The following is a 279,632-nucleotide window of genomic DNA, read 5'->3' as shown; positions in this document are numbered from 1 at the left end:
GACCTCAGAGAGCAGTTCCTCTTTCTTTTCCTTTTTACTGCTCAAGGAGAGGGAGGAAGATGGAAAAAAAAAAAGAAACTTGTGGTCTCTGACTTGTTAATCGATTCCCTCCCTCTCTCTACGCCTCCACACTTTCAGCTATGACCCTCTTGGAAGGCCCTGGGATCTCTATTTGGAGTATTGGGAGGTAAAAGATCATGTGGGATGGCCCAGCAGAAACAGATCGAGTACTTTACTCAGCGTGTTGGGAATGCTTTTAGCACAAATGTCTTTCTGCAAAGAGAAAAATTGATACTTCTCTTTTTATTTTCACCGACTTCTCTAGAGATGTTCAAAAATGTGAATACAACAAGGCAAAAGTTTCAAGAGTATGTTTTCAACAGGATTTATAATTAGGACCCTGACTTACCACAAGGGCCAAACTTGCTTAAATAAACCTATGATAAAGTTTGCAGCTGTCAAAATTACAGCTCTATGGGGGGGAAAAGATGGACTGAAAACTTCTGAACAGCTGCTGGTGTAGGTTTATATTTGCCCCGGCTAATTAAGCAAATTGCATTTCTCAAAGAGTTAATAGTTTGCAGTTGCAAAATTACATACCTTCCTGAAGTTTCTTGTTTAATTATTATAGATACATGTCTACATGTTTGTTGTAGCAGGTGTCTGAAAGTACTGGACAATTCATAATCGTAACTAAACATGGTAGGCCCAAGGGTGTTTTTCGAGAGACTGGTTGGTATTTAGTAAAATAGTCATGGTCGGTGAACAGTATGTAGGTTGTAAAGTCTGGGTAAGTTTTAAAAAATGTAATTTATTTTCTTCTGGTAAATTTTGTCTCACTACTTAAAATAGATTTGCTTATGAGAGGAAGAATGACCAAATATTGGGCACTCATAGAAACAGAGGTGCCCACACCATGGAGCAATGGGAATGATCACCGTTGTGGCTATTTTGTCGGGACTCCCAGACTTACTTACCCCAGGTCTCTGACAAGATCCAGGAGTTTCAGGACTAAAGAGACCCAAATTGGTGCCTTCCTATTTTAGTCACACCCCGACTAAAATCCCTACCACCCTTTTTGTCCCTACACTTCAATGCCTATGCTTAGAAACAATGTGCCAAGGCACCGCTCACCTCATTTTCCCACAGGAAGCTCCTCGCTTCTTTCCCATAACAACGCAGCCTGCACATGTTCACTCATGTTAACCTGCCTACTGCCTCTTTCTCATCTCTCTCACTCGCTGTCAATCAACCTCTTGCTCATGCCCTTCTTCCTGCTTGATCCCCCCCTCAATACGCACGTACACTCATCTTCATATGCCGTGGGCCACTACTCTCCCCATCTTTAAGGCCCTTCTAAAATAACGTATCCTCCAGGAGGCGTTGCCTGATTAATTTCTCACCTTCTCACCCTATTCCCTCCACCTCTGGCCCCCAACTGCCATTTCAGTACTTTCTGCATCGTAGGTACTCACCCCATCCCCAGTGCACTTAATGTACAAGTTTTAAAATTTGGTTGCTTCCCCTACCCATAATTTATTTTAGTGTTTGTCTTCCCCGGTAGATTGTAAGCTCCTTGAGGGCAGGGCTCGTGTTTACAGAGGACAGTGCTCTGCACAGAGTAATTGTTCAGTAAATACTGATTGATTGACTGATTGCTGGGACCTTTCTGGCCCACCTGAACAGCCTCTGAGAAACTCACTGGAAATGGTGAAGTAAGGGAGATGAGAGAGTTGACTCTGTTTTCAGGTTGTTTCCTTTTTTCCCTTGACCGGCTCTTTTTCACTAACTCTTCTTGCCTCTCACCAGAGAAAAACTGTCTGATCAGTATGCCCAGAGCCCTTTTTGCAGGCTTTTCCTCAGTCTCCCGCCTTCAGACTGTGGGAGGCCCTCAGGGTTCAGTTCTGGGCTTTCATCTATGCCCAAATGATATTTATTGAGTGCTTTCGGTGTGCTGAGCATTTTACTAAGTTCTTGGGAGACCACAATATAACAGAGTTGGTAGACATTTTCCCTGCCAACAACGATCATCCATACATATCCTCTAGACTGTGAGCTCGTTGTGCTCAGATTTGTGTCTATTTCCGTACTGTACTTTCCCAAGCACTTAGTACAGAGCTCTGCACACAGTAAGTGCTCAATAAATTTGATTGAATGAATGTATTGAGTGCTTACTGTGTGCAAAACACTGTACTAAGCGCTTGGGAGAGTACAATATAACACTAATCAGACACATTCCCTGCCCACAATGAACTTACAGTCTATCTTACCAGTGGCACCCAATACAGTGTGGCTCAGCTGGCACAGTGCCTATGAATTCCCAAGGCAGGTCAGGCTAAGGAGCCGATTCTAATTCTAGACAGGCTAATCAGGCATTGACATCTAGTTAGGGGCAGGCAGGGTCCAAAATGGCATCCCTTTTGGTGAAGCACAGTACCCATTTAGTGGTCCAGAAGATCTTAACTGTGAGTGATCCAGAAGACCTTAGCTGTTTCTGCTAAATGTGGTATCACGGACATCTGTGTTATTCTCACTGGGAGAGGTAAGGGGTATTTTTGTAAAATGTAACTGGAATTCCTTTGGTGGAGGATAGGGACAGTTTGGTGATCTAGAAGAACCATCAGAGTTCAAGAAAAATCTAGAAAAATCATGGTGTCAGAATGATACTAGGTCACTGAGGGAGACAGCTTCAGAAAACAGATTGCTCCTTCATCACCCATAAAATGCAACTCAGCAAGCTAACCCACTTCATAGAGTCAATAACTAGACCTAGTGGACTTGGCGATCCAGCATGACCCATTTAAAAGTAACTCCTGAATTGTGTATCATGGCTAAATGTCACCCTGTGTAAATGGTTAAAATGTCGGTGCTTGTTCTTAGTGATCACGGGAGTGTCCATTTCACCGTGTGAATGACGGCAAATGTTTTTTCCTCAGTGAACTTTTAATAATCTTTCTCTAGGGATCAACAGAAATTATGGGAATTTTCTATGTGGAATTTTCTGGAAAACAGGAAAATTCCAACGGGAGTATTGCCCCCAAATTAGCCAATTATATATCATCAAAAAGGGTTTTTTCATTTATTTTCTCCTTACTTTCTTGTTGCAGTTGCCAGAGATAGAGATACTTGGTCTGAATTTCTGAGAGGGGGATAGGCTAGTGGCTAGAAAAACAGGAGGTCAGTATTCTCTGTTGGCTCCCTGGCTTAGCTTCTTGCTTGAGTAAAGTTACTTCTCTCTGGCTGTTAAGGAGAAAAAGAGAGGGGGAGAGAGAGAGAGAGAGAGAGAGAGAGAAACTTTGACTAGATCTAAACCAGCAAATAGTTTGAATAATTCAGGTTCCCAAAATAGACTTTGGCTTCAATTTTCAGTATATTTCAGGAAAATAATTTTAGCGTGCTAAGGATTTCAGGCAATTGGGCAAGCCAGGGAGGAGGATCTAGGACTTCAGTTTTAAATGCTAAAAACATTCCTCACCCCTCCCCACTGTTTCAGCCAGACAGCAGCTATCCTTAGATGGAATGAGAGTTGAATTTTCTCACTCTTCCTTCCTTGACCACATCTGAGCTTCTGTAGTATCAACCCTATCAAAGTAGATTCTCATTCTGCTTTGCTTTCATTTCTCCCTTTACTGTATTTAATTTCACACTTTGACATAGCCCATTCAATTTGCTTTTCCTCCTGCTCCCATTGAATGTGTACACCTACCTCAGTGTGAAAGCCGTTTCAGGGTAAGGTGCTATGTCGCCTGTACTTTTCTAAGAACGTCTTTTGTATAACAGAATGCTCCCCTTTGGAGTGAGAGTAAATGGAAGGTCCATGCTGACACCAGTGGATCAAGAAAGGTTTTGTTAAAAAAAAAAAGTCCTTTTTTATGGTATTTAAGTGCTTACTATGTGCCAGGTGCTGTACTAAGCACTGAGGTAGATACAAGTTAGTCAAGTTGGACACAGTCCCTGTACTACATGGGGCTCACAGTCTTAAATCCCATTTTACCGATGAGGTAACTAAGGCACAGAGAAGTGAAGCAACTTGTCCAAGGTCACACAGCAGCCCAGTGGCAGAGCCGGATTTAGAACCCACGTCCTTCTGAGCCCCAGGCCTGTGCTCTATCCACTAGGCCACGCTGCTTCTCAGCAGCAGTAAATGTGCAGTAGTGAGCACTTACTGTGTGCAGAGCACTGGTTCTAATCCTGCCATTTATATATGTGACCCTGGGCAAGTCAATTCACTTCTCTGTGCCTCAGTTCCTCCATCTGTAAAATGGGGGTTCAATCCCTCTTCCCCCTCCTACTTAGATTGTGTGCCCAGTGTGGGACAGGGACTGTGTCTGACCAGATCATCTTATAGCTTCCCCAGCACTTAGAACAATGCCTGGCACATAGTAAGGAATTAAAAATACCACAGTTGATAGTAGTATTGTTACCCCAGCCTAGCTGCAGCTCGGGTAAGCAGGTGAGAAGGGAAATGTAATCATCATCAACACCAGTGGTATTTATTGAGCACTTCTGTGCGGAGCACTGTACTAAGCACTGGGGAGAGTATGCCACAAAAGAGTTGGTAGACCCATTCCCTGCCCACAACACGCTTACAGTTTAGAGGGGGAGAGAGAACTTGTCAGCTGTGTGGCTGTGGGCAAGCCACTTAATAATAATGTTGGTATTTGTTAAGCGCTTACTATGTGCAGAGCACTGTTCTAAGCGCTGGGGTAAACACAGGGGAATCAGGTTGTCCCACGTGGGGCTCACAGTCTTCATCCCCATTTTACAGATGAGGGAACTGAGGCACAGAGAAGTTAAGTGACTTGCCCACAGTCACACAGCTGACAAGTGGCAGAGCTGGGATTCGAACTCATGAGCCCTGACTCCAAAACCCATGCTCTTTCCACTGCGCCACGCTACTTAACTTCTCTGGGCCTCAGTTCCCTCATCTGTAAAATGGGGATGAAGACTGTGAGCCTCACGTGGGGCAATCTGATTACCCTGTATCTACCTCAGTGCTTAGAACAGTGCTCTGCACATAGTAAGCGCTTAACAAATACCAACATTATTATTATTAAAGAATTTATAAATATGTACAGTAATCAATCAGTGGCATTTATTGAGCGATTACCATGTGCTGAGAGAAGTGTACTCAACTCTGTACTAGGAGACTTCTCTCAACTCTGTCCCCACCCCCACACCCTCCTGGGGGGATTAAGCCTATTTCCTGCACCTGTGGAAGATGGGGATGAGGTGGCAGGGGGCGTTATCAGGCGGGGAAGACAGGAGGCAATCTGGGACCAGTCCTCTCTTAAACCTATTTTAGAACCGGTTCTCTGATTTAGCAGGGTTGTAGTAGGGGAGGGAACAGGTGAGGAAATGCCTAGCAATGCGAGGTGATGCATGGGAAGCAGTGTGACTTAGTGGATAGAGCATGGACCTGGGTGTCAGAAGGTCACGGGTTCTAATTCTGACTCTGCCACTTGTCTGCTGTGTGACCTTGGGCAAGTTATTTCACTTCTCTGGGCCTCAGTTACCTCATCTCTAAAATGGCGATTGAGAGTGGGAGGCCCACATGGGACAGGGGCTGTGTCCAACCTGATTTGCTTGTATCCACCCCAGCACTTAGTACAGTGCCTGGCACGTAGTAAGCGCTTAACAAATTCTTATTATAGCACAGCCCCAGTTTTTCCAGGAAATTCCCAACGGGGACCATCTCCAAGCCAATCAGAGCACTCCGAGATGGTGACCCAGATGGTAACTGATCCTTATATCTATACGTATATAATAATGTTGGTATTTGTTAAGCGCTTACTATGTGCAGAGCACTGTTCTAAGCCCTGGGATAAACACAGGGGAATCAGGTTGTCCCACGTGGGGCTCACAGTCTTAATCCCCATTTTACAGATGAGGGAACTGAGGCACAGAGAAGTTAAGTGACTTGCCCACAGTCACACAGCCGACAAGTGGCAGAGCTGGGATTCGAACTCATGAGCCCTGACTCCAAAGCCCGTGCTCTTTCCACTGAGCCATGCTGCTTCTCCAATATATAGACACACACACACATTTTTATAATATAGAGACCGATTATATGACCACAAGTCCTACGATGAATTTAAAATTTTAAACTCACAAGATCTTCTAATGAAAATTGACGGCAATTTAAAATCTTCCTCTAGACCCAGAGAGTCATATTTACCCTCAGTGAATAGAAGCGTAGAACTGAGAAAATTACTGTAACTCAGAGCAACTCAAAAGAGATGAAGAATGGTAGTCTTGCATTTTGAAGGGCTTTTGAGTGGTGGTGGGGAATTCTGGGTGGTTTCGGGCTTTTTCTTTTCATCTATATCTCATGCAACACTGTTTGCATTATCAATGATGTGGATCAATTTACATATTAAGAGCATGTGCCTTTGCTAATTACCCAGCTTTCAGATGGTCCTTCCTGTTCATGTTTAACATGAGTAGCCATGCATACAGCTGCATTATTTTCATAGAAGAACATATAGTAGAACTAATGAAATAGCTCACCCAAATTACATCAGCTCGTCAACTGACACTGCAGCTATCAGTCAAAATATTGTGGGTCAGCTTCAACCGTTACTGAATTTAACAGGTTTTCTGGTAGGCAGACTCAGATTTCTTGGGCTTAGTGGTTTGATTCTAATAGCACAGTGAATGGCTTAGGGTGGATATCTTTTTGTACTGCAGTAATTTGGATTGCCTTTCTTCAGTTCAGAAACAGTAGAATGTCTTGTTGGCCAACTTCTTACCGAGGGTAAATGGTGTTAAAAAAAAAAAAGCGTCCATATATAAAACTTTCATTTCTTCTGTCTAATGTCTGTCAGTGCAAGAGTTTAAAAAAAAGAAGGTACTAGCTGCTTTGAGAAGAAAAAAGTTCATGTTCCTCCTGTTTTGAGCCACTGTGTAGCCTGCTCAGGCAAGAATGTAACGATCAAAAGCACTAGTCTGCTATGTGATACTGTAGGAGAGAAGGGACCCCGGGGGGCAAGAGGGGCCACCAATCTCTGCTATACTTCAAAAATTGATTTTAACAATGAAACTCCCAAATGCCATCGTTCGGAAAGCTTGAGTTTAGTTAACAGTATGATTTCTTTTGCTGGAGGTGTCCACTGCCAGACTGAAATCTCATAAGCGTTAGTTATAATGGGGGCACTAAAAGCATTTAATAATGCACACTTTGGTACCTTTGATTGCTTAGTCTGCTCTTACCGAAGCCTTACTTAAGGCAAAAGCTTTATCGTTGGAGTTGAACTGTAGTTTCGATCCTCCTTTGCTAATTTCCTCAAATGAATGAATCTAAAGTTTATTTGGAGCAAGGGAGAGAAGACCAGCAATAGCATTTTAAGAGAAAGGAGTCAGTAATCAGAGTTTTGGTATAGCATTAAAGTGTCCCTTGGGATTCAAAAAAAGCAGCCAATGTCTCAGGGGTTGATTTGATTTTGTCTAGTATTGGGTGCCACGCCGGCAATTTGTTCTTTGCGGGGGGGAGGAGATGAGATTCCCAGTTCTTTTGGGGCTTGGAAGATTTTAAAGCAAGGTTCTCACGTTTAAATTATGAGAATGTAAAGAAGGGCAGGTTGTTATGTGAATTGATAAGCTGTAAATGTGCTGGGAAAGCCTCTGAGATTTGGAAAAATAAACAGTGTTTTGGTCTCAGGGAAATTCTTCTCAGCCTGTCCCTTCCTTTGCCCCAGTGGGCAAAACTGTGCTCTGGCCTTTGGCCCCAAGTACAGAGTGAAGCCTTGGGCACAGGAAGTGAACAGGAGCAGAGAGGGGACTAAGCCTTCAGTAACTGGAAGGGCAGAAAAAAAGTAAACATACGTAAATGTGCAATTGTTTTTCTGCCTTTGGGTGGCTTTCCCAGGACAGTCAGCCCACATGGTTTACATGGCAACAGCACATCAAATTATAAGTGCAAAAAAAGAAAATAAACTAGGGTATAGCACAGGAGTAAGAGTCATAAGACCTGGGTTTGATTCCCAGATCCACCATTTGCCTGCTGGAGGACTTTGGGCAATTCACTTGATTCTCTGTACCTCAGTTTCCTCATCTATAAAATGGGATTTGACACCTGTTCTCCCTCCTGCTGAGACTGTGAGTCCCATGTGGGACTGGGAATGTGTCTGATCTGATTATACTGTATCTATCCCAGAGCTTAGCACAGTGGTTGGCAAAGCGTGCTTTTTCATTCATTCATTGTCATATTTATTGAATGCTTACTGTGTGCAGAGCACTGTACTAGACTCTCAGGAGGGTACGAAATAACAGACACATTCCCTGCTCGTAACAAGCTTACAGGCTCAAGGGAGAGACAGACATTAATATAAACAAATGGCGGATACGTACATAACAAACACCATTTTATTATTATTGTTGTAATTGAAGCAGCATGACGTAGTGGGTAGAGCATGGGCCTGGGAGTCAGGCCATGGGTTCTAATCCTGATCCACCACTCGTCTGCTGTGTGACCATGGGCATATCACTTCACTTCTCTGGGCCTCTGTTACCTCATCTGCAAAATGGGGATTGAGACTGTGAGCCCCATGTGGGACAAAGGACTGTGTCCAACCTGATTTGCTTATTTCTGCCCTGGCACTTAGTACAGTGCCTGGCACGTAGTAAGCACTTAACAAATACTATATTATTATGATGATGATGATGATGAAAATCAGAGGACAGTTGGAATGTACTGGGGAAGGGGACGCCAAAGATAGTACACCTGCTAATGTCCCCTGCTTCATGTTTAGATGAAGATGTAGAGTTGTATGCCTTTGCTCCTTTGCCTTTTGAGGGTTTTATTGTCATCCCAGTGGAAAAGACTTCTTTATGATATTATTTTCTTTAGCTTGACCCTCCAAAAGCATTCTCCAGATTGGTTCGCAGAAGAATAAATGCTAGATTTCACAGTGGAATTTTATTTTTAAATAGCTATCTTCCCAAAGAATGTATCTATTGTTCTACGCAAGGCGTTGTCTTGGCTTTGTTGGACATGACCACTGCCAAGGTAGTTCTAAGAAGCCTGTGAGAGGGAGAGAGTCTATTTCATTGTGTTGCATTTTCCAAGGTGTGGAAGAATGTGAGGAGTGACATTTGAATTCAGCACAAATTTGGTGCTTTCTAGAACTCAACTTTTTCCCAGATCTCCCACCTCCTAGAGCCAAAACTTCTCCCCCTAGATTGGCTCCTGGAATTTGAGGCCTCTTTTGGTGACAGTGGCTTTGTAGTCTGGAACAGCACTTGGCAGGCACTCTTTTTTTGTAAATACAGTTTTTAGAAGTATCCATTTTGGCAGAGATGAGATGTTTATTTGAACTGTGGAGCCACACAATGCCCTAAACTACAAACAGGAAAAAAAAAGTTACATCAGCACAAAATGATGAAATATGATGAACCATCTTAGCCTTCACCGACGGATTGGCTGGGGGGGAGGGTGGGGAAAGGAGGGGGTATGCTCCCTCCGTCACCAAATCGGAGCACAATAATATTTTTTATTTATATGGCAAATGCCCATGCACACCCCTGCATCAAGAACAAATCATTTTGCGCACAATATCTCCTGGATCTACATTTTTTAGGTCAGAGAGGAGTGTTTCAAGTCTCTTCCCTGATTTAAGCTCCTCAGGGATGGGTGTTCTTTTCTCCTTTGGGAGACTAGTCAAAACCGCTTCTAGCCGCACCCGTGGAGGGCCATCCGGGCCTGGGTGTGTGGAGGGCAAATGAAAAGAGTGTCTGCTGGGCTCCTGCAGCTTTGAAGTGCCCTACTGGATAAAGCACAGGCCTGGGAGTCAGAAGGACTTGGGTTTTAGTTCTGGCTTGCCACTCGTCTGCTGTGTGACCTTGGGCAAGTCACTTAGCTTCCTTGTGCCTCAATGATCTCATCTGTAAATTGGGGATTAAGGCTGTGAGCCTCATGAGGGACAGAAACTGTGAAACTGTGATTTGATTAGCTTGTATCTACCTCAGCACAGAGAGGAGTACCTGGTACATAGTAAGTGCTTAACAAATACCATAAAAAAGAAGGGAAACCACAGGGGGTTGTGTCAGGTTCATCTGGAACAATTCAAGTTCTCCCTTACCCCTCAGACTATAAGCCCCCTATGGTATTTGTTAAGCAATTACTATACACCAAGCACTGTACTAAGCCCTGGGGTAGATAAAAGATAATCAGGTTGGACATAGTCCATGTCCCACACGGAGCTCACAGTTTTAATCCCCATTTTCCATATGGAATAACTGAGGCACAGAGAAGTTCAGTAACTTGCCCAAGGCTACACAATAAAAAAGTGGCCGAGCCAGGATTCAAACCCAGGTCCTTCTGACTCCCAAGCCTGTGCTCTTTCTACTAGGCCCCACTGCTTCTCATCATCAGTATCTTTCTAAGTCTCTGGGCTCTGTTTGAAACCAAGGTTTCTCCTCAGTTACTAGCAAAGCAGGTGAGAACAGATTGTTTGGAGCTGTATCATACTTCTAAGAATTTATCCTATAAATGTTGAACTAGTTTGAATTAAATTCAGAACATGTCTTGCCAGATAAAAATATGCTTTTTTTTTTGGTAAAACTGCCATACAACTTTCTATAGTTAGCTGCCACAAGTAATCTTAGCATTCTTGCAGGAATTCTGTCCATAGTAGTACCACTCTGGATTTACTGTTTATTCTTCAGGTATATAATATGTGTTAAAAGGGGTTCCCTTTATAGGTTAAGAGCATGCTCATTAAATCCTCGGAGTTTTGATTGTGTGAGTGTGTCCATCCAAGCCCTATAAATCTTTGTTGTAATGTGTCTGTTAAGACTCACTCTGGTTGGCTCTTTGCTGCAAACTGCCTTAGAGCGCTATTGCTCTCTCATTCCCTTAAGAATTATTTTTAGCAGAATGAGGACAGAGGTTTGATTCCTGGTTTCAGGCTCCCCAGACTGGCAAGAGCTGGAATTGCTTCAGCAGGAGCTGGCTCAGCCCTCTTGGAAATAAGGAGAGAGTGTGCCCCTCCCAGTTAATACTGCAAACTGGCAAGGAAGCACAAAGGCCTGGCAGAGACAGAGAAGACCTGACAGAAAAGTGTAGGGGCCACAAGGAACGTCATTGTGGAACGAAATCCCGAAGATGAGGGAAAAATGAGAGACATGCTCCTGAACTCTGATGGGCCTGGAGAGAGCGCCAGGATGAAAGAAAAGTGAATACAGAAAGAGAAAGTTAACTATTTCATTCAATTGAATTTATTGAGCACTTACTGTATGCAGAGCACTGTACTAAATGCTTGGAAGAGTACAATAGAACAATAAACAGACACATTCCCTGCCCACAAAGAGCTTACAGTCTAGAGGGGGAGAGAGGCCTAATATAAATAAATACATTACAGATACATAAGTGCTTTGGGGCTGGGAGGCGGGGTGAATAAAGGGAAATATTTAGTAAAGAGGGGAAAGGATTCAATTATCTGGTAAATTTGATACATATAGAAAGGCAATTGGAATAATTCACTTGAGAAACACTTCCTCAAGAACAGTTATTTTAAACTGTATAACAAGCAGCTATTTGGTGTTTGTACCGCTTCCTGCTTTATCCTGGTTCTTCAATCCGTGGTATTTGAGTCCTGGCTGTGTTCATAGACCGTACTCAACACTACGGAGAGGACAATACAGCTGGTATTCAAGATCCCTGTCCTCAGGGTGCTTCTTCTACTTTCACTTTCTGTAAATCACTTGTAGCTATCGCCTCCATTAGACTGTAAGCTCCATGAGGGCAGGGAAAGTGTTACTTTCTACGGTGTACACTCTCCCGGTGCTCAGTATAATTTCTAGCACTTAGCTTGGCCCCTCCCACATATCTCACTAGTTTCCTACTATGACCCAGTCTGCACACTTCATTTCTTCTAATACCAATTTACTCACCGTATCTCAGTCTTATCTATCTTACCACCAACCCATCATCCACATCCTCCCTCTGGCCTGGAATTCCCTCCCTTCTCCATATACAACAGATGATCGCTCTCCCCATCTTAAAAGCCTTATTAAAAATCACATCTCCTTAAAAGGGCTTCTTGATTAAGTCTTTTTTACCCCTACTTCCTCTCCCTTCTGTGCCACCTATACATTTAGATCTGTACCCCTTACGCACTTGATATTCACCCCGCAGCACTTACGAACATAGTCGCAATTTATTTTTTCATTTATAATGTCTGTTTCCCCCGCATGACTGCAATCTCTTTGTGGGCTGGGAACTAGTCTACCAATTCTGTTTTGTACTCCCTCAAGCACTTACTTGCGCTGCACGTAGTAAGTGGTAAATAAATACCGTCGATTAATCAGGAGGTGCTCAGTAAATCCCACTGATGGACTGATTTTGCCTGAGTCTGATTAACTTTCATTAGATTCAGACTGGCATCCACTTTCCTCTTCACTTTGCCTGATTAGACCCAGTTCAACGTACCTACATGTTACTCCTGATGACTGCAGAAGGGTATAAATGGCAAGTGTGTCTGTGAATCCAATTCACTGCTACTCCGCCATCTTCAATATCTGCTTGGCAGCTTTAGTTCAGTGGAAGTCTTTCTCAGAACCTAATTCACACTTCTATAGGAACATATGGGATTAAAAGAAATTATAAAACAGAAATATGGCAGGCAGCATGACCTAGAGGAAAGAACACGGGCCTAGGAGTGAGAGGACCTGGGTTCTAATCCCTGCTCTGCTAATTGCTTCTGCGTGACCTTAGGCAAGTCATTTCTTTATGCCTCCACTTCATTATCTGTAAAATAAGGATTCAAAAAACCTTTCCTCCCTTGGGACAGGGAATGGTTCTGATCTGCATATAATATACCCACCCTAGTTCTGAGAACAGTGCTTGGCACACAGTAAGCACTTAATCACCCCAATTAGTATCATGCCTAAGCAATGTTTCACCACAGAAAAGCAGCATGGGGTACAGTGTGACATACTGGAAAGAGCTTGGCCTGGGAGTCAGAGGACCTGGGTTATAATTCTGGCTCCACCACTTGTTGGCTGTGTGACCTTGGGCAAATCACTTAACTTCTCTGTGCCTCAGTTACTCCATCTGTAAAATGGGGATTAAAGCTACGAGCCCCACGTGGGACATGGACTGCATCCAACCTGATTATCTTGTATCTACCCCAACTCTTAGAACAGTACCTCACACTTAGTAAATTCTTAACAAATGCCATTCAGAAGAAAATACCTAAAGCCACCCTACTGCTATGTATCATCATGCAGAATATCCACCACCAATTCTCTCCCAAGTTTTTATAAAATAAATCGTTGGCACATTTCCTCTTTTCCTGCTTCAAGGGGGATTAGGCGGGAATAGTGAGACATTCTTAAAGGGCTCATCGAAAGAGTACCTGGGCCCAAGGCCAAGCCTAGTGACTGCTCTCAAAGAAATGCAGATAACATGTTGGTTGGTGGTTTATCCTTGCTGTGAGTCCAGTGGGAAGAGCATGGTCTTGTCGGAATCATGAGACGTGGATTCTAAGGCTGGTTCTGCCAGAGCAATGACGCCTGCTGGCATCATTCCCTCAGCAGGAATCGATTCTGATTAGGGTAGCATTTTGTCATTATCATCATCTTGATTCTATGTATTGCTATTGTTCTTGTCTGTCCGTCTCCCCCAATTAGACTGTAAGCCCGTCAAAGGACAGGGATTGTCTCTCTCTGTTACCGATTTGTACATTCCAAGCGCTTAGTACAGTGCTCTGCACATAGTAAGCGCTCAATAAATACTATTGAATGAATGAATGAATCCCTAATAATAATCATAATTTTGGAATTTAAGGGCTTACTATGTGTCAAACGTTGTTCTAAGCACTGCGGAAAATACAAAATAATCAGATTGGGCACAGTCCCTGTCCCACAGGGTTCTCACAGTCTTAATCACCATTTACTGTGTGTAGTACAATGCTCTGCACACAGTAAGCACATAACTGCTATTACTACTATTAATAAATATTATTATTAACTGTACCTCCACCATCTTGAGAGTGGCCCCAGGCTGTCCCTGGACAAGGAGATAAGCGTAAGTCCAGACCATCCACTCTGAATGAAGCTTGAAGATCACCGTTGCTTCCTTTCTTCTGTCCCTGAGGTCTACACAAGAGAAAGGGCCTGTTGTGGCTGAGGGCCTATTCCTCCAGAACTGGACAATTGAACAGGAGAATCCAGCCCACCACACCCAATTTATAAGCAACGCCAGTCCATTTTAATGGGCAACAGTGTGCCAGTGACTGCCAAACCTTGGGAGGGAATTAATTGCAGTCAAAACAAGTTGGCAATCAGAACCGGTGCATGACCTTCGAACTGGAATTCTCGTCAGCCTTGCTGAATTCAGCCTCCAACCCCATGCGGTGGAGCACAGCAGCCTCTCAGTAATAATGATGGTAGTGATTAAGTGTTTATTATCGACACAAGATAATCAGATCCAGCACAGTCTCATGCTGGGCTTGCAGGCTCAGTACTGCTTGTTGGCAGAGATAAACGATTTGGGATATGTTAACACAATTTAAACTACCTTGAATTGGGAGAAAAATGGGGAGGTGCTCAACATGAGGTTTTTTTCCTTTAGGTGGCAGATTACTAGAGAAGCTGGAAAATTTACAACTCAAAAGGTTGAAAGTTTGGCCACTGGAAGAGGAGGTCTCCAAAGCTGATGAAAGTGTGCTCTGGACATATGTACATACACACACACACACACACACACACACACACACAAGCAGATGAACTATAGACCAATTCTCAGAATTAGCAAAAAGCTTGGATTCATAATTAACCTGAAGAAGTCTGAGATTAGTTAGTAGTAGTAGTAGTAAGAGTGTTTATAATAATAATTTTGGTATTTGTTAAGCGCTTCCTATGTGCCAAGCACTGTTCTAAGCGCTGGGGTAGATACAAGGTAATCAGGTTGTCCCACATAGGGCTCACAATCTTAATCCCCATTTTACAGATGAGGTACCTGAAGCACAAAGAAGTTTGGTGGCTTTCCCAAGGTCACATAGCAGACAAGTGCTGGGATTAGAACCCACATCCTCTGACTCCCAAACCCATGCTCTTTCTGCTAAACTATGCTGCTTCTCAATTAAATGCTTACTGCATTCAATTAAATGCATTTTATTAAATGCTTACTGCATGCAGAACACTGTGTTAAGCACCAAGAGAGAACAGGACCTGGGTTTTAATCCCAGCTTCACCACTTGTCTGCTAGGTGACCTTGGGCAAGTCACTGAACATCCAAGCCACAGTTCCCTCATCTGTCAAATGTGGATGGTCAGCCCCACTGTGGGCCATGGACTGTGTCCAACCTAATTATCTTGTATCTACCCCAGAGCTTAGTACAGTGCCTGGCACATAGTAAGTGCTTAACAACTGCCATTTAAAAAAAAAGAAAAAGGTAATTCTAGGCCCCGAAGTTTCAGAAAGGAACCTCCAGGACACTGTTTTCATAGGGAAAGTCTAGTGATTGTGAAGCAGCATGGCCTAAGGGATAGGATCATGGGCCTGGGAGTCAAAAGGACCTGGGTTCTAATCCTGACTCTGCCACTTAGCTGCTGTGTGAACTTGGGCAAGTCATTTCACTTCCTCTGTGCCTCAATTACCTCATCTGTAAAAGGGGAATTAAAACTGTGAGCCCCATGTGGGACATGGACTCTGCCTGACCTGATTACTTTGTACCTACTCCAGCGTTTAGAACAATGCCTGGCATATAGTAGGCACTTAAATACCATTAGAAAAAGCAATAGAAAAGCACACCAGAACCGGCAGGAATTAGATATGATCCCTGTCTCTCGAGGAGTCACAATCTACGAGGGCTCCATCCCACCCCTAGAAACCCTTGCACACAACCAAGGATCCACTTAGGGATACAGACTTGAATTCTTCCACTTAGTTCTGATATCTGGTAGTTTCATAATACAAGAAAAAACACAAAGGTAGTCAAAGGAATCAAATAGGCTAGCAAGCCCTTTGGGAGACTTAAAGTGTGAAGCCAACATCAAGATTTAAATCAAACTGAAGGTATACAGAGGGGAATTATAGTGTCCAACAGTCTTCACAGATATGACACCTGGATTTATTCAATAGTATTTATTGAGCGCTTACTATGTGCAGAGCTCTGTACTAAGCGCTTGGAATGTACACATCGGCAAGATAGAGACAGTCCCTGCCCATTGATGGGCTTACAGTCTAATCTAGTCTAATTTATCACAGTGGTAATAGAGTAGTCATAGTAACCAAATTTATTTAGAACCTAGTGTCTTCAGTACACTTTATCAAGTGTCCTGGAAATATGAAATAAAGAAGAGACATTCCCCGTCCACAAGGAGCTTACATTTTAACGAGGAAGACAGACAAAAAATAAGGCGGGTTCTAGTCTATCGGATTTAGGGAGGGAAGAGGTGCCAAGCGCTCACAATTATTGAGCGCTTACTGTGTGCAGAGCACTGTACTAAGCACTTGAGAGAGTACATCAATAAACAGACACATTCCCCGCTTGGGAAAGTACATCAAAACAACAGACACATTCCCTGCCCACAATGAGCTTACAGTCTAGGCAAATGAGAAGGCTGAGGAGGGAGAGTCAAGAATAAGATAGTTAGAAGGTTAGTTTGGGAGGAGCAAAGAGAGGCAGTTGGAGAGAAGCCGTGAAGAGGACAGATATACAAGGTAGGGGTACCTTGGTGAAAAGTCTTGAGGCTACTTGTAAGTAGTGTTTCTTTGACGTGGAGGGAGGGATGCCTGCCCGTTTGGAGATGTGGAGAGATGTGTACCAAGGTACACTTCCAAAAGTTGATTCACGTAGAGTGGTATAGATTGAAGGTGTGAAAAAAAGACAGAAGGAAGGGAGACCAGAAAGGAGGCTGACTAGGTTATCCATTACATGACCAGGACTTGTCCAAGAGTGATAGCTGTTTGTGTGGGGAGGAAGAGGGGGATGCAGAGATGTTTTGTAGGAAACAAAGGTGTCAAGTTCTACTTCTAGAACACTTCCCCCAGTACCACCTGGCACAATACTTAACATCAAGAGGTAAGACATGATAACAGAATGCAGTTAGGTCACCCAGATCAAAGCACTCCCTATCAAATCATATTTTTGCTGGGCAGAATTTATGAGGACGATAGATGACAGCCAGTAGAAAACGCAAACTGCTCTGTAATAAACTGAAATAGGCTAATAGTAAGCAGGATGGACAAAAGAAACTCTTTAAAGATAATCAATGGTATTTCCCGAGTGCTTATGTGCAGAGCACTGTACTAAATGCTTGGGAGAGTACAATACAAGGGAGTTGGTTGACATGTTCCCTGCCAACAACAGGCAATATCAGGAATTGATTGATTGCCCACAATAAGCTTATAGTCTAAAAGGGGAGACAGACATTAATATCAATAATTTATAATCTATAATTTAAATGAAGCTTAAATGTTATGGCTTATCAATCGTTTGTATTTGAGTGCTTACTGTATGCAGAACACTCTTCTAAGCCCTTGGGAGAGTACAGTACAGAGTTGGTAGACACATTTCCATCCCACAACGAGCTTACAGTCTAGAAGGGGAGATTGACATTAATATAAAATTTATAATCCAGGATTTAAGCTAATATATAGTTTAGAATGCAGCAAAATCTCAAATGTTATGGCATAGCAGTGAACAGTTGAGGCAGTCACAGAAGACAGGTCAAGTGGGCAAGCAACCATCAAAAATAGAGCAACTGCCCTCAATCAGAAGCTTTGGGAAAATCATGACACCAAGAGGAAGAAAAGAAAATAGCTCCAGGAATTGTGGGTTAAAAAAAAAAATTACAACCAAGTAGCACGGAACAATCTTTCCTTGTTCCCAATGAGCAAAGGATGTTAGTTGCACATTGGTTTAATCCACCACCTGAACACACTTTGATAGAATCTTTTAAGGTGTCTTCCTCAAACTTGAAGATGCATTTAGGAAAATCGTGGCTATTGCAAAAACAAAGTGATCTGCCTTTCCCACCAATCACTAGTGCCAGCACCGGATGTGTAATTCCCACTCTATTCAACCCCAGGCTATGTTTAAATCCCACGTTCTAACCCAACTCGAGAAAATCATCTCACAGTTGCATATAACAAAACCCACAAGGTGAAATATACCTCAGAGGTAGCTAAGATTGTGAGCACCTCACTAGATTGTAAGATCCTGAAGCACAGGGATCATATCTACCAACTCTATTGTATTGTACACTCCCAAACCCTTAGTACAGGGCTTTGCACACAGTAGGTGCTCAATAAGCACCATTAATTGATTGATAGATCAGCCTGGGTTGTTATAGAGCCATTTTCCAGTCTGGCCTCCTAGCCAGCTCCCAGCTACTACTCATCCACTGCAGGTCACTATTGTTTTCAAGGAGTCACAGTTCAAGGGTCCATTGAAGTGATAATAGCAGGTTGGGGTAGGCTTTGTGGGTCCCTTATCCAGTCAGTCAATCAATTCATCATTGGTATTTGCTGAGCATTTACTGCACAGAGAGTACTGTAGTAAGTGCTTGGGAGAGTACAACAGAGTAGGTTGACAAGTTCCCTGCCTACAACAAACAGCATGAGAAACAACGTGAGAGGCAGCGTGGCCTACCGGATACAGCACGAGCCTGGGAGTCACAAGGATTTGGGTTCTAATCCCAGCTCTGCCATTTGGCTGCTGTGTGACCTTGGGCAAGTCACTTCACTGGGTCTCAATTACCTCACTTTAAAATGGGGATGAAGACTGTGAGCCCCATGTGGGACATGGAATGTGTCCAACCGAATTTGCTTGTATCCAGCCCAGTGCTTACTACAGTGCCTGGCACCTAGTAAACACTTAATACCACAATTATTACATCATTATCATTATTAATGAGCTTAAAGTCTTCCCACCAATGCTCTTATCCTGCCACTCAACATCCAAACATTGCCAGTATCTGATGGAACCCTTTAGACATTGATTTAAGAGCTGATCTGATTTTTTTCTAAACAATTTCAATGTGATTTCACTCTATTCTACTCTTCTGAAAACATCCATTTGTACAAAGCTAGGATGTAGTAATCTTCCTTTAAGGATCCCCAAGTACTTTACAATTGTCACTCCCTCCCTCTTCACAATACAGGTTCTGGCATGTACCCTACCCCTCTTATCTTCGATAAGGTAACTTACCACTGTTGTTGAGCCCTCCCTGGAGGGAAGGACCCAGTTGGGACTTTTGGTATTTATTGGTTTGCTGATAGCCATTGAGCTGTGACTTGCAGCTGGGTAAGAAAGGTGTACTCCATCAAGCAATTAATCAATCAGTGGTATTTATTGAGCCCATACTATGTGCAGAGCACTTTACCAAGAGCTTGGGAAAGGTCAACACCATAGAGTGGGCGGATTCATTTGTTCAGCAGTAATTTTTCAGTGCTTACTGCGTATAAAGCACAGTACTAAGCACTGGGAAGAGTACAATATAATAAGAAACCGACATAGTCCCTGCCTATAACAAGCTCACAGTCTCGAGAAGAGTTCACAGTCCCTGCCCACAAGGAGATAACAGTTGAAGCGGAGTTGCCCAGTGGATAGAGCACAGGCCTGGGAGTCAGAAGGACTTGGGTTTTAATCCTGCCTCTTCCACTTTGCTGTGTGACCATGGCCAAGTCACTTCACTGGACCTCAGTTACTCATCTGTAAAATGTGGATTGGGACTGTGACCAACCTGATTTGCTTATATCCACCCCAGTGCTTGTGCACTGTCTGGCATAATAGTAAGTGCTTAACATGCCACAATTATTAATATTATTATTATTACTTGAGAGAGACTTGGCAGCATCTTCTCACTTTGGTGAGTTTAGGAATCCAGCAAGCTACTTGGGTCTACTCTTCCTCTGTCAGACTCACGAAGGAAGAATGGCGTTCTTCCTTTCACCTGCTTCTCAGAGGTTCATTCATTCATTCAATAGTATTTATTGAGCGCTTATTATGTGCAGAGCACTGTACTAAGCGCTTGGGATGAACAAGTCGGCAACAGATAGAGACAGTCCCTGCCGTTTGACGGGCTTACAGTCTAATCGGGGGAGACGGACAGACAAGAACAATGGCACTAAACAGCGTCAAGGGGAAGAACATCTCGTAAAAACAATGGCAACTAAATAGAATCAAGGCGATGTACAATTCATTAACAAAATAAATAGGGTAACGAAAATATATACAGTTGAGTATATATACAGGTTCTGAGAAGCTGTTTCTCACAAAATCCAGCTGGCTGAGATCACCACACAAACTCTCTTCAAAGCTGAGTGAGACATCCAGCATCAATGAGTATTAAGTGGTTAGTAGGGGTTTATCTCAGTAAGGGGGGAAACCTGGGTGGGCTGTTTCTGATCAGGCTGCCTTGAAATGTGTGCATACTGCTCACCATAAGGAGAGTGCTTTTATTACTCAGTGCTGCAGTTGAGCTCTTTGAGAATCGGGTATTTTTTGTTCTTCATTATTCAAGTGGATAATGGGACGGGCTATTGGTAGATGAGCGACCAGCAAATGCCCACCCATCATTTTGACTCTTAAAACAAAACAAGACATCCCCAAACTCTGGGAGTTAATTAATGGACCTCAAACTTATCAAACACCAAAAGGCTGGAGGAATTGGAAAGTTCCAATGAAAAAGTAAAGGCTTGGCTGATGAGGGTGTGTGGGAGGGGGAAAAGAACACATTAGGGGCTTTTTGTAACAAAAACCAGCACAAAAAAAGGAAGCCAAGAAAATAGCAACAGAGTTACAGAAAAGAATGGCCACTTCAGAAAGCTATCATAAAAAAAGTCCTGCCAACCGCATGCTGATTGAATTTACAATGAAAAACATATTCTGTACTGCACACAGAGAGCACATAGTTTTTTCAAATCATTTCAAAATTCAGGTTAAAGAACATACTCATGATTACCATCAATGGGTCATCAGTGGTCACGCCACAGAATATTTACAGCTCATGAGAAGAGCGAAATAGATCAGTGTACTCACTCAAAAGAATTTTAAACCATTAATTTCAAAAATTTTCAATTTATCAGATCTTCTGGTAGGAGAAATGTATTATTTAGGAGTTGAATCCTATATAAACTTGACAGATGTGAAATAATGATCGTTAGAATTGTAAATCCACTGTGCAAACTCCCCCCAACACAAATCATCCCATGGGTTTATGCAAAATTCCTTAAAAACAAATTACCTGCCCTCTTTGACCTCAGACTTACATTCAAACAAATGTACTGAAGAGTCAGTTAAGGGAAGAAGAAAAAGATAAAACACTGAAGGATGAGGAAGCTTTCTAAAGGAATTCCTTAATAAAAAGTTTCACAACTTTTAAGAAGATGTCATTATTTCAGCTCTTCTATAGCATGCATTATTTGATAGTCTTTCTTAGCATTCACAGGTAAGCCCAGCAGAAAAGGACCTGTATAGTACCTTCCCCTCATGAGCTCAAAGAACTTTTTAGGTTTTGTGAACTTGAAAATATCCCTATGAGGTCATTATTTTTTTTTAAAATCTTGTTTTGATGCCAGATTTCCCTCTGAAGGGCTTTACAAAAAATGTTGAATTCACCATTTATGATCAGAATCGATAAATCATATTTCAATCAGTCGTATTTATTGAATGCCTACTTGAATGCAGAGCACTGTATTAAGCACTCGGGAGAGTGCAACTTAACAGAATTGGTAGAAACGTTCCCTGCTCATAATGAGCCTATGGTCTAGAGGAGTGCTGTCATTCCAACAAAAAGCGGCCTAGTAATGTTAGCAAACTTTCACAGACAAACTTGTAAAAAAAAAGACCCAACCAACTAACTCTTGTAATTTACTGGTTGAAAATGTTTTTGAGGTGAGTGAAGACCATGTAGATATCCTGCTTCTGCTTTCCACCTTTTTCTTGCAGCTGCCTGGTAGTGAAGATCATGTCAATAATATGAAGTCCAGATCTAAAGCCACATTGGTTTTGAGGAAGTATTTTTTCTGCCAGCTGCTCAATTAGATTGAAAAAAAAGGTATTTGTTAAGCACTTACTATGTGCTAGACACTGTACTACGTGCTGGGGTAGATAGAAGTTAATCGGGTTGAACACAGTCCATGTCCTACATGGGGCTCAGTCTTAACCCCCTCTTTACTGATGAGATAACCAAGGCACAGAGAAGTTAAGTGATTTGCCCAAGGTTGCACAGCAGACAAGTGGCGGTCAACATTACTACGGCAGGAACCTTTCCATCAAGGTCTGGAAGAAATATCCCCCAGTGGTTTTAGCATGATAAGATTGCTCTTTCTCTTATAAGAATGGACAACTTGTGCAGCTTTGAATCAATCAGTCAGTGGTATTTATTGAGCACTTAACTGTTTCAGAGCATACCACTAAGCACTTGGAAGAGTATCTTAGGACAGAGTTGCTAAACACGATTCTTCCCACTCTGAGACTATACAGAGCAGATCGGTAAACTTTCTGGCTTGCTTTGCCAGGAGATAAACCCAAGATTGGTTTGATGTAAGCGACAGGGAGGCCAAACATCTGTTGACAATCATGCACAATCAGCATGATTGAGTACTTGTACACCTCCAGACTTGGGGTTGTTCTGCTTGAAGTTTGATTTCTTGCCTTCAGAACTTCTGAATGGCATGGCAGAAATGTTAGTTGGTTGATCGTAATAAAACTGCTTCGGGTCACTTGTGGTGGAATCCAAGCCCGTCCGTCGATGGCTGAATGAGAACTTGGTTGACCCGCTCATTCATTCATTCATTCATTCATTCATTCATTCATTCATTCATTCAATCGTATTTAATGAGTGCTTACTGTGTGCAGAGCACTGTACTAAGCACTTGGAAAGTACAATTCAGCAACAAAGAGAGACAATCCCTGCCCACAATGGGCTCACAGTCTAGAAGGGGGAAGACAGACATCAAAACAAGTAAACAGGCATCAGTAGCATCAATATAAATAAATAGAATTGTAGATATATATACATCACTAATATAAGTAAATTGAATTATAAATATGTACATATATACACAAGTGCTGTTGGGCGGGGAGGGGAGTAGCGCAAAGGGAGTGAGTTGGGGTGATGGGGAGGGAAGGGGGAGCAGAAGAAAAGGGGGGCTTAGTCTACGAAGGCCTCCTGGAGGAGGTGAGCCTTCAGTAGGGCTTTGAAAGGCGGGGGGGGTAATCATCTGGGGCTGAGCAAGGACAATTTCCTTGCTCACGACTAGCTGACAGTCTAGAGGGGGAGGTGGACATTAATATAAATAACTAAACTGTGGATATGTATAGAAGTGTGGTGGGGCTAAGGGAGGGGTGAATAAAGGTGCAAATCCAAGCACAAAGGCGAATCCATGTGCAAGTTAAGTGACTTGTCCAAGGTTACAAGGCTGGGACAGGGCAGAACTGGAATTAGAACTCAGGTCCTCTGACTCCCAGGCCCATGCTCTTCTCACTAGTCCACTCTGCTTTTCTCTACTGTTCGTCGTTGGCTGCTACCTGCAGCTCTCCAGCATTTCCCATCCATCCCTTCTTCATCTGATGCAGTCAGACTTGCACCGGCTATTTAGTGTACTAGCAATAATAATAATAATTGTAATATTCGTTAAGTACTTTCTAAGTACCAGGCACTGTACTAAGCGCCGGGGTGGATACAAGCAAATCAGGTTGGACACAGTCCCTTTCCCGAATGGAGCTCACAGTCTTAATGGCCATTTTACAGATGAGGTCCCTGAGTCTGTAAAATGACTTGCCCAAGGTCACAGCAGACAAGTGGCGGAGCCAGGATTAAAACCCAGGTCTTGCTGACTCCCTGGCCCGTGCTCTATCCACTATGCCATCCTTCAGTAATGAGGCCACTTCTTATCAGCAAAATTCCTGTACATTCATTCATCATTCAATCGTATTTATTGAGCAAAATTCCCGCTGTTGAGCTATGCTTCCTGCTGATTGTGCCTGGTGTCCAGTAACTATTTGGCCTCGCTATCATTTCTGTCAAATCTATTATGGTGTTTTCTTTTGACGAGTACATCTACAGATGGTCATTCTTTTATTGTACACTTAGGACAGTGCTCTCCACACAGTAAGTGCTCAGTGAACTGATCGATTGATCGATGTCAAGATTGGTGTTGTCAGAATAGGAGAGTGAGTCAAATGTGATCCAATGTGTAGGCTAACTCACAAAGTTCACATGATGGTGACTTTTGAGGGTGGGATTGTGACGGGGCAAGCAGGATTCTCAGTCTTCCAGCCACGAGTTAGCAGGCAGATCGCAGACAGTCTCTCTAACAAAATGCGTGACCAGGACATCCTGCTTATAATGCTTCCATAGAATTACATAATCGATTAGATGCTAATGATGGGAGTATGAGGTTCCAGTATGAGTTTGAGTATGAGTTTAGCTTCCAGCTGGAATGCAGTGATTGAGATCATTTATCACACACACACACATATATATATGTACATCAAGAAGAAGAGTGCTCTTTGTGTTAGTTTTACCTACACAATGCCTACACCAAGACCTCTAAATCACAACCAACTCTGACAATGATTTCCCTAGAATGATGAGCTTGTCTTTCCAAGGGACCATTTAATGTCATTCTCTAAATCCTTTTAGGAGCTCTCTTACTGGTCAGAATCAAATTGGGATATAGTTGGGTTGCATACACTGATGATGGTAACTTGGGGTGTAACTGTGTTAGATGCAGACATAAAGCCTCCTATTTAGACTGTGAGCTCCACGTGTTCAATTGGATAAATTTGTATCTACCCCATCACTTAGTACAGTGCCCAGTAAATAGTAAGAGCTTAATAAATACCATTAAAAAATAATACAAAATAGGTGGAAAGGGGCAGGTATTATTATTCCCATTTTGCAGTGAGGAAATGTGGCCCCCAGATTAAGTAATTCACTTTATAGTCACAGAGTGAGTCAGTAGCAGAACCAGAACAAAAACTCATATATTTCCTATCTCATATGGTATGCTAAACGTTGTAGTATAAACCTTCCATGTGTCTCTCTGTTATTTAACACATCATTGGCTTCAACCACTGGTACGTCTGTGGTTCTTTTTAACAATGGGGAGAATTCTCTAAATGGTGGTCTCAGAAAGCCAAAGCCTTTATCTAATAAAGCATTTAATAGAATTAAAAATTGCAAATATCTTAAATTGCCAGTATCTACCTTGCCTCCAAGAAATGACAGTAGATGGGAATTTCGTTTTGGGCAGGGAATGTGTCTATCAACTCTGTTAGCTCTCTCGAGTGCTTAGTACAGTGCTCTGTACACAGGAGGATTCAATAAGTACCACTGATGATGACAGTTTGACTTCACATTGTATTAACCTGTTGGTATCAATGCCATTTATTGGGCACCGAGTGTGTGAGTCTAGTGCTGGACAAGGGATTGCCCGGCAGTAACAATGAGCAAGCCAAATGGGCCATATTGAATTCCTTTGCACATATTCTTAGTCCCATAGTCATCATGGCTAGTCAGAGACTCAACGCCATTTACTATGGAAGGTTCCATCTTCATCATCTACAACATTACTAGGCACTTCGGAAACATACAAAAGAAGTCAAAGGCTCAGTGTAGTAAGATCACCAGTAGGGCAAACCATTCAAAAGCCTGTGGGAAGCAAAAATGTCTAACAACTCTGTTATCATGTACTTTCCCAAGCACTTAGTCCAGCGCTCTGTACACAGTAAGTGCTCAATAAGTATGATTGATTGATTGATTCCCTGGAAGATTTCCTGATAGGTCTTATAGACCCCTCAGACTAGAATGGCAAGTCTGGGGGAGAGGGAGGCCATTTTTCAAGAAAAAACAAACATCAACAAACCCAAATTACTCTATTAATAATACAAGGTACCCCCACATATTTTTTTCAACTGTGTCCTCCCCAGTTTATGAACATATCACAACAAATTTAACCAGGGGAATCACAGAATCATCAACCCATTCAACCCAATATGTGGCATTCATTGTCTTACTGTGTGCAGAACACAGTTCTCAGAGCTTGGGAAAGGATCCTGAATCTTGTCCTCAAGGAGCTTAAATGTCTAATAACTTTTTTAATGGCATTTTAAGTGCTAACTATGTGTCAAGCACTTTTCTAAGGGCTGGGGTAGATACAAGTTAATCAGGTTGGACACAGTTCCCGTCCTGCCACGGGGTTCACAGTCTAAGTTGGAGGGACTAGGATTTAATTCCCATTTTACAGATGAGGAAACAGAGGCACAGGGAAGTCAAATGACTTCCCCAAGTTTTCACGGCAAGCAATTGGCAATTGGGATTGTCTAATTTTTTAATAACCATTCCCAAATGCTACTGTTGTTCATGGCTTATACATAAAAGGATGAAGAAATTGATGCATGAGATTAAATTAATCTAAGTCAATATTATGTACATAGGAGTCTAGGCACATAAACATAAGTACTAAGGATGGCAGTAGGGTGGATACCTGGGCAAACAGCTTAACTGGGAGTCAGAACCCTTTTTTAAATTTTTATTTATTATAATGTTGAGCCATCAAATAGAATGGTTAAGGGGAATGCCACATAAAATATTAACTTAAAAATAATGGAGAAAGCTGTATTAAGGCAGGATTATTATAATTTATTGCCTATGAAGACATCACCCATTCCTTTGTTGAAAGGAGGGAAGGTGTTGTGCTTTGCAAATTCAATGTCATCGTATAATAAAGCCATGATATATAAAGAGTTCATTTTATAGTAAATAGCAATTTCCTAATTATTCAAAAGTTTATCATGTACAAACTAATTGGTGGCTATAAACTGTTAATGGGCAGGAGAATTCTGACCCTGGAATTTCTCAAAAGACAGGAGAAGGGTCTGCCCAACTCAGACCCAAGAAGGCAGTCACTTGCTGTCTTGCTGAAGCGAGACATATGTGAACTCCATAAATGCATAGTTCAAAATAAGCATGGATGTTGGCGATAGGCAGTCCATTTTATTACACTTTGGCATTGAAATGGCATGGAAGGCAGCTAGTAAGTGAACATTTAACTGTGCCTTGGTTTAAAGAAGAATAAAAGTAATTGTGGATTCTCATTAAGCAGTTATAATGTACTAAACCTGGGGCTAACTGCTGGGGTAGATACAAAAAAATGAGGTTGGACACAGTACCTGGCACAACAGGGGCTTATAATCTAAAAGGGGAGGGAGAACAAGAAAGATGATTTCTATGTCTATCTTAACTGGCTATAAGTGGAGGAAACTATTTGAATAAATCAAAACATTTTTGTCTTTGAGGTTTCAAATGATCACACTGGAAATTGATACAATATAAGGGGATGCACCTCTGAGAATTATACAGATTTAAGAGAAAATACTTCATTAATTTCAGATGATGTACAAATATGTCATGCAAAGTAAAAGTTGGTCAAAATAATAGTTATCTTTGGCTCAAAAAGCATTACTGCTTAAATAATCATCATCATTAATGGCAACAAGGGATGGGAAAATAGTAATAATAATAATAATGTTGGTATTTGTTAAGCACTTACTATGTGCCGAGCACTGTTCTAAGCACTGGGGTAGACACAGGGGAATCAGGTTGTCCCACGTGGGGCTCACAGTCTTAATCCCCATTTTACAGATGAGGGAACTGAGGCCCAGAGAAGTGAAGTGACTCGCCCACAGTCACACAGCTGACAAGTGGCAGAGCTGGGATTCGAACTCATGAGCCCTGACTCATTCATTCATTCATTCATTCAATAGTATTTATTGAGCGCTTACTATGTGCAGAGCACTGTACTAAGCGCTTGGGATGAACAAGTCGGCAACAGAGACAGTCCCTGCCGTTTGACGGGCTTACAGTCTAATCGGGGGAGACGGACAGACAAGAACAATGGCAGTAAACAGCGTCGAGGGGAAGAACATCTCGTAAAAACAATGGCAACTAAATAGAATCAAGGCGATGTACAATTCATTAACAAAATAAATAGGGTAATGAAAATATATACAGTTGAGCGGACGAGTACAGTGCTGTGGGGATAGGAAGGGAGAGGTGGAGGAGCAGAGGGAAAAGGGGAAAATGAGGCTTTAGCTGCGGAGAGGTAAAGGGGGGATGGCAGAGGGAGTAGAGGGGGAAGAGGAGCTCAGTCTGGGAAGGCCTCTTGGAGGAGGTGATTTTTAAGTAAGGTTTTGAAGAGGGAAAGAGAATCAGTTTGGCAGAGGTGAGGAGGGAGGGCGTTCCAGGACCGCGGGAGGACGTGACCCGGGGGTCGACGGCGGGATAGGCGAGACCGAGGGACGGCGAGGAGGTGGGCGGCGGAGGAGCGGAGCGTGCGGGGTGGGCGGTAGAAAGAGAGAAGGGAGGAGAGGTAGGAAGGGGCAAGGTGATGGAGAGCCTTGAAGCCTAGAGTGAGGAGTTTTTGTTTGGAGCGGAGGTCGATAGGCAACCACTGGAGTTGTTTAAGAAGGGGAGTGACGTGCCCAGATCGTTTCTGCAGGAAGATGAGCCGGGCAGCGGAGTGAAGAATAGACCGGAGCGGGGCGAGAGAGGAGGAAGGGAGGTCAGAGAGAAGGCTGACACAGTAGTCTAGCCGGGATATAACGAGAGCCCGTAATAGTAAGGTAGCCGTTTGGGTGGAGAGGAAAGGGCGGATCTTGGCGATATTGTAGAGGTGAAACCGGCAGGTCTTGGTAACGGATAGGATGTGTGGGGTGAACGAGAGGGACGAGTCAAGGATGACACCGAGATTGCGGGCCTGCGGGACGGGAAGGATGGTCGTGCCATCCACGGTGATGGAGAAGTCTGGGAGCGGACCGGGCTTGGGAGGGAAGATGAGGAGCTCAGTCTTGCTCATGTTGAGTTTTAGGTGGCGGGCCGACATCCAGGTGGAGACGTCCCGGAGGCAGGAGGAGATGCGAGCCTGAAGGGAGGGGGAGAGGACAGGGGCGGAGATGTAGATCTGCGTGTCATCTGCGTAGAGATGGTAGTCAAAGCCGTGAGAGCGGATGAGTTCACCGAGGGAGTGAGTGTAAATGGAGAACAGAAGAGGGCCAAGAACTGACCCTTGAGGAACTCCAACAGTTAAAGGATGGGAGGGGGAGGAGGCTCCAGCGTAGGAGACCGAGAATGATCGGCCAGAGAGGTAAGAGGAGAACCAGTTGAACTCATCTGAACCCAAATAATATCTGTGTAATAATCGGGGGTATTGAGTACATGTCACAGTAATTAGTTCATGTCACTCTTCTGATTTTTTTATAGTATTTGTTAAGTGCTTACTATGTGCCAGGCCCTGTACTAAGTGCTCCGGTAGCTATAAACTAATCAGGTTGGAAAGAGTCCACGGCCCACGTGGAGCTCATAATCTCAATCCTCATTTTACAGATAAGGTAACTGTGGCCCAGAGAAGTTAAGTGACTTACCCAAGGTCATAAAGCAGAGAAGTGGTGAAGCTGGGATTAGAACCCAGTCCCCTCTGACTCCATTAGGCCATGGTGCTTCACAGCCTTCTTCTACCTTCTTCTCTCTTCTCCTACAATAGGGCCATTTGAAGCATTGGGCAAAATGGGAGTTGCCCAGAGTACCCTGTATTATTCCTCCATCTTTGTGAAGTGTCCATCATCTGACATCCCTCTTCTCTAAATTCTCCAATGGCTCCCCATTTCCTTCCGTATCAAGCCAAAACTCCTCGTGTTTCCTTGACAGGTTGGCGGATTTTGCTCCACGAAATGTTAATCAGGTGACATCCTTCAAGATGATCCCAAAAAGCTGTGCTTTATAAAGCCTCTGGAACGTCTCTCTGCAAACTTTTAATTATGAAATACCTGGATCTGCAGTGCAGGGGGACGGTGCCTGGGAAGAGAGAGGTGAGACTTTCCTTGAAGCTTGGGAGGAAGGAACCCCGGCTGACCATGGGCATGTGCCTACTTCCTTCCGAAACCAAAGGGTGTGTGGGTGAACCTAGAGCAGGACCCCAGTCTGGGCTGCCACATCCAGGGCTCTTCCAGCCCCTGGAAGGATTCGTGTGCCCCGAGGCATACCTCAGACAGTCCAAACCCTCCCAAAGAGCTAGTTCAGAGCCACGCTGATTTGTTTCACCTTCCTGCTTTGAGGTGAATTAACTGGTAGAATTGATTGGATGCCCAGATACCTCCATAAGCCAACAAAATGCCTCTTTTGAAATTGCACCTCCATCAGAGACTCCCCCTTACAATCGGCTTCAAGCTAGATTGTGAGCTCCTTGAAGAGCAAGATCGGGTCCATTTATTACATTCTTCTAAGCACTTAGTACACTAGACACAGTAAACACTCAATAAATACCATTAATTGACTGACTGATTCCAGGTTCTTTACCAACTCTCACCATATTTCATATCATCCCTCTATTGTCTACTTTCCAGTTCGCTCCATTCCTTCAAAGCCAACCTTCTTCTAACTGCAACTCACTTTTGACTCTCCCGCCTCCGACACTTTGCCAATAATGTTTTATGAGCCTAAAACTCTCTCCCAGTCTTCTCTGTCAGATAAGGTACACCACAGCTCTCCTTGAGTTCAAACCTCTCCTCCAACAAGCCTTCTCCAATTAACTCAATCGTACAATCAGTCGTATCTACTGAGCAATTACTGTCCGCAGGGCACTGTACTAGGCGCCTGGGAAAATACAGCACAACAATATAACAGAAACATTCCCTGCCCACAAAAAACTTACAGTCTAGAAGGGAGAGACAGACATTAACGAAAATAAATAAATTATGGGGTATATATAAAAGTGCTGTGGAGCTGGGTGGAGAAGGGTAGGTGGTAAATAAAGGGAGCAAGTCAGGGAAACACAGAAGGAGTGGGAAAAGAGGAGATGAGGGCTTAGTCAGGGAAGGTCTGTTGAAGGAAATGTGCCCTCAATAAGGGTTTGAAGGTGGGGAGAGTTAGCGTCTGTCGGATATGAAAAGGGAGGGTATTCCAGGCCAGAGACAGGACGTGGGCAAGAGATATTGACAAGATAGAGATAAGAAAGATGAGATTGCCAAGTCTAGAGGGGGAGACTTAGGTTGTAAACTCCTTGTGGGCAGGGATTGTGTCTGTATAACTATATTATAGTGTACTTCCCCAAGCACTTGGAACAGTGCTCTGCAGAAAGCAAGTACTGAAAAAATACTGTGTATTGATTCATTAATTGAATTCCAGTCTTACGGTAGGTGCCCCACTATTCATTTTTTGGTATCATCAGTGAAATGCAGAAGCAGCTCTGCCTCGTGGATAGAGCACAGGCCTGGGAGTCAGAAGGATCTGGGTTCTTATCCCGGCTCTGCTATTTGCCTGCTGTGTGACCATGGATAAGTCAGTTAACTGCTCTGTGCCTCAGTCAGTCATATTCATTGAGTGTTTACTATGTGCAGAGCACTGTACTAAGCACTTGGGGGGAGGTATGATGTAATAATGAACAGACACATTCCCAGCCCACAGTAAGCCTCAGTTACCTCATCTGTAAAATGGGGATTAATGAGGAACATGGATTATGTTCAACCTGATTAGCTTGTATCTACTCCAGATGTTAGTACAGTTCCTGGTACATAGTAAGGGCTTAACAAATATCAAAAAATCAAAATAAAAATGAGCTGGTGATAGCAAAGAGTTCCTAGTTATAAACTGCATTTTCTCTTCAGTACCCAGAATAATTCAGGGCAAAATAAAGAACTGGGAGAAAAATTCTTAGAATAAAAGTAAGAAGCTGAGAAAAATCAGGAATTGTGCCAATAAAGTGAAGAAAACATGACACAGTTTCCTAATTTGTTGTTAGTGGCTTACACATTTCTATTTTGGAATTAAATAATGAAATAATTAGTTCAAGAAACATTGTGGCCTAGTGGAATGGGCATGGGCCTGAGAGTCAAAGGGCTTGGGTTCTAATCCTGGAACGTGTCTGCCAACTTTGTTATTTCTACTCTCCCTATCAGTACAGTGCTCTACAGACAGTAAGTGCTCAATAAATATGATTGATTGATTAATTGAACTAAGCATAATATCTCATCATTTTTTTTGGCCATTGTTATCTGAATGCTTGGAGGCAGTTTCTGTTGGAAATTTCATTATCGTGTGCCGCTTTTTTTTTTTCATTGAATAGCCTGGATCCTGTTACTGAGTCACTCTTTTTGTCGGCAGGGAACATGTCTGTTGTGTAACCTTGGGCAAGTCACTTAACTTCTCTATGCCTCGGTTACCTCATCTGTAAATGGGGATAAAGACTGTGAGCCCTATGTTTGATAGGGATGGTATCCACCCCGATTATCTTGTAGCTACTTCAGCTACTTACTCCAGTGCCTAGCACATAGTAAGTACTTTAGAAAAATATGACTAAAAAAAAAAAATCTCCAGGAGGGCCCAATCCAACCAAGCAGGTTCTTGGGAAATTCTAGAGGGTCAGTGCTTGGAGGGGCCGGTGAGGGTCCATGGGGGCTGTCTGGGCCCAGACAGTTCATAAGCTATCCACCACACTATCCTGACAGACTCTGAGACTGTGGACCTCATGTCTGCTTGGCCCCAAGGTGCCCCTTGGCTCCAAACAAGCGAGAGAAGCACAGAAGAAACGAAGTGACTTTAAACTCTCCTCTCCAACTGAGAGGAGACTTACCGAGACTCTCAGTCATAATTTACTTCAGAGGCAGCCCCCTGGACCAAAATCCAAGATACTCCCACTAATAGGTTAGGCCTTGAGAAGGAATATTACCACTTTTAGTCAGCTAGGATATCATTTAAAGCCCTAGAGATGGTTCCATCCTTCTAGTTTCATGATTTTCTGAATCTATGTCTAGTACACACCGATAATGTTGGTACTGTATGTCAGACACAGCCTTTCCCCAGTACTTCACAAGCTAAAATCTTGTGCTGCCATTTATTTTGATTTGGATAATCTTGGGGGTTTCCTGGTGAAAAAAAAGATTCAGCTATTCTTAAATTGATTCCAGACCCAAAGTTAAGCTGCTTTTCTCAGACAACCCTCAATCCCTGTTGTCAAGTTAAAAAAGGGATACGGGACTTGAGAGATCCTCTAAGACTCTTATCCAGTTTAAATCATGGACACATTCAGTACCTGGCTTCTAAAGAACACTTCATTTAACTCTACTTTCTATTGTTCACACAGTATGAATTCCCTCTGGTAACACAACATTCCCAGAGGCTTGAAAAAATATTGGCCTTCCGGGCTCTATTTTTTGCCCAAGTCACCCCAGATATTAAAATGGCCTAGCTCCTCTTAGTGAACAATCTCTGTGGCCAATAGGAACCATGTTATGGAGCAGTGTGCTCCATTTTTTTTTTTTTTAGAGCCATCCAATTCATGATGTAACAATCACGGAAACCCCAAAGAGACACTTTCCTATGTGGATTATTTTAATTTAGAAACTAGATACAAGCTCAGGACACTAAAGCGGTCACTTGAAACCATGGTTATTACACAAGTGATTCTGAAAATTATTAGCTATACTAATGCTACTTTCAGAGTACCTACAAACAGTAGCATGGATTTATTACAGGCAGGGTTTCAGAAGCAATCAGAAACAGACATAAAGTAAAGACATTTTCAGGGTCTTGAGGGAGCATGATTCTTGGTTTCATGAGAAAACTAGAACTCAGTGCCAAGGAAAGTGTTCTCATGTAGTAGTTCCTGAATGGGGCATCATAACCCCTTCTCCCTTTCCTGTTGGATGAAACAGTTTGGCCTTCAAACTTCAGAGCTCTTCCCTGTTCACGCAGCCAGATGCCTCTGTTCCTTCCTGGTTCCGTCCTATCATCCTGTCCCTCTTGCCCCTTCTCTCTCTATGTGAAAATCAGAAAAGTTGGGGAAACCAGTTGTTGTTTGCCACAACAAGAAGACCAGTTCCATTCAAACACCCCCAGAGACCTTCGAGAGGTTCCAAAGTACAATCAAAGATTCCAAAGTCCATTCTGCCCCTCTAGACCATAGGCTCCTTGTGGACAGGGAACATGTCTACCAACTCAGCTATATTGTACTCTCCCAAGCGCTTAGTACAGTGCTCTGTTTGACTGATTGATTGATTTCAGGATGTTTTGAGAGTCATACTATCAGATTCCCCAGACTGAACCATGTTTCCTGGGCTAAGTATAACAAGAAGAGGTCTTCTCTTTGTCTGTCAGCTACCTCATGTTTCAGTTCTCTAGTTGCCTCCATTATTCAATCGTGCTTTGGTTTTGAAATCATTTATATGCACCACCAGGAATGGAGTTTGATAGACACTGAGTATAGTGGTGTTGATGAATTCTGAAACTCCCATTTGAACAAACTTCCACTCTGGTTCCTCATCCATAGTTTCTTGTTTTCTGCACAAGATCATTTTACTTGCTAACATATATTTAAAATAACAATGAAAATGAATGGCTAATTTGGAGAGTTTTTTTAAAGACTGAGCAAAGTTCATAATTGATCACCATTTGCAGCCAATTAGTTGGACACTTTTTTAAAAAATTCAAGGGTTTTTTAAGGTTTGGTCATCCCTCAACTATGCATCTCATTCTATCTGTCAAATTTCTGCTTAAATTCTAGAGTAAGAGACGTGCGAGAAGCACAAAGACAGAAAGGTATTGAAGACAGAGAGAAGACAAAGAGATGGAGACAGTGTGGCCTAGTAGAAAGAGTGTGGGATTAGAAGCCAAATGACAGGGTTTCAAGTAACAGTTCCATCACCCATCTATTTCGTGACCTTGGACAAGTCACATCCATTCTAGGCCTCAGTTTATTCATCTGCAAAATGGGGATATTCATTCACTCATTCAATCGGATTTATTGAGCACTTACTGTGTGCAGAGCACTGTGCTGAGCACTTGGGAGAGTATGATATAACGATCGCAATGAGCTTACAGTCTAGAGGACGAGTTTACAGTCTAGAAGATATGTTAAACTGCGAGCCTCATGTGGGACAGGGACCGTGACTGGTCTGGCAGCCTTTGTATAGCTTTGCAAAGCTTTTGTGATACATGCAGACCTTACCAACTTCAGTAGCTCATAGTCATTTCATCATCAGCATCATCCACAGCACTCACTGAGTGACTGTTGTCTGTAGAGCACTCTACATGCAACAGGATTAGGTTTTGAGAACCCACGATAAAAATAGAAGAGGGAAATCGTTGTCTCTAGGAGGCAAATAGGCTTGAATTGCTAAAAATGCAATAACTAAAGGGGTTAGAGACTAGATACAAATGATAAAAAAACACAAAAACTAATGAAATAAGTACACAAAAGAATAGATAAATGCAAGAATTTTAAGTTAACTGACGGAGCGGCGTATCCAGAAAGGGATATAGTAAATATCCTTTTCGCTGCTAGTCAAGTTCTCTGCTGGATACAGAAGCAGGTCTACATAGAAGGAAGAGTTAAGTATTTGCGAATATTGTTTCAGAAGAAGCAGTCAATTTTCCCAGCATACAGTTAGAAATGTATTCAAAGTGAATGTAGTGGTATGAAAAAGAGTGAAGTGAAGTGGTCACAGAAAATAAAACTTTTCTCACTCTGGGAGTACTTACGATAGCAGAAGGGGAGGATGGGCTGCAAATAATTGTTCCAAGATGTCGATTCTGGAAAGTGTTTCACTTAATGCATATAGCAATATGCATGGCCAATGCATATACAGGGAAAAATCATGCTTTCGAAGGGTATACCACCTTCAGAGAAAGCTAGAAAGAAAACATTGCTGATTATAGATGAAATGCATGGTTTACAATGAAGGGATCACTGACTAAACATTGTTAGAAGAAGCAATTTCCCTATACCGGCTGTTGGCGAAAAGATGAAATGCCCGAGGCATTCTGCAATATTTCCATTTTTCACAAGAATGCTCCTCATCACGGAAACCATCCTGCAACTTATAACCTTTCTGTTGTTTTCAAGATTTTTTTTAAACTGTTGGAATAAGAACACAGCCCCCCTCTAAAAATAGTCATGTTTAAAGAGGGAAAAGTTTTACTCCGGAAGTTGTATTGTCAGTATTTATTAAGTGCCTACTGTGTGCGGAGCACTGTACTGAGCACTACTTCGAGGATTACAATAGGGTTGGCAGATTCGGATCCCTGCCCTCAAGGACCTTACAGTCTAGTGGGAGAGGCAGATAGAATAAATTACAGAGAGGGGAAGCCGCAGAATATAAGGGTATGTACATAAGTGCTGTTGGGGGGCAAGAGGGTGAGGTGGGATGAGTATCAAAACGCTCACAGAGTACAGACCCAGTGCAGCAGAAGGGAGGGAGAATACCATGGGGAGATGGGAGGTCAGTCAGGGCAGAGAGAACCTTGGTTGCTGTCAAAACCATCAGCTATCCAAGAGATTGATTTTCTTTTAAATTTGATTTTAATATTGTTCGGTGCTTCAACTTTAATGAATTAGTAATAGGAAGAGGTTTACATCAGGAATTTAACTACGAGACCCACCCAGTCTGTAGAGGAACACTTTGATTTTTCGCTTTAGCCTGAGGGAGAGAAGGCTTCAGCTATTAAAGCATTTCTATGTTTTGCTTCAACTCTGATTACATTATTAATTCAAGATGTGACAATGCTTCCTTGAATGTTTTTCTGGAGGGTTTAAAAAATGCGAACATAATTTCAGTTATTAAAGTATTTTAGGCTGTTTTCAATGGAAATTAATTTCTGTTTTTTTTAAGAAATGACAATTTAGCAATTCAGAAAATGCCACTGAAGATGAGCAATTATATTTTAAACAAGGTGAAGTTGTTGTAATCTTAAAAAGCCAGCATTCATTTAATGACAACTTGATTTGGGCTTTTGAATGAAGATGCTGTGGATGAGTGAGAAGAAACACGATGTGGCGGACCCACGTAAGTAATCGTGAAGAGTTTAAAGAGCAAAATGCCTAATCATTCCACAGCCTCTCCTTTCCCTAATTTTTTAATTTATGAAAGTTTTAAGGAAACATGATTATGGATATCATTTGATGATTTCAAAAAGCCAGAAAATTCCCCAACTAGTGTATTGTCCTGTTTCTCCTTCCACAGCGGGATCTTGTTTCTTTCATAATCAGTGGAACGGAAACAATAATTGAATAAAAATGTAACATCTAGGTCGATGTGGGTAGGGAATGTGTCTAATTCTGTTGCACTGTTCTCTCCCAAGCACCTGATACAGCGCTGTGCACTTCGCAGACACTCGATATATGCCACTGATCGACTGACTGAATATCCTGTCAATTTCTGAGAAGGCATGCAAGCTTTCAGGGCAGTATAAAGGGGCAACTCTGCCTGAGCATCAGCTTTTAATCTAGAATTTACACATCGCAGCTAAAAGATCCTCTACATACACACGTGTACCTAGAGACGCTGTGCACTTTTATTGAAGGTGCCATATGAAATTAAAAGAAAAACCGAAAAGAAACAGTGAAAACGAAGTCCTTGTAAAGACTGCAATTCAACAGGGTGGTGCTGTGTTAAAATCATATAGAAACCTGTGATCTTACAGCAGTGAGTAAAAATGCCGCGTGGAAGCGCCAACACTTAACTGTGTCCTCAGGGCCTCGGTTTCATAGTCTCCAAGAGAGTTCCTTAGTACATCGAGGTTTTAAGTGAATGGAATGCTCAGTTGGTTAGCCTCCCGGTGGCAGTTTTTCCTCTTCTAAAAAGCCTTCTTCTGAAACGAGGATGAACAATGCGAGGGGAAGAATCTGACAAAATAAGGAGAACCCCCCTCATCCTTTATCCGATTGCATCGCCGGTTTAGTTTTAGCACTATTGGATAAAAGGTGGCAAAATCCCCCTTCTCTCCCCTCGACAGAAAGTGTGAGCAGGAAGGCGAATGTTGGGTGTGGAGAAAGCACACGGTGTGTGGGTACAAGAAAATTACATTTTTTTTCTGTTTCTTGCACTGGGGTGGGTTTACCGGTGACATTTTATTTGTCGAACTATCTGACCCGAATCCATTAAAGCACGTCCACTAGCTCGTAAACTCCTCGTGGTCAGGAAACGTGTCCGGCAGATGTACCGTCTTCCCCCCCGGAGCGCTTACTACAATGCTCCGCACACAGCGATCGCTCAATAAATACCACGGATGGCTCCACCGCTCAATAGATACCACTAACTGACATGTCCAGAAGTCCCACCTTCTCCATTCATGCCGGAGTGCAAAAAAAAAAAAAAAAAATCCCATCAGTACTGAGCCACTTTAGGCGATGCGGATGTGGTTGGCGATTACGGCGCGATCCCAAGCTTTGAAAGCAAATCTTGGACCAGAGGCTAATTCTTCCATTCTCGTCGAACTGCTAAACGGAAAAAAAAAAATACTGTAAATAAACGGCACCGTCAAAGCCGAAAGACCCGGATCTCGTTTACAGTAAAACAAACTACATCAGGTCGCACTGAGGTCACAGGAGTTTCCAGATCTAGTTTATAATCGGCCAGTTCTCTGCATATTTTCCCTCCGGGTGTGTAGCCGTGTGTGGGGGTGTATATGTGTGTGTAGATTTGTACATGTGCGCGCCGGGCCGTCCCAGTGCGTTCGGGAAGCCGACCGCTCCACTGCTTTCCGATCCCCCGAGAGGAAGGGGGCTCTCGCCTCGGCCTCTGCCCCTCTCGCCGCTCGCAGTCGGGGGCGAGGGCAAGCCGCGCTCCGATCCAGCCCCACGGCCCGAGGACCCGCCCATCTCGTCCCTCAGCCCCTGCCCTCCTTCCCATTTCTGTCCCGCCCCGCCCCGTCCATCTCCGCCCCGTCCATCTCCGCCCCGTCCATCTCCGCCCCGCCCCGTCCATCTCCGCCCCGCCCCGTCCATCTCCTCCCCGTCCATCTCCTCCCCGTCCATCTCCTCCCCGTCCATCTCCGCCCCACTCCGCCCCGCCCCGTCCATCTCCGCCCCGCTCCGCCCCGCTCCGCCCCGCTCCGCCCCGCTCCGCCCCGCTCCGCCCCGCTCCGCCCCGCTCCGCCCCGCTCCGGGCTTTTGGCTTAAAAGTTCCTCTTTCCCCGCGGGCTTGCCGTGACACCACTTACAGGTTTGGGACCCGGCATCGCGCTCTCCTCGGAGCCGGCAGACGGAGGTAGGGAGAGGCTGCCGGGCCGGGGGCCGCGGGGTTGGGAGAAGGGGCGAGCGGGACAGGGAAGGACAGGGGCGCAGGGGCAACGAAAGAAAAGGAGGGAAAGGGGAAAGAAAAGAGACGAGGGGCAGGCAGGCAGGCAGGCAGGCAGGGAGAGCGAGGGAGCGCTCCCTTCAACCCGGGAGAAGAGGGGGCTGAGCCCCGTCTTGGCTTTACCTGGGGGACCACCTCCCGCCCCGACGGGAACGAAGAGCCTCCCCGACCCCCGAGTTTCCCTCTAGAAAGCTATGCGGGAGGATGCGTGTCGAGCCCGTTATCCGGTTGCCCCTCTCGCCGCGGGGGAGGGAGCTGAGCGTTCGGGAGAGGTGCGGGAGGCGCTCCGGACGGGGCGGGATGCCCCCCCTGGTTGCGGCCCCGCCCGCCCGCCCGCAGGGACCGGCCGTCGGGGTCTCCCCGCTCCCGCGCCCATCCCGCTCTCCTGCTCGGTTGGGGATCTCCAGTCGGCGCCCGATCCGCCCCTCGGACCGACGCCCTCTCTGCCCTCGGGGTAGAAAGGCCCGCCGTCTGTCCGGGACGGGAGGGTGCGGGCCTCGCGGGCGGCCCGTCGGAGGGTGCGGAGGCGGGGCAGCGTGCGGGGAGCCCCGTCGCTCGGAGGGCAGAGGCGCGGGCGGCCGCGCCGGGGGAGAGTGCGGGGGGCGGCCCGGCCGCGCCGCCCCGCCCCGGCCCCGCGCCGCCTCCCACCCGGGCGTCCCGGCTGGGCTGCCCCGGCCCGGCGGGCTCGGGGCGGGAAGGCGCGCCGGGGGCCCCGCGGGACGGCACTGAAGGGCCGGGGCGCCCTCTCCTCTCTCTCTCTCTCTCTCTCTCTCTCTCTCTCTCTCTCTCTCCGTCTCTTTCTCCCCCCTACCCCCACCCCTCCCCGCAGCTCGGCCGTGAGCGGGGCATGAACCTGGAGGGCGGCGGCGGCGGCGGCGGCGGCGGCGAGTGCGGGATGAGCTCGGTGAGCTGCGGGAACGGGAAGCTGCGCCAGTGGCTGATCGACCAGATCGACAGCGGCAAGTACCCGGGGCTGGTGTGGGAGAACGAGGAGAAGAGCATCTTCCGCATCCCCTGGAAGCACGCCGGCAAGCAGGACTACAACCGCGAGGAGGATGCCGCCCTCTTCAAGGTCGCCGGGGCGGGACGCCGGGGAGGGGGCCAGGGGACAAGAGCCAACCCGCCCCCGCCGCCCGAGCCCGGGCCAAGTCCCGTCCTCCGGGGCCCGGGCACCGACGGGGGGCAAGGAAGGGCGGGGGGCGCCGGGCGCCGGCCTCGTGGCTCTGCCCACCCGCCGCTCACCGGGGCGCCCCGGTGGAGCGAGCGGCACGGCGGGGGGCGGGGGGAAGAGCGGGGGGAGCCGCCCAGGTGTGCGGGGGCCGCGGCCCCCGAGCGTCCGGCCTCCCGCCGCACCCTCTCCATCACCTCGTGCGGGGGCCGCGGAGTCCGGCCGGCGCAGGCTGGAAGCCCGCCGCTTTCGGCGGGGTGCGCCCCGACCGCGGCCGCCCCGACCGCGCCCGCTGAGCAATCTCCGGAGAGGGCGATAGGCGCCCCGCGGGCCGGGGGAAATCCCCTCCCCAGAAACCGCGCGGGGGGCGGCCACGGGGGGCCGGGGCGCAGCGCCCAGAGGAGAAGCAGCACCTCGTCCTCTTGGACGGGCTCCCGGAGTCCCCGCTGCTCCGGCCGAGTCCGGCCGGCCCCTTTCCTGTGAGTCCACCCGATTGGTTTCCCACCGGAGCGGGTCGCCCACCACCGCCCGGGGAAGCCCACCACCCGCAGGGCGACACCACACGCGCCCCTCTCTCCTAGAGCTGCCGCCCCCCCCCGCAGAAAGCCGTTCAGGTCGAAACCTCCCTCGCCCGTTCCTTTCACACGCCTGCGAGCCACTCTCTGCCCAACCCGACTCTTCCCGATGCCCGTTTTCTTTCTTTTCTTCCACTCTGCCCCGAGTGAAAAGGCGTCGAACAAGAAAACATCGGGTGGGTTTGGGCAACGGCGACCGAGGAGCGGCGAGAAATGAACATTTCCCTTAGAGATCGTAACGTGTGTGTTAAGTTTCTCAAGGACTCGCCGTTTGATTTTCCTTCTCCCCTCTTTTTTTTTTTTTAAAAAAATATTCAGGCATGGGCACTCTTTAAAGGAAAGTTCAGAGAAGGTATTGATAAACCAGATCCCCCAACTTGGAAGACACGGTTGCGCTGCGCTTTGAACAAAAGCAATGACTTTGAAGAACTGGTTGAGAGAAGTCAGCTGGATATCTCAGATCCATACAAAGTGTACAGAATAGTTCCCGAAGGAGCCAAAAAAGGTAGGGAATTTTCACTTTTTTTTTTTTAAAGTCTCGTTTTCTTTGGCTGACAATTTTCAAGCGGGGTTGAGGCACTCAGTTGCTTTAATTCTGACTTTTGCCGGTTTAAAAAAAAAAAAAATGCTACCTTAGATTGAAAACTCAGTATGCCTGGCACAACGGTCTCAGTTGAGAGTTCGGAGTCCATATTACCGTTCCTTTTGTACTTTTTTTTAGTTTCTCCCTTGGTCATGTACTGTTTTAGTAGCATCTTGGGCCAAATTCTGAACCACAAGTAAATTCAGTTTAGGGCCGGGAAGGATTCCAGAACCTTAAACCTTGTCGATTAAGAGGGAAGTGGTACGGCCTAAGGGAAAGCTCACGGGACTGGAGTGAGGAACCCAGGTTTTAATCTCAGCTCTGTCACTTGCCTGATGTTGTAACCTTGACTTGTGTCACTTAACTGCGCTGTGCCTCAGTTTCCTCATCTCCCCGCGAACCCTCTGTGGAACGGGGACCGTGTGTGATCCGACTGTGTCGTCTCTACCACAGGGCTTAGCACGGTGCCTGGCACATAGTGTTTGACACCTACCGCACTGAGTTGTTGTTTATATTTTGGAGGACCGTTATTTCTATTTCTGCTGTCCCTTGTAGAAACTGCAGTGTGATAAGTAAGCAAATACCTGCTATGTCATCCTGGAGAGTATCCCCCTACTTGTTGGCTGTATGCCATGCACTCTAGGAATTTTAATTATTTTAATTATTAGGTCATGGTTCCTGTTTTTTCTTATCGTACCATTTCCTTTTTGCCAACATGTAAATAGGAGCAAAGCAGCTCAGCATGGAGGATCAGCAGATAATTATGAGCCATCCTTATACAATGACTTCCCCTTACACTTCATTACAGCCTCAGGTACAGTAGAAGATGCATTAGGCAAAAAATTTCATGCTTTGTAGGAGACTATGTATGTTTTGGATTTTATTTCCAGGTTTTGTGAAGATCTGTAGTTAGGTGCTCCTCTATTTCTATTAAAACCTTCAGGGAAAAAGACTCTTGTGGTAACTGAAAACTTTGGAAGCAGAATTTTATCATGTGAAACCGCAGGGCAGCTGATCTAACTGGCTCTTTCTAAAGTGAATCACATCTCTGTTTTGTTGGCTTTGGGGGTAAAAGAGGAGCGTTTTTCCCAGGGTTGTTTGGATGCCAGAGTTAAAACATATGATGAAGCTTTGTAGAAATTGATCCTTGGCCACAGTATCTTGACTGTATTTTATATATACATATACCTATATAAGATTGCCGAATTGTACATTCCAAGTACAGTGCTCTGCACATAGTAAGCGCTCAATATATACTATTGAATATATATATATTCAATATATATATATTCATTATATATATATATTTTTCAATATATATTCAATATATATTCAATCTATACTTTATTTACACCTCATGTGATAGGCAACTCATTTGAAAGTTTTCCTGCTGATAAAAGTACTCTCATCTGCCAAATAAGAGAATCCACAAGATGTGTGGAAATGCTTTAAGTTAAGCTACATTTTGATATTCCAAAGAGACTACCTCCAGATGTGGACACTTTGTTATAGGGAGGACATCCCAAGTTCTTAATTTTCCTTTCCACTATCAGAGCTACTAACATGTTATTTCTCTGAACAGGTACCAAACTACATGATGCCCCATGACCGAAACTGGAGAGATTATGTTCCAGAGCAGCCTCATCCAGACATCCCTTACCAATGTCCAAGTGTTCCTTATACCGCTCGCAGTCATCACTGGCAAGGGTCTGCTTGTGAAAATGGTAAGAACAGTACCACATACATTGGCCCATGGCAGTATCTCTGATGTGCAAAAATAATGAACCAATAATGATAGACTCACCTCAGATCTGGTGGTGGTAAGTGGTCTCACAGCTCTTTTCCTTTTCAATCACTCCACCGATCAGTGGTATTTATTGAGTGCTTACTCTGTGAAGAGCACTGTTCTAAGCGCTTTGGAGAGCGCAATGCAGTTGGGAGATAAGCTTCACGTCTAAAAGGAGCTTAGAGTACAGTAGGGGAGGGAGATACATTTTAGAAAATGAAGACTTGGTCGACACAGGAGAAAGGGAGAGTAGAGGCAAATATATGCTGGGGGTTCAAAATCCTACAGTATTGAGAAACTTTTTTTTTTTTAACCTGAATGATCCAGATGGCCTTGCTACACTGACCGACTTCCTTGTTCAACTCGCCTGTCCCTTTGCCTGTTCAAATACTGCCTAATAATGATGCTCTAGACTGTAAGCTTGTTGTACGATGGGAACGTGTCTACCAACTCTGTTATAGTGTACTCTTCCAAGGGCTTATTACAGTGCCCTGCACACAGTAAGCACTCAATAACTAGGAATGATTTGATTGAGGGCTGATGACTATCATCCATGTAAATGAGATGAAGGCATTTATAAGGCTCCGAAATGTAGGCGAGGGGCAATTCAATGGACTGGGACCTTCTCTGGAATACTAGATATTATTTTCATCTCAAACAGAGAATAACTCATAGCCCGCACGTGCTTTCTGTGTCTCGGTTTCCTCGTGCGTAAAAATAGGGTAATAGCAGTGTTCCCTTATCTCCAATCTAAAGTTGAGACTTGATGAAATACCAGTGCTCAAATGGAATCTGAGCTTATCTGAGAAAGGGTATATGAACTATGATTATTCTTGATAGAGAGACATTCTGTGATGTAGCCGTCATCGACAAATACTTTTCTTGGGTGAACAGGATATTAGCTATTAATGGAGCTTATTGAATTTAGATTAGACATGGTACCGACCTTCAAAAAGCTCCTCGAATAGGAGATGAGAGCAATATGAGATGAGAACACCCAAGTTTGATAATTAGCTAAAGAGGTTCCAAGATGGCATGAGGAAGGAATATTTGATGGAGGACAGAATTCCAGAATCCATAAAATAAATAACATTGTGAGAAACACTGCATATACGCTTGTTTTGTATGTTATAGGAATATTTGTTCTTTAAGGTATTTAATTTCTGGTTTTGTAGATGGTTATTATTCACTCATTCTTATATTCTAGATACATTCATTCTTTGTTTCTTCTCTTAAGAATAATCTTGATTTTTCTGCTCCACAATTTGGTGAACTGTGGAAATTAGCTGTCTCAGACCCAACACTGGGAAAAGACCATCTGCTTCCTGCATTACCTAAACCAACCTGCGGAATGCCTCAAATACTGCTTTTTGCCACTGAGTGGTTAGGAAAGCCTGTAGAGAGTCAGTTCTTATTCAGGGCAAACATTCCCATTCTGGTAGTGACATTCTAATGCATTTCTGGCCGAGGGCAAGTGCTTCCATCCTCTTTTTTTTTTTTTTAACGGTATTTGCACTGGGGGAGATACAAGCTAATCAATATGGACACAGTCCCTCTCCCACATGGGGCTCATGGTCTCAATCCCCCTTTTACAGATGAGATAGCTGAGGCAGAGAGAAGTTAAGTGATTGTTGGAGGCTTAGAGAATCTTAAGGGATTATTATTATTAATAATATATTAATATTAGGTGTTTAGTATGGTTCAAGTGCTGTACTAAGCTCTGGGGCAGATACAAGTTACTCAGGTCAGACACAGTCCCTGTCTCACATAGGGCTTGCTTGTAGTGTGATCTTGGGCAAGTTACTTAACTTCTCTGTGCCTCAGTCACCTCAACTGTAATATGGGGATTCAGCTCTTCCTGCTATTAGACTGTGAGCCCCATGTGACTGGCTTCATTAACCTATATCTGCCCCAGTGCTTAGAACAGTGCTTGTCACAAAGTAAACGCTTAACTGCCATAATTATTATGGGGCTCCCAGTCTAAGGGGGAGGGAGAGCAGCTATTTACTTCCCCTTTTACAGATGAGGTAACTGAGGCACTTACCCGAGGTCACACAAAGGCAAGTGACAGAGCCGGGATTAGAAATCAGGTCCCCCGACTCCCAGACCCTTGCCCTCTCCTTTAGGGCACGCTGCTTCTGCTTTTCTTCCATTACATATTGCCTGCAAGGGACAGACAAACTGCAGGAGGTGGTGGAAGACTGTGGCTTCTCCATGTTTATCTAGGTCTGGGCTGAGGCTGGGAGCAGAAGAGGTGATTGGGAGGAAGCGGGGTGGGTTGCGATGCCTCCAGAAAAAGCTACCTCCTTTTCCTCCCCTGAACATCCAGACTTCTTAACATCCAGAAGTCAGGATCCTCTTCGGGTCTTCTACTGTGCTATCAAGAAACTCCTGCTGATTGCTGGGGTGAAAGGGGATAGCAACCATCTGACACTGAGGCTTCAGCATCACCTGTGCAGACTGGGGAGGATTTCTCCTCCCTCCCCCGCCCCCCCTTCAAACCCCAAATGCACATGGTGTTTGCCAGTGCTTACTTAGGCTAGGAGGAGAGTTAAACTGGATAATATTAATACCATTGGCCTAAAATGCTATGTCTTCAGTGTGCTATGTACTTTTAAAATTCGCTTATCAAAGGCTGACTTGCCAGGAATGGTAGTAGTATTTCCATTTTAGAACTGAAGAAGCTAAGAGTAAAACAGAGCTTCTCACTCTAAAACCCGTCCTCAACAGATCTGGTTTTGCTGAGTCTACCCTCTAGATTGTAAGTTCCTTGTAGGCAGGGAACATGTCTGCTGACTCGGTTATATGGTACTCGCTGAAGAGCTTACTACAGTGCTCTACCCACAGTAAGCACACAATAAAAATGACTGCTTGATTTGATTTTTACCACCTTAAACAGACCAGACTTTCTCGCCCACATCCTACCTCTGGCCTGGAATGCCCTCCCTCCTCATGAAACAGATAACCTTCGTGAAGTCACATCTCCTTCAGGAAGCCTTCCCTGACTGAGCCCTCCTCTCCTCTTCTCCCGTTCCCTTCTGTGCCACTCAGACTTGCTCCTTCATTCATCCTCCCTCCCTTCCCCACAGCACATATGTATATATCTGTAATTTGTCTATTTATTTATGTTAATGTCTGTCTCCCCCTCTAGACTGTGAGCTCATTGTGAGCGGGGAATCTGTCTGATATGATATTGTATTCTCCCAAGTGCTTAGTATAGTGCTTTTCACACAGTAAGTGCTCAATAAATAAGATTGAATGAATGAATGAATGAATCATGAATATGAGAAGAATGCTAGTGTAGAAACATTTGTGAAGCATAATGAAGGAACATATGAAAAAGAAGGCTAGCACCACTATGAATGACATCTCCTTAATATACTTCACTTTTTATGGTAACATCTTCCTTCCCTTTTTCTTCCCTCTTTCAACGGACCCAGGAGATTGGGTATCCCCCTTGCCCTGTCTCTACCACTCCTCATTACTTCCACCTAAAACGAATTGTCAAAATGAGAGGCATGGTCATTTCTGTTGAATTTCCAATCAGGCTTGTTAGGAACAATCAGTGACCAAAAAGGTCATGTGATTCAACAGCCTAAAGGATTCTGGGCTATAATTCTGATTTCTGTGAGGAGGGAACAATTTGCATAACAGCTCTAGTTGTCAGTTTTTTGGTCTCTGAAGTAAGAGTTCTGCTTGCCACTTGCCTCTCCTCGCAGGAGTGTTGGGAGGAGAAATGCTGGTAATATTTTTTTTTTAGAAAGGTGGAAAGTGCCCCGTAGGCTTCAGGTGGTAACCGGCTCCAACTCCCATATTTATTTTCTAGAACAGGATGCTAGCAACATTGCCCTGAAGAGATGAGACCTTCCAAGGTCCTTGATTCTTAGTTAAGCTATTACTTGATTGATTTTTTTTTATTTGTAAACACAGGTTGCCAGGTGACAGGAACCTTTTATGCTTGTGCTCCACCTGAGTCACAGGCTCCTGGAATACCCATAGAGCCAAGCATAAGGTCTGCTGAAGCCCTGGCACTCTCAGGTAAGTGTAACATTCTGAGACTCATCATCCACTCTGCCTACTGTAAACACTTGGTAGTTATGGCAAGGAGAGGCATGAAAACAAGCCAACTGGCTCTGGTCTTTTCTCCCCCTGAGGCTTAAAATATATTATTTGCCTAACTAGGTATCAGTATTTTTTTTTCTCTAATCTCTGACCTTTCCAGGGATCGTATCTTGCAAATAAGTACAACTACAACTCAAAAATAGGTTCACTGTGCATTACTTCCTTTGATAGATCCCTTTTACATCAAGGGTGCTGGATATGGTCCCTTCTGGATTAGGGGACCATGGGGCATTCTACCGCACAGGGCTTGCCCCACTGTCTCTTGGCCATTTGGTCTTAGTGGATCGAGGTGTCAGCTCACGTAGAGTCACGGAGAGGCCAGCATTGTGGTGTTCTCTGGGTTCTACATGACTGAAAGGAATCACACTTACTGAAAGGAAGTATCTGGCTCAGTTTCAGAGCAAGATATTTTGTGTGTGTTTTTAGAAACTGCCATCATCTTTTCTTGGATACGTAAGCCTGCGTGGGGTTGTTGGAGGTGTAGGAAATGAAGAATTATTTATGTCTGCATGACCTTATGACAACTGATGTCATTAAATGAAGTGAAACCCGCCCTGAGAAACATCTCCAAAGGGCATCACTTATTCCTTATCAATTAATACGAACTGAACACTCAGAAGCAAGTGTCTACCCAGGCATGCTGAAATGTTCACAGGAGGCATAAAGTTGGATAATTAAGCCCCAAAACTTATTATTGAGGAAAATGGGGTTTGAATGAATCAGACTACATTTGAGAGCATCCTGTGCAACTGTCAAAGATAAAAACTCTGGGCTGGATGGACAATAGCACTGGTGCTTTGTATGGGTTTTTTTTTTAATGTTTTTATTTGGATCTACCCAAAACTGATTTTCCACTTTGGTCAAAGTCACTGTATTTTCTGATTAAGGGATTATCATTGCTAGGCTTCTTTTTGCCTGTATAGACCCTGTGGGATCCTGAACTTAGTAAATCCGTCTTAGATTAAGGCCTTATCCCAATGTCTTGGACTCTGAGTCTCATGTGGGACAGGGATTGTGTCCTACCTGATTACATTTTAATTTTTCTTTTAATGGTATTCGTTTAGCACTTACTATGTGCCGGACACTGTTTTAAGTGCTGGGATAGGTACAAGGGAATCAGGTAATCAGGTTGGACATAGTCCATATCCCATGTGGAGCTCACGGTCTTAATTCCCATTTTACAAATGAGGTAACTGAGGCCCAGAGAAGTGACTTGCCCAAGGTCACCCAGCAGACAAGTGGAGGAGACAGGATGCCTAGGTCCTTCTGACCCCCAGGCCCATATTTTAGCCATTAGGCCATATGGCTTACCTTGTATCTTGCATTTAGTATAGTGCTTAACCTATAGGGTAGTGTTTAGAGCACGGGGCTGGGAGTCAGAAGGTCATGGGTTCTAATCCCAGCTGGGATTGTCTGCTGGGTGAACTTGGACAAGTAACTTTACTTCCCTGTGCCTCAGTTACCTCATCTACAAAATGGGGATAGAGAGTGTGAGCCCCATGTGGGAAAGGGACTGTGTCCATCCCAATTTGCTTGTAGCCACCCTAGCACTTAGTACAATGCCTAACACATAGGAAGCACTTAACAAATACCATAGTTATAATTACTATAATTATTATGTGACTTCTTAACAAAGACCTCCATTTTTATTGCTTTGATCCAATTTTCATTATAAATATGTATATGATATATGTATTTTTTTTCCCAATTTTTCAGTGAAAGATCTCACCAGGGAAGTTTCCTTCCCATTCTCCTGTGGGTGCTGGAATTCCCTAAAATCAGTCATTTATTGAGCGCTTACCATGTGCAGAGAACTGTTATAAGTGCTTTGGAGAGTACAATATAACTATTACAAAGTTGGTAGATAGTCCCTGCCCACAGTGAGTTTATAGTCTATGGGATTATATATAGAGAGAGAGAGAGAGCCTAGAAATTTGCATAACCTTCTATCTACAACTTTAAAAAGCACAATTATTTTCAAATGTAGAGGGAAACGGTTATGAGATGTGAATAGAATTTATGTGAACCATTCTTTCTGAGAAGCATTGTTTTCCATTAATATCAATGTCTCAGCTGTGCAATTCACCAGTGTTGTCTTTTCCTGCTGCCTACACTAAATACAGCTACCTTTCCACTGCTGTTTGAACCCGACTTTAAAATTCACCTTCTCCCACGCCATTCCCTCAGTGGATTTTTAGGATTTTCCTAACAAACACTAGGTATATAAATACTGTGTCATTGTCATCATAGTCAGTATCACTAAGAGCATTTAAGTGTCCATATGTGCTAAATCTTAAGCCTAGAGCTATTCAAAGTCAGACTAACAGTCAGAATCCCTGCCGTCTATGCTCTTACAGTCTTCTGCTACAGACCTGGATTCTAATCCCAACTTTGCCACTTGTCTGCTGTGTGATCTTGGGCAAGTGGCTTCACTTCTCTGTGCCTCAGTTTCTTCAGCTTTAAATGGGGATTCAATACCTGTTCTCCCTCTTTTGCAGACAGTGAGCCCTGTGTGGGACAGGGACCACATCCAATCTGATTAACCTGTGTCTCCCCCAGCGCTTAAGAGAGTGCTTGACACATAGTATTTTTAAATTTTATTTTATTTACTTTGTTAATGATGTGTATTCATCTGTAATTCTATTTATTTTGATGCTATCGATGCCTGTCTACTTGTTTTGTTTTGTTGTCTGTCTTCTAGACTGTGAGCCTGTTGTTGGATAGGGATTGTCACTATCTGTTGCCGAATTGTACTTTCCAAGCGCTTAGTACAGTGCTCTGCATACAGTAAGCGCTCAATAAATACAACTGAATGAATGAGTGAACAAAAACCATTATTATTGTGTACTCCCTGTATTTGGGCTAACTCTGAAAATATATATTTACAGATTGCCGCCTGCATATTTGTTTGTATTACCGTGAAATCTTGGTGAAGGAGTTAACCACCTCGAGCCCTGAAGGCTGTAGGATATCTCATGGTCAGAGCTATGAGGCCAGCAATATGGATCAGGTCCTCTTCCCCTATCCAGAGGATAATGCCCAGAGGAAAAACATAGAGAAACTGCTGAGCCACTTAGAGAGGGGAGTCCTTCTCTGGATGGCTCCTGATGGGCTTTATGCCAAAAGACTTTGCCAAAGTAGGATCTACTGGGATGGACCTCTGGCATTATGCAGCGACCGTCCTAATAAACTGGAAAGGGAACAGACCTGCAAACTTTTTGACACGCAACAATTTCTATCAGGTAAGGGGAAATGAATGTGAAGTGTACCCTATTGTTTGCCAGCACAGAGCCAGGAGAATATTGAGGAAGTCATGGAATCAAGGCAGAAATGGTCACGGTGGATATGCTTAAAGGAGTTCCTTTGTATGTGGGTGTCTGAATCGCTCACACGCAGTCTACACTCGAGACCCATTATCTTCTTTCTGCTAAACTACTAATCGGATGGCTCGCTGAAAGTCATCCTGAAATAGAATTCTTGGTTTGCTAATCACACCCACGCCCTCACCAAACTGGATGTTAATTGAGTTGGTGTGAGGGGAGAAGAGTCTCTCATTCAGATGAAATAAGTCAGATCAAGGGCTTATTTGGAAGACTGTTCAGCAAATAGCCTCCCATTCATAGTGTTTTAATTTTGGGCTTTTTAAATTTTTTTTATGGTAATAGGTTCTCCTAGAACATATCTACCTCTGCTTCAGGCATATATGGTGACCTAGAAAAATAGTAGAGGTTAAATCTAGGAACTTAATATTTCTTGCTTTGGCTTATCATCCTTCTGCAGCCACCTTCTGGTACATGGAAACTTGCAAAGTGTGTTCAGAAGTTAGCTATTGAACTGGAAAAATGATTACAATTTTTTGAGTGATTCATACAATATGAAATTGTTAAACTTTTTTTTTCTGAAATAGGTTTTAAATCCCCTCTTGCTAAGTTTGCTCCAGACCTGACCTAGGTCCAGAAAATTAGTTTTTATGAAAAAATATAGCCTCATCTTGTTTGGAGCCCTTTCCTATGGTATTTCTTAAGCACTTACCCTGTGCTTGGCACTGTACTAAGCTCTGGGGTAGATATATACAAGTAGATACATACATACAGGGTGGACATAGCCCATGTCCCAGTTGGGTCTCACAGTATCAATCCCCATTTTTAAAGATAAGGTAACTGAGGCCCAGAGAAGTTAAGTGACTTGCCCAAGGTCACAGAGTGGACAAGTGGCAGAACTGGGATTAGAACCCAGATCCTTCTGACTCCCAGGCCTGTGCTTTGACCACTAGGCCACAGGATTCATTTATTAGGTTGCAGTTCATCATTTTCAGTTGAGTACTAGATAACCACTTGAGGATTTGTCCTCAACAGGGGTGTCCTGAAGAAGACTATCCCTCGGTTTTGCATTTTATCACTTGTCTCCACTGAAAATAGCTTGAGAGTTACTCCAGGATGTTCAAATGGTACAAGTGAAACAAAACATGGATTTCTCTCTAAGTGCCAAGTCTTCTTCCAGGCAGTTAGCGAGAAATACGTGTTGCTTCAGCTCGCTTGGGGTAGACGGGGGGAGATAGAGACCATCGTCTTGATCGTCCACAATTTTAAAGGGTTTGTAAGTCAAGCTCTTTGGCATTTCAGAAGAAAGAAGCAGTGTGGCCTAGTGACCAGAGCACAGGCCTGGGATTCAGGGTTCTAACCCTGCCACTTATCTGCTATGTGACTCTGAGCAAGTCACTTAACTTCTCTGTGTCTCAGCTGTAAAATGGGGATTAAGATTGTGAGCCCTATATGGGACATGGACTGTGTCCAACATGATTAGCTTGTACCTACCTCAGCAGTGCTTAACATAGCACTGAAAAAATTTCAGGGTATCATTTAAATCACAGTTACATCTAAGACCGAGCTTGGAGATATTTTAGGTACTACAGAGAGTGTTCAGGAGATTGCAAAATGCCGTAGCAGGTACTGTGGAAGTATGGAGTTTTGAGTGCTATGGCTTTGAAAAATGGTGTAATACTTTTTTTCCTACAAGGAAGGACTTGACAGCAGCATTCAAGAAGTCTCCTGCCTCTCTGAATTTTCCGGGCAGTTTCAATATGTTAGGGTATTGTTTCCTTCCTGTTCTGGCCTGAGGCACTGTGTGTGGCTGATAATTGACTGTTGCTTTGAACCACAAGTGGATAGATTTAAGTAGTAAGTGAGTGATCCTCAGTTACAATAGTGTTAATTGGTCATCACGTTTGGGAAGAAAGTCACAGTGTGTGGTATTATATTTCTCCATCTGCTTAGTACAGTGCTCTGCACACAGGAAATGCTCAATAAACACCATTAATTGCTTGATTACCCATTGTTGAGCTACCTTTGGGCCAAACCATTCTTTTTTATCGAAGAAGTTCACTGTAGTGTTGGAATTTCTTTCCTGCAGGACACTGTTTCCAAAGATTTTTCAGACTCTTTACCATATTGGCCAAATGAAGCAGAGGACTGATTAATTATATGAATCAAATGTCCTGAATATTAAATCTGGATAAATCAAATCAAATGTATTTTTCTACAATCTGAAATTTCTCTACTATTCCTTTTTTACTGCTTTTGCTCTAACCTGTGTTCTCTTATGTGGATCGGTTTCACTGTCCTCACAGCTGGTCTGCTCTATTTGAATTATGGAACACAGTGTAGTTAAGTGAGATAGCTGGAAAGATGTCTTCAACTGAAGAAGACAAAGGAAATCTTTCACATCTACTCATTCAGGATATGAGAGAGCTGGGGACAGCCCCATAATTGCATAGCCTGGTAGGATGCATAGTCAATAGATAAATTTGATAAAGATATATGTATATTGCTGCCTTGCAGAACAATAGCAACTCAGATGAGAGCGAGGTGTAGCAACAATAAAATTTAGCTTTGCCTAAAGAAATGTTACAACTAGAACTAGTGATATCACCTTGAATATAATTAAGTGGTATCTGGATATATTTTACCAACCCTCCAAACTTTTGGAGGCTAATAAAGCATTCAGTCGCCTCAAGTTATAGTCCAAAGATTATAATGCTTGAGTATGTCTATTCTCTTACCCACAGATGTAATATTAGGAGTGAGAACTGATAATTATCTGGAGAATTGGGGTCATCAAGCAACTAAATAAAAAGTAGACTTGTCCAGGGGAAAGAGTATGGAGCTAAGAGTCAGGAGATGTAGGTTCTGGTTCTACTCCTGGCCTTTCCCTGGCCTGCTCTGTGACTTTGGGCAAGTCACTTAACTTCACTGAGCCTCAATTTCCTCAGCTGCAAAATGGGGATCATAATACTTACCTTTCAGGGATTCTTTGAGGATAAAAAATGAGATAGCAGTTGTGAAATTGTTTTGGAAAATGAAAAACACTATAGAAAAAACAAAGGTGTTATTTTTATAACTAAAAACACTCTTGGGCTGGACTGATTTGGATTGTTCCTTAGTATAGCCCAAATGCCCTAGACAATTGCCTACTTTCCACTGTTTTGTGCTATACCCCACAATCAATCAGTCAATTATATTTATTGAGAGCTTACTTTGTGCAGAGCCCTGTATTAAGTGCTTGGGAGAGTAAAACAAAACAATATAACAGACATATCCCTGCCCACAACAAGCTTACATAGGAAGTCTTGATATATAGGATCTTCACAGATGGGATTGAAATACCTTTGCAAGAGTTTTTTTCAATGAAAGTTTGAGTTCTAAATTGCCTTTCAAGCACTTGTTGTTTATAGTCATTTATTCAAAACATCATAAAACTAAGCTATAAAAGAAATAGGTTTTTGGGCTAGCCAAGGTTGTGTTCTTGACCATATTTTTCTCTTTACTCTCCTCATTGACACACTGTCCCTTTGTTCTCTCAATTTCATTTTATACGAAGATGCTTATCACTTTTATAAGGCACCAGAACTATTTTTAGGTTAATTTATTTTAATCTAGACTTCCCAAAGTGTGTACAGGTATTGCAAGTTTTCTGAATGGTCTTTTTTTTCCCTCTCTTTCTAGAGTTGCAAGTATTTGCTCATCATGGACGCCCCTTGCCAAGATTTCAGATTGCTTTATGCTTTGGGGAAGAATTTCCAGATCCTCAAAGACAGAGGAAGCTAATCACAGCCAATGTAAGTATAGTCAGTTCTCCTGTAACTCGGGGACTGCATTATTTAAGAAATTTATATTAAGGAAAACTTGCAGTTTAGCTCTCCTGCTATGTTGGTTGCAGTGTACTTGCCCAAACCCTTTCTTCCAATGCTGGATTGCATTCTATCTAGACAGGTGTGCACTGTTGGAAGAACATTCCCTAATTCTGCAATTATGTTCTAGCTAAAATTCATACTGAAAGAACACATTATGGCAGAACTGACTATTTTGATCTGGTGACCTTTTATGGATTAAACTGAAGGGAGAACAAGCCTCTTAGCTGGAGGCCAAAGGAAGATTTAAATAATGTGAACCTGGTAAATAAAACTGACTCAAAGTAAAGAGAGAGAGAGAGTTTCTAGTGAACAGCACAAATGACCGGGCTTCAGGAGACCAAAATTCTCTTAATTTGCTGGCTCTTGTGTTGACTCAGTCTGTGACCTTAGCCAGGTTAGATACCCAATCTGTATCTCAGTTATTCCATTTAAAATAGGGCAGTTACTGTATGTCTACTTCACTGGATATGGATATGAAATTCTCTATGTATTTCCAGTGTTAGTTTAGGTATAATGGCTCCTTGGACTTATTCTTTTTCAGAAGAGACATATACTTCCCAACTGAAAAGCAATCTACTCTCCTGAATTGCATCTCTTAGTTGTAAGCTCTAGTTTTTCTATTTTAGATTTTCATAAAAACTGCTTCTGCTGGAAATTAACAATGTGGAGTAGAGGGCATCTTTTTAGGGAAGCTAGGTTAAATTGGCTGGGATGAGAGTCTGAAAGATGGAGGCTTCTCAGAGGCAATGTCATATTGAAATGGCCAAACTAGTCTTCCTGTTTTTGTGTTTCTAAAATCTTCTGTATGTCCAATCTTGAGGAAGCTTTGAAGACTCAGAAATTTGGGTGCCATAGAGGCAATATTTGGTCTCTAAAGTTAGAAACTTCAGCTGCAGCTCAAGATTTGTCATAAATGATCAATACAAAGAATGTCAAGGGAAATAAAAGACTCAGTTTGATCCTGGAAGTGAAAATAAATCCAATATTGATTTCTTGTAGAATAAGCCAACATTCCTCTTGACCCACTTCCACAAACATGCCTGGGATGTAAAAGCACACCTCCAAATTTGGATTTTCCAGAGTGAAGGCTCTTAACTACCAGTGCAACAGTTCCCGATCCCCACGTCTCTGTTGGCAGCAAACATTTCTGAAATGACCAAATGGTCATTTACTGAAAAATAACATTATTCCCAGTGGTTAATTCATCTTAATACATTAAACTTCAACATTTTCTCAGTGCTGATATGAGGATAGATTCGTTTTGAAAACTGGGAACCTTCCTTAAAGCAAATTTTCTTTAGAGGCTTAATGGTGAAGGAAAAGATCAGATTCTTTCCTCCTTCCTTCCCTCCTTCCTTCCCTCCCGCATGCTAGGCAAAAATGCATTGCCCAATTCCTTCTCCTTAGACTCACCCAAAGTGACATTGCATCTTTTTTTTTTTTTAAAGCGGGGAGAGAGGGAAATTATTTTATCCAACCCTTGGTTGCATTTCTAGTACGAGTGGTTCTTAGCGATAGCTAGCATAAAATCATTCATGTAAATCATCGCATGCTTGTGCATATTAGAGCTAAAACATGTTAACATTTTTTCTATGAAATTAATTGACAGCAGTGATAGTCTAGTTGCTTTTCAGCTTTGTCTCAATGGGTTAAATGAAGTGGAAGATTCAATTTGCTCCATCAATCAATAATATTTAAGTGATTTCAGTGTGCAGAGCAACATGCTTAACACTTGGGAGAGTACAACAGAAGTGAAACATAATTTTCCTGTCCTCAAGGAGTTTTCAACATCATGAGGGAAACAGACAAAATTATTTACAAGTAGTGAGAGTAGGAGGAAGAACAGTGATCAAATAGGTAGTAATCTGAATATGTCAGGATGAAATATCAAATATACAATTGAATTAAACATTCAATTTTTAAGTGCTAAGGATGTATAAAAATATATCAATGCTAATGGTGGCTATTTGAGTGGATGCAAATTATGGGTTTGGGAATTTAACTGGGGAAGGCTTCCTGGAGGGACACTAAACTGATTTTTCCTCAGGGGCAGCTCTTTGGAACTAAATTATTCAGAATTTGCCTCAGTTCTCCACTTCCCTGGGTGTCTCGACTCTGTCCAACCTGATTATCTTGTCTCTTCCCCAGTGTTTCATAAAGTGCTTGTCACAGTTGTTGTTGTTGTTGTTATTCCTGGACGTTCCTTGTCCATATTGACTTAGATGCACCATCTGAAGCTTAAATCTCAAGAAAGAGTGAAGCTCAGTTTAGAGAGAAAGTAGATTATGGTTTAGATTTAAATTTCTTTTGACCATTTTGTGAAGTGTGTCACTAACCCTTTTCTTTAATCTTTTGTTAAGGTTGAACCTTTGCTTGCCAGACAGCTGTACTATTTTGCTCAGCAAAACAGTGGACCCTTTTTGAGGGGCTATGATTTACCAGAAATCATCTCTAGCCAAGAGGATTATCACAGATCAATACGCCATTCTTCCATTCAGGAATGAAGTGTGCAAGACAAAGAGATTTGAGTCCATTGTAAAAAATTGGGGGGTAACAGAAAACTGTGATTAAACATTTTTTTCTTTTGAGGAGCTGGAGGGTAGGAAATTCAGAAAAAAAATCAGCTGGAATCTCTCTTGGAAATTTTGATATCTGTTTGGAAAATAGGGTTGGGCAGAAAGGTTCTACATTGGAAATGATAGGTTCAAGTTTGGGCAATTATTTCAGTCTCACACGGATTCTGCCAACTCTGGGCAAAACTGTGAAAACTGATGGAATTCTGTGTTTACATTTACTAAAATGTTCTCTATGGTATGAACAGATTTCTTTCTGAGGATTTAAAAGACCACCAGTAGGGTGCTGATATTTAACAAATGTGATCTAAAATTGAGCTATTTATTTGTTATTCAAAATCTCAGGGAAGTTGTCTAATTTGAAGCTAGTGTGCCTAAATGCTAAATACATGAGTATATCTAGAAGCTGTAACTTTTGGAGAAGATACTTTGTGGCTGAAAGTAAAAACTCTTTGATATGATATAGGCACCTGTTAAGCAAAGTATGGTGTGCATAGCTAGAAATGTTACATAATTAAGAAGTTAGAAAAATACCAGATTTTTTGTCTGTATTCTAAAATCATTGCACTGTACTTTTTATAAAAAAAAAAAAGTCCCAATGCAAAGAGTAGAATTTAAGGCTCAAGACATTCCCCCTCTTGTTCTGTTTGTTTTGTTGGACTCTAGTCAGTAACCCACGGCAACACTAAGAGGAGGTGCCGGGACTGTCCATTTGATGAACTCTGCTGTGAAAAGTGATGGCAGGATTTAATTTACCATAAACTCTGGGCTATTCCTCACGGATCAGATGTATCTTCTGTCATATTTAGATCTGGAAAGTTTGGCTAGCTGTGCCTCCGATGAAATTCCTGACCTGCCTTCTCCAGCTAGAAACAGTGCCCCTTTTGAAACAGAACATTTTTAAGATTTTTTGTAATTGTTGTTGCTTATGTTTAGAGGTCTTGCATTTTGTACGTTCTAATACTTGGTTTATCAGAGATCTAGATTTACTAAATCTGTGGGGTATTTTCCAAAGTGTGTTTTGTTTTGTTTATTTAGAGTTGGAAAAATAACCATGAAGATGATTGTTTACTTCAGTAACACTGGTCAATGCTTTGAATGATAGAGTTTTTAATTCCAGGAGACTTTCAAGTCACGATCCTGGAGATTTCATTATTTTCTTCCATATGCAAAAAGACTTGGAAATCCTCAAGTATTTGCTTCTTGTTTCTAAATGCCTTCTGTTAACTTTAAATATAGATTTTTCTTGCCAGAAAAGTTGAGAATACAGTTTGGCAACAGACTTGTGCTTTACTGAATTATATTATATACATCTTAAAGATGCAAAATATTCTGGGATACATTATCCCAATTTCTCATGTGCATGGATGCAAATGTGTGGCACATTTGTGTTTTTAAACGTATTGGCAGATTAAAGACTACTGTGCTACATGGGATGGTTTCCTTGATGGATGATCAGCGTTCTTCAGGGAGAACGTTTTAGGCAGTGATAAGCAGAATTTTATTTGAATTGGTCCCAGGACACTTGGTCCCAGTAAGAAAGGCCAAGCCGCAGTTCCTAATCGAAATCAATGAATGTATGGAGATTTCTAAAAATGAAATCCCAAAGAATACTTTTTGCTTTCCCATTTAGTCTCATACGTTAAGTGGTTGATCTGGGTTTTAAAATCAGAATTTTTGAAGTTTCAGGAACCTTCTCCACAAATTCGGCACTACCGCTTTTACAGTGGTGCTGAAATTTCTAGGAAACAGACTTTTGCTCTAATTTGGTCACCATTCTCCTAATATTATGCTCTTGATAAAGGGCATACTCCCATAAAGAATTCCACGAGAGGCTATTGCTAATAAGATATTAAGGACCGATTTAATGTTCAGGTTCAAACCTCGTAGCAAATATTACCTTAAAGGCATAATAAAGTTTGTAACTTTACCCAATTATTTATTTTAGAATATAGGATTAGGAATCCAAAGTATTACCAGAATTATTGATGGTTGCATTATTCATGAATGAAGATAGTGTAGTATAGTCCTACCTTGCTACACACGTTTAGAGCTGGTTTAGGTTGTGATGCCATACAGGGAAGCAGGTAACTGCTTTTTTTTTTTTCCCCCGCAAGATTCAAGAGTGGTAGCTGCTTCACATTTTAACTGTTGACTTAGCCGGAGTGAGGAATTCGATGTGTATTAGTGACTTTTTCCCACTCCGGGATGATGGTCAGGTATTTTTTTTGTTTGTTTTTTTTTTTTGTTGTTGTTATTTGTTAAACACTTACAATATGTCAGGCACTGTACTAAACGCTGGGGGAGATACAAGATAATTAGTTTGAATGGTGATAAAATACCCTATTCTCCCTTCTTCCCTCCTGGATTCTGAATCCGGTATGAAACAAGCACTGTGTCCATTCTAGCCCTGATTAGACTGTAAGCCCGTCAATGGGCAGGGATTGTCTCTATCTGTTGCTGAATTATACATTCCAAGCTCTTACTACAGTGCTCTGCACATAGTAAGCACTCAATAAATACTATTGAATGAATGTCCCACATGGGCTCACAATCTTACTCCCCATTTTACAGATGAAGGAACTGGGGACGGGGGTGGAGAGAAGTTAAGTGACTTGTCCAAGGTCACACAGCAGACAAGTGGCGGAGCCAGGATTAGAGCCCAGGTACTTCTGATTCCCAGTCCCATGCTCTATCCCCTACTCCACACTGTTTTCTGAAGTATTGTAGAGAAGCTGGCTGGATTAACTGATGATTACTCCTGCATTTGAATTATTGGCATGAAGCAAAAGACGAATCACGGGAGCCAAAGAAAAATAATGATAAAATCCACCTCCAGATTAGTGATAGTAAATACCCTTCCTGAGTGGCTTCAGCTTGGGTTCAGGAGACTCAGGGTCAGAGAGAGATTTTTATCCCACGCCATTCCTTGAGAGTCCCCAAATCCAAGCATCTGCATCCGAGTGATCTGAGTCAGACTTTGAGACAGCATTCTGTTGAAGGGGTATGTTCATCACAGAATTACCGTCAACATACTCACCTTTATCACTGAGGACAAATTGAACCAGTGTTTGCAAATTTATAGTTCTTCATTGGGAAAAGGGTGCTGAAAAAAAGTGAATAAATGATTCAGGAACAAGACTCTTCAAATGCTTTAATCCAATATCTAGGCATATTGCTTTGACTCAGTGGCACAGAGAGAGAAATCCAGTGGCTAGTCAGACACTTGCAGGAAGTTAAGTTTCAAAAATCAAAATTGGAGCTTCTTTTGATTTTTTTTGTTTTGTTTTGTTCTTGGTTTGGGGGTTCTTTTTGGTTAAAGCAGGTACATATGTATATAACTGTATATTAAATTTTCTTGTAAAGGGATTTTTTGAAAGTTTGATATTTGAAATAATCTGTTATAAAATTGAAAGTGATCAATAAACAATTTTTTTACAGTTTGGAGAGTTGTGTTTTTTTCTTTTAACTCAGTCAGCAGTACAAACTTGATAGCTTTTCAAGTACTTCCTACTTCTGTAAATTCTCTTTGTAAAGCTACTTCCTTCCTGACATTTGTGCCACTGAAATCAAATCTTAAAGTGTTCAACTTGCAGAAAACTGCATGAAAAGAGCGTGTTCTGCAGTTCTTTTACAGTGGCATGAAATATAACACGTGAATTTGGTCTTCCTACTCTTCCCCACCCCGCCTCCCCCAGTCCTCTAACATGTCTGTTTTAAAACTCTTATTAATTCTACAGAAACGTTTAGTAACATTTTGACTTTGAATCATTGAAAAATGGTTCCAAAAACCATACAGAAGGCAGTAACAGTGTAGGGGGTAGTCCTAGAGTGAGGTATAACGTAAAAAGAGTTTGTGGAAAAACAACACAGAACCTAGGTGAAATCCCCGGTGGCCTTTCAAGTGTCAGTACTTACGCTATTTACATCAGAGTGTGTCAGTGAGGTGGAGGTGGGGAAACACCATACACTCACCAAAGCACTTTCAGGAAAGAGATTTGCTTTCAATAGCAAATTACTGTCCATTGCTCATGCAATTAGAAAAACCTCTTTTTAAATAGTAATGATAGAAATTTGATTTTTTTTCTAGATTAGTGCCACATCTGTCCATTTATTTGAGGTAAATAAATGCAGTCACTTTGCAGTCACTGTCCATTAATCTGGATTTAAAGGAAAAATAATCCCATGAATTATTTCCATATTAGTTATATAAAGCAAAACAATATTTTTGCTCAGATCAGCCATCAGTGAAGTTCAGATTAACAGTGTTTCATTTCATCTCTTCATGGACTATGAGATGACAGACACAGAGTTTGGGAGAGGAAACAGCCTGTTCTGGCAGGAAGAGTGTAAGCCTGGGAGGCAGGGGTCTGATCCCAGCTCTGCTACTTTTCTTTGGTTTAACCTTTGACAAATCACGTAAGTTCTCTGTGCCTCAGTTTGTTCATCTGTAAAATGGGAGTTAAATACTTGTTCTCCTTCTCCTTCACACTGTGAGCCCCATGTGGACAGGGACTGTTCGATCTGATCATTTTATAGCTACCCCTACTGCAGTGCTTGGCACATAGTAAGCGCTTAACAAATACCATCAGTATGATTAAGTAAATACGTGTTACCATTGCTATTATTAGTCTAATAATGCAAAATGGATGAAGGCCAACATACCTTCAAGAAAGAAAATGTAATCGAAGTTGAGAAAATTAGACCTCTTTGAATTTACAGTCAAGCAGAAACCATCTTAATAACTTGAAAGAGCAAGTCTTTGAAAATGGACCTGAGATCAACAATCAGGATAAAATGATCTTCAGGGGAGGAATTTGATTTTGATAATTTGATGAGAGGACAATTCTTTAGCAGCTTAGCACGAGCGATTCTACCGGAAAGCATATATTCTGTATTAACTGATTCCACACTAGTGCATGTCTATGCTCTCTATCTCTGAGATAGATAAATGCTGTTAATATGACCTAAATCAGGAAAACACTTTCATAGAATCTAAGGATTGAAGGAATTTTGAGATTATTCAATCCTGCCCTTCTGCTTCTAAGTAAGTCTGCTCTCAGCCAGGGTGACAGAGAATCTCCAGAGAAGAAAATGTTACACTGTTCTTAGACACGATCTGATATCTCATAATCTTTAAAGTCAGGATGTGTGCCCTGGCAAAGACACTTGATTGGCAGATGAATTTCAGGTTCCTGTTACCCATTCAAACTTCCACGAGGTAAATAATACTTTTAGGGTGAAAGCTACTATCTCTTTTTATGGTTGTTTGCAGGAGGAATTGTATAGAATTATTGGGACCTAGCAATATCTTCTGATTGCTGCCTTAAATTCCAATATACTCCTCTGCTGGAGTAATGGAACTGTGATGTTTCCTCATCCCTGTAGTGGTTTTCAACCTTAAATGAACCAGAGGTTGGCTTCAAAGGCCTTGGCAGTCTGTGGAAATGTAGCACCTAGTGCCTACCATCAATGTCATACGGTCTTTTCAAGAAGGACATTTCCTGGTGCAAACTTCTTTAAAATGATTTCCATGAATGCTTGTTTGCATAGTGAAACAAAGAAAGAAATAATGATGGCCACCAAAATAAAGATGCAGTGTGGCTCAGTGGAAAGAGCACGGGCTTAGGAGTCAGAGGTCATGGGTTCTAATCCCAGCTCCGCCACCTGTCAGCTGTGTGACTTTGGGCAAGTCACTTCTCGGTGCCTCAGTTACCTCATCTGTAAAATGGGGATTAAGACTGTGAGCCTCACCAGGGATAACCTGATTACCCTGTAACTACCTCAGTGCTTAGAACAGTGCTCGGCACAGAGTAAGTGCTTAAAAAATACCAACATTATTATTATTATTATTGTTATTATTAAAACATTTCAGGGCCAGTGGGGTCTTGGTAGTGGGAACCAAAGTGTCTCCACTGTCCAAGCCTGGGGGGCTTTCACCACAGAAGCCCCTGGCAACCTTTAGCTGACCCAGAGGTTCCACGGAATGTGGTTTGGAAACCACTGACCGAGATCACGTGCTGTATCTCTCTTCTCTTCACTAGATGTTGATTCCTTCTATGATGCTTTTCCTACCTTGGGGAGGACAGATCATCGAGGTGACTCATTTTAAAGAGCCTGGTGTAAAGCTTTAATAGATAAGGTGCATAAATCACTGAGTTCCTGGTAAAAAAAAAATGTCACAGATATTTGTTCAAGGGCACACTCCCTAAGGCTATGTGAATTAGACAACTAAGGAAATAGCTCTAAATTTCCATACTTAGGGAATAAAAGAAATCAGTCAGAAATTACAAGAAACCAGGTAGCTGGCCCCCAAAGAATGCCAGCCTCCTTTCTCTACGGCTACAGGAAGGGCATCTACACTGTAAGCTCTTTGAGAGCAGGGATCATGTCTACCAACTCCTAAATCCTTAGTAGAGTGCACTACACACATGAAATGCTTCATAAAAACCACTGATTGATCGTCTGATTGATTGAGCAATCTCTCCCACAGCAGGCCACTTGCTTCATATTACCGGCATATTGGTAGTCACTCTGCCCCTCCAGCATTTCTATGGCTCCAGACATACCCTCTCCTTGTTGTCTTTTAGTTTCGAATGTTGCGCCTCACCCAGCACAAACTGCTGCCTTCTTGAGAGACACAGTTCTGAAATAAATTAGGGAGTGAGAGGAAGAAGTGATAAATTCATTCAAAAATATTTATTGAGCGCTTACTATGTGCTTGGAATGTACCATCAATCAATCGTATTTATTGAGCACTTACTACATGCAGAGTATTGTACTAAGATCTTGGGAGAGTACAATACAATAGAATTGGCAGACAATTCCCCACCCGTAATGAGTTTACAGTCTAGAGGGATGAAGAGAGGGAAGGACAGGAAGGAGAAAAAGAGTGAGGGGAGAGGAAGAGAAGGAGGGACTGATAGAGTAAAAAAAAATGGATGGAGAGAGGGAAGGCAGAAATAGAGGGATGAAGAGGAAGGAGGGCAAGGGGAGGGAGAAAAAAGGGAGGGGAAGTGGGAGAGGAGGGATTGATAGAGGAAAGAGAGAGGAAGGGAGAAAAAGGGGGGGAGAGGAGGGCAGGAAGAGGATAAGGAGAGAGGGAAGAGAGAAAAGGAGGGAAAGAGGAGAAAAGAAGTGACAGAAGAAGGAATGGGGGGGGGAAGAGGAAGAGGGAGGGAAGGGAGAAAAAGGGAGGGAGAAGGGGAGGCAGGGAAAGTGGGAAGGAGGGAAAGGAAAAAAAGGAGCGAGAGAGGGAGGTATAGGCAAAGTCAGAAGATGATGCCTTTATGGAGAGAGGGGGATCAGTGTACAAGATGCCACACTGGGGTTGACATGACACTTTCACTTCCACAACCAGCCAGGCACCAGCATTTAAAGCTGGAGGTCAGGAGGTATTTTAAGGCATTGTAGGGGGGGCGGGTGGTGAGAGGGCTTCTCAGAGAGTGGGGGTGTGCGGATGAATCAGTCAATCAAAAAATCATATATATTGAGCACTTATTATGTTCAGAGCACCATTCTAAGTTCTTTGGAGAGTATAACACTTGGTAGACACATTCCCTCCCCACAAGGAGTTTCCAGTTTAGAGGGAAGCAGGTATTGAATCCTCTTTTTATAGCTGAAGAAACTGAGGCACAGAGAAGTTAAATGACTTTCCCAAAGTTGCAAATCAGGCAAGTGGCAGATCTGGGATTAGAACCCAGATCATCTTACTCCCAGATGCTGTATTCTTTCCACAAAGCCACACTGCTTCTTGGCTTGCTGCAGTTGTATTCTACCAAGCACTTAATAAAAGGATTTGAGTAGGTGCTCAATAAATTCTACTGATTTACTGCTTCCAAGGGAGGCTGCCTCTTTTTCCCAGGGCTTCAATTTAGGGTTGAAAGAGAAGGGTGGAAAGATATGTGAGCTCCTTGAGGGCAGGGATCATATCTTCCAGCTATATTGTATTGCATTCTCCCAAGTGCCTAGTGATCTGCACACGGTAAACACTCCATAAATACCTTTGATTGACTGATATGTCCTATTACCAGCATGGTGATGGTTTGAGCTGAGCCATCCACACCCTCTCACAGCCTCCCTGTGCCCAGCAGCACATATTGCAAGATGCCTGGCTGGGATAGGGGGGCACATCCGGATGGAGAGCTAAAGAAGCTCCAAGCCCTGAATCCTTCGGACATCTTCGGGCCGTTGTGGGTTAATCAAGTCCTTAAATGTATGCCTCCCTCCCCTCCCCTATTTCCCAATTCTGAGCATACCACTTGCTTTGCTCCTGCACCAATTTTAAATCAATCAATCATGTTTTTTGAGCACTTACTGTGTGCAGGGCACTGCTTGGGAGAGTACAACACAACAATACAACAGAAACATTCCCGGCCCACAACAAGATTACAGTCTAAAGGGACCTTACAGTCTAAAAGGGGATTTTCACCCTTGTAACCTAGCTCAAACCCTTCCCGTGTCTCTTCCATGTGTGGAGTTTAAAGTCAGTAGGAGTTAGGTGTATGAGGATGTCCTATATGTCACAGCTTGTGCTGAAATTCACCTCATTCTTGTAAATGAGTTTATTTTAGGGCCTTTTCCTTTAAAAATGACTGAATTAATGCCAGCCCATGACTGAATTTTACAGCTTTCTTTTATTTAAAATCTCCAATCATTCCTGTAACCTGGCCACATATAACTGTAATCTCTAATGTGGGGTTGTATCTAAACTACTCCTTTATATTCTAGCAAGTCATTCCTGCAAAGTACTGCCAAAAAGGCTTTAAAGGTCACTGTAGGAGGTTCACTTTAGCAGCAATGGTGAAGCCTCTACTCATGAGGCGAGTCTAACTGGATATTTTCTGACTTCAGAAACCGAAGTGGACCAAAGTGTTAAGGCTGGTTCTTTGTATTAGTATGTAGCTTCTTTTCTCCTTCTAGGATAAAGGAATGGGGTAAAACAACCAGGGTTGTGCATTTCTTTTCGCCATGAAATGGATGACTTGGGAGCTTCCATGCTATAGCTCTTTTCACTCTATTGGCAATCTCAGAACGATTAGAGAGGGAAGAATCCAGACAGAGAAAGCCTCCTCTGTACCAGTTAGGCCAGGGGGAATTTTCTCTCTGGTTAAGTTTTCAAAAATAGCCTTGAAGCTTGTTTCAGCAATCACCGTCGAGAGCAAGTGTCCTGAAGCGTTCATGTGGCTTCCCCGCTTCTAGCAACAAGGCAGGAGTTAGGTGCTGCCGCTTCTACGCTCCAAACGGTTCTTTGGAATCTCTGATCTAGCCTGAGTGTTCACTGATCACTATATTCATCTATCTGTACAACTTTAGTTCCAGGTAGTCCCTGAAGGATTTGGCAAAATCCTGGGCTTCCACTCAAGACTTATGAATTCAGGTTCCCCCGTAAATCCAACACTACCTAAATGATCAGTTAGGGTGATACTAACCTTACTGGGTCAGTCACCTCCCCTTCCCTTTGGCTAAGGCAGTGTGACCACATAAATCTCTTTATTGAGCTTACGTACCCCCCTCCCCTCTTCACTACGTTGTACCCAGCTGTCTGCTGGGAGCTGAATGAGGGGCAGGAATGGACTCCCCATGCCATTTTCAAACAGGCTTTGTGCCCCCGGCCTTGTTATAAAAACAGCATGGGCCTCTGGGGAAGGAAAACAACCTTCTCATGCCTGGGAATGGAAGGAGAAGGCTCCAGTCTTGAGTTTGTCCAGGGATAGCAAGTGATCTGTCTCTGACCAAGGCACGGTTCTTAATAACAATAATAACTGTAGTATTTGTTAAGCACATGTGCCGCGCATAGAACTAAGTATTGGGTTGGATACAAGCAAATCAGGTTGGACAAAGTCCCTGTCCCACGTATGGCTCACTGTCTCACTCCCTATTTTACGGGTGAGGTGACCGAGGCACTAAGCGATTTGTCCAAGGTCACACAGAAGACAGGTGGTGGAGCTGGAATTAGAACCCACTACCTTGTGACTCTCATGCCCATGCTCTATCCACTAGACCATGCTGCTGGCCACCCTATTGAACCCAGGAAAACCAATAAGAACAGGATCACTTCACTTGCCTGGCTCCTCCAGGGCTTGCCAGCTGCCCCTAAAGGAAAACCAACTGAGAAAAGCAAAAGTCCCTTTTCCACCTAAGTCTCTGGCTTTTGGGAAGAATTTTCCAGGCTGTGGGCTGGAGATCTTTCCTGCAGCCGAGGACGGGCTCAGGGAGCATATGAAAGGCGAAGGACATCTTCCTGGCAAGTCTAGCACACCCCTTTCCCCATCCCCCAACCCATCAAAAGTCCCAACCAGTCCAGAATGATGAATAACTTCTTTGCAACAACTGAAAAAAAAAAAACCTCTGGCCAGGGGAAAAACAAACTTTTACTCATCTGAGAACTCTTCTCTACCCCTGCTTCATCTTCTCGAGAAGGGATTTACCCTGCCTGGGCTGTGGCTCAAGGGGCTGCTTTTAAGCTGATGGGAAGTGCAGTTTCAGGGCACATAAAGGCCACTTTGGCAGGCATCCTCTCCCTAGATACCCAGAACCTTTCTCTTGCTTTCTTCATTTCTTTCTCCCCCTCTAGTTCTCTTCTCCATACTTCCTCATTTGCAGCTGCCTATTCTCACTCAAATCTACTGTGATTACTGAGAAGCAGCTTGGCTTAGTGGATAGGGCACCCATGTGGGAGTCAGACGGTCATGGGTTCTAATCTTCATTCTGCCACATGTCTGCTGTGTGACCTTGGGCAAGTCACTTCACTTCTCTGGGCCTCAGTTACTGCCTCTGGAAAATGGGGATTAAGACTGTGAGCCCTATGTGGGACAGGGACTTTGTCCAACCTATCTTGTACCTTCCCCAGTGCTTGGCACAGAGTAAGTACTTAACAAGTACCATTATTATTGTTATTTTTATTAATAAGAAAGCAAGGCCTGAGAGAAACACCACAGAAGCGCAGAACCAGTGAGTTGACAGGATACAGTGATACAATCTCATAATAATAATAACAATAAATAATGGTGTTTGTTTAGCACTTACTATGTGCCAAGCACTGTTCTGAGCACTAAATACAAGATGAACAGATCCCACATGGGCTCACAGTCTAAGTAGGAGGTATTGAATGCCCATTTTGCAGACGAGGCAAATGAGGCACAGAAAAGTGAAGTGATTTGCCCAAGGTAACACAGCATACAAGTGGCAGAGCCAGGATTGGAACACAGGTCCGCTGACTCCCACACCTGTGCTTTTTCCACTAGACAAAGTTGCTCTTACTTTCTTTCCTGGGATTCTGGGGCTTAATGCTGGATTTGGGTTGGAATCAGGCTGCCGTGAGCTCCACTGAGAAATCAGTCTCAGCCGTCTCTTCACAATCCCACCCAGCACACCAGGAAGACAGATGTCCCAATTCCAAACCTGGGGTTCTAGTTTGATCTCAAACCTCTGGACCACCCCAAGGAGTCAGTCTTGCTTCAGAGAACCCTCCCTCCCAACTGGAATCAACAGTATTCCCTAGGGGCTGGTCCAGGCCTTTGGGGGTCAAACGGGCCCATTAGGAAACCCTGCGCTGGTTTCATCTTGACACAGATCCTAGGTCTTCACTTCAGCTGGCTTCCCAAAGTCAACATGGAAGTCTATACGTTCAGCTGTTTTGCCTTTATGATCTCTAAATGCGAAAACACTGAGATTATCAAGAGGAAAACAAGGCCAGAGAGAGAGAGAGAGAGAGAGAGATACTTCAATGTAATGGGCAAGTAACCTAGGGGGGCCTCGAGCAGGGAGTAGGGAGGGGTGTGAAGGTAGCTCACCACAACACTGGTTATAGTCTTGTGTCATTTTTGGTTTTCCAAATTCTCGCTGTATTTCCATGCAAGATGGGGCTTGCCTGTAGAACACAAAGAGAACAGTAGTATTCTAAATTTAGTGCATGAGATGTTTATCTCTGAATTACAGGGAAATGATTACATCAAGGTGCTCTGTTGACGAGATGAACCACAGGAGGGAAATTAAGTGTCTAACAGGAACAACATCCTAAAAGTCACCAAATATTTTGATGGGTTGATTTTATTGCTTCTGGTTATCCCCTTCACCCACCATGCTCTACCAGCCCCGGTACAGGGTGACACAACTGTGGCCCTTAGGGATTGGAGGGTCAATAGAGGAACAACAAAATCCCCTCTATGATCTGAGGAAATGACAAGGCTTCCTGAAAGGGGGGAGATGGATTAACTCTGTAAGGCCACAGGGGTAGCTCAGGTGAACTCTAAACTTCCCCGTCTGGCTCCTGGAGCATTTAGCATGTAATATGCATTAGATCATATCCAAGAGGGCTAAGGAGACCAACTCACCTGTATGGAAGTTGTACGATGCTGGGAGAAATCAGCTCTCTGAAATAATAATGACGATGATGATGATAATAATAATGACAATAATAATCTCACTATGGGCAGGGAATGTGTCGTCTAATTCTGTTGCTCTATACTCTCCCAAGGACTTAATACAGTGCTATGCACATCGCAATCACGTAATAAATACCATTGATTGATTATTATTAATAGTGATAATAATAATGGTATATGTTAAGCACTTTCTATGTGCCATGCATCGTGCTGAGCACTAAGGTAGATACAAGATAATTAGATCAAACACAGTCCCTTATCCCACATGGAAAATCAGTAAGAACTGTTCTTCCTGATTGGTTGACTGATTGATTGATTTCCCAAAGGGAGATTCCAAACCCTTTAATCCATGGAAGGATTAAGTCGATTACTATTTTGGCACTGTTCAAGAAACAATTGGTGGTATTTACTAAGCACTTACTGTGTGTTGAGCACTGTACTGAGTTTTTGGGAGACTACAATACAGCAAAGTTGGTAGACACATTCCCTACCCACACTGAGCTTACAGCCTAGAGGACCCATTTTGCTTAGGCACTGGACCCCTGAAAGGCCTTGTGTCTGCTTTGGGGTTTCTCGCAGACTTGGGAAATAATTTCCAAAAATTAGTGATTAGTCCATAAGGTACATCTTCTTGGGTCTAATCTCCCAACCTGTCAGCCCTTAGATAGGAAACGCTTGGAGGGCTGGAGCTGCATCTTTCTCATGTTCTCAAGCACCTAGCACACTGGTCTGCCCGGTGGCATATGAATTGGCACATTTGGCACTATGGCACATTAATCTAATGAAATCCTTCAATATGAGAAGCACTGTAGCCTAATGGAAAGACCCTGGGCCTGGGTTCTAATTCCAGCTCTGCTACTTGACTGCTGTGTGATCCCGGGCAAGTCACGTAACTTCTCTGAGCCTCACTTACCTCATCTGTAAAATGAGGATTAAGGCTGTGAGCCCCATGTGGGACAGGGACTGTATCCAACTTGATTATCTTGCACATAGTAAGTGCTTAACAAATACTATTAAAAAAAGATGATCCATTAAACAAGCGGTTTATTGAGCACATAGCAGATGATCAATTAAGGTCACTGCTACTGTTGCTGAGAGCTCTGTTGGCTCTCTGAACTGTCTGCAAGTTCCTTTCTTCGCTCATAAATTGTGGAGTCACAACTGACTTGAGTCGTCGAGGAAGTGTCTAAGAGCAGGTGTAACAAGAGAATCATTACTTGTTTCTATGTATTATATTCCCCACAGGAATTAAGAAGGACAATGCCTCAGGAATCTTTTTTTTTCAATGGTACTTGTTGTTAAATGGTTACTATATGCTAAGCTCTGTACTAAGTGCGGGGGTAGATACAAGATAATCAGGTTGAACACAGTCCCTGTCCTACATGGGGCTCACAGTCTAAATCAGAGGGAGGAGGATTTAATCCACACATTTCTTTTTTTGTTATGAATGAGGTAACTGAGTCACAAAGTTAAGTGACTTTCCCAAGGTCATGCAGTAGACAAATGGCTGAGCTGGGATTAGAACCCAGGCTCTCTGACTCCCACGTACATGCTCTTAACACTAGGCCATGCCGCTTCTCTGGAGCTGGAGATAATAAAACTAGTGATGGAGATGGAGATTAAACCGGGGATGGAGCTGAAGAGCTACTTCTAGGAGCTCTGGCTCCACAACTTCTTGCAAAACAAATCTGCTGAGTAAACAGTAAGATAGAGACACTGAGGAAAATGTTTTCCATGACATTTTGGAACTGGTATGAATTGTTTATCCAATAAGGGGAAATTATTTAAATAGAGGAACAGAACAAAAAAAAATGGGGATTTAGAGGGGAGTGGAGGAAGGGAGGGAGAAAGAAAGAGTGGGGAGAAAGAGAGGCAAACAAAGATAGACACAGAGAGACGAAAAGGTGAAGGGAAGAGAAGCAGAGGGGAAAAAAAGGTAGAAGAGAAAAAAGAGCAAGTAGGAGGGAAGAAATGGGGAGCGTGCTGGGGATAGGATGGGAGAGGACAGTGTAAGGAGAAGGGAAGAGGAGAATAAGAGAAACAGAAGGAAAGAGCAGTATGGTCTAGTGGATAGAGCATGGGCCCGGGAGTCACAAAGACCTAGATTCTAATCACAGCTCTACCACTTTTCTGCTGTGTGACCTTGGGTAAGTCACTTAAATTCTCTGTGCCTCAGTTATCTCATTTGCCAAACAGGGATCAAGACTGTGAGCCCCATGTGAGACTGTGTCCAACCTGATTAAATTGAATCTAACTCAGAGCTTAGAACAGTGCTTGGCACATAGTAAACGCTTAAAAAAAGCCAACAATATTATTATCATTAGGCAGAGGACTCCTGAATCTACCATGCTAACTCAGAACACTCTACTTTTCTGGAATCTTGCATTCCCTCCTGACTCCAGAACATCTCTTTATGGATCTCCTCCCAGAGCCTTAAGATCAATATGTCCAAAACTGAACTCCTCATCTTTCTTCTAAATCCACTTTTTCCCCTTAATTCCCTATCACAGTTGACGATACCACCATCATCTTATTTCTGAAGCCAGTAGCTTTGATATCATCTTTGATTCCCCCATCTCTTTCAACCCACATATTCAATCTGACAACAAATCCTTTCTCCCAATTTCCAGTATTTTCTCTGTCCAAATGGCCACCATGCTGGTCCTGGTACTCGCCATATCCCATATTGACTATTTTATCAGTTTACTATCTGATCTCCTTGCTTCCAGTCTCTTTCCTCTCCAGGCCATACTTCTCTCTATTGTTCAGATCATTTTTTCAAAAATATCACTCTGCACACATTTCCCCACTCCTCAAAAGCCTCCAGTGGTTACCCACTCCTCTCCGCATCATATAGCAGCTCTTGACCATAGGATTTAGGACACTCAACCCATTCTTTCCATCCTGTGTATCGACTCTTTCTCCCGCTACATCCCATCTTGCCCTCTTTGATCCCTTCAAACTAACCTGCCACGTTCTCAATCTCCCCCCACCAAACACTTGCTCACCCCTTCCTCCCACCTGGAACTCCTTCCCTGTTGATAGCCGATATAGGTCTCCCAATCTTCAAACCCCTTTCAAAGTTATGTCCCCTCCAGGAAGCCTTCCTGGATTAATCTCTCACTGCCCCCAAATGCCACTTCAGTACTTCTGTGTCACCCAAGGACTTGGATAGTCATATTCCCACATAGCATATTATGCACATATCCTATACTCTGTTACCTCCCTTAAATGTAATTTATTTTATTGTTTGTCTCCCCCATTAGATTGTAAGCTCCTTGAGGGTGGGGATCATGCCTACCAATTCTATCGTTTTCCCCCAAGCACTTGAATGTTCTCCATAAAGTAAGTGTTCAATAATCAAGTAGTCTATCAATCAAGTGCTCAGGAAATACTATTGATTGATCTATTGATTGAGAATATGATTGATTAATATGCTTTAATAGCCTAGTACCTCCTTCTAACTGTAATTTATTTAAGCATCTGTCTCCCTGACTAGATTGCAAGCTCTGGGTGGAAGGTATGGCCATAAATGGCAAGGAGATGATAGCTGAGTGGGCAGGGTGAGGCTGAAAAGAAAAAGCGGAATCCATAGGTTCGGTGCCCATTAGAACTGCCTTGAAGGCAGCTCTGGTACAATAATAGGGTTTGTGGGGTCTGGTACCAGTACATTTTGTGGCAAGGGCTTATCTCACATCTTTCCCCATGCTTAGTACAGTCCTTGGCAGATAGTAAGCCCGCAACATACAGCACTATTAGTATTAAATGAAAAAGTGCGTTAGTTCAGCTTTTGAAATTTCAGTATAGCGGTTCCAAGGAGATTGCTCTGTGGGTCTAGCTATCAGGATAGTGCTGCCTAAGGGAAGTGGGTTTGGGAGTCAGGAGACCTGGGTTTTAATCTCAGCTCTACTTCCCGCCTACTGCATGGCCGTGGGCAAGTCACTTAACCTCTCTTTGCCTCAGTTTCCTCATCTGTAAAATGGAAATAGTATGGCCTGTCTCTCCCTTCCTTTCTTACGGGGTGCATCGAGACTACTAATAATGCATTTTTTGATAATATTTGTTAGTACTTACTATTACGTCAAGCACTGTTTTAAGTGTTGGGATAGATACAAGTTAATCAGGTCAGATACAGTCCCTATCCCACATTCGACTGCACTTGATTGATAGACTACTTGATTATTGAACATTTACTGTATGCAGAACACTCAATTAAGCACTTGGGGGAGAACGATAGAATTGGTAGGCATGATCCCCACCCTCAAGGAGCTTACAATCTAATGGGGGAGACAGACAATAAAATAAATTACATTTAAAGGAGGTAACAGAGTATAAGGAGGTATAAGTAGGAGGTAGAATAGGTATTGAACCCCCACTTCACAGTCGAGGAAACTGAGGCAAAGAGAAGGTAAGCGACTTGTTCAAGTTCATACAGCCAGCATGTGTAGGAGCTGGGGGAAGAACTCAGGTCCTCTGGCTCCCAGGCCACACTGCTTCCCTGCTACTTCTAATAGTAAGTTCTCACTATGTGATACAGGATATTCAGATCAGGGTAAGTTCCTGTTACAGTATAAAATGGAGAGAGAACAGGTATTTTATTCCCATTTTATAAATGAGGAAACAAGCCCAAAGAGGTTAAGTATCTTGCCTAAGCACCCTCAGCACTCAAGAAGTGGCAGATCTAGGAGAAGAACTCCCAGTTCCTTTCTTTACACTAGGCCACACTACCTCCCCAAAAGGCGTCATTAAATGCAGGAAGAAAAGAGAGGGTGGTTTGGAAAAAGGAGGCAGGGCAGGCTGTCTTGATCCCCATTTCTGAGTCCAGCTGAGGTCTCAGGGCTGAAGTCAGGCTCTGCCCCGTTGCTCATTTCTCTCCTTGGGTTTTCCTGAGTATTTGAAGCCCCAGTTTCTTCATCTGTAAAAGATGATTGTGTAAGATAGATTGTGAGTCCTGTGTGAGACAGGGACTGTGTCTGATCTCATAACCTTGTATCTGACCCTGTGCTTAGTGAAGCGCACAACAAACACCACAATTCATTCAGTGTAGAAATCCAAGCATTAAACTACTCCCGATATATTTCTGCAGGAATCGCCAGCTGATCAAGGTGCTTTCTTCATGGTTTTGCCTGATGTGGTGACTTCCTCAAAAGTTGGGTGATGATAATGATGGCATTTCTTAAGCACTCTGGGTCAAGCACTGCTCTAAATACTGGGATAGATACAAACAAATCAGGTTGGACCCAGTCCTTGTCCCACATGGGGCTCACAGTCTCAATCCCCATTTTACAGATAAGGTAGTTGAAGCACAGAGAAGTTAAGTGACAACGTCCAAGGTCACACAACAGACAAGCGGAAGAGTCGGGATTAGAACCCAGGTCCTTCTGACTCCCAGGCTCATGCTCTATCCACTAGGCAATGCTGCTTCCCTAAGTTGGGGTGAAAGCTGCCACATTTTGGCATATGCCTCTTAGCCCTTACCCTCAGTGGTGGGATCATACGTAGAAGATCACTGAATTATTTTGGATCATATCCACGGTGATGAGGAAAGGCCAGAATTGACAAAGCTAAAAGTGAAAGAGTCTCCTAATCATATTTCTTGAGCATTTTGGTAGACACATTCCCTATCCCCAACAAGCTTACAGTCTAGAGAAAGGGAAGCATCTGGAAAATCAGTGGGGAAACTAAAAGGAAAGAGGATAAAGATACAGTCAGGATGACAAGGTGATAGCCAGAGCTCGGTGCATTCTCTACTTTGGTTTGAATGTCTGTTAAAGGATTACCTCAGTGACATTGATCCGGGTAAGAGGAAAGGGAACAAACTGTGGGTAATCACACAAGATGGTTCAAACCAAATTGATAAACCATTTGTATCTTTACTATTTAAAGAAGACACCAATGACAACTAAAGTTAACTTGAATGCATGTGCGGTTTCAAAGGCCAATGCGAGACCCACAGTCCAGGCCAAATGATGCACACAGAAAAGCTGTCCAGTGTTATGTTGTAATTGTAATGCCTTTAACTCCTCATTTTCTTTTCTTTCTCTCCTCCTTTCCTCTTTCTTTTTTTTCCTTTTCCTCTTTTCTTCTCTCTTAATTGTCAGACTTCATTCTTATATGACGTGTGTAACAGTTCCACCCCATTTCAATATTACAAAATTATACCAAAATGTGGCAATCACACAAGTAAATATGGTACATAGTGGTAGTCCGAGAACTGTCAAGACTCAGTTTTAAATAAACATCACTTTGTACACATCTCCCCACTCCTCAAAACCCTCCAATAGCTACCCCTTGTTTTCCACATCTGCAGAAACTCTTGACCATCATTCTTAAGTCAATGAATCACCTCTTTCCATAGCGCTTAGTAGAGTGCTCTGCACAAAGTAAGAGCTCAGTAAATGATTGAATGAATGCTTTTCCTCATTCCTCTCAGGAGAACCCAGCTTTCAGTTCTTTACTACTTTCAAGGCAACCTAGTCACTGTGCCTTGCTCTCACTTCTCTCACATCAACCTCTCGCTCACACCCTGTCTCCTGTGTAAAATTATCTTCCCCATCACATCAGGAAAAAGGAACATCGGGAAGGTGTAAGAAAGGACAAAATGAGGCCCAGATTCATAATGGGTTATTAAAGGAGAAGTTAGGAATGTAGAAAGGGAAATTCAGGGTGACAGATGGTCCATCCCTAACCCCAAGGATAAAATCTGGGTGGGCAACCGTCACATGTTTCCTTCAAGCATCCTGGTCTTTCTGCAACCAATTAATCAATCAATAATATTTATTGAGCATTTACTTTGGGGAGAGCACCTGTACTGAGTGTTTGGTATAGTACAGTAGAGTTATTAGAGATAATCCTGGCCCTCAAAGAGTTTACAGTCTAGGGATTGATGGAGACGGAATCCTAGAAAATAGATGGACCACTGGTGTGGTAATAGCGCAGGTTACGCTCTTATGAGAATGGAGAGTAGATGGGCCCACCTTAACGATGAATAAAAGCCCTTGTCCTGGTGGCAGTTACCATAGCTTTGGATTTCGATGGGTTAATCAATCAATCAATCAGTGGTATTTACTGAGTGCTTACTGTGTGCAGAGCTCTGTACTAACTACTTAACCTTCGCATCACATCTCTTCATCCTTAGCATCCCAGTACTGGTCCTGTGTGTTCCTTAGGTTGACCTGCATGTCACATAATAAGATTTTGTTCTCTTCCATTGTAAAGATCATGAGGACCTTCATTATATCCATTATGTATTTTTGCTTTGTGGAAAAGAAGTTTCTCAATCTGAGTCATTTTCATGCACATACAAGTTTGCCTGAGTTGACTGTAGTTTTTTTTTTACAGGATTGCCTGACAGCTGAAGTTTAAATGAGCTTTGTAAAATAACCATAGTTAACTTTAATAATAATAATAATAATGTTGGTATTTGTTAAGCGCTTACTATGTGCTGAGCACTGTTCTAAGCGCTGGGGTAGACATAGGGGAATCAGGTTGTCCCACGTGGGGCTCACAGTCTTAATCCCCATTTTACAGATGAGGGAACTGAGGCACAGAGAAGTTAAGTGACTTGCCCACAGTCACACAGCCGACAAGTGGCAGAGCTGGGATTCGAACTCATGAGCCCTGACTCCAAAGCCCATGCTCTTTCCACTGAGCCATGCAACTTTATTGTCTCTACTTCAAATGGAGGGGAAACGTTTAGGAATTCTTGTTATTACTATCATTAATTATTACAATAATAATGGTAATAACAATGATGTTAATAACAGCAATAATATTTCTTAAGCACTTTTTGTGTATCAAGCACTCTACTAAGAACGAGAATAGATACAATACAATCAGATCAAACACAGTCCTCAACCTACATGGATCTTATAGTTTAAGGAGGGGGTGAAACAGATACTTTAATCCCATTTTATACATAAGGAAACTGAGGTACAGAAAAGTTTAATGACTTGCCCAAGGTCATTCAGCAGGCAGGTGGTAGAGCTGGGATTAGAACCTAGGTCTTCTGCCTCCCAGGCCCAGGCTCTTTCCACTAAGCCTCACCGCTTCTCCAGATGGACATTTGGGGATTCCAATTTGCAGTTTCCTAGATCATTCCTCTTTCCCTGCATTTCCCACTGGACATTCATTTCTAATCTAATCTAATGTTGTTAGGGATCAGTAATCTAGTAATTTTAGGGAACAGTAATCTAGGGTTCAGTCCCCGCAGATGAGAAAGACAGCAGCTTTCAGGGAGAGGTCTGCCTGAAGGACAGTTTCAAAAACCAAATGAGAGATCATTTGGATAATGGCACAAGGGATTTACAAACATGTTTGGAAACATGCTGCCATTTTATCCCTTAACAATACATAATTATCCTTAAAAAAACTCAGTAATTGCTCATTTTAATCCAATAACATTAATTTAATAGACAGGGTATTTTAAAAATGTAAATCATCTAGGGGTTGGTTAAATCTGCCTGTCCCTTTCCCATCTTTAAGCCTTCTCGAAAATCCACCTTCTCCAAAAATCCTGCCCCATTAATAATGATAGGAAAAAAAAGAGAAGCAGCTTGGCTTAGTGGATAGAGCACAGGCCTGGTAGTCTGAAGGTTCTAATCCCAGTTCTGCCACATGTCTGTTTTGTGACCTTGGGAGAGTCACTTAACTTTTCTGGGCTTCAATCACTTCATCTGCAAAAATGAGGATTAAGAGTGTGGGCCCAATATGGTTCAGGACTGTTTTCGACCTGGTTACCTTGTATTTACACAACACTTGGAACAGTGCTCAGCACATAATTAGTGTTTAACAACTAACATTATTATTATTATTTTTAATAATGTTGGATGATGAACTTTTCTTCTGTCCTATTTATTCAGTTCTATTTTCCCAAGGCTTGGATGAATGGTTGGTTGGGTATTCTTGTTTTCCAGAGACTTCCATTGGAAATTTGGAATTCTGCCATATCCCTCAGAAAGAACGATTGCTTTTCTAATGATTTCAATAAGCAGGAGGCCTCCACTTTTGTCTTGTCTTATGCTGTCGAGTCGTCTCCTACCCCTAATGATGACATGGACCCATCTCTCCCAGAAGGCCCCATCTTCAACTGCAATTGTTCTGGTAGTGTATCCATAGAGTTTTCTCGGTAAAAATATGGAAGTGGTTTACCATCACCTCCTTCTGCGCAGTAAATTTGAGTCTCCACTCTCGACTCTCTCCCACGCCACTGCTGCCCAACGCAGGTGAGTTTTGACCTGTAGCAGATTGAATTCCACTCACTAGCCACTGCCAAGCTAAGAATGGAATGGGTAGGCCTCTGCTTGACTCTCCCTCCCGTAGTCGAGACTGGTAGAGTACTGGAAACTCTCCAGGTGTGACACTGAAAGGGGCTCCACTTTCACTGTGAATTAATTTGTGACGTTTTGGAAGATCAGTGTGAGAATGGGAAGCAGTGTGGCTTAGTGGAAAGAGCACAGGCCTGGGAGACAGAAGGACCTGCGTTCTAATCCCGGATCTGCCACTTGTCTGATGTATGACCTAGGGCAAGTCATTTAACTTCTCTGTGCTTCATTTATCTCATCTTTAAAATGGGGATTAAGACTGTGAGCCCTGTTTGACACATGGACGGTGTCCAACCTAATTATTTTGTGTCTATTTCAGTGCTTAGTATAGTGCATGACACAAGTAAGAGCTCAGGAAATGCCACAAACACACTAAAAAAGGTGAAATGAAGAACCAGAGATGTTGTGACTTGGGAAGTAGGGTGGCTTAGTGGAAAAGGCATGGGCCTGGGAGTCAGAGGAGCTGAGTTCTAATGCTGGCTCAACCACTTGCCTGTTGTGTGACCTTAGGCAAGTCACTTAACTTCTCTGTGCCTCAGCTTCCTTAACTGTAAAATGGGGTTTTTATATCTGTTCTCCTTCCTGCTTAGATCCCGAGCCCCAGGAGGGACAGGGGCTGTGTCTGTCCTGATTATCTTTTATCTTTCCAAGAACTAAGTTCAATGCTTAGCACGTAGTAAGCACTTAATGAATACCATTATTATTATTAGGTGGCAAATGAGATCACAGGTCACAGTGAATTATTTTTCCTCTGCTAAGACTGTGAGTACCAAATAGGACAGGGACTATCTCTGACCTGACTAACTTATATCTACCCCACTGAATAGAACAATGCTTGACGCATAGTACGCACTAAACGAATATCATTGGAAAAAAACCAAAACAATGTGTAGGCCATTGACAGAGCTGGGATAAGAACTAGATCTCCTGAGTCCCAGTCCTAAGAAACACAATCTTCAACATATGGAACTCTGAAGAACTGCTACAGGATTCAAAGTCGCTTTCATAATCACCGTCTTCAAGACCTCTACTGGCAGTAGGAGCATAGCCAGTGGCCTTTTTGGATCTGGCCCGGAAGAATATTATTAATCATGTCCTTCCCGAATAATAATGTTGGTATTTGTTAAGCGCTTACTATGTGCAGAGCACTGTTCTAAGCGCTGGGGTAGACACAGGGGAATCAGGTTGTCCCACGTGGGGCTCACAGTCTTATTCCCTATTTTACAGATGAGGTAACTGAGGCACAGAGAAGTTAAGTGACTTGCCCACAGTCACACAGCTGACAAGTGGCAGAGCTGGGATTTGAACTCATGACCTCTGACTCCAAAGCCCGTGCTTTTTCCACTGAGCCACGCTGCTTCTCACTGTGCCTTCTTACCAAAACGCTGAATAACAGATATGACCTCTACACCATGACAGAAGAAGGAAAAATTCTGAGAACAGTGCTAAAACTTTATTCTGCATTTGTAGACCATACAAAAGTCCCCTCAACAGGTCTATCTTAAATAGAAACCAAATTTGAGTAGTCTGAATGATATGGACTGGGTTGAAGGTGCCTTGCCCTTCATTTGTTTAACATTATGGAAGTAAAGCTGGACCATGAAACTAGGTACAATCCTAAACATCTGGGATAAGGATGCTAAAAAGGACTTGGAAACTGGGGTCAGATTTGGTTCTGATCCACCATTCCGCCTGCCATATTACATGTACACACCTAGAACTCATGCTATGGTTGGAATATAGTATATCTGGAGACAGAGCAAGGGCCTGGGAGTCAGAGGGACCTGGGTTCTAATCCCAGCTCCACCACTTGTCTGCTCTGCGACCTTGGGCAAGTCACTTAGCTTCTCTGTGCCTCATTACCTCAACTGCAAAATGGGGATGAAGACTGTGAGCCCCATGTGAGACAGGAACTGTGTCCAACATGATTAACCTGTATCTATCCCAGTGCTTAGAACTGTGCTTGGCACATAGTAAGAGCTTAACAAGTACCACAATTATTATCATTATTATTATTATTCATCACATAAGCTCGCTTGCGGCTAAATTTGTCATTATCAATCATCATCATCATCATCATCATTAATAGCATTCATTGAGCAGCTAGGAAGAGTATGGAGAGTTAGAAATCATGATTCCATAACTCTTTTACAGGCTTAGGACAGCACATAATAAGTGCACAATAAATAGGATTGATTGATCGATTGATTACCTCCCAGTGGGGGAGAGAGACAAATTTAAACAAATTCCTGATAATATACCATACTTTCTTTTGGTGGGTCATGAAAGAAATAAAAACCCAAGTTCAGCTCTGTAAAAATGTGTGGGATACAATATCTCTCAGGCTCATCTAGATCAAGGACAGGAATCCGCTTAGGGAAGATCTGGTTTAAGGCAAACAGAAGAAGGAATCGGTGGTGCTGACTGCTATTGGATCCACATCTGTCAATAATTGGTTTTCATGCACCTGAGGGTTGAATATTTTGAGAATATTACAGATACTTTGGGAATGGAGCTGTGAACTCTGCATAAAGGAAAGGATAATTTTCACAGGAAGCAAGATCATGATTCAAAAAGTGTCCCCAAAGAAAATGCTTCAGAAAATCCCTGAAATTGCCTAGGAAGATAGATAGATGTGCTGAAGGCAAGCATACTTCTACGATGAAATTGTTAGTTGAGTTGCAGGCATTTGCACTTGCTTGAAATTTCAACCACATCAGTAGACACACTCTCAGAGTCTCAAAAACCTCATCCAGTTCTCAAAAAGGGATATGAGAAAGTAGAAACTGGAACTCAAGTGGTGCACCTAATTGTCATAGATTCTTATTCTCTGTCCCTGGAGATTAGCATCGTGTAGCTAAAACAACAAAAAAATCTAGTGCTAAAAATAATCTGAAAAGCATACTTGCACCATATGAAGTTTTCAGTGATGTTTTGGACTACGCTTTCCCAGTTCAGAAGAGTTGGCCAGAAATTTGGGCTTTTATCACAGCACAGAGTCTCCTACCTTTTCAGAAGAAGAGTGGCGGGAAGATGGATCCAGTCTGTAAAGAACCTGAAGAAGAAAGAATATGAGTGACAGCAACCTTTTGAGTGACAATTCTCTTTTTTTTTTATCATTCGGAAGTGTAATCCCATTGTGGGCTGAGAACATGCCTACCCACTCTGTTGTTTTATGCTCTCCCAAGAGCTAAGTACAGTGCTCTGCGCACAGTAAACACTCAATAAATACCGATGATGATAATGACGTTAGTGAGCTAGGTTTGAGAACAGGGCCTGATGGTCCTGAAGAGGATTACCAATCAGATATCTAAAAATGTGACCCAGGCACTATATAGTATAATATCTATTAATTACATTAAAATTTGTTTTTATTATCTTTATTGTTTTAGGCCTAGATGTCACAAATGTACCATCCAATCTAATGTCATTCTCTAGGAGTGCAACATGCTCATTTTCCCAATCATGCCTTGGGAAACAAGTGAAATCATTGGTGCTATTATTATTATTATAGCATTTAAGTGCTTATTATGTATCTTTTCATTGTATTTGTTAAGCACTTACTATGTGTTAAGCACTGTTCTCAGGACTGGGGTGGATACAAGTTAATCAGGTCAGATACAGTCCCTGACTCTGTCCCTGTGTCAAGACTGTTATAAGTGTTCTAAGACCTAAGTTCCCTTCAGACTGTAAACTCACTGTGGGCCGGGAATGTGCCTTCCAACTCTGTTGCTTTGTACTCTCCCAAATGATTAGCACAGTGCTCTGCACCCAGTAGGCACTCGATCAATACTATCGATTGATTGATACAAGTTAAACAGTCAGGCATAGTCCCTGACCCACTTGGAACTCACGGTCCAAGTAGGGGGACAATGGATATTGAATCTCCATTTTACGGATGGCTTTATGCATATTCAAAATTGTATAGACATCTGAGGGCGCCCTCCGGGCTCGTAGGTGTTGCAGAGTGCTAGGTTGCGAGACGGGGGAGTCGATGGAGGCAACAAGACTGATAAAGACGGTAGACAACAAAAACGTTAGCTCCCTACTCAAGGGTTCTGCCTATAACCTGACAAAATACCTGGTGAACACCATATTCCTTTTAAGAGGTACACGGCCAGTGTGGTGTGAACAGGGCTGTATTAACTCTCCTGTGGAACTGGAGCTCTTAGATATTATCTGCCATCCTCCCTCATGACTTGTGACATGGTTTACATTTGGGAGTGGGTCATGCCAAAGAAAAGCCCACTGAGGGACACAGACAAGCAAGAGGAAAGGGGTTCAAGTATTCACGCTGATTATGGCTGCCTCCTATTCTGTTCCAGGAAGGAGAGTTTCATAATTACTGACAGATACAGGTGGATGTGAAGTGATTAGGCAGGTCCTGTGGCACCTTGATAGATCCTGACCGAGAAGCAGCATCTCCTTGTGGAAAGAACTATGGGCCTGGGAATCAGAGGACCTGGGTTCTAAACCCAGTCTGCTGCTTGTCTGCTGTGTGACTTTGGGCAAGACTTTTAACTTCTCTGTACCTCTGCTTCCTCATCTGTAAAATGGAGCTTTTTTATCTGTTCTCCTTTCTGCTTACACCATGAGTCCCATGTGGGATGGGGCTGTGACCGGCCTGATTACCTTGTATCTACCCAAGGCGTGGCACATAGTAAACACCTAACGAATGCCACTATTATTATTAGGTGGCAGGTGAGATCACAAGTCATAGTGAACTAATTAAGGGAAAATATTGGGACCTAGGATGATGGAGATTGAGTAGAAATAAGCAAGGGGAGCAGGCTGTTTTAATAATAATAATAATAAGTACTTACTATGTGCCAAGCACTGTGCTATGCACTGAGGAAGATACTATCAGCTCGGGCATTGGCCCTGTCCCACAAGGGGCTCACAGTCTATATGGGAGGGAGAACAGGTATTTAATCCTCATTTGACAGATGAGCAAACCGAAGCACAGATAGCTTAAGTGACTTGCCCCTGGTTATACATCTGACAAATGCCAGAGTCAGGCCTCGAACTCATGTCTCCTGACTCTCAGTCCCGTGCTTTTTCCACTAGGCCATGCTGCTTCAAGATTGGGTCACTAAAGTGGATCTCTTAAAGAAACATCTCTATGAGTAGCCAATAACTCTGTTTAACTTTGGGCCGAAAAGCTAGTTTCCTAGTTATGGAGTAGCCTTGGGGTTTTCTGGTTAGCTGTTTGGGAGCGGGAAAGCACACTTCATAAAATATCATTGGCAGAGTTAGTTCACAGAGGTGATGGTGGGCTCGGGTCACTAACTTCCAGTTTTATTTTGATTGATGCTTGGAACTTCTTCCCCCTTCGTATCCGACCACAGCTCAACTCATCTTCAAAGTCTGTCTGAGATCACATCTCCTCCAGGAGGCTTTTCCCAAGTAATCTCTCATCTCCTCATTTTATATTCTCCAACTGCCACTTCACCCCTTCCGCTCCACTTAAAGCACTAAAGTTCCCACAACCCCACTTAGCATTTACGTACATGTCTTATGTACTCAAATTACTCCCCCTATTGCTAATTTTTTTAAGTGTCAGTCTGCCCCACTAGACTGGTTGCTCTTTTCTTTCTTCTCACTCATCTGTGCTCTCCCAAGTGCTTAGAATGGTGTTTTGCACCCAGTAGGAGCTCAATACATGCCACTGATCGATTCAATTGATTTCATTTTACTAAACCAAGTAAAATCCCCACATATCTCAAGGAACATCTCATGAGGAAATTGGAAAATGATGGACCTCTGGAGGACTCCGAAAATTTTTTAAAAATTTGTAATATAAGAAAGCTTTAGAAGGCAAGATGAAATGATTGTAAGCATTGGTTTAGGGTGAAAGGAGGCAGACTTGGAAAATGGAATAATAAGGAGCATTTTACAAATATCAGAAGGGAAATTCAAATAGTAAAGACAGGAGTCAGTGAGATGATGGCTTCAGTGTTAATCTTGACTATTGGATGGTGTAGGCAATATCTATTCACTTCTGGCAGGTTTCGGCACTGGGGATCTGAAATACCTGGGTTATTCACTAGTGTAGATGTGGGCAGTGGGTCATTGAGGTTGGTGTGGCGTGTTATTCTGATCTTTTGACTGTAAGCTCATTGTGGGCAGGGAATGTGTCTATTTACTGTTATATTGTACTCTCCCAAGCACTTAGTAGAGTGCTTTGCACACAATAAGCGCTCAGTTAATACGATTGAATAACTGAATGAATGATCCCCATGTTCGGGAAGCTGATTCTGGGCAAGGAATGTGTCTACCAACTCAGTTATAGTGTCCTCTCCCAAGTACGTAGTACAGCGCTCTACACCCAGTAAGCGGCACAATATGATTGATTGATAACATGGGTGTTGGACTCCATTTTCTATTTTTCCAAAGAATGTGGGAGATTAGAAAGCAGCCTGTAGGAACCCAGAGCTGGAGGTTCAACCAAAGCCATAGAAGAAACAGTGTGGCCTAGTGGAAAGAGCACGGGAATGGGAGTCAGAGGACCTGGGTTCTAATCCCAAATCTACTGCTTGCCTGCTGTGTGACCTTGAGTAAGTGACTTAACTTCTCTGTGTTTTGGTTTCTTCAGCTGCAGAATGGGGGTTCAATACCTGTTCTCCCTCCCACTTAGACTGTGAACGTCCCCATGGGACAGGGAATGTGTCCGACCTGATCATGTATATCTACCCCAGTGCTTAGTACAGTGCTTGGTGAATAACATAATATTATGATTATTAGCATTATCATCATCATCATCATTATTATATCTAACTGTTGACTTCAAATCCTTAAGGGTCAGGATTCCCCTGCACAGGCACCTTTCTCCCATAAAGACCTGGCCTTCTGCCCATTTGGAAAACAACAATGGGAGGGAAAATTCAATGAAATCCGGTTCACCGAAATGGCTATTTTTCTTTTTTTACCTTTTTAAATGAATCGTTGATCCAGACACGATTTTTCGAATAGCCAAATGAATACCTCAGGTGAAAACGTTTCAGTGGAAATAGTGAAATGGCATAGTTTAGTCACGGCTGTTCATATTTACAACTGGTATTAAGTAATTGCTTTGCAGAAAGTGATAGGCTGGTGAACTGAATGAAGGAAGGAGAGCGGCAGCAGAAGCGCTCAATGATGTGGGAGGAAGTGGTGTGTTTCCATTGTGACTGGCAGCCCAACAGAGCGAGTGAAAAACAAGGGGCTTGAGGAACCGCTTGCGTGTCATTGGCATTTCCCTGTTGTGTTTATGAAACGAGGCAGGAATGCAAGAGCGACAGGTTACTTGAATCTTCTCTTTTACGAGAAAAGGAGACAAAACAATGAAGCCCCCAATGGAACAACGCTCACGTGCCTGAAATGGGGCGATGGAAGTTGGCTGATAAACAGCAGCTCTTCTGCCGCCCCAAATTTCCATGAGAAGGAGGTGAGGGAGTAGTAGAGCTAATCGATTTATTAAGTGCTTACTGCGTACTAAGCGCTAGGAGAGAATATACAAATGGGAATTGGACACCGTCTCTGTCTCTCGTGGGGCTCACAATTCAAGACTGTGGGAGGGTGACTAAAAGAAATGCAAAGCCGAGACGTGGGTGACGGGGGTCACTGAGGACGCTGCCCACCGAGAGTGCTCCAGGATGGGGGCTGGCTGGGAAGGATCATGTGCTTTCTTTAACAAGGTTTCGTCAGTTAATGGAATGGCTTCATTCATTCATTCAATTGGATTTATTGAGCACTTACTGTGTGCAGAGCACTGTACTAGAGTTTGGGAGAGTACATTACAACAATAAACAGACACATTCCCTACCAAAGATGAGCTGCTTATGTGCCTATTATGTGCAGGACACTGAGCTTTGCACTTGGGAGAGACAGGGCTCCCTGTCTTTGAGAAGCTTACCTTCCAGGGCACCAACCATAACTGCGGCATTCGTTAAGCTCTGTCTATGCGCCGAGTCCTGGGTAGATAGATGATAATCAGATCAGACACAGTCCCTATATAACATGTAGCTTACAGTCTGGTGGGGGAGGGAGAACAGGAATTTAATCCCCATTTTACAGATGAGGAAACGGAGGCACAGAGAAGTGAAGGACATCAAATGAGACAAGCTATATGGCTTGTGTAGATGCCTCCATCATTATCGGAATAATTTTTTTGAGACTTTGTATTCCTGGAAGCAGGTTGCAGGGAAATTGAAAATCATTTTTTTGAGGGATTGGGATCACATCCCACCCCCAGGGTCCAGCACAGTGCTCTGCACACAGATAAACACTGATGGATAGATGAACACTGTGACCAAAATAAATCCCTAATATCTCTGGCCAAAATAAAGCCAAGTTGGAAGTCAGTAGTGATTAAAATTACGGTATTTGTTAAGTGCTTACTTTGTGTTAGGCACTGTTCTAAGCGCTGGGGTAGATACAAGTTATATGGATTGGACGCAGTCCCTGTCCCACCTGGGGCTCACAGTCTAAGCAGGAAGGAGAACAGGAATTGAAACCCCAGAGGAGGCACAGGGAAGTTAAGTGACTTTCCCAGGGCCACACAGCAGGCAAGAGATAGAGCAGAGATTAGAACCTAGGTCCTCTGACTCCCAGGCCCAGGTTCGCTCTACTAGGCCATGCTGCTTCTCAAACGGCCAAATGGAAGAAGTCTTAACGTCGACCCCTCCTGAGATATTCAGGAGTTGACCTCGAGAGTCTCATCTCTGCCCCAAGAACTCCAGCATCAATCAAAGCAAGCAAATCCCCTGGGACATCTAAGGCACTTTATCCAGTTGCCATCTTACAAAAGGGTGGGTTTTTGGTGTCTGGCAGAGAGAAAGTGAGTCGGAGAGAGGAGTGAAACAAAATACCATTGATTTGAAAAAACCCAGAGGAAACCAGCCGCCCAGTGAAAAATGCTAATTGCACATCCTATAGCCAAGTGGCAAAGTTCCGCTTGCCTTGCTCAGATTTGATCAAGTGTCAAAACAGTGGCAGGGAAAAATCCCCGCACAAACCTAAACAATGGGTTACTGGAAATTCTTTGGTAAACGGCAGCAAGTAGAAGGCAAGGGAGGGTCTGAAACAGTCTTCTATTCATCTCAATGCAGCAGCAGAGTATCTTCCCACTTGGTATTGTCTGTGGACATCTGAGGCTGCTACAGAGGATTCTGGGTGTAATCAAGACTCAGAATTGTGGACTGAATCATCGATCTGGAGGTACATGGTAGCTCTAGGCTGGGAATGGGGTAGATTTGCATCAGGTAAGAGGAGGCGGTATAGTCTAATGGAAAGAGTACGGGTCTAAGAGTCAGGAGATCCAAGTTCTATTCTCGGACAAGTCACTAAACTCGTCTGGGCCTCAGTTTTCACATCTACAAAATGAGGTTAGAATACTTGTTCTTCCTCTTAGACTGTGAGCTCCATGTAGGGGCAGGTTCTGAGTCCAAACTGATCATCTTGAATCTACCCTGGTGCTTAGCATGGTTCTTGACACGTAGCAAGCACCAAATGAATAGAATAATAATGACAACAATAATAATAACAATGACCACAACAACTCTTTGGGACTTCTGCTAGGCAATGAGGGCTATCCAGTGGTGGAGAGGTGTGACAGGCGTATTTGGGGAACATTAAGTGTGTTTGGGAAGAAACTAAGCCAGGCTTTAATAATAATGTTGGTATTTGTTAAGCGCTTACTATGTGTCGAGCACTGTTCTAAGCGCTGGGGTAGACACTGGGGAATCAGGATGTCCCACATGGGGCTCACAGTCTTAATCTCCATTTTACAGATGAGGTAATTGAGGCACAGAGAAGTTAAGTGATTTGCCCACAGTCACACAGCTGACAAGTGGCAGAGCTGTGATTCGAACTCATGGCCTCTGACTCCAAAGCCCGTGCTCTTTCCACTGAGCCACGCTGCTTGCATAGGTTGGAACCAGTCGGACAAGAAGGAGGCAGCTGTGGGGTCGAGGGGCTTTATAATCCGGGATTTGGATGGGGTGGAAACCATTGCTGATTACCCAGAGGGTGATGGACAAACATCAGATAGCCCAATCTTGCTGCAGAATTTGCTGATCTTCCTTTCTGCGAAGTAGTATGCAATGGTTGTGCTCTTACCTAGTGCTACCTATAGTTATTTTTTTTCTTTTAATGGTATTTGTTAAGCACTTATAATGCGCCAGGCACTGTATTAAGTGCTAGGGTAGCTAGATATGAGAAAACCAAGTCTCTGTCCCACAAAGGGCTCACAATCTTAACCCCCATTCTACAGATGAAGTAACTGAAGCACAGAGAAGTTAAATGATTTGCCTAAGGTCACCCAGCAGACAAGTGGCAGAGCTGGGATTAGATGCCAGATCCTCTGACTCCCAACCCTATGCTCTTTCCATTAGACCAAGCTGCTTCTCAATCCCCAGGTCCTCGCTAGGCAAACAGCCCCCAGCAAGAATTCAAATGGCAGTTAGAATCAGAACCAGAGTGACCCTGTTTCGCCCCCCAGTTCTTCTTACTTCTACTCAGCATTACATTTGGGGATTGCTGACTGAATAGGAGAGGAGAGGGGTTAACCCTTTTATAAACTAGAACAATTGGATTAATAAATATGGGGAATTCCACTGTTAAAAGAGTTGAACATCAGACCACTGAAGAAAAGGTTCACGATAGCATAACATAACCCACATTTCTGGCCTTTTGCTGGGTGTGTTCTCTCGTTTTCGAGATTGATTACCTAGCACCATTTGGGGCTGAGGTTTTGCACGAGAGATTTGGATCAGCTAATCTGTCCACTGAACACCCTCCCTGGTCCCTAAACTCTAGTAAGCGGGGCTTGGGGAAGGGCTGAACAGCTAAAGAGAAAAGAAAAGAACATAAGCTTCTTCTTGACTGTAGAACTCTATTATACTATACTCTCCCAAGCACTTAGTACAGTGCTCTGCACAAACTAAGCATTCAGTAAGTATCACTGATTGCTCCACTGAGAGTACGGATCGTGTCTACTATCGTATTGTACTCTCCTAAGCGTGTAGTACAGTGCCCTGCACACATTAGGCATTCAATAAATAAGCCTGATTGCTCGATTGAGGACATGGATCAGGTTTACTATTGTACTGTACTCTCTTAAGTGCTCAGTACAGTGCTCTACACACCCAAGCATTCAAAAATACCACTGATGGTCTGATCGCGGGCAGGGATCATGTCTACTAGAGTATAAAACTCTCCCAAGTGCTTAGTACAGTGCTCTGCACACGAGTGCTCAATAAATATTACTGTTTGATTGATTGAGGGCCAGGATCATTCCTACTGGTGGATTATGCTCTCCCAGGTACTCAGTACAGTGCTCCGCACATAGTAAGCGCTCAATAAATCCCATCGATTGATGGATTTCGAGGCGTCTACCATCATCCTTGACAGAGAGCCTCACTCACTTCCTTCCAGATAACGCCAATGCTTTTCTCTCTCAAGTGGTGACACAGTTGCTCCAGTGTAAGAAGAGTTAGCTCTTCTGGAGAAGATTCCCTTTCACATCGGGTAATCCCCCAGGCCAGGGTCCTCAGACACAAAACACTACTGCACCTCACCACTCTTCTCTCCTTGGCAGGATCTGTGCTTTGGACTGAAAGGATGGATGAGTAGGCCTCAAGCTTCACCTGATCCAGCCTCCGTTACTGGGGTCTTTGAGTCTGCCCAGGAACCCTCACGTCAGCATGGCAATTTGGCAGATTGCATCTCAGCTCTTGCCACTTCTCCACCTCATCTTCCACGTGCTGCCACCTGAACCAGCTCTAAGTGGTCCCTAGAGTCAAGTGCTTAGTGCAGTGTTCTGCACGCAGAAAGCGCTCAATAAATACCAATGAATGAATGAAGTCGAGAGTCAATGCTTAGTACAGTGCTCTGCATCCATTACATCTCTTCCAAGAGGCCTTCCCTGATTAAGCCCTCTTTTCCCCAGCTCTCTCTCCTTTCTGCATCATCTATGCAGTTGGATCTGTGACCTCTGGGCATTTGGATATTTGTCCTGTCCTCAATCCCACAGCATTTATGTACATATCTGTAAATTATATATCGTAAATTATTCATTTGTATTATCATCTGTCTCACCCTCTAGACTATAAGCTCACTGTGTGCAGGGAATACTCTGTTGTATTGTACTCTCCTAAGCTCTTAGTACAGTGCTCTGTACACAGTAAGCGCTCAATAAATACAATTGAATGAATATTAAGCATTCGAAAAGTACCAGTGCCGATGATGACGATTATCAATTATTCTGTTGAATAAGTTGTGTTTAGGTAGGAATGTGGAGAAGAGAAGGGAGAGTTCAGTAAAGGCTCTGGGCCACACAGCTCTACTTAAGAGCCTCAGGGATCAATCGTGCATTGTCTTGTCTCCCAGATCTAAATGGCGGCCCGGGCCGCCTATGGGAATAGATCGAGATGTCTGGTGTGGGCTGCAAATGAGGCCACGAATGGCAGGACAAGTCTGTGGCATTTATTAAGTGCTTACTATGTGCCAAGCACCGTACTAAGCACTGGGGGGGGATGTAAGCAAATTGGGTTGGACACTGTGAGCCTCAAGAGGGACAGGGACTATCTGAATCCCCGCTTTACAGATGGGGTAACTGAGGCCCAGAGAAGTGAAGTGACTTGCCCAAGGTCACACAGCAGAAAAGTGGCAGAGCTGGGATTAGAACTCATGACCTTCTGACTCCCAGGCCCGTGCTCTATCCACTACGCCATGCTGCTACTTCTCTGTGGTTCTGGGTAGAGCTCAACCATTTATCTCCCGTGTGACCTTGGGCAAGTCACTTCACTTCTCTGGGCCCCAGTTTCCCCATCTGTAAAATGGGGATTAAGACTGTGAGCCTCAAGAGGGACAGGGACCATGTCCAACCCATTTTGCTTGTATCCACCCCAGTGCTTAATACAGTGCTTGGCACTAACGCTTAACGAATAGCATTTTTTAAAAAAAGCCAAAAAGGTTCCCCCAAAACCACTCCTCTCTCCTCCAGGGCTGGTTCAGTCCAATTCGTTCTGATGCTATGATACTCATCTATTCTGCTTTTTATGGTATTCGTTAAGCACTTACTACATGCCAGGCACTATACTAAGCACTGGGGTGGATACAAGCTAATTAGGTTGGATACGGTTCCTGTCCCACATGGGGCTCACGGTCTTAATTCCTGTTATACAGATGAGGTAATTGAGTCACAAAGAAGTGAACTTGACTTCCTCTTTCCTCTCTTTGACGCACCTCACTGCTGCTGTCTCGTAGTCCAAAAGGACAGAAAGCAGAATTCTTGGGTCAGTACGGTGGAAGATAATGGCATGGGCAGAGCTCCACCAGCTGAAGAATTAGGGTTACTGATATTTTGTTACCCCTTAACAGGACGTAATGGTGTTGGGTTTGAATGATATTTAAACAATCACCTATAAAATCATATGCTAATTCATTTTATGAGCGATAAAGTGAGACAACATGCCTTTACGAACTGGGAGTCAGGAGGCCTGGGTCTAATTCTGGCTCTGTCATCTACCTGCTGGGTAACCTTTGGTAAAGCACTTAACATCTCCATGCCTCACTTTCCTCATCTGTAAAATAGGAATTAAATACCTGTTCTCCCTCCCACTTAGACGGTGACTCTCATGTGGTGCAAGGACCGTGTCTGATCCAATTACTTTGTATCTTCCTCAGTGCTTACACAGTGCTTGGCACATAGTAAGCAATTAATGTATACTATTATTATTGTTATTGCAATTTTGTTTTTAATGGTATTTATTGAACTTTTACTACATGTAAAGCACTGTATTAATTAATCAATTAATGGTGTTTATTAAGTGCTTACTGTAAGCACAATGCTATACTAAGCACTGGGAGAATACAAGAGAGTTAGTAGACACATTCTCTACCCACAAGGAGCTTAGTCCAGAAGGGGAGTCAGTCATTAAAATAAAATAAAGATATAGTCGTAAGTGCTGTGGTGCTGAGTGTAGGGTGAATATCAAGTACTTCAAAACACTCATTCTCCTTGCCCTCTCCTACCTCACCTCACGACTCTCCTCTACAACCTAGCCCGCACACTTCTCTTCTCTAACGCGAACCTTCTCATGGTTCCTTAATCTCGCCCATGTCCTACCTCTGGCCTGAAATGCTCCTCCTTCTCAAATCCAACAGACAATTACTGACCCCTGCTTCAAAGCCTTATTGAAGGCACACCTCTTTCAAGAGGCCTTCCCTGATGAGGCCCACCTTTCCTCTTCTCTCACTCCCTTCTGTGTCAACCTGACTTGCTCTTTTTATTCATCCCCCACTCCCAGCCCCAAGATAGTTATGTACATAGCTATAACTTATTCATTTATATCAATATCTGTCTCCCTCTCTAGACTGTGAGCTCATTGTGGGCAGGGAATGTGCCTGCTATTGTTATATTGAACTTTCCCAAGCACTTAGTACAGTGCTTTGCAAACAGTAAGCGCTCAATAAATATGCGCGAATGAATGCGTGGATGAAGGAATCCAAGTGCAGAGGTGACACGGATTGGAGAGGGAGTAGGAGAAACAAGGGCTTAGCCAGAGAAGGCCTCTTTTGAGGGGGATATGATTGTAGGAGGGCTTTGGAGGTAGGGAGAGTGGTGATTTGTTGGGTACAAATAATAATAATGTTTGTATTTGTTAAGTGCTTACTATGTGCAGAGCACTGCTCTAAGCGCTGGGGTAGACACAGGGGAATCAGGTTGTCCCACGTGGGGCTCACAGTCTTAATCCCCATTTTACAGATGAGGTAACTGAGGCACAGAGAAGTTAAGTGACTTGCCCACAGTCACACAGCTGACAAGTGGCAGAGCTGTGATTCGAACTCATGACCTCTGACTCCAAAGCCCATGCTCTTTCCACTGAGCCACGCTGCTTCTCTCTTACAAAGAGGGAGAGAGTTCCAGGTAACAGGAAGGCTGTGGGCAAGAGGTCAGTGGTGAGATAGATGAGATCAAGGTATGGTGAGTTGGTTGGCGTTAGAGTGGTGAAGTGTGCAGGATGAGCTGTAGTAGGAAGTCAGCATGGTAAGGTAGGAGGGTGAGAATTGACTGGGTGTTTCAAAGCTGATGGTAAGGAGTTTTTGATGAGGAGGTGGATGGGCAACCACTGGAGGTTCTTGAGGAAAGGGGAGACGTAGACTGAAAGTTTTTCAGATGGATAGCAGAATGAAGTATGAACTGGAGAGGGGAGAGACTGAATGCAGGGAGGTCAACGAGGAGGCTGATGCAGTAGTCAAGGTGGGATATGATAAGTGCTTGGATCGAGCGGTTTATTGTTTTTATTATTATTGCCTACTGGATAGAATATGGGTCCGGGAGTCAGAAGGACCTGGGTTCTGCTCCTGGCTCTGCCACTTGTCTGCTGTGTGACCTTGGGCAAGTCGTTCAACTTTTCTGCGCCTCACCTCATCTGTAAGCGGGACACATGTCCCATGTGGGACATGGATTACGTCCAACGCGATGTGCTTGTAACTACCTTCAAAACTTAATACAGTGCCAGGAACATAGTAAGCGCATAACAAGTACCATAAAAAATATTGTAGCATCTTCTCATTAATGAATTCAAAGGAGACGCATAAAAATACTGACAACCTTGGTCTAGGACTCTACAAAACACAGGCCCATGGAGTGAGAGACTCCCCAAAAGTCAGTTGGAGTGAGAGACACTCCTCAAAAGTCAGTGACACCCACTAAGCTCAGCTTGGAGGCTGGAACGGCCAGATGATGAGGGTTTGCAAAGCTCGCCCAAGCACTGTTTATAAACTCATTCAGATACTCTGCTCTTGGGAGTTCTTAAAATGCTGAACTTTCATAGGAAGTCTTTATGTCTAACCACTTTCAGGTCTAATTTCTTTTTTTTTTCTTGTTGTTGTTGTTCTTTAAATAAATATATTTAGGTTTTCAAAACCTTAAAACTAGTGAGTTTCATTTGTGGGGGTCTGTTATCAAATGGAGAACAAATTGCCTTGTTAAACGTTTTTTTCTGAATGAAAGGCAGCATTTAAGGGCTCTTAAAAATGAAAGAGTGAGGTTTCCTGAAATGAAGCATCACCGGTTTTGGTTCTGGAAGCTACAGAGAAGTATCTGTGTTACGCCGAGATTAACCCAGGGTTCCAGAAGCTATGGTACTCATTCGGTGAGGAGCCTGGAGTCCCTTTCTCACCTTGAAGGTTGGAAGCAGCTTCTAGTTCAAGAAAATAACCCTGATAGAGTAAAGACGGGTTTGAGACCCCTTAATTAGAACATATATTATTTGTCTGATGATCCTCTTTAAAAAAAAAAAAAGTCCAAACCTTTGAAATCTCCTCCAACTTTGGCCAAAGGGTGGCCTGCCCTGTTTAGGGGCTATAATATGGGAAAATAGACTAACCCCACTTTGGCCACTTGGAGGTCAAAAAACAGTGGCCTCATTTGTATATATTTTTATTACCCTATTTATTTTGTTAATGAGATATACATCCCCTTGATTCTATTTATTGCTATTGTTTTAATGAGATGTACATCCCCTTGATTCTATTTATTGCAACTGTTTTTGTCTGTCTCCCCCGATTAGACTGTAAGCCCGTCAATGGGCAGAGACTGTCTCTATCTGTTGCCAATTTGTACATTCCAAGCGCTTAGTACAGTGCTCTGCCCATAGTAAGCGCTCAATAAATACTATTGAATGAATGAATGAATGGAAAAATTGAGCCCAAGTTTAGTGATGTTTTCTGGGACATCACTTTGTCCTCTTTTCCACCCAGCATGGACTTTGCCCTGCTGGGTCCTAATCTGTTTTTTCTCTGCCAGACCAACACATTTAAAGTAGAGTCATGCTTCCTTGTTTGGGGATGAAATTTCCCTTCAACTTGATTCTGCATCCTCATCATCATTATCATCCTCATCATTGGTATTTATCAAGTACTTACTATGTGCAGAACACATAGTATTAAGTGCTTGAGAGAGTATGATACAATAGAATTGGCAGACAGGTTCCCTGCCCACAACAAGCTTGCAGTCTAGAGACTGTATCAATTGCAGGATGATTCATCTTTGGGATGACCTCCTTATAGTAGTAATAATATTTATTAAATGTCAGGGTGCAGAAAACTGTATCTGGGAAAGACAACACAAGTGAGAATTAGACACAGTACCTGTCCCTTCGGGGGCTCACAATTTAAAGTTAAAAAGATGGAGACAGGACTGTCAATAGATAATAATAATAATAATGATAATAATAATAATAATGGTATTTGTTAAGGGCTTACTGTATGCCAGGCACCATACAGAGCGCAGGGGTAGATACAAACAAATTGGGTTGGACACAGTCTCTGTCCCACGTGGGGGTCACAATCTCAATCCCCATTTTACAATCTCTATCCCCGTTTGCCTGTAAATGAGGCACAATTAGGTGACTTGCCCAAGGTCACACAGACAAGTGACATGGTGGGGATTAGAACCCATGACCTTCTGACTCCCGCACCCACGCTCTATCCACTTGGCCATGCTGCTTCTCCGGTTCATAAGGAGAGATGAAACCAAACACTGGGACAATATGGAGATGAAAGCAATGGTCAGTAGGGTCCTGTGGCAGGAGGAGCAGAATCTCGGGCTTCTCACAGCTCACAGTCACAACGGTGACTACAGTGGGTGCTCCGGCAGCAGCCGCCCCCTCATCCTGAGGTTTAGAAGAGGCGGTGCCCAGCTGAGGCTGCTTTTCTCTGTCCCGCCAGAGTCAAGACTCGAGAACATAGGTGATGCAGGACAGGGGACAAATAATGTGGGGAAATGAGGGGTTAATCAGGGAAGGCTCTTTAGAGGAGATATGATTTTAACTGGGCTTTGAAGATGGGGGAGGTGGTGGTCTGTCAGATATAAAAGGGGAGGAGGTCCCAGGACAGAAGGAGAACGTGGGTGAGGGCTTGGCTGTGAGAAAGATGAGATTGAGGCATAGAGAGTCTGTTGGCATTAGAAGAGGGAAGTGTGTGGGCCGGGTATTAGTGGGAGTTTAGCGAGGACAGGTAGGAGGGGGAAAGCTGACTGAGTGCCCACTTTGCTCTCTGTAAACATTTCAAGTTTAAGGTAAGAAGAATTACAAACATAACATTCCCTAAAATAGCCGACTTCTGACGAGACATTTTTTCCAGGACTGCATATTTTACTTCTGAGCAATCTCCTTTCACCATTTCAAAGCAATCTCCTTTCCCCCCCGAGAGCACAGGAGTATGTTTCCCTATGAAGTAAAGCCACCAGCCACAAGAAAAAAGAAAAACACAACCACTTCTTAAAGAGTGGAAGCTGTCAGCTCCAGGCCGACTTGAACAAATCGAGGTAATAGAAGGGGAGGAAGCTCTTCAGGCTGACACATCCTGCCCCTGGGAAACCCACCCGAGGGTGGCTTCAACGGACGGGAAATGCCGGAGGCAACCTAAAGTGGGTAAACGTTGTGACTGTCCCCGATTCAGCAAGGAGTCCAGCGTGAGCCAGATGAGTCAGAGGGCTGTGATCGTTGCAAGGCCTAACGGTGTGTGAACTTCAGTGCTCGTGGGTGGTCGCCTCTGAAAGGCCACCAGCCAACCGGGGGAACCACATGATGGGTTTGAGTCTGCATTTAGAGGAGCAGTGCTGCGCCGAGCCCTTTCCCTAAAAGAGCCCTTCATCTCACCACTCGCCCGATGGAACGCCGTCCAAGAAGGTCTCAAGCCCGACTCCCTTCCCATCCGATCGGTGACGTGAAGGAGCACGGCTTAGTGGATAGAGCATGGCCCCGGGAGTCATGTGTTCTAGTCCTGGCCCCGCCACACATCTGCTGTGTGACCTTGAGCAAGTGATTTAACTTCTCTGTGCCTCAGTTACCTCATCTGTAAAATGGGGATAAGATTGTGAGCCCCACGAGGGAGAGGGACTGTGTCCAACCTGATTAACTTGTATCTACCCCCTCATTTAGAACAGTGCTTGGCACATAGTAAGTGCTTAACGAGTACCATAATTATTATTATTGTGACTGGAAATGGTCTGAGCAGATTTGCTCGAGGTGGTGTTCCCTCAGAATATAATAGCAGAAAGGTGCACCCCTGCCTCCAGTTCTGAACAATAATGTTAATAACTGTGGTATTTGCTATGCATTTACTGTGAGCCAATGTTCCAAACGCTGGAGTAGATGCAAGGTAATCAGGTTGGACACAGTCCCGGTCCCACATGTGGCTCACAGTCTTAATCCCCATTTTACAGATGAGGTAACTGAGGCAAGTGAAGTGACTTGTCCAAGGTCACCCAGCAGACAAACGGTGGACCGGGGATTAGACCTCATGTCCTCCAACTCCCAGGCCCATCCTCTCTCCACTGGGCCACGCTGACTATAATATCTCAAACTGGACATCTGAGTCCTCAGTTCAGTGCTCTGCATGCAGTAAGTGCTCACTAAATACTATTGATGATCATATATTAGGCCCTGATAGATGACATAGCCCAGCTTCAAAGTACAGCTAACTAGTGATGGAAAATTAATTCCCTTTCAGCCCCGTCTTCCCCTCACACCGTTCAGTTCCCTCTCTGTCCTGAGTTAACCTGATTTCCTCCCCCTCCAGATTTCTAATCCAGTCCCGCCCTCACCTGTCTCCCCGCCAATCCCACTCATTTTAGAAAAACATAGGGGATGTGGTACCTTATTTAAGATGCGCTGATATTCTCACCGTGTTCTGTGCATTGTCCGTCTGTAGCAACAGCAACAGAAGCAGCAGCAGCAGCAGCGAGCAGAATGGTCCTAGGGATATTATGTTTTTGGAAAGTCACTTTTTTGCAGGAAACCAGAAAGTAAAGGCGTCTTTCTAATCCTGCTGTTCCCAGTGGTATGGACACACCTGGCAGAGGAAGACGTGGGTACGGTTAGAAAAGATGGAGACCTCCTATGGGAAGCAGCGAGGCTCAGCGGAAAGAGCCCGGACTTGGGAGGCAGATGTCATGGGTTCTAATCCCGGCCCTGCCGCATGTCAGCTGTGTGACCTTGGGCAAGTCACTTAACTTCTCCGTGCCTCAGTTACCTCAACTGTAAAATGGGGATGAAGACTGTGAGCCCTATGTGGGACAACCTGATTACCTTGTATCTACCCCAGTGCTTAGAACAGAGCTTGGCAACTAGTAAGCGCTTAACAAATACCAACACTATTAATACATCATCTGTAAAATGGGGTTGAAGACTGTGAGCCTCACGTGGGACAACCTGATTACCCTGTATCTATCCCAGCGCTTAGAACAGTGCTCTGCACATAGTAAGCGCTTAACAAATACAAATATCAACATTATTAATACATGTCTCCAAGTGTGAACGAGCTTGCTAGCCTTCGAGGGTCCACCAAGGGCTTCGTGAGTGGCCTTTGGGCAGGGAGAGGAGTCACAGTGACCCAGAAAAGGGAGCAGGAAGGGAGTCGTCATAAGGTATCACGTAAGCTCCTATGGGCAGGGAACGAGTCTACCAACTCTTTTCTACTGTACTCTCCCAAGAACTTGGAACAGTGCTCCGCACAGAGTAAGTGCACAATAAACACGATCGATTGACTGACGGATAGGGTTTCCATAGTCACCCCCAAATTGACAGGTTGCAAATGCCAGACTAGGCGGTAAGGATCTCCTGGGACCCCTTGCATGAGGAAATCCAACCAATGAGATTCAAAGCCAAGGAGAGGAGACTGACATGCACACAGAAAGTCCTTGTACACTGTTCCTGGAGACTAGAGGAAAGGCAATAGAGCAGAGTCATGCTTTCAGGGAAATTTAAATGCAGAACTTAGAATATGTCTCTCTTCTCTGCTATCTAGAGCATCTATCAAAAATGTTGAGTGTGTGTGTGTGTGCATGTGCTTGCATGCACACACTGAGTCTATTTAAAAGTAGATGTTAGCAACAGTTATCTCTCTAGGAAGAATTTGCAAGAAAAGTTAAAAAACAACATGAGGAAAAGGAACAATAGCTAAAGATCCTCTAAGTAACAAGAAACTCTTAATTTAGTTGCAAGAATCATTTCTTTCCCTAAATGGGTGGCAAGCATCCATATGTAATTGCATTAAAAAAAATAAATGCATGTTTAGATTTTATTGATTCTGCATTTAGAGAGAGCCAAGTCTATTATGCAGCTGCTTCCTGGATAGAAAAATAAAATCAAAAGGCAAACATGTGTGGCATTGGCTAGGAGCTAAGGCTGATAAATAAGGTAACATATGCCCTACTGCCCTTCCTAGCGTTTCAGCCAGATTCCCTTATTTTGGGGAGAAGGAAGACTGATTTTGTATAAAGAGCCTCTGTTCTGTGGCAATAGCTTCAACCTAATCCACTAATAAGACACAGGAGCTGCGGAAAGAAAGAGATGTTCTCATCATCACATCTTGCCTGTGGACAGAAACTCTCCATATCAAGCAGAAAATCCTCACCATTGACTTTAAAGCATTCAATCACCTTCCCCCCTCCTACTTCACCTTGGTACTCTCCTACCTCCAACCCAGCAAACAATTCATTCCTCTAATGCTAACCTTCTCACCCTATCTCGATCTCCTCTATCTCATCGCCGCCCCCTGGTCCACATCCTGCCTCTGGCCTGGAACGCCCTCCCTCCTCAAATCTGACAATTACTCTCCTGGCCTTCAAAGCCTTTTGGAAAGCACATTTCTTCCAAGTAGTCTTCCCTGACTAAGCCACTCTTTCCTCTTCTCCCACTCCCTTCTGTACTGCGCTGACTTGCTTCCTTTATTCATCTCCCCTCCAACTCCCACAGCAGTTATGTACATATCTGCAATTTATTTATACTGTCTGCCTCCCTCTCTGGACTGTAAGTTTGTTGTGGGTAGGGAATGTGTCGGTTTGTCGTTATATTGTACTCTCCCAAGTGCTTAGTATAGTGCTCTGCACACCGTAAGTACTCCAAAGATACAATTGACTGACTGGCTGACAGATGGTGAATATAGAAAACTAAGGAAGCAAAATGCTTGAAGGAAAGGCACAAATGGCAAAACTCACATGTACTACATGGAGTGGAGGGCCTGGTTATAGAGTTTGGAGGTGGAAGCAGTGGGTGAAAACCCGGGAAAATACATGATGCCTCTCATAAACTGCTGCAGGAACCTGAGAAAGTAATTTTACATCTCAGGGTATTCATCTTCTCCCCGCAAAAAGCAGCGTGGCCTACTGGGAGTCAGAGGATCTGGGTTCTAATCTGGACTCTGCCGCTTGTCTGCTGAGTGACCTTGGGCAAGTCACTTAATTTCTCTTGCCTCCGTTGCCTCATCTGTAAAATGGGGATATAGACTGTGAACCCCATGTGGGACATGAACTTCTGTCTTACTTCTGTTGAATGTTCCCAAATGCCTCATATAGTAACAATGATGATAATAGTAATTGTGGTATTTGTTAAGCACTTTCTATATGCCAAGCACTGTGGCAGGAACACAATAATCAGGGCTCACCTATGGCTCACAGTCTAAGTAAGAGTGAGGACAGGTATTGAATACCCATTTTACAGATGAGGGAACTGAGGCACAGAGAAGATACAGTGACTTGCTGAAAGTCACACAGCAGGAAAGTGGTAGAGCTGGAATTAGAAATCAGGTCTTCTGTCTCCAGCCTGTGCTCTTTCCACTAAGCCATGCTGCTGTCAAGGAAACATTATTTTAATGTCTGCAATGTCTAGATTGTAAGCTCCATATACACAAGGAAAGTGTCTGACTCTTATATTGTACTCTCCCAATTGCTTAGTACAGTGCTCTGCACACAGTAAATAAATATCATTGTTTGAAACATTAATCTTGCTCTTTTCAGGAAGAGCAGACAGAGCAGGCTTTGCCCTTACTCTTCCCAGAGAGTCAAATTAATTTCTCAGGAAGCAGCAATGTCTAGTGGGAATCAGAAGGACCTGGTTCTTAATTCCAACTACGCCATTTGTCTTCTGGGTGACCTTGGGCAAGTCACTTAACTCTTCTGTGCCTCAGTTACTTCATCTGCAAAATGGGGATTAAGCCCCATGTGGGACATGGACTGGGTCCAACCTGATTAGCTTGTATCAATCCCAGCACTTAATACAGAGCCCAGCACAAAGTAAGTACTTAAAAAATACCATTTAAAAAAAAAAAAAGACGTGGAGCACAGACTGCTGTACAACTCTTTCCATATCAGTCAATCCATCACATTTATTGAGCGCTTATTGTGTGCAGAGCACTGTACTAAGCACTTGGGAGAGTACAATATAATAATATTACAGACACATTCTCGGTCCACAATGAGCTTAGAGTCTAGAGAGGAAGATATATATTGATATAAATAAATTACAGATAAAATCAATAAATCAATCAATTTCCTGGAGAAAGACTTTGAAAATTCTAAGAGATGCAAAGAAATGGGTGAATTGGTGTCTGTTTTCCCTTCAACTCTTTTCTTCCCTCAAAAGCAATGAAGAAAGATTGGATAACTGGAATTTAGTTTTTAAAGGCGGAATGTAAGAATCAATTGCACAAGACGCTACTGGAATTATTGTGAATGTAATCATTTAAGTGCCAATAATTGAGGTGGGAAAGTTACATTTCTATCCTTAAATCTGATGGTATTTTTGAGAAACAGTGTGACCTATAGGAAGAAGTGTGGCCTAGGTGGAAAGAGCATGGGTCTGGGAGTCAGAGGAACTGGGTTCTAATCCCGGTTCCGCCGCTTTATCTACTGTGTGACTTTCAGCAAATAATAATAATGACATTTGTTATGTGCTTACTATGTGCATAGCACTGTGCTAAGCACTGGGGAGGATTCAAGGTGATCAGGTTGTCCCAAGTGGGGCTCACAGTCTTAATGTCCATTTTACAGATGAGGTAACTGAGGCACAGAGAAGTTAAGTGAGTTGCCCAAAATCACACAGCTGACAAGTGGCAGAGCTGGGATTTGAACCCGTGACCTCTGACTTCCCAGCCCGTGCTCTTTCCACTGAGCCATGCTGCTTCTCTAATCATTAACTTCTCCGAGCCTCTGTTACCTCATCTGCAAAGAGGGATTAAATCCTCTTCCCTCCGATTTAGATGGAGCCCCTGAGGGACAGGGACTTGTGTCCAATCCGATTATCTTGTACTTACACCCCAGCATTTAGAACAGTGCCTGAAACATAGTAAATGCTTAACAAATACCATACAAAAAGGTTCTCATTTTGTGAACCCATTAAGTTCTTTGATACCCAAACTATAATAATTAGCAATTATGTAGATATCCTTATGCGCCCACTATTTCCCCTCTGGGTAGTTTATTTTACTGTCTCCTCCTGTCGCCTGTAAGCTCTCTGTGGGCAGGGATCATGACTACTAATTCTGTTGTATTGAATTTTCCCCAGCACTTAGTATAGTGTTCTGCACACAATAAATACATGAAGTGATTTGACTGATTAACCGACAGCTTTCAAAACCCATTTGCCATTCAAAATAGCGTGAATAGTGAATCCCACATCAGCTTCTAGAGGAAGAGCTTCTGTGTTGTGACTTGAGACCCTCACGCAGAAGATAATAAATTCTCCAAACAATCCACTCCGGCATCTCACAGAAGTGAGAATCTTCGAGAATCTTCTGCATTGAAACTGATACTTAAGTTTGGAAAAGAAAGCGAATGAAGATATTCTAATAATGAAACATATTTTTCGAGCTCGTTCTCTTTCTTCTGCCTAGAACTCCCTCTCCACATTAAGCAGACCGCTGCTCTCCCCATCTTCAAAACCCCTCTGAAATCGTATCTCCTCCAGGAAGCCTTCCCTGACTCATCTCTCATTTCCCCTTCCCCTACTTCTGCATCAGCCGGGCACTCACCCCAACTCAAGCATTTACATACATCACTTTAAACAATCGTTATTTCTCCCTACCTGGAATTTATTTTCATGTTTGTCTTCCCAACTGGATTGGATACACCTTGAGGGCAATGATCCTAACTCTAATGTACTCTCCCAGGTGCTTGGCACAGTGCTCTCAGTGAATACCATTGATTAGTTGACTAGACCCCACACCTGACAGGGATTGTCTCTCTTTATTGCTGTACTGTACTTTCCCTAAGCACTTAGTACAGTGCTGTGCACAAGGTAAGTGCTCAATAAATACGATTGAAGGAATGAATGAATCAGAGGGGTGGGGACTGAGGAGGGCAAGGGTTTTTAGGAGGGCCATCCTTTCATGCCATAACTACTAAACTCCTTCCATGGGTAATAACAAGGAGGAAAGCAGTAGCCCAACTGGCCTGGGCTTGGGGACAGGGTGGAGGCAGGACCCTCACAAGGCCCACAGTGAGGCAGGAGGAAGAGATGCTGTGAACTCGTGCCAAGGCACTGGGCCGTCTCTGAGAGCTGAGGAAGGCGTCGATCAGAGTAGGTGCAAAGGGACAGGAAAAGGGTTGTGGCCAACCCAGATCTATTAAAAGGGGAGCGTTTGTTAAGAGCAGCCAAGCCCATCTTTTTATTTTGAGCTGCCGAACCTTTCCGTTTAGCCAGCTGTTTTTTTTTTGTTCCTTCAGAATGGTTCCGCAGGCTGCAACTTGAACGCCCGGCTTCAAAGTGAAGGTCATTGCTGGGGTACTCAATGGCAAGGAAAATTACGACTGTGACCCCTCAGACAGAGGCAACTTTTGGGGTACTGGGAGACCTCTCACAGCAGCAAAGTAGAAGCCCTCACCGATGTCCAGACACCCCAGAAACTAATACTTGTGAAATCCACCCACCAGCACACATGCTGTATCCACCAAAAAAACCCACTGAAACTGAATTTTAAAGTGCCAAAGCAGTTTTCCAGGCTGAAATTTTCAGTCCCGTGTAAATTACGGGAAACAGCGTGGTTTAGTGGAAAGATCATGGGGCTGGGAGTCAGAGGTCCTGGGTTCTAATCCCCGCTTCACCATTTGTCTGCTGTACGACCTTAGGCAAACCACTTAACTTCCTTGTGCCTCAGTTACCTCATCTGTAAAACGGGGATTAAATCCTCCTCCATCCAATCTGATTATCTTCTGTCTATCCCAGTGCTTAGCAAAGTGCCTGGCACATAGTAAACACTCAACAATCACCATAATAAAGTTCTCCTAAAGGTCTTCTGATTGCTGTAATTCACACAGCACTTAAAACATCCCTGTGGGAGGGTTGTGCTATTCAGTTCCCCAGTTGGGAAACCAAGTCAAGCCCACGTTCACAGTGGCATTCACGGTCAGAAGTTCTCTTAGATCATCATCATGTTGGAATCCAGTGTCCTGCCCACTACACCATTCTGCCTCCGTTTTAATAATACTTCCTTTTTCCTCAGGGGAGTTGGGTCACTCTCGACTAAAAGCAGCAGAAAGATTTTTTTTTCTCTCTTCTGTGGGCCTGGAATAATTCTCTTTCTCTCCTGTGGAAAAGAATGAATTAGGAGTGAGTTGGTACTACTCTGGATAACACTAGGAAACTGACATTGACAGGAGTAGAGATGGAGGTGACTTCCTTTCACAGTTTATTTCAAGTTTTACCTCTTGGTGTTTCTAGGGGAATGTGGTTTAGTAAGACACCTGGTTAAAAACTGTGAGGGTTTTAAATGGGACATTAGGCAAATTATTTGACCCATCAGCTTCCTCATCTGCATTAACTGCACAAATGCTACTGTCTGTCCTTTCCTTACCACATCTTAAGGTTAATGAAAAAATATACGTAAGGTAGTGTGGGCTAGTGGAAAGAGCACCAGTCTGGGAGTCAGAAGACCTGGGTTCTGATTATGGCTCCGCTATCTGACCTTGGGTAAACCACTTAACTTCTCTGTAACTCATCTGGAAAAATGGAAATAAGACACCCCACCTATAAGCCCCATGCGGGACAGGGACTGTGTTGTCTGATCTTATTATCTTGTATCTATCTCAGTGTTTGGCACATAGCAAGCACTTAAGCAGCACAATTATCATCAATTATTACTTCTGCTCTTGGGAAGCAAAGAGCTACATTAATGAGGGTAATAAGTGTTTCTAAGGTCTTCTGCTCTCTAGCATGGGTGAGGCACTAAAACAGCAGACTGTTATGGTCAAGGCAGTTTATTCCAAGGACAGACAGTTGCCTACTATACATACATGCTTAGTACTCTGCACACAGTAAGCGCTCCATAAATACGATTGAATGAATGAATGATTTAATGAATTTGGGTTTCTGCAATGGCTTCCACAGGATGGTACATGAAGCCTTTCCTAACCGATAGGAGTCCCTGCTTTTTAAGAGGTAGTTATTTTGACTTTTCCACTGCATTGCATCTACTCCATCCAGCCCTCAGTACAGTGTTTGGCCATAGTGCTTAGTAAATACCATTAGTGTTGTTACTGTTATTATTATATTGTACAAAGTGCTTGGGAGAGTACCATAGAATTAGGAGACATGAGCTCTGCCCTCAAGGAGTTTGCAGTCCATCAGGCTTAGTGGAAAGAGCACGGGCTTGGGAGCCAGAGGACATGGGTTTTAATCCCGGCTCTGTGACTTGTCTGCTGTGACCTTGGGCAAGCCACTTAATTTCTCTGTGCCTCAGTTCCCTCATCTGTAAAATGGGGATTAAGACTGTGAGCCTCACGTGGGACAACCTGATTACCCTGTATCCACCCCAGCGCTTAGAACAGTGCTCGCCACATAGTAAGCACTTAACAATTACCAACATTATTATTATATTACAGAAAGGCTCTGAAGACAGGACATGCATGATGCTTCAACGAATCATACAATGGTTGCCCTGCTAGACATTGATTCTAAACGTTCAAAACAGACCATCAGACATCCTAACTTTTCTCTCTACTTCTCTAACTTTTGCTCTAATAGTCCATTAAGACTTTGCCCATGAACTTATTTCACACTGATCCTAACCGGATAGTAGCTTAGGCCTCCATAATTTCTGGCGACAAACACCGCAGTTGGTTTCAAACCTGCTGCCCTTAGGCTTCTTGATTCCCTCAGGTTGAGGGATTTGTTCCAATTCTGTGACAGTTCTGACTTGACCCTTCATGTCTAAGAAGAGCCAATCTTCTTCCTTTGCACACTTTGATTTCCCTCAGACTGGAATCCTAAACAGTTGGTCTCTCCTGCTATGAAAACTTGTCCAACCTCCTTGAATGCCTTGATTGCCCTTCTCCAGATCTATTCAGCCCATCCTAAAATTGATTTTTATAATGGCAAAATTAGGATTCTTTCCAATGATGCCCAGAGTTTAGTTTTAAGTAAATTTCTGGGAGATGTGCCACTGTTCCACTGAGGTCCAATTTGAAGACAGCATTATGTAGCAGGGCCTCAGTAGGGAATGATTCGACTGACGAAACCCCTGTCTCTGAAAATACTTTACCAACGAATGATGCTCCAGTTTTCTCGGTTGGAGAAAGCGGATGCAGTTATCCTGCATCCACAGTGGGAACATCACTGTAGATATCTGACTTCCAGTCTTATAGTAATTTTGACCAACACAACTGAGCAGTGATTGATTTAAACCTGGGGCTCCTAATTCTGCTTTGTATCTAAAAGGGAGCATGCAGGTAGTGTGGCTTAGAAGAAAGAGTGGAGAAGCAGCGTGGTTCAGTGGAAAGAGCCTGGGCTTCGGAGTCAGAGGTCATGAGTTCGACTCCCGGCTCTGCCACTTGTCAGCTGTGTGACTGTGGGCAAGTCACTTAACTTCTCTGTGCCTCAGTTCCCTCATCTGTAAAATAGGGATTAAAAGTGTGTGAGCCCCACGTGGGACAACCTGATTACCCTCTATCTCCCCCAGCGCTTAGAACAGTGGTCGGCACATAGTAAGCGCTTAACAGATACCAACATTATTAAAGAGTGTGGGGCTGAGAGGTAGGAGACCTGGGTTATAGTTTCAGTGCTGTTATTTGCCTACTGGGTGATGTTGGGAAAGAGATTTAACCTCTTTGAGCTTCAGTTCCCTCACAGCATAAGTAGTTATAGTAGTAAATTAAACAATGAAACAACCATTGGTTGCAATGCATTGTCCCAAAGCACATGGGAAAGTATCACAGAAAAATCGAGCTCATTTCCTGTCCACAAGGAGTTTTCGCTCTAAAAGGGGGAAAACATACTTCAAAAAATTTACCAATAAAGTGATTAGATACACTGACTGTACAATCCATCATACACACATCCTTAAGTGCCGAGGTAGACTATGAATAGAGATATAAGTGCTAGAGGTGGTTGATTAACTCCCATCATCCCAAGGCTATTAACATTGGGAGTTAATCGAGGATGGTTTATTGGAATGGAGGGATTTTAAGAGGGCTTGGAAAATGGAGAGCCGTGGCTGGACAGATTAGGTGGGAGAGAGAGTTCCAGGCTGGTCCAGCAAAGTGGCGGATGGGAATGGGATTTGAGAGTGAGGTACAGTGAGAAGGTTGGCTTTGGAGGAATGGAAAGTGAGCAGGGGGCCAGTGAGAGAAGCTGGCTGATATTAAAGACGCTAACAGTTGCTAGGAATTCTTTAAAGTGATTATGAGTTTTGATGCAGAGGGAAATGGGAAGTCACTGGAGACATTTGAGAAGAGGGTGGATGTTAAGATGATCAACACCCAAAGAAAATGACCCCTGCAGGAGTGTTTAGTACAGATCAGAGGGATGAGAGGAAGGAGGCAGAGAGACCAGCAAGGGGGCAGAGACAATAGTCTAGCTGTGCTCTGACAAGCACTTGGACCTGGGTGGTAGCAGTCTCAGGAGAGGAATGGGCGGATGTGGGAAATGATGGGAGAATTGACAGCATTTAGCAGTGGCTTGAATATCAGAGTTGAAAGCCAATGAGGAGTCAGGGATGACAGCAGGTTGTGAACTTCTGAGACCAGACGGGCAGTGAAGTCATCAATGGAGATGAGAAAGCCGGAGGAGGAGGTTAAGGGAATTCAGTTGTGGAAATGCTAAGTTTGAGGTGCCAGTGATACATCCGAGTGGAGGTATCCTGGGGGAAAGAGGATTGTAAGAAAGATGAGAGGTTAGGGCTGGAGGGATAGATACGGGAGTCAGGTGATGGCTGAAGCCACATGAGTGGTTGAGCCCCCTGAGAGAGGGATGGAGAGGGAGAAATGTAGGGAAGCCAGAACAGAGCACTGCAGTCAGTCAGTCATATTTATTGAGCGCTTAGAGTGTGGGAGAGTACAATATAACGATATAGCAGGCACATTCCTGGCGTACAATGAGCTTACCAGTTAGGGGATATGAGAGGAAGAGAAACCAGGAAATGAGACAGAGGAGGATAAGTCAGAGAGGTGGAGGAGATCCAGGTTAATACTGCATTGGCAAAACTGAAGCTAGATAATTTAAGGAAGTGGGGATAAGATACCTTGCTCTACCTCCCTCTTGAGCCCCAAGGGGGACAAAGACTATATTTGACTTTGTTATCTTGTAGCTATCTTAGCACATAGGAAGAACTTGAGTGCCATAATTATTATAAGGAATGATGATAAGTATCTTTCTTATATAGAATTAAAGAGAAATCTAAGATATTCTACTTTGTAAAATTTAAGAACTTGAGGTGAACTTTCTTCTCAAAAAACACCACAGTTTCTTTGAGTTTTATACTCTATTCTGTATGGTGACATTTAGACAACTTTGCTAATCTAATCAATTATCACTCTTCTCTTTGATATAATCATCCTTTTGACATTCTTACAGTTTAAAGTGCTTAAACTTCAAGGGGAAATCTCTTCTTTGCTATGCAAAAATGTCATGGTTTTCACAGGGTTTCTTCCTTCAGAAATGTACTATTTCAATTTGGCTCAGTTGACAAATACAGGAGCCCTGTGTGGAACTGGGACTGTGTCTGATCTGATTATCTTGTACCTAACCCAGTACTTAGTACAGAGCTTGGCACATAGTAAGTGCTTAATAAATACCGCAGTTATTAAGAGTCATTCCATTTAGTGGAAGTGATAGCATTTAGTAAGGTAGGGGGAATATTTTAAAGATATAATGAAGCAAAATCTCAAATGTGGCACAATTGGGACATGATGTGTGTGCACATGACATTATATAGGCTTCTTGTGGCCCAATAAAGCTGAAGAAGCTTCATGATTTTGGATTTTTTAAAAAATTGATCAGCCCTAGTCAATGTTTCATTTGCAAAACACTGACCCAGAGCTCACCGAGAACCAAAATAAGTGCCTCACCTTTCCAATTCTCTTCCACCACCACTGATTTTGGTTTCTGTTGAAAGCTCTTAATTTATTACTGAAAGAAACCAATGTATCATCCATTGGAAACAGAAACAGGCACAGTATGGCCTAACGCAAAGAGCACAGACCTGGGAGTCAGAGGATCTGGGTTCTATTCTCTGCTCTATTTCTTGTCTGCTGTGTGACCTTGGGCATGTCAATTAACATCTCTGTACTTTACTTTCCTTATCTATAAAATGAGGTTACAAAACTGTTCCTCTTCTTAGACTGTGAGCTCAATGAGGGACAGGGATTTTGTTTCTTGAGGAGTGATGGTTGTGCTCAGTGCCCCATAGCCAGCAACACACCTTGCAAGATAATTTTTTCAGGATATGGGTGCAGTTTACTCCTCCCATCCGGAGTAAATCTCTGGGCACACCAGAGCATGGGCCTGGGAGTCAGAAGGACCTGGGTTCTAATCCCTGCTCCAACATTTGTCTGATGGGTGGCCATGGGCAAGTGACTTCTCTTCTCTGTTCCTCAGTTACCTCATCTGTAAAATGGGGATTAAGACTGTGAGCCCCAAGTGGAACAGGGACTCTGTCCAACCTGATTAGCTTGTACCTACTCCAGTGCTTAATCCAGTGCCTGGCACATTGTAAGTGCTTAACAAATACTATTAAAAAAATCCCAAAACCCATATGCGGGAGGATCATTTGTATCCCCATTTGATCTGTACCTTGTTGTTTCATGAGGCACTCTCATCCGGTGTACAAAATTGGGGTTTTCACTGAGAGTGTTCCTGCAAATGAATATTCTTATATTACGACAAGGCAAAAGGGCAAAAAATTATCTACAGATAGTTCACCCATGCAATTTATCATTCTCTATACACTTAATAATTTAGAACAATTTAGCATTCATCTGAGAACCTGCATGTTAATCACAATTTGTAGTGAATAAATTTACAGCTTAAGATCAAGTTTCAATTTCTGGATTTGCTCAAGAGTTACACAGTTTTTTGTTTATCCATATGGGGTACCTGTTTGCCCGCTTTACGCTGTAATGCCTGGTGGGCAGGGAAGCTGTTTAAATTGCTTTCAAAGGGTCCCCCTACAGTACCTTTCAAGAATTGGTATTTCACATGTGGTGTGGAGGATGTTGAAGCTTTCAAATATATGATTGATATAGAAAATGCTAAAATCCCTTGAACTGCAGCTTTCTTTAATATAACTGAGCAAAATCATGCTAAACCTGTCCTTTGGATTTGGAACACTCAATATAAAGCTTAGACATGACAAATGTTCTATTGTTCTGTACACATCAACACATAAGCAATAACACCACTCAGCAGATAATTAGATAAACCTACAGAACGACTGACCTCACTTGATCTTTGAAGGTCCTCACTGCTCAGATTTCTCTTGTAAGTCTTTCTGTTGAAGTATGCTAGACTGATAAAATTATCAAGATACAGTACTCAGTTCTGACATATAGCCATTCAGTAGCTGACAGATACTTATTTCCACCTAAGAAAGCCAAGATTTAAAAATCTCTGCTGGTACTTGCCAGAAACAGACATATAAAAGCACTGCTTGACACCAAAACCAAGAGTTCGGACTTTTCTCCCTAATTCTTTTAGGAAAGACGATATACACGTGATGATCACATATATAGGATTCTGATTCAACCAATTTAGCCTCTAGCAACGATTATTGCTTGTTTCTCAGTGCCCAAATCATTTCCAGAACATGCCATTTTCACAGAATACTGATGTAGAAAGTCTAAGAGAAAACCGCCTTAGAATCGAAATACAGGCTCTCAAATGTGAAGAGGCCGATTTCCCTAATAGATAAAAATCAGTACAATGCCATATTCCTTGACAATCTTCATAAACTAAGAATGTGGCTTAAAAATATGACACAAACATAGTGTGCAGTTAGAGGCAAATATAAAGTCAACTGGACTGGAACAATTCTAACCTGGTAGAATAGTTAGGTATAATGAATATATGGGGTCCATAAAAAACATCTAGAAAATAATGGGCTCAGGAAAAAAAAAATGTCATCTTATATTGAAGTGCTTTTTCAAAGGTTGGATAAATTACACCGATCACTGAAAATAACACAAAAATCCAGGATTACATTTTTGTCATTTAATTCATACACTCATCTTCAGTTACAATGGTTAACATACTTAAAGAAAACAACAGTGTTCTCTATAATTGCCTAATATGCCTTATAAGCCACATTTCTAGAAGATCAAAATTTAACTTCTAGCTATATAATTGTTTACCCATACACAGTAAACGAACAAACACAATGCCATGTTTTATTTGACTGAATACTTCAGAAGCATATCCTGTATTGTTAAATCTACTTGTACTATTTAATAAGATATTTGACATTAAAAGCTTTTTCTTTAATTTCAATTTGGATTTGTAAAAATTTGATATTTTGGTACACTCAGATGCGTTTCTGGGCATTTATCAAGGGTGTTGGAAACTATGGTCTTATGAAGAAAAGGTAATAGAATACTAAAAATAAGTTTATGTCACTCATGAATTTCCCTGTGACCTTCTTTCCAGTAATTTGCAAGTCAGCAGAGAATGTAGGACATCTGGTAAGACGCTTTGTCCACAGACTATAACTTTATACAGGGGCCTAGGAAACTGACTTTGAAGCTGCCAAAACCCAAGATGTGCCAGGGTAGCATTTGCTGGCTCTGGGAGCAGTGGCTGGAAAGATGTAGCAAAGGAAGAGGGAAACGCTGGAGAGAAGTTCACCAGAGAAAATGAGAAAATGGAAGGGCAGAGAACTGGCATTTTGCACCTTGAAGGAGCTTTATGTTATCTTTTTGCATGAGAGTAGCCCTTAGCATCAATGGAGAAGAGATCACAGTGAAGTTCGTAAACTAATTACATATATGAGGCATCGGCATTCTGCTTCAAGTGCCATTAATGAGCATCCTTAGAGACTAGGCAAGCACAGAATCAAGTGACATAATTCAGTTTACCAGTCAAGTGAGAGCACAAAAGTGAAATACACCCTGGGTTTCTATTTACTATTAAAAAAAAATTAGACAACAAAATGCAAAGTACATTCATGAGCGTTGGCCTCAAGACAATGAAGAAAATAGAGCCAAAACATTACATTAAAAAAAAATTCAGCCTAGAGTTTCTTCAATCGTGCAGTTGAATTATGGGCTACTGAGCCATCTGTGCGAAATAAAGTTTGCAGGTCCAGCTGGGCAGCTTCGGCAGATGCAGCCATGGAAGATGTCTAAATGTAGCAATCCCGATCTCTTTTCATTAATATCTCTATGGGTCCTGGAAGCGGCTGATTCTAATAAGCCTGTAAATTAGACATTGAGAAATGCCTTAGTATTCAGTATAGGCTATCTGAAAGAGACCGTCTCAAAAATATGCACCATTCTGCAGCATCCAATTCAGAACTCTCTGCTGAACGGAGAAAAGAAGCTTAACATTTCCGAGAGGATCCAATCCAATGGAGATGACTAAGCAATCTCTCAGAGGGCATTTTAAACACCTCCTTTTGGTTACAGAGGTAAAGCACACAGATGCAAATCTGAGTTTCCAATGAGCAAAATCCAACTACTTCACTGTCTTATTATTAAACATCTTTATGAAAATGCACTAAGAATGGTCTGTTACTTGTGCTCTGGGGATGCTCAGGCTTTGGGGGGGTTTTTTTTTTCTTATGTTTTCACCGTGGTTGGAGGAGAAGCTTGGAAACAGGTAAGCTGCAAGTGCATACTACTCTTAAACTTGTTCAGGAGTTCTTCCAGTAACCTGCGAGGAAGAAGAGCATAATTCACAGTTTAGCAGCAGGATGATGCCTCGCAACCCAAGAAAACATCTCAGGGAAACAATTTAGCATTATTTGTGGCTTGTTCAGCTTTTGGAAAGCTGGGTGGTGGACTCTAGACTGTGAGCTCATTGTGGGCAGGGATTGTCACTCTATAGTGTTGTATTGTACTTTCCCAAGCACTTAGTATAGTGCTCTGCACACGGTAAGTGCTTGATAAATATGATTGAATGAATGATTGAATGAATGAATGAATGAGATATTCTAAAACCGCCCTGCTTTACGCCATATAATGCGAAAAGTCATTAAAAACACACGAACAGGGAAATTATAAGCCAAGATAATTAACACATTACTCAGATCATGCAAACACCACCTTCGGATTTCTCTTTATCACCTTTCATTCTGATCAGCCTATTCTGAAATGTCTAGGGTCAATCAATACAAGCTAAACAGTACTGGAACCTACTACATATGCTCTAATAGTGATAGGTAAGATGACAGCCAATTTAAACTCTGACTTAGCCAACCAAGTGGCAGAGAAAAGCCAATGATCTCAGTGGCCAAATTTGCTTAGTAATGCTACAGCCCGGCTACGTGATGATATTAAATGCTTTCAGAAGATTGATAAAATCAGTCTAGAGACTCTGGGGTTTTCTCTACTTCAATCAGTGGTACTTATTGAGCACTTACTGGGTGCAGAGCACTGTACTAAGCACCTGGGAGAGTACAATATAATAGAGTTGGTAGACATGTCTCCTGCCCACAACGAGTTTACAGTCTAGAGTGGACTTCTCTGATATCTCTATGCTGTGCTACGATACTGGCATTCATTACATCTGCTTGTCTGAATAAAAGTTATTAGAAAATGATGATTTGTCTTCAGAGGAAGAGAATATGATCCCAGCTCTGGATTTCAAGGCGTCTCATTTTGTTTTTCCTCCAAATGTACTTTACCTCTGGAAATGTAACCAAAGGATATAATGGTATTGTCCTGCATTAGTCAAAAATGGCTTCTCATGTTTTTATTAAGCTTATTTAAATCAAGACTTGAAGCAGCCAACTTTCCACCTACCACAAACATCTCTTCACATCAATCAAAAGCATTTATTAATTGACTGCTCTGTGCAGAGTAGTCTAATAGGATTTGGGAGAATATGACAGACTTAGTAAACGTGATTCCTAACCTCAAGGAGCTAACCGACTATCCGGGGAGACAGGCATTTAAATAAAGTATAGATAAGGGGAAGAAATCAGAGTGTAAAGAGATATGTACATAAATGCTACCAGGGCTTGTGCATACTTATGCATTTAGCTGGACATCTGACACCCAAAATCACTATCTAAAAATTGAAATGAAGTATTTTTGAACTCTGATAGCTCTAAACCCCTACACTGGACTGTGACTGTAGATGTCTTTAATTTTTGAGGACGACACTAATGACACTAAGATCCTAGTTACGCTTGGCTGAAAAGACTGATATGAAACAAACACACCCGGCTGTATTGTGTGCACTCAAGGATAGGTCCTTACTGGGTTAACACGTTTGTCTTCTGTTTTCGAGCCTGGCCAATCTCTGCGAAGTCTCTACTCTGGGATTGCAAAGCTCTCCTGAATTCTGCCTGCCAGACTGAACTGTCCAGAGCAGTTGACACTCAACAGTCCCTTTCTAAAACACAGTGTTGGAAGCTGTAGTTTTCTTTGTCTTTATTTTACCCTCCTGGCTTGGATAGTCCTCTTTTCAGTTCACCACAGAACAGCTGCTTAGATACCCTGCTGTCCTCTGTTCTCCAGTGGGGCTGTGTTGCTGTGAGCATTGTTCCAATGTTGATCAACTGACTGTGTTCCAGAACCCCATGATGCGTAATCTTGTTGTGCTATTTGATGTTAGGTGTCCTTCATAGATGGCTTTGGTGAAACTACTGTAAGATGGACATCTACCAACTCTGTTTTACTGTAAGAATAATAATTGCGGCATTTGTTAAGTTGCTTATTCTGTGACAGAACTGTTTAGTCTCGAGTACAGTACCTGGCACACAATAAGTGCTGAACAAATACCAGAATTATTACTTCGCTCTGGGATGGATACAAGCTGATCGGGTTGGGCACAGTCCCTGTCCCACATGGAGCTCAAATAATAATAATAATGGTACATGTTAAGTGTACACTATGTGCCAAGCACCATACTAAGCGCTGGGATAGATACAAGAATATAGGGTTGGATATAGTCCCTGTCCCACTGGGGCTCACAGTTTCAATCCCCATTTTACAGATGGGCTAACTGAGGCACAGAGAAGTGAAGAAAGTTGGCCATGGTCACAAAACAGACAAGTGAAGGAGCCGGGATTAGAATCCATGACCTTCTGACTCCCAGGCCCATGCTCTATCCATTACATCATGCTAAGGAATTTAATGGAGAGATAGGCTTTTTTTTTTTTTGCTGGCACAGAATGAACACAGGAGAAAAGAGAAGAGGAACGCACCAAAAACTAGTCATAGGGGTGGATGATTGCTATCTCTTTTCAGGGTCTCTTAAGACGCACAGATATTCTATGCTTGTGAAACCAGTACGACTCTTTTGAAATTACTATGGAAGCATCACTCATTCATTACGACGGCTATGGCGGTCATGTGATTCTCTTAAATATATAAATTTAGTAAAATAGTCTTTTTGGTTACAAAACTTAGAGCAATTCTCAAAACAGCATGGCTCCCAAGAAAGCTAAGTTCCAACACAGTAAAACTCACTTTTTATCGGTTCCACTTGAGAGTTGAGGCAGGGCTTCCAAAGCTTGCTTGAAACTCGATCTAGGGCATAAATATCAAAATGAGCTATATTCAATACAAGGCAATTCCATGTTTGTTGGTAGAAACAGCTACAATGTGGAGAAAGCTCCTGTATTAAGGTCTGGGATGTCTCAATGAAGGAGCTGGGACACAAATCAGAAGTGGAAGCATGTGGTTGGAGTTTTGTGCAAAGAAACAAAGAAGGCTTACTAAGGGTAAGGTCAGTAAAGCAGGAAATGAGATGCCTCATGAAAGGAAAAACAATCTTCCACTATAAACCCAAGAGAAGTGTCTGACAAGAGGGACATGTCACACACAGATTGGCACAGGAGGTCCCTTTTACTGAATAAATCACTATTTCACATCAAACAATGCCAAGTGAGGTAACATTTTTAAGCATGGAAGGGGGAAAACTTTATAAATAATCCCAGGGTTTCTATTTATCTGCTGACAGATGTAGTAGGAAATCCTGACTTCCATTCACAAAGGTGAAAACTCAACATCACTTTTCCACTATACAGATTTTATATAAACAAACCACAAGGCGTCTGCTTATGAGCAGATGATGGCTACCTGTTTCGCCTGCAATAGATGAGGTAAATATAAGAGAAGAGGTTAAATAAATAGAAGAGGTTTTACTTCTATTATCCATTTTCTCATTTTCAAAAGAGCTCTACAGAAATAGTTCTGGAATTTTTCTCAGAAAGTACTCTTCTAATTCTCTCCACCCTTTTTAGACTGTGAGCATTTGGGTCTGTACACTTAAAGAACATTGCCACTCATGCCACTCACAGTTCCATAGGACTTATTTGCATATCCTAATTTTTCCATTTCCCCATGAATGGATCATAGTGACTGAGCACTTACTATGTGCAGACCACTGAACTAAGAGCGTGGGGTCGCTATCTGTTGCCGATTTGTACATTCCAAGCGCTTAGTACAGTGCTCTGCACATAGTAAGCGCTCAATAAATACTATTGAATGAAAATACTATTGAATGAATATAAAAGAGGTGGTAGACATGTTCTCTGCTCACAACGTCAGGAAGCATGTCTGAATTACTCTACTGGGATCTTTTCCCAGTGCATGGAGTACAGTGCTTTGCACGTGGCATGTGTTTACATAAGATATAAATGAATAATAATTTTAAAAAATGGAATCCATTCTGTCACTTTATTTTGATACTGATCACCTATAACAATGAAATACAGCATTAAATCCTTATATCCTTATATTTCCTTATTAAAGAAAAAGCCTCAACAGCTGATTCGCTGAATGAAAACAATGAATGATGAGCTAACATAAAAATCAGAGAAGCAGACTAATGACCTATGTCAAAGCTCAATGAGTGACCCATTATCCTGAAAAAAAAATCACCTGCTTTAAACCGGTCCATTATTAATAGAATAATATATTTGAATACTGTTTAAACATTCCCACCCAGGCAGTCTGGCATCTCACCTGCTTTCCGGTGTTAGGTACACTGCCAAGGCATCTCTCAGAGCACAGATTTCAAGCTTTGCCTGCGAATAGGAAGGGAAAACAATTTGACACATTAAAACCCATAGTAAAAACCTCCACTGCTTAGAGTGCATGAGATTGGGTCTAGTCTGGAGACTCAGACATTCTAGATGATCGAGCTGAACCTGAAATTACTGTAGTAGCTTTTGGTCTGAATGAATGGGTCTTCTGTTAAAGACCCTGGTCTAGCAGACTGAGTTTTCAGGACATGTTGGAGTGAGGTGCAAGAATGAATAACTTGTATCTATTTCAGAGCTTAGAACACTGCTTAACACACAAGTGCTAAACAAATACCATAACAGCAATACCTACTACAATGACACCATCATAACAACAATAACAGTAGTAATGAATAGTAATAAACAAGGTACAGTTGAAGACAGAGCTCTAGGGTTTTTTTTTTTTTACTTTTTAATGGTATTTGTTAAGTGCTTACTATGTGTCGGACTGTACTAAGCGCTGAGGTATATACAAGTTTAGCAGGTTGGAAACCATCCTTGTCCCACACGGTGCTCTCAGTCTTAATCCCCATTTTACAGATGAGGTAACTGAGGTACAAAAGAGTTAAGTGACTTGCCCAAGGTCACACAGCAGACAAGCGGCAGAGCCGGGATTTGAACCCAAGTCCTTCTGACTCTTGGGCCAAAGTTCTATCCACCAAGGCATGCAGCTCTCACTTTAAACAAGCATTCTGTGTGTCCAATCATGAAAATAGTCCACAGAAAATTTAGGATTTTCACAGCACTACGTAGATAATAATGATGACAATAATTGTGGTATTTGTTAAGTGCTAACTATGGGTCAAGCACTGTACTGGGGTAGATACAAGATAATCAGGTCCCACATGGGGCTCACAGTCCAAATAGGAGGAAGAACAGGTAATGAACCCCCATTTTTGCAGATGAAGAAACTGAAGCACAGAGAGGTTAAGTAACTTGTCCAAGGTCACACGGCAGAAAGCGGCAGAGCCCAGGTCCTCTGACTCCCAGGCCCGTGCCCTTTCCTTTAGGCCAAGCGTCTTTCTCTACATATTCACCAATGTGGCAATCTACACATTGTGGTTAGGATTTCTGAACAATAGTGAATCGATTGGGGCAGATTTTTCTTGGCACTGCAAGGTGTATGGAATTTGCATGTATGGGACTGGGCTAGGAGACTTCTTGAAGTTCCTAGCTTTAGGATTTTATGAAATTGGGCACTTTTCAGCAGGCTGAATCCACTGCTGGGCATAAGAGGCAAGTCAGCTTTGAAGCTCTGTCCTTCAGATCAGAGGAAGCAAGATGGCTTTTCTCTACTTCCTCACACCTATAGTTTCGTCTATTATATAAAATTAGAGTTTCTACTTCAAATGATATCCTGCAGTCTAAACTTCTAAGTAAGCATATTTTGAACCCCTAAGACTGTGAGCCTTATGTGGAAAAGGGACTGTATCTGATCTTGCCTCCACTGTATCTGCCTTAGTAGAGCATTTGGCATATAGTATGCACTTAACAAATAACATTAAAAAAGGTGAAGCCAGAGGGTAATCACATTTATGTCCAGATCGACTTTTCCCTCCCATACCAGCTTCATTTGATTTGGTGATTAGATTCAGGGAATATACTTCATCGGAGGCTCACTATGGGCAGGGAAGCTGTCTACCAGCTCTCCCAAGAGCTTAGAATAGTGTTCTGCCCAAAGTAAGCTCTACATAAATACCATTGATTAATTGATTGATACAGTCTACATTTGTAATGTACAACTTACTGAACAAATCATTTTTTAAAGTTCACCGCAACATTTAAAACTAACAATAGGAAATAGATTGAATAAAGAACTAATTGTTTTATTCTGTTAAGCTTGTGTTAAACTAAAACTATTCCCTATCCCTTCTACAGTGCCTATGCACTTGGATCTGTACCTTTTACACACCTGATATTCACTCCTACCCCCGGTCCCACAGCAATTACGCATATGTCCGCAATTTGTTTTATACTCTATCTACCCATCTAAACTAAGTTCCTGATGGGAATGTGCCTTTCAACTCTGTTGAATTGTACTCTCCCAAGTACTTAGAATACAGTTAGCACTCAAATACTAGTGATTAACTGAAAAGTCAAACATTCTGAGAATTTACTGTACAAGATTCCTAAATCTGTTCACTCTACTTTCAATGGAAGTTATTTTTTGATATGCAATTGTTAAGGTTTGATTTTCAACATCTTTGAATTCTGAAAGAACAGATAGATTTTTTTAAGGTATTTTATTTGCGCACAATCCCATTTTTATTATTTGTAATGTATGCAAAAATGAATTTCCCAAGAGATTTCTCATAAAGTGACAACTAATAAAACAATGTAAAGCTTGAATATACTTCAGGGTAAATTGGAGAGTGGTGTTTTCTGTTCATCTCAAAGTGTGGTGTGAAAATCTACAGACGAAAATTCTCTTGCCATTTCCTTGGCTGGGAATCGGCTTGTCTAGGTGCCCATTTTGCTGATCCAGACAAACCCCAATCAAGTTAGAAAGGGCCAACTCTCGGCCTCCCTTCTTCCTTCCAGTGGCAGCAAAACCCCCTCAGTTTAGGTAAAAGGGGCCCAGTCTCTATGTGGAGAGAAGCCTAGCTGGCCCCAGTCCTACTCCCACAGAATCATAGCAAGAGTTGCAGCTTGGAGAGAGGAGGCAGAGCTGCTCTGTTCATGCCCCAGGGCTGGGAAGCCTCGTTATACCTCATCCCTGAAGACTCCAAGAGAAGATGCCCTGATTGGCACAACTTAGATGCTGATCCTGGCCTTGCCCTGGCCCCGTTGGCAATGTAAGGAGAGAGGATGTTGTTCTAAAGTGTGGAGGACATTCGGATACTAAGACCCTGGGTATATGTTAACTATTGTCTGGGGGCAACAGGAGGAAGTGAGATACACAGGGGAGAAACTCAGTTTTCTTTCAGTCTGTAGATGGTGGTTGGCATTCCTGGTATAAAAGGCCACAGGAGCCTGGGGCTGGATTTTTTTTTTTTTAGTATATTATTGGTTAAGCACTTACTATGTGCCAGGCACTGTACTAAGCATTGGGGTAGATACAAGATAATCTGGGGAGACATTCTCTGTTCCACATGAGGCTCCCAATGTTGGTAGGAGGGAAGAGAATTTAATCCCCATTTTGCAGATGAGTGACGGAGGTACAGATAAGTTAGGGGCTTGCCTGAGGACATACAGCAGAAGTGGCCAAGCTGGGATTCAGAACCCAGGTCCTTGACTCCGAGGCCCATGCTATTTCCACTGGGCCATGCTGGAATACAGGCCACAGAAACAGGACACTCTAAATCCCAATTCTGCTAAGTCACAATCTGATGTGCCTCTGGCACTAGGAACTTTGCAGAGCTGAGATCCCAGGTGCCCGGCCAGTTCAGACTAGAGCTTAAGTCTCATTCTGGGCTCAGGCCTCTGGCTGGGCTCGCAACAGACAGGGTGATTTTGCCCTGTCAGCCTGCTGCTGGCGGAACAGGGCTCATTAATACTTTTAATTCTCCGGGATTCAATTCTCCTCCTTAACTGGCAAAAGATCTATGTTCCTCATTTTGCACATCAGAATGTGAAAGCTGAGAAGTGAGGTACCTGCAAAGCTCCATTTTTGCTGAAAGATGAAACACACTGCATCAGTCGACTTAGTTCTTCAAAGACAGCTTCCACGATCTTGGATAGCACCCGAGGGACTAACTCCTTAGAAATGGTGAATACCTGAGGATTTCAAACAATCAACCAATCAATGGTATTTATTGAGTACTTAATGTGTGCAGAGCACTGTACTAAGCACTTGGGAAAGTGAAACAAGAACACTATATTCACTGTGTCACTGTGCCACCCCTTGCTAGTCTGGATTTCTTCAAAACCTCCCAACATATTAAAAAAAAAAACACCCCACCTCTACAAATTCCCAAACACCCTCAAAAATATACAGCCCTCCTTACTTGGTTACAAAAATAAGTTAGATCAAAACTAGATGTAAAATAGTGGTATAATATATCCAAAAGGAAGAGAAAAATACTGTGGTTTCTAAAAAAGAAAAAGTGACTTTTATAAGTATGTTGGCATGTGACTTTTGAAAAAGGAGTATGTGGGCCTGAAATTCAAGTACTGCTGGGAGGTCACTTTATTATTATAAAAGGGAGATAAATTACATAGAGAAATCACATATCTTCTGGTATTAAATTTGCTTAACATGCAGGACATATATTTTGTTTTTAAAGGCATTTTTGCATATGGTATGTGTTGGTTAAGTGCTTATTATGTACCAGACACTGTACTAAACATTCAGGTAGATACAAGATAATCATCTTAGATGCAGTCCCTGTACCATATGGGGCTCACAGTCACTGAGGGAACTGAGGCATAGGAGAGGTTTAGTGACTTGCCCAAGGTCACACATTAGACACGTGGTGGAACGGGAAGCAGCGTGGCTCAGTGGAAAGAGCCCGGCCTTGGGAGTCAGAGGTCATGGGTTCGAATCCCGACCCTGCCTCTTGTCAGCTGTGTGACTGTGGGCAAGTCACTTCACTTCTTTGTGCCTCAGTTCCCTCATCTGTAAAATGGGGGTGAAGACTGTGAGCCTCACGTGGGGCAACCTCATTCCCGTTTCTATCCCAGCGCTTAGAACAGTGCTCTGCACGGAGTAAGCGCTTGCTTAACAAATACCAACATTATTAAGAACCCAGGTGCTCTGACTCCATGCTCTTCCCACTAGACCACGCTGCTTCTCTAGGAAATCCAAGGGCTTGTAGCAAAATACTATCTTCACTGTAGGCAAGATTATAATGCATCATTCAATGGTATTAGAGTGCTTAATGTGTGCAGAGCATTTTGCTAAATTTCTCAGATTACAGGTGCACACCAAAAAAGTCCTGGAAAAGCACCATTTATTCACTAATTCCAATCACAAGATTGCACCCACCAATGATATTTTTTCTTTACTGATTTAGAAAACTGCAGTGTTCGGGGCAGCATAATCATCATTTAATATGACGACCTAATACCCCGCCGAGAAGGACAGATGAGCGTTGGGCCTGAGGCCTCAAGGACTGGGAACCTTCACAAAGGAAGTGATTATAGCGCTGGTGGTTTGCCACGGCCACTCACCCTTTCTCATCCCTGCCAGCCATATTTCTGCTGGAGTAATAGATGCAGCAGGCCAGTAAGCAGGCGGGGATGCAGCATATGGCGAAGGGCACGCAAAGATTTTTACTTGCAGGGTCTATTACAGCCAAAGTGACCCCGATACAGTGCCAAATGCTGTTCTGTAGAGCAATGACTCCGAAGGCAGATTTATTGGTAGTCACTGCTGCCCCCGAGAAGCTGTGTGGCTTAGTGGAGAGAGGACAGGCCTGGGAGTCAGAAAGACCTGAGTTTTAATCCTGGCTCTATCACAAGACTGCTGTGTGACCGCAGGCAAGTCACTTCATTTGTGTGGGCTTCAGTTACCTCATCTATAAAATGAGGATTGAGACTGTGAGCCCCATGTGAGACAGGAACTGTGTCTAACCCGATTAACCTGTATCTATTCTAGTGTTTAGAACAGTGCTTGGCACATAGTAAGCACATAATAAGTACCATTATTATTATTAGCCAGCCATTTTTCAGGATTACTGCTGAGTTGGTCTACCTTGTGGAATGCCTATGGTGATTTATAGGGTTTGCTCCCCTGGGGCATTTTCTCCTGACCTTTTGTTGCTACTTAGAAGGGAATTCAGAAGATGATGTGTCTTCAGCTGGCTGTGAGCCTACTTTATGAAGTAAGTTTGGAGGAGTAAAATGTTTTACAATGATCTAGCAAGGCACATGCCAAGCTGACCAATTTTGGCTGTGGAACTGCCAATACCCCTCACATCTGCTGTACCAGTCAGCCAGACCTGACGGACCCTGGAACTTTACCATTTCATGGACTGCTGGCAATTAGTTATTGGGATTATTGGGACTGGCTGCGATTAGCAATTTTTTTATGGTATTTGTTAAATACCATGGCCTAGAGCTCGGCCTGGGAGTCAGAGGACCTCCGTTTTAATCCTGGCTCCACAACTGCATGGGAAGCAGCGTGGCTCAGTGGAAAGAGCATGGGCTTTGGAGTCAGGGCTCATGAGTTCGAATCCCAGCTCTGCCACTTGTCGGCTGTGTGACTGTGGGCAAGTCACTTAACTTCTCTGTGCCTCAGTTCCCTCATCTGTAAAATGGGGATTAAGACTGTGAGCCCCACGTGGGACAACCTGATCCCCCTATGTCTACCCCAGCGCTTAGAACAGTGCTCGGCACATAGTAAGCGCTTAACAAATACCAACATTATTAACTTGTCTGCTCTGTGACCTAGGGCAAGTCACTTAACTTCTCTGTGCCTCAGGTACCTCATTTGTAAAACAGGGTTTAAAACTGTGAGCGCTGTGTGGGTCATAAACTGCACCCAACCTGGTTAACTTATATATACCCCAGATTGCGCTTACTATTTGTCAAACACTATTCTATATGTTGGGGTAGGTTGGACACAGTCCACGTCCCACATGGGGCTCACAGTCATTCTTTCATTCAATCACATTTATTGAAAGCTTACTGTGTGCAAAACACTGTTCTAAGTACTTGGGAGAGCACAGTACAGTAATCAACAGTAACTTTACCACATAGTCTTAATTCCCATTTTACATATGAGGTAACTGAGGCACAGAGAAGTGAAATGACTTGTCCAAGGTCACACAGCAGACAAGTGGAGGAGCCAGGATTACAACCCAGGTCCTGCTGAACTCCCAGGCCTGTGCTCTACGCAGTAGTCCATCCTGCTTCTTGATTTACCAATTGGGCAAATTTCTGGGCTAGGGCCATGGAATCCATCCTCGGGTGGGCTTCATACAAACTGACTTGGGATCAGCGGCAGCCCTGATTTCTGAACAGCTGTCAGGCTAAAATGGACATGGATGTGGAATGTGCTGGGAGGTGAGGGGAAATCTCTATATCTTATTTATGCCGACCTCTTGACCACTTCGTGAAACGTAAGCTACGACCACTGGCAATTACTAATGGAAAAAGAACACCACAGAGTGACTTAGCGTGTTATCCTTTTACGGACACACTGTGGAAGGTTATGGGGCCGCTTCAACATTTCAGCCTAGTTTCTTGTTCAGAGGTGTGTTTCTTCCCGGTCTCTTGCTTCTCTGGCTAGTCGTGACCCTTTGGGATTCAAACTGTTAAGAGTCGGAGGGCATAGTGTGTCTATGAACAGCTCTAATTTGCATACTGGCTAAAAAGTGGTTTACCAATTTTCCAAAGGATGTCACTTGGTTGAAGGAAAAACTTTTCAACTATTCTGTCTCTGCTTTTTTTCTACAAGTATAAACGGGCTTATTCTTCCATAGAATGGGTAACACTGAATGAAAATCTCATAAAGAAAACATGGAAATGGAAGAATTGGGATGCATACTTGCTTACATGCACCTAACTGCAAACTAATCCTAAAAACTGCAAGACAGATTAAGGAGGTAAAAGAGGTTGGCAAAAACTAATGAGTTTGGCTTCCTAGCTCAATGTTTTGCAATGCCTACCATAGGAGAAATTATTAAAGTGTATCTCACCTCGGCATGCACAGCAATTATATTCACCAAAGCTTCTTTTAAGTAGTTCCTGACACCTGAAATCAACATGGGGGAAAACAGAGTGAGAGAGAGAAAAAAATCACTTTTGCATAATTGCAAAAGCGCATTACAAATCCCCTGACCATTTCCAATTGTGTGGCGCAACTGAATCCTTTGATACTTAAATTAAAAAGTATATAGTTATGTAAAGAGAAAGAGAAAGTCACACCACCACAATCTATTTCCTTTTTAATAACCAAATGGTGAAAGGAGCGTTTCCTTATATAAAAAAGGTTAAATAAGCCAGTAGTTCCTGTTTCAGTGTTTTTCTTCTTTGTGTTTCCCTAGGCCTAGCCTTTCTGGTCAGCTTACCTCAAAACTGACATTTAAGGATGAGGGTAAGGGGGAGATGGAGGAGGAAGAAAGACCTTAATTTCAACTTGAATGAGGTAAGGTATAAAGGTAGTACAAAAGACTAGAACCATGCTAAGAGCCCCATATGATAGAATAATATAGATTATAAGGCAAAACAGCAAATTTTCATTCAGGAATTTTAATTCGTAATGCTGTTTTAAAATGTTTAAATGGAACTACACAGGTGGAATTTCTACAGATTTTCTAACACACGAAAAGCAAACTCCATCTACATTTGCTCCTGAGAAACTGGTACAAGATCACACCAAATACAGGGATTTCAACCTCGTTGTGTGGGATCAACTTTCACCATTTTATTTTAAAAAGGAAAACTCTCATATATAAGCGCCAGTTCACCAGAAACATTGTGTAACCACAACCCTCACACTGGTGGGCTCTCAAGCCCTACTATGCTTTCATTTTCTCCACTGTAGGTTCTATTCTAAGAAAGCCTCTGGGGAACCTTTTTAATTTCAGTCAAAGGTAACTCCAAAACAAATACCTAAATCTGGCTCCTACTTTTAGCAGCACACTCTGAGATTTTGATAACCAATACTCTCTCCATCAGAATGGAGGAAATTCCATTCTGACTTCTAAAGTCTTTGGAAACAGGCAATAGTCCAACACAACCTTTCCTCTCGACTTCGTGATCCCAGGACAGATTCATTCATTCAATAGTATTTATTGAGCGCTTACTATGTGCAGAGCACTGTACTAAGCGCTTGGAATGTACAAATTGGTAACAGATAGAGACAGTCCCTGCCCTTTGACGGGCTTACGGTCTAATCGGGGGAGACGGACAGACAAGAACAATAGCAATAAATAGAATTAATTTGATCTGATTCTAAAGTAACAATCAAAAGGTTAATCAAAGCATTTAGATCATGTACTGACATGACTGCACTGTTCAGAATATTGTATTAGAAACACAAGGATCAAATTTATTTTCAAAAGACATGCTTGGGAGAGAAAGATTATTAGTTCTTGAGTTCATGAATTAAAATTGTTCAACAATCCCCATCTTAACTTGGAATCAGTCAATCAGTCGTATTTATTGAGCGCTTAACTCTATGCAGAGCACTTTACTAAGTTCTCGGGAGAGTACAGTGTAGCAGAGTTGACAGACATAATCCCTTTCGGTCAACGGGCTTATAGTCTGGGGGGGACATACATGAATGTTAATAAACTATGAATACATATAAGGGTGCAAAGCCAAGTACAAGTGTGACACAGAAGGGAGTGGGAGAGGAGGAAATGAAGGCTTCATCGGGGAAGGCCTCCGTGAGGAAATGTGCTTTTAATAAGGCCTTGATGGTGGGGAGAGTGAACATTTGTCAGATGTGAAGAGGGAGGGAGTCACAGGCAGGAATGGACGAGAAGTCAGTGGCGAGATACATGAGATCGTGGTACAGTTGAGGAGGCTGGCATTAGAGAAGCAAAGTGTGCAATCCAAGTTGTAGTAGGCAAGGAAGGATGGGGCAAGGTGATTGAGTGCTTTCAAGCTAACGGTATGGAATTTCTGTTTGATGTTGAGGTGGACGGGCTGGAAGTTCCTGAGTTGGGAAACGGACCAAATGGTCTTGTACAAAAAAAAAAAAAAAGATGCGGTCTGTGTAATGGACTGAGGTGGGGACAGACAGGAGGGAAGGAGGTCAGCAAGGAGGCTGTTGCAGTAGTCAAGGTAGGATAGTATATTCTTGGACCAACATGGTAGCAGTTTGGATGGAGAGGAAAGGATGCATTTTAGCGATGTTGTGAAGGTTGAAACTAACAGGATTTGGTGACAGATTGAACATGTGGATTGAATGAGAGGGATGAGTCGAGGAGACAGAAAGAATGTTAATACAGTCTCTTATCCTATCCCACCTGGATGACTGAATCAGCTTCCTTGCTGATCTCCAGCCTCCTGTCTCTCCCTACTCCAGCCCTTACTTCACTCTGCTGCCTGGATCATTTTTCTAGAAAAACGTCAGGACATGTCACCCTGCTTCTCAAAGATCTCCAGTGGTTGCCTATCCACCACCGCATCAAACACAAACTCCTCACCATTGTCTTTTAACTATTCCACCACCTTGTCCCCTCCTACCTAACCTTGCTACTCTCTTTCTACAACCAAGCCTGCACACTTCACTCCTGTAGCGCTAACCTTCTCACTGTGCCTCGGTCTCGCCTGTCTCGTCGCCGACCCCGACCCACCTCCTACCTCTGGCCTGGAACGCCCTCCCTCCTCAAGTCCAACAGACAATTATTCTCCTCCCTTTCAAAGCCTTCTTGAAGGCACATCTCCTCCAAGAGGCCTTCCAGATTAAGTTTCTCCTTTCCTCTTCTCCCACTTCCTTCTGCATTGCCCTGACTTACTCCCTTTGGTCTTCCCTGCTCCCAGCTCCACAGCACTTATGTATATATCAGTAATTCATTTTATTTGTATTGATGTCTGTCTCCCCTCCTCTAGACTGTAAGCTCATTGTGAGCAGGGAATGTGTCTGTTTATATTGTACTCTCTCAAGTGCTTAGTACAGTGCTCTGCACACAGTAAGCACTCAATAAATATTACTGAATGGATGAATGAATGAATGGTGCTGTCGTCAGTGATGGAAAAGTCAAGGGAAGGGCAGGGTTTGGGTGGGAAGATGAGGAGTTCTGTTTTGGACATGTTTAGTTTGAGGTGTAGGCAGGGCACCCAAGAAGATATGTCCAGAAGGAAGGATGAAATACGAGACTGCAGAAGAGAAAGATCAGAGCTGGAGATGTAGATTTGGGAATCATCTGCATAGAGGTAGAAGTTGAAGCCATGGGAACAAATTGGTTCTCCAAGGGAAGGGGTGTAAATGGAGGCGAGAAGGGAAACCAGAACTGAGTCTTGAAGGACTCCCACAGTTAGGGGGTGGGAGGGAGAGGAGGAGCCTGAGAGAGAGACTGAGAATGAGTGGCCAGAGGGATAGAAAGATAACCAAGAGAGGACAATGTCAGTGAAGCCAAGGTTGGATAATGTTTCCAGGAGCAGGGGGTGGTGCACAGTGTCGAAGGCAGCCGAGAGGTCGAAGAGGATTAGGATGGAGTTGAGGCTGCTGGATGTGGTGAGAAGAAGATCACTGGTGACCTCTGAAAGGGCAGTTTCAGCAAAGGGCAGAAGCCAGACTGGAGGGGGTCAGGGAGAGAACTGGAGGAGAGGAAGTGAAGGCAGCATGAGGAGACAACTCGCTCAAGGAGTTTGGAGAGGAATGGTTGGAAGCAGATGGGGCGACTAGAAAAAGACTTATTCCTGAGTCCATTAGACTAACTCCTTGTGAGTAGGGATACTGTTGACCTTCTGTATTGCACTCTCCCAAGTACTTAGTACAGTGCTCTGCACACAGTAAGGCTCAATAAATGCCATTGATTGACTGTTTCAGATTGGTTTGGGCTTTAGAGGAGAGAGGTATCTCATTGCCTTTTTTAATCAGAGAAGCTAATGTTGATAACCTTCCTCTGAATATGGCTAAATAAATCTATAGTCCTGTCTAAGCTGAGTACATGTGTTCCTTGTTTCTAGCCATTAGGCAGAAAGATCTGGTTGCTGAATCTTTCGCTTCATTACTGGTGCTTCTTAAAGCTGCTGAATGTGCTTCCATGTGGCTCTTGCAAATTTTCTGGGAAAATCTTGCTCTAGACATTCACTGAACCCTTATTTCTGGCTTCCTCTGTTATAAATAACCATATAAGACCTATCACTTGCTAACAGCTCGGCCTAGTGGTTACAGCATGGGCCTGGGAGTCAGAAGTACCTGGGTTCTAATCTCCACCTGTCTGTGTGACCTTGGGCAAGTCACTTATGTTTTCAGTGTCTCAGTTACCTCATCTGTAAAATGGGGACTAAGACTATAAACCCTATGTGGGACATGGACTGTGTCCAACATGACTAGCTTGTATCTACCCCAGTTTTAGTGAAGTGTCTGGCTCATAGTAAGCCAGACATTATTATTATCATAGTAATAATACCATTACAAAAAAAAAAGTAATAATATTCTTCGGAGAAACTTAAATTACTGCCTCAACCATAGTCCGATAAATATTTGGGAAGATACCCACAAAATCAGTGAACTGGCAGGAAACAATAGAATTGACATTTGCTGAATGTGAATATTGGAATGACGTTTAGGGCTTCTACCACTTTCCTTTTGAGGAACTAAAATCTCCCCTGGGAATTTCTCATTTTGTTCATAATGCTTCTCTGAGAAGGGAACACTCTTACCCCCAGTAACTGAGATATAGAGAGTCAAATAGCAATGAATGAAATTCAGATATTCACCTTTCTCTTCTGGAAGGAAGAGTTCATAAGACTCATAGAGGGATACTAATGAATTAGACTACTAAGCAGTAAAAATGCTTCCCTTTAGCAATGTGGCCTAGAAAGGAGAGTATAGGGATGGGAGTCCTGTATACTAATCCTTGTCTGCTGTGTGATCTTGGACAAGTCATTTAATTTCTGCATGCCTCAGTTTCCTCATGGTAAAATGTGGAATAACCTGTTCTTTCTCCCTTGGGCTGTGAACCTCACGTGAAACAGGGATTATGGCTGATCTGATTAACCAGCACTTAGTACAGTACCACAATTACTATTATTACTGATGATGATGATGATGATAAATAAATGAAGTGACTAAATTATTGAAAGGCTGGTCTAGATTCACCATCAAAACACCAACTGAAATCAAATCCAAATAATAATAATAATTATGGTATATGTTAAGTGCTTACTATGTGCCAGGCCCTATAGTAAGTGCTGGGATGGATATCAGCAAATTGGGTTGGACACAGTCCCTGTCTGGCATAGGGCTCACGGTCTTAATCTCCATTTTACATATAAGGTAACTGAGGCACAGAAAAGTGGAGTAACTTGCCCAAGGTCACACAGAAGACAAGTGGCAGAGCCAGGATTAGAACCCATGACCTTTTGATTCTCAGGCCCATGCTCTATCCATTACGCCATGCTGCTTCCCAAATGTTTACTATATCTCACTTAAAATATTTTACATTACTACTTTCTCTCTGTCTTTTCCCCCCTCCCCAAACCCGCTACCCCTCCACCCCCTGCAAGTTTGGACAGTCATGACCAGAAGATTGGAGACCAAACCGAAAAAAAAAAAGGGGGGGGGGCCATCACATCTCATTAGGAAATTCCAGTTTTGTAGTAATTTGTAGGTCTGGGAAACAAAAGTAACTATTTGTAATTGCTGGGGACCCTTCTGCCAGCCTTTCTGAGAAAAGAGGAATAATATAATAATTGACTCTTTGGTTCTAATGATTGAAATGATTCTGGAAACATAATAGCCTTCTTAAATTTTAAAACAATTAAAGGGTAAAGGAAGAATTTCAGACGGTTAACTAGAAGGCAGAAAAAAATGAAAATAGAGCAACTCACTGGTGCTGCTCACTATTTGTATGCCACTTACTCAATTCCCACTTTGATCATGAAATGAAACAGACATTTCTCAACGGGAACCCATCACTAAGCATTAATCGTAAAAATACCTACCAAAAGATACATTTGAGGACACGCACAGAAAGTTGGCTGTAGAGAATAAGAACAGAAATATAGGACTTTCAACCAAAACAACCATATTTCAGCTGATTGAAACTTGAAAAAAAAGACAAGCTTCCTGTTTTAAGGCAACCACTATAGTTTCACAAGGATACTGTCAGAAAGGATAATTGATCTTCATTTTGAAAAAAAATCTCATTTTCATTTCTTGCTGGCATTTTAAAAATAATAAAAATGCAAAGGTAGCTAGCCTACTCCCTGAAATTAGCACTTTCCCAAAGTATCAGTGTATATCATGACAGTGTATGGCGAACATACACCTTGGAAAAAGAGAAGGGAAATATTTGTGGTGCCGAGAATTGACAAAAATAGAGATCCTAGTCAACCCACATAATAGTTCAGGGAAGGTTCAAAGAGATAACATTATTTACCGCATTTGAAAAACAAAAATGCTGTGTTCTGAAATAGAAATATTCAAAGATTGTCCACAAGAATCATTTACTCCAGCCACACTAATTAGAATTAACAATTGAGCCACAGTTTGGTTTCCATTCGCCTGCTCTCTCATTAGGAAGCACAAAATAAGTTAAAAAATAAAATGTATAAAAATGGAGCATCCCTTATTCCTCTACCTGTCTTAGCAGCTAAAACTCACAGTCTTCCTCTAGACACACAGTTCATGTACTGAAAATACAAAAGTGGGTGTACTCCAAACAACTTCTGTGAAGGGGGCTCTTTAGAAAACATTTAGCTATTGAAAAGAGTACAGACATATGCCATAATACAATGGGGTGGTGCTTCTTGAAAATGTTAGTGATACTGTGAACTGTGAATCATACTATGGGGTACGATTTCCCATAGATTTACGTGTCACACATTAGAAATCTGTTCCAGCAAGGTCAGATGAAACATTTTAAGGACATGGTAAAATATATCCTCAGGTAATGCTGTATCTTAGCTAAACCGTGGGAGTCAATTGCCAAGGGGAGAACAGCAAGACACACTCCTCTTTTTGAGCAAAAGTTTCATAAGGAATAAGAGGCAAGACGGCAAAAGAGAAAACCACATGGGTGCTGCAAGCATTAAACATGACCACACAACAAAGGACAGACTTTTTGTGTGTACAATATGACTGGGATTATGGATCCTGCACTGACCTTTCCAGACACACACAGAGCCATAGATGAATTTCACTGTCATTGGTTTCCTCTCTGAATATGAAGAACGAATATATATATATATATATATATATATATATATATATATATATCTCGGAGTGAAGTTGTAATCTGAGGTAGGACCATATTTCAATTTGCTGTAATTTCATTAAGTGAAAGTGGCCTCTAATAGTAGTGTGCAGGCAGAACCACTATAGATAATATGAACTAAGAGTTTGGCTGACAGCTTTCAAAATATTTACTTGGTAATTCAGTTTTGTCAAAGTGTGAGCTCTCACTATGCATTATGGCTAGACTGTGATGGCAAAAATGTACGTTCTTCGAGATATAATGTGATGTGCTGTCAGAAACTGGGCTATGTGAGTACTATAACATGAGTTTTCCTTAAAGTGAGGTTTGGCTGGACTTCAATCTCAGCATTATAGGAGAGTTGGGTGTAGTTTCACTTTATGTTCTTTTCTTAAACAGAAAGCTAAGGTAGGGCAGGGTGAAAGGATTGGAATCTGAGGTGGGTTGAAAGGTGGGAATGACGGTTGGGAGCTCAGGAAGTTGGATGTCTGGGAATAAGGGCAAATAGGAACTAGCGTAGACTTGAAAAGGACTCCATCCAATGGCCTTGCTAAATTAAGATATCTTGTAAATTTTCAATAAATACCACTGATTGATGTTTCTAGTCTCCAAGAGACAAGACAGGTCAATGTAATTGGGCCACATCTGCTCTGAAAATGAAGGAGAAATACACACACACACATGCAGTTCTCCTATAACTCAGGGATTGTATACTTATAAAACCATAAGGAAAACTTGTACATTCACACTCAAAATGTTTATTCTGACACTGTAGCAGACTGTATCCCAACAACCTTGCATTATCATATAGATGCTTCCTATACGTCAATCAGTGGTATTTACTGAGCAATTACTATGTACAGTAATAAGCACTTCGGAAAGTACAAAACAAGAGTTGGCATACATATTCCCTGCCCACAATGGGATTACAGTTTAGAGAGGGGGAGACAGGCATTAATACAAATCATTCTTGATATACAATCAAAAGGTATGTACATAAGTACTGTGGGGTTGAGGGTCGGGCAAATATCAAGTGTCCAAATGCTTCCTAGGTACCTAACTGTTTTTTGTTTTTTTAGCCAAAACACACTCTGAAAACACCAACTATGGCAGGACTGAGACTGAGAGACAGCGGGGAGGAGAGGAGGGGAGGGAGGGGGAGAGAGAGAGAGACAGAGAGAGACAGAGAGAGAGAGAGAGCCATCTTTTACTTTCCAAGATGAGGCTACCCAGTTACATCTCCCCATCTCCCTTACATATTATAACAAAAAGGATGTTAGCAAAATAAAATTGAGAATCAAATACCCAGAATTTCAGATTCCATTTCCCTTATGCTCTTTTTGTTAATTCACCTGTACAGGATAAAAGACTTGAAATATTCATTTTCTAAGCTATTCTAAGGCTAATAATACTGAACACTTTATAGTTTAAAAGATCAGCCTCTGTATAGTTTCATTTGGTCTGTGTTTAGGCTACTTTGGTCAGTCACACTCTGGAGGCTTTGTTGGCATTCCATGCTTGAATGGTGTTATTCCCATGAGCACAGAAATCATTCTTTTCCATACAAAAGGACAAGGAAAGCCATATGCCATTAGTGGTACCTTCAGGAAAATTTCAATCATACTAGAGAAGTTCTGTTTTCATGCAAAAATTATACACATTATGAAAGTATTATAAAAACTCATGCAGACAGTTCCATCAAGTTTTTCAACCTATTGTGAAATTTTGATAATTTAATATGTAAAATAGCTAAAGTAATTGGTAACCACAGAGAGACAATCTTCAAGGGCAAGAAAGCACTGTATTTGCCAGCTCAGTTGTTTAGGTAAGGCTGCCTTAAATAGCAGGAACGTAAAATCTCTCATTTTTTATGCTGGTGAAGGTTTCTCTAATTTTGAGGATGCCAGCAAAGGGATCTACAGGAAAGGGAAGGTAACAGAAGACAATTCAATTCTGATCTGCTTTGACAAGCAGAGTTGAGGAGTTTAAGTCACATAATTTTTATATCAAACATTGGTATTTATTGAGCTCTTACTCTGTGCAGAGCACAGTACTAAGCACTTGGGAGAGTACAACAGAGTTGTCAGATGTAGTCACTGCCCATGGGGAGCGTACACTCTAAAATGGGAGACAGACATAAAAATATATTTTGGATATATATGTACGTGCTTTGGGGCTGAGTGTGGGGTGAATATCAAGTGCTTAAAGGGTACAAATTTAAGTACCAGGGTGACATAGAAGAGAGAGGAAGTAGGAGAAATGAGAGCTGAGTCAGGAAAGGCCTTTTGGTGGAGATATGATTTTAATATGGCTTTGAAGGTGGGGAGAAGGGTGATCTCTCATAATGAAGGGGGGAGGGAGCCCAAGCCAGAGGGAGTGCGTGGGCAAGGGGTCGGTGGTGAGGTAGATGCGATTAAGGTACAGTGAGTAGCATGGAGTTAGAGGAGTTAAGTGTGCAGGCTGGGCTGTAGTAGGAAATCAGAGAGGTAAGGTAGGAGGCGGGCAAGGTGATTGAGTGCTTTAAAGCCAATGTTAAAGAGTTTCAGTTTGATGCGAAGGTGGTTGGACAACCCCTGGAGGTTCTTTAGGAGTGAGGAAACGATGACAGAATAATTTTCAGAAATACAGTCTGGACAGATCTGGATCGTCTCTCTGTGGATCTGGAGTGGGGAGACATAGGAGGCAGGGAGGTCAGCAAGGATGATGATGCAGTAGTTCAGATGGGATAGGATAAGTGCTTGGATCAGGAAAGTAGCAATTTGGAAGGAGAGGGAAGGGCGGATTTTAGTGAGGTTGTAAAGGTAGAATTGACAGGATTTGTATGTAGATTAAATATGGGGATTGAATGAGAGATGAGTTGAGAAAAATGCCAAGGTTATGTGCTTGTGAGACAGGGAGGATGGTGGTGCTGTCTATAGTGATGGGAAAGACAAGGGCAGGGTCTGGGTGGGAAATTAAGGAGCTCCCAAGGTTCTATATTTCATGAATCCTTGTAATGCCATGTAATGCCAGTTCCTCCTGCGGTGGTGCAAGGCAGGGTGGGATTGAAACCTTGGGATGATGTGAAGGAGCCCAGTGAGGCAGCACAATTTTCCAGTGGCTGGGAAGTTGACATTTTGTTTTTGCCAGGCATATTATCACTGGGTAGCTTTCATCTTCTTAAAGTTAGCACTCTACTGATGCGTAGAAGCAGCATGCTTAAACGCTTGAAGCAGTATGATCCACTGAAAAAAGCATGGAACTGGGAGTCAGGAGACCTGGGTTCTAATCCCAGCTCTGCCTCTTGTCTGCTGTGTAACGTCTCTCTAAGTGTCTCACTTCCTATCTACCCCTTAGACTGTGAGCACCATGTGGGACAGGATGTATATCTGACCGGATTAACCTGTATCTACCTCAGCATTTAGTCCAGTTCTTGGCACACAGTGAGCACTTAAATACCACAACCATCATTAATATAACTTAGAAACAAAGTTATCAAGTTGTAAGGCAACTTTCCCACAGTCACTCAGAAAGACAAACCGAGTTGATAGTGCATTATAGGACACAGGTGCTAGACAAATGAATTATTTCACACCTGAGGCTTAAGCTGAGTGCTGATGCTTTAACAAATGAAATTCGAAGCTGTAGTGCCATTTTACTGGATAGAAAAAGGAGCAGAATCTGCAAAAAAATTAAAACCCACTAAAAATCTATCTAGTTCATTGCACATAAATTTTTAGTAGGTTTTAATTTATGACAGGCTTGAGCTATTTGTAAAAATAGAGTCTACAACAATATCTGAGTGGAAACCATGACACAAAAGTTATACCTCCAAATAAAAGGTTTATTTTGAATAAAATTATCTGGTTCTAAAGATAGGGCTAACCATTCAACATTTGTTTTAAAACTCAGTTTCTCCCTACTTAAGTCTCATAACCTTTCATGTGATTTCATCATGTCTACCTGAGAAAGAGTTCTAAGCATTTCTAGACATGTCTCTATTCTATCTGAATTGAAGGTGTCATGATATTTTACAAGTGTCCCCACCCACACAGAATCTAGTACTTCATCTAGTCATTAATCGAGTAGCTCAGTGTGAAAGATACAACCCTAACTTGGAAATTCCCCATGGACACAATAAAGTTCATCTCTGCACAATAAGGTGCACTGCCCGTAAATCAGGCTAAAACAATAAATAGCCTCACCACCACTGATGTTCTTTTTCACACTACAAAAGGAAATGTTTTGTCCATACAATTTCTGTAGTAATAATAGCATTTATTGAGCACCCAATTGGTGCCGTGCGCTGTACTAGGTATTTCTGTTTTGCTTCTCCTCCTTCCTATTCTATAAACTCATGTCCAGGTTGAGATGTGATGAAAGAGACATGCCTGACTTGAAGGAAAATGATGCTGCTGACAATGAAAGGATGCTTATCTGGCTAGGCAAACTGATTGATTGATTGATTGAAAAATTTGTGAACATCCTGTCTACAATGGGAAACACTGTGTTACCGCCTTAGAAAATAGCTCAGATTTTAAATGAATATTAGCTTCTGTTGCTCAGTTAATGCAAAGCAATTCAGACAGTTAAAGAGGAAATGAGCTTTTGTGACTGACAGGAGTTCTGTATTGCCCATTTAGAAAACTTCCTTTCACTGCAAGAGAAAGCAAGGACACATACAAGAATGCTGGTGCTTTTCTATTGCCTGAAAAATGGGCAGATCACAAAACTACGATTTTCTGTGGGACAACATACCGATTGATAATTTTTGAAAAAATAAAGCAGATTACATCTTCCTGTATTATTTGTACATCATAATCCCTAAAAGAATCCTTCTCTTTGAATCAGTGCACCCTGAACTATTAAAGTCAACATGTTATTCACTTTTTAAAGAACTGCAAAATATCATCTTGGAGAAAAACTTAAAGGATTTACAGAATCCAAAAGGAAATCTATTTAAAAATTCAGAACCTGCAGTTGATCTGTCTGCATGAAAAGATACCTGAAACAAATAAAACCGGGGAGAAACGTTCCAGTTTGATTAAAGAAAACAACTCAAAAATTCTGGTGTATCATTTGATCTTAAATCAAGAAAGCAAAACTTTTCCATGAGCCATTTCCTGCCATTATTGGAAAAATTCCTCCTTTACACTGAGAATGATTTCAAGGTACTGCACCTAATGTTGTTTTGAAACCCAGTAATTCTTCAGACAATACTATGTGAATGCATAAACTCTGGAAACTCACTGGAGAGACTACCCACTTTTTAAACCACATTTCCTGTTTTTAACCCCTTTGCCCTAAATCAGTTATCAGTCCTAGGCTACTGATAAAAATAGATACAAAAGGTGCTAAAAATACCTCACAATGTTCTTTTTTTGGGTCAAAATGAAACAGAATTTTAAAGATCTATTGAAATATTTTTTATTTACACTGGTACTCGAATTGGGGGTTATTAAAGCAGCAAGGAGATTCTGCTCCCTGTGATTAAAAAGGTTAGAAAAAGCTGCTGTCAGTGATTTCAGATACCTGCATATTGGCAGCAATGGAAAAGAATTGCCTGAAATCACAACCATCCAAAGGGTTGTCTCACTTTGGTATCCTTGGCTTCCCATCTTACATTTCCTCACCTATGTTCCTCATCCTGTCATCTGCAGATGCCACTTGTTTTTGGTCTAGGCTTAGCAACGGACAATCAGTGCAGGAAAATGACACCAATATTTGTTAGAGGGATAAATCTGACTTTCAGTTTTCATTTTCAAACAATATATATTGGCTAACTGGAAACTAGAATAGAGAATTGGAAATACAACTACAGATTAGAAACCGATTCAACAGGATACCTCAGAGAACTATAGGCTAAGAATGGGCATTTCGTCACTTATGCTCTTTCCCATTGCTTCCTTTTTGTTTCAGTAAAAATGGTCATTCAGCTCCTAGAATGGGGTGATATCAGTGGATGAAGAAAACATGACTTGGTGGCAGAAACATGAACAGGAAGTGAAAACTATAGTGATTTTTATTTTAATTTTCCATCTTTAGAGAAATATACTCAACTGAAAATGTACATTCATCTGAATTTGGTGTTTGTAAAAATACTCCATCAACCGCTCTGGGGGGCTTGTGTGTTAAGTGAAAGTAAGATTCAGATCTGAAAAGTTACCTTGTAGAGATAAGGGCATGGAACGAGTTGAATGGATGTAACATATAATAACTTTAATTTCGACCTGGTGCTACAGGTGTCCTTATACACTAAAAAAATAAAGAATGCTTTATATTTATAGAAAAGGTGCTCACATACAAATATGTTTGAAAATATGTGTGATTAGAATGGGAAACGAAGCAAATTGTGCACCCCTATGCCTTGTGGTTCTACTTTGCCACTTAATCTTGATCTTGGCTTGCAGGAGATCCTGATGAAACCACTCATTCATTCAATCGTATTTATTGAGTGCTTACTGTGTGCAGAACACTGTACTAAGATCTTGGGAAGTATAATTCAGCCACAAATAGAGACAATCCCTGCCCACAAAGGGCTCACAGTCCAAAACCGCAAGTGCCTTTGGAGGTATTTCACTGCCATTTAGAAGGCTGGACATCTCAGCTGTGAAGTAATAAACATGATGCTGTGATGTCACCAAATTTGGTCATTCTCCCTAGAGACATGCTGGCCCTCTTTATGTTATGTTTCACTTAGTCTGTCATTGCATTGTCATTTAAAAGTTCCATATTGCCAGTGAAATTAGTTGTATGTGGGCTACTCACAACATCAGTCTTCTTAAAGCTAATTGTCAGGACTCTACTTTCCCTGCAAAGTGGATCTTATCTATTTGAATGTCTTCTACTGAATGTATCCCCAGAGCATAGTCATCTGCATACAGTAGTTCTTGAATAGCTATTGAAGGAATTTCAGTGATGCACAAAAACTGTTGAGTAGGGAGTCTTGCTCAGCTTCCACAGTCTCCTGGCACTCTCAAGCACAGCAGCAAAGATTTGTTTAAACAGTACTATTCCTTCTACATAACCTGCTTATTCTAATAGTTTCAGGGAAAGTGTTGGACAAGCATCTCGAACTTAGCTCAACTGATTTAGTAAACCAGTCCCAAAATAAACCAGTCCTGCAGACAGACAACTGCAGGAGACAGTCTAGACTGGTGTGTGGAAAACAAGGATAAGGACTGTTCTCCTTGAATGGATTCTTTGGGAAGATTGGGATGTCTCGAGGTGGATTTGAATCAATCACTCAATCAATCTATGGCATTTATTGAGCGCTTACTGTGTGCAGAGCCCTCTACTAAATGCTTGGAAGAGCACAATACAATGGGGTTTGTAGACATGATCCCTGCAGACAAGGAGCTAGGGACAAGGGCTGCGAGTACCAAGCACAACAGCAAGACAAAATACTATCCTCACACAAACAGAGTGTTGGGAGGACTGTTGTTGTACATGGCTTTTTCAGCCATAAGTGCATGTTTGGTTAGGATTTCACTTACCTAGTACTGTTTTCAATTACCAAGGATGGTGAGACTTGTGTGTATACATACGCATGCTTGTGTGTACATATACATCAGAAGAATTTCTTAAGCAGCATGGCCTACTGGACAGAGCCAGGGAGTCAGAAGGATTTGGGTTCTAATCCCAGCTCTGCTACTTGTATGGTGTGTGACCTTGGGCAAATCATTTCACTTCTCTGTGCCTCAGTTACCTCATGTGTAAAATGGGGATGAAGACTTTGAGGCCCCATGGGGGACAGGGAATGTGTCCAACCCAGCGCTTAGAACAGTGACTGGCACATAGCAAGAGCTTAACAAATGACACAATTATTATTATTACTATTATTAAGTGATTGAGAGGCAAGTTAGTAAATTCTAAAAGTGGATAATTTCAAGAAGAAGTCCAAGATTCTAATGGATTCTCAAGCTACAGATCAAACACCACTGCTAGATTTCCTAAAGAATGTAATTCCAACAATAAAACTAAACATCACAGAAAGGATAACGTGTAAATCAAATATACATTTTAGTGCAAAAAGAAATTCCTCAAATTATTTTGAGTTAACTAGCTCAATGAAAATCAAATCCTCACCTACTAAATCCAACTCCCTTCCCTAAACGATCAATTGCAGAAAAGCATTGGAATAATTAAATAATACTCACAGTGAATTACTGTGCTCTACTCTATGATAATTTTACAACCTTTGTATGGACACACCATACTCAACCCATCTTGTGGTGTTTTGGCAATGAACACAAATGAAATATTTCAATATGAAGAGTCAGTATTTTATTTTGAACAGAAAACAAAATGGATTATTAGACTTTTTTGCTTTCGTTGCTAAACTGTCTCAAACCATAAAAATGATCAGATCTTAATTTTATTTGTTGTAAAGTTACATCTTTAATATTTTCCCTGATTATAGTTCTATAGCCAGAAAAGTCAGGTCTCAGTTGTAATTGTTCGGTCTGAGAAAGTCTCAGACCTGTTACTATCAGATCTGTTCTCAGATCTGATCTCTCTCTTCCTCTTAAAGATACAGGAAAGAAAAAGGGAGCTCCAAGCCCAGCATTCAATTATTTCAGTTGTCATAGAAGAGAAATTATCTACCAAAACCTGGGCTGAGGCTGACAAAAGCAAGCGCTTACACAACAGGAAATTGGGGACCCAGGCGGCAAACTGGATTTTCCCTTAACTCTCCCTTTAGTTTGAATCCCTCAGCACATCTACTTCCATCTCTCTCCTGGACCTTGCCAATCCTGTTTGTGAGCCTGCTGAAGAATATGCAAATGAGCAATTTCTAATATTGAAACTACATTCATTGTACTTCTGCTGTTTTATTAACCAAGGCCATAAATTTCCCCTACCGCAAAAGAGAATTGTTCCAGAAAGGAAAGCTGTCAGTCCAATGAAAAAAAAAAAACTGGCTACCCCACAAAAAACATTCTCAGGCAATGTCAGTTTCTGCACATCCTCTGCTTCTCTGCTTGCAGTTTCTGGAAGACTCACTATCCCCACCCAAAAAAGTGGTATTCCCTTTGTTTAAAAACAACTCTGAAGCTACTCTCTTTTTACCAGAAAATATAACGAGACAGTCCAAATTCAAATTACACGTCAAGAATCTACACCAATTTTCCTTTTCATTAATACAAACCCACCAGAGACTACACAAATATTTCTTTCTTATCCATCACTTTTAAAGCACCCTGAAGGTGCCTTTCATGATTTCATAAAACCTATTATTAAAACCCTTCAATACACAAACTTGTTAAAAGTGATATGAATTCTACATATAATTCCACAAGTTCTTGTTACTGTAATAATAGACTGTCAAACCGTTTGCAAGAGAAATGACAGCAATTTCACAAATGAAGAATGGGTTTCCAGATATATCATATTTATGAATTTACTCTGGTTGTCATTCAAACATTATGATTAGTACTAGAACAGATTATCAGAAAATTGAAGTCAATTGATCCAAAAAGGCATCCACCTCCCTAGAAAATGCCTTCTACAATATGATGATGTTTTTATTAACATTTTGTTTGTCTTTCATTTGCTTCTGAAGATGTAAAGAACTTTTTCAATGCCAGATTTCAAACCTCTCATATACTAGTAAATTCTAGCAGGTTTGAACATCTTTATTTCTGGGTTATATGCATTGTTTAGAGGTTGGGGAAGCATCAGCACTGGGTGAATTTCAATTCTATACTTTACCTTTTAAAAACTGCTACTTTTGAGACATGCAGGCGTTGCAGCTTTAGCCCCAAAATTTGTGTGTTCATTTTTGGGGTGGAAAATAACTCTTTAAAAGCAATCAAGTTTTTATTTAATACACTGTGGGCAAGTTACTTACCCATGGCCTGCCCAAGCTAGGTGAGCTCACTGTTGGCAGGGAATGTATCTGTTTGTTATATTGTAAATATTGTACTTTCCCAAGTGCTTTGTACAGAGCTTTGCACACAGTAAGTATTCAATAAACACATTTGATTGAATGATTAGGAAAGGATGCTATAATTCACTTCTTGATTTATACTTACGGAGGATAGTGCAATTTCCAATGGGGATGGAACATTAAGATAGATAATTCAGGCTAGAAAGATGAAGGCTGGGAGGAGACTTGATTCAAAATTACAAAGAAAAGGGGGAGCATGGGCTTAAAGAACATGTGCCCCACAGATGCCTTGATTAGAAATAATGGGAAAATGAAATCAGAATTTTTGAAATTTAAATCAAATTTTTATCTGAAAAACCTAACAATTTGCTACGGTCATCCTTGATACATGTAGGTCTGCTACATGTAACGTGTTAACTTCCAAATACCCAATTTGCAAATGAGCATCACGCACATAAGTAGACAAAAGCTTATTTGTGAATGTTACTGAAGGATAAAAAATATAAATGACAACAGAAATTACGTTAGTCTGCTGTGACCACTCTTAAGCGACTTTCGATCACATGTATAAAAAAGAAAAATAAAGCTACAGACACTCTTTTCTACTCCTCTTCCAAATACCTCCAATTTTCATGTAAACTATGCTGTCCCAACAGTTTTCTCTACACTTTTCTCAATCAAATGCTGCATTCAAAATTGAATGGCTTTGTCCATCTATGTAGGGCATAAAATTATAACTTAAACCCACCTCCCCTCCCGCCTCACTTTCTTTTCCAATAAATAAAACCTTTCATGTTGTTTTCTTTTTACAATTTGGGTCTTTTCTCTCAATATACATCATTCCTAAAACATGTAGCAGGGTGACAAAGGAAGAAAACTTGATATGCAATAAAAGAGGGTAAGGAAGCCCTCTTCATTATTGTAAATACTTCTGCAAATAGCTTTGTAGATATGATAAGCAGTGAACTAAATCCTTCCATCGAAAAGAAGAGGCTTCCAATAGGCCTCATTTCCTCTATTTCTCCTCCTTTATGAGTTACCTACGCTCTTGATATTCATTCCATCCCAAGCTTTAGAGCACTTATGTAGATACTGCCATTTCTCTTGTTTTAATGCCTGTCTCCCCTTTTAGTCTGCAAGTTCCTTGCAGGAAGAATCGTGTCTACCTCCTCTGTGGCACAGTTCTCTCCTAAACTTTTCGTACAGTGCTCTGCACACAATAAGCCCTCAATAAATAACACTCATTGATTGAATGTCAACTCACATCACAGAGAGAAAGAGAAGGGACGGTGCAGTGTGGTGGGCACATGGAGTAGAGCTAGGTGGTAAAAATAAAGGAGAGAAAAGCAATGGAGAAGACAGGGGAGAGAAGGTAAAGGGACCTCATGGAATGATAAAATGGCTTCCAATGTCAGGATAAGAATACCAACAATGAGGAAAGCAGGATGCATGGCACTGACAAAAGTTATCAGTACATCAGTAATGATAATAATAATAATGTTGGTATTTGTTAAGCACTTACTATGTGCACAGCACTGTTCTAAGCGCTGGGGTATACAAGGTAATCAGGTTGTCCCACATGAGGCTCACAATCTTCATCCCCATTTTACAGATGAGGTAACTGAGGCACAGAGAAGTTAAGTGACTTGCCCACAGCCACACAGCTGATAAGTGGCAGAGCTGGGATTCAAACCCATGACCTCTGGCTCCCAAGCCCATGCTCTTTCCACTGAGCCATGCTGCTTCTCAGTGCTTACTGTGTGCAGAATACTGTACTAAGCGCCTGGGAGAGTACAATACAACAGAGTTGACAGACACGACTCAAAGATCTTCTCCATCACTGACAACGAAAGATATCCACTACATTATTCTACAGGAGTTTGATAAATTCTTGTCATTTTGATTTCCCAAATATCTTCTGATTACTCAGATAGAACTGACATAGCATGGAGTCTATATTCATCTCCAGAAAAGCATTCTTGATAATCTCCTTGATATAGACTTTTTGTCACCATCAGCTTTAGAAAAAAAATCTTTAAAGGCTCAAGGACAGGTTTATCATTCCACAAACTTAAAAATAATTTCGATACTCAAGGCTATTCTTCTGGACCTCAGTGACACACACGCCTATTATATGGATTTAGGAGTGATTTATAAGTGATATTGGTGTTAAATCACAAACGTTAGGCTGGGGAGAAGACACTTTAAAGATGTGATGCCCCTCTCCCTTTTTCTCCTACTCTCATGTTTTCTTCAATCTCACCAAAAACTGAGTGATGTGGTGGGGTAGAGAGGTGCTTAGAGAGCAATATTAACTATGCTAAAGATCCACATGGGTCCCACTGCCACATCTGGCAACTATGGGTGGCAGATGGACTACTATTAATCAGCAAAAACAGTTGTTTTTCCTTTAAACTAGAAGTATTTTATGCTTAATATGGTTTCTAAGTGCCCCAAATGAACATTATGGAGTGATACTTGGCTGCTCTTCTCTTTCTTGAAAGTGATTGAGTTCCTCTTTTTTTTAAACTGGCCAATTATGAGTTTCAGCATCCCTACTCTTACATCTTTTGTTAGCATAATAATAAGCAAGTGCTTGGAGTTTCACAGTACTTGTGACCAAGACTTGAAAATTGTTAGAAAGCCCCAAGTTAATACTTGGAAGTGATCTGAACTTCAGTTTTCTGCAAATGGTGAGTGGCAGTGGTAAGTGGCCTAAGTGGCTCGGAAAGGGGAATGGTCTTCAGTTTTCTTGCTTAAAGTGAAGCGTTTTAATAATTGGGAACACTCAGTATTATTGAGCAAGTCTAATCCTCTAAACTCATCTAAACTAATAAAGTTTTGAAGTGTTTCATTAACTTTCACTTGCTCTGCACAGTGTAGAAGATTTTAAATTAATTTGGAGTTTTTGTTATTATACGAGGTCAGCTTATCTGTTAATATGAAGAAAATCAGAACTTCTGACTTAAAACTCACTTTTAAAGGGCTTTACCGCTCGGTGGTAGTAGCAAACCGGCTAAATCTGGCTTGAAAAGGGTCAGTCCACGTTTAAATTTTCTTTTTTACAAATATTCTCAACCTCCCAAAATACGGAGAGAGGACGCTTGCATTACAAAAGCGCTACAGGCAGCCACACAGATGTTAGGAATTCCAATTAATTTCTTCCCCGATTGTAACTGACTTCCTGGTTTGTTGCTCTTAAGAAGTTAAACACTCCAACGGTGGGCTTATTTTCATTCATCTACAGGATGCAACATTTATCAAGGGAAGGTTTAGAGGCTGGCACATTTGGAGCTCAAATAAATGTCGACTTTCCAGATGTGCTTTTCAGTGGGCAGTGCTCTCTGGGGTATTTCCAGCAAAAAGGCGAGGAACTAGGTGAAAGGAATGGTGGTGTACTCCAACGGTACTGTCGACCTACCCCAGAGTCAAACCAATCCTTGTCCAATTTATAAATGGAAATCCCTGGAAAACACAATCTCAAATACCAAAGCAGGGGTGTGGGTGGAGGCTGGCCAGAGTTCACATTCAAAATAGAAAAACTAATTGCCATGTGGAGCTAGCAACTTGATTTTTTTTAAAAAAACTATGGGCACTTTGTCAGAATATTTCCCCCTCTTAGTCTTGGGAAGTTAAGCCTCGGTCTCCTTTTTACACAACCATAAATTTTGAGAACTAAGATGAAATGAAAAAATTGCAATGTGCTATTTGGTAGATATTTTAAGTTCAAGTCACTAAATCTAAACTAGAAAAGGTTCTAACACTAACATGATATTCCCTAGTGAGTATAGTTTTAAAGTTCCAGAGTAGTAGGTCGTTATTTCAAGATTTAATACAAACAATGGCCATTAATTAAAGAATTTAAAAATGAAAAAAAAATAGAAATGAGGCTTAGACTGTGTCAACATTAGGAAGTCTTAACTTCCTTTCTAATGATTGAGTTTTATAGTGGTTTATTTTGGTCATGTACATTGGGAAGTCATTTTTGGCATGACAGTCCCAATCTTATTGCCAATCCTGACAATTTCCAAATTTAGCTTTCCAACCTAGCAACTGTGCCAAAAACCTCAAATCACACAAAACACTTTGTTTCTGTAGACACCCTGTAATTTTTTTTTTCTGACCGAGAGCAAATTAGATTTGCCAATACAGCTTCTCCTACCTGTTAACTAATGTAAGGCATTCAACATAATGTATGATATTTGTGGCACTTACTATTTTCTCATAACCACTTGTGAAATAGGCATTACGCTCTTTTGACAAGAATCGAGAAATTGGAAGGTAGGTAAACTGTCAACAGTGATAGTGTAAATTCTAGGCAGAAATAGGGATAGAACTCCAGTATTTCTGAATCACTTGTCCTAGATACACTTGCGGTATTTACTCTGTAAATACTTGTAACACTTGGTAAACAAAACCATTAATGTCTTGTGTATTTAGCTACGGTAAGTGAGGTAATGAGATCTACACAATGCCCTTGGGGAAGGGGGGTTCCTCCCATAGACAACAGCATTTTAGACAAAGATAAAATAATAATAGGAAGGAAAACTGTATATATGTATACATTTATATATGTTATCTACATAATCTATCTTTTTCCTAAATTTCTGGTCAGTGAACAGATACACAACTGCATTTGGAGGTGGAGACATAGTGCTCAATAAACAGTTAGCTATATATGTATTAAGCCAAAGTGCAAAAAACTGGGGTAGATTCAAGAAAATCAGATCCTCAGTCCCTGTCTCAAATGGGGACTGCAGGACCATATCAATTTGCTAATGATGCAAGTTAACTTTGCTTTCTTCTCACCCCACTAGTGTGAGAACAGTGCTTAGCACATAGTAAATGCTTAACAGATACCATCATCATCATCATTTCCCAATGAACCCAGTGCCAGATGGATTAAAGACTAATATGAGAACACATTGATTAAAGGTCAATTTAGCTAAGAAAAGTAACGATGCTAGCTCAAGTGGGGAAATGTCAAGAGAATGTGGTTAATGACCATTTTTGTCTTCTTAAAAAAGTGAAGGTGCTTGTCCTGAGCTAGTGAGCCTTATAACAGTTTAGGTTCTCCTCAGATGCTTTGAGAAGCTCAGGGATCAACTGTTAACTAGAATGTGTTTTTTATCTGCTCTTAGAATGGAAAATGCAACCATTTTTTTTCTCCCAAATAAAGCTTCATCTTAGTGAATTAAATAACATCTTCTATATTGTACTGTTCTCCAGGCAACCTGTTGCCAACAAGGTGGGTGAAGAATATTGTGTTGGATGCATCCTTGCTCTCACCCTGAAATGATATTTTTTATCTAACTTCTCGATTGGATTACTCGAATGCTCCCTCTAGAATTCAGAAAGTAGTTGCTGGTCAGTGCAAAAATGTGTAATTCAAGTATACCACATTAGCTTTTTGCTACGATATTGGCACGGATACTCTTTTTTTAATTTAAGGGGTTTTAATAAATGAAGTCCCATATGCTCGGACCATGGTTCCCTCATCTAGAGAAGGCTTAATTTGCTGTCTGAACTCCAGCTGTCTGCGTCGGGGAATAGGTCTTTGGAAAATACCCCCAACCCTCATTAGGAATCATAGTTAATAAATGAGCGAGGACACGGTATTGCCCACCGCAAATAAAGACTCAGAGCTATACTCTTTCGTGATCACAGAAAAAGTGACCACTTTTTCTGACCACCGACTCGCAAAACAATTAAAGCAAAGTAATAAACCACAATCCAAATAATCTCACAGACTTCACAGGTGATGAACCCAATAAGCCCAGGCTATTTTACAATGAATAAACATCACCTTGGAGAAGATCAGAGCCAAAATGTCATCCTTCTGAAACAAAAAATATCTTTCTCAAATGCACTAACCAGAGAAGCAGTGTGGCTCAGTGGAAAGAACACGGGCTTGAGACTCAGAGGATGTGGGTTCTAATCCCAGCTCTGCCACTTGTCTGCTGTGTGACTTTGGGCAAGCCACTTAACTTCCCTCTGCCTCAGTGACCTCATCTGTAAAATGGGGATTAAGACTGTGAGCCCCAGGTGGGACAACCTGATTACCTTATATCTACCCCAGAGCTTAGAACAGAACTTAGCACATAGTAAGCGCTTAACAAATACAATAATTATTATGTGTACTGACTGCTTACTGTGTGCCGAGTACTCTACTAAGTGCTTAGTTGACTGTATTGTACTACAGTCAACTAAGCACTTAGTAGAGTACTAAGTGCTAGACACAATCCCAGTCAACAAGAAGCTTATAGAGTAGAGGGGGAGACAGACATTAAAATAAATTACAGGTAAGTGAAATGGGAGAGTTTAGAATATGTACAGCTGTGGGTCTGAGAAGGGGGTGAACATGCCGTGGTTAAGGGGTTCAGATTCAAGTGCAGAGGACTAGTAGGGGAAATGAGGGCTTAGTCAGAGAAAGTCTCTTGGAGGAAATGTTATCTTAGTAGGGTTTTGAAGGTGGAGAGAGTGGTGGTCTGTCGGATATGAAGTGGGAAGGAGTTCCAGGGCAGAGGGAGGATGTGGGCAAGGCATTGGCGGTAAGATAGATGAGACGGAGGCACAGTGAGTAAATTGGCATTCGAGGAGCTGGGTATAAATGTTATAAAGAAAAGTCTGAAACATCACATCCATGCTACCATAGCACTGGTTCCAGAATGCTACAAAAACAGTAACTAATAAGAAACCAATTGAATAAAATAGTTAAAAGTGAATTATTCCTGCTCAGCATCAGAATTGATCATTCTAATAGCCTTTATTAATTTATATAGATGATGTTTAGATTAAAAAAATTATTATTCCTGGGTAAACCCACTGGATAAGTACTATAAATTCATAGGAAGCTGACAAAATGAGAAACTGCTGAATACTTCACATTGGACTAATGTGGTCCCCTTGCAATAATTATTTTCATGCAGCGTAGGAACACACAATAGGACACTCTTTTAAGATGTTTAAAGGGCATTTCAATAGTTACAAGAAATTAAAATTTGCTTTGCAGAGGAAAATGAGTCAGAAAGAGACTAAACACAGACCCATGTGGGATTTCCTTGCCACTAGAGAGGCTGTGTACTCATAACTAATAGAAGGAACTGGGTTCTAATCCCAGCTCTGCCACTTGTCGGCTGTGTGACCTGGAGCAAGTCATCTCACTTCTCTGTGCCTCAGTTTTCTCATGTGTAAAATGGGGATTAAAACTGTGAGCCCTATGTGGGAAAGGGACTGTACCCAAACTCATGAGTTTGTATACACCCCAGTGCTTAGTACACTGCCTGGCACACAGTAAGAGCTTAACGAATATGAAAAAAATATAATCACTGCTATGAGGATCCATGCCTATTTGGCAACATATATTTCCACAGAATTCTTATTTCTTCTCAAGAGGTTAAAATACTTTACAAACTCTTTATCAATTCTCCAAAAGCCCATGTGATAAATGGTATCAACTTAGTTTTATGAATGAAAATTGAAGTTTCAGGGATTAAACTTAAAAATCACCCAATGAGATACGAAAAAATGTTGAAAAATCAACGGTTAGGCAAAACAGATATTGTTTATAGCATGGTAAGGAAAACCTGTTTTTCCTATGCATGCCATGCAGAATGATCTAATCAAGCCCAAAGAAAAGGCAAAATACAGTAAACTATTTTAGTAAACTATAGTTTAGTTTAGTAAACTATAAACTATCATATAAACTATTATAGACTTCAGAGTTCAGGGAATGATAGGAAACTGATGTGTGAGAGTAAAATGGGGAATACCCAACTCTTCTTCAAAATATACTAGAATTATTAAATGTACTTTTTTTACATGACTCACAAGACTAAGATTTCAGGAAAACACCTTATAGGTTCCATCTCAATGTGGTGATAAGAAAATTGGATTTATGATCATAAAGCAATTTACAAGAGACCTGCTGTTTCTGAAATGTGTCACCTTTCTACTCTTACTTTTCACTGCTAAATCTTTCCTGCCAAATTCAGCCAACAAAAAATGAAACATTCCTCTACAGAGAAAACTGGAATGGGACATTACCCTAGGCTTCATATATAGCTGTACTAGAGCTTTTCCAAGAGATCAGTGTTTTTAACAGCCCTTTCCAAAATATGCTGGTCATTAGGTAGTGCATGTCTATCATCACCCTGCCTTTACTTGAACTTCTGGATTTTCTCAAAGAAACAACATCCAGTCACTTGAAGATAATGAGACTTCTCAAGAATTTACAGGTAAGGTAAGATATTAAGTTGTAACTTTGCAAATTCCTTTTTGAAAATGTGCCACAGAGAATGCAAAAATACTTCTGTTGAACATTTTCCATGTAATACATTAACATCAGTTCAATTGTAATAATTATTTCTGGGAAACATAATTAGGACTGGAAATATGAGAAATGCACCAAAACAATGCTTCTGACATAGTAAGTAAAGTTAAAGGAAAGAGAATTTGAGGTTAAAGTTAACTGGGTATAAGGGGAGGAGTTATTTTAGTACACAAGTTTAATTTTTTTTATTGGTAGGGAAGTGGAAGCAATACATGCTCAGTGGACAGAAACGATTCTCATAGTACGTGTTGTGATGCTCATCAGGTAGGTTAAGCATCAGTGACAACTTTCCAACTCAGTTCTGTGCCTCGTTTTATGACGGGGTGTCATCTTGTGGATAAGAGAGTACATCTCTTTAGAATCCATTGTTTTCTTTAGGTTTCTTTTCCTAAAGGAAGGCTAACTTTCTCTAACCTTTTATAATGTAAAAATCCAGTAAGAAAAGCAATTTTCCTAAAGAGCTTTACTATTTGGCCAGTTTCTGTTGTATATTTAATTGAAGGATAATTATCTAGGAAGAGTGAATTCCTTGAAATAATTCATGCTCTCTTTCCATTTTCATTCAATTTTAATGCAATATGCTTTCAAAAATTGATTCTTAGGTTGGAAAAGCACTTTCATTTAATTATAAATATGCTTAATTTTGAGTTAAACTTCAAATTGTATTTTCTGGAAGAAAGGTGCTAGGTGAATTTCCTAAAATAAGAATGACAAAATAGATAAGTTGATATGTTTGAATAATCTTTGTCCTATAATGATACATTATCACTTCAGCATGTATTATCATAGAAGTTGCTGTTTCGATTGCTTGGCCAAAATGATGTATGTTAAATTTATTGAGTGGGTTTGTTTTTTTTTTTTTGAAGATCTGCATTCATTCACTGATATTTACTGAGTGCTCACCGTGTGTAAAGCGCTGTACTAAGCCCTTGGGAGAGTACAATATAACAATAACCAGGCACATTCCCTGCTCACAGTGAGCCTACATGCATCTGACTAACGTAAACGTAGAGCTTCTGATTTCATGAGCATCCTAAAAAAACAAACCTCTGCAAATACTGCATAAATCAGAAGGTGGAACTCTGTTAATTTGCAAAATAGAACTTCATGAAGTAGAAAACAACAACTTCCCTGCTCCACAGATCACGGTCCTGTAATTCTGATAGGTGGGCTCCGCTTAGGACAATCGTGCCTAAAAATTTATTAAGGAAGATGCGAATATTGAGTACTGAGGACTCTGTTGGCATTCAAAAGTTAGATGGTGATGATGATTGCTTTATGCTCTATGTAAGCCATTGGAGAATGACAATACCCTTTTGGTATCACCTGATTTTCAAATACTATTGTACGAAGGCTAAAAACCAAATTCTGTATTCAAAGCCAGAGTGAGCTGTTAACTTGACATCTTTCTTCTGATCTTACAGTGTAAGCTCCTTGTGGGCCAAGGACCATGGACACATAGTCTTCCCAGCACTTGGTAAAATCCTTTGCCTATTGTAAACACTTAATAAATGTGAAAAAAAGAAGTGTTTCCAACGAGCACCAAAGTTTAAATTAAAATAAAGAACCAGGCAATTTGAATTTTAATTATTGTAGTTTTCAGGAATATGCAATTAAATATATAACAATAATAGCATTCATTAAGAGTTTATTAGCTTACTATGTGCTAAGCACTGGGGAAAATACAAGGTAATCAGATCTGACAGTCTTAATCCCTTGGGGGACTGGTAATCTAAACAGGATTTATATGAATAACTAGGAGTATTTTAGTACTCATAAACTTTTTAAAATGTGAATAATGAAGCCTGTGTGACCTATTTATTGAGCACGTACTGTGAGATGAACACTGTACTAAGGACTTGGGGAGAGTACCACGTAATAGAGTTGGTAAACATTTTGCCTGCCCACAGGGAGCTCCAACAGAAAGCAGGTATGCCTGGAATTCAGGAGACCTGGGTTTTAACTCCAACTCTATCAGAGTGACCTGCTTTGTGACCTTGGGAAAGCCATAATCTTCCTTTGCCTGTGCTCATTGGTAAAATGGGGATAAGTGATTCTATCAACCCCACAGTGATGCTGTGAAGTCAGAATGAGAAAATTGCTGTGACAATAATGTATAAAATCATGTTCTTATCATTATTATTGCTTAATCAACAAATGGTCCTGCATGAATATAATCACAATGATAAATGTGGATATAATGTCAATATTCTACATATTCTGTTAGTCAAAACCTTTCAAAAATGGACATATGGATATTTTCTCCAAGGGACAGAAATTGTTAATTCTACTGAAGGGGACAATTTGGAAACTACTAATATCTAAACCTCTTAAATGGTACACCATTTTCAGTAATCTTGGGTAATAAAACAGTTAAAATCTAAAGCAAGAACAGTCAGTTAAATGACTCAAATCTAGCCAGAGTAATCTTTACTGATACAAATACAAATATAGAGCTGACATGAATTTAAACATCAACTGTCAAGTTAAAAAAGTACATCTCTGGCTTTAACGGATACATTCTCGTGAATCATGAAATTAATCAACAGGATTTTTTATGAATCAGTATAAACAAGACTGCAAACTACGTTCACTGCCAACTACTGTTTTGGCTACCTAGATTATGTGCAAAATTCTTCTTATAAAAATCCAGCATCTGTAGATGAAACCAAAATTGGTAACTGGAAGCATTTTTGAAGGCAATATTGCCAGAATTGTGAATCTTTCCTTCACCTTTCTGTCTCAAATTAAGACTGAAAAATCTTAAAAAGAAAATCACTCTATGAATGTCTAAGATTTTTTAAGGTTCAATATGTGATGATGAATGAACAACCACTGAAAGAAGAGTGAAGGAGCATGGCCTAGTGGAAAGAGCCCAGCCCTGTGAGTCTAATTCCAGCTCCGCCATCTGTCTGCTGTACAACCTTGGGCAAGTCACTTAACTTCTCTGTGCCTCCCTTACCTCATCTGGAAAAGGAGGATCGCACCCTCCTCCCTCCGCCTTACACTGAGTCCCATTTAAACGGGAACTGTGTCGAACCTGACACAGCTTCTAGAACAGAATTTGACGCATAGTGAGTGCGTAACAAATACTGCTAATAAAAAAGAAAGCTAAAAACCTTTTTTTACGAATGAAATCAATACAGTAAAAGCAATTGAGAAGACTTTAAAACACTGTGGGATACGCCACATGCCCTTCAGTCTTAAATGGCCTTCAAAAGAAATCTAGAACAAATAATTTGGAAGGAAAGAAAATTACAATCCTTGAATTTAGGCGACTATCCTCCAAAATAACACAGCAACTAAGTAGCACAGCTCTCAAGGGCTGATCCCTTCTCTCCATTTGGAGAACCACTGCTCTTCTGTTTATGCTAGCTTCTATTTGGGGTGGCAGCAGGAGAGATTAGGGGTGGTGGGGAGAAGGACAGAATATCATCTTCCTTTCTCACTTTACCTGTCGGAGTGAAGGTCAAGACTGCAGCAGAAGTCTTAAAAGCAGGTGCAAGTCCAAACCAATCATCAAATTGACAAAGTGTGGGACCATCAAAAGAGTGATAAGTAAGGCCAGATTTAGGGACCTCGGGCTACCTTCCTCAGCCTCACAGCACTTAGGTACATTTTTATTTATGTCAGTGTCTGTATCCCCCTCTGCCACAGTAAGCTCACTGTGGGCAGGGAACGTGCTTACCAATCTCCCAAGCAGTCTGTACAGTGCTCTGCCTTCAGTAAGTGGTCAATAAATGTGATCGATCGATTGATCGAGGCTGGCTGGAGGGTGCCTGCCTTGGGCTGCTTCTTGTCTATCTTTCAATGACTGGAAAAATATTACAAACAATCAAGCACTTCACTTTCCCTTGTCAAATGAGGAAAACTCACTCGTGAGGCCAGCATTAACGTAATATGGACGGGGGTTTTGGTGTATTTAGGCAGGGGTTGGGGGTGATGCGCAGTGCAATCTACAGCACCAGTGGCCACTCAACACCTTGGGTGATTTTGATATCCCTGAGGTTATAAGGCCTAAATACGGGCTAAGTTTTAAAATTACATTAAATAATACATTTAATGGGGCCCGACACCATCCACGAGTGGAACGCCTGACAGCTGCCCACTGAAATGACTTCTGAATCCAGTGACCTCTAGTGGTCACTACAACGTTCCCCAATCTCATTAAATCACTACTGTGATTTCAGAGAGATATAAAACAAACAAAAACATTTCCCAGTGTTTTCTTCTTCCACTAAAAAGAGGTCATGAAACGGTCGACTGGCAGGTCTAAACGTGGTAGGCGGGAAGATAGGAGAGGGTGAAAGGAGAAAGAAGCGATGGGAGAGGAGAGGTAGAGAGATTTCTCTAATAGGTTATGGCTTACCATTTGCCGTTGATGCCTGTTTACTTGTTTTGATGCCTGCCTCCCCTCTTCTAGACTGTGAGCCCATTCTTGGGCAGGGATTGTCTCTATTTGTTGCTTGATTGTATTTTCCAAGTGCTTATTACAGTGCTCTGCACACAGTAAGCACTCAAGAAACACTACTGAACGAATGAATGAATACTGAAAGCTCTATATATTAAGAAACAATAAAATGTGATGTGCTGAGCAATAGAGAAGCAGTGTGGCTCAGTGGAAAGAGGCCGGGCTTGTGAGTCAGAGGTCATGGGTTTGAATCCAGCTCTGTCACTTGTCAGCTGTGTGACTGTGGGCAAGTCACTTAACTTCTCTGTGCCTCAGTTACCTCATCTATACAACGGGGATTAACTGTGAGCCTCACATGGGACAACCTGATTACCCTGTATCTACCCCAGCGCTTAAAACAGTGCTCTGCACATAGTACACGTTTAACAAATACCAACATTATTGTTATTATTATTATTACAAAACAGCATGAATCAAAATATTCAGTGACCATCCCTGAAAAGTGTGCTAATTTCTGCAAATTGAAGCTATGTAGTACAATCCACTGTAACTAAAGATACATCAGAAAAGTTTTATATTACTCAACTGACATTCTTACGGCACAATTCAATCCAAAGGCAAAGTAACCCCATAATGGTAAATATTGAGGCCTGAAAAAATGTCTCTAGGGCATTAATTGAATGATTAAACATATTTCTCCAAATAAAGGGAAATGGCATGGTTCTGGATATGACATTCCTGTAAAATCAACATCTAAAGTTGGAAATACATTGTGAAAAATATTCACAAAACCAACTACAAATACCTTGAAGGTTACAAACCAATGTGTGAAATTCCATGTAACCTAAGAGCATGCCCTACCAAAGTGATCTAACCCTTTATGATACACAATGACATTCATTAACTAAATTATACAGTAGAATGGTTATCAAAAATGAAATACAAGTAGTGATAAACCTATTAATGAACTAATTTATCTTGACTCTAGGAATACTAGAAAAATGGAATCCATTTACAAGAGATAGAGTGGAATTTCCTCCCCTGAAAGACTTTTGAAATGATGGATTTTTACTGGATTTGGAAAAGGTCTTTCCCATAGGTGGGGTATGAATGGGAAGACCTTGCAAAGATAATAGTAATAATAGTAATGAATTGTAATTTGTTCAGCACTTACTGACTTGCCCAAGGTCATACAGCAGACAGATGACAGAGCTGGAATTAGAACCCAGGTCCTTCTGACTCCCAGGCCAAAGCTCTATCCACTAGACCATGCTGTGTCCCATTTTCTATGGCTTATAACAATACACTGGTTGTTGATTTTAATATGACATTATGTGGTACACAATGAACCCAATTCACTCAGGCCAACTTACTTTCTGGTGGTAAACTAGATACTCTGGGAGGAGCATAAACTCTTTCAGACTACAAGTGGTCTATTTAATGCACTAGAGCAGTCAGTGTGCAAAAGATAAAGAACTATTCTAAACAATACCTAAGAGATCTAAAATAATTATCCTCCCAAAATGCTTAACTTAGTAAGAGGGATAACCTCTAGGAATTGGGAGAATAGGACTTGCTAAAAGCAAGCAAAAACTGTAAACATTCTTTAAAAAAGATTAATTAAAAACAGCTAATTGAAACAACAGCATTTCAGTGTTCAGCATGAAGATATTAATGTGGTAAATATGAGTTATTACATGGTTCAAATACTCTCTTGAATTTACCTTTTCTTTTAAATGCATTTCATAAAAACTTGTCCTATATCGACTGCTCCTGGATTCACTTTGAATGAATGAAAATATAAAAAAAGTTACCTGTTGGAGTAAGGCAATCTTTCCAGTCAAAATATCCCGCATAAATTCCTGGTTCCAACAAGCCAACGATAGGATCTGCTTTCAACTCAATGTAATTTTCAAACAGCCTTTCATCGAGTTCTTTTAATAACGCCATGCTAACCTGAAAATAGAATAAAAATGCTTTAGAATGGAATAAAATGTGTATAGTGTCTTTAATATTGGGACAAATAATAATAATAATTGCATTTGTTAAGCGCTTAGTATGTGCCAAGCACTCTTCTAAGGACTGGGGTAGCTCAAGGTTATCAGGTTGTCCCACGTGGGGCTCACAGTCTTAATCCCCATTTTTCAGATGAGGTAACTGAGGCACCGAGAAGTTAAGTGATTTGCCCAAAGTTACACAGCTGACAAGTGGTGGAGCCGGGATTAGAACCCACGACCTGTGATTCCCAAGCCTGTGCTCTTTCACGTTTCTCTTCCAGTGATCCACTGAACGGTTCCCCTTACCATTGTTCTGAGGTTTTGCATAAGCTTTCTGTATGTACAGAATCAGTGTGTCCTAGTGGAAAGAACATGGGCCTGGGAGTCAGAGGATGTGTCCAAGTCCGGGTTCCACCACTTGTTTGCGGTGTGACCTTGGGCAAGTCACTCAACTTCTCTGTGCCTCAGTTCCCTCATCTGCAAAATGGGGATTTCAGTACCTGTTTTTCCTCGTTACTTAGGTGGGACCTGATTATCTTGTATCTATCCCAGTGCTTACTACAGTGTTTAGCACACAGTAGGTGCTTCATAAATACCATGATTAAATTATGTTCAGATTCATTCATTCATTCAATAGTATTTATTGAGCACTTACTATGTGCAGAGCACTGTACTAAGCGCTTGGAATGAACAAGTCGGCAACAGATAGAGACAGTCCCTGCCGTCTGACGGGCTTACAGTCTAATCGGGGGAGACAGACAGACAAGACAGACAAGACAGATGGTGCATGCCTGTCTTCGAGGAAACTTTCTGGACTAGCATTCTCAAGCAAGAAACACAATCACGGCATTTTTCTTTTTTGGTAATATCTATGTTTGGTTTACACTTGTACTCTCTGTTCTCTTAGAATGAAAATCCACAGAAACCTAGCCTGTTTTTGAAAATGCACACCAAACTCCTTGTACATTACTAAGCAAGATGTGGGTGAGAAATACTGTCATCATTAACATGCTACTGAAATACTGAAAACATAGACTACTTTTAGAAAAAATACCAATTTTCTTGTTAAGATCTGTGATAGCAAGTCCACTTCAGACACTTTAAATAGTAAGAAATATTCAAATAGACAAGACATGGCTTTCAAGAATGTTGCCTTTGCCACATTTTGTTCACTGGAACAAGGAAGGCTGTACAGGTACTGAAACTACAGTACACAGTAGCCTGGATAAAAAGTTTAAAGAATAGTCAAGAAGAGACCACTTACGAGTTTCAGTTACATATTTTGTTTTTAAATTAAGGGAGTTAGTTAAAATTACCCAACTGTCTATTTTCATGAAAAGCACAATAGGATTTTCCTTTCTGATACCAACACAATTGTCAGCATTATCTCCTTAACAAAATGAGAGCATATGTAAAGAGATGACATGGAAACAGTACTGTAAACAATTACTCAGGTGGCATCGGGTGGGTATGCGAAAGCATTTCTAAAACTTTGAAGTTTCTGGGGTTAATCAGAGATAAGGGGAACTGACTTTTTGTTGAAACGGTCCTAATGTGGGATAACTTGGAAAAGTCCTCAAGATATAATGTTCTCGAAAAGCAGCATGGCCTACTGAAAAGAACACGGGCTTGGGAGTCAGAGGACCTGGGTTCTAATCCTGTCTCTGCCAATTGCTTGCTTTATGACCTTAGGAAAGTCACTTCTCTGTCTCAGTTCTCCTATTCTCCCTCCTACTTAGACTGTGAGCCCCATGAGGGACAGGGATTGCATCCAATCTAAGTAGTTTACATCTACCCCAGGGCTTAGAACAGTGTTTGACACATAGTAAGTGCTTAATGCTATTAAAAAAAAAAAAGATTCCCAGAAATCCTGTTTGGTGATAATCCCGTGTTCTGGACATATGTCCTAATAATTTCTTCAAAATTTACGATAAATCGGGATTGGTCACCTTCAACTTGTCAGTACTAGCCTGCTAATTTATCGCCCTTGTCTGGCATAACTTGTTTTTTCTGAACTGAAAATTTCTGCTTGGAAAATTCTTATCAATAGCTCCTTTTTTCTTTTCTTTTTTTTGAGGAAACAGACATTCCTCTGGGTTCATCCTGGCTTCATAAAAGGGAAATAATGGAAGGCCACTTTAAAACGGTCACAATGGTACTAATTACAATATGAAGGAGAAAGACCCGGTTCAGAGAACATGATACTGTTTGGAATATCCCCCGTCAGGTTACTCCATTTAAACATGTGGCTTAAAAAGAAATATTGCCACTTTTCTCTAAGAAAAGGAACCTCCCATGAAAATGGAACATCATTTGTTTATTTCAATGAATCAAGCATATTTGAGTGCTTACTGTGTGCAAAGCACTGTACTAAGTGCTTGGGAGAGCACTGTACTAAGTGCTTGGGTGAGGAATAATAATAATAAAACAATTATGGTATTTGTTAAGTGCTTACTATGTGCTGAGCACTGTTCTAAGCGCTGGGGTTGATACAGGGTAATCAGGTTGTCTCACGTGGGGCTCACATTTTTGAATCCCCATTTTTACAGATGAGGTAACTGAGACACAGAGAAGTTAAGTGACTTGCCCAAGGTCACACAGCAGACAAGTGGTGGTGGAGCCGGGATGAGAACCCACGACCTCTGACTCCCAAGCCCGGGCTCTTTCCACTAAGCCACGCTGAATACAACATAATGAAGTTGACAGACATGGCCCCCACCCATACGGAGCTAGCTTCATTTCTTAAGAAGCAACTACAGATGAAGAACAGTTAAAAAGTACATCGAACATCTTCCCAAGAATCAGTGTCTTCTCAGGAAACTCAATATCCAATCTTTGAAAAATTCTCACCTTTGAAGTTTCCAAAAATAAAAAAAAAACCTCTGGACAATGCCAATCATTGAAACAGCTCAATGCCTAATGGGAGGCACAGAAGTGTATGGAGATTGTATACACTCAATCAACAAATGACATTTATTGAGGGCTTACTGTGTGAAGAGCACTGTATTACGTACTTGGGAGAGTACAATACAAAAGAATCGGTAGACATTCTCTGCCCACAAGGAACTTACAGTCTAGAGAGGGATTCAGATATTAATATAAATTATGTATATGCACGTAAGTGCCGTGGGGCTGACGATGGGGTGAATATCAAGCACTAACGGGTACAGATCCAAGAGCAAAGGTGATACAGAAAGTTGCAGAAGTAGGGGAATAGGGAATTCAATCGGGAAGGGCCTCTTAGAAGCTACATGATTTTAATAAGGCTTCGAAGGTGGAGAGAGTTGTAGTCTGTTGTACATGACGGGGGAGGGAGCTCCAGGCCACATAGATGGTGTGGGCAGAGGGTCAGAGGCAACGACTGGGAGATACAGTGAGTAAACCGATGTTAAAGAAATGAAGTGGGAGGGCTGGAATGCTGTGGGAAATCAGTGAGGAAAGATAGGAGCGGGGGAGCTGATTGAGTGCCTTAAAGCCGATGGTTAGGAGTTTCTAATTGCTAAGGAGATGGATGGGAAACCACTGGAGGCTCTTGAGGAGTGGAAAGATGTGGACTGAACAGTTTTTTTTCAGAAAAACGATATGGACAGCAGAATGACGTAGAGACTGGAGTGCGGAGAGACAGGAGGCAGGGAGGTCAGCGACTAGGCTGATGCAGCAGTCAAAGTGGGATATGACAGATGCTTGGTAGCAGGGTAGCAGCAGAGGAAAGGCCAGATTTTAGCAATGTTATGATGGCAGAACCGACAGGATTTGGTGACAGATTAGATATGTAGGTTGAATGATAGAGATGAATTCAGGATAATGCCAAGGTTACTGGCTTGTGAGATAGGAAGGGTGGTGCTACTTTCTATAGGGTTAGGAAAGACAGTTAAAGGCTAGGGGTAGGATTGGGGAAGATGACTATTCTGTGGACGACTGGACTTTCAACAACTATTTGATAATCTATCTGTCTTAGAGTAAGCTTGAGGAGTTCACTGCTTGACAAAATTGCTTGGACAATTTGTCACCACTTTTCCCCCTTGATATGAACACATTAAAATATAACATTTCTGTTGTTATTGCTTTACGTCCACTAGAAACAATAACATTTTTAACCTTCCTCATTTACTATTGCAAAGAACTGTCACAATGTGGTTCTACTCCACTGCATTTTATATAAGCATACTAAAAATTTGAATAATGATAGTCTGATCTCTTTTATTATCATTTCGTAATCCTAGTCGCACACGAACATTTTGGGTAAAAATCCCCTTTTGGGAAAAATAATTTAAAAATTGAAGTTTCTGAATAACAGTAATGAAAATCAAGACACCATAAATCTTGGTATTTTTATCTCATAAATGTCAAAATGATTACATTTCAATTCATGCATCTTTATATAAATGTGTTTATTAAGCTATGATCAAAGAAACTTTTCTGGTATTATTCAACAGAAGCTAGATAACTAAGTGCATTCACATTAATTTTTATTCTGAACTCTTTTCAGAGGGTGCCAAGGCAGATGGTAATATGGAATTATTTTACACTAAACCAAGAGTTTGCTAAAATACTGACAATACAAATGCAAGTACTGCAAGTTTCGTAGACCCTAAACTCCTTGTGGGCAGGGATCACGTCTACTAACTCTGTAGTATAGTACTTTTCCAAGCACCCAGTACAGTGCTCTGCACACAGTAAGCACTCAACAAATATTGTTGACTGAAGGGTAACCAAAAGTAGAGTATAATAGTTGCAACAATAACCATGTATCCAGTAAATTAAAGCATGTTTATATAGGTAGTAAGAAAATCAAAAGAAGGTTAACATAAAAAGTGGAAAATGTATTTTCCAGATCACGTCAAAGAAATTAGGTCTAAGATACCATGGTTTCATCGAATTCAATCTTAAGAACACTGTTCCGCCATAAGGGAATTAAATGGAAATACACCATTAAAGTACAGTGCTCTGCAATATATACCATTGATTAATATCACTGCCCAAATATATTAGGGGTCAAATCAGGGCACGATGCATGCATTCCCCCCCGACCCCCCCAAACCAAATTTCACTATTTCCAAAACCTCAGGACAAAAAAAGATTGAGAATGGCATTGCCCCGAGTCCCTACTGCTGATCCCTCACACTAGTGATACAGGATGACTTTACGACTTATTGCTTCGAGAAGTAATCTAGCACTTCTGGTGGAACCTAGAAAATGCACTCTAGGCATATTTTTTTTGGACCATAAAGTTTGGTTATCTTGATTACTTGATTATCTTGATTATCTTGATTACTCTTATCTTGATTACTCTTGATTATCTTGCCTACATCTATGTACTTTCATTCAATAGTATTTATTGAGCACTTACTATGTGCAGAGCACTGTACTAAGCGCTTGGAATGTACAAGTCGGCAACAGATAGAGGCAGTCCCTGCCCTTTGACGGGCTTACAGTCTAATCGGGGGAGACAGGCAGACAAGAACAATGGCAATAAATAGAGTCAAGGGGAAGAACATCTCATAAAAACAGTGGCAACTAAATAGAATCAGGGTGATGTACATCTCATTAAACAAAATAAACAAAATAAATAGGGTGAAGATATATACAGTTCAGCGGATGAGTACAGTGCTGAGGGGGTGGGATGGGAGAGGGGGAGGAGGAGAGGGAAAGGGGGGAGAAGAGGGTTTAGCTTCAGAGAGGTGAAGGGGGGGTAGAGGGAGCAGAGGGAAAAAGGGGGGAGCTCAGTCTGGTACTGCATGAATGAGTAGTAACGTAAAAGTGATATGTTAATTTAAATGCAAAAAATTGGGTTGGGATTTCACATATTCAAGTAATAATGCAGAAAATGCAGAGAGGCAGTGTTACCAAATGGATAGAACATGGACGGGCCTGGGAGTCAAAAGGACCTGGGTTCCAGTCCCTGCTCTGCCACTAATCTGCTGTGTGACTGTAGGCAAGTCAATTCACTTCTCTGTGCTTCAGTTACCTCACCTGCAAAATGGGAATTAAGACTGTGAGCCCAATGTTGGGCATTGACTGCACCCAACCTGACTAGATTGTATCTACCCCAGCATTTAGTACAGTTGCCTGACCCATAGTAAGCGCTTAAGAAATAACATTAAAAAAAAGATATAACCATTAAAAATCTTCACAGTTCTCCAAAATTAACCTGTTCAAGGAGTCTGAAATCATGGAAGGCTGCAGTTATTTCAATTATTTTCTATGAAAAAAATACTGAAAATATATACCCATCGCATCCATTTTTAAACGCATCGTTGGGCAGGGATTGTCTCTGTTGCCAAATTGTACATTCCAAGCGCTTAGTACAATGCTCTGCACACAGTAAACGCTCAATCAATACGATTGAATGAGTGAATGAAAAAGTACAATCTTAAGTAATCCTAAAACTACTGAGAGTCATGTGAACCAATATCCCCAAGTCACCACTGGATCTGAAATGCACATACTGTGAATTTTTAACTAATCTAAGAACTTTCGACCAATTGACATCTTGTAAGAGATTTCTTCTAATAGAAATAAAATGAAACCTTCCCATTTGGGCATTTTGTGGGGTTATACATAGAGGTAAAAGAGACTTTGGGGTCAAAAAAAGAAAAAAAGAACTTCTACACAGATGTAGAAGGAAGTGTTAAATCAGGTGGTAGGTTGAAGTTCTGAGAATTGTTATAAAGCAGAATTTTTTCAAGGCAGCTGCAGCTTGGCAATACAAAACAGTATTTTTAGATATGTAAAACACCTCCATGAAATTGTTTGATTGCATCAAAGAACGCCATATGTGCTTGGTCTCGGTCTAATAAATGGTTTAAGAACACTGTTACAAACTGTGGCCACTGGGTTTCCCCCTATCAAAAATAGTTATTGTTTTGACAAGCCTAACATTATTTGGCTGGGCTAATGTAAGCAATTAGTTCAGTTTCACCTTCAGATATTTTCAAGAAATTTAATTCACATTTAACATGAAGAGGATACAGACAGCCCTGTTCTACTTAAAAGGAAGCACTGATTTCTATTTCTATTCATAAAAGATCATTTGTCTCCATACCTGATCACACATTTTGAAGTTGTAGGATGGGTGTAATAGGATGAAGACAAAAATCTATTTTTTTTAAAAAAATTGTTTTATGGTACCTGTTCAGCCCTTACTTTGTACCGTGCATTGTACTAAGCACTGGGGTAGATACGAGTTTATCAGGTTGAGCACAGTACCAGGCCCACAGTCTAAGCTGGAGGAGGAGTCAATCTTCATTTTACAGATGAGAAAACTGAGGCACAGAGAATTGAAGTGACTTGTCCAAAGTCACACAGCAGACAAGGGGTGGAGCTGGGATTTAGAACCCAGGTCTTCTGACTCTCAGGCTAGTGCTTCTTCCACTAGGCCATGCTGCTTCTCTCTTTCAACTACTATCCATTACTCAAGTGCCCACAATCAGAGATATTGGAAGTGGAGTATAAGTTGGACCTACTTAGGTGGGTCCATCTTACAGGCTTAGAATGTTAGGACCTGCCTGGAGCCCATCATTTAGAGTCTCTTTTTCCTAGGTATGAACATGTACTGGAGAAGCTAAGGAACAACAGGAAGCAATCTAGTATGGGGCTGTATTCCTGAGGCTTGATGTTAGTTGTCAGAGGCCAGGAGGATCTAATCCTTCCTTTTGTTTTCTTGCCCCAGATCTTGTTGTACAAATGCCTACGTTTTGTCGCGACAGACACAATAGTGTGGGCTGGAAAAGTAGATACCTCTTTGGTAAAGTTGGTGAAGATGTAAGGAGCAGGGGAGGTGACACCATTTAGGCAAAACCATTTAGGATATTAGCCTGTCCCAGTAGCCTGACCAAAAAATCACACTTTACTTCCATTACAACCAGCTCATCTGCACTGAGTGATATTTCAAACCGTCTGTCCTTCTAAAATTCAGATATCACATTAAAGTTTGCTAGAAAAATGCCATAACACTGTCGGAGAGAAAAATATTTACTCTGTCCTGGAAGAGATAACCTTTAACTTGCAGACAACCAAAATTTCTGGAAATAAACTAGGCATTCGTCCCTGAAAGCCTAAAGTCACAGCATTTCTCATCAGAATGATTAATCTTTACGAAAAGGCAGGAAAACGAGACATATAATGCCGCCCACTTTGACATTTTCATTCTTTGAAAAAAAAAAAATCCCTGATCTAGTTCACGAAGGAGATCCAGCAGTTGTACACACTATGCAATTTAACAAGAGTACATTCAGAGATAGTAAGTTTTACCGTGATTAGGATCTCCCATTCTTTGCATTGAGAAAAATGCACTGACATAAAAAAGCACTTCTAATAGACTTTTACCTAGAAATCTGATAACTCTTTGCCCAGGGACAAACAAACCTTTAATAATAAAGTTACTTAATTTTTCCTATTCTACCCTCTTAAGAAATATAAACAAGCAATGATAAGCTACTGTAACTTTCTGAATTGCAAAAATTTCAATAGGAGATTGTTTAATCATTCTTTTGGGGAACTGATGATGGGATTTAACACCTGACATTAAAATGTTCATTAAAGCAATGGATTGCCATTTTCTCAGTAATAATTTCACTCACCTGTGTTATTTTTTCAATTCCCTGGAAGTTATGCTTCTCAAAATGTTCAGCTATATTTAAGAACGTATGGCGTTCCAGATACCGGCAGTTACTTAAAACGATCAAAAGTCGTTGCTCCTAAAACAAAAAGGATTCTTTTTAGTGGAATGACATATAGTAGCAAAGATTAAGAGAAAACAATGTTCATCCATTCATAAATTTCCTTGAATCAAAGGACTGCAGAATTGAATTGCAAATGCGCTGTTTTAAAAACCTGGCATTCGTGTTGGGTATACACACACACGTAAAAACCTGTCAATTGGGTTTCAAAGGGAAAGCCATGTATGGTATGGTTTAATCCAAATGGGTACACATGGTTATCGCAATTTAGTGAATGAACATCAAGCATACTGTCCAGTGAATTAGTAAGAAGGTTCAAAGGTGTTTTGGAATGTGGCCAGTCCTCAGCATTAAAGCAATGCTCACTACATCACATCTCTTTCAGTTGTATTTACTGAGTGCTTACTTCCTGCAGAGCACTGTCTTAGAGCTTGGGATAATACAAAATAACAATAGACACATTCCCTCTCTACAACGAGCTGGGCTATGGAAGGAAAATCGATGCTAATAGAATACCCAAACAGTTCATTGTCCGGTGAGCTGAAATGATGAAGCCTCGAATACGGGAAGCCAAAGAAAGGTTTCAAAGGTGTAATGAGGCCAAGCCTCAGCTGATGTGACAGAACTGTGGAATGCTGAGATACCACAGCAGAATGATAATAATAATGATGATGGTATTTGTTAAGCGCTTACTAGATGCCAGGCACTGTTCTAAGTGCTGGGGTAGATAGATACATGATAATCAGGTTGTCCCATGTGGGGCTCACAGTCTTAATCCCCATTTTACAGATGAGGTAACTGAGGCACAGAGAACTGAAGTGACTTGCCCAAAGTCACACTGCTGACAAGTGGCAGAGCCGGGATTAGAACCCACGACCTTTGACTTCCAAGCCCGTGCTCTTTCCACTAAGCCATGAAGCTCTTAGAATTGGGTGACTTTCTTAGAAAAGATGATGATGATAATTGTATTTATTAAGCACTTACTATGTGCCACGCACTGAACCAAGTGTTGGGGTTGACACGAGGTCATCTGAAGAGACACAGTCCCTGTCCCACATGGACTAAGTGGGAGGGATTGACTGATTGATTACTTATTCTTGGTGTGCTACAATAAACCATTCATGACCCCAAGAAGCATAAACCAAAATACAGATTAGGTCCTGAAAAAGCAAATGCAATAATGAATAATCTAAATAATCCTAAACAACAGATTTTTTTAAACCCTAAAATTCACTGAAGGTAAATGAGGCACTATCCGGTAGGGGAGAGGGAAAAGAAGGCGGAGAGAGGTTGTGATCGTGCTGGTAGGGTGTGTTAGTGTTGGATTGTACTCCCAATGACAGCAGCTGTCCAAGCGTGCTGAGAGTTCTGAGTTCTCATCCTTTGGGTTACCTGCTTATATTCTGAAGACTCCCCTAAAATCACCCAGGGCAGCAATGGGAGAAAGCAAGGATGGTAGGCCGAAAAGCTGAGCGTCAATCAATACCAGGGTTCCTGGGACTAGTCCAGTGCTCTATCCCCCATAAACACCATTTTTTTAAAAATGGTATTTGTTAAGCATTTACTATGTGCCTGGCACTGTTCTAAGTGTTGGGGTAGATACAAGCTAATTAGGTTGGACTTAATTCCTGTCCCACATGGGGCTCAAAGTCTCAATCTCCATGCTATTGATGAGGTAACTGAGGCCCCGAGAAGTGAAGTGACTTGCCCAAGGTCACACAGCAGACAAGTGTAAGCGCTTAGTACAGTGCTTGGCACACAGTAAGTGCTGAATAAATATGAGTGAATGAACAAATTAAAGTGGCAGAGCAGGGATTAGAACCCAGGTCCTTCTGACTCCCAGGCCTGTGCTCTAACCACTAGACCATGCTGTTTCCCCTTCTCCATCTCCATTATAATCATTTGATCCAAATGCTGATAAATAAAATATCACACTACGTTTCAGAAGAAACACTTTTGTAAATAAAATTCTAAGAACTGAGTTAATATTGCTACCATGATTCACCCAGAGTACTTTTTTCTTTTGGCCCTTATTGTGTGAAAACATTCTCTGGAATAACTATGACTAATAAAGTACCTTAATTTAAGACCACCTTGACTAAAAGCATGGGAGGGATCGTTTTCCAGGAAAACATTTCCCCATTTCACTTTTGTCTAATTTTTCCATATATACCCAATACAGAAGGCCTGAATTAGTTTCAGTAACAAAAGCTATACCGCCTGTATAAAGAGAGGTGACAAAGTGAGATAAAGCCTTCAGCTTTTAAGTCACACTAGTTAAGTATTTTTAGGTCACCTTCTTAGCATTTTCATTGCAATCTAAAATGATGAAAACAAACGCCTTCAAGAATTCCAATGCTACAGAACAGAAAAATATTCCACAAACCCTACCAATTTTCCAGGTGCCATTCCACCTGATCTTTATTTCCAAGCTCCTCATGAACAAAGCCAACTCCACAATTTTCTCCCACTGGATGGTGAGATTTTGCCAAAGTCCCTTCAAGAAGATCCACTGCATCCATCCTCATTATTATTAATATGACTCCAGGAATCCTAAAACCCTGAAAATGGTGGGGCAGTGAAGACTACAGTGTCCAGGTATCTACCCAGGCAACAACCTAATTTATGGCACTCCTGCACCAAATCAGAACTCCACTGCGGTCGCTTTATCTGTAATTGGGTTCTGTTCATAAAATTTCTGGGTGCATTCCATAATGTGATGCGTCTCTGGCCACTTACTCATTTACTGTAGGAACATGACTGGCAGGCATGCGAGAGTGCCAGTACGCTCTTAAACCACAAACACCGTAATCAATTTATTTTCACAGGTTTTCGGGTCCAACATCCTTGTGAGTGGACCGAGGCCACCTTCAAAGCCTTACTGAAGGCACATCTCCTCTAAGAGGCTTTCCCCGACTAAACCCTCATTTCCTCTTCTCTTAATCTCTTCTGCATCATCCTTGCACTTGGATTTGCACCCTTTATTCACCCCTTCCTCAGCTCCGCAGGACTTGTGAACAAGTCTGTAATTTATTTATATTAATGTCTGTCTCCCCTTCTGGACTGTATATTCTCGGTGGTCCGGGAATGTGTCTACCTATCTGTTATCCTGTACTCTACCAAGTGCTTAGCACGGTGCTATCCACCCAGTATACATTCAAATACGGTTGATTGACTTATGGGAGATCATCACATCATCACATCACTGTCCAATCTACTATAAAATTATGAAACCAGAACTACCACAGGAATCTTGGCTTGTAAAGCAGTTTCATTATCATTGCTATGAACTAGACTCATCATCAAATGGTACAAGACAACTGTTTGATGGTTGCGGCCCTAGAAAGCAGTCATCCCCTCAGAATAAAAAATCAATCAATTGTACTTATTGAGTGCTTAGTGTGGGCAGAGAATCTCAACACAGCTCTGCTGGGCAGAATACATGATGAGAGTGGGTAACAGCATAACACGCAGGCAATTACTAACAGTAAGTCCTTTTATAATGAGCAGTTATATTCATGGTGAACCCAACATTAAGGAAACACTGGATTATGAAATTCAGGCCTTGACTGATGCTGATTGAATTTCCATGACCTTTACTTCTAACTCTGCATCCAGATACATCTGTGCTGTTGGAAGACCACTCCCTGATTTCCCACTAGAGTTCACCTTATTCATCCCTTCTGGACTGTGAGCTTGATGTGGGCAGGAATATGTCTGTTTGTTGCTATACTGTACTCTCCCAAGCGCTTAGTACAGTGCTTTGCACAGAGTAAGCGCTCAATAAATACGGCTCAATGAATGCACTGCCCACACGCTTGGGTCTTTGTTCTTTAAGCTCTTTGATACGCCATCCCACTTACGTATTTAATTATATACCTAGAAGAACTCTGCTGCTTCTTCCATCTGTAATTTATTTTAATGTTTGCTTCACTAGATTTTAACATCTTTGAAGATTGTGTCTACCAACCCTGTTGTACTGTACTCTCCCAAACACTTAAGACAGTGCCCTACACACGGTACATGTTCAATAAATTCCACTGATTGGTTACTATTCTTGGTATGCTACAATAGGTCATTCAAAAGCACGCAGAGCAGACAGACATTTTAAAGACACGGTGAGTCCCAACTTTAAGCCAAACGCAATAGCAACAATAAACTGCTGGGTGATAATAGTGGCCAGCTGGCAAACCTGGAACAAAGCAAAGAGAGAGATGCCTTCCTTTTCTCGATCACAATCAAGTGCACCAAGAGGTGGAATAAAAATAATGGCCAAACATAGCAAGTAGCAAATATCTGCACAGCCTGACACTACTTTGTATGTATGCATCGAAGAGATTGCTAATTCACACTGATCTTTTCAGTCACATCACCACTCATATCTTGGGGCCAAGAACAAAATTTCAAACCCAGTGGACAACAACTATACATTTGAACCTCTCTCTATAACCCTAGGTATACTTAGAGATTCACAGATAGTAATATTTGCTTCCAACCATCCGGAGGATGTGAAAAAAATATAGGGTAATTTGAGCTCTGCAGAAGAAGTGTACCAAATAAATTCAATACATCATTACTATTACAGTTTCTGTAGTAGTACAAATTTAAAAAAAACTTAGTAAACTTAAAGATGACATAAACATCAGCAAGTTATTTTTACTACAACCTGGAGAATTACCAAAGATTCCAAAACAAAAATGTCACTCGAAGACATTTTTATTGATTTTCCTAATATTTTTGGAGCGACTGGTTTTGTATTACAGGCATAATTTACTTTCCATTTAAATTTCCACTTACTGAAGATAAACTGAAATCTTCATGGATACTTCCAAATAAGTCTGGAGAAGAAACATCAACTGAAAGGCTGAAAATGAAAACAAACATGAGAGACAACTTTAGATTTTAAATTTACTTAATGGTGAAGCAAAATGGTGCATGTTTGGTTATCCGATCTAATTTATCTCCAATTATCTCCTGAAAAATAGCTGTATGGTAGATGTATTAATAGCCCAAATCCACATATATAAAGTTCGAAATTCCTGATGGTCATCTTGAAGATGATCTATTACACCTAACTCCATCAAAAGACATTGTTATGAACTCAACTGCAAATGATCTGAATAGTATTCTCCTGAATAATGATAAATTTAATATTTCTACATTAGGATTTTCCTTGTAAATTATTTTGGTGCAAAAAGACTTGTTAAAGATGTCTCTGCTTAGATTAGATCCTTATTAGGAAGGGGATTCAAAACTGTCTACAGGAAGGCTATTAGAGCATTTAACACACAGGACACGTCTATTCATTTTGTTTGAAGTTGGGATTACATTTCTTTCATTTCTGGTTTAATCAAAATACTATGAGAGCAGAGCAGTGATTTTGAGCTTACTACATTCCCCCTCAATACCATATGGGAGTCCTTGACTTAGCATGCTTCAAGTTATGCTGGACAGCACTTGACAGTGTTTCTAAGTTAACATCTTGTTTCAGCTTTACAATGTATTGGTTTGACTTTACCACACTAGCCTCTTTAATGGCACTGGTGGTGTAGGTGCTAAAAGAATGCCCAGGAACCCTAGAGAACTGCAGAAAAAATTTTAAAAGGTGTGATGGGAAGGGAAAACTTCAAAGAGGATGGGGGAGGGAATGGGAGAGGCAAGGGGTCAGGGGAATTATTTGATCACCAGATGGTGTCAACGAGAGTGTTAGAAGGCCTTCTTAGTTCTGATGAAGTATAAGTTGGCTACCTTATCATGAAATCTCTGACTCAATATGAATATATTAATAGAGCCATATTACTCATCTATAATTGAGTACACAATTCTGGGTAACGTGTAAAAATGGGGTAACTGACCTTGGTTCAAGAACTAATCTCCCCATTTATAACATTGTTCTTATGAGAAAATGGGCTCCCAATTACAACTTTTCAACTTCAGACGGAGTTTTTCGGGAATCAATATGTATAAGGACCTCCATTCTAGTCATTGCATCCTTGAGTTGAGACATTATTTATAACCCTCAGTTCTGTGCTTTCTAAATGATCAAGTACGATTCAGTATGCAAGTTTATGCCTCTTGCAGACATGACCTGGAAATGACACTCAACTACAGCATCTTCTAAAGGCCGTAAGATCCAAGCTGTTTGCTTGTCAGAGTTTGGATTGTAGGAACACAGAACGTGCTACTGGGTATTGAACAAAAACATCCTTCAGATGTTTCCAGTATGGTGATCTGAAAATTACAGCAAGAGCAATTTGGTTGGAAGCAGCATGGTGCAGTGGATAGAGCATAGGCCGGGAAGTCAGGAGGTTATGGGTTCTAATCCTGGCTCCACCAGTTCCACAGTATGGGGTTAATACTGGTTTGGGATGCTTTGGACATTTTATATTTAATCAAACTTGGTTGCCCTCTCCCAAGCATGCATTACAATACTCTGCACACAGTAAGCACTCAATAAATACCACTTGGACAAAATATGCAATTTGAGATTGGATTCATCCTCCTTTATCAGCCTATTGAATGCACTTTTATTTTACTTACTGGGTAGTATCTACATCACCATCAGGTTTGGTACTCAACTGTTCCAGGCAATGTATAAAAACCTAGGGCAAAAAAGAATATTGTACAGAAATTAAAACAACAATTGACTTCTTATGGGCACTACAAAAATGTTTCATTTTCACAAAACTATAAAATACACAAATATAAGTTCCTTGTTCCTATAGGTGACATGAAATTTCAAAATGTTTTTCTAATCTACCCATATACATTTTTTAGAGAAAAAGCACACATATTACTTTCCTAATTTTGCATTTAACTGGATATGGGACACAAATGTGAGTTCACTGTGGGCAGGGAATGTATTTGATGTTATAGTATACTCTCCCAAGCGCTTAGTACAGTGCTTTGCACACAGTAAGCACTCAATATGATTATTAATAATACTAATAATAAATAGAATAGTAGTTGCTTTTACTTAGCTGAAAGCTATTTCTTCTCTATACAATCAACACATTTAAAAAGTATCTTTAGAGGCAAATAAGCTACAGCAATTTTATTGAAAGGAATCTAACAGAAAGTTGTTGTACAAGAGAAGGAACAAGGGAGAATGGGTTAAATTTGCCTGGTTTAAATTCAATTTGAGCAATATCTTTCTGGCAATGAATATTGTGACAGGTGAACACATGAGCAGACTGCAAGACGCAGGTGATTTTTGTGAATTTCAGAGGCCATTATGCACAGGATGAGCCTTACCTCTGGAAGTAGCTAAATTTGTGAGACTACAAAAGCAGAAATGGATGATGTTCTGAGAACTAGGCCACCTAAGGACTCTAACATTAGCATATCTGTTAGATCGAAAAGCTGCATCTTACTAAGGTCAGTGTCCTTGGATCTCAGATTTCATCCTGCTCTGAAGTCACTGGTTTGGTTGGGAGGAAAGATCTTTTTCTTTCCTCTTCAATTTTTTCCTTCACTAGATTGAGATTTCTGGAGGGCAAGGAGAGGGGAAAGGAAGAGGAAGGATAAATCTGGGAAAAAAGGCTGAGGGCAAATCTGGAGTGCAGAAAGATGCTTTTGGAGTTCTAGGGATTGGACATTCCTAAACATAATTGCAGGGGTTTCCCAGTGAAGGGGGAAATTGGGGCAGGGGTGGGTGGGAAGGGGGAAGGGAGAGAGGAGAACCACCAATTCTAGCCTTTATTTTTTCCCAATTAAGTCAACTGGCCATTTATGGTGCTATACCATCCTGCCAAGATGAATTACTAAATATTCAACAATAATAACTGTGGTATTTGTTGAGTGCTCACTATGTGCTACGCATTAGGACAGATACAGATTAATTAGATCAGAGTCCCTGCAATACATGGGGTTCACAGTCTAAGTAAGGGGGAAGGATATCAAGTATTTAATCCTCATTTGACAGAGGGGGAAACGGAGGCATAGAGAAGTTAAATGTCTTGCCCCAGGCCTCCCAGCAGGCAAATTAGAACGGAGGACTCCTGATTCCCAGGCCTGGGCTCTTTCCACTAGGCACTGCTCTTTCTTAGCTTTCCTTCATCCTTTCCCTCAAACAATCCATTTATATATGCAAATTTTCCTTAATGATGAAAGATCTAAAGAGAAACCTATCTAAAGTGGCAAGGTAATTTACTGAAGAGAGAGTACTAAGCTAGGACCTCTCAGAGGATCAGTCATTTTAGGAATATATAGGAATTATGCCTTACTTATCCTAGATGACAACTGGAGGTGCTCCTGCTCTTTTCATTAGTACTTCACAAGACTGCTTAGATACTTAACTGAATCAAGTTTCTCAAATGCTGGGAGCTTGCTCCCTGTTTCCATTCTGGTTTCCTAAAAGATTTTGAGTGTTTTTCCTTAAAAGTTGCTGGAGGGTACATGCCATTTTCATTATTAAGACATACTCCACAAATTTTCAACTGCTTCGTGCAATTATTGTCATCAAAAAAAGAATTAAGGACAATATTTTTATTATTTTGATTCTCGGTAAATTTACAGGTCGGCAAGAGAGTACAGACTGTAAGCTCGTGGTGGGCAGGAAATGCGCCTGTTTATTGGTATATTGTATTTACCCAAGCGCTTAGTACAGCGCTCTGCACATAGTAAGCGCTCAATAAATACCACTGAATTAAATCCTATATTTTTTCAGGCCTCTGGAAACAATTTCATTTTCACAGTGAGAATTACCTGCATGATATTAATGCTCAATTGGCAAACCTCCTCCTGGATTTTAGGTTGCTGAAAAACCTGCAAAACCAATTTATTATGCTTAAACAGAAAAGAAATGTCAGCTTGATAGTTAATGATAAAAATGACAATAATAATGATAATAACTGTCATAGTTGTTAAGGTCTTACTTTGTGCCAAGTACTGCCCTAAGACCTGGGGTAGATACAAGATAATCAAATAATAATAATAATGATAATATGACCAAGTCATGGAAAATAACTGTACCTACTTAAATAAATGAACTTGGTTGCACCACCCTCTGAAAGAGAGGATTTCGAGAGACCACAGGCTACATTGTGTCCTGTTTTCTGACTAAGGGAAGGGGGTCCGTTGGACACTTTCTAAACACCACTTTAAGATAGAGAAATTTACCAAACGACCTCTGCATCCTCAGTTGTTTTTTGCAATAGCTAATCAATAATGTGGGGTGACCAAGATGCTTAAGAGCAGCATTATAAATGGACTTTGCTGTCATCAGTCTGATGATATCTTCTGTAGGATGAGGAGTAACACTGTTTAGAGAGCGACTTCCAGGTAACTTTAACTGCACACTAATTTAATGAAGCTGCTCTGGTAAATTGCAAATACGGTATCTTTAAACTTGCCCTGAGGTATAGTTTAGACAGTACACTGATTTTTTTCCCTTCTCAACCAGTGGCATTTAGTGAGCACTTCGTGCAGACACTGAACAAAGCACTTCTGTGCAATTATCGGTCATTGTGTATCATGATTTTGAAGAGCAAGGGAACATTACACAAAGGTTTCCAAGTAAAGACTAAGAGAAAGGCAACATAAAAACGGAAACCATATTGTAACGAGCCTAGTAAAAACTGCTTAATACTAATGGGTTTTTTATCTGCTTATCCTGGAATGAAAAATTATAGCAGTTGCACAAACTATTAACTTAAACCTTTTAAATTCAAACTTAGAAACTACTATAACTCAAAAGTATTCCTTGGGAATATATACGCATCTAAAAAAGGGAAGAGAAGGTAAAATGAAAGAAGAAACTTACATTGGTCTCTCCAGATTTGCACTCTACAACTCCCTTGATTGACTGCAAGGAATGCACAATGCACTGTTCAAATTGAGATGGCTGAAAAGTACAACAAATGAAATTGTTAAAATTTTAATCAAAGGGATGATAACCAACACATTTATCATTGGGTATTTTTGACTAGGGAAAAGGTAGAGAAAATAATTTATTTTTTAAAAGTCATTGTCCTTAAAACTCCACATTTCATTACTTTGAAACTTCATTAATTCACAATGCTACATTTAGTTTACCCAAATGCAACTGTATTTGAATAAATGTTGTTCAAGAATTCTCCTTTAAAATGATCTTATAAAATAAAAAGAGGAATCCCTGGAATGAAGCAAACCTCTAAAAACAAAACTAACAAAAATCAAACTTCAGCAAAAAGCAATTGAGCAGTGCTGGCCTACTGGATAAGGACAGAGTCTGGAGCCAGAGGACCTGGGTTCCAATTCTGGCCCCACTGTTTGTCTGCTGTGTGACCTTAGGCAGGCCACTTAACTTCTCTGTTTATCAGTTACCTCAGCTGTAAAATGGGGATTAAGACTTGTGAGCCCCACATGGGACACAGACTGTAACCAACCTGACTAGCTTGCATATACTCCAGCTCTTAGTACAGTGCCTGACACATGGTGTATGGTTAAAAAATACAAAAAAAAAAAATTGAGAAGTCCTGAGAATATACCATTTCGAAAGCCCCCTCTTTTAAATATAAGGTTTAATCAAATTCACTTTCTCAGGTAAAGAAACGAAAGTTCATAGAACATAAAATAGTATGATTTAGGTGAGCCATTTTTTTTTTGTACTGGCTCCATCGTGGTTTGAAACCACCAGATGTCATTGTAAGTAATGCCTGCAACAATGCTAATACTTAAACAATTTGGACAATAAGAGGATCACACCTTTCAGAGAAAGGATATGGAGAATTGCCATTTCACAGCAACATATGAAGACCACAGACTGCGAAATTTTTAAAATGGACTTTAGATTTATAATGGTCAGGTAAAATTAATTTTAAAAAGCTTATCTATATAATTGAACTATATTAATTATTTTAAATATCATCAATTGGTGGTACGTGAGCATATTCTATGTACAGAACACGGTAACACGTGGGATTGTACTATACATTAGAGTTATGTGTATTGAACTCATTTAATTTATTATCTCCTGGCCAGACTGTAAGCTCCCTGAGGACAGGGCTGGCTCTACTTTACTATACTCTCCCAAGCTCTCAGTGTAGTGTCCTGCATCTGCACACTATAAGTAGTCAATAAAGCCTGTTGATTGATGTGCTGATTAATGAAGAGATACTCAATACTGACAGCTTATATTTCTAATTTCTTCAACAAAGGATAGTAAACAGCATGGCCTAGTGGCTTGGGAGTCAGAGGGCGTAGGTTCTAATCCTCCCTCTGCCACTTGTCTGCTGTGTGACCTTGGGCAAGTCACAACTTCTCTATGCCTCAGTTACCTTATCTGTAAAACGGGGATTAAGACTGAGCCCCACAAAGGACAATCTCATTACCCTGTATCTACCCTAGTACTTAGAAAAGTGCTTGGCACACAGTAAGAGCTTAACAAATACCATTATTACTATTAAAATGAACTTTTTTCACCTCACTTCTCATTTATACCTTATTACGGTAATATAATATGAACAAAGTATTTAATTAATGAATCATATTTGCTGAGTGCTTACTGTGCAGAATACTGTACTGAGTGTCAGTCAATCATATTTTTTGAGTGCTTAGTGTGTGCAGAGCACTAAGTGCTTGGGAGAGTATTATTTGGACACATTCTCTGCCCACAATGAGCTTACCGTCTAGAGGGGGAAGACAGACATTAATATATATATATAAATTACAGATATGTACATAGGTCCTGTGGGGTTGGCAGTGAAAAAAGGAAGCAAATCAGGGCAGCAAAGAAGGGAGTGGGGAAAAAAGGGTAAAAGGGCTCAGGGAAGGCCTCTTGGAGGCGATGTGCCTTCAATAAGGCTCTGAAGGTGGGCGAAGTAAATGCTTGTCGGATATGAAGAGGGAGAGTGTTGGCGGTGAGAGAGACAAGACTGAGGTGCAGGGAGGAGGTTGGCATTATTGGAGAAAAGTGTGTGGGCTGGGTTGTAGTAGGAGAGCAGCGAGAAGAGGTAGGATGGAGGCCAGGTGATTGAGTGCTTTAAAGCCGATGGTAAGGAGTTTCTTTTTGATGTGGAGGTGAATGGGCAACCACTGGAGATTCTTGAGTAGGAAAGCATGGAGTGAATGCTTTTCTAGAAGAGTGATCCAGGCAGCTAAGTGACATATGGACTGGAGTGGAAAGAGACAAGAGGCAAGGTAGTCAGCAAGGAAGTTGATAAAGTAACTACAGTGGGGTAGGATAAAATACTTGGATTAACAGTGCAGCAGTTTGGATGAAGAGGAAAGGGTGGACTTTGGCAATGTTGTGAAGGTTGAACTGACAGGATTTAGTCTGAATATGTGGGTTGAATGAGATAGATGAGTCACAGATTACTCAAAGGTTACTGGTTTGTGAGACAGGAAGGCTGGTGGTGTCTACAGTGATGGAAAAATCACGGAGAGGACAGAATTTAGGTGGGAAGATTAAGAGTTCTGCTTTGGACAAGTTTGAGGTGACACAGGGTGGGCATCCAAGTAGAGATGTCTTGAAGGCAGGAGGAAATGCAAGACTGCAGAGAGGGAGAGAGATCAGGGCTAGAGGTGTATATTTGGGAATCATCCACACAGGGGTAGTAGTTGAAGCCATGGGAGCAAATGAGGTCTTCAAGGGATTGGATGTAGATGGAGAATAGAAGAAGACCCAGAACCGAACTTTGAGGGATTCCCACAGTTACAGGGTGGGAAACTGAGGAGCCCACAAAAGAGATTGAGAATGAATGGCCAGAGAGATAGGAGGAGAACCAGTACAGGACAGTCAGTGATGCCAAGGTTGGATAATGTTTCCAGGAGAAGGGAGTGGTGGATAGTGTTGAAGGTAGCGGAGAGGTTGAGGAAGATTAAGATCGAGTAGAGAATTTGGCAAGAAGGAGATCATTTGTGATCTTTGGCAGCTGCTGTGGAGCGAAGGAGATGAATGCCAGATTGGAGGGGGTCAAGGAGAGAATTGGAGGAGAGGAAGTTGAGACAGCGAGCACAGATGACTTCACTCAAGGAATTTGGAGAGGAATGGTAGGAGGGAGTTAGGATGATAACTGGAGGGAGTCGTGGGGTCAAAGGAGGGCTTTTTTCAGAATAGGGGATATGTGAGGACACTAGAAAGCAGTGGGGAAGTAGCCATCAGAGAGTGAACAGTTGAAGATGGAAGGAAAGAGGGAGCAAATACTTTGATAAAGGGATGCAATCAGATGAGCAGGTGTGTGTGTGTGGGGGGGGGGGGGGGGCGGGTGTATTTTGAGAGACATCAGATCTCCTCTTGAGATATTGTTGGAAGATAGAGTTAAAAAAGATGCAGGAGGAGGGAGGGACTGGAGAAGAACAGGGAAGTTTTAGGGAGATCATGCATGATAGCTTCAATTTTCTCCATAAAGTAGGTGGCCAGGTCATTAGGGGCAAGAGATGGGGGACAAAGGATTTGATCAGCGATTTTAACGCCTGGAACAACTGGCAAGGGCAATGGTGTCAATAAGAATGGAAAAATCATTTTACAGGGCAGAGGAGAAGGCAGAATTAAAGCAGGATTGATTGACTGAATTTGCAAGACAATTAAAACAACACTATTACTCTAAATGAAGAATCTTATTCTAGAGGAAGATGTAAAATTCAATTTCTTGAATGGAGCTGAAGAACTGCCTAGAGATAGAGAAGTTGTTCTTTTTTTAACAGTCCAGCACATTAAAGGGAAAATAAAAGGGGAGATTAGTATTTTTAGAAAAACTGGAATTTGAGTCCTGAGTCCTTTGTTTACTCTATGAAGATATTTTAATTAATATTATCCATACTGAGTCCATCAATCAGCCAATTTAACTGACAACAAGGAGTTAGCACTAACTATTCCAGTTCTAATGAAAAATGAATTCTCAGAAATTTAATATGAGTTGAGGAAAGATGGAAGCTACTTTGCAGATGCAAAGAAAACCGGATGCTCTAAAATGAGCTGTTTCAGAATGTTGCAAACTAAGTTCAAATTGAAGATAAACTTCAGTTGTTGTCTAAGCCTGAAAGAACAGTCATACTGGGTTAAGATTTCCATTCATTTCTAAACTTAACCAGAGAGATTAGCATTTATTCCCAACTAGTAACTAGGAAATAAAAGGTAGTAAAAGTTTCCAAATAAAAATCAAATACACTAGGAATGTTTCAATGATTTCATTTGTTTTCTACCTTGCCTATAAAGATTTATGGAGAAAAAATACATCCCAAGTATAAAATCTAATGTCACATGCTGTGAGGAGATGCACTATATAAGTGAAAAGTAGGTGAGTAATAAATTGATTGTGGATACGGATGAAAAGCCATCTTTCATCCATGAAAAATATAAGTATTTTACATCAAGTTCTATCACTTAATTTCCTTCAAAACTACCATCACAGGTATTATTTTCGACCACAGGACCCATTCATGAACCTTCTGCAAAAGTATTAGGAATTAACACTTTATATATGACAGCCATCTTCATGTAAATCTAATACCTTCAGTCGCTCTTTTAAACAGGACTCTAATGTTTTGGTCATTAGTCATTACTGTTTCTTTCCCAAAAACACCTACTTTCTCTGAATTTAGTTTCAGGTTGTTTATTGTTTGTGTGAGCCAAAATGACTACTGAACTAGTTGCGCTCTGGTTGAAATTTCTCACTCTAGCAGATAAGATACTTACTTTATTAACTGCAACTATATTTCTGGGGTAGTCATTTCACTGACTAGGAAAACATTTTCAAATGGATTTGTCTACCTTAATCAGTCCAGTAATCTTCCTGCATTGTAGTAACAAAGGCAGATTAAGAAGAAATCAATGATTTTACAGCTGCATAGATACTGGGGCTACATTGAAGCAAGATACCTCCTTAGCTTGGTATTTTCAATTTTTTTTATAATGTTAAAACCTTAAAGGAAGAAGCTGTGTTTTGCCAAGAGCCAAACTCTATACCATCTGGCAGTATTAAATGCTTACATGTGCAGAGCACTATACAAAGCACTGGGAAAGCAAACACAGGTGGGAATTACACACGGATCTTGTGTCACAACCTATGAATACTTAAAAAAATATCAAGAGGTCACTTATGAAGGAGAACACCAGGGAGAGTATACCAAAGCGGTTACACTGTACACTCCCAAGCACTTAATACAGTGCTCTGCACACAGCCCGAGCTCAATATGATTGATTGATTCATAGATTAATAATAATGTTGGTATTTGTTAAGCGCTTACTATGTGCCAAGCACTGTTCTAAGCGCTGGGGTAGACACAGGGGGAAACAGGTTGTCCCACGTGGGGCTCACAGTCTTAATCATTAATGTATCTTAGAGGGCAGGACGGAGAAGAAATGAAGGGATGGTGTGTGTACGCTGCCCTCTGTCCAGTAACAGGAATGTGATATCACAGAGCAGATCATCCTATATATTATGACCAGAATATAGTACTTTCTGTGGGCTTGGGAGCAGGTCTGTGTTCCTGGTAGTGACACTCTCAGTACAGCCACATCTCCACTCCCCTCAGGTATCTTATCATGACTAAAAGTGATGTGAACGGGCGTCTTGAATAAGGTGGGATGGTCAAGCTATGTGAGGTCCCATCACACCACCCTGAACTCCTTCTAGTCTGTGAACCCGTTGTGGCAGGAATTGCCTCTCTGTTGCCGAAATGTACGTTCCGAGCACATAGTACAGTGCTCTGCACACATTAAGCGCTCAATAAATACGACTGAATTAATGAATTTGGTTCTTGCCTTTGGTTGAGATGGCAGGAAGAGTCCTGATAGCTGCTTTGGGAAAGCCACCAAAGAGAATGGAGGAGTAATCTTCGACAAGGCTGACTTGGTCTTTTCAAATCATTACCGAGAGGTTTTTGGTTCGTCCATACCAGAACCTGACTGGGGTATGGCCTGCTGCACTGAAGCTTGCTTTCATGGCACAAGAACCAAGGGTGGGGAAGCGGGGCTACACAGATTAAGTAGGAGCCAAGAAGATGACTCTCAAATCTACCTGGTTAGCCCCGACCTTTCTCCTCCTCAGAAAATCTCCCATTTCCTCCTGCCACCAGCACACCTTTAAGTGGACCCTGAAATTTCAAGCTCAATATTGCTAAAAATGAACTCATCTTCTCTCTTCATTCATTCAATCATATTTATTGAGTGCTTACTGTGTGTAGAGCACGATATTAAGCGCTTGGAAAGTACAATTCAGCACTGGCCCCTACACGAATCAGCTCAACTTCATTTTACCATTACAGTCAACAGTGGGACCATCCTCCACAACTCTCAAATCCACAACCTGGGTAATGTCCTTGACTCCTCCCTTTCTTTCAATCCCCATATTCACTCTGGCGTCCAATCTCATTAGTTCTTCCTCCACAACATATAATAATAATGATAATAGTATTTAAGTGTTTACTATGTGCCAAGCACTGTAATAATAATAATGTTGGTATTTGTTAAGCGCTTACTATGTGCCGAGCACTGTTCTAAGCGCTGGGGTAGACATAGGGGAATCAGGCTGTCCCATGTGGGGCTCACAGTCTTAACCCCCATTTTACAGATGAGGGAACTGAGGCACAGAGAAGTTAAGTGACTTGCCCACAGTCACACAGCTGACAAGTGGCAGAGCTGGGATTCGAACTCATGAGCCCTGACTCCAAAGCCCGTGCTCTTTCCACTGAGCCACGCTGCTTCTCTAGTATGCGCTAGGGTAGATATGCAGTTCAAACACAGTCCCTGTCCCACATGGGACTCACACTCTAAGTAGGATGGGAACAGGTATTTAATCCCCATTCTACAGATTAGGAAATTTAGGCCCAGAGAAGTTAAGTAACATGCCTAAGGTCATGAGGCAGGCAGGCGGAAAGGCCAAGATTAGAACCCCATGTCCTCTGTTTCCCAGGCCCATGTTCTTTTCACTAGGCCATGTTGCTTCCCAGCTCCACAATCTTTCCCTCCCACTGCTTCTGAATGGCCATAACATTGGTCCAGGCACTTGTCGTATCCTGGCTTGACTCTTGCATCTTCCTTCTGGTTGATCTGCCTGCCTCCTGTGACCCAAATCTCCAGTCCATACTTTATACTGATGCCCAGATGATTTTTCTAAAACATCACGTCTCACCATTTCTCAGAAATCTTCGAAGGTCACCCGTTCTTCTCCACATCAAGCAGAATCTCTTGACCACCGACTTCAAAGCGCTCAAGTAGTTTTCTCCCTCTTAATTAGTCACTTTTCTCTTCCATCACACCCCACCTCCCAATCTTTCTTCTTCTTCACCTAACTTACTCAACTGTGTCTCATTCTTGTCTCTGCCACCATTGACCTCTTGCTCATACTCTCCCTAATGCCTGAAACTCCCTCCCCTTCAACTCAAACAGGCCACAGCATCTCCCATCTTCAGAGCCCTTCTGCACCACCACCACTTAAGTTAATCACAGCCCCCATACCACTTTTATATAATATCACATGTATTCTATGGCATTCCCTATCCTTGATTTACTTAAGTAGGCATGTCCCCAACAGACTCGGAGTCTCGACAGCAGGGATCATGTCTATTTTGTTCTCTCCCAAGTGTCTGGAACAGTATACTGCACGCAAGAGGCACTCAATAAATGTTACCGGTGGTGTCGATGACATCACTGGTCCCTAAGCAGCGGGGCTTAGTGGCAAGAGCACGGGCTTGGGAGTCAGAGGCCGTGGGTTCTAATCCCAGCTCCGCCACTCATCAGCTGTGTGACTCTGGGCAAGTCACTTAACTTCTCTGTGTCTCAGTTACCTCATCTGTAAAATGGGGACTAAGACCGTAAACCGCACGTGGGACAACCTGATTACCTTGTATCTACCCCAGTGCTTAGAAGAGTGCTTGGCACATAGTAAGCGCTCATTATTATGGTATGATATGGTATTTTTTAGATATATTATGGCATTTTTGACAAGTGGAAAAAGATGGCTCCTTTACCTTTAGTCATAATAGGAGCTGCGGCAGTAGTTGCATTTACTGAGTGCCCATTCACTGAACGAAGCACTTGGGAAGTACGGGAATAACAAAATGACGCATTCTTTGCCCACCAGGGGCTTACTCCCTAACGGGAGGACAAATACTAAAAAAAAAAATTGACAACTAGATACACTGAGGGACAGAGAAAGGGAGAGCCAAGGCAGGGAGGGAGACGGTCATGACTGCTGTTGCTCAGAGAGTGATTCTCTGTCTGAAGCAGTAATATGTTGGCAGCAGAAAGGGGGCAAAAGGCAATTGTTTCTTAGTACCCTCTAGATGAAAGCTGGGTTGATTATTCTTTGTTTTATGAGTGGAATGGTGCCATGACCTGGATTATTGCAAGAGCTTACTTGTAAGCCTTCTATAGTCCCAATCCATTTAATCAACAGCGCCAAGAATTATACTCTTATAGAAATTGCTTTAATCATGTCACTCCCCTTGGCAGATACCTATACTCACTTGCAATTGTCACTTGAATCTAATTTAAATTCTGGATTAAAATAGGAGTTAAGGACCTCAATTCATTTACCCAGCTCCCCTCATCTCGCTCCCCCCCAACTCAGACTCCCTTGCTTCTTTCAAGCAAACAGGCTTATTACCTAATGTATGTGACTCTCCTGCAACCAAGTTATTCCAATTCTTTATCCAATTCTTTCTACCTACAAGGCATTCTCCACACAAATCATCGAATAATATCCCACTTCCCCAATACCCTATTAAAAACTCACTTCCTCATTAAAATCTTTCCAGATTAACTCCAAAGAGTGCCCACTGCACCAATAATTCCTGGATCCCTTCAGCAATTAAGAATATTTTCTGAGCACTGAATGTATGCATAGCAGTGTTTTAAACACTTGAGAAAGCACAATAGAGGAAAAGACACAGTCCCTATCCTGAAAGGGTATAATCTAATGGAGCACTTGTGTATACCCTTCAGCAAATATATATACTTGCCCATTATGCTGTTTTATGTTTTATTTGCTGATATGTTTTGACATTTCTGTTTGGTAGCACTTTTGCCCTGTGGAAATTTAAATATTAACTGCAAAGATGACAAATATTTAAAAATAGTACTTTAACCCACCAGAGAGGTCAGTCCTTCATTATCAATAATCCAGTCTTCTTTTTCGGCTAATCTCTTTATATCTGTACGAAAAACAACCAGAGAATTAATTTCCATTTTAACCGACTGAATTTTATCAAGATTAAGATAAATTGTCAAGTTGTGGTTTTGCTGGGATGACTTGGTTTGCAAGTAAAATGTGGTATCAGGTATTAGAACATTTCTCCTTTATTCGGTGGGGCTTGGATTAGCATATTCGGTACAGAATGGTGGAAGAGGACAGTTGCCCAGTATTCTTCCCACTCTGGAGAACTCTCAGCTAAACAGTATAATTACACCTTCTGAGAGTTCTTTCACATCTCTATCCAGATTCAGAATAAGGCTGGTCCATTGCATCTAGGCCTCTGTGATTACTGATGCTGCCTTTTCACTTTCATGCCCGGGCCTGGGAGTCAAAGGACCGGGGTTATAATCCCAGCTCCGCCACTTACCTGCTGTGTGATCCTGGGCAAGTCACTTTACTTCTTTCTTTGTGCCTCAGTTACCTCATCTGCAAAATGGGGATTCAATAGTATCCCCACCTCCTACTTAGACTGTGAGCAACATGTGGGACCCAATTATGGTCAATCTACCCCAGTGCTTGGTACAGTGCTTGGCACATAGTAAGTGCTTAACAAATACCACAGTTATCATCGTTATTGTTATTATGCATCTCTGGTCCTGCAGCCTGCAGTGGTATTCTTCCTCAGCTAGAGGAGTTTACTGCCACATTCATTAAGAACTTGTTTACATCAAGCTTGGTACTAGGCACGGGGGTAGATACATGATAATCAACAGTGCCTAAATTCTGTCAATCTGGGTGGGCCTTCCTGATAATTTCCAGAACTCTGCATTACTTCCCTTCTTCCAGGTAGCTCCCACAGGTGGACCGTCCCATATCTGCTAAACCTAAAATTCAGGAATTCAAAATTGGCAGCTAACTGGACTTCAGTAGAATTCTGTGAGGTGGAGATGGTCTAGTAACAATGTTCCCACTTCTTTACAGAGGGGGAAATTGAGACACATAAAAGTATCCAGGCATTTGGCTGGCGGTGGACCGAAGACCTGGACTGCCCACTTTTCATTTTGAGTGCAGGAATGAACGTCGAGTGGAGGGCATCTATAGGGCTGTATATCTGGGGAGGGACTTTAGAGGAGATAGGTAAAAAAGGGGGTGGGGGAGGAAGAGGGAGGAGAAAAGGGGGTGAAAGACAGAAGAGGAAGGAGATGGAGGAAAAGCAAGGAAAGGATGGAGACAAGGAGAATGAGGAGGAGAGAGAAAGGAAAGAGGAAAAAAGATAAATGGGGGAGGGAGAAGGGAGGAAAAGGAGGCAAGGAGAAGTGATAGAAGACGGAGGGAACAAAAGTCCTGAGATTTACTCTGGGCCAAATACTCTCATTTCTCCTATAACAAAGGTATTGCATTTACTGCATTCCATCTAAATTGTGAAAACACATGTTTATGGCACAACTGAGTCTACCTAGCAGAAATATGGTAGAAACTAGCATATACTTTATTCACAATACATACAATCAGATTCAGTCACCAGTACTGTTTCCAATTTTTCTCATTTTACCTTCAGCTGTATGTTGTAAGGTGATCATTACACAACGGACTCGTAGATCCAAAATAAGATCCTGGATAGTTTGTAACAAATCATTTGGAATTTCAAGGGCAGTCAAAGATTCAGAAGTAAGCCTTTAAAAAAGGAAAACACATTTATGCCTTACCTGAATGTATTTGGCTACAGATTGTGGTTACTGCTACAAAGTTCTCACAAAGGAAATGGAAAGCTGCTGTTATTGGAAATACTACAGAACAGTTTGTTATTTAGCTTCAAGCAGATTGGGTTTTGCCAATTAAATTTTGTTCCTAGGACTAGTAAAGATTACACATTTATTCAGATGGCAGTACCTTTTCTACTTTTTTATCGTTTTGGGGAACAAAGTGTCCTTATTTACCTTACAGTATGAATGACATGTGTTAGCCACTGGCCAGAGAGTTCAGACTTCATCTCCCATCCCCCAAACTGTCGCAGTTCTCCTTCTCTGAGAGTGAACGGAAGCAGAGCTCCACGGATTAGTTTCACCAGGGAGTACATCACCTCCTGAATCATTTTCTAAAGACAGATGGAAATCAGTGGAAATATACTTAAAAAAAAAATTTGAATTTTTTTTTTTTTTTACTAATTACCAACTACTTAAACAATCCAGGACAAGTCTACTACACAATAACTTGAAAATCTGCTTCCTTGTCATAGGGTTTATTTATAAAATAATATGGGTGAATTTTTCTATTTTTCCTACCCTAATTTAAGAAACATCCAGTGCTTAGAACAGTGCTTGGCACATAGTAAGCGCTTAATAAATACCATTATTATTATTATTATTATTAAAAAGCCCATGTGCTTAACTTACCTTGAAGTCATTTTGCCTTTGCCTTACATTCTTTGATCTTTCCATGTGGCCCGACTTCTCGGCTGTCTGTTTTAAAAAAGAACAAATACATATACATACACATGCATAATTAGTATTTCTTTCTAGTATGAAATGCAACCATCATTTAAAAGGGTACAATCATGTAGTAGTCATCTTCAACTACAATGATAATTTGGGGCATGAACCAAAATTGTCAACAAGCCTTTGGCTTTATACCAAACTAGAAAAACAACATTATGATCCAATTTCCTGGCACTTGAAGTAATAGAGAGGATACAGCACATGCTATAGAGGAGTGGAAAATGGACTACGTACTTTAATATAAAGAATATATACCTAGAATTGAATGCCCTCTCACTTTTTTTTAATGCACTGAAGTATCCTGAGCATTTTAGACAGATTTTGCTCCCCAAAAGGCAATACATTTTTGGCGTATTCCTCTGCCCTTTCCCTCTGCCCCTCCTCCCCTTCCCATTGCCCCTACTCCTTCCTTCTGCTCTACCCCCCTTCCCAGCCCCACAGCACTTGTGTGTATTTGTACATATTATTACTCTATTTTATTAATGTGTATATATCTATGATTCTATTTATCTCTTTTGATGGTATTGATGGCTGTCTGTTTTGTTTTGCTGCCTCCCCCTTTTAGACTGTGAGCCCACTGTCGGGCAAGGATTGCCTCTGTTGCCGAATTGTCCATTCCAAGCGCTTAGTACAGTGCTCTGCACACAATAAGCATTCAGTAAATACGACTGAATGAATGAATTGAGAGATTACAACGTTCCCAGCATCAGGCTGAGCGTTAGGGTGAATATCAACATCACATATCAGGCACAGTCCTAGTCCCAAATGAGTAAGTCTAACTGAAGAAAATCATATCTGCACTTACTACAGCTGGCAAGGGAGATGATTTTTCTCCTATGCTTCTGTCGGGGGGTTTCAAAAGAGCAAAACAATTAGGTTCCTCTGAGAAATCATAAGATAACGGGCATTTTCCCACTCAAACGTAACAACCCTTAAAACTGAAAAAAGTGTCAATTTTAACACTCCAACAGCTGTTCGTGAATCCACAGTGACACCTGCTGGACTAGATGTTTTTGGCAACAGCGGCTAGAAGCATTTACCTCATAAATATACGATTCGAACTTTCTCAGCATTGTACCTCTTTTAACGCTCGGGAAATACGGGGCATTTTAGGGATTTAATGTATAAATCAATAGGAGTGAAGAAATGCTAAGCATCCAATTCACAATATTTACAGGAACTCAATGAGAAATATCTCTCCGTCTTTATATTCTTAAACATGATTTCACTGGTACATATCTTTGAAATACTGGAAAATGCAGCTTACAGGTTTTCTCCTTTTTAGGTGAAAATACAGGTTTTGAAATGCAGAATGAACACCACTTACTAATATTTATAATGATTTCCATTCGATAACAAAATACAGGTTCTTAATGGTTAAAATTATTTTGAGTCTTCACCTATATCCGTGCACACAAAAACTGCAACATTTAAAATATGCCAAAAGGTGACAAATCAATCCAGCCTTAAAATTTCGTTAAGTAGAAAAAAAATTAACTCTTTCCTGCACACACAGACCAAAACTACTTTGTGGGTAAAACCAACGGTTCAATTTCACTGTTTTGATTCACATGTGTAACTTCACATAAGTCTGACTTGTTCAAAGAGCTGTAACTTTTTAAACTGTTGAAAACATCATGAGACTATGTAACGGACAAGATCTTAAAAGACATTCCATTAGTTTTTATTACAAGAAGAAGTTTACGTGATTACAACTCTTTAAAAAATTCCTAGTATTCTTTCTATTTATTGATGCTCCTCTCTTTCTGACTTCTGAATCCCATCTGTGTATATATGAAAGCAAGTCTCCATGCATTTATTATTCTCCTGTTCCTTACACCAATTGGATTTGCTTCCGAATTTCAATAGAAAGTAGAATGTCAATAAATGCTTCTAAGCAGAATATTGAAAAAAACCACAAGTATTTTCATTCAACAAAAATGTATTAGATAGCTGATGGTTGGAGAGACTAGAGCGCACTTACTCAGCTTTGAAAGAATTGTTCAAGTTTCTTTACAACTGCAAAGAGGTTCTTCAGAAGTGCTTCATTCCAAATGTAGGACTTAAAAAGTCAAATAATTCAATGAATGTTCTCCTCTCTGCCCCCTGCTACTGTTTTAGTAAGAAATCCTAATACTATATAACTTGAAAGAGATTGCAAGAGATTAGAAGCTTTTATGAACCCTGTGATCTCTTTGAGACAAACATAAAATTAGCCAAAGAGCAAAAGAGCATCAGTGGCTTCTCTGAGAAAATTAAACATCACAAAGTTTCAACAATTATATAGGAGACTGTTCCTCTTAGAACATGGAAACATCTCAATATTATCTATCCTCCTGGAACACTATTATGATGTCGAGGATGGTATTTGTTAAGCACTTATTATGAACTAAGCACCGTATTAAGTGCTGGGGTAGATAACAGACAATCAGATTGGACACAGTAGTCCTCTTCTTATACGGGGCTCCTAGAGAACACGTATTACATCTCCATTTTACAGATGAAGAAACTGAGGTACTGAGAAGTTAAGCGTCTTTCCAAGGTCTCCCAGCAGGCCAGTGGCATACCAGGATTAGAACCTAGGTCATCTGATTCCCAGACCCATGCTCTTTCCACTAGGCCCTGCTGAATTTCATGTGGTCCAATCTGTATGCTGAGACACCCTACACTTGTGATCAAGCAAGAAGGGCCCCAGGCAGATATCACTTCCACGAGGCCTTGCATCTGACCAGAAGGATGTTGAGATGGAGGTGTTGGATGGAAGAGGGAATGAAGGAGTAGGAATTGCTAGCTCAACAGTTCTGTTCCTCAAACTGACAGCGCTTCTTCCTTTTGTACATTGCCCCAGCTGCAAATTTGGGTCGGTGAAACAGGGATAAATCAATAATATTTAACGGGGTGCTTACTGTGTGCAGAGCACTGTTCTAAGTGCTTGGGAGAGTTCAGTAAAGTAGAGTTGGTAGACATGATTCTTGCCCTCACAATCTACAATCTAGTGGGGTAAACAGACATTTAAAATAAATTACACATAGGGCAGAGTATAATGATATGGTCATAAATCATGGTCATAAGTTCTGTGGGACTGGGGTAGGGTGAGCATCAAAGTGCTTAAGAGGTAAAGATTCAAATACATAAGTGACAGGAGGGAGGGTGAATAGGGTGGGGAAATGAGAGATTAGTCAGGAAAGGCTTCTTAGAAGCGATATGAGTTTAATAGGTCATTTCCCTACCTCTTTCCCCCTAACTACGAACTAACTACGAACAGAGCCTCAGTAATTTTTCTCCTCTAATACCAGCTCTGTTTGTAATATCGGACTTAAAAGTTGAGAAAAAATAATCAAAGACCTTTTCAACTTTTGAGGTTTCAAATACAATTTCCTAGGGGGTTAAATTTTCAACCAAGTCAATCTTCATGATCCTCTCATTTCCCCACAGAATCCCCACCTTAATGTCTGCCTCTCTTTTTACATAACACACACTGTATGAGGTTTCAGTCATCAGCATTCATTCTTGGTACCCAAAAGGTCTAATCATATTCAATTGAATGGCAAATATTACGTTAGGGGACTTCCGTTGCCACTCACTGATCCTAACTACTGACATGGAGGGTACCAGAACAGTGCTTGGCACATAGTAAGTACTTAAAAAATAGTATAATTATTATTAATTGCTCCCCATTTTCCATCTGCTAAGCAACACTCATTACCTAGATAAAACGGATAAGGAAAGGAAGCTAGCGTACTAGTGGTGCAGTGGCTCTCCTCTGTGGTGAAGACAAGAAACTTAACTCAGTCGGTGCTTAGCACATTGAACCACATTGCTTTTATGAGGCTGAGATTTTCATAAAAAAAAAATCACCATTAGAGAACAGATTTCAAAAGTGGTGATGATATTGCTTCCTTTGCCTTTCTTATCAGAGTGTGCACATTTTGACCTGGGTCATAGAGAAGTCCAATTTATCTAACCTCACTCCAAAAGTCGATGAATCTCCATGTGGAAACAGTTCTGAGAACAGACTGTTATGAAATACCACATTTCAACTTTTCACCTGGGCTTCTGTATGATAAAACATGATAAAACAGGGACCCAAAAGGGTTATGATGTGGAAGTTGTTTTATGTAGTCATTTAGCATTACTGAAAACCCACAATAGTCTGTTGTTACTGTCCTTTAAAAAAAGAAAATGAGAAAACACAAATTACGAAGATTTGTGTTCTTTTGGTTAGTTTAATTTGAAGAATGAGTGCATTCATAAAATTAAACAATGAAATTAAAACGAGTAATTTTATTCAATAACTAAACATCACTGAGCAGGAAATGAGAACTACAATCCAATTATTAGACTGTAAGTTAGTCCTCTAGACTGTAAACTCATAGTGGGCTGGGAATGTATCTGTTATATTGTATTTTCACAAGTGCTTAGTACAGTGCTCTGCACACAGTTAGCACTCAATAAATACGACTGACTGAATGACTGAATTATTAGAGCCACTTAAAATGAAGACCATAGCCTGATAATATATCAGATTTTTGAAGAGAAAGAAACCCCCCAAAAAGTGGTGGATAATTTTTAAAAAGTATAGATCACAACACTTGTGGTGACTTCAGCATTTTTATTTTCACTGGCATCAGGGGTATATTATTCTACTTTTTAAATATCACAGTGGTGAAATTTTTTAGAAGTTGATATAAGGTGACCAGAAATTTCACCATATTGAAACGAGGAAGAAGCCCTCTACAGTTCTAGAGAGGGCCAGAAAGAGAGAGGAGAAAAGTGGTGGAAAGGAAGAATGGAGATGGAGTTGCAGGAAAAGGTGAGTGGAGGAGGAAGAGAAAGGAAAAGGAAAGGACAAAAATTATGAGAGAGGGAAAGAGGATGGAACAATGAAAAGAAGCAAGTGGGGGAAAGGGAAAAGAAGTGGGAGAGATGGGAAAAAGAGAGAAGGGGAAAAGTGAATAAGGAAAAGCAGGATGAGGGAGAAGGAGAAATACTGCCATCATGGCCACTACGACTTCATTGGTAGGTAAAAATAAGCCATTTCAGGTGGAACTGTTTGGGTTACCATCACTTCTGCTGTTACTTCCTTTGGCATAGTGGCAGCAGATGGTAGAAATACTATTAAAAAACCCAACAAAAATACCCAATAATGATTAAGCCAATATGGCCTTGTTCCATTATTACTTTCCTTCATATTTTCCTCCGACTTCAAAAGTTTGAATAAGTGAACTCTTAAGAATAAGAATAATAATAATGATGGCATTTGTTAAGTGCTTATTATATGCAAAGCACTGTTCTAAGGGATACAAGGTAATCAGGTTGTCCCATGTGGGGCTCACAGTCTTAATCCCTATTTTACAGATGAGGTAACTGAGGCACAGAGAAGTTAAGTGACTTATTCAAAGTCAAACAGCTGACAAGCGGCGGAGCTGGAATTAGAACCCATGACCTCGGACTCCCAAGCCCGTGCTCTTTCCGCTGAGCGAGAAGGCCACCCATTCACAATTTTATTTTAACCAAATTGGAGATCAAGAACTCATACATACCTCACTGAAAAGGCTTCCGTTCACATAGGAAATCCAGAGTTTCCAGAAGTTAGGGAGCTGACTTAAAACAAGCTTGGTCAACTTCTCAACAAATGCCACTTGGTGCGGAACTTTATATCTCCAAGCTTAGAGAAGGGAAATAAGAATAATGAAAATGAAGACCCCACAGAACCAGTAATACAGAATAATGTGTCTGTGATAGAGCTCTACTACAATAGCTGAAAAATGTCACTCCTATTGATCGCCATTTTGACTGTAAAGATTTCAGCTTATAAATATGACAGTATTCAAATATTTTCAAATATTATGTCTAGAAACAAGGGACATATTACCCATTTCCAAACACTGATACTTTCAATAATTCCCTACTGTACTTTCAATAACAATAATAATAATAATGAAAATAATAATAATAATAATACTTGTTAAGTGCTTACTATGTGTCAAGCACTGTTCTAGGTTCTGGGGTAGATACAAGCTAATTAGGTTGGGCACAGTCCCTGTTCCACATGGGGTGCGCAGTTTTAACTCCCATTTTGCAGATGAGGTAACGGAGGCACAGAGAAGTTAAGTGACTTGCCCAAAGTCACACAGCAGATATGTGGCAGAGTTGGGATTAGATAAAGATAACTGCCCCAATGCAGCAATTTAAAAAAAGATTTTTGAAGGATTCAACTTCTTAAAGACCATATCAGTCATAACGATTACAGCAAAATGCTCCAATACTTATATGAATATTTAGAGATAAAAGAAAACTACAATGATATTGATGCGATGGCTTCTGAAAATCTCAGTCTGGTCTTAAAGAATATACTGCTCTGCATTATGAAGAAGCTGTGGTTTCTTCCAGAGGTGGATAGACATACAAGAATGAAAACCACTATCCATTTTAGAGAACTTTCTTAATATCTCTATCTTCTCCCTCTTTTTCTCTCAGTGATTTTCATCTTTCACGGCTTCTTTCTGTTTCCTTTTGTATATTATGGGCCACCATTTCCTCTTGCTTTTTTTTTTTTTTTCAATTTCTCAGTTTCTCCACCATTCCAATCAATTCCTGAAAGTTTAAGCAGTTGATCATGCTATAATTGAACATTCTTTCTGACCGATGTTCTGTCAATACGCCAGAATGCCTTCAGGGTTACATTATTACTTCTATCCCGCCTCTGCCATTTGTCAGCTGTGTGACTGTGGGCAAATCACTTAACTTCTCTGTGCCTCACTTACCTCATCTGTAAAATGGGCATTTAGATTGTGAGCCTCACGTGGGACAACATGATTACCATGTATCTATCCCAGCGCTTAGAACAGTGCTCTGCATATAGTAAGCACTTAACAAATACTAACATTATTATTATTACTTTGGAACTACAAAGCAAGGAAAATCTTGGCATTGGGCACTCACCACAGAAGTCCTAGCAGTGTTTTCTCTACTTGCAAAATTTACTTTTTCATATTTTTTTTTTTAACTATTCACCTTCCCTAGACTGTTTTACAGTAGTAGGGACAAGCTTTTATATAATGTTAACATATGATATTAATGTTAATATAAGGTAGTAATATTTGAAAATTATAGGAGCTAGCAAATTACCTTTCTTCGAGTTGGTCATAAAGAAATATCACTAAAAGCAGAACCTGGTTACTTGATTGTTCTAATTTCATTCTCATTACACTGTTAATCATCACTCCATATTCCAAGCATTGCTTCCACGCAAAATATACTCATTTTCACCTTTGAATCACAAGCTCCACTTACTTCCTAAGATTCTCTTGAGCAGGATCATGCCTACTGGCTCAAATGAATTATACTGTCTCAATGGGATAGTGCAATCGGTCATATTTATTGAGCACTTATTGTGTGCATTGCACCATAGTAAGTGCTTGGGAGAGTACAACAGAGTCGGTAGACACGTTCCCTGCCCTCAAGGAGCTTACAGTCCGGAGGCACAGACATGAAAATAAATTGTGCATTAAGTACATAAGTACTGTGTGGCTGAGGGTGGGGTGAATAAAGGGTATAAATCTAAGTGTAAGGGTGAAAAAGAAGGGAGTAAAGGAAAAGATGGCTAAGTCAGGGAAGGCCTCTTGGAGATGTAATAAAGCTTTGAAGGCAGGTAGAGTGATCTTCTGTCAGAGATAAAAGGGGAGGGAGATCCAGGACTGGCACAGGACATGGGCAAGGAAAGAGATGAGAAGATTTCTATGAGATTTTTATTAGATGAGATGGGCAAGTAAATAGAGCATGGTATTAAGCACTTGGGAGAGTACAATTTAACAGAGTTGGTTCCCTGACCACATTACCTCAAGAAGCTGATAAAATTCAAATGGAATTTGAATATTTCATTTTAGGCAATAGTCATGTAGCCTTACTTAATTCTCATCAAGCCAGGAATCTATTTCAAAATCAGCAAGTCGGTGACACAATTTTTGAGTAGTGTTCTTCTTTCATTAGGTAGAAGGACTGCCTCCCAGTGGGGTGGAAATAATCCTTTCAGGCATTTATCCATTTAGTCACAACCTGAGTTTTGGCCAGACTATTATTAGGGAAATAGGGAACATATGTCTGACATTTCAAACCAGTTAGAAAACAAGACCATGCGGGGTCAGATGCAAAGGTTGGGTACACGTGTGCAGTGTTGGACACAGAGTGCTTTAGTATGAAATTTTCCTTAATTGGGGATTTGTAAGAATACAACACCCATATTTTAGGAGAAAAACTGGATACTCTATCCTAGTGAGATTCTTATTAGAGTCCCTGCCTAATTCCTGATCACTACATTTTATAAAGACTACAGAGAAACTGGAAAAGAGCCAGATGGACTGACTGATGGATTACCCATCCTGTGTCAGATTTGGAAGAAAGGGAAGAAAAATTTTATATGTTTTAGGACTTTCTTTTATCTTTTCACCTTGCCCCATGATATGCCCCCACCCAGTTTGTGGGCTAAATTGTAGAAGGAGAGCAGCTAGTGAAGTAGGAAGGGGACAAGGTGTTTGAGTGCTTTAAAGCCGATGGTAAGGGGTTTCTGTTTGAGGTGGAGCTAGATGGGCAACTACTGGAGTTGCCTGAGGAGTGGGGAAAACATGAACTGAACGATTGTGTAGAAAAATGATCCAGGCAGCAGAGAGAGACAGGAGTAGGGAGAGACAGGAGGTAAGGAGGTCAGCAAGGAGGTTGATACTGTCATTAAGGCGGGATAGCATGGGGCTTAGATTAACATGGCAGCAGGGTAGTGGTTTGGATGCTGTGAAGGTTGAACTGACAGGATTTAGTGATACAGTGAATATCTATCTTCCATTGAATACTCATCTTCCCTGGGACTCTTCTCCCTTGCATGATTGTGCCTGGTAGCTTGGGGAAGGAGGAACAAACTAGACTGTAAGCTCGCTGTGGGCAGGGAACGTGCCTGATGTTATAATGTGTTTGACGTTATAGTGTACTCTCCCAAGTGAGTATATGATGCACAGTGCTTTACACACAGTAAATGCTCAATAGATATGATTATTAATAATAATAATGAAACCAACATAAAGTGATGAGCAGGAAAAATCTTTAACCTCTTAGAAGGGCAAGTTTGCTTACTTGTTTGTGGGGTAGTTTCAAAGCAAAAGAACATGCTTATACAGTACGGAAACCACTAAATAACTCCTTTATCCAAGAAACATGAATGCAATAATAATGATGTTGGTATTTTTTAAGCGCTTACTATGTGTCAAGCACTGTTCTAAGCACTGGGGTAGACACAGGGGAATCAGGATGTCCCCAGTGGGGCTCACAGTCTTAATCCCCATTTTACAGATGAGGTAACTGAGGCACAGAGAAGTTAAGTGACTTGCCCACAGTCACCCAGCTGACAAGTGGCAGAGCTGGGATTTGAACTCATGACCTCTGACTCCAAAGCCCATGCTTTGCAAATATGCAAAGAGTAGTTACAAATCTGCAGCACTTCTGCACTATTCAATTCACTAGCAAACTGTGATTTTCAGAAGTCAGTTGTGGATTTTTATTTTCAAGAATAGAAAATAAACTAGGCCCTCCCATGTCACAAGTTCCTTTTAAAAATACAGAGCAGGCAAATGAGTTTAATGACATATATTTATCATACAGAATATCAAACTAATTTCATCTAGGAACAGCACTTACTAAAATCAGATGACATACTATGCTCTTTTATGAAAAAGTTATGTGCTACCTAGAAACTGTTTTACATTAATTATATAACTCAGTTAACAGGAAATGGAGAGTGAAAAGATAATGCATCTTCACTGATGGTGGTTTGAGGTCATGATAGAGATTAACTGGATTAAGGAAAACCACTTTGGCCAGTTAGGAAATACACTAAAAGCCACAGAGGGAGTTAGAGATAAACAAACTACTAAAGAGAAGCAGCATGGCTTAGTGAATAGAACGTGGGCCTGGGAGTCAGAAGGCTTTGAGTTCTAATCCCAGCTCCGCCAATTGTCTGCTGTGTGATCTTGGGCAACTCACTTCACTTCTCTGTGCCTCAGTTCCCTCATCCAGAAAAGGGGGATTAAGATTGTGAGCCCCACGGGACAGGGACTGTATCCAACCTCATTAGCTTATATCAACCCCAGCATGTGGTACAGTGCCTAGCACATGCTACTACTACTAATAACTACAGTATTTGTTAAGCGCTTACTATGTACGAGGCAAAGACTACTAAGAATTTAACAGATGCTATTTTTTAAAAAGAAAATAATAATAAAGAGAGAAATAAGAAAACGAAAGGCCTACTGTCATCTCGGCTGGATTGGAAGCTGCTGCCCCTTTTCAGTGAAGCCGTCTGACTGAGGTGGCTCAGAGGAGAGGGTCGGGAGTCCCCATCCATGTCCAACAGTGTGCTGTGTAGCACAGGATTACCTGGGGGAAAAAAAGGCATCTGATTTCTGATGTGCATGTGCATTCATTCATTCATTACATTCAGCATATACTCCTGACAAATCTTTTTATGCTATTCCTTTCCCATGACTTTATATTTTCTGAGAAAGGGAAAACCAAGAAAAGCCAAGGTCGTTTGTTTAATGACTTCTAAACCCACCTGTGCTGGGCAGCAGTGGCACGGGAGAGAGTCAGGGTGGATACTCAAGTTTTCTGCATGGAAGAAGGCAACGGAAAACCACTTCCGTATTTTTACCAAGAAAACTCTATGGACGCACTACCAGAATGTTTGCAGATGGAGTTGGGTCATTCTAGGAGAGATGAGTCCACGGCATCGCTATGGGTCGGAGGCGACTGAACAACAAAAGACAGGACAATGTCTATGCTGGTTTACAGAAGGTTGCATGAGGCTTAGTGGAAAGAGCACAAGCCTGGGATTTAGAGCCATTTGGGTTCAAATCCTGGCTCTACCATGCGCCTGCTGTGTTACTTCGGGGAAGTCACTTAATTTCTCTGTACCTCAGTTACCTCATCTGTAAAATGGAATAAAATACCTGTTCTCCTTTCCTCAGACCGTGAGCACCATGTGGGTCCCGGACTGCGTCCAATCTGCTTCTGTTGTATAAACCTCAGTGCTTAATACTTAGTGATCGCTCAATGCAAATAACAATTACCATCATCATATAATTTTCCCATAGGAACAGATTTCATTTTTTCAGTAACAAAGCATTCCTAAAAAGTTTCATTGTTAGCGTCATACCAAATATTTCTAAGATTATTGGAAGAATTATTGGAGAAGCAGCATGGCCTAGTGGATAGAACATGAGCCTGGGAGTCAGAAGGACCTGGTTTCTAACCCTCACTCTGCCACTTGTCTGCTGTATGACCTTGGACAAGTCATTTAATTTCTCGGTACCTCAGTTGCCTCATCTGAAAAATGGGGAATAAGATTGTGAACCACATGTCGGGCATGAAACTCTGTCCAACCCAATAATTTTGTATCTACCCCAGCGGTTAGAACAGTGGCTGGCACATATTAAGTGCTTAAAAAATACCATAAAAAATAAAAACAAAAACAAAACCCCATGGATTCCACTTGCTTCCCAAATCACTTGAGGACAATGAATAGAGGATGGAGTCATGTGGGGTCCTTAACTAACACTGGTAAACTCCTCTAACTCACAGGCAAAGAGCATCAATTAATTGCGCTCTGCTCTGCACACAGTAAGCACTCAAGAAATATGACTGAATGAATGTATCAGTGAAAAACCTTGAATAAGTCATATGAAAGCTTCTAAATCAAAAGATTAAATATACCATTGGAACTCCACAAATCAGTCAAATAGGAGCTCCTTTTCATTCCTGTTTTCTAGAATCAGTCACATAATATATTAGCTAGGACTGCTTTTTAGGATAAAGTGCCAATTATATGGATCATCACAGATATATGGACCGGGGTAGTCAACTTTTGTTTATCAACAGACCTTAATTCTGTCAATCAATTTCAAATGCTTTCAAGATGACCACGGATGTGTACCAAATTGCTTCCGGCAAGCCTAACCAACCAAAAACCTCCATCGACCGCACAGGATTTAAAGCTGCTACTTAATTCTGCTACTTAGAAAATGAATCCAGAAAATCAGAAGTAGTCTTTGGTAGGCCACTAGCATGTGCTTTTAGCATGCCGTTACAATTAAAACCAAAATGAAAATCTGTAGAGCAATTTTAACAAGTCTTTTATAAGACTGAAAGTGAATTCACCATACATGTAAGATCTATTTCTAGAGCAGCGCTAATATCCATAGCAAACAACCCGACTGGATCACAAGACAACGAGGTAATAATAATAATCATACTAATAATAATTATGATACTGGTTAAGCACTTACTATGTGCCAGGGACTGTACTAAGCACTGGGGTGGATACAACAAATTGGGTTGGACATAGTCTCTGTACCCAAGTGGGGGTCACAGTCTCCATTCCCATTTTACAGATGAGGCATCGGAGGCACAGAGAAGTGAAGTGACTTGCCCAAGGTCACACAGCAGACAGGTGGCAGAGCGGGGATTAGAACCCATGACCTTCTGATTTCCAGGCCTGTGCTTTATCCACTATGTCATGCTGCTTCTCTATTGAGCACAGTTGGTCCCCTGAAGCGAAGGATGAAAACAGGATACTCCAAAAGCAGCTGTTTAGTGAACAGTCAGGAGGGTAGAAGAAATATTTTCCAAGCTCAACAGGGCAAACCTTTAGATAGTATGGTACAGCCTTGGACAACTGTGATAGTAGCAACATTGACTAGCCTGGCACATAGCAACATGAGCATGACATAAGTTCGTTGAGGGTAGGGAAGATGTCTCAACTCCGTTGACTTGTGCTCTCCCAAGCACTTAGTATAATAAACACAGTAAGTGTTCAATCAATACCACCAATTGAATGATGATGCGGAAAGCCTGCTCTTCAGATGCTTATCATTATGTATATAGGCGATTTTAGGCTCTGTGGCAACTTCTGAATCCCCAAAATCTACTCTAGATTTTCATTCACCTCTTTTCTCTCCCATTAGATGCCTACAGTTGATTGTGTAATAGCAGGGGTGCACCTTCTCAATATATTCTTTATGTAGGTTTCCTAGTACTGTTCAAGAGATCAGTTAAAACCAATGGATCCTATTAAATCTATCTTCTAAAAAGTATGGGAAAGTATGACTATGATGGGAATTTGCTTAATATGTTGTTTAATTTTCCTTTCATTTACCCTGGATAAATATACTATGGAATTTGAAGAAAATGTCAAGCATCGTGATGATAGCTGAAGATTTCAGTTCAAATTTACACTAGTAAGTCTGTGGACAGGTTTGATATTCACAAATTTCTTCATTGTCCATTTCTAGCATTTAGTCAAATAATATTAATTAGAATCAATTTGTAAAAGGTGTCCAGGATTTAACTGACACCACATTTTCCAATTCAAATCTATTTAGAAAAGATGCAATGCAAGAATATATATTTAGCATTTTTAATTTGGGCAGGAAATGAGTTTCCTAATTCTGATGTATTGTACTCTCCCATGCGCTTAGTACAGTGTTCTGCATGCAGTGAATGCTCAATAAATAGCACTGGCTGGTTAATAAGTTCAGAGGAACTTTTTTTTCTTTAAGAAACAAACCACTGACCCCTTCATGCCGTCAAAAGCGGTTGCAGTTCTCTATGGATGATGATGTCTCTTTAAAGGATAAGATTAAACAAACACGATTATTTTACGGTATCCCAGTTGAAATATGCTTTTAAACGAATCCCATAAACTTGTAAATTCCAAAATCTTATAGCACTTTTTAAAAGAGATTTGTTTTTCCATCTAATAACAGAAGTAGTGTAAAGCATGCTCTCATACCATTAAAAACCACATCATCAGTTTCGGTGATACCAGGAGAAAGGGAAGTTAACATGAACTAATTTCTTAATTGGTTGTCTCATATTACCAACAGTATAACATAGCAGTGGGGAACTACAACAGCATATATACCCTCAGGACTAATATACATCTGGAATACATTTGAAAGACCTACCTTGTTCTCAACTGACCAGAAGATAGCGCTTTAACACCACATACTAATACATAAATCCTGCAAACTAAATTATAGGAGTCAATTTAAAACATATTTTTATTTCTCTGATATTTAATTCTTTTTCTCTGGTTCAAAAAAGGGGAACATACCCATGGAGAGCAACAATGAATTGTTTTTAGGGAGAACACTAAACTGAAGTTTCTAACACACTGGGAATGAAAAAATACTTATGTACATTTTAGAAACAGAGAGCTCCATTTTATAAAATAATTTGAAGGACCCCAAAATGGCCTTTGGATTTGAACAAGCATAGGTACAGATATTTTGGTGCTCTAAATTTAACTGTTTCTCAAATATTTTTTAAAATTTTAGTTATCTCATCTTGCTCCAAATTATATTCCAAACACAGAATTAGACTCTAATTCAAAAGAAATCCCGAATTAGGAGTAAAATACTTCATCAGGAAAATATTTGACCTAGAATAAAATAACATAGGAAACAATAAAAAAAGAGGCATTTTACTGAATTCGGTAACCTAACATTTTCTAGATACTACAAAAGAATACTTCTAAATGATTGAAATCCTGAACATTTCTTTAAATATAAACCTTATAACCTCTGTCGCATATAAAGACAGATAAATATCTGCACTCTCCCCCATTGCAAGTGAATGCCTGTTGCAAACATATGCAACATTTAAAGTTCTGTCAGAAATAGTAACACAAAAATATCATTTACATTATGCTTAGAATAGATTTTTAATGGATAGCATGATGCACATCCCCATGAAATTCAAATTTTGGTACTTTCTTTTAATTCGTAAAATTAATAATTTTGTAGAGTGGGGGTCTGCAACATTTTTCTTCCCAAGAGCCAAATAAAACACAACCTTTAAGGAGTTGAGATGCAGAGAGAAAAATCACACACTGAAAATAGAAGAGAGGGAAAGAGAAGAGAAAGGGGGGATGATGGAAAGGACAGAAAGGAATGAAAGAGCGAGACAACCAGACAGACAGAGGGAAATATATTTCAAATATATTGCTGATTCTTTTAGAAAGGGGTGAGGATAGGAACCTGAGTAGCAAAATTCTGTGGCTGCTGTTATATCTCACTCCTCTCCTCCGACTATTTTGCCACTGCCACCCTGAACCTGGCTTGTGTGAGCGGGTGACGTTCGGCTAGGGGTTTCTTCTTGCCAATGCTTAGATTCGCAGCCCACCAAGGTACAGAGACCACGTTTAATTCTCATCTGAGTAGTCTCTTTCAGCACTCAGTATGGTGATCTGTACAGCGTAAGCACTTTATACTATTACCCTAGACTGTAAGCTCACTGAGGGCAGGGAATATGTCTGTAATATCGCCGTACTGTATTCTTCATATCGTTGGGCTGTACTTTACCAAGAACTTAGTACAGTGCTCTGCGCACAGTGAGCGCTCAATAAATACGATTGATCATATAGCTGACCACTGTTGCTATCTCTGCATGCAACACAGCATCTGTGATGGAGGCATGGGCATTGTTTTAATGGTGTTTGTGAAGCACTTACTTTGTTCCAGACACTGTCCCGAGCACTGGGGTAGATACAAACTGATCAAGTTAGACACCGATCACGTCTCACTTGGGGATTAAGATAATGAACCCCATTATCAGATTTCACAATTAAGTAACTGAGGCACAGAGAAGTGAAGTGACTTGCTCAAGGTCACAGAGCAGACCAGTGGCAGAGTAGGATTAGAACCCAGGTCCTTTTGACTCCCAGGTCCACGGTCCATCGACTAGTCCATCCTGCTTCTCACGGTCCTACCCCGGCTTGGCTGGCCCACTTTGGCATTGCTCCTGCTTCGGAGGGTTCTGGGGGTGGGGAGGAGAAGTAAGAGGAGAAATAGAGCAGACTCAGCTTAGCCTGTCAGCTGGGGAGGACAGTGGAGACCCTAATGTTCCCCAGGCTAGAGGCGTGAACCAAAGCGAGAAGCTACCATCTTGAGCATCCCCTCAGCCTCTTTCTGACTCTCAGGAGCAGGAGAAGCAAGTTACTTCCTGCCCAGAGAGTTCTGAGGGAGACGGACGGCATCACCTCATAGTGGCAGAACTGTCCACAGAGCAGGCCCCTGTGCTCGAGAGTCATAAGGGAAGCAGCGTGGCTCAGTGGAAAGAGCATGGGCTTGGGAGTCAAAGGTCATGGGTTCGAATCCCAGCTCTGCACTTGTCAGCTGTGTGACTGTGGGCAAGTCACTTAATTTCTCTGTGCCTCAGTGACCTCATCTGTAAAATGAGGATGAAGACTGTGAGCCCCATGTGGGACAACCTGATTACCCTGTATCTACCCCCGCGCTTAGAACAGTGCTCGGCACCTAGTAAGCGCTTAACAAATACCAACATTATTATATGGGATATCATGAATAGCTTGATCTAGACTCGGAGCCATTGGTTCCCAACCCGTTTTATCTACACAACTGATTTACCTTAAAATGCTTTAAATCATGGTATCATGCCTTAATTCACAGCATCAATTTTGCCAGTTCTAACAGATATGCTCCCCCTGTGGTTGGAAACTTCTTTTGGAGGAATGGAGAAAGTTTATTTAATTCAATTTTTATTCAACTACATTTTTAAGCTTGGGTTGATTTCTCTTGATTTTGCCCCCATATTTGTCTTGCAAAATACATTATTTGGTTTAATTCCAAAAATACATTCCTAAAAAATCCACCTTTGAATGTGTAAAGTTTTAGCTTGGAAAAAAAAGTTTTTAAAAATCAAGAAATGAGAAGAAATTACCATATTGAAAGGGTTATTGCAAACTACATCCTGATTACAGATTTGCTTCTCTTAGTCCTAGGAAAACTGGCTGCTATAAGTAGATATAAATATTATATTTATATAATACATAAATTATTCTTTATTTTTAGTTTTAATTTAAAACTAAATTAAATTTAGTTAATTTAAATAAAAAGTGATTCTAGGGTTCAGGCTATAAAGTTGTGTTTGACAGTAATTTAATTATCCAAAGAGATCTCTTCTAGATTAGGATTGGGGCAGATATGAGCTTCCAATGGAAAACAAGAAAGGAACAAATAGAGTCTCCCTTTGGGTAGGCTGGGGACCTGCCCAGAGGGTGGAAAGAACACAACAGCTATAAGAGGGGAATGTAACAGATACCAATCTCAAAGAATACATAATTACATTTCCTAGCAGGTCTATTCCATACGTAAAACCCTTAGAACAATATTTTAATTCCTCAAAATAAAGCATATGCACCTATCAGATATGGGTGTATTTTCGGAGGAAAAGTAAACTTCCCAAAAGATGTTCATTATTTTATTAAAGCTAAATGGTCTGTGCTTTGTAATGAAAAACTCTTTTCCTTTCAGCCAAAGTCATTTTTATAAGGTATACAGGTTGTGCCCTCAAATGGAACTGTCTTCTGTTCATATGCAGTTGCTTAGATATATTCAGGTGTTCGTGCTTACCTCTATTTAAGAGAAATTTAAGGAATTATAAACAAATTTAGATGAATAAGGTGGCTTTTTAGAAATCTTAAAATGTGTTTCCAAAGGGAGAAAAAAAGGTTTCAGTTGACAAACTGATCTAGTAATGAAAGCCCATGTTTTTTTTAATCAAGATAAACTAAAAATTTAATAATTCCACAACACAAGTTTTGCACAGTCTGTCCTGGTGGAAGATAGAAACCTGAATATTTATCTGTGGATATGGAAGGGATCTTTCCTACAAAGTTAGGAAACTTGATTGTTGAAATTTAGAACCAGATTCCTCGATAAAAGTTTCAACACACTGACAACAACTTCAGGAAAATCCTGCAAATCAAATTTACTGAACCTACCTCATACTGCCTTGAGAGATCATGTAAGTCTTTTCAACTTTAAGAGTCCCTACTCTATGTTGAGACATCAGCCGGTATTTATATTACAGACTACACAATGCAAAGGGTAAAATCGATATTTGTTGAAGGAGTATGCAGATGAGAAACCAGGTGAATAAGTTTACCGCATTTTCTCATCCTTTATGTCACTTAGAACGAGTTTTCTCACAGTCTCAGCAGTGAGAGGGAACACTGAGCTATAGCCTCCGGACTCTGTGAAGGGCGGCAGACTTCCTTACCACCCTTAAACACCTTTGAACATTTTTTCCTGAGCTCAGCGGGCCCTTGTCCTGTGCTACAGTCCGACCACCCACTGTTGCTTGTTGACCAAACACGCAGTGCCTGGGGCCGACACTGACACAGGCAGGATGGGATTCCTTTTAAGCCCACCACATATAAGAATTTCAATGCTGAAGGGGGAGGGAAAAAAAAAAGACAGTATTACAAATTCTCCTAAAACTAAACCTGTGTCAACAGATAAAAATGCTGCTTTGTTTGATCTCAGGACTCTCTCTCTGGATCTTTGAAAATGATAACAGGGTACAGCAGTTGGGACATTTCCTTAATTTAAAGGAAACCACTCTATCGCAATGAAAAGGGTTACGCTTTGTGGGCTGGTGTTAATTGCGCTTTAACTTTTAGAGAATGTAGATGCCCTTCAACAGGTTCTGGACAATATTTTCTGACCTGTGGATTTAGAAAGAATGATTCAACATGATTTCTGAATTAAAAAGTAAAGTCGATTAGACTCCAAATAACTTTCAAATATTGCTTGTTTTCTGAAACAAAGAATGCTAAAAAAAACACCTTCCAAAATGTAGATGTGATTGAAGCCACATTAATTTTACACTTTGGTTAGGTTTGTGGTCTACGTTCATAATAGCTTATGTTCATTTAACTATTGATCAATTGTATTTATTGAGCGCTTACTATGTGCAGAGCACTGTACTTGGGCTTGGGAGAGTACATCAGAATTAGCAGACAAATCCCCTGCCCATAATGAGCTTACAATTTAGAGGGGGACATAAAATAATATTATTTACAACTTACTGAATTACTATTCACTAATTAATACATGTAGGACTGACATGCACTGTCATTCTTTTTTAAACAAACTTAGGGGATATGTTTTAGATGTGAAATGGCTCCCAGCTGCTGCCAGAAGTCTTCTTCCAGATGTACAGTAAGCCGAGGTAAGAGAAGAGAGCCAGCTGGTAGGATAACAAATTGAACAGGCCCTTCTGACATGTATCTTGCTTGCCTGACTGATCTAACAAAGATAGACAGAACATTCATCACTACAAGGTGAACAGAATTCTGGGATGATATACAGCTATGAAGTTGAAGCATGCAATGTTTTTCTACTATATAAAACAACTGTTTGCAGCTCACTGTTAATGCAAATGTCAAAAGCCACAGAAGTCAATCAAGTGACTGACTAGTTGAGCTCCTACTGCAGGAAGCATTCCAATAAGAGAGTAAATGGGCCCTTCTTTTACTGAAAAAAGGGGTTCGTTCTTTATTATCAACTACATTCCAGTACAAAAATCTTCTTAATAAATACCTGAATTATATATCCAATCCAGTGACTGGGTGAGCTGACTGCACATTAAATTGGCAAAATTTACATCTCAGCCATTTCAGCTGCTTTCTGAAAAGAGGTAATGGAAGTGAGCCTGTTGTTGGGTAGGGATTGTCTCTATCTTTAGTCGAACTGTATTTTCCAAGGGCTTAGTACAGTGCTCTGCACACAGTAAGTGCTCAATAAATAAGACTGAATGAATGAAGTGGCTGTCTTGGAGCATCTGACTGCGACATCTTATAAAAAGTCACAAATGGAGGGACTTTATGCCCAAAATGGATGTACAGTGGGAAAGAGTTGCTTTTTTTTTTTTTAAATAAAGTCCAATGGCTGTCACAAAAGTGTCTGTAAAACACTGGAATCTCCTGGGGTCAAAGAAAGCCCCTATCTTGTCTCAGCCCAGATTGTGCTCTCACGTCAGTTTGAACAGCAACCCTAGAACTCCCTTACTTTCCAAGGGCTAAGCTCTGCCTTCAGAACTGGCCTGGGCAGTTTGCAAATGGCAGAGATAGTTCAATGGGGGGTGATGAAGAATACAGGGATCTCCATTTTGCAGCAATGATGGGGAAAAGCAGCCCTGACCTGGTTTGTATGGTTGGAGAGTGAAGACACAAGAAAAATGCAGATTTCCTGGCCTTTCCTGCCATAGTAGCCATCATTTCAGGCACATAGCCACTTTTGGACAGTCGGCAAGTCATGTTAAAAATAAATAAATCAGCAACACCACTATATCACATGCCGATCAATGAATATGATTCACAGCCAAAATACTACTAATCTGAGAAAAAGATTCTAATGACCTTCCCTGTGAACTGTAAGCTTGTTATGGGCAGGGAAGGTGTCTGCTAATTCTGTTTTACTGTACTCTCTCAAGCAGTTAGTACAGTTCTCTGCACATAGTAAGCACTCAAAAACTACTGACCGATTGATTAAGGAAGAAGAGTCTTAAGAATGAAGGCAAGATTTAAAATCAAAATATCAGTAAAAGGGAAGGGAAAAATGTGTTGCCTTAATTTATAGTAATAATAATGTTGGTATTTGTTAAGCGCTTACTATGTGCAGAGCACTGTTCTAAGTGCTGGGGTAGATACAGGGAAATCAGGTTGTCCCACGTGAGGCGCACAGTTAATCCCCATTTTACAGATGAGGTAACTGAGGCACAGAGAAGTTAAGTGACTTGCCCACAGTCACACAGCTGACAAGTGGCAGAGCCGGGAGTCTAACTCATGACCTCTGACTCCGAAGCCCAGGCTCTTTCCACTGAGCCACGCTGCTTCCCATGCTGCTTTATGACTACTATACAAACCAATTAAATATTTCCCCACACCATCAACAAAATTTGATAAGATTTTTCATTAAGTAGCATATACATAATTCTGAAATCTCACGAGTGCTCACTTAAATGCAATCTGAGGCACTCTTCAAAAAGATCACTTTTACTTTTTCTTAAAGATTGAGTGATTTCTCTTCTTTCATATAACACAAAAAGTCCAACCAAATCATACCAAGTATTCTAATCACTGTATATTTTTAGCAGTATGATACTTCTATTTCAGAAAGCGAAAGAGCAAAATAAGATTGTTCTTTTGCTATCATAAGGTGTCAAACTTATAGTTTAAAGCTTCAGGTAGAATTACTTTTTTATTAGTTCATCAGTTTAAATTTGCTTCAGAAACTTTGTTCAACTTGCCCCACTAAAGTTGGGCTCTAACCAAATATTATAAAACCATAAAATTGAGGCATAGGCATTGCTTTATAGCATTGTCAGAATTCCAAGCTATTTACTTGTGTGAAGCAGCTTGATATTATTTTCAGTTATTTTTTTTAAATACAGTAATATCCCCTGCTCTCCCCCAATTCCCATGGAATAAGACACATTAATAACTGATGGCTATGGAGATTTGATAGCATGGAAAATCTTCTACTAGGAAAAAGAATGCAATAAAACAAGGCATGCTAGATAAATTCATATTATACACTTTTTGGTACTGTTATGACACTACCATAAAGTTACATATCATTTAGAAATACAGTCATTTGCCATTCCAGGCCCTTTGGTGTCCTTCAAAGGTTTTACTTTCCTTTTCACAACCTATCGGTCTCATTCTACCTAGAATAAGCCTAAATTGCAGAAGGAGAAACATTCAGCACAAGATTTCTTTAAGTTTATTGGGCAAAAATTCATTCTACTCCACTTTGCTGTCTCAGAATATATTAATTAGGTGTGTCATATTAGCCTCTAAATTCTCACAATCAGAGATACCCAACAGGTTAAGTAGTTTTTCTTTAATTGCATGACAATTTAGTTTAGAATATATACCTCCTCTATAAGTCAAATGTATTTATTGAGGGCTTTCTTGATGCAAAACACTGTACTAGGCGCTTGGGAGAGTACAATATAATAATAAACAAGACACATTCATATGTATTGAACAAACACTTCTCTGGATGATGCCTATTGGGAAATCTAGTTAAAAACAGTATCAGTTGCAGGGATTCTTGGAAGAGGAAAAAAAAGAGTTTAGGATAATTCCTATGTGAATGCTCTTATGCTCCTTCCTTCCATCTTCTGGTCATAGGTATCTCAAATACATATTGTGGCGCTGAATTCATTTTCAGAACAAAGGAAAAAACACCTTTGAAGGTCACCTTTAACAATCCTATTTAGAACTGCCAGTAGGGGGTTAACCAAAGGCCTTTCCTGGCAGGAAAAGCTTAGGCTGTAGTCTAATTTTGGACTTTATTCATAGGGATTTTAAAAGGCGAATGACACTTCTTATAGGGTGGTAAAAATTTCAATGTGTAGCAATTCGGAGCCCTGGTCTGCTTTGAAACTAAGGTAATTTAAGAGCAAACAAGTTATGCGAACCTTTCCAAGTTTAGCTGTTGAAGAGTACAGCGGTCGATAATTGCTCTCATCAATATTTAGGCTTTCCTTTGAAAGGTGGTTTTTTTATTATTAGGTAAATGTAAGTTCAATTCTCTGCTTGTATTTTAAAATCAGAATATAAAAATTTGATTTGTGTTCTGTCACCCGTGGAGTGGTAAGGAATATTTAGTGATAGATGTTAAAGTGTGGTTACAGTGCAATGCTAATCTTCAATTCTCGATTACACTGTTTTACAGTATGAAAAGCACAACTGCTAAGACCAGTGTATATTATTCCTGTTAAAAATGGAAAACAAGCGAAAGATCTAATGCAGTGTCCATGAGTATATCAAGCAAAGACCTACTGCTGCTGCCACATGCTTCACATACAAAAGAATCTTTCTTGGAAAGAGGCAGCTTTTAATCGAGATTTGCTGTCTCTGAAAATCTATCACTGGTTTTGCTTAAGAACCACTTTCTAAAGACCACAAAAGTAAATACAATTTACATTTTCCCTCCAAACCTCCTTCTGAAGGCATTTCTAATTTCTTTAGGCTAATTAGATTTCATAGGCTTATGTATAATGACTAACTCTACTTAGGCTAAATACCCTTTACTGTTTAAAATCTGTTTTATACATTAAAGAAAATGTTTCTCATTTCATTAGAACAACTGTAATCTCAACCATTATTCTAACTGAATGTTTGTTTAGAACAGTTCTTCCCATTTCTTTTCCAGTGTTGGAGGGCAAGTAAGGGTATTAAGCGGTAATGTTGAAAAGGCCTTATGGCCATGTCTGCATAGGGCAAACAAAATGGCAGGGTGAAAAAAGGTCAGGTTTCTCCCTGTGTCTTTAAAACATTAATATTAATGGTCTTAATAGCCAGCCAGTGCTTGCTAATAGCAAATGAGAGGGCTGAAAACATCCGTGGAAATGGAGATGGTATTTTTTGCTGAGATCTGGTGTGCTTGTTTCATCTACTAAATTGACCTAGGAGGCACAGTGCAAGGGTGCCGGAAGCTCTATGCTCTTCAAGTTCCCCAGCTCATCCAGTCTGCCCTTGCTACCCAAGAAAGCAGTGGGGCAATATGCACGAATGTGAGGAGGTGGGGGCATGTGGGAGGGAATCCGAAGTGCAGCCTCTTAGTTGGTAAAATTGCTGAGGTCATGGTCCTTAGAGTGATGGGAGATGGGTGGTAGGGAACTCCAAAAATGTCAACCATGGCTGTTTGGTGCAATTCCTTCAAACGTTTAGTTGATGCTTAATTTTCAGGCTTGTTCTATGCAGACTGAAGCAATTAGCTTCACATTACCTTCAAAAACTGGGTTTCTATAGCAACCGTTTTGTGTGTGATTATAAATACGGTCAGTTCTTCTATAACATGGATGCACCATATGGTTTGGACAGAAAGTTGTTGACAGTAACCTCACTGCGGGTAAGGAATGTGTTTACTGTCTTTTTAATGGTATTTGTTAAGTGCTTACTACGTGCCAAGCACCTGTTCTCAGAGCTGGGATAGAAAAAAGGTAATCAGTTTGGACATGATCCCTGTCCCACAAGGGGCTCACTGTCTTAATCCCCACCTTGCAGATGAAGGAACTGAGGCACAGAGAAGTTACGTAAGTTGCCCAAGGTCACAAGGAAACATGTGGCAAAGTAAATTCATATTACACACTTTTTGGTACTCTGACAGTACTGTTACAATGTTGTATTGTACCCTCCCAGGCGCTTAGTCTAGTGCTCTTTACACAGTAAACACTCAATAAATACCACTGACTAACCGATCATTGCCCTGACAGGGTCTCACAGAATGTCAATAATCCAAAGCATCATTACAAGATGCCAAAACAGCTTTAGAAGAAATTACGGTACCTCCCATCACCAGTTACAACTTTGGAATCACAAACCTTGTATCAATTGTCAGTAAAATGGATAAACTTAAAAACCTGATGGAAGAAGGAAAGCCTAATGGAGAGGGAAGTTCAAAAGGAGCTCACTGGTGTTCAGAAGGCGTTCACTTGATTCAAGGCGCTTTAAGAAGAAAAGAAGGCGGCAGCCCACCCTAGATTGGAAAGTTTCTTCCAATGTTGATGAAACCACTACCAGAATCCGCAAAACAAGCTTTCACTTCTACAGCCTGAGGCAGAGACTTATAATCATATTACAACTCCTCATTCACAAGGAGATTAAACAATAGTTCAGTGGCATGTATGATTATAGAATAAAACATGTAAAAGAATTTCATATTATATTTCCAGAGGTACTGGAATGGATTCTAATTGATAACACATGTGTGTGGGAAAATATACTCCATGACTGTCATCAGTGGGAAAGCCACATTTTCAAAGGACATAAGACAGTGGAAAGTGGAAAAAAAGAGTAGAAAGGTAAGGAGGTAACCGCTGGCATGAGCCTAGAATCCAATGATCAGAAGTTTCTGTGTTCTGCAGAGAATAATCATAATGATTAGTAATTATGGTATTTGTTAAGTGCTTACTAATGTGACAAGCACTGTACTAAGTGCTGGAGTAGATACAAGATAATCAGGTCCCACAAGGGGCTCACAGCTGAGTAGGAGAGAATCCCCATTTTGCAAATGAGGGAACAGAGGCACAGAGAAGTGAAGTGACTTAATAATAATCATAATGTTGGTATTTGTTAAGCGCTTACTATGTGCAGAGCACTGTTCTAAGCGCTGGGGTAGACACAGGGGAATCAGGTTGTCCCACGTGGGGCTCACAGTCTTCATCCCCATTTTACAGATGAGGGAACTGAGGCACAGAAAGTTAAGTGACTTGCCCACAGTCACACAGCTGACAAGTGGCGGAGCTGGGATTCGAACTCATGACCTCTGACTCCAAAGCCCATGCTCTTTCCACTGAGCCACGCTGCTTCTCTGACTTGTTCCCTCTAGAGGGTAACTGTTTATTTTTATATAGTACTCTCCCAAACGCTTAGTAGAGTGCTCTACAAATATGATTGAATGAATGAATAAAGGTGACACAGCAGGTAAGTGGAATCCAGGTCCTCTGACTTGCAGGCCCAGGCTCTTTCCACTAGGCTACACTGCTTCTCTCTTTGATTCAGTCTCTGGGAAAGATACTAATAGGCAGAGAAGAGTTTGAAAGCTTGGGTATTTCATTATCTGGAATGCTGGTCTCTGAGAAAATGAAAATTGAAAAACTGAGTAATCATTATTCAGGAACAAAATGAAGATTTTGGGTAAAAGGAATCTTGCCTTTTAGTTCTTTCACATAACCTTCTTTGCAATTATGCATGAGTTGAATGATCCACTTGTGCTGGGCTCCAATACACTGCCAAGCAGGGTCACCATCTGCATGGAGATCAGAAAGGTACCTGAAAAAAAATGCCCAACATTCACCAGTTAGGTATTTATATTGCTGTGCATTAGGAAAAAGGCACAAAAACCCTATATAAGACAAATGCATCAATGGAGCAAGGAATTATCTTTATGTATACACAATGTGAAAGAGAGTTTGGTCACATATTGGATTTTTCAGTCACATTTGCATGCATGCATGAGGAAGCAGTGTGGTTTAGTGAAAAAAGAATGGCCCTGGGAGTCAGAGGTCCTGGGTTCTAATGGAGTCTCAATCGCTTGCCTGTCGTGGGACCTCGGCCAAGTCACTTAATTTTTCTTTGCCTCGGTTTCCTCATCTATAAAAGGGAGATTACAATACCTGTTCTCCCTCCTCTTGAGACTGTTAGCTTCATGTGGGACAGGGACCGTGTCCAACCTGGTCATCATTTATCTACCCCAGAGCTTAGTAGAGTGTGTGACACAAATACCATAATTTTTCTTACTACAATTTAGACTGTGAGCTCCATGTGGGACAGGGATCAGAATACTTCATGAGGTCTCCGCTGAAAGACGACAACCTTTGTCCTTAATCTTGTTTAACAGCCTAGCCTGTCTGCTGCAGGACTCCCCTGACAGCAGGGAATGTGTCTATTGTTATATTGTACTCTCCCACGCACTTAGTACAGTGCTCTGCACATACTAAGTGCTCAATAAATACAACTGAATGAATGACAGCCCAATCCTCGATCACTATTTCTTTAGATCATTTTTTCTGTCTTCCTTGAGTGTGAATGTCACCCTTATAGTTCTTCATATGGAAGATGCTTGGATATTTTCCCAGCATGCATTTTCCTCACGTCCCATCCTTCAAACTGTATTGCCGTGAGCATTATCTCATGTTGAAGAGCTTTGTTCCACATCTGATTGGATCTCATCTTACCACCTGTGAGAGTCCCTCAAGGCTCAGTTCTAGTCTCCTATTCTCCATCTACCCTTACGCCCTTGGAGAACTCCTTCACTTCCATGGCTTCAACTTCTATCTCTTTGCAGATGATTCCCATATCTCCATCTCCAACGCTGAGAGACACACTTTTCTTATATCTGTCATGCTATAAAGACTATACACGCTGTGCTGCATTTGTTGCTTTGCTGTCTCCTCCGTTTAGACTGTGAGCCCGTCACTGGGCAGGGATTGTCTCTAACTGTTGCCGAATTATACATTCCAAGTGCTTAGTACAGTGCTCTGCACATAGTGAGCGCTCAATAAATGCAATTGAATGAATGAGTGAATTTGGGAATGCAGCCACTTGAGAGTGTGTATGGCATGTCCCGGTTCTGCTGAAAATGGGATACTGCCTACCCTTCTTTATAAAGGTCATTTAGAAGTGAGCAGGAGAAGTTTCCGAATGGATGATGCTGCTGCACATGGCTCAGTGGAAAGAGCATGGGCTTGGGAGTCAGGGGTCATGGGTTCAAATCCTGGCTCTGCCACTAGTCAGCTGTGTGACTGTGGGCAAGTCACTTAACTTCTCTGTGCCTCAGTTACCTCATCTGGTAAAATGGGGATTAAGACTGTGAGCCTCATGTGGGACAACCTGATTACCCTGATTCTCCCCCAGCGCTTAGAACAGTGCTCTGCACCGTGGCTCAGTGGAAAAGAGACTGGGCTTCGGAGTCAGAGGTCATGAGTTCGACTCCCGGCTCTGCCACTTGTCAGCTGTGTGACTGTGGGCAAGTCACTTTACTTCTCTGTGCCTCAGTTCCCGCATCTGTAAAATGGGGATTAACTGTGAGCCTCACGTGGGACAACCTGATTACCCTGTATCTCCCCCAGCGCTTAGAACAGTGCTCGGCACATAGTAAGCGCTTAACAAATACCAACATTAATATTAGTGAGAATAAAGTATCAGAAGAGCCACTAGATGGCGATGTAGCACTTTATTCTAAAACAGGCATTTTCCCAATTATTATCAGTGGCAGAATAAGTAATAATGTTGGTATTTGTTAAGCGCTTCTCTAATAAGTGGTGGCTATAGAGAGAATGTGCTGTGAAAAAAATCAGACTGAAAGTTCTTTATTCTTGCTGATGCCAAATTTGATCTATCCCCCAGAAGATCCATTTTCTAAAGTTGTTGTCATTTGGGAAATTACTTGTAAGGAAATCACTATATTTTCCAGGATCTTTCACTTCATTGGCAAATAGATGTTGAAAGTCTAATACGGACTACTGAAAATGCTTTAAAAACTAAGTACAGTAAAAAATACTAATCCGTGGCCCTGAAAAATGATTGGGGGGTGGCCAGTGGCACTGGGCAAGAGAGAAGTGGCAGAAGCAGAAACAATGCATGAGGAAGGTGAATGAAGGCAGGAGACACGGCAACTCTGCCAGGAGAAGCAGCTGGAGAGAACTGAACCTCTCTAGACCGTAGGCTCATTGGGTCTGTTTATTGTTGTATTGTACTCTCCCCAGCGCCTAGTACAGTGGTCTGCATACAGTAAGTGCTCAATAAATATGAACGAATGAATGAATGACCCCAACAGGTTTCAGGTTAGAAAGACAAGAAATATCAGCTTTTTTTCACATCCCTTCCCCTGCAGCTTCTCTGAGAAGTTGCCCTAGGCTTCCTTTCGCCTAGAGTCAGGCTGCTGGGTCAGAAAGTTCCAGTTTCTGATAACCAACATACAAGCTGTATGAGTAACATAAATATATGACAATTGTGCTGTAAAGCAGCTACCAATGTCAAGTTCCTGGAACATGAGGGCATAATAATTGCGGTACTTGTTAAATGCTTACTTGTGCCAAACACTGTTCTAAGCACTGGAGTAGATACCACTTGTCAGCTGTGTGACCGTGGGCAAGTCACTTAACTTCTCTGTGCCTCATCTATAAAATGGGGATTAACTGTGAGCCTCACGTGGGACAACCTGATTACTTTGTATCTACCCCAGCGCTTAGAACAGTGCTCTGCACATAGTAAGCGCTTAACAAATACCAACATTATTATTATTAGCATACACATTATTCAGGATGGACACAGTTCCTGTTCCAAATGGGACTTACACACTTATCCCCATTTTACGGATGAGGTAAATGAGGCTCAGAAAAATTAAGTGACTTGTCCAAGGCCACAAAGCAGACATGTGGCGGAGCCGGAATTTGAACCCAGGTCCTTCTGACTCCCAGGCCCATGCTCTATCCGCTAAGTCATGCTGCTTCCCAAGACATCTACAAGGAGTTCTGCAGCAATACCACAACCACCTGTAGGACCAGGACCCTATAAATGCCAACATAAATGAGAACTGGGCATTTTTCCATGATAACATATGCCAGGCAACTGTAGAGACCTTAAGCATACCCAAGTAAAGCCACCAATATTGGTTTGATGGAAATGACTCCAAGATAAAATGTCTACTTTTCATTCATTCAATAGTATTTATTGAGTGCTTACTATGTGCAGAGCACTGTACTAAGCGCTTGGAATATACAAATCGGTAACAGATAGAGACAGTCCCTGCCCTTTGACAGGCTTACAGTCTAATCGGGGGAGACGGACAGACAAGAACAATAGCAATAAATAGAATCAAGAGACAAGAACAATAGCAATAAATAGAACCAAGGATAGAATCTCCTTGCAGAGAAACATCTACTACGCCCACACCAACTTGTGGCAGGACTCGGAAAAGAACGAGGCTTACAAAACCCAGAGTCGCGATATGCAAATCAAATGGACAAAGAGGGTGCAATGCCAATGGGGAAAAGAGATCCAAGACTACGCTGATCACCATGAGACCAAAAATACCTTCATTACTAAAGAAATTATGTGACCCGAAGAGTGAAGATGGCTCCATTTTCATCACAGACAAAGAGAGAGTCCAGCAAGGATGGCAACGACATCTGACATCAACATGCTTTCTTCTACTGAAGATGAGGCTCTTTGAAACCTAGAATACCTTTCAACATGCAAAGACTTGGCACTTTTCCAACCACCAAGGAAGGCGCTGAGGTAGTCGGAGCCCTGAAAATGGAAAAGCCCTAGACTTGCTGGCGTATTGATCGATATTAGAATCTTGGAAGGGACAACTAGCTTAAACACACAAGCTATTCCTCAAAATTTGGAACATGAGAATGTGCTATAGGATCCAAGAGATGCTAGTATCTCCATCTTCAAGAAAAAGGTGAAAGACTGTGGTAATTTTTGACATATCTCATTACTCTCCACTGCTGGCTAAGTTTTAGCCAGAATACTCCTGGATTGGCTACTGAAGAATATCACTGACAGAATGCTCCTGGAATCCCAATGTGGCTTCAGATCACAGAGTGGCACTGCAGACATGATCTCAGCAGCATGTCAGACACAGGAAAAGTACAGGGAGCACTGCCAACATCTCAATATGGTCGCCATCGACCTTCAACAGCATGAGACAATTGAACAGATCTGGACTCTAGAAATTGCTTATCAAATGTGGCTGCTTTGGAAATTCATTAAGATTCTGAGATAATACTAATAATTATGGTTTTTATTAAGTGCTTACTATGTGCCAGGTGCTATACTAAGCGCTGGGAGATGTGTGTCACCTAGGCCAGTGGGATAAGGCAGGGAAGTGTAGTAGACGAGGATCTGTTCAATTTATTCTAAGCAGCTATAGGCAACTAGACATGAATGCAGTATTAGAATATGCTCTCATTCCTCTGAGAAACTCATCTTATTCAATAGATTTCAAGCATCATTGGAAGCCCAAGAAACGATCACTCAAGAAATGCTGAAGCAGCATGGCCCCTGGAAAGAGCACGGGCCTGGGAGGCAGACAGACCTAGGCACTAATCCTGGCTCTGCCACGTCTCTACTGCACGACCTTGGGCAAGTCACTTAACTTCCCTTTGCCTCAGTTACTTCACCTGTAAAACGGGGATTGAGACTGTGAGCCTCTTGTGGGACATGCACGGTTTTCAAACTGAGCAGCTTTTATCTACCCCAGTGCTTAGCTCAGTGCCTGGCAAATAGTCAGCCCTTAACAAATACCATTAAAAAAAAATGTGGAATGTAGAGGACTGCTCCCTACAGACATGTCCATGAGAAGACGTATAATCTGTTTTGCCAAAGCAGCCGGGTATTATGGGTTGATGCTAAGTGTAAATAAAGCCAATGAACATTATCAGCCTGCACCAGGGAAGTCATATAAAAAACAAAGCCAATCAATCAGTGGTATTTATGAAGCGTTTACTGTATGCAGAGCTACCGTACCAACAGCTTGGGAGAATGCTGGTAGCAAGAGTTGGTAGCCATGTTCCCCGTCCTCAAAGAGCTGGCAGTATAGGAGTCGGGAGTGGGGGGAGAGAAGAGACAGACATTAATAGAAATAAAGGATATGTACATAAGGATTAAAGGTGGAGTGAGGATAAAGCTAATAGCTGTCATAGAATTCTGTTGTCTAGGCATCACACCAATGGCTGATGCAACAGTAGACAAGGAAGCAAAAACACCTAAGCAAGGTGGCCAGCACATCTTCTGGGAAAATTTCAAGCAGTGTGGGAGTAGCACAATATTAAGCTTCAGACTTAGAGGTCCATCCCTCTTTATGGTGCCCATAGACCCCACTTGCGACTCCTTTAGCAATAGGCCACTTAGAGAATAAAAATCAATATTAAATGACAAGACAAGTTCGGAAACAAGTCCTGGGAACAAAGCCAGTTTCCTACTATTGAAGATGTTCTCCCCCGCAACACTGGAGAAACTCCTCACCACTGACACCTCCTACCTAACCTGATTTCCTACTACAAACCAACCCTCACGTTTCACTCCTCTAACACCAACCGCCTGTACCTCGATCTCATCTATCTCGCCGCCGACCCCTCGGCCAAGTCCTGCCTCTGGCATGGAACTCCCTCCCCCTTCATAGCTAACAGATAATAATAATAATGGTGGTATTTATTAAGTGCTGACTATGTGCAAAGCACTTTTCTAAGTGCTGGGGGGATACAAGGTAATCAGGTTGTCCCACGTGGGGTTCACAGTCTTAATCCCCATTTTACAGATGAGGTACAGAGAAGTTATGTGACTTGCCCCAAGTCACACAGCTGACAAGCGGTGGAGCCAGAATTAGAACCCGTGACCTCTGACTCCCAAGCCCATGCTCTTTTCACTGAGCCACACTGCTTCTCATCTTCGCTGACGGATGATCACTCTCCCCAGCTTCAGAGCCTTATTGATATCACATCTCCTCCAAGAGGCTTTCCCTAACTAAGCCATCATTTCCCTTCTCCCATTCCCTTCTGCCTCACCCTTGCATTTGGATTTACACCCTTCATTTATTCTTTATTTATATTAATGTCAGTCTCCCCCTCTAAACTGTAATCTCCTTGTGGGCAGGGAACGTATCTCTCAACTCTGCTTCCTAGAGGCTTAGTACAGTACTGTGTACACCGTAAGCACTCAAATATGATTGATTTATTGAACAAGTGAAGAGAATAAGCAAAGTAGGATATTCAAACGGCTGGTAAGCTGAATCTGGGAAACTGAAACAAGGACAACAAAACATTTTAAAGATACAGATAAACAAAGCCTTAGACAATGTTGCATCCCAGCTGAAAACTGCAAAAACTGGCAACTGGGCGGTTGCTGTGAATATATAGACCAGCATGGTTCAGTGCAATCCAGAAAAGAACAATTCTGAGCCTAAGCTCCTTAAGTATCATTAGACAAGAAGCCTAAAGTGAAAACAGCACTAAGAGGAAACATGTCAGCATGATAATGGAGAGTCTTTGTGTATGCACAACATGGTTTGAGATTGTAATTCCTTCTCTAGTTGCACAGGCTCCACTTAGAAGAAATGGCCTCTGATGTTGAAATTCATTAATACAAAGGACAACTATACAGGTTTGTGGTATGAATTGCTGGAAATGTTTCCCTAGATTCTGTTGAAGCAAGAAGTGAAGGCCCTTAGAAATAGATTTTGCTATTTTTTGATTTGGCTACTGATGATTTCATATTTGGAATAATCAAGATGCTTGCACTGCCACTCCCTCCTCTGGCTCTCAGCCTTTAGGTCTTCACTGATCACTACCTCTTCTAGTGGAAAATGGGCCCAATAAATTAAAGGAGATGAAATTCCAGTTAGATTTGTTTCTAAACTATGGGCCAAACATGGCTTTTGTTTATCCACGCCGTCTCTCACTGTGGATATTTGAGAGTTAGCTTTATTTGTAAGTATTCCACATTCGCTTGGTGTGGTACATAATAGAACAGGCCAAAAGTCACTTTGCCTCACAATTTCATTATAATGTGGCTCTCCCACTAAACTCTATAAATGTGCCAATATCAGCTGCAGCTGCACATACCATCTCTGCAGTTGGCACTTTAAAAATATTTTATGGTATTTAAGTGCTTACTATGTGCCAGGCACTGTACACTGTACTAAGCGCTGGGGTAGATACAAACTAATCAGTTTGGACACATTACACATCCAACAAATAGCTCAGTCTTAATCCCCATTATACAGATGAGGTAACCGAGGCACAAAGACTTTCCCAAGGTCACACAGCAAAGAAGTGGCAGAGCGAGGATTAGAACCCAGGTCCTTTGACTCCCAGGCTTGTGCTCTATCCACTAGGACATGTTACAGATATTCTTCAGGGAACAAGAGGCTGGAAGTGTGAAAATGAAGACAGAGGCAGTACCCATCCACTCCATTATTACAAATCCCTGAAGGCAAGAGCCACACTAGAAAATGACATTATCTGCTTATTTGGCTTCCTGATTGCCAACCAAACTCTTCCTACCATGCACTGTTTCCTCTTTTTTTTTTTTCTTCTTATGGTTAAGTACTTACTATGTTATAGCAAAATGGCAGGCTCAGGTCATAGTTCTTCCCATCTTTAAAAACCTGCCACAATCCCACCTCTTCTAGGATGTTCCAAATGTTGGTGCACATTTATAAAGCTAACATACTGATTTTCAGTGACTGGTTAGGCGATCATTACTTCAGAACTTGCTTTTCATTTTTCTAGAAGATGCTACTGATCTGGAGGCCCTACTAACACTCCCTTTCTCATTGTCAGTATGAAAGAACAGATCCTTTTTACATCTATCCCATTTCTATTTTCCACTTCTTGCCTCAGTATCCCAAACTTCACAATGTCTTTGTTCAAGAAGAGCTTCCTCTCTCCTCAAGCTTTACACTAACCTGGACTTTCTGTTGCAGTAGTCTGCCAGCAACTTTATGTTGCATTTTCTGAGATTATTCTTCACTATGACTTTAAAACGTTTATTCTGCCCTCCTGGATTTAAATCATTTATTCTGCTCTTCTAATGCATATTTCCCCACAAGAGGAGAATGGAGTGAGAAAAGCCAAACAGCTCCCTGTCTGACTCCTGGGAAGCCAGAGAAGGTACAAAGAAATAAGGGGGCAAGAAGCCAGAGCATACAACTACACAAGCACAAAACAGTTGGCCAGGAGGCATTTGGAAAACCAGCACTTAAAGACTCACTTGCCTGAGGACAAATAGGACTGGTAGAGGCAAAGTTGTAGGTACACACACTCAAATCAGTTGTTGACATTTTGATGATGATGAGAGAAGCGGTATGGCCTGGTAGGAAGGATATGGCCCGGGAGTCAGAGGCCCTGCATTCTAATCTGACTCCACCACTTGTCTGCTGTGTAATCTTGAACCAGTCATTTTAACTTCTCTGTGCCTCAGTTACCTCCTCTGTAAAAATGTGGCTGAAAACTGAGCCCCAGGTGGAACATGGCTTGAAACCACCTTGATTAACTTGCATCTACCTTAGTAGAGTGCCCGGAACATAGTAAGTGCTTAACAAATAATATTTTTTTTTAAAAGTAAAATAGGGGTCCAGAGCAGAATGATGGACATAGAAGATGAAAATGACCTAGAGTGCCAATATACTAAGACTAAAATGGCAGTTGCTGAAGTAGGGCGAAGAGAAGCGGATTTATCTCGACTAAACCCTGACTGCAACTGTATGAAGTTGCTTCTATCAAATCTTTGTCTTCTCAAGCACACCAGGAGTTAGCTTGCATTTCTCTGGAATGGAAGAGAAGCTGTGATCTATTTCTTTCTTCACTGCTGGACTTAGTAGCTGAGTGCAGGGGGCAGGACAGTGGCAGAACAGGTTTTCCCAGAGGATAACAAGGCCATTGGGTGGACAGGAAGAGGAGGGCAATGACCCTATCAGATAGAGGAAAAACAACTTTCCTCAGGACTATCTAGGGAGATCAGTACGGCTGTAGACTCTGAAGCCCCAAACCACCTAAAACTCATGTCTGCATCAGCAGGAGTGGAGAGTGGTGGGTTGAGAACTGGGTGGACACCAGTAAGATAAATCCTGAAGTGTGGGCCAGTGGCAAGAGATGAGGTGGTGATATGTCTCCCTTCTTTGTTCTGGGTAGAAGACATGGATTTACCTTGCAGCAGGTTCTTTGGAAGTTCATCTGTAATTGCCCTTTATAAATTACTTTTCAATTATCCAAGGGGCTGTTTTTGCTATCATCCAAGTCTCTTTCCACTGCTAATCCTTTGTAGAGGGATGTCCAAATTTGAGGGAGGAGGAAGTCAAAGTATTTTACAAGGAAGACATATCTCTATCTTTCTTTGGAAATATAACAGTTTGCAAGAATGAGAATACAGTATGTGAATAAATATTTTCTTGTGTTACACTCAGGGGGCATGATCAGTCTAGGAAAATTTTAAAGGATTTAAATGAAACAATTCAAGACTAAAATCTGAAACACAATTACATCCCAAAGGAACTAAATTTCTAATAGTATGGGTTTTTGTTAAATTTAAACAATATCTTGATAATGTACACCCTCAAAGAAGGTACTAAAGTATTAGATAAGAGAATCACCTTATGTAACGTTTTTGATCATGTAAGGTCGATGGAGTCTCCAGTAATTTGTCTAGAAGTAGTTCTCTTAAGGCTTCAATTCGTGTTTCTACTTCAGCATAATCTAATAAAAAGAAGCACACAAAAGTGTTCCCAAATGTAACTGAAGCTGAAAAGTACATTTTTCCTATATCCTCAAATGATTATTCAATTAATTTAGCAAAATATTATGGCATTGTCCCATATATACAGCAATTTCACTCGCCCACTCCTCCCCACAAATACAAATAGTGTTATTTGATACTAAATGGTCAGAGTAATTTCAAAACTGTTTATTAACATCAACATCACTACTCTAAATTACATTGCTCTGATTGAGCAGGGAGAGTCTGAAATCTGGATTTTCCTGTATAAGGCACTAAAGTTAGACTCAATATGACGTTACTTGACAGCATCAGTTAATGAGATATAGAGCAAAATTTTAAATCATTTTGGTTTTGCATTCTCACCAGCTACCTTTTTAACAGTTAAAAATCACAGTTTAAACACCTCCTGGCTACCCTTTGTAGAGATGCCTGAAACGCATCTGAAAAGAAACCAGAGTAACAGAATAATTCTCCCCCTAGCCTGTAAGCTTGTTGTGGGAACCAACCCTGTTGTACTGTTCCTTTCAAAGTGGTTAGTACAGTGCTCTTGCACACAGTAAGCACCTAATAAATATTTATTGATTGACTGATATTAAATTATGCTATGTCTGTGGGACTCTGCACTTGACGCTCCAGAAATCCAATTAATACTTACTCACCATAACTAAAGGAAACTACTGATTTCGGTTTTGATTTACTCCAAGTGTAAATCCACAGCTAGAAAAGTTGCTAGAGTTGTTTGAAGTAATATATCCATAAATTTAAACTCTTGCAACACTTCAGACAATGCATATTTCTTATTTTTCCTATTGAAGGGCAACATAAAACTTAAGTCTTTAAGAGATTCTTACATTTCTTGAAAACTTGAACTTCCGTTTTTCCAAAAAGTGACTTGGCTTTTTCATAGTCATTGATGACGACATCATAATCACCCTTTAAGATAAAGGAGCATTGTGAAGACCGTCAGTAAAGGAAAACAAGGACTTTTTTAAAACTACATACATAAATTAAAAGGCAGCTCTACCTTTTGAATATTCCTTTCAATATTAAGAGGGAGGTTGAAAAGAAACTTGAACCGCTGAAGAACGTTAAGTGCATTTCTAGTTGAATCTGCCTTGTCTTTTCGACCTAAGACTTCTTGAAACAATGTATCAGCTGTATTACTTGCCCCTATTTTAGAAGAAAAAAACAAACGGAAAAAGGTCACTTCAAAGCAAACTGAAAATACATAAATGGGCCCTAAAATTAGTGCTGGGTAACTATGGCACTTTACACGAGAAAAGAACAAATTTTTATTCTTTAAATCTGAGATTTATTAGAAATATTATGTAGCTTGCTAAAACAACTTCAGTGTTGACAGGTTGGCTCTTTGATGTGGTGAAACCTCTGAACAAGTAAAAAACCCACATTTTCCAAATGTAAGTGCTTTTATTTCACTGTGGTGACTGAGTTTGTTTTGGCCACTATGCTAAATTGTTCAGTCAATTAGCACTCTAAAATAATTTGATATAGAATGTGTCTCTTTAGGATTCAACAAAATTATTCAAATTAAATTCCACTGACATTTAGTTAGCAAGGAATTAAAGCTCAAGGAGATGCCTTTTCCTATTAGAATGTTAGCAATGTTCTCTTACTAATATTAAATGCTAACTTAGTAAAAAATGTATAACAATCCAGAAAAACTGTGTGTATTGCACTCTGATATATTAAAATCTGGAATAAACATCTATTTTTATATACAAATCAAGCAACAGTTCCTTCAATTCAGCAAGTCAGACATGATGTTATTTTTACCAAAAAGAACTCATAACTTTGTGAACCACAATAATAAAAAGACTGTTTCAGCAAGTACAATTTATATTATAGAAATACTTCAAATTTTTTAACTAGTAATTTTTTTTAACTTGGCCAGAAGGAAAGTAGAGAGGAAAGGGAAAGGTAAAAATGTCTTGGTCTGTTTGCTCACTGCCTTTAGAACATTTCTACATTATCTGGTCTGGTGACTATACTTTAAGCAAAAATGAAAAAAATGACATCAGTCTCACTGGGTGGCTTTCATGCCATATTCTTTAGGCAACAACGTGGGTGGCCTAATCATGTTAAAAGTCATCTTTGAAAAATTGTTTTATTTAAATAAGGTTTAACCTGGGTTGCAATTTTAAAGACTTAGTGCAAAAACTTTGTTTTGTCAAGATGGTAGTCTTCACTATATGCTCCTTGATGTAAATTCCTTTGATTTCTAAAAAAGGTCACAATGATGGCTTAGGAGAACATGTGAAAACTGACTAGGACTAGTGTCCTTCTCTTTGGAGAAAATGGTGAAATATTGACTAATTTCTTTTCAGTAAAAAACTACATGAAAAAGTGAAAGACTGAAAGATGGAAACACATGGATGTGCAGAAAAAAATACTGATTTGCTACTTTTGTGACTAGTTTTATAAAACAAAGGCCTTTCCTACAGTATGAGAATTTTAATGTTATTAACAGGGCAGATCACAAATACCTAAAGGAAAAAAAAGTAAAATAATAGCATTATCAAAAAACTAGTTACATTTTATGGCAATGAGAAAAAAATACAATAAAAGACCCAAGGGTTTCAAGCTAAAGACTGATTCCAAAAGGCTTAAAATTAATAAACACATTAGTTCACAGAAATGGGTTTAAACCAGGTTAGGAACTAGAAATTAAAAATATACAGAGGACAATTTATAACAGATGGAATTATAACATACTGAAAACATTTCCTATAATGAATTCCAGGGTATTCACCTTACACACCAAGCGATTTGTAATCTTTTGATCGTTTGTAGATTCCAACTCAGTAAGTGCTTATGAAAAATAGGAATAATCAGCTTATTGATAAGCAAGACTGGTGATGCCAGACAAGAGCTCCATGTTTACAAATATTCCATTTAACTAATTAAAAAGATCAAATTGCTGTCTTTCAGGGGCTGAACAAAGGACAAAACAAAGGGGAAATTGCCCTGGGTGATGGGATACTGCCTCTTGCTTCCTCTCCCCCCAGCCCTTATTTACATACACACAAAGACACACACACACACACACACTGCCCCCCTCCCTACCCCCCCCATGCTATGTCATTCCTTCATCCTTGGAGTGCCTGCGGATACAGAGAATGGGTTTTCCATGGATGCTTCTGGGCCTATGGCTTATCCCCTGGACTAAGGATGGTCCTGGGAAGCGGGTGCTTGGGCAGGGAAGCGGGTGTTTGGGCAGACAATGGCTCACATGTAACTGGCATTTTCTTGGCTGTGGCCTCTCTAACATGCCTCCGGGCTAATGCCCTTCAGGGCACTTCAGAGGTCACCTCTCAGCAACATTACGTTTAGCAAATTGTGGAGTTGATCCAGGGGTGGAGAGTTATGACTTCACTGGCACAGTGGCCCGGGGCTGCCATTAGCCCAGCAAGCCACCCCCAGGTATCCTTCAGGGTCCCTTTAAGCAAGCTGAAGGGCCAGAAGATTCCCATTCATTTCTCTCCACCCAGAATGCCAAGATACTTGAATCACAGTAATAAGAATGGTAAAAAACTGGAATTAACAATTGGAAGCAGCATGGCCCAGTGGATGAAACATAGGCATGGGAGCCACAGAACCTAGGTTCTAATCCCAACTCCAACACCTGACTGCAGCCTGACCTTTGGGCAAGTCACTTCACTTTTCTCGACTAAGTTTCCTCAACTGCAAAATGAGGATTCAATATCTGTTCTCACTTCTATTTAAGCCCCATGTGGGAACTGTATCCAGCTTGATTACCTTATATCTACCCCAGTGCTTAGAATAGTGATTGACGCACAGTTAGCGCTTAACCAATACCCCAAAAAAAAAACACCCCTCAAAAACCAAAGACACTGAAAACTGTCTCTCTTGCCCCTGTAATTTTATAAAATCTTTTAAAGGGATTTCTCCTAACATTTTCCCATAATTTTCTGAAAACATGAAGCAAGGAGGTTGTTTCAAAGAAGTCTTGTTCTTATGTTGGATCATAATCCTTGATCCAATCCTTGCGATGGATCATAACCCTCAAGCCTTCTACAAACTAAAAAATAAATTATTTATAGTATATGGGGTGCAATCTTAAATCTCATTCTTACCACATACAGTTTTGATGTTTTGATAAGCAAAGCAGATGTTGCCAATACTAACAGTGATTATTTGAAATTGTCTTTTTTGGAAACTGTCTTGCCTAAAGTTGCTATTTTTTGGCTATTTCTAATACTATGTGCACTAATCTCTCCCACCCCACCAATTTTTGTCTTTTGAAAAAGTAATGCACAAACTATGATTTGCCACATGTAACAGTTCATTCCAAAAATGAACAATCTTCTAAGAAGTATTTTTCCTTTTTGTCAATTGAATCACTGGTATGCAAAATAACACTAGAATAAGCACTGTCCACTAGGCATCTACATTCAAGAAGTATATTAAGGATCATTACCAAGTCCATAAATAGTTTCTGGTGGAAGAAGAAAACTTACTGTTCAGTACATTCTCCAGTTTCTGCGTCATAGATCCTTCTACTTTTTCCGTTCCATCCGCTTCCAGTTTCTGATGGATGGCTGGAATAAACATCAACTTAAAATGCAGGCCATTTTAATAGTAGGAATATATTATATCAAAATGACATTTTTAAACAATTTTTTAAAGGACCATATTATTTTCCCCTTGTTAGACAGGGCAAGCGCAAACACGCACCCTTTGCAGAGTCACCAACAGAGACAAGCTAAAGTTATTCATGGTTTAATTTTCTAAAAATAGACATAATACATAAACTATACTGCCTGTGCTTTAAGCAGTAAAAACAATAGACATTAGCTAAAAAGCTTCTAGACACAGAATAATAGAGGTTTATATTGAGAGTCTGGCTCCCTGAAGTCTATAACTAATGCCACTGCCATAATGATGTGGAAACTCACCTTATATTTCAGTTTCCTTAACTGTAAAATGGGGGGATGCTACGAGGTACATGTAACAAAGGAATCTGGATTTTGGGAAGAAAATGTGAAACAATATTGACCTGAGACTGATAAACGTGGGAAAAAAAAAGCTAGGAATGTACCAACCTACATCAGGAAAACCCTACATATATTCAAAGATTTCATCTCTGACAAAGAGATTGATGCAGAACCAGAATTCTGCTAGCTAAGTCACCTTGGACAGTCTTCAACTTATGATGCACTTGGCTCTGTCCCCTTTAAGTATTTCATCATACTCACACCCTCAGCCCCACATCGCGTAGATACATACAGGTAATTTATTTTAATGTCTGTCTCCTCCTCTAGACTGTAAGCGCATATGGACAGGGAAAAGGCCTACCAACTCTGTTTTATTGTGCTCTCTGAAGGACGCACTACAGTGCTTTGCACACAGTAAACGGTCGATGAATACCATTGATGGACTGACATTTCTAATCACGATGAACAACACTTCAGCATTTCTACATTTCCAGCTTCTGATTTGCAACATACTAGTTTCAAATTAATACCACTATCTAGCTGCTTCTAAGGCAGTAAAAGCATAGTACTGTGCTTTTAAGGAAGAAAAATATTCTGGAGGAATCCCTAATCTAAACAGTGTTTTTTTTATAGCAAAGTCCAGCAGAGTGACTCCCAGGATATATGGAGCCCAGCAGCCCAGTGACGAGTACAAACCCATCAGTGGTATTTACTGAGCACTTACTGTGTTCACAGAGCACTGTATTAAGCACTTGGGAGAGTATCAGGGATTGCCTCTTGGAGGAGATGGAATTTTAAGAAGGCTTTGAAGGTGGGGAGAGTGGTGGCCTGTTGCATATGAAAGGGGAGGGAGTTCCCAGCCAGAGGGAGATCAGGGGCAAGAGGTTGGCAGCAAGATAGATGAGATTGAGGTACAGTGAGTAATTTGGCATTGGAGGAGTGAAGTGAGTGGATTGGGTTGTGTAGGTTATCAGTAAGGTTAGATAGGAGTGGGTGAATGGATTGAGTGCTTTAAAATCGATAGTAAGGAATTTCCATTTGATGTGGAGGTGGACGGGCAACCACTGGAAATTTTTGAGGATTGGGGAGATTTGAACTGAACTTCTTTTAGAAAAATGATCTGGGCAGCATAGTAAACTAAGGATGGAGTGAGGAGAGATAGGAGGCTGATGCGGTCAGTAGTCAAGGCAGGATATAATAAATGCTTGAATGAGCATAGTAGCAGTAGGGAGGGAGAGAAAAGGGTGGACGTTAGCAATGTCGTGAAGGCAGAACCGACAGGATCTGGTGACAGAGTAGTGGATGAAAATGTTAGGTTGGGCGAAAAAGCAAGGATCAGCAGATTGATTTCCCCAGATCCCTCTCCCCTGTGCACAGTCGACACACTTGGATCGATATGCTTTGGGCATTTGGTATTTGCTCCACCTTCAGCCCCAAACCATGTATGTACATATCTATAAATTGTTTCTTTATATTAATGTCTATCTCCCATCTAGACGGTAAGCTCAATGTGTGCAGGGAACATGTTTACCAACTCTGTTGGACAGTACTCTCCCAATTGTCAGTAAGCACTCAAATTCCATTGATGATGAAGTTGTGGTCTGATCAAGCTCTTACTTCAGTGTTTTGCACAGAGTAAGTGCTCAATAAATATGATTGAATGAATAAAACCCAAGCTCACGCTGACTATTCAAATACCCCATCATCAAGACAGCTAAACGTTAAGCTCCTGGAGAGTGAAGAAATCCGCAAGGAGTTCTGTAGTGAAATTTCTGGTACAGGGAACCCAAACCACAAACCCCAATATAAACAAGGAACGGGCATTTCTTTGTGATGCTTTATTATGGGCAGCTGCCAAGACATATTGTGTGGCCAAGCAAAGACAAGAAGTCAACAAGACTGGTTTGATGCAAGTGAATCTGAGACTAAATATCTACCTGCAGGAAATCATCTCCTGTGTCAACCACACCGCACAACACCCTAAGACCTACCCCTCAGCTTCAGGCAAATGCGGCCTGTGGAATCCCCGGTCTATCACGGAAGGCTTCCCTTCATCCTTGACCTATTCCTGACCCAGTCACTGCTCTTCCACAACATCACTGAAACCTGGCTCTCTTCAGACAACACTATTCTCCCCTGCCGCTTTCACTGGGAAAGCCTCATCTTTTTCCACTCCCCTAGGCTCGCTGGGAATGGGGAAGAATTTGCTTCCTTCTCGCTTCCCAATCCCGCTTTTGCGCCATCCCACCTCCCCCATCCCTTTCTTGCCCTTTCTTTGAAGTCCATATCATGTGATGTTGATACCATAAAATTGTTTGCTAATGGTAACAGGTATTATTTGTCTGACAACAGTTGTGGGAAAGGAATGTGTCTATTGTTATTCTATACTCTCCCAAGCACTTAGTACAGTGACCTGCACAGAAGTAAGTACTAAAATAATATGACTGAATGAAATGTGATTGAATGAAGGTAACTGGACTGGACAAAAACTGAATATTTACACAAAATCAACTACATCAAGTTCTCCTATAATATAGGGGCTGCTTTCATGGAAAACCCTGTGTTGGGAAAACTTGCAGCATAGTACTCTACCCTATTCCCAACACCATTTTTAAGAATGAAGGAGAATGTACATTAGCTGTTTCTCCCAATGTCACATTGCCCAGTATCCAAGCAGGCTCATGTTCACTGACAAATATTCACTATGTCCCTAATACCTTTAGTGTCAAACTACACAGTATATCAGTCAAGTAAGGTATGTATTGAGTGCTTAATGTATGCTGAGATATGTACTGAACACCTGGGAGATACAATACATACAATGGGGTAGGTAGATATGATGTCTGCATACAAGACGTTTTCAGACCAGAAGGGGAGACATATTAAAATAAATTACAGGTGGATACACCAGTGCGGTGGGGGTGGGATGAAATTCCAAGCTTTGTGGGCAGGGATCTTGTCTACCAACTCAGTTGTATCGAACTTTCCCACGCACTGTGCACACAGTGAGCATTTAATAAATACCACTGATTGACTGATTGAGGTTTAAAGGCTCAAGTGCATAGGTGATTCAGAAGAGTGGGTGAATAGGGGAAGGGGGGGCTTATTCAGGGTAGGGCTCTTGGAGAGGATAGGACTTTAGAAAGGTTTTTCAGATGGGAGAGTAGTGTTCTCTTGAATATGAATGGGGAGGGAGTTCCAGGCCAGAGGAGGATGTGGGCAGTGGCGAAAAAGACAAAATCGAGGTATAGTGAGTAGGTTGGTATTAGAGAAGCACATGAGTTGGGTTGTAGTAGGAGATCAGCAAGGTACAGTAGGAAGGGGAGACCATATATCATGGCTGATGAGAGTAACATTCAGGTTCTTCCAACCAAAGCTAATTTCCCCACAGAAAACTTTTCTGAGTTTTCAAGATTTGCTCACACATCCCTGGATGAGAGGTCAATGGCTGTTACCAGCAATGGACAGGGAAAGTAGATACCTAAGGTAATAAATGGGCCACTTTGTACTGAGTACTCAAAGCTGAAAAAAAGGAATGTATACAATGTGCATATTATGGGCATTCAAGGATCTCTCATTCCTCTATCCTTAGATTAGATAAGAGCAATTTTGCTGGAGCGCTTTCTTTAATTGTTTATTTGTTCCAATTGTTTTTAATTGTGCTCTGTTCAGTATTTCCCCAGGGTGTAAAGAGTGAACAGGCTAATTACACCCAAACAAGAAAGCACTAATCAGCACGAACAATTAGTCACCAACTGATAATTTAAAGCTGAATTAAGTAAAGCTTCATTCTTAGCCCTGGAGCGTTTATGTGCTTACCTTACATAGCCTACTGCTTAAGTACTAACTCATGTTCATATCCCCTTTTCCTTCTTCCTCTTATCTGTACCTAGCTCCCCTTCTAGAAGGTAAGATCTTTGAGGAAAGGAACTGTGTTTACTAACTCTACTGTAATCTCCCAAGGGTTTGATGGAATATTCTGCACACAATAGATGCTCAATAAGAACTACTAATGGGCTAATAAAAAATTTTAATTGACAAATACATGGATAGGCCAACAAATAATTAACTTTAGTAACACAGCCCCTATCTACTTTATCTTCTATGGGTTAAACCCAAAAGCAAAGAAGTCCTCTTTGCCTGTGAATAATGAGAATGAATTGGAACCCAACCTTTGTACCAACAAAGCAAGTTCCATCAAGAGATGCAGTTGAAATAATTCTTCACCTAAAAGGCAGAACCACTTAAACATCTCTGTCCTATCCAAATAAAGGCAAACCATGACTTTCAAACCTTCCTCAGAGTCAAAAGTCAGAGGGATAGAGACAAGGCAAAGATAAATATCAGTCATTAAGACTGTGCTTCTTATCAAGGTTGTGGGAAAGATTCCTAGTCCTCCAGAGGAAATAATCTAGGATAACCAAAAGAAAGTTAAAGAAATAAAAGGAATAAACTTCATTTTATAGTAATGTACAGTTGCATAATTCAATTTTCTGAAACAAAAGAAACCTCTTTCTTTTAGCATTGACTCAACCTAGAAGACAGTTATTTGCACTTCAAATTGTTTTTGTTACTTTACATGCAATTTTCTTTTTCCTTGTTTTTTTTAACCCAAGTGCATTATTTTCAACAATGGTATTTATACAGCTAAAAGGAGATAAGTGGAAATTGCCCAATTTCCTTAGCTGAAAAAAGTAAATTACACACATTTATTAATATGATGGTGTTCAATAAGAAACAAACTATAAGGATAGAGCATTTTAGAAATGCGAGTTTGCCTTTTGATGTGAATTTGAATGTTTTGTTTGGTTTTTTTTTAGTTTTCATGTAGAAAGGTGTCTCAAAACTCTGGTGAAGGTGCTGAAGATTTGTCAATGGTGATTACACAATATGAACAGCCATTCTGCCTGGAATGCTATTCATCATCAGTGTCATTTATTAAGTGCTTACTGTGTGATGAGCACTGCTCTAAATGTTTGGGAGAGTACAAGAGAAGCAGTATGGTCTAGTGGATAGAGAACTGTCCTGGGAGTCAGAAGAACTTGGAATCTAATCCTGGCTTCACCACTTGTCTGCTGTGTGACCCGAGCAAGTCACTTCACTTCTCTGTCCCTTAATTCCCTCACCTCTAAATTTAGGATTAAGACTGTGAGCCCTAGGTGGGACAGGAACTATATCCAACCCGATTATCTTGTATCTACACCACTGCTTAAAACAGTGCCTGGAACATAGTAAGTGCTTTACAAATACCATAACAATAATAATTACTGTTATTATTATTAAAATACAGCAGAGTTAGTAGACACATTCCCAGTCCAAAATGAGCGTACGGTCTAAAGAGAGACACTGATATACATATTCTATATATTAACGTTAGTATGGGCAGTAACAGATTCAGCTCACCCACAAATACATCACTGATCAGTAAGTCAAATAGAGATGAATCCGTTTCCCCGCTTAGCTTATTTTTCATGTGCATTTTGCTGATAAAGCAAGATTCATATCAAGCATCTATACTAAAATTATGTGACTGTTAAGCTGTCAGACAAGCATAAGGCTAAAGGGACATTATGATCTGATAAGGCCACTGTATTTTACAGGGAATTAAACCAATGTTCGACCCACTTGATCTTTTATTCTTTTATTTTTGTTATAAACACTTCCCAAATTGCATAATGCTCTTGCTATAGTGATCATCAGGTTTTCTGAAAGGTAAGTTGAAGTTAATTTAAGAGTTTGAATGTATTCACTTTTGGAAGGGAAACTATGTAAAATACCAAGTGGAGAAAAACTGATATGTATTTTTCCATTAAAAAATTAAGAGCAGTGAAGATTTTGTGAGAGAGATATCTCCCTTAAGCTTCCATCTTTTGCAACTGATGTACATTTCTCAATAGGCTCTAGAGCAGCTATTCTATACCTATGAACTCCCTAGTAACGGCAAATATTTTATTTGCATAAGGTGGTGGGAAATCAAGGAAATCAGAGGGAATGGTGGAAAGGGAAAGTGATGATAAAGGGAAAGGGATGTATGGAAGTAGAGGAGGGGAAGAAGGAAAGAAGGGGAAGACAGGCAGGAATCAAAGGAGGGAGAAAAGGGGAAAGAAGAGATGAAAGAGGGGTAGGAGGAGAGAAAAAAGAGGAGATGGATGAGGAGGAAGCTGAGGAGGAGATGGAGTGAGTAAGTAGAGAAAGAGGAGGAGGACGGGAGAGTAAGAAGGATGGGGAGAACAGCTTTTGAATCCTGGACCTCAACTCCCCTGAACCCCTCCTCCTTTCTTAAAAAGGGAAACTGATCATGTCCATTGGTTTACAATGTACTCACATTTCAACCAATCATTTTTCCTTTAGGTTTTCCCTAATATAAACCTGTCTCTAGAAGCTAAAGATTATGGAAAAAAGACCAGTCAAAATTCCAGGAGTGTCCCACTGAAACTGGGATTTCTGGTCTTCTTGATTTTGAAACAAAGAATGAGCAAAAGCAGTGGCCTGAATTACCCAAAACCTTGGATAGTTAGTGCCTAGATAATTAAAGGGGACAATACATTTAATGAATTAACTATTTATAAAAAGGTTGAGCACCTGGTGTGTCTGTGCAGCAATTTCTGGTCATACCAAATGAAGGACTAGAATAGATTATGATAATGAAAGAAATAAGAAATATACTAATAATTATAGCTTCTGCACTAATACTGCAGAGAAGCAATGCTATGATATTTAAAACTGATTTTTGGACTACTGAGATAGTATTTTCAAACTTGAAAATGGAATCATTTTCAATAGATCACATCCTAGTTAAGTAAAAATGCATTTAGCACATTTTTGATTTTTATCAATGGCACTGAGGGCTATGTCAAGAGTGCCATATTTTGCCAAAACAAATATTGTTGATGTTGATGGCTAAAAGTTTATCTTTGGAAAGTTGAATTAAAGGTCCAAGTGACCTCAAAAACCTCTTGGGGTATTTTTCTTTCACTAGCACTATTCAGTAATTTAAACTGCTAGCCATCTGTATATTTTATCTACCTTATCATCAAGGTCATTCTTTCTTTGACCAGCACTTTTCCTGTCTGTCAATTATACTTGCACAGACCCTCTTCCATTGTTGTCCTAATGTCTCTAAAGCCCTATCTCCGCTTCTTTTGATAATACATTTATTTTCAAATACAGCAGTGCCCAAGATGTCAGCAGTTTTGAGAAAAATACCAAGGTAGATAAAGTTGAAATTGCATATTCTCTTTCAGACAAAAATATATGTTCTTCAAAATGCAACGATATCATTAATAGACCTGTACGGTTACAAAGAATGACCCCAGCTCTCTCCATTGTAATCATTCTATCAGTAAAATGAATAGATGAAAATCCTTTTAAAGTACTGAGCCTTTACAAAGGCTTAAAGTCACTAAAGCATAAAACTAGTATATTAAATAACACACATTTAAATTGCAATTAACTTGCAATTTCTTGGCATATGGCAGAAAGAGAATAAATGGTATTTATTGAGAGCTTACTATGTGCAGAGCATTGTACTAAGTGCTTGGGAAAGTGCAATACAACAGAATTACCAGACACATTCCCAGCCCATAATGAGCTTCCAGTCTAGAGAAGAGAGAAAGCAAGAGATGCTCTTCAAATAACAAAGAAATTGAGTGGCAGGATAGGGTCAGAACTCACACTGTAAAAAATCGACTACCTTCTCCCAAGCCCTAGCCTTTGACCACTGCTTTTAAACATTTAAATTACCCTGCACCTGCATAAACATTTTCTTTTCCCCTTAAAGGTGGAGGGAAAAATTGAGTTTTCTAATGAGTTCATGGAAAGGTCTCTGAACAAAGTCACTAGACAGTTGTACACAATTTTCTTGGGAAAAAATCAAGTGCTGGGAAATTGCTTTCATCAAAAACAGAGGCTATTCCAATGTTAATAACAGTTTTTCTATTCTCACAGACTTATTAAAAAGGTGCCACTCAAAGGTCTTTGCCCAGTTTCACCATGGTTAGGTATTAAAATCAAGAGAATTCTGTATTGCTCTTGCTAATGTGAAAAGATGGTGGTAGTTTTAAAAAAAAGAAATGGCAAAATAATCAGCAAATTTATACACATTATTTCCACACCTATCTTTTAGCACAACACTCAGGACATTCCGTTTTCCTGGCCTGAAACTCCTTTCCACTTCATACCTGACAGACCATCATTCTCCCCACCTTTGAAGTTTTTTTTTAAAATCACATCTCCTCCAAGAGGCCTTCCCCTAGTAAGCCCTCATTTCCACTTCTCCCATTCCCTTTTTTATGGCCCTTGTACTTGAATTTGCATCCTTTATCCTTTATATAGAGCACTTTTGTACACATTCATAATTTATTTATATTAATACCTGCCTCCCCTGCTAGATGGTAAATGTTTGTAGGCAGGGAATGTGTCTATCAACTCTGTTATACTGTACTCTCCCAAGCATGAGTACAGTGCTCTGAACACAGTAAGTGCTCCATTAGAACAAATTGATTGATAGCATTTGCTACTTTGTCAACAATTTTAAAAATCGGATCATTTCTGGCCACCAAGAAAATCTACCTCTCTAATCCTTCTAAATAAAATCGAAGATGACAATACAAAGTTGGAATTTAATAACATTAAAACATTTGCTCTTATCCGAAATTTGTATTATCATCAATAGTATCTCCCTACTCTCTCGCTTAAGCCCTCTCTTCCCCTCTCCCTTCTGAATCATCTATGCACCTGGATCTGTGACCTTTGGGCATTTGATGTTTGCCCTACTCTCAGCCCCACAGCAACTTATGTACAATCTTTAAATGATATGTTATTAATTATTTTTAATAATGTTTGTCTCCCCCTCTAAACGGTAAACTCTTTGTGGGTAGGGAACGTGTCTGCCAATTCTGTACTATAGTCTTCCAAGTGCTTAGAACATTCATTATATGAATGTTCATATAATGAACATTTGAATACCATTGATTAAATGATTTACTGAGTGCTTACTATGTGCAGAACACTTTACTAAGCATTTGGGAGATTACAATATAACAGAGTTGGTAGACACAATCCCTGCCCACAAAAAACTTATAGTCTCCATATGAAGTGCTAACATTTCCTTCCTAGGTGGTTTTTAAAATCATAATTGATACCATTTGATTTTTCACAACAACCCAGGTCATGAGGGGCAGATATTTGAGACACATACATGAAAGATGAACAATATCCTCAGTGACACATATTTAAAGATCTAAACCTTAGAAGAGAGTTCAGTCTGATCTCTATCAATCCTCTGTGGCACTTAGAAGAACTCCACCAAAACAAATGCAGGCCATTTAGCACCATGCCGTAGATGTTAATCTTTCATTCATTCACTCATTCAATCGTATCTACTGAGTGCTTAGTGTGTGCAGAGCGCTGTACTAACCGTTTGGGAGAGTACAATACAACAAGAAACAGACACAGTCCCTGCCCACAGCGAGCTGACAGTCAAGGGGGGGGGAATCTTGGAAAGCAAAGCATCACACTGGAAACATCCAAGGTCTGAGAGAGACAACTGCAAGAATGAATTTACCTGACAGGGCATCTTGTGCCTCAAAAAAAGTGCTAAGGCCTCCTTTCACATATGCTAAGCTCCCCTCGTTTTTCTTGTTCGCCTGTTTCTTCAGATTGTTGACTGCCATTTTGAGCTGATCAAAGCTGAAATTAAGAAAACAAAATATTTGGCATTCATATAATGGACGAAAATGAAGTGATTCATAAAAAGGAAAATAATTACAGGCCATGTAATCTACTTTAAGAAACATCCAGGCTATTATAAGGAATTCTTCAGGTTTCAAGTCTCATGTATTCTCAAACCTAATGTAAATCAGAAGAATTTAATATGAGAGCTTAAATGCTGTCAGCTCTAAAAGGATAGGAATGCTTACCTTTAACAGCATTTTAAAAACTCTCGTAAGGAAATGATACCTTAAGGGACTGAGTTTCAGTAACGCAGCTTCATTACTCCTAATGTCTCACCAGTTTCTCTACTCACTCCTAGATGTCCCTGACACAGTTATTTTTAAACACACACATATACATATATAAAAGGAATAAATAAAAAACCACTTCAAACACAGAAATAGCATGGTCCAGTGGAAAAAGCACAAGCCTGGGAGTCAGCATTCTAATCCTGGCTCCACCACTTGTCTGCTGTGTGACCTTGGGCAAGTCACTTACCTTCTCTGTGCCTCGTTGCCTCATCTGTAAAGTGGGGATTAAGACTGTGAGCCTTACAAGGGACAGGGACTGTGACCAAACTGATTATCTTTTATCTGTCCTAATCCATAGTAGAGTGCCTGGCATATGTCTTGTCTTATGCTGTAGAGTCGTCTCCGACTCCTAGCGACACCATGGACACATATCTCCCAGAATGCCCCACCTCCATCTGCAATCATTCTGGTGGTGTATCCATAGAGTTGACACATAGTAAATCAAGTAAAAGAAAAACACAGAGCAAAAAGGTGTCCATGCCATATCCATCCCACACAGACCAGCTGAAAAAACAGACTATCTAGGGTAAAATTAGATAGTGGTCACCATATACCTCAAGGAGACATCATGTTATAAAATGCTTAGTACAGTGTTCTGCACATAGTAAGCACTCAGTAAATCATTTAATCAATGGTATTCAAATGTTCATTATATGAACATTCATATAATGAATGTTCTAAGCACTTGGAAGACTATAGTACAGAGTTGGCAGACACGTTCCCTACCCACAAAGAGTTTACCGTTTAGAGGGGGAGACAAACATTATTAAAAATAATTAATAACATATCATTTAAAGATTGTACAGAAGTTGCTGTGGGGATGAGAATAGGGCAAATATCAAATGCCCAAAGGTTTGGGCATTGCCCAAATGCCCAAACCCCACTTAAAAAACAAAAACAAAACTCTAAAACAGGCTATCCCTCCCCACCACTCACTCGGGAATCTCTGTGTTCCTCTCCCAGGTCTCTCTGAAAACGAATGCCATTTTCAAGTTGTGGTACTCGGCCACAAGAGCCAAGGTGGACGGAAACTAGGCTTTGAAAAGAAAAACACAGAGCAAAAAGGTGTCCATGCCATATCCGTCCCACACAAACCAGCTGAAAAAACAGACTATCTAGGGTAAAATTAGATAGTGGTCACCACATACCTCAAGGAGACATCATGTTATAAAACTCTTACTTTACTAATCAATATAAACATCCCTTATATTAGGGCACCCTCTGATATCATTTATTATTAATTTATGACATATGCTAAATGTATGTTATTGATAATAATTCAGATCTGGTCTTGACCCGCTATCCAAAAGGGATGAAGAAAAACTGGTGATAGATATACAAGGAAAGAACAGAATAAAACAGTGAAAACAATACAGAACAAACAGTAACAGTAGCAATCATAGTTGCAGTGCTTTACTGTTAATGGAAGCTTTTAAGGCTCAGCACTTCAGCAGGATATTTTACTAGATTTTGTGTGCTGGCTGTTAACTGTGCTGGCTCCTCCAACAATCACAATTTATCCTGGAAGGACAAGTATAAATGAAAATATCTTACAAACCTCGTTGTTGAGTGATTCTCTATTAGGTACCAAGCAGCTGAGAAATTCTCACTAGTAAAGTCAGCACTCATTCCATGGAATAGTGTTTCCAAGTCTTTCTGGGGAAACTTGCCTCTGAGGGGGGAAAATGAAGTTGAAATTTGTTATATTGCAGGAGGCTAATGCATCTCATACAACTACCTCCACAGTTAGTTAAAATGAGTATCGTGCATTATACACACACACACAGACACACGCATGCACACTAGAGAATTTATAATTTTGCTCCCCTTAGGCATTAATGTTCTCCCCAATCCCTAGGGTTTTTTGCTTTGCTTTTAAAAATGCCCTTGTTGTCAGTCATGACACTGCTCTTGGGGATCACTTTTGAACTGCCATGATCATAAGAGTAGTCCTGCCACTTTGGCTATTGTGTCAAAATGTGCTCTTCTGATCTGTAGGGCACAAATTGCAATCAGAAAAAAATATGTACAGGTAATCTGCATTATTAATATACACACTTCTAGGATTTTTTTCTTTCTTTCTTTGAAAAATTTCCACCCCAAAAATCAATTGTCATTCTAGGCTAGAACCGATATGGTCTACTGGGAAATTTGCTTCTGCATACATCAACTGCCTAGGAAAAGGAAGCAAAAAACCAGTTTGGTCAGGTGAGAACTATCAATAAAGGAATGCTTCCCCTCAGACTATGTATCTTCACAAACTTCTCCAACAAACTGGAGACCTTAATGCCAAAATAATGGCCAAATAATGTTAGACCACTTGAGGATATAATAGGTATATTTCTGTTTTCAAAGTAAAGAGAGTGGCACAAAATTTGATCTACATCACCTAGTAACAAACAGAAACCATCCCTGTCTGGAAGTGACAAATCACACGAATTCATTGGATTTTTAAAATCCTGAAAATATGAATCTGCTGTTTTGCAAATATGCAGAATCCAAACAGAGAGGAAAAATGGGACTACCCCATCTTGCAGGATGGTACTGGGGTATGGGATGGACATCAATTCTCTCAGGGATGGGAAGAGTGCAACTTTGCCGCCTCCTATTCCCTTTCACTAATCTCGGGTAGAGTCAAATTTTTTTTAATTAAAGTTCCACGAGTCAGGAACTTGCTTTTACTCCTGTATTGCCCTGCCCCATCTGGGGCAACCTTCAAGTTACCCCACAACACTTATGTACACATCTTTAAATTATCTATAATAAAGTGCTTATTTATTTATGTTAACGTCTGTCTGCCCCTATAGGCAGTTAGCTAGGCATGGGCAGGGAAAGTTTCTTCTAATTCTACTGTACAGAACTCTTCCATGTGTAGAGTACAGTTCTCTGCATATAGTAAGTGCTCAATAAATATCATCGATTAACTAAATTGAATTTCATTTTTTCACAGCATATTTTAGTTTGAATTCATATAGATTCTCATTACCTTTTTTCTGGGAGTGCCATTTTCTAGATTACATTTAAAACTGCAAGTGATTATTTTGTATCACGTCATTAACATGTGGAGTCAAGCAAAACTCCACAGAGTTTGAATTGAATGTGTACAGTTCTCTGCATACAGTAAGTGCCCAATAAATATAGATTGATTTAAGTTATACATTGAATTTCATTTTTCCACAGAAGTGGCAGTCAGATCATCATCATTGGGATGCATGTTATACTGCAATATCATCACAAATCTCTGAAACTTTTGAGTGAACACAACAATGCTCTCAACTATTTCATAAGCCACTGTTAAGTATGAGACTCAAGGTACTTAGAAAAGCATACGAGGAGCAGGAGGGCAGAAATAGCACGGCTTAGTGGAAAGACCACGGGCCTGGGAATCAGACAGTCATGGGTTCTAATCCCTGTTATGCCACTTGTCTGCTCTGTGACCCTGGGCAAGTCATTTCACTTCTCTGTGGCTCAGTTACCTCATCTGTAAAATGGAGACTAAGATTGTGAGCCCCATGTGGGCAGGGACTGTGTCCAACCTGATTACTTTGTATCTATCCCAGTGCTTAGAACAGTGCTTGCCACACAGTAAGCACTTAACAAACATCATAATTATTATTATTATTAGGAGGAGATTCCATTTTTTATACCAGCCAAGGAGAAACCTGAACAAGAAACAGAAACAAAACGATGTTGAAAAAATTCCAGTTGTCCATGGCAGCATTAGACAGTATAAGAGCAGGAAACGTCAGTAGCATTGGGTCAGGACTTACACAAGCAAGGGTGATTGTCTCAGGAGAAATCCCAGCCTCATCAAACAGTCCCGTTGACCTTTGGGCTGATTTGAGAGACCTGATCCCAGCAGGTGTCTGACCAGACATGCTGGCTGAGAATTAATCAATCCTAGGTAGGGTTAAGTCACTTTTTCTCTACTCCGCATCAAGGCATACTTGCCTTGAAGGATTAGCGTATCCAATGCGAAGTGTATGTGCACAAACCATTACTCCTGGCTCCACGGCGTGCAGTAACCTAATTGGATCACGGTGTAGAAAGAACATTCCCAAATTCTTTCTTTCCCAACTTCTTTCTAGCCAAAATGCTCACTGCAAACAAGAATTATAACCGAATTGAGTGAACTGAATTCCTATGCTTCGAAAGGGGCTGGCTTGAGAGTACGTCCAATGAGAGTAATTGCTTTTAGCGGTCCTGTCCCCAAATTCGACAGCAGAGCCAAAACGGGATTGAGCCCTAGGCGGGACAGACACAGAAACTGTGTCCAGCCAGATTCTTTTAGAACAGTGCTTGGCACATAGTAAGTACTTAATCAAGCAATAGTATTTATTGAGCCTTTACTGGATGTAGAGCACACTAACAGATACCATTATTATAATTAATATTTTTGCTATTATTGCCAACAAATTGGTCCCTAGAAGTAACAACTCTCAGGCTGCGTCCAGTTAGAAGTGATACAATCTGCCATGGAATTAAAATCTCTCTGTCCCCACAGTCTTTGCAGGCCAAGCCCAGAAGTGATAACACTGCATAACATCCTTCAATTTACTTAGGGCTCTGAGGTACATGACTTCTAACGCTCAGAGCAAAGTCACTGCTTGATGTTTAAAAGATACAATGCAAGATGACAACTCTCTTTCCCCCAAACATTTCTACAATTTGTTATACTGAGTTCAGAAGGAGTGGTTTCTAAGAAACCCAAAACTGTCACATTAAATTCAGGACGGCAGAGTGGGAAAAGCACGGGTCCGGGAGTCCGCGGATCTAGGTTGTAATTCTGGCTCTGCCATTTGCCTGCTCTGTGACCTTACATAAGTCACTTAATTTCTCCGTACCTCATCTGCAAAATGGCAATTCAATACCTGATCTCACTACCTCTCAGTCTGTGAGCACTGGGACTGTGTCCAACCTGATTAAACTCATAGATATGCTAAGGTTTGAAACAGTGGTTTACATGCAGTAAATGCCTAACAAATACCATTATAATTATGATCCCAGATTTGGATTATCCAGTTTTTAAGCAAAACACTATTATTAACTACAGAACTGCAACTTCTTTCTTTTGATAATAATAAAAAAAAGAATTATATATTCCATTAGGTGGCAGTGTAAGATCAGTGTGTTAAATCCTTCAAATTAAAGTGTTTTAGAAGCTGACTGTGGGAAGATTTAAGCATCTGTGCTGAGTGGGTGGATACAGAACCATTTGGAATGTACTTAACATGTCAGCATTCACTTTCATGTATGAGATTCATTTATAGTAATGAACCATGGAGTACGCAAAACAACAAATGATTTTGAGAGAAACTCAACCATGCTACATTCAGTGAGGTCTGAACGGAGTTGTGGTGCTTTCGATTTGTACTTGGGGAAATTCATTATTAAGATTTGGCAGAGGGAAAAGAAATGAAAGTAAACATTGGCTTGGGCCGCTCTTTGGTGCACATTACAACAGTTAATAGTCATTTGTTTTAGCCTTAAGTTTGGACTAACGTGATTTTTTTTTTTTTTGCTGCCTTAAGAAATCAATATTGCAAACCCTTCTTGTCAGGGCTGAATTAGAATTGGGCATTACATCATGATCTGCCAATCTGTTCTTCCAAATAGTCAGTGTTTTCTCTACATCACTATTTTATTATTTTTTATGTTACCACCTTTCCCTATTCTTTCAATGTAATTAACACATATTCCGCCTGGTGGATGGGTTGGATATCTGGCTAGAGTCTAACAGAACAACGCCACTTCTTGGAAACCAGATTCACCTCGCTCATAAAGCATGTAGAAAAATGAAGTGACCACATTTATTGCATGAATTATACAGCCATCCCCAAATGACAGCCTTACAAAGAAATTATAACAGGATAGTTTCATTACTGAATTCTCCCCCATTTAATATTAAAAAAAATACAGTTCCCTAAACATATTAAAGGAACCTCACAATAAATTTCCTTGATGTAAGCTTAATATGCATTCAGCTGTATTCCCGAGGAACTGAAGCTGTTTAAAAATTTCATCCAATCAGGACGAGGTGCCCTCTCTTCAAGTTTAAGATCTTTGTCGCCATTCGAATATGAGTCAGGTATAGAAATATACATTTGTGACAACCCAGCCAATAAATCAGAAATATAGACTTTTTACAAGTGAGTTCTAGTCCTTGTTCAAAGTAAAGTTAATTTTTTTCAGCAATTAGTAACACTTTTATAAGCATCGAGGCACCATGTGTACAAAAAACAGCAGTTAAAGGTTTAAGAATATGAAGGACTTAACAGGCAAAGGCGGCCAATAAATACCAGTTGTTAAACTTGTGGGTTGAAAGACGTCAGCATGCACGCTGGGTACACCAATAAAATATTTATTAAAGCCTGACTCATACCAAAAAGCAACAAGGAAAACTGAACTCTCCAACTCTCACTTTCTTTTTCATATTAAGATGGATTGGCCACAAAACTGCACGATTCCTCATTGTTCCATGTATTTTTTTTTGACTGTCAGCTGTAGAAAATTTCCATAAACATTCACATTGCAATTACTGGAAGCTGATTCATTTACCTTTCAAAGGCTTACCCACCACTTTAATCTGGTAATTCATCATAAGCACAGTTAATATTTTATTGCAAATACCCTCTTTACTTAAACCATAATTCACCAAACCTTTCCAATTAATATATTTCTCCAAGCAAAGACAGTAAAAAAAACCTTCCAAGGATAAAGAGTGGAAATTCAAAAATAGATCATCTCCATATTTTTAACTTGTTAAAAGCAACCACAGGTAGCATTTTTCCAAACAGCACTTCCAAATTTTGGAAAAGATTTCTGGAAGGGGATTTCACATCTGAATAGAGTCTATTAATCCTGCAGTCATCATTTTAAAATTGTTTGAGGTGAAATTAAAAGTCATTTTTTAAAAGCTGGAATATGGGTCATGTTATACTGCTTTCTTTTTTCTCTTTTTTCCCTTTTTAGGTCAAGGAATTAAATATTTTGGATGCCTAAAGTGATCTTCCTGGAGATAACATCAGAAAAATTCTGAGTCTTCTAAGATTAAGAGCATTGTATCAAGGAAGGACTTTTCTCCCTGTGGTTTTGAACTGCAATTGCTGTGTCCACTATCTTTCGTTTTTCGGTTTTGTGACTTTTTTTCTTCATTCGGCCATGTCATTTGTGTTCAGTTAAAAATATTCTCAAATTTTGCGAGTGATAAGACTTGTTACAGTTATAGTCCAAAAGAACTATTCTCCATCATTCCATTTTAATTTTCTGTAATAACTATTTGTTATATATACGATTCAGTGATCTGAAATCCACAAGTGCATTTAGACTTAAAATAATCTTCCCCAGAGAAAACCCATACAGGAAAGCAAAAACACAAGAGAACGAAGAGAGAGGGGGCAAAGGGGTGCGTGAAGAGACCATTTGCTCTTGAGAAGACGGGAAAGAAAAGAAAAATAGGCTGAATTACTGCCAACTCTGAAGAATCCCTGTGGGTGCCACTCTCAGAGAACACAACTGAAACAAAATTTGGAGGAATAGTTTAATTGTGCTTTATACGTAAATAGGCTTGGATGGAAAAATACAAAGAACGAAACTGGGAATTTTAATCTTTACCAAGTGCCTAGCCCACTGTTTCAGGAACTCTGTTCACCTGTTCTTTTTCATGAGAAACTGGGATGTATTCTAGTTGAAACATTTGGTAATGCAGAATTTAAAAGGTAAAAAACTCGCGAAACAGATTTCCACACAATGGACTGTAGAGACAGAGAAATTCCAGGAGCTAAAATGGACTGATTGCATATTGCAACCAGGCATGAATGTATTAACTGCTGAACCTGGACACCTAAGCAAAAATGTAGCTACTCTCCTAAGCGCTGAGTACAGTCCAGAGGAAGCACTCAATAACATCACTGAATATCAAAAGCTGGTTCTGCTACATCAGCTAGCCCTAGGATGGTTTCATTACAACAAAGTTCACCACAGAATGTGACCACACATTGCTCCCCCAATGCCACTTGATAGCAAATATGAACATTTTTGAAGTGTTTAAGTTATCGAATAAAAGTCATATTTTAGCAAAGAAGTTAAAATTTTAATTGCTTATAAATTATACCCCCAGAACTGTAGGCATGGAGTTTTATAATTTTGTGGGCTTGGCAGCCGAGTGGCCGTTGGTGAGAAAGAGAAGGCGTTACAGATTGCAATATCCTGTTTTTCATCCAAGACTAAAGCAGGCTGAATGTGTGCATACACAACATCAACGAATGGCTGATTCTATGCACAATAGTATATTTGTTTCATTAAAACAATACCATAATCTTTATTTTTGGAATGATAAAAAAACCTTTCTGGACCACAGAGAAGAGCCACTTCTATTGAATACTAGGAATTACTGATTGAACTTTGTTCTTCCTATTAAAAAGAAAATTTTAAATACAATGGTAATATTTTAGAATTTTTAAAAAACCTTGTTTACCAGGCTATTACAATTTTTATGGCCACTGCAAACTGCTTTAATTAGCTTTAAATAAGATCATTTAGTGCTCTTTATAGAGGGCAGCTAACCAATATCATTTATCACTTGTCCAGCTCTGGACTCCACCACAGGAGAATGAAGAAGATCAATGAAGGTCAGAAAACAAGTTCACCTCTGGCCAGAAGCCCATTTGTAACTGAGGAGTTTGAACAAGTTTCAGGCTTCCTCCAAGCAAGGAAAAACTGGTTTTGTCTTTCAACGACCCTTTGAGACTCCATAAAACTCGGCTCTGATCTGGACCCAGAGCCACAAGCAGTGTTTTTGGGGTTTTTTAATGGTATTTGTTAAATGCTTACTATGTGGCAGGCGCTGGGGTAGATATAGGATAATCGGGTTGGACACAGTCCCTGTCTCACATAGGACTCACAGTCGTAATCCCCATTTAACATATGAGATAACTGAGTCCCAGAAAAATTAAGTGACTTGCCCATGGTCACAGAGCACACAAGTTTTACAACAAAATCATCCCTCAAGATTGGGAAGCCAGTGGAGGCAGTGTGGCCTGGTGAAAAACCCAAAAGACTGGAAATCAGAAGACCCAGATTATAATCCAAGTTCCATTACCTGCCTGCCATGTGATTTGGGGTAAATCTTTTAATTTCTTTGTGCTTCAGTCTCCTCATTTATAAAATGGGGATTTTACTGCCATCCTCCCTCCTCTTTTAGACTGTGAGCCCCTTGTGGGAAAGGGAATGTGTCTGATCTGATTATATCTAGCATGCTTAACACATACCAAGTGCTCAACAAAACCTACAATTAAAATCATCAGTCCCAACACAGCCAGTATCTTGGGATGTGACTTTGAGGAAATCACAACCTCATTGACTCATTTTCCTCATCTGCAAAATGGGGATAAAATCAATTTTGAACCCTGTGTGGGGCAGGGACTCTGTCCAATCTGATCACCCTCTATCTGTGCCAGTGCTTAGTATATAGCATGCACTTTATTAAATGCCATAATTTTGGTTAGTTTGGTAACATTCACCAGAAAACCAATTCCAATTCACCACTGACAAAAGCACTCATCGAAGACCCCTTGATGACTAGGATGATGAAAATTTTAATTAATCAGGGCTTCAGTGTTCCAAAATCTGACCAGGTTTAATGGATAGGATTTGACATGTGGTTAGCAACAGACTCCTAACATGCCAGGAATGGTACCATCAGCAAATTGCATCTTCTTGGTCCCAATTTCTTACTCGTTCCGTCACTTCAACCTCACTGCAAGCAATTGATAAACAAAGAAAATTAAAGGCATTTGGTACTCACTTCTCAATTTCAATGCCAAGTGGGTTAGCTGGCCGTAGGGACAAGGGAGGAATCCCTTTATTCCTGTCGGTGCGCATGTCGTAATAGTTCATTTCATCCACCCAGACGGCTGACTGATCTAAGATACCTAGAGAGAATGGGACAGAGACCTTTAAAATTACAAAGATGGCCTGAACCATCTACTTCCTGCCACACTGATTTAATGCTTTAAAATTTAATGCAAAATGCAGGCTGAGGTAATATTTTGGAGGCTGACAGGAAAGCAACCTGGATACAATTATGACTAATCGCATAATTAAGGCAGCCAGGGAACTATCAAAGATGAAGCAAACAAAGTACATTCTCTATTCCACAGAGCATTTCATACATTTGGGGGATGATAAAAATTAAAATCTCTGAAAAGTTCTGTTAAGGCTGATGTACTTAACAGAGGAAGGCAAACTTTCACACAAGCTAGACTTCATACCAATCTCCAATGCATTACCAAAAGTAAACTCAATTCTGCCATACCAAAAGTTTTTATGACACATTTTAACTAGACTATTTCTTGAGAATGGGGGAACAGTCTTCTGACAATGTGAGCCTGTTTGAATACAGTATGATGCAAAGCTGGAAAATGGGATTGTGCGCAAGTGTGAGGTTAAACAGGTTGAGTACTACATCACAAGTTTTGCAATCCTGCAACCCCCAGTTAGAAGAGAACTGAGTTCATCAGATTAAAGAGGGGAACAGTCCATAGAATCAGCAGATAGCATAGCCAGTTCTCTTGGATCGCAGAGCATGCAGTCTTGCAAAGCCTTATATAAAGGAAAACCTACACTGCAGTATTCAAAGTATCCAGCGCTGTGTACATGAGCAAAGCACTTCCACTGACCCTGAATCGTTAAAATGTTCCCTAATTCCCTAACAGCACTGTAGCCAAACTGCATCAAGGAAACACACACACGCTATGGCAGAACTGAGTACATTCATCACAGTGATCATCCTGAAAGAATATTTTGGACATCTTTGTTCTTTTTGAAAAACTGCTGGAAAGACTTAAGCATGAGAGGTTAAGAACATGTTGGGAGCCTTAACTTAATGAAAAGCTTTTCGTTTTGGATTATTTTTCAGTGACCCACAAACCAGCCTTTTGGGTTGAAATTCAGGACTTACTCTTTGACATCAACGTGAGGCATTTTAATCTTGGTGTAGGTAGTTAGGAGCCATCTTTGATCTCAAATAAAGTGAAACTCTGATTGAAAATGGACTCAAAGTGTAAGAAGTATCTTTCACTTCTCCCATACGAATTTGGAAATCTTGTATGAATAGCCTTGCAAATTAACATGACCCTAGCTATTTCCTTGTTTGTGTATTATTAGCATAAATGCTGCCAACACAGCTGTGGTAGTCATGCCTTTTGATTAACTGTTTAAAGATACATTTAGATTCACAGGAAGCATTTCTCCTTTGCTGTGGTGAAATTCACTTTGGAGTCATATGATGAGAAAGTGAGTTTATAAGGAATTGCAGTTGAATGGGAGGATCTTGTTTTTCCCAAAAGAATTCTGGTACACATACTACTGAGGGGGCATTCAGAGGATTTTTTTTTTTTTTAAACAGTCATCCAACTCTGGCTCCTACCACACAGCTGTTTAGAGTCCCCAAGTTTTGTCGCAGAACAAGCATTCTGGTTTGAAACTGGAAGCCAGATGTTTTTGGAGCAAAACTAATAGGCACGTCATTTTAGCAAAATCCACATTTTGTATACTTCCTCCTGGTTTCCTAGGAGTTGGACTCCAGATTTGCAACTTGTGTCATGTTTTTAAAAATTCTCGGTTTTAGTGTTGAAGGATAAGGAGGATTTTCCAGTATTCAACACAGCGACTGAATCTCAGAGTTCCATAAACATAATTCCATAATATAAGGGCTACTACTCTGTCCCACATTATTTTGATCATCTCAAAATGATCACTTGCAAGGACATACCGATGCTTTGAATTACTCTGCAGCAAGTAGTTTCACATAGTAGTAATAGTATTAAGTGCTTACTGTATACAAAGCACTGTACTAAACACTGAGAAGGGTTACATGGGTGAGAATTAGACAGGATCTAATAAAAAATCCCATAGATAGCCCAGATTACAAATTTATTAGGGGTAAAAACACATTTGGGGATCCAACTTTCACATGATTCACTTTAACGTCAAATAAAGTATTATAAAGACCCATCTTGCAGAAAGAATTTGTGTTCTAATAAAACCAGAACAGACCACAGAAACGGTTTTAAACATCCAGTTCCTTCCCTTAGCTGGATAACTGCTGATGGCTTTTAAGAGCATATTTCTACAACTGGCTTCTTTATATGTGATTTATACTAACTAAGGAATCCTGACTGAGCAGCTCTCACTCTTTTGTATCGCACACAAACATTTTGAAATGGGTGGAGAAGATGGGAAAATTTTTTAAGCATTTTCAAATAAAAACAAAATCTCAGTGGTGTAATCATTAAAGGATCAAATTTTGCCCTCTGAAGGCACAATGGGCAATTAATAATGATACACATTTCAAAGGGTTTGTGTGGTCTAAACAGTCGGCAAAAGAAATAAAAGAATAATACGTTGGGGCTATTGATTTCCCAATTAGATGAGACTTCTACTAAAAATTACAATAAACAAAATAACTGCTGATTCTGATGGTTTCCCACAAAGACTGAAGAAGCCACGATACCTATTTTTTCAGGCTTAAGAAGTTTAAAAGAGACTGTAGAGGTTCCTTTGCCACCTGACTTGGTGGTGACAATAATGTCACCCTTATCATTCTTAGCTTGTCCCACTCGACACACAATTTTGCTGGCAGACATCCATTCTGCAGTCAGAAGGCAATTGTGTCCACAAATTGTCAAACCTGTAAAACAAAGAATGGCCATCAAACAAAAAGAAATTGCATAAAGTGTTTTAGAGTTTAAAACAGCAATTTGAAGGCAGTGCTTGGGTTTTCTTTCCACTTAAATATTCATTTAGCAGTACAAATGTCTCTATTGAATATCTGTTGTTAATTAAATTTATCCACAAGCCTCTCTGCAAGCCAATAAATAGAACAGTGTTCTATGGCTATTCACGCTGTCCTGGGTATGCCAATTTGACCATTTTTGAGTTGAATTTTCCACACCGTTAATAAGCTACTATTTAGTTTGAAATTGGGTGTCATAAATAATATTTTCCTAGCCATTGGAGGTCAGATTCACAGAAGGTTGCCAGACAAACATGCATAAACTCCAAACCATAAGTATGCCATGAGCTTTTTCCGCTAAAAATACCAACTCACCACACTCTGAAGACAACTGTTTAGATTTCTACTATTGTTCATTAGTGGATTGCTTGCAGAATGGGGATGAATACAGAAGAAACCTCGTGGTGGATTTTCCCTGGAATTTTGAAGTTCTTTAAAAGGTCTACATAGGGCCAGACTCAATTCCAGTGCTATGAAATCCTCCACACTGAGCCTCTTTGGAACCCATGCTGAACTGGCTGGTAAGATCTCTCAGGAAACAGGTGCTCCCAGCCCCATCCAACCTACCCATAGTGAGGTCTGAAGTGTCAGGTAGGGCTGAGTGAGACAAGTTAGCTTTAACCCATTAGCAGGCCCTTTCCCGGTTCAGTTGCCCTGGGCCTTATGTTCAGGTGCCCATCCTTCTTGATGATCAGGGCTCCAAAGTGCTGCTCCCTCACAAGGCAACAAGTAGAGGAACACAGAGAGCAAGTCTTCATGAGAAAAAGGCCCGGCCCCCACCAGAATCCCCTTGCTCCTTCCTCTCCCTGCCATCCCACTTAGTCCTGCCACAGAGTGTCAGAAGGCAAGGAGTTTAAAAACTGAAAGTTCTGCCCTCTAAATCCACTCTTCCATACTTTGGTCAAAGGCAGCTCTTCTTCACTGACTGTGCAGCTTGTGCTAAAAACCTAGGTAATACCATGGCTTAGCAAGAAGCAGTGTGGCCTAGTGGAAAGAGCACAGGGCTGGAAGGACCTGGGTTCCAATTCTGCCTCTGCCACTTGTCTGCTACGTGACTTTGGGCAAGTCACTTAAGTTCTCATGAGAAGCAGACTGGCGCAGTGGATAGAACACGGGCCCGGGAGTCACGAGGTCAAGGGTTCTAATCCCGACTCTGCCACTTGTCTGCAGTGTGACCTTGGGCAGGCCGCTTCACTTCTCTGGGCCTCAATTCCCTCATCTGTAAATTGGGGATTGAGACTGTGCGCCCCATGTGGGACAAGGACTGTGTCCAACCTGATTATCTTGTATCTACCCCATTGCTTAGAACAGTGCTTGGCACATAGTAAGCAAATACCATAATCATCATCATTCTCTGTGGTTCAGTTACCTTATCTGTAAAATGGGGATTAATACCTAATCTCTCCCTACTTAAATTGTGAGCTCCATGTGGGATATGGACTCTGCCTCTGTCCAACCTAACTTGCATCTACCTCAGCACTTAGAATGGTGTTTGGCACATAGTAAGCGCTTAACAAGTACCGTTATATATTATTTTGCCATGATGGAACAGGCTGCATTTTGCCCCTGTTCCAGCTCTTGTGATGGCAGTGCCCTCACCCTCCCGGGCCCAAGCCAGGGAAAGCGTGGCACACAGCCCCAGACTCCGCTCCTCTGCCGCCCACCTCCTCGCCGTCCCTCGGTCTCGCCTATCCCGCCGTCGACCCCTGGGCCACATCCCCCCGCGGTCCTGGAACGCCCTCCCTCCTCACCTCCCCCAAACTGATTCTCTTCCCCTCTTCAAAACCCTACTTAAAACTCACCTCCTCCAAGAGGCCTTCCCAGACTGAGCTCCCTTCTCCCTCTACTCCCTCTACCACCCCCCTTCACCTCTCCGCAGTTTAACCCTCTTTTCCCCCCATTTCCCTCTGCTCCTCCCCCTCTCCCTTCCCATCCCCTCAGCACTGTACTCGTCTGCTCAACTGTATATATTTTCATCACCCTATTTATTTTGTCAATGAAATGTACATCACCTTGATTCTATTTAGACGCCATTGTTTTTACTAGATGTTCTTCCCCTCGACTCTATTTATTGCCATTGTTCTCGTCTGTCCGTCTCCCCCGATTAGACTGTAAGCCGGTCAAACGGCAGGGACAGTCTCTATCTGTTGCCGACTTGTTCATTCCAAGCGCTTAGTACAGTGCTCTGCACATAGTAAGCGCTCAATAAATACTACTGAATGAACTAATGATGATGACAAGGGTATTTAAGTGCTTACTATGTTCATTCATTCAATAGTATTTATTGAGTGCTTACTATGTGCACAGCACTGTACTAAGCGCTTGGAATGTACAAATCGGTAACAGAGACAGTCCCTGCCCTTTGACGGGCTTACAGTCTAATCAGGGGAGACGGACACACAAGAACAATGGCAATGAATACAATCGAGGGGAAGAGCATCTCATTAAAACAATAGCAAATAAATAGAATCAGGGTGATGTACATCTCATTAACAAAATAAATAGGGTAATGAAGATATATATAGTTGAGTGGACGAGTACAGTGCTGAGGGGATGGGACAGCAGAAGGGAAGGAGCAGAGGGAAAGGCGGGAGAAGAGTGTTTAGCTGCGGAGAGGTGACGGGGGTGGGTAGGGGGAGCAGAGGGAAAAGGGGAGCTCAGTTTGGGAAGGCCTCTTGGAGGAGGTGCGCTTTAAGTAGGGTTTTGAAGAGGGGAAGAGAATTAGTTTGGCGGAGGTGAGGAGGGAGGACGTTCCAGGACCGCGGGAGGACATGGCCCAGGGGTCGACGGCGGGATAGGCGAGAACGGGGGATGGTGAGGAGGTGGGCGGCAGAGGAGCAGACCGTGCAGGGTGGGCAGTAGAAAGAGAGAGAACTATGTGCCAGGCACTGTTCTAAACAGTGGGGTAGATACAAGGTAATCATTTTGTCCCACATGGGGCTCACAGTCTTAATCCTCATTTTACAGATGAAGTAACTGAGGCACAGAGAAGTTAAGTGGCTTGCCCAAGGTCACAAGGCAGATAAGTAGCGGAGCCAGGATTAGAACCCACGAACTCTGACTCCCAAGTCCGTGCTCTTTCCACTAAGTTAATCCCCTGCTTGCTGCTGCCGCCGCTCACCAATTTCTCTCTCTGCTCTGGAAAGCCCGTCACAATTCTGGTTCAAGGAGTGTTTATAAATCTGCAGCCTGATGGCCATACTGTGATATGAGTTTACGGCTCTTCGGTAGGAAAGCCTGGGCCATCCCTGGTCTAAGAACACATGTTGACGTATCTGAGAAAATGTTATCCCTGACCTTCCTACAATTATTTTAAATCCTGAAACAAAGAACTGGATGCGCTCTCACTTTGCATACCGATGATTACAATCATAGTTCAGGCAGCTTTAAAGCTTTCCAACCGCCATAACTTAATTTGAAGTGATGACGTATGCTGCAAAATCAGTATGGTAAATTGTCACTCACTAGGGAGTTCTATTTAGCTAAATAGGAAAAGGGGCCTCTCAGAAACCATGTAACTTTTTATTTGAGCACTGATCAGAGGTGCCCTCTTTCTAAGTCCCATAAGGGTTAGAGCCTTCGCTGCCTAGGCACTGTGTGATTAGCTATGGCCCCACTCCTCTTGGGGTTAACCGGCCCCATCCCTTGGATTCAGAAAGAGGCCAGAGATGAAGCCAAGATGATGGCTCTATTCCTTGCCTTCTGCTGGTAGGCCTTTGGGACTGAACCATCCTCTTTGCTGCTCAAATGAGACAAACTGCCTCTTGCTCCTCTGTCTCCCCACAGGAGGACAGTTACTAGAGATAATCCAGGTCCTCTGACTGCCAGGCTTATGCTCTTCCTCGGCTTTTCTTCTGTCTCTCCCTCTCACTTACTTTTCTCTTCCTTCCCTACCCTTTCCACTCCTGATGCTCTTCCAAGGTCATCAAAAGCTCGCAATGAAAAATGGTAACTCAGGTTCAGCACAAATATGACTAGTATGGTTGCACCGCCCCCTACTCTTTAAACTTGTCTGCTTTGTATTTTCAATTTCTATAATGTGATCAATTTAATTTATGGAAAAAATAAGCACAGGAATCGGGGGCCAAAACCAGAAACATCTTACTTTATTCATATTGCCCAGAAAAACCTGGCACAGTCACTGTTTGTCTAATAGAAAGACCACTTTAACAGATGTCAAATTTGATTTAAATACTGAAATACTGAAATTGTATTTGGAAATGACCAAAATTAGTACTTATAAAGAATGTTATAAATTCTAAAGGGATAATAACTATGGCTTGTGGGTTCATTCTGTAAGCTTACTTATATTAATTGCAATGCTGAAATTTAGGGTTTAACTACATTTAAATGTTAAAATTCCAAGCACTAATACTTTTTATAGCAATTTAAGGATATATTTTTTAATTTCCTGTGGGTTTTGCTTGAATGAATGTCTTTCAAAAAATGAACATTGAAAGGCATCTAAGATTTTACAAATTAGTCTCAATCAATTTTATACAAAAATACTTCAAAATAACAAATGCAAGGGCAAGAATATCCACAAATGCCAAATGCAATAAAGGATTTGTCTTTTACACCAAAACAAATGAAACTTCCAAAATCCAAAGTCCAAACTGCTTTGGGCCCTGCTACTCTGAATACACTAATAATAATAGCGTACGGTACCAGAATGACTTGATAGTAGAAGATGGGACGTTTTAAAGAGTGTGTGTCCATGGAGTTGCTATGAGTCAGAAACAAGTCGATGGTATTTGACGAAGAAGATTTGTTAAGCCCTTAATTTACGCCAGGCACCGTACTAAGCACTGGGATAGATATGAGCTTATCATGTTGGACACAGTCCCTGTCCCTTGTGGGGCTCACAGACAATCCCCATTTTACAGAAAACTGAGGCACAGAGAAGTGAAGTTCATACAGCAGACAAGTGGAAGAGCCGGGATTAGAACCCAGGTCGTTTGGATACGCAGGCTCTATCCATTAAGCCACGCTGCTTCTTACAAAGAACCACGACGGGGAGGACGGATGCAGATCTTCAGGTGAGAACATGGGGAGGGGGGTTAGGTGGCAATGGATGATACAAGCTAGAACCAAAGGGCTCTAAGCCTCTCTTCAATGCTGTCATGAAAAACTCACCACCTCTAGAAAGAAAGCACTCTGCAATTATACTCCACCTGGTGAGGCTGTGTCATCCAACAATCCCTGTCTCCATGGGGCTCACAGTAGGAGGGAGAACAGGTACTGAATTCCTCCACTGTAGAGTCAATCAATGCTATTTAATAATAATAATATTAATAATGGTACTTGCTAAGCACTTGTGTGCCAAGCACTGTTCTAAGCACTGGGACAGAAACAAGTTAACCGGGGTGGACACAGTCTCTGTCCCACATAGGGCTCACACTTCATCCCCATTGTACAGATGAGGTAACTGAGACCCAGAGTAGTGAAGTGCCTTGCCCAAGGTCGCACAGCAAGCATGTGGTGGATTATTGAGCGATTACTATGCGCAGAGAGCTATACACTGTAGAGATGAGGAAATGGAGTCCCAGAGAAGTCAGGTCACACAGCGGGCAAGTGGTAGAGGCGGGGATTAGAACTCAGATCCCCCAACTCCCAGGCCCGAGTTCTTTCCACTAGGCCGGGCTGCATCTCCAAAGAGAGCTGTTACCTAGAGGTTTTTAGTGCATACATTCCTGGCTGGGCTGGAATTCCAGGATCCAGCCAAAGGGAGCCGCAGGAATTGCCACCACGATGTGACCGACTGTTCCGGCAGAAGCTACTGGTGTTTGAAAGCGGCAGCTGGGTAACTGCTGTATGTGGTGGATCACCCTCAAGAGGCCCAGTCCCCTGAAGATTCAGCCTGCTCTCCTTCCCACTCGGAGTATGGAAAAATATGGGCACTATCTTTCAACACTGTCATTTTTCCAGGAGATGAAATGGCATCGACACAAAGCAGAACAAAACTACAAGAGTATGTCTACCGTTCATTACCCATGACTAGAGTTCCATGTTTTCTGTTTACTAAAACCTGCTACCCAGAAATCGATTACGTGGGAAAAAAAGGAAATAGACAAGTACTGTGTAGGCACGCATAACGAACTTTATTTAGAAATGGGGTTTAACTTGACCACTGTAGAAACTGTCCAACTTAAAAATCCACCAATGATTAGCATTTATGCTTGCTTCAGTTCACTTCATCTTGTCCTAAGAATACCAGGATTTAAAGCTAAATTGTGCTGAGGTTTATAAAAGTACCACATACATGTCAAGTAAGAATAACTATCTGAAATTAAAATTGTGATTAAAAACTGCACAAGCTATCAATCCTTACCCTGAGGGCAAGAGATAATTGCTAGTTGCATCTTGGAAGTAAACTTCCCTCCCAAAGGTACAGCACTGCACAACTTGGAGATTTTTTTTCCCCCACTTTCGGTAAACCAGCTGGAACAAGCCATAAAGCAAGGTATACAGCTAGCTAGACCATTGTAATTAAAATAGTATTAAATTTTTAATTTTGAATGGTATCTGATGAAGAAATCCAAACACCATAGAAAAATTATTTAACCTACACTCTATGTGAACAGGACTAGAAAAAAGACTTAGAAAACAGGGCCTAATGGTCTAAATCCTGCACTGTCTAAGTGGTCTAGAACATGGCCTATGGAAGATGTCCTACGTTCTAATCCCAGTTCCGCTATTCAACTTCCATGTGACCTTGGGGAAGTCATTTAACTTCACTGAGCCTTAGTTTCCTCATCAGTAAAATGGAGATTAAATATCTACTCTCCCTCCCCCTCAGACTATAAACCCAGTGTGGGACAGGGCCTCTGTCCAACTTGATTATTTTGTATCTATCCCAGTGCCTGACACATAGTAAGCCCTTAATAAATACCAAAATTATTATTAATTTATTAACAACTATCAAACACTATGTATATAACCCTGTACTAAATACTGGGGCCAATGGAAAAAATAAATTAAATTCCAACCCTACGCATGGCTCATGATCTAAAAGGGAGAAGAAAGGTACAAAGGACAAGAAGAATATCAAAATAAGCACGTCACGGTGACCTAGAATAGGAATTGTGTGATATACAGAGCTTGGTATTTCATACTAAGAGAAGCAGCGTGGCTCAGTGGAAAGAGCCTGGGCTTCGGAGTCAGAGGACATGGGTTCGACTCCCGGCTCTGCCGCTTGTCAGCTGTGTGACTGTGGGCAAGTCACTTAACTTTTCTGTGCCTCAGTTACCTCATCTGTAAAATGGGGATTAACTGTGAGCCTCATGTGGGACAACCTGATGACCCTGTATCTACCCCAGCACTTAGAACAGTGCTCTGAACATAGTAAGCACTTAATAAATATCAACATTATTATACTTAAGCTTTCATAATTTCTTCACAGAGCCTTATACAAATTTCACACTCTCAAGGGTCATCGGGAGGTCATGATGTCTGAGGCCAAAGATGAGTCTCATAGACATAGAGATGCCCATGATGGTGCTTGTGGAACACCAACAGCATGAAGTGTGATGTAATGACATCATAGCAACGTTTTGGGAAGTCCATCCTAGTTCTCCTGAACCTACAGCATTTCTCCAGGGTTTTTTCCCTAACCTCCAGCATTTCCCTAACCTCCTCTAGAGCCACTGTGCTCTGGGCTAAGTCCACGTTAATAGAAGCACGCTTCCCTAAAAGTATTTGAAGGAGGAAGCCATGGCAGTCACCACTGCTTCTGAGACTGTAGTTCTCTCTCCAGGTAATTTTCCCTTTCCACTCCTCTCTTTCAGGCCTGACAAGACCTCCAGCCTTCATGGAGCTCCCTCTCTCCAGGCAGCAAAGGTAGAATGGTATGGAGTGGGAGGGAATGCTATGGAAGCCCTCTAGACTGTAAGCTCATTGTGGGCCGGGAATGGGTCCATCAACTATGTTTTATGGTACGTTCCCAAGCACTTAGTACAGTGCTTTGCACACAGCAAGCGTTCAGTGTGTACCACTGATTGGAAGAGTAAAGGACACACAAGGAAAGGTCCACGAATGGCCATCTTAGACCCAGCACAATCCTCATGCTGGGCCACCTAGACAGAATCTCTGAAATAGGAAAGTTGATATCCTAACGTTTCACACTTATGTAAGAACTTTTGAATTCACAATGTGCTTTTTTGGGGGCACATTATCGGTCACAAAGCACATTATCTTGGCAGGCTATATATATACCCACACAAACACAAATATACATATGTATATTTATAATGAACATGTAAATAAATCATAAGGGTAATAAAGAAATATATATGATGTTTCATTTACGTATATATTGTAAATCATTTTAGACATTTTATTACTGTGATATACTTTTGATGTTTTTCATAATATTTTCTGCCAGATGTCCAATCTTGTGCCTACCCCACTGCTTAGGACATAGTAAGTCTTTAGACAGTAAGCTCGTTCTGGGCAGGGAGTATGTCTGTTTGTCATATCGTACTCTTCCAAATGCTTAGTACAGTGCTTTTGCACACAGTAAGCGTGATAAATACAATTAAATGAATGAACATAATGTGTTTAATTATTAGAAAAGGCCATATATGTAATTATTAGAAAAGGCCACTGAAAATAGATGCATGTCATCTTGATTTAGAACATTAATTCCACAAATATCTATAAACAAAATTATCTATTTTTCTCATCGTGTTAATCTACAACCTCTTGTGATGGAAACTATATTGATTTTATGAGCACATAGGATTTAAAATACACAGGCTCCAGTTTGGGTATCATGCTTCTGCACTTAAAATGCCTCTTTAGTTGCCCAAACAGAAATGTATGTCAAAATTTACTCCTATAGGAAAAACCCACATAAGCACCAAGTAACTTGTTTTGACTTACCTATTAAGTCCGTTGGGCCTGTTCCCAGGTTCTCCCCTCTAATCGTAACTTTAGTCCATGAGATTCCCTCATTTGGCGAGATGCCTGTAACCAAGGGGGGTTGGCGGGATCGAGACATAATCGTTTGGAATGCAAACCGGTGATCCAGTTAGAAAATAATCTAGGATGAAAGAGGAAATGTCAACCATTAAAAAAAACCGACTCAAAATCACTTTCACATACGTTAATCTGAAAAATCTAACTCATAACTGCCCCATTTCTTGCCTCCTCATTATGGCGGAAGTCACTGGAAACGCTATCTAAATGCACCGCTTTCCTCTCTCCTGTTTGATCCCTAGAATCGCAGATTCTCCCTCATCAATCCACTGGTACTGTACATGCTAGAGTGTAGTCTCCTTAGTAGTCTCTTTTCACTAGTCTTATCTTACATGCAACAGCAGACTTTCCCCCCCTTTTTGAGAACTGTTAAGTGGACTTCAATTCTCCTGCAGGACAAATTAAAATGTCTGATCCTGGGTCCTCAGCTACTTATCCTACTTTCACCCAACGGCTCCAAACTCCCTCCTCTCCTGTATCTGGGCCATCACATGCCATTACTCTGATCTGGGATGCTTTCCCATTTCATTCCCAAAACAGGCATCTCCCCTCTAATAAGCTGACCCATTTCCTTCTCAAAGCTTGAATGTTTAACCCTATCTGAAATCAGTCATTCCAGCCATACTACCTGTCTTTTGGCTTCCTTTGTCTCCCAATACTCAGTTTGGGGTTCTTTAATGGTATTTGGGCTTTATTTTTTTTAGTGGTATTTGTTAAGTGCTTACTATGTGCCAGGCACTGTACTAAACGCTGGGGTAGATACCAGCAAATCAGCTGGACACAGTCCCTGTCCCACATGGGGCTCACGGTCTTAATCCCCATTTTACAGACGAGGGAACCGAGGCACAGAAAAGTGATGTGACTTGCCCAAGGTCACACAGAGCAGACAAGTGGTGGAGTTGGGATGGGAACTCAGGTCCTTCTGACCCGAGCCCCATGGTCTATTCACTACTAGGCCATGCTGCTTCCTGTTCAACAAAAACTGTTCCAATGTTCCTTTTTTAAGAGTGGTGCAGTGTGAAGACTACTCTGAATGGCCATCAGTAGTCCCCTTAAGTCCATTAGAGACTCCCACAGGTTGGGTTTACAGAAGTATTAGCTAGCCTCTCTCAGTTGGAAAGATCAGCCTAAGGAAAACTCCAGGTTTCACAGGTTTATTGCAGAGGTGTAGAGATTTAAGAGGTAGAGATAAAACTGGGAGGGAAGATTTTTCCGACTTTCTCGAAAGAGATATAGAAAAGTCATTTATTCCCCCCCCCCCCACCTCAATGAAACCTAATCATCTCCCATCTGCTTGTCCCAGGCAATCAGACTGGCTTGTGATCCATTACCTTTTTAACAAAGCTGTTAGACTGTGGAGTGTTTACTATGTGTCAGGCACTGTACTAAGTACTGGGATAGATACAAGCTAATCGGCCCTGTCCCATATAGAACACACAGTCTTAATCCCCATTTTTACAGGTGAGGTAACTGAGGCCCAGAGAAGTGAAGTGACTTGCCGAAGGTCACACATAAGGCAAGTGGCGGATCTGGGATTAGAACCCAGGCCCTTCTGACTCCCAAGCCCGTGCTCCATCCATTAGGCCACACTGCTTCTCCAGGGTAGAGGCTGGGCAGGCTGGTTGGCATTGCTCCATCCCCACCCCCCGCCAACTCCCTGTTTACAGGTTCTTATGGGTGCATGTCTTGAGAGATGTAATGGCAGCATACACAGTATTTTTGGTACACTTCTCTTTTGAACTGTTTTTCCAAAGAACAGCACCATGCCTTTTAACAACAACAGTGTATTTCCCAGGCTCCCAATTCCTTGGTAAATGCTGTTGAAGAGTCTCCCTATTTTTGCTCTAGATGACAGTGTTTTAGCCACGTATGTTACAGAAAACTATCACCACATTAAAGAGGCAGACAATAACACAGACAATGCCACTATCCTATCTCATAAACCCATAAACTTGGCATTGTCCTCAATTCATCTCTCTTACTCCACCCACATATTCAATCACCAAATCCTGTACTTTCTACCTTCATTGCTAAAATCTGCCCCATCCGCTCCTCCAAACTGCTACTAGCTGATATCCTATCCTGCCTTGATCAATCAATTGTATTTACTGAGCACTTTCTGTGTGCAGACCACTGGACTTGTCACTTGAGAGTTGGTAGACACATTCCCTGCCCATAACTACTGGGTCCAATCTGACAATTACCTTGTATCTACCCCAGAGTTTAGATCAGTGCCGGGCACATAGCACTTAACAAATGCCATTAAAAAACAACAACAAAAAAAAAAACCCAAACAAAAAAATAAGCCTGCAGTCTAGAGGGGGATTCAGACAGGAAATACAAATAAATTATGGATATGTACAAAAGTGGTGTGGGGTGAAGGAGGGGTGAATAAAAGGTCCAAATCCAAGTGCAAAGGCAACCCAGAAGGGATGACTACTGCATCTGCCTCCTCACTGACCTCCCTGCTTCTCCCCACTCCAGTCCAAACTTCACTCCCTTGCCGGGATCACTTTTCTAAAAAAAGGATCAGTCCACCTCCTCACTCCTCAAGAGCCTCCAGTGGTTGCCCATCCACCTCCGCATCAACCAGAAACTCCTTGCCACAGGTTTAAAGCATCATTAAAGACAGGTTTACCTCATCACCTTGTCTCATTCTACCTTACCCTGCTGCTTTCCTACTTCAGCCCAGCCCGCACACTCCGCTCCCCTAGCACCAACTTGTTCAATGTGCCCCTATCTCATTTACCTCTCCGCGGACCCCTTTCCCACATCTTCCCTCTGGCCTGGAACTCTCTCCCCCTCCATATACTACAGGCCGCCAACCTGCCCATCTTCAAAGCATTATTAAAGTCACATCTCCTCTAAGAGGCCTTCCCCGATTAAGCCCTCTTTCCCCCAACTCTTTCTCTCTTCTGCATTTATGCACGGTGATGGTGATCCAAGGGTGTGGGTTAATGGTTCAAGACTGGCAGGGGAGTGAGGGAGTTCAGTTCAGTGGAGAAGGTGATGTTGAGTGTGTCAATCTGCGCATCAGGAGAAGGTAATTTGGGTATGGAGACCAAATGGGGTAAGATGGTTGTAGAATGCTGGGAAGGAACGGAGAAGGGAGGTCTCTGTGGGAGAAAGAGAGAGATCTGTGGGGGGTGGGTATATGAGAAAGAGAGCAGGTGAGGAGGCTGTGGTCAGAGAGATGAATTTCAGAATTGATTAGGGTACAGAGTGAACACTTATTGGAGATTATTAGATTTAGTGTGTGCCCAAATTGGTGAGTGTGTGAGGCCAGGTGGAGCTGGAGGTCCACTCCCAAATGTTTATTACAGTATTCTGCACACGGTTAAGTGCTCCATAAATACCACTGATTGACTTGGATTTAGGAATTTTACAATTTGCTTTCAATGTGACAGCCTTATTCATGTCTTTTCTCCCCTGATTTAGATCATGAATCCTTTCTGAAACGGATGGTATCCTAATTGTTCCTCTAAATCTTCCCCAGTCCCTGATACCAAGAGGTTAATAAATGCTGTATAATTAAACTAAAAAAGTCTACCTTCCCTATGTAAAATGAAGTTAACAAATAAACAGTGAAAAATAAACTCAAAAGAACCTATAACTACCAAGTTGGCAAATTACTAAGGCAAGCCAAGGAATTTTTGAAATGGAATTTCAAGCTATTTGGTGTCTTTTTAAACACATATTTATGACCTGTCAAGAGAAAGAACCACCTGATAAAAGAGAAATAACATACTCCATGCTGATAGACAGAGAAGCAGCGTGGCACAGTGGAAAGAGCACGGGCTTTGGAGTCAGGGCTCATGAGTTCGAATCCCAGCTCTGCCACTTGTCAGCTGTGTGACTGTGGGCGAGTCACTTAACTTCTCTGTGCCTCAGTTCCCTCATCAGTAAAATGGGGATTAAGACTGTGAGCCCCACGTGGGACAACCTGATTCCCCTGTGTCTCCCCCAGCGCTTAGAACAGTGCTCTGCACATAGTAAGCGCTTAACAAATACCAACATTATTATTATAGACACACAGGAGTTGCCATTAAATGAAAAAGATACATATTAGAGGCTTCGGGTAGGGCCAGATGCATGGCAGCAAAGTTTCCACACTAGTGATTTGAATAGGCATCAAACATTTAAATTGCACAAAGATATAGCACCACTGCAGGGGAGGCTATTATTAAAGGAAGATTAGAAAATTAACCTGCCACTTTGATTAATTCATAGGACCAGTTCTTGATGATTGAGAATACTGTATTTCATTGGGATTGAGAATCATGCCATATTTGGATAACACGATCACAGCTGTAGAGATTTAATATGTTCTTGACAATATTGAAGAGTGGTCTATGCTGATCGTAGCAATGGCATTTATTGAGCACTTACTATGTGCGGAGCACTGCGCTAAACACTTGGGAGAATGTAACACAACAGAATTGGCACAGTTCCGTCACATAGCACTTAGAAATATCTTCAAATATGAAGTATGCCATTCACAGAACTAAGCCCTCCATCCATACAGTTAAAATTTGCTTCAAGGAAAGTTTCTAGGGCAATATTATGAAACCTTAATAAAACACCACTGAATTACTTTCAAAATACATATTATAATGCAACTCTAAACATCATGGGATCTGCTTGACTGCCTATGACAAAGTACAGCAGCATGGCCAACTCGGAGTCAGAAGGACCTGGGGTCTAATCCGGGCTCTGCCACTTGTGTGCTGTGCAACCCTGGGCAAGTCAATTAACTTCTCTGTACCTCAGTTACCTCATCTGTAAAATGGGGATTAAGACTGTGAGTCCCATGAGGGACAGACACTGTATCCAACCTGATAACCCTGCATCTATCCCAGCACTTAGAGCAGTGCCTTGGCACACAGTGGCGCTTAGAAGAGCAAAGTGGAACATGCTGGGTTGTAGTAGGAAATCCATGAAGATGGGATGTGGGTAAGATGATTGAGTGGCTCAAAGCCAGTGACCGGTTTCCAGGGATGGTCAGCCTTCACCTGCGTTCAGTCCCTGGGGGGAGCCTGTTCTTGGACCTATTTTTCTTCCCACTGCTTTTCAAAACTCAGGTTTCCTCACCACGCCAACCACAAAGAAGTGTGTATCACAGGGCACACTTTACTGGGGATCCATCCCCCAGGCAGCTTGTGGTCCAGTAAGCACTGGGGAGACAACCCAGCTGCCTCAGCACAAGATGTTCATTCATTTATTCATTCAATTATATTTACAGAGCCCTTACTGGGTGCAAAGCGCTGTATGAAGTGCTTGGGAAAGTATAATCTAACAATAAACAGACCCATTCCTTGCCCACAACGAGCTAACAGTCTAGATAGCCATCAGGGGCACCTTGGAACTATAGAGACTTGGCCCTTACTCATTCAATCATATTTACTGAGCGCTTACCGTGTGCAGAGCACTGTACTAACTCACAGTTTCCTGGCCCTAAGGCACAGGTAACTGAAGCCAAGTGGAGAGTTAGACCAGGTAGGTAAACTTTCTTCTCTGGTTGGATTCAGGTGCTAAATTTAGAAACCATGCAGCTTTCTACTCTGAATCTCCCCGGATAAGATGAAGACCTCTGACTGGCTCATGGTCCTAGGAACCAGAGCTCCAAAGTCACTTGGCAACGTGACCCAACCTTGATACAGGCAACATCTTCATCCCAGTCTTGAAGCATTAGTGGTCTGAAGGACAGTTCTATTGTTGTGTACTCTTCCAAGCCTTTGGTACAGTGCTCTGCCCACAGTAAGTGCTCAAACAATTGACTGAAGGAGCAATTTAAACAAATAAACTTAACTGCTACTTAGTGCCTGAAAAAGCCAAACAGGAAAGCAATCGAGGTAAATGTCATTTACATTTAATGGAGTTTTGAATCATGTGTGGGCTCAATGTCTATAGTGTGTCTGAAGCTGTGGAAATTTCCTATCCATCATATCCACGAAGGTCACCAACCCAAGGACATTTTTTTTGGCTATGAAGAGTTATTGGATCTTTTCCTCTTAAGATAAAAAAAAAAGCAAGGCTGAAGGACTTGCTCAACTATATGCTGAGTACCTTCCATTAGCACAGATAAATAAGATTAGCCATACCCCCAGGATCAAGATGCAATCAGTCAAATGATAAGGTGCCCAAATTCAGCTTCAGCTGAGTAATATAAGAATTTTGATGGTTGTTGAATTTCAGGAATTGGCACTCCCCTGCTCTTTCCAAGATAAGAGGAATGAATGCAATAAATTGTTAAACCTCCCAAGGTGGCTGAGTTTATTACAAAAAGATCGTTACATTTATTGCAACATAACTTTTTTAACATTGAGAAAAGTAGCATAGTCTAGTGGAATGAGCATGAGTCTGGGAGGACCTGGGTTTTAATCCTGACTTTGCCAATTGCTTGCTGTGTGACCGTGGGCAAGGCACTTAACCTCTCTGTGGTTCAGATTCCTCAACTATAAAAGAGGGATTAAATCCTACTCCCTCCTACTTGGGCTGTGTACCCCAAGTGAGACAGGGACTATGTCAAACCTGGTAACTGGGCAGCGCTAAAAACAATGCTTGGCACATACTAAGCACTTAGTGAATACTATTACTGTACTATTATTAGTGAGTGCTGGGGTAGATACAAGATAATCAGACTGGACACAGTCCATGTCCCACATAGGGCTCACGGTCTTCATCCCCACTTTATAAATGACGTACAGAGAAGCTAAACGACTTCCCCAAGTTCACACACCAGAGAAATGGAGGACCAGAGATTAGAACCCAGGTCCTTCTGACTCCCAGGCCCACGCTCCATCCATTAGGGCACGCTGCTTCTCATTTTTTGATTAAATACCAATGTAAACATTTTCTCTGTTAATTGGTAGCATTTTCATTGGTTAGGGGAAAAAGTCACTAAGAAAGTTAATATATACAGCTTTCCACTTCATCCAGGTGCCGGGAACAGGAGAAAGAGCAGATGTAGCCCTCAAGGTATGTCAGCCAGGGAATACGTGTATCAGCCAAGAAATTAAAATTCCCCCCAACTTCCAGGAAATGAAACCAAACTGGAAAGGGGTAATTTTACCAAAGAGAGGGAAAAATCATTTAAAAATGATATTGTGACTCTCAGAATGGGTTAGATGAAAAATAATTCCCAATGCCAGCAATCATTGGTATTTGTTGAGTACTATGCAGAGCACTGTACTACACGCCTGGGAAAGTACAACACAATAGAATTAGACGTGTTCCCTGCCCATAGCAGTAATTCAGAAATATGTGCCTGTCTAGACTGGAATTGTAATTCCTTCTGGATCTACATGTGGGCAACTGGATATGCCACTAATATATGTTTCACGATTCAGATGAATAAAAGTTATAAAAGTGTTTTTAAATGCAAGGATGGAAAGCTTGAACAAAATGTTGATATAATTATATATCCATCATTATTATTCAATCCTGCAAAGTGCATTTCATCTTTGGAACTGATTGGAATGCTAGGTGGCATTTACAACAGAAGATGGAAAGTTTAGAACCTTTGAATTCAACTCTTCTTTCCAGTCTCAAGGCCGAAAGCAACCGGTTGTGACAATCGTTTTTGTTACGTTTCCTTCAAACACTCTGGTAAAGAAGTATTACTATTCCCCAAAGAAGCAGCAAGGCCTAGTGGGAAGAGTACAGATTTGGGAAGCAGAGGACCTGGGTTCTAATCCCGGTTCCGCCACTTACCTGCCGTATGACCTGTGGCAAGTCACAACTTCTCTGTGACTCAGTTCCCTCATCTGAAAAATGGGGATTCAAAAATCTGGTCTACCTCCTACTTAGACTGATTAACTTGTATCAACCCCAGTGCTTATTACAGTGCTTAGCCAGAGTAAGGGCTTAAACACCAGAATTATTATCATCTTTGAGAGACTATTAAAATGGTAGGCAGTTATGTGTGTGGCCATCCACCTAATGGAAACCAGATACTACTCTTATCACTGAAGAGTCAAGTATGACCAGTTCTTCCATAAAAAAGGGTCCAGACTCTCCATTTCATAACTGGTTAGAGAGTTAGGAAAGTGCATCCAATATATGGCTAACCTTTTTGGAGATTAGACACTGCAGTGTGAAAACACAGTATCACAACTTCCTTAATTTGGCATTCTGAACGAATCTAATCCCGTGGTTTAGGAAAACTAGGTCTAACGCAACTTGCTATCTTAGCCCCTTGTACGGTTTTCTACACAAAGAAGAAGACACATATTTAAAAACCTATCTTCGAAATTATTTTGGTCATTACTGAAACATGGTTAACACTACAAATGGCAGACCTCAGCAAATGAACCCATGAAGAATGAGACAACCCCACTCGATGATGATGATAAATTCCTGAAGTTTTTTTGTTTTTTGGGGGGGAGAGGGAGGTTGGCTCAAAGCTGGAAGCAACTAATGAAAACAACCATGGCATCCATTTGAGGACTTTATTTTTCCCAAGAACATAAATCCAATCAATTTATAAACACTAAAAAATTTAAAAATTGCCCAAGAGCGGCATAAAGTAAAACAAGCTACATATATTAACCCCTCTGGAGGTCTTCGGGGGCCTAGAATTTTCACAGCCTTCAACACCAAGCCCATTCCTGCACGTTTGCCAGAAAAGAATAGGAAGTGAATAAACTAAACAATGCTGAAATTCCTAGTGATATTAAGAGTCCTTGCCTGTTTATTTAGAAAATAAAAAAGACGATAATTTTCACAAGAATGCTCACAAATGTTACCTTTTACAGAGAGAAAAAAATCATAAAAACATCACTAAGCTACTTCTAATGAAAGGACTGGAAAAACAGTGCGTCCACATAACTTTACGCTTAAATGGAAATAACAAAGTTTCATTTGTCTTAGCTTGTCATATCCGGTACGCTGAATCAAGCCAATATCAACGCCGATAAACACAGTAAATGAGCATGCCAAAATCAATGTTGCTTTTCAAGAAGGAAGGAAAGGGTCGGTAAGCTTAACGTCACTTTCAAATCGGTTAATTTTACCGAGTTTTCAAAATGCAACGTAAATCCTCAATTTTAGGGAAGGGAGATAGGATTTCTTGCTCCAAAAGGCGGCTTTGATTTTTCTTTAGTGAGATGGGATTGAACAGCAGCTTTGATTTCCCAATCACTCACTCAGATCCGTCACTTCTGTCAGGTAAATTAGGAGGTACTCTTTACTCCCTTTCTCCCACCTCACAAGATACTTCTTCAAGGCCATATATCTTGACAGGGGGAAAGCAAAATAATCAGAGCACTCAGCAGTGCCATTAACATTTCTGAGTCACCAGGGATTAGCAGGCTGGACCCAAAGCAGATGCTAGGAAGGCACTGGTTGAGGGGTCCAGCCACACAGTTCAGACTGTGCTGCAGCTGTGACGGATTGAAGCTGCTAACTGTGGAATCAAGCTCAGGAGAGACTCTGGGCACAGTTCCGGCATCCGAAATAAATTAAAGTAAACACTGTTGCTTTCTCTCATCCACCCTGTTAGCAGCCGCTCGGTCGGCTGGAGACCACACACCCAGACCACACAGCACCGGCTGAGTTCACTCGCACGCAATGTCTCGAAGCTGTCCCGCCGTGGAGGGGCAAGGGTCTACCCTTGTGGGAGCGTGTAGGGGTGCTTGCGTCCCCTTTTCCTCAGTGGCCAAGTACAAGGCGGTGCGGTTCGGGGAAGGGGAAAGAAAAAGAAAACAGATCCATAAACCTGGCGGTCACGGCCTTTTGCAAAAATGACTTGCACTCCCCCTAAACTAGTTTGGTAGCTGATGAAGGATTAAAAAAGCATCTATTTAACATCAATTAACCTTCTATCATATGTCAAGGGAGACCATCAATACTATAAAGGTATTTTAATGAATAATAAGAAACACTTTCAGTTCATTAGGATTAAGCAAATTACAGGAGCGTAATATAAATTAATTTTACCTTAACTGATGGGCATATTGCACTTTTAAACCTGTAACCTATTCGTATCTTTTCCAGCCCTGAAGCATACTATTGTGTGTGAACTTTAAGACACTTCACATTAAAAATGAAAGATGGAAATTTAGTTTAGATCTTTTATTTCCAACTTGTTTAAGAATAAGGATTCATGACTGCTTTAGAGAAACATTCCATGGGGGATTCAATCAATGGTATTTATTGAGCACTTAGTGCGTGCAGAGCACAATATAGCAGAGTTGGTAGACACATTCCCTGCCCTCCAGGAGCTAACATTCTAGAAGGGGAGATGTTAAAAGAAATTACAGATAGGGAAATCAAAATGCTAGAGGATGAATACCAAGCGCTCAAAGGGTACAGCTCAAAGGGCACAGGTAATGCTGAAGGCAGAGAGAATTGGGGAAAAGAGAGTTTAATCGGGGAAAGCCTTCTGGAGGAGCTGCGACCTTAGTAGGCCTTTGAAGGTGGGGAGAGTAGTGGTCTGGAATATATTGAGGGGGAAGGAGTTCCAGGCCAGAGGGAGCTGGTGGCAAAGGGGTCAGCGGAGAGACCGACGGGATCGAGATAGCGTGAGTAAATTGGCACTAGCCGGGCTAAGGTGGGTGGGCTGGGCTATAGTAACAACAGTGAGGCGAGTAGGATGGGGCGAGTCGATTGAGGACTTGCTTCCTTCCTTCCTTCAAACCCATTCTCACATTATTCTTGGGACAAATGAAGAATCACCACGCTGCGGAGAAGTAGCGATTTTGCAGCCCTGCTGGAAAAGATGGGCTTTGTTTCGATTACTTTATGTTCCCACTCCCTAAACCCAAATCAAGAAAAACACATTTGAACCCTAGATTATAAAAGCTACCCCATACATTGTAAGCTCCCTAAGACCAGGGATCTTATCTACTAACTCCATTATTGTTATGGTATTTATTAAGTGATTACTGTGTGCCGAGCAATGTACAAAGCACTGGGGCAGAAACGGAGGGAAAAGTTGTTCAGAAGCTGTTCCGAGAGGCAGGTGGAGTTAAAAGCCTCCTCCCGAGTCAGAAGGGGCGCCTGGGTGAGCCCTGGGAGGGAAACCCACTGGCTCTGAATCCAAGAGGAAGTAGTGAAGGGAAAGGATATTAGAAAGCTGCTCCAAGAGGCTGCACAGTCTGTGTGGAAAGACCCAGACCTGGGAGTCAAAAGCCAGACGAAGTCTTTGTCCCAGCTTTGCTGGTGGCCTGCTGTGTGACCTCAGGTAAGCCGCTTTACCTCTCTGGACACCTTCATCCGTAAGATGAAGTTGACGACACTTGCCTTTCTGCCTTAAAGGGAGACTTTGGGGATTGAGTAAAACGAGCACACGCTGGACCTACCAATACTATTTTCAATGCACTACTGGAGGAAAAAGCCTGTCGGCTTGCACCGGGCACCCGAGAATTAATTCTGAAGTGTGCTCGTGCCCACACACTGGAAACCAACTTGACGGCCCCTGGCATTTGAAGGCCACACCACGTTATGACAGCGAGCTCGGGCAGCCTGGTTGGTCCAACGATGGCTTCCCAACTTCTCCTTGCTGGACAACCCTTAACTGGTCTCCTCACCCCTCCCTGCTCCCTGAAGAGCGCACGTTGAGGTCAGGGTGACCTGGATCACCGATAGGGTACAAACCACGATCGGAATCTCAGATCAACCTTCTGGGGCAAACAATGTGTTAAACAGATGTGGGGAAATTGGATTTTCTGTGGTTTCCAATCAAAGCTGCCAATAGCTGCTTCAATTTAAAATTTCAAATATTGAATCTCACAGTAAACTAAAGAAACCATTTCCAGATTCAATGGGGTTGAGTCCCCACATGAAATTATTTTATACGCTTCAAGGGGTCTCAGGCCTCAAATGCTGCCTTTTGTTATTCTCATACCTCCTTCTTTATCCCATCATTGCTATCCCTCCTTTCCTATTGTGTTCAACCTCATTTCTAGTCTCCCTCTGCTGCCTTCTTATTCCAATGTCATTCTTCACTCCCTCTTCTCTCTGCCCCTCCCTATACATTCCCCCAGCTTCCTGTTCCTCCCTTGGACTACACTAACTCATTTGGGGAGCCTATCTGCTCATCTATTTTCAGCTGTCATCTCTGCAGATGACTCCTAAATCTACTTCATCAGCCTGGATCCTTCATTTACCTTACAATCTCACTTTTGCCTCTAAGACATCTCCAAAGAAACATTCTTTTGGCACCTTAAATCCCATTATCCCAAGCACTTTTCCTATCCCGCCTTGATTATTGTATCAGTCTCCTTGCTGACTTCTCTGCCTCCTGCCTCTCCCCACTCCAGTCCTTACTTTCCTCTGCTGCACCGGTCGTCTTTCTGCAAAAAATATTCAGTCCATGTTTTCCCACTCCTCAAGAACCACCAGTGGTTTGCCCATCAAACTCCACATCAAACAGAAAGACCCTCTGCACCTACTAGACCAAATCCTTCCCCATTTTCAAAGCCCTCCTGAACCTAGCTCCTCTTGGAGAAATTCCCTAATTTCCACTGCTCCTGGTCATGTCATCCAACAGCTACCCTTTGCACTTATGTAAATATCATCAATAGCATCACTGTACTAAGCATCTGCATTCCTTTTACGTAGTACTTTTCCCATACTCTTGCTGTTAGCAGTTGTGGCTATATTTCCTCTCTGCTCTGAGGGATGGGAAGAGGAAAGGGAAACAGTAAGAAAGGAAATGGTGAACCAGAAGGTGATCAAACAATACAGTGCTTTGCGCATAGTAAGCGCTCAATAAATACAAATGAATGAATGTGCCCAGGGGCATCTGAACTGTGCTCAAAAAAGGCAGCTGATTGAGGAAACAGCACAAGCCTAGATGCCAGCTGTTCTGGATTCTAATCCCAGCTCTGCCAATTGTCTGCTGAGTGACTCTGGGCAAGTCACCTTTCTCTGAGCCTCAGTTTCCTCATTTATACAATGGGGATTACATACCTACTTTCCCTCCCCGGTTTAGACTGTGAGCCCAAGGAGTCAGTCAATCGTATTTGAGTGCTTACTTTGTGCAGGGCACTGAATTAAGTGCTTGGGAGAGTACAACAGTAAAACAGACACATTCCCTGCCCACACAAGCTAACATTCTAATGCGTGAGATAGGTATAAAGAACTGGAAAAAAAGGAAAGGGAAAAGTGTGGAATATAAAATAGCAGAATTAATCAGTAACATCTAACCTCCACCCAGGGAGAAGGTGCTTAAGGGAAAAGCTGGCTTCCCTGTCCCTCTTCACCATCAGGATGGGAGAGGAGGGTTAAGCTGCAACAGTTGCTGAGTGCACCTGTGACCCGTGCGTCCTCCCGTAGTGAAGGCACATCTCTTCCTCTTGGTCTTCCCACCTCTCTTCTTCTTCCACTTGTGTCTGCGTCACCCTGACTTGCTCCCTTTGTTCTCCCCTCCTCCTCCCAGCCCCACAGCACTTAAGTACATAACTATAATTTATCTGTATGGATGCCTGTCTCCCCGCTTCTAGACTATAAGCTCATTGTGGGCAGGGAATGTGTCCATTTATTGTTAGTACAAAGGACCTAGTGCAAGGACTTTGTATTGTTAGTAATAATAATAATAATGTTGGTATTTAAGTGCTTACTATGTGCAGAGCACTGTTCTAAGCCCTGGGGTAGATACAGGGTAATCAGGTTTTCCCACGTGAGGCTCACAGTTAATCCCCATTTTACAGATGAGATAGCTGAGGCACAGAGAAGTGAAGTGACTTCCCCACAGACACACAGCTGACAAGTGGCAGAGCCCGGATTCGAACCCATGACCTCTGACTCCCAAGCCCGGGCTCTTTCCACTGAGCCACGCTGCTTCTCTGATGCTTTCTTCACAGTCCTTAGTACAAAGGACTGTACTAAGTTTGATCACCTTCTGGTTCACCATTTCCTTTAAATTGATTTAAATTGTATAAAGCAATACAATTTATTGACTGAAGCGGGAAAAGGGAATGGTGGAAACTCCATGATTCTGAGATGACTCGATTTCTGGTTGTTAGTATGCATGTGAGACAGGAGTGTGTCCGACCTTTGTTATTTACTCTCTCTCCTGGCGTTTGGCACACAGTAAGCACTTAACCTGTCTACCAACTCTCGAGAAGCAGCATGGCTTAGTGGAAGGAGCATGGGCTAGGGAGACAGAGGTTGTGAGTTCTAATCCTGGCTCTGTCACTTATCAGCTGTGTGACGTGGGCAAGTCACTTAACTTCTCTGTGCCTCACTCAGCGTGGCTCGGTGGAAAAAGCCCAGGCTTGGGAGTCAGAGATCATGGGTTCTAATCCCAGCTCCGCCACTTGTCAGCTGTGTGACTTTGGGCAGGTCACTTCACTTCTCTGGGCCTCAGTTCCCTCATCTGTAAAATGGGGATTAAGACTGTGAGCCCCACGTGGGACAACCTGATTCCCCTGTGTCTACCCCAGCGCTTAGAACAGTGCTCTGCACATAGTAAGCGCTTAACAAATACCAACATTATTACTATTATTGTTACTTCCCCCCACGAAGAGCGGCACCAAAGAAAGGAAGGAAACGGGGGGGGGGGGAGGGGGGACGGACGCTTTTAAGACCATTCATTCAGTAGTATTTATTAATCGCTTACTAGGTGCAGAGCACTGTACTAAGCGCTTGGAATAGAAGACCAAGAGCACCAGCATGACCCAGTAGAAAGTGCACGGGCCCGGAAAGCAGGGAACTGGAGTTCTAATCCGAGCTCTGCCAAATGCTTCCCATGTGACCTCGGACAAGTCCCTTAACTTCGCTGTGCCTCGCCTATTTCATCTGCGGAATGGGAAGCAAATCCGACTCCCTCCACTTTAGTCCACGCGAGAGAGGGACTGCGTCCAACCTAATCGGCTTTGCATCTACGCCAGCGGGAAGAACAGTGTTTGACACATAGGAAGCGCTTACCAGATACCATCATATATATAAAAAACAAGGCCGTTCTCCCCTCCCCCGCCGCCCTTCCTGCCTAGAGCAAAGGGGATACGGGGGGCGGGGAGGAGGTGGCCGAGAGCAAGCGACAAAGAAGGCAAAGGAGGAAGGGAGGGGGGAGACTCGGACAAGACGTTTGCCCTCTCCCCTGCGGAGACTCACAAAATCATCTCTGGCAGCCAAGATCGCCATGGGGCCGGCTCCACCCCGATCTCCCGGCCGGGAGGGTCCCCGCTGCCCAGCTCCCCCACGCGGAGTCTACCCACCGGCCCTCCAAACATTACCTCCGGGGGGGGGCTTCCCCCCTGCACGACTCCGGCAGCCGCGAAGTCCTCCACTTCCGCCCACACCGAGCCCGGAGCACATCGATCCGCCCACCAGCCGAGTTCCGAGTCATCGATCGACTCCCCGCTCCCCGCTCCCCGCCCAATCCCGGGCCCGGCCGCCGAACCGGGTTTCGTCCCTCGGCTAGAGGCGGACAGAGCTGTCGGCCATCGGGGTGATTTGAGGATGTCGGGGGGTGGTTATGAAAAGCCGGGGAATCGCCGGTCCCCGGGTCCAACCGGGCCCCGCTGCTACTGAGCATGCGCGCCCAATCCCCTGCCTACTGAGCATGCGCTCTGACCTCTCTCCGGCGCCTTGTAGTGTCTTCTCCCCAGTGCTTATTACAGTCCTCTGCACCCAGGAAGGGCTCCGCAAATGTCATCGACTATTATTATTATTATTATTATTATTCTCAGCACCCTCCAAGGTCCCCGAGAACGGACTTGATCCTTCCCTGCAGCCAGAGTTGGAAAGTCCTAGGTGTAATGATGGTGAATTATTCTATGCCCAGGGAATGTGTCTCATTCATTCGTACTTATTGAGCGCTTACTATGGGCAGAGCACTGTACTAAGCGCTTGGCATGTACAACAACCGATAGAGACAATCCCTCCCCAACAACGGGCTCACAGTCTAAACGGGGGAGACGGACAACAAAACAAAATCCTCCGCTATGTTGTGGCAGCACGGCCTAATGGCGAGAGCACGGGCTGGGAAGTCAGATGACGTGGGTTCTAATTCCGCCTCTACCGTGCCTGCTGTGTGACTTTGGCCAAGTGACTCAACTTCTCTGTGCCTCAGCTACGAGCTGAGCTACAAACTCAACAAGGGAAGCAGCGTGGCCCAGTGGAAAGAGCCCGGGCTGGGGAGTCAGAGGTCGTGGGTTCTAATCCCGGCTCTGCCGCTTGCCAGCTGTGTGACTTTGGGCAAGTCACTTAACTTCTCTGTGCCTCAGATACCCCATCTGTAAAATGGGGATTAAAACTGTGAGCCCCAAGTGGGACGACTTGATCGCCTTGTATCCCCCAGGGCTTAGAACAGTGCTTTGCACATAGTAAGCGCTTAACAAACACCACCATTTATTTTATTTTTTACCTCATCTGTAAAATGGGGATTAAGACTGTGAGCCCCACGTGGGATAACCCGATTACCTTGAACCTAGTCCAGCCCTTAGTACAGCGCTTGGCACATAGTAAGCACTTAACAAATACCATTATTATTATCATCACTCTCCCAAGCGCTGCTCAGCCCCCTGTCTGCTGTGTGGCCTTCTGCAAGTCACTTCAGGTCTCTGGGCCTCAGCTACCTCATCTGTAAAATGGGGATTAAGACTGAGCCCCACACGAGATAGGGACTGTGTCCATCCCGATTTGCTTGCAATAATAGTAATAATGGTGGGTATTTGTTAAGCGCTTACTATGTGCCAAGCACTGTTCTAAACGCTGGGTGGGGATACAAGGTGATCAAGTTGTCCCACGTGGGGCTCACAGTTTTAATCCCCATTTTCCAGAAGAGGTAACTGAGCCACAGAGAAGTGAAGTGACCTGCCCAACGTGACACAGCTGGCCCCATCCCAGCTCTTGGTACATTGCTTGGCACATAGTAAACGCTTAACAAATACCCCAATCATTATTACAATGCTCCGCGCACAGTAAGTGCTCAATAAATATCATTGAAAAGCACAATTTCAGCGTTTTGGAAAACCCTCTCAGACCTTAGTAAAAGAAAGCCTGCCAGTTTCCGGTGAGAATTGCTTGATAGTCTATGCCAATTCACTGACAAAAACTCCTAATAGTCTCGGTTCAGTCATTGCAGATGAAGAGAAGTGGTTCCCACCAATCTTTCATTCATTCACCCAATTTTCACATTACCTAAATGTTGACACTTTTTTTCTAATTTATCAGGTGGGTTTGGATATTTTTATTTGGCAAGAAACGTACACAGTAAGCACTCAATAAATACGATTGAATGAATGAATAAATGAATGTGTTCAGCGATTTGATTTGATTTGTATTCTCAATTCTGGCATAATATGCTGAGCCACGAGCTGATTTTTTTCCTTAATATGGTTTCTTGCATCAGTATCTATTTTGTAGAACTGAATGACAATTATGCTTTAATTTGCTTAATGATCAGCATAGCCTAGTAGAAAGAGCACAGCACTGAAAGCCAGGAGACCTGCATTCTATTCCCTGCTTTGACATTTGCCTGCTGTGTGACTCTGGGCAGTCACTTGATTTCTCCGTGCCTCAGTTTCTTCATCTGTAAAATGGGGATTTAATAATGTAATAATGTTGGTATTTGTTAAGCGCTTACTATGTGCAGAGCACTGTTCTAAGCGCTGGGGTAGACACGGGGGAATCAGGTTGTCCCATGTGGGGTTCACAGTCTTAATCCCCATTTTACAGATGAGGGAACTGAGGCACAGAGAAGTTAAGTGACTTGCCCACAGTCACACAGGTGACAAGTGGCAGAGCCGGGATTCAAACTCATGAGCCCTGACTCCAAAGCCTGTGCTCTTTCCACTGAGCCACGCTGCTTCTTTAACAACTGTCCTCTCTCCCTCTTAGACTATGGAACAGGAACTGTGTCTGATCTGATTATAGTGAATCTACCGGAGTCCTTGGCACATAGTAAACCCCTAACGAATGCCCCAGTACTGTTCTAATTATTGTTACATGGCTTCTTATCTGGGTGTCATGGAGGGACGTGTGCAGTCTTCAACTCTGAAATGCTACGAGGACACAGTTTACTCATAGTGAATAGAGTTTAAGAAGTAGGGATGCATGAAAATCAGAAAAACTGTAGCTACTATAATAAGCATGATTTCTTCCTCCGGATCCTTTTATTTCTAAAATAATTTCAAGGAATTCTGTACCTACCTCAGGAGATGTGCTTAGTAGCACTGTCAGTAGTTGCAAATGACTCTTCACCATGTGCGATCCCAAAAGACCATCTGCCTCCTTTGGATTAAATCTTGTTATCCTGCTTCCCTTTCTTGCGAAAATCTCATCGTTCACGGTAATTATTGCTCAAAACAGATCTGTATTTTGGGCAGAAATAAGGAAGCGAACGGTATTTCTACTCCAAAAGCAGAATGATATATTAACAGATGTTAAAGAGTCAATCTATGTCCTACCTAATTTGCACAGATAATTTTCCAATGCCACAACTCTCACCGTGGTTGGAAGTACGGAGTGATTTCCAGTTGCCATAAAGAATGGATCTCAGTCACAATCATGACTGTTTAAGTGAGGAACCCCTATTCCTCTTGACTGTGATGCTGTATCCCCTTCCCACCTGGCCTCTGATCGCCATAAAAATTAAACTTGAATTCTATGGCTAATTGTTTATCCTACCTCACCTCACTGATCTACTCCTACAGCCCAGCCTGCACACTTTGCTCCTCTAGCACCAGCTTCCTCGATTTCACCGCTGACCTGTTCCTCACGTCCAGCTGCTAGCCCGGAACATTCCTCACCCACCAATATATGCCAGACCACTACTCTCCTTTACTACTCCCACTTTACAACATTAGTAAGGTTACGTCTCCTCCAAGAGGCCTTCCCTGATTAAGTCCTCTTGTCCCCAGCTTCCTCTCCCCGCAGTGCAGTTTTTGCACTTGGATCTGTGACCTTTGAAAATTTGATATTGGAGGACTCTTTTTTTTTGTTCATGGTATTTGTTAAGCACTTACTATGTTCCAGGCACTGGACTAAGCACTGGGGTAGATACAAACTAATTGGTTTGAACACAGTCTCTGTCCTACATGGTGCCCATTTTACAGATGAGTTAACTGAGGCCCAGAGAAGTTAAATGACTCACCCTGCCCTAGGTCTTACAGCAGACAAGTGGCAGAGTAAGGATTTGAACCCAGGTCCTTCTGACTCCCAGGCCCATGTTCCATCCACTAAGCCATGTTGCTTACCAAATGCAGCTCTGAGGAAGAAATTACCATCTGAAGCATGTACATTCAGGGGGTATTTTTCTGTCACATCTGAATTTTGCTGCAGTCCCCTTCCCCATTTCTGTATATTGACAAATGTGGGTAGGGAATGTGTCTGTTTACTGTTGGATTGTATTCTTACTCTCCCAAGCGCTTAGTACAGTGCTCTGCACACAGTAAGCGCTCAATAAATATGATTGAATTCATTCATATTTATTGAGCGCTTACTGTATGCAGAGCACTGTACTAAGCGCTTGGGAGAGTAAATGAACATTTATTAATGTTCGCTCTAGTTAAATGTCTTATAAGTGAGGAGAAAGAAGTCCGGCAGCCTACTTTTAGAATTCGTATTTGTTCATTTGCACTGTATTAAGCGCTTTGTTTGTTGGTAAGGGTCCATCCATAA

General features: G+C 41.5%; 2 protein-coding genes and 1 non-coding gene across 5 annotated transcripts; 1 reads left to right on the top strand and 2 right to left on the bottom strand.

Moving 5' to 3' along the window:
* The first annotated feature begins 38,949 nt into the window (after positions 1-38,949).
* On the top strand, positions 38,950-57,108 carry IRF4 (interferon regulatory factor 4). Its single transcript, XM_029053625.2, has 9 exons — positions 38,950-38,998; positions 39,918-40,160; positions 41,150-41,336; positions 42,140-42,228; positions 42,997-43,138; positions 47,131-47,238; positions 50,211-50,564; positions 54,324-54,436; positions 56,872-57,108. The coding sequence occupies exons 2-9, from the start codon at positions 39,936-39,938 to the stop codon at positions 57,013-57,015; spliced, it is 1,362 nt and encodes a 453-aa protein (XP_028909458.1). The 5' UTR covers positions 38,950-38,998; positions 39,918-39,935; the 3' UTR covers positions 57,016-57,108.
* A 21,596-nt stretch (positions 57,109-78,704) lies between these two features.
* LOC114807697 lies at positions 78,705-78,841 on the bottom strand. Its single transcript, XR_003755772.1, has one exon. It is a non-coding gene; the product is annotated as a small nucleolar RNA SNORA7 (small nucleolar RNA).
* Positions 78,842-112,029: 33,188 nt separating this feature from the next.
* EXOC2 (exocyst complex component 2) lies at positions 112,030-275,481 on the bottom strand. 3 transcript variants are annotated; one of them, XM_001507743.6, is made up of 29 exons: positions 275,243-275,481; positions 259,965-260,124; positions 250,800-250,976; positions 248,091-248,217; positions 239,844-239,957; positions 237,826-237,950; positions 227,784-227,864; positions 224,309-224,454; positions 224,136-224,217; positions 223,160-223,262; positions 213,212-213,330; positions 197,931-198,056; positions 193,178-193,302; positions 187,533-187,598; positions 187,077-187,234; positions 186,692-186,813; positions 185,097-185,158; positions 175,845-175,925; positions 174,788-174,847; positions 172,622-172,683; positions 170,879-170,945; positions 165,983-166,099; positions 157,218-157,359; positions 125,608-125,663; positions 121,619-121,741; positions 117,966-118,027; positions 116,466-116,525; positions 113,563-113,700; positions 112,030-113,242 (listed from the first exon to the last, which is right to left on the bottom strand). In XM_001507743.6, exons 2-28 carry the CDS (start codon positions 260,080-260,082, stop codon positions 113,607-113,609), a joined length of 2,775 nt encoding a protein of 924 aa, XP_001507793.1. In that variant the 5' UTR covers positions 260,083-260,124; positions 275,243-275,481; the 3' UTR covers positions 112,030-113,242; positions 113,563-113,606. The 3 variants fall into 3 exon arrangements, with proteins under 3 accessions (XP_001507793.1, XP_007667268.1, XP_028909664.1); XM_007669078.4 differs by lacking the exon at positions 275,243-275,481 and adding an exon at positions 275,121-275,226; XM_029053831.2 differs by lacking the exon at positions 275,243-275,481 and adding an exon at positions 275,121-275,226 and having other exon boundaries at positions 113,619-113,700.
* Between the last annotated feature and the right edge of the window lie 4,151 nt (positions 275,482-279,632).

The sequence above is a fragment of the Ornithorhynchus anatinus genome, chromosome X3 (assembly GCF_004115215.2).
Source record: "Ornithorhynchus anatinus isolate Pmale09 chromosome X3, mOrnAna1.pri.v4, whole genome shotgun sequence".
NCBI lineage: Eukaryota > Metazoa > Chordata > Mammalia > Monotremata > Ornithorhynchidae > Ornithorhynchus > Ornithorhynchus anatinus.
Note: the sequence above shows the minus strand (reverse complement) of the source record. Positions and strands in the feature narration are given on the sequence as shown.

What these genes read in the sequence shown, in the direction of transcription:
- IRF4 (XM_029053625.2), top strand. Translation starts at nt 39,936, where the DNA reads ATGAACCTGGAGGGCGGCGGCGGCGGCGGCGGCGGCGGCGAGTGCGGG. An exon ending in AGGATGCCGCCCTCTTCAAG is followed by an intron (nt 40,161 to 41,149) that starts GTCGCCGGGGCG and finishes AAAAATATTCAG; the next exon opens with GCATGGGCACTCTTTAAAGG. An exon ending in ACACTTCATTACAGCCTCAG is followed by an intron (nt 42,229 to 42,996) that starts GTACAGTAGAAG and finishes TTCTCTGAACAG; the next exon opens with GTACCAAACTACATGATGCC.
- EXOC2 (XM_001507743.6), bottom strand. Translation starts at nt 260,082, where the DNA reads ATGTCTCGATCCCGCCAACCCCCCTTGGTTACAGGCATCTCGCCAAAT. An exon ending in ACTGGAGAATGTACTGAACA is followed by an intron (nt 224,455 to 227,783) that starts GTAAGTTTTCTT and finishes CTTCTAAAATAG; the next exon opens with GGGCAAGTAATACAGCTGAT. An exon ending in TAATTGCTGTGCATGCCGAG is followed by an intron (nt 121,742 to 125,607) that starts GTGAGATACACT and finishes TGAAATCCTCAG; the next exon opens with GTATTCACCATTTCTAAGGA.